The 274498-nt window shown below is 37.3% G+C and overlaps 3 protein-coding genes across 3 annotated transcripts; all 3 read right to left on the bottom strand.

Annotated features, from left to right (window-relative positions):
- Nucleotides 1-19690: 19690 nt before the first annotated feature.
- On the bottom strand, nt 19691-30063 carry TAF9B (TATA-box binding protein associated factor 9b). The gene is made up of 7 exons (XM_081125760.1): nt 29647-30063; nt 28985-29066; nt 28534-28670; nt 28317-28451; nt 27428-27503; nt 24105-24215; nt 19691-23228 (listed from the first exon to the last, which is right to left on the bottom strand). The coding sequence occupies exons 1-7, from the start codon at nt 29695-29697 to the stop codon at nt 23065-23067; spliced, it is 756 nt and encodes a 251-aa protein (XP_080981886.1). The 5' UTR covers nt 29698-30063; the 3' UTR covers nt 19691-23064.
- Nucleotides 30064-49410: 19347 nt separating this feature from the next.
- On the bottom strand, nt 49411-165894 carry LOC308551508 (fibronectin type III domain containing protein 3C1-like). The gene is made up of 27 exons (XM_081126063.1): nt 165817-165894; nt 116705-116821; nt 115920-116042; nt 115514-115589; nt 113204-113280; nt 111289-111541; nt 107697-108710; nt 100784-100836; nt 100306-100448; nt 98121-98180; nt 97628-97766; nt 97028-97081; nt 96627-96748; nt 96368-96542; nt 95186-95272; nt 94818-94956; nt 94113-94181; nt 93555-93673; nt 93322-93427; nt 92886-92992; nt 92613-92726; nt 91171-91320; nt 53191-53465; nt 52636-52848; nt 52031-52197; nt 50675-50796; nt 49411-50180 (listed from the first exon to the last, which is right to left on the bottom strand). Exons 2-27 carry the CDS (start codon nt 116783-116785, stop codon nt 49842-49844), a joined length of 4377 nt encoding a protein of 1458 aa, XP_080982189.1. The 5' UTR covers nt 116786-116821; nt 165817-165894; the 3' UTR covers nt 49411-49841.
- A 21704-nt stretch (nt 165895-187598) lies between these two features.
- Nucleotides 187599-218098, bottom strand: CYSLTR1 (cysteinyl leukotriene receptor 1). The gene is made up of 3 exons (XM_081125640.1): nt 217766-218098; nt 193223-193308; nt 187599-190031 (listed from the first exon to the last, which is right to left on the bottom strand). The coding sequence occupies exon 3, from the start codon at nt 190002-190004 to the stop codon at nt 188985-188987; it is 1020 nt and encodes a 339-aa protein (XP_080981766.1). The 5' UTR covers nt 190005-190031; nt 193223-193308; nt 217766-218098; the 3' UTR covers nt 187599-188984.
- Between the last annotated feature and the right edge of the window lie 56400 nt (nt 218099-274498).

Raw genomic sequence — 274498 nt, 5'->3', positions numbered from 1 at the left:
ACATGGGACAATTCAGCTCACTTATAGCCTCTGTTCTACAGTACTTCCCATTCTTCATTCTCCCAATATAGTTTTGTTATAATCCTTTATTAGATTATATCATAATTGTAAATACTATTCACAGGTGAGTTCTGTTATATGCTATGATTACATTTACTTATGTACCTTATATTATTTTTTTACAGTAAATATCTTTATTCATGAGTTCTTTTTTCTTTGTATTAAATTTATTGAGGTTTCAAGTGTATATTTCTCTGATGCATGATCTGTATATTGCATTGTGTGACCACCAACCCAAGTCAAATCATCTTCCATCACCATATATTTGGCCTACTTTACCCTTTATGACCCTCTGCCCCCTTCCGTCTGGTAACCACCATATGTTGCCTGTGTCTGAGTTTCAGTTCTATATTCTACAAGAGTGAAATCATATGGTTCTTAGCTTTTTCTGACTGACTTATTTTACTTAGCATAGTATCCTTGAGCTCCACCCACATTGTTGCAAATGGCACTACGTCATCTTTTCTTATAGCTGAATAGTATTCCATTGTATATATGTACGACATCTTTATCCAGTCCTCTATTGAAGGACACATCAGCTGTTTCCATGTGTTGGCCATCGTGAATAATGTTGCAGTGAACATAGGGGTGCATATGTCTTTGCGAATAAATGTTTTCAAATTTTTCAGAAGAGGTAACTATATTCTTAAATTTTTGAGGAACCACCATACTATTTTCCCTTGTGGCTGTACCAATTTACATTCCCACCAGCAGTGAGTGAGGGTTCCTTTTTCTCCACAATCTCTCCACTCATCTTGTTGACAATAGCCATTCCAACAGGTATGAAATGGTATCACATTGTAGTTTTGATTTGCATTTTCCTAATAGCTAGTGAAATTGAGCATCTTTTCAGATGTCTGTTATTTGTATGTCTCCTTGGGAGAAATGTCTATTCAGGTCCTCTGCTCATTTACATTTATTTTTTATTAAAAATTTTTAATGTTGACATTATTACAGGTGTCCCCCTTTTCCCTGCCTTTTGCCCACTTCCACACCCTACCTTCCTCTCCCTTGGCCTTCACCAAACTATTGTCCTTGCCCATGGGGTATGGATATTATCTTCTTTAGCTAATCCCTTCACCTTTATTCAGTCACCCTATCCATGCTTCTGGTTCCATTTGGTTTGTCAGTTTATTTTGTTCATTAGATTCCACATCTTAGTAAGAACATATGGTATTTGTCTTTCTCTGACTGGCTTATTTCACTTAGCATAGTACTCTCCAGGTCCATCCATGCTGACGAAAAGGGTAAAAGTTCCTTCTTTTTTATAGCCCTGTAGCTGTGTAGTATTCCAGTGTGTAAATGTACCAAGCTTTTAAAAAAGTTTGTCTTTACTGTTGAAAGTATTACAATTGTCCTGTTTTTCCCCGAATCGACCCCTCTTCCCCAAGCTCCCTCCCTCCCTAGTCTGTCACCACACAATTGTCTGTATCCATGGGTTATGCATATATGCATATAAGGTCTTTAGTTAATCTCTTCCTGCCTTTCCTCTGAGACTCATCAGTCTTGCAAGCTTCCATGTCTCTGGATCTATTTTGTCTGTCAGTTTATTTTATTAGATTCCACATATAAGTGAGATAATATGATATTTGTCTTTCTCTGACTGGCTTATTTTGCTTAGCATAACCTCCAGGTCCCTCCTTGTTGTCTCAAAGGGTAAGAGATCCTTTTTCACAGCTGCATAATATTCCACCGTGTAAATGCACCACATCTTTTTTTACCCACTCATCTACTGATGGGCACTTGGGCTGACTCCAGATCTTAGTTATTGTAAATAATGCTATGAACATAGGGGTGCATATATTTTTTTGATTGGTGTTTCAGGATTCTTACTATATATTCCTAGAAGTGGCATCACTGGATCAAATGGCATTTCCATTTTCAATTTTTTGAGGAAACTCCACACTGTTTTCCATAGTGCCTGTACCAGTCTGCATTCCCACCAGCAGTGTACTAGGTTTCCTTTTTCTCCACATCCTCACCAGAACTTGTTATTTGTTGATTTACTAATTGTAGCCATTCTGGCGGTTGTGAGGTGGTACCTCATTGTTTTAATTTGCGTCTTTGATAATTTGTGGTGTTGAGCATTTTTTCATGTCTCTTTGCCATTTGTATGTCCTGTTTGGAGAAGTGTTTAAGTCCTCTTCCCATTTTTTGATTGGATCGTTTGTCTTCCTTTTGTTGAGTTGTATGAGTTCTGTATATATTTTGGAAATTAACCCTTTATCAGATGTATCATTGGCAAATATGTTGTCCCATACAGTGGGCTCCCTTTTCATTTTGATGCCAGTTTCTTTTGCTGTGCAGAAGGTTTTTAGTTCAATGTAGTCCAATTTGTTTATTTTTTCCTTTGTTTCTCTTGCCCTAGGCAATGTATCAGTGAAAATTCTGCTAGGTGAGCTGAGATTTTGCTGCCTCTGGTTTCTTCTAGGATTTTTATGGTTTCACGACTTACATTTAAGTCTTTTATCCATTTTGAGTTTATTGCAGTGTATGGTGTAAGTTGGTGGTCGAGTTTCATTTTTTTGTATGTACTTGTACAATTTTCCCATTGCCATTTATTGAAGAGACTGTTTTTACTCCATTGTATGCTTGTGCCTCCTTTGTCAAATATTGAGTATAATTGCTTCAACTGATATCTGGGTTCTCTGTTCTATTCCATTGATCTGTATGCCTGTACTTTTGCCAGTACCAGGCTATTTTGACTACAGTGGCTTTCTAGTATAGCTTAATATGTGGTATTGTGGTTCCTCCAACTTTGTTCTTCTTATGATTGCTGTGGCTATTTGGGGTCGTTTTTGGTTCCATATAAATTTTTGGATTATTTGTTCTAGATCTGTGAAATATGTCGGTGGTGTTTTATTTATTTGTTTGTTTACTTAAATGTATATTTATTGATTTCCGCAAGACGGAGAGGGAGAGAGAGAAACATCAATGATGAGAGAGTCACTGATCAGCTGCTCCCAGCATGCCCCCTACTGGGGACTGAGCCCACAACCCAGGCATGAGTCCTGACTGGAAATCGAACGGAGATTTCCCGGATCATAGGTCGATTCTCAACCACTGAGCCACTCCCACCAGGCTCTGCTGTTGGTATTTTAATAGGGATTGCATTGAATGTATAGATTGCTTTGGGTAGTATGGACATTTTAATGATGTTAATTCTACCAGTCCATGTACACTGTATATTCTTCCACTCGTTTATATCTTCTTCTATTTCTTTTTTTAACCTTTTTTAGTTTTCCTAGTGCAGGTCTTTTACCTCCTTGGTTAAGTTTGTTCCTAAGTATCTTAAGTTTTTGGTTTTAATTGTAAATGGGATTTTTTTGTTTTGTTTGTTTCTCTTTCTGAAAGCTCATTATTGGTGTATAAAAATGTTATCAATTGCTGGGTGTTAAATTTGTATCCTGCTACATTGCCGAATTCATTTTCTAGAAGTCTTTTGGTGGAGTCTTTAGGGTTTTCTATGCATAATATCTTGTCATCTGCAAATAATGATAGTTTTACTTCCTCCTTTCCAATTTGGATGACTTTTATTTTTTCTTATCTGATCACTGTGGCTAGGACTTCCAGTACTATGTTGAATAAGAGTGGTGAAAGTGGACATTCCTGTTTTGTTCCTTTTCCTGAAATGGTTTTAGTTTTTGCCCATGGAATATGATGTTGGCTGTAGGTTTGTCATATATGGCCTTTACTATGTTGAGGTATGATCCCTCTATTTCCACTTTCCTGAGTGTTTTTATAAAAAGTGGGTTTTGGACTTTGTCAAATACTTCTGCATTTATTGATATGATCATGTTTTTTTTGTCTTTCAGTTTGTTTATGTGATGTATCTCATTTATTGATCTGTGAATATCATACCAGCCTTGCATCCCAGGAATAAATCTCACTTAGTCATGATCTATGATCTTTTTAATATATTGCTGGATCTGATTTGCTAATATTTTGATGAGGATTTTAGCATCTATGTTCATCAGGGATAGTGCCCTGTAATTCTCTTTCTTTGTAGTGTCTTTATCTGGTTTTGGAATTAGGATAATACTGGCCTTGTGGAAAGAGCTTGGAAGTGTTTCTATTTCTTCAATTTTTTGGAATATTTTGAGGAGGATAGGTGATGGTTCTTAGGATAGTTGGTCAAACTCCCCTGAGAAGCTGTTAAAGTCCCCTACTATGATTTGGGCCAGGGCTTTTTGGTGCTGTGAGCTTTTGATTACTGCTTCAATTTCATCAGTTGTTATCACCCCATTCAGGTTCTCTGGTTCTTCGTGACTTAGCTTTGGAAGATTGTCTTTTTCTAGGAATTTGTCCATTTCATCCACATTGTCCAGCTTGTTGGCATATAGTTGTTCATAGTATTTTCTTACAATCTTTTGTATTTCTGTGGTGTCAGTTGTTGTTACTTTATCTCTTTTGTTTCTGATTTTGTTTAGTTGGGTCCTGTTTCCTGATGTGTCTGTCTAAAGGTTTATCAATCTTGTTTATCTTTTCAAAGAGCCAGCTCTTGGTTTCATTGATTGTTTGTATTGTTTTTTTTTAATCCTATGTCATTTATTTCTGCTCTGATCTTTATTATTTCCTTCTACTTTCTCTGGGCTTTTCTTGTTCTAATTCTTGTAGTTGTAGAGTTAGATAATTCTTTAAGTTGTAGAGTTATTGTCATGCTACTGTGATCAAAGAAGATGCTTGATATGATTTCAGTCTTCTTGAACTTGTAGAGACTTGTTTTGTGTCCTAACATGTGGTCTGTCTTTGAGAATGATCCATGTACACTTGAGAAGAATGTATATTCTGTAGCTTTCGGGTGGAATGTTCTGTAAATGTTGATTAAATCCATCTGATCTAGTGTGGTGTTTAGGATTGCTGTTTCTTTGATGATTTTTTTTGTGTCTAGAAGATCTTTTCAGTGATGTCAGGGTGGTGTTAAAGTCCCCTACTGTGATTATATTGCTGTCCACCTCTACCTTAAAGTCCTCCAGAAGTTTTTTTTTTACATATTTAGGTGCTCCTGTATTGGGTGTATATGTTTACCAGGGTTATATCCTATTGTATTGATCCCTTTAGTATTACGTAATGACCTTCTTTGTCTCGTTATGGTCTTTATTTTGAAGTCTATTTTGTTAGAAAGAAGTATTGCTTCCCCAGCTTTTTTTCCATTTCCATTTGCATGGAATATTTTTTTCTACCCCTTCATTTTCAGCCTGTGTGAATCTTTTGCATCAGGTGGGTCTCTTGTAGACAGCATATACATGGGTTATGTTTTCTTATTCATTCAGCTACTCGTGTGTGTGTGTGTGTGTTTTATCTCATTGTTGAATACCCTGTGTTTTTTTTCTAGCATTTTAACCATTTATATTTAACGTTATTATTAAGAGGTACTTATTTATTGCTATTTTTATTCGTTATGCCTATGTTCCCCTCTTTCTCCCTATTTCTTCTTTCACCAGTCCCTTTAGCATTTCTTGCATTGTTGGTTTGGTCGTAAAATTCCTTTAGCCTTTTTTTGTCTGGAATTTTCTTTATTTCACCTTAAATTTTGAATGATAGCCTTGCTGGATAGAGTAGTCTTGGATTCAGTCCCTTTTCATTACTTTGTATACTTCATGCCACTCTCTTCTAGCCTGAAGTGTTTTTGAGAAATCAGCTGACAGTCTAATGGGAGCTCCCTTGTAGGTAACTTTCTGTCTCTCTCTTGCTGCCTTTAAAATCCTTTCTTTGTCTTTAACGTTTGCCATTTTAATCATGATGTGTCTAGGTGTGGGTCTTTTTGGTTCATATTGATTGTGACTGTGTTTCCTGTACTTGAGTGACTTCTTTTTCACCAGGTTAGGGAAGTTTTCTGTCATTGTTTTTTCAAACAGGTTCTCTATTCATTGCTCAGATTCTTCTTCTGATATTGGTATTATGCAGATGTTGTTATGTTTCATTTTTCCCCAAAGCTCCCCTTTTAATTTGTTTTCTAATTGCTGTTCTGATTGGGTCTTTTTTTGGTTTTTACATTGTCTTCTAATTTGCTGATTCATTCCTCAGCTTCTTCTAATCTGTTAAGTCCTTATAGGGTATTTATTTCAGCTATGTCATTCTTCATTTCTGATTGATTCTTAATCATGGTTTTTATATCTGTTTTCGTGCTCGTATAGTTTCCACTTAGTTCTTTATAGTTCTCATTAAGTTGCTTGTAGTTCTCACTAAGTTGTTTGAGCATCCTTATAACTATTACTTTGAACTCCATATCTGGTAAATTGCTTGCCTCCATTTCATTTAGGTCTTTTTATGGAGATTCCTCCTGTTGTTTCATTTTGGGCCTGCTTTTTTGTTTCCCCATTTCTTTGTTTGTGTTTGTTTCTGTGTGTGGGAGAAGACTCCTGTGCCTTCCAGTCTTTGTGGGATCACCTTACTGTGGGACCCAGTTGTGTAGTCTCCTTGATCTGAGCTGTGTGCTCTAGGAATGACCCTTGTGTGGATTATGTGGGTTCTCCTGTTGAATCTGGGTTGTGCCATTTGTGGTTGGGCTCAGACCTCAGGCTTGTTGACTGAGTTTCTACCCTGACCATGTCATGCCAACTGTGATACAGGTGATGACAGAACAAAACAGGACAAAATCAGACCAAACCAAAAAGATCACAAAGGAAAACAACAGAACAAACAAAAAGCAAAAAAACCCACACTAAGACAAACAAAACCAAAGCACCAAGAAAAATAAAACCAACAGCCTCAACAAAAAGAGTAAGAAACAAACAAAACAGACATCCAAAAAAAGAAAAATACTACGATACCAGAAGAATCAGGAGAGGAAAGCTAGAAACTAAAATAAATAAAAGAGAATATGAAAACAGAAGGGAAAGACCAGAAATAGGGCAAGTATAAAAAAAAAAAGGAAATAATGAGTGAAATAATAATTTTAAAAAGTAATACTAAAAATCAAATATAGGATAGGAAAAGAAAATGGGAAAAGAAGAAAAATTGAATTAAAAATAACAAAAAGTTAAGTGAGAATAAAAAGAATTAGACTAGAATAAATGATAACAGAGAATGTGGGAAACAGTAGAGAAGAGAGACAGAAAATTCAAACGAAACAAACTAAACCAACTGAAACCAAAAAAGCAAAAACCCCACAAAACCTTTCTGTCTGTTATTTGTGGAGCTTGCTACATTTTGCTCCAATGCTTTTATATCTGGCTCCTTGGTGTGTGGGTCCCAGGCCTCCAGGGAAGTTGTCTGGTGCTGGCCTATATGAATCACTGTCTCTCCTTGCCCTGGGCAGGCTGGCTGAATCCCTATACGGCAGATACGCAAGTAGTCTGGTGGGCAGGACCTCTCTAGCCCAGAGGCTGGGTCGGCCTGGCTGCTTGCCTCTTGAATGTACTTGTTCTGGGCTGTTTTTCCTTCACCCACGCAACTGGGCTCTCAGGGTATTTGGTCTTGGTCAGGGTGGTTTGAACAGGTTTGCTTTGGGTTGGTGCCCGTAGCTTGGGGGGGCAGCTGGGTGCTTTCTCTCCTTCCAATGCTTCAGCTCTGCCTGAGTCATTGGCAGCCACTTGACACCTATAGCAAAGAGGTCCCTGCTCGGCTCTAATTTTTGAGCTCAGCTGGTTCTCACTGGGTGGTCCTTCTGGCCAGGCTCCCACCAGGCCAGATGTCCTAGTCCCCCCAACCACCAGGCCCAGACGGTCAGGCACAGATTTCTAGCCCAGAGCTGTTTCATGGGTCAGGGAAGGGGAGCCTTCATTCCAGTTGAGGTGGTCGAAGATCATTCCTCTTTCTGAAGACACTGACTGGCCCATCTTGGTCTCTGCTAAAAGTTCTTTCAGGGAATAATCAACCCTTCATTTTCACTGCTGGGTGGTTGACTCAGATCCCTTCCCTTGTCCAGATTTCTGTTGAAAGGCTCCCCCCTCAGACACTGATCCAGGGTAGTTTCCCAGGCTGGTGGTGTAACCAAGCACTTGCTTTTTGCCTGGGATAAGGCGATTTGAGTCGTGAGTGTCCCCCCTTCCTCTTCCCCAATTATTATGAAATAATAATTTTAAAAAGTAATACTACTAAAAATCAAATATAGGATAGGAAAAGAAAATGGGAAAAGAAGAAAAATTGAATTAAAAATAACAAAAAGTTAAGTGAGAATAAAAAGAATTAGACTTTAATAAATGATGACAGAGAATATGCGAAATAGTAGAGAAGAGAAACATAGAAAATTCAAACGAAACAAACTAAACCAACCGAAACCAAAAACAGGGCAAAAACCTCACAAAACCTTTCTGTCTGTTATTTGTGGAGCTTGCTACATTTTGCTTCAATGCTTTTATATCTGGCTCCTTGGTGTGTGGGTCCCAGGCCTCCAGGGAAGTTGTCTGGTGGGCCAAATTCCCACTGATTCCCACTGTCCCATGCAGTCTGGGCTCACCTTTCCTTATCTGTTTCTCTGGTTGGGGGATCTCTGCATGTGGCTGAGAACCTATGCTCCCAGGACACAGGAGCTGCGCTGCGCTGCTGAGCCACTCCGCATCTTCTGTTCTCTCTCCATGATCCAAGCTTGCAGTATTTCTGATCAGTTTTTTTCAGCTGGTTTTTCAAATCTAGTGTTCTGCCGAATAACCACAAGTCTGGTCCAGTGTTTGGACAAGTGGAGGGCACTTCCTTAGAGTGCAGCCATCTTTTTCTTCCTCCTCTGCCTATTTCTTAATTGGATTGTTTGTTTGGTGTTGAGTTGTATGAGTTATGTATATTTTGGATATTAACCCCTTGTCTGAGCTGTTGTTTGCAAATATGTTCTTCCATTAGTTTGGTTGCCTTTGTTGTCTTCCATTAGTTTTGTTGGTGGTTTCTTTTTCTGTTCAGAGCTTTTTGGTTTGATATAGTCCCATTCATGTATTTTTGCTATTATTTTCCTTGCCTTTGTGGTCAAGTTCATAAAATGTTCTCTAAGACCAAGGCCCATAAGTGTAGTACTGTTTTCTTCTATGTCATTTATTGTTTCAGATCTTATATTTATGTCTTTGATCCATTTTGAATTAATTTGTATATGTGGGGGCAAACTGTTATCTAGTTCATTCCTTTGCACGTGGCAGCACCATTTATTAAAGAGGCTTTCTTTTTTCCATTGTTTTTTGGCTCCTTTGTCGAAAATTATTTGCCCATATACATGTGATTTTATTTCTGGGCTCGCAGTTCTGTTCCATTGGTCTGTGTGTCTGTTTTTCTGCTAATACCATGCTATTTTGATTATTGTAGCTCTGTAGTATAATTTGAAGTCAGGGAGTGTGATACCTCTGCCTTCATTCCTTTCTCTCAGGATTGCTTTGCCTATTTGGGATCTTTTGTGCTTGCATAAAAATCTGATGATTGCTCATTCTATTACTTTAAAAAATTACATTGGCATTTTGATGGGGATTGCATTAAATCTGCATATTGCTTTGAGTAATGTGGACATTTTAACTATGTTGATTGTTCCAATTCATGAATAATGAACACAAAATACCATTCCATTTCACTTTGTTTTTTAATTTTTTAATAATGCTTTGTAGTTTTCAGTATATAGGTCCTTCATATCCTTTGTTAAGTTTATTCCTAAGTATTTTATTCTTTTTGTTGCAATTGCAAGAAGAATTGTTTTCCCCCCCATTTACTTTTCTGAAGGTTCATTGTTAGTATATAGGAAAGCAGTGGATTTTTGCACATTGATTTTGTATTCTGCAACTTTACTGTATTTGTTTATTGTTTCTAATAATTTTTTGGTGGGGGTTTTAGGATTTTCAATATACAGAATCATATCATCTGCAAAAAGGACACTTTTACTTCTTCCCAATTTGGATGCCTTTTATGTCATTCTCTTGCCTAATTGCTCTGGCTAGGACTTCCAGAACTATGTTGAACAGGAGTGGTGAGAGTGGGAATTCTTGTGTTTTTCCTGATTTTAGAGGAAAAGTTTTCAGTTTTTCACCATTGAGATTGATATTGGCTGAGGGTTTGTCATATATGGCCTTTATTTTTATTTTATTTATTTTTGGTGACTCATCCTTTTTTAAATTTATTTTTGTTTAAAATGTTACAGATGTCCCTTTTACTCCCCAATGACTCGTTCCACCCCATCCCATCCCCCTCCTCAGTCCCTTTCCCCACCATTGTCCGTGTCCTTGGGTTGTGCATATATGCATATAAATTCTTTGGTTATTCTCTCCCTCTCCCCCCCCATCCCTCTGACATTCATCAGTCTGATCTATGCTTCCATATCATTGAATCTATTCTGTTCATCTGTTTATTAAGTTCTTTAGATTCCACATATAAGCAAGATCATGAGATGTTTGTCTTTCTCTGCCTGGCTTATTTCACTTAGCATAATATTCTCCAGGTCCATCCATACTGTCCCAAAGGATACGAGATCCTTCTTTACAGCTCCATGGTGTAAATGTCCCACAGCTTCTTTACCCACTCATCTAATGATGGGCACTTGGGCTGTTTCCAGATCTCAGCTCTTGTAAACTGCGCTGCTATGAACATTGGGTGCATATATTCTTTCTGATTAGTGTCTCAGGATTCTTAGGATAAATTCCTAGGAGTGGGATCACTGCGTCAAAAGGCAGCTCCATTTTTAATTTTTTTGAGGAACTTCCATACTGTTTTCCATAGTGGCTGCACCAGTCTGCATTCCCACCAGCAGTGAACTAGGGTTCCCCTTTCTCCACACTGCCAGCAGGAGTTGTTGGTTGATTTGTTGATGGCAGTCATTCTGACAGGTGTGAAGTGATACCTCATTGTAGTTTTAATTTCCATCTCTCTGATGATTAGCGACGTTGAGCATTTTGTCATGTGTCTCTTGGCCATCTGTATGTCCTCTTTGGAGAAGTGTCTATTCAGGTCCTTTGCCCATTTCTTAATTGAATTGTCTTCCTCTTGCTGAGTAGTATGAGTTCTTTGTACACTTTGGAAATTAGCCTCTTATCAGATACATCCTCGGCAAATATGTTTTCCCAGACCGTGGGGTTCCTTTGTATTTTGAGGCTGTTTTCTTCTGCTGTGCAGAAGCTTTTTAGTTTGATGTAGTCCCATATGTTTATTTTTTCTTTTGTTTCTCTTGCCCTAGGAGATGTATCAGTGAAAGTTCCACTCGTGGGATGTCTGTGACTTTACTGCCTATGTTTTCTTCCAGGATTTTCATGGTTTAGTGACTTACATTTAAGTCTTTTATCCCTTTTGAGTTTATTTTTGTGTATGGTGAAAGTTGGTGGTCTAGTTTAATTTTTTTGCATGTATCTGTCCAATTTTCCCAGCACCATTTATTGAAGATACTGTCTTTACTCCATTGTATGTTCTTGCCTCCTTCATCAAGTATTAACTGACCATAATGGCGTGGGTCTATTTCTGGGGTGTCTGTTTTGTCCCATTGATCTATATGCCAATTGTTGTACCAATACCAGGCCGTTTTGATTACAGTGGCGTTGCAATACAGTTTGAAGTGCGGTAATGTGATCCCTCCCACTCTGTTCTTTTTTCTCAAGATGGCTGCAGCTATTCGGGGTCTTTTTTGGTTCCATATAAATTTTTGAAATGTTTGTTCTAGGTCTGTGAAATATGCTGTTGGTATTTTCATAGGAATTGCATTGAATTTATAAATTGCTTTGGGTAGTATGGACATTTTAATGATATTAATTCTTCCAATCCATGAGCATGGTATATTCTTCCACTTGTTTAATTCTTCCTCTATTTCTTTTTTCAGTGTCACATAGTTTTCCGAGTACAGGTATTTCACATCCTTGGTTAAGTTTATTCCTAGGTATCTTATTTTTTTAGTTGCAATGCTAAATGGGATTGTTTTTTATTTTCTCTCTCTGAAAGTTGATTGTTGGTGTATAAGAATGCCATTGATTTCCGGATGTTGATCTTGTATCCAGCTACCTTGCCAAATTTGTTTATCAAATCTAGTAGTAGTTTGATGGACTCTTTAGGGTTTTCTATTTATAATATGTCATCTGCAAATAATGACAGTTTTACTTCCTCCTTTCCAATTTGCATACCTTTTATGTTTTCTTCCTGTCTGATGGCTGTGGCAAGGACTTCCAGTACTATGTTGAATAAGAGTGCTGAAAGTGGACATCGCTGTCTTGTTCCTGTTTCTAATGGAAATGGCTTTAGTTTTTGCCCATTGAGTATGATGCTGGCTATAGGTCTGTCATATATGGCCTTTATTTCTAGGCCTTTATTATATTGAGGTACTTTCCTTCTATACTTATTTTATTGAATTGTTTGCATCATAAATGGATGTTGTATTTTATCAAATGCTTTTTCTGCATCTATTGATAAGATCATGATTTTTATCCTTTGTTTTGTTAATGCATTGATTGATTTATGTATGTTGAACCATCCTTGTGCCCCTAGAATGATCCCCACTTGATCGTGATGTATTATTTTATTTATTTAAACAATTTTAAAAGAACAAAAACTTTTTGATAGTATTACTGATGTTCCCCCCTTTCACACCCCTCATTGGCTTGCTCCACCCAGATCCTGCCCCACCCCAGGCCTTTACAACCTGTGGGTTTGTGAAATATACAGTCTTTGTTATGTTAGATATATTCCTTCTATACCCAGTTACCTGAATTTTTTTATTTTTATTTTTTATTATTTTATTTTTTAAAATCTTTATTGTTGAGACTATTACAGATGTCCCCATTTCCCCCCCATGATGCCCCTCTACCCCCTCCCTCTCCCTCCCAAGGGCTTCACCACACTATTGTCTGTGTCCATGGGTTATGCATATATGCATATAAGTTTTTTGGTTAATCTCTTCCCACAGACCCCCCTACCCCTTCCCTCTGAGATTCATCAGTCTGTTCCATGTTTCCATGCCTCTGGAAACTGAACATTTTATTTTTATGGTTTATTTTCATTAGATTTCTTTTTCTTTTATTTTCATTAGATTTCTTTTTCTTTTATTTTGATTTTTTTATATATATATATATATATATATATTAATATATCTTTATTGATTTCAGAGAGAAGAAAGGAGAGGGAGAGAGAGAGATAGAAACATCAATGATCAGAAAGTCATTGATCGAGCCCACAACGCGGGCATATGCCCTGACTGGGAACCGAACCTCTATTGCCTGGATCCTAGGTCAACGCTCAACCGCTGAGCCACGTCCGGCTGGGAACCGAACCTCTATTGCCTGGATCCTAGGTCAACGCTCAACCGCTGAGCCACGTCCGGCCGGGTTTATTTTGATTTTTAGATTCTATTGTTTATAGATATGTATTTATTGCCATTTTATTCTTCATATTTTTTATCTTTTTAATTTTTTCTTCTTAAGGAAGACCCTTTAACATTTCATATAATACTGGTTTAGTGGTGGTGAACTCCTTTAGCTTTTTTTGGTCTTTAAAGGTCTTTATTTGACCTTCTAAATTATAGCTTTGCTGGGTAGAGTAATCTTGGTTGTAGGTCCTTGCTTTTCATCACTTTGAATATATCTTGCCACTCCCTTCTGGCCTGCAAAGTTTCTGTTGAGAAATCAGCTGACAGTTGTATGGGTGCTTCCTTGTAGGTAACTGCTTTTCTTTTGCTGCTTTTAAGATTCTCTGTTTTTCTTTAACCTTTGGCATTTTAATTATGTGTTTTGGTATAGGCCTCTTTGGGTTCATCTTGTTTGGGAGTCTATGTGCTTCCTGGACATGTATGTCTATTTCTTTTACCAGGTAAGGGAAGTTTTCTGTCATTGTTTTTTCAAACAGGTTTTCAATTTCTTGCTTTCTCTCTTCTCCTTCTGGTTTTCCCATGATTCAAATGTTGGTACCCTTGAAGTTGTCCCAGAGGCTCCTTATACTATCTTCATATTTCTGGGTTCTTTTTTCTTTTTGCTCTTCTGATTGGGTGTTTTTTTCTTTCTCATATTGCAAATCATTGATTTGATTCTCGGCATCCTCTCCTCTACTGCTGATTCCCTGTAAATTATTCTTCCTTTCAGTTAGTGCATCCTTCATTTCTGACTGGTCCTTTTTTATGTCATTGGTGTTTCACTAAGTTCCTTGAAGTTTTCACTAAGTTTCTTGAAGTTCTCACTAAGTTCCTTGAGCATCCTTATAACCATTGCTTTGAACTCTGAATCTGGTAGTTTGCTTGCTTCCATTTCATTTAGTTATTTTTCTGGAGATATCTTCTGTTCTTTCCTTTGTGACATGTTTGTCTCCACATCTTGGCTGCTTCCTGGTGTTTGTTGCTATGTTTTAGGTAGAGCTGCTATGTCTTCTGGAATTACTAGAATGGCCTTGTGTAGTAGGCGTCCTGTATGGCCCAGTGGCTCAGTCTCCCCAGTCACCTCAGCTGGGCACGCTAGGTGCCCCCTTGTGTGGGCTGTGTGCACTGTCCTGTTGTTGAGCCTTGATTGATGGTGTCACTAGGAGGGATTGACCCCCAGGCCAACCAGCTGTGAGGACCAGCTGTGACTACAGCAGAAGAGCTGCCGTGCAAGAGACGCCTCTGTGGTGCACAACTTGCTTCAGTGGGGCTTTGGTGCTCTCTGAGTTCACCCCTTGAGTGTATCACTGGTGGAGGTGGTAGAGAAGTAATCTGCCATGGTCTGAAGCTGATCACCAGGTTCACTGGGCCCTCCTGGGAGGGGCAAAGTCAGCTACTGCCTGTGCTCTGCCTAAGGCCACCCGGCACAAGTTACAGAGCAGTCTGCAGGTAGCTGCTACTTCTGTTGGGCTTGGAGGTACCCAGGAGAGGCCAAGCTGTGAACCAAGGCAGGCTGCTGCTAGTGCTGGGCCTGGGGTTTCATATTGAGAGGTATGGGGTACACTGAGGCCAGCTGCTGCTTGTTTGAGAGAGATTTTAGGAAAATCAGTAGCCTGAGCCAGGACCGCTCTTCATATAGAAAAGCCACTTCAAACAGCTTGGGTGGGGCTGCAAGTTGGGTGGGGCCGGGGTCTTACAGAATCACCAGGTTAGGTAACAGTGTGGGCCAGGTTGATGTAGACTCTTAGATATAGTGCCTTCCTATTGGCTCTGTGGTGAGTAGGTCTCAGCAGAGGAACAATGACAGCACTTTTGTCTGGGAGAAAGATGCTCCCCAGTTCTTTCCCTGATGTCAGACAATTTAGTTCCTCCCCGTATATCCCTGGATCTGTCCAAGCTGCTGCCCCAATGCTGGAGCTCAGAGGGAGTGAGTCCAAGTAAGTTTGTGCAGGGGCTCTTTAAGACGAACTGCCTGGGATTCCAGTAGCCTCTGTGTCACCCACCCACAATCTGCTGGTTTTCGTAGCCCAAAAATATGGAGACTTCTCTTCCCAGCACTGGAACCCTGGGCTGAGTGCCTGGTGTGGGGCTGGGACCCCTGGCTCCTCATGGGGGGCCTCTGCAGCCAAGATATTCTTCCCAGTTCAAGGAAAGCACCACACGTGAGCGTCGGACCAGCCCATTCCATGCCTCCACTCCTCCTACCAGTCTCACTGTGGCTTCTTTAATTCTCTAGTTGTAGGACTTCGTTCAGCGACACTTCAGGTGGTTCTGAATGCTGTTTGTTTTGTAGTTTAGTTGCAATTTTGATGCATTGTGGGAGGAGGCGATTACCAGGTTTACCTACTCCACCATCTTTACCCTCCTCTCCATGATGTATTATTTTTTAAATGTATTGTTATGTTTGATTTGCTAGTATTTTTTTTTCTACGATTTTTGCATTTAATCTTCAGAGATATTTGTCTGTAGTTTTGTTTTTGTGTTGTCCTTCCCCTGGTTTTAGCATCAGGGTTATATTGGCCTCATAAAATGTGTTAGGAAGTACTCCCTCTTCTTCAGTTTTTTGGAAGAGTTTGAGAAGGATAGGTTTTAAATCTATGTTTGGTAGAAGTCACTGGTGAAGCCATATAGCTCTGGACTTTCATTTTTGGGGAGATTTTTTATTGTTTCAATTTCCTCACTGTTTATCAGTCTATTTAGATTTTCCAGTTCTTCAGGATTTAGTCTAGGAAGGTTATATATTTCTAGGAACTTAGCCATTTCTTCTAGGTTATTGAATTTGGTGGCATATAGTCTTTCATAATATTCTAGAATGATCCTTTGTATATCTGTGATGTCTGTGGTGACTTCTCTCTCATTTATGATTTTGTTTATATGAGTTTTTTCTCTTTTTTCCTTCGTGAGTCTAGCCAGGGGTTTGTCAATTTTATTAACCTTTTCAAAGAACCAGCTGTTTGTTGTATTAATTTAAAGTCTTTTAGTTCTCTATTTCATTCAATTCTGCTCTAAATTGTATGATTTCCTTTCTTCTGCTGACTTTGGGATGCTTTTGTTCTTTTTCTAGTTCTTTAAGATGTGATGTTAGGTTGTTTACTTGGGATTTCTCTTGTTTCTTGAGATAGGCCTGTAATGATATAAACTTTCCCCTGATTACTGCTTTTGCTACATCCCAGAAGTTTTGATATGTCATATTGTCATTCTCATATCTTTTTATCTCACTTTTTTCAAAAAAAGCATTTGTATTTATTGAACAAAGTTTTATGTTTTTATTGTTACATAAAAATCAACTAAGTCTCAAGATTTGTTTACATATTCAAAAAAGCACCTTAGGTCCAGTTGCTTAAATTTTCATGTATTTTCTACTTACTTTTTAAAATTAAAATAAATGTTCCTATGAAACAAATCATAACAGAACACCTTATTAGAGATGTCTGTGCTGGAAGAGTTCTCTGTGCTCCCATTCCAGTTTGTCCTGGCTGCCCTCTAGGTTTACCTCCTGTGTTGGATCTCGCCTTTCCTGGATTCCCTTTCCCTCCTTTCTTGGTTTACTCTTCTTATGAAACACAAGACTCCAACTAGCTTCCTGAGAAAGAGTGCCTGGGAGGCAAAATTTTTAAGATTTTACGTGTCTGAAAATATCTTTATTCAAACTTGCCTGTTTGACTATAGAATTTTAGCTTATATCAGTTTCTCAGATTTGAAGGCTTTGTTTCATTGTCATTGCTGAAAATCTAACGGCATTCTGAACTTAGCCAAAAGACCAAGAAGTGATTCTAATGACATTCTTATTTTTTTAATTTTTCCTTTTCTTTTTAGAGGGAACAGCCTAGGGAGGGGCAAGACAGATCACTCAAACTAGTAGTAGGTAGACTCAGAGCAGGACTCAGAGCAGGGTGGGGTTGTCCACTGTGGTGGTAAAGGTGTTTAGCCTATGTCCTTCCCAAGAGGACAGAAAATGGATATAGTCTGCCCAATGTTCTCTATTTATGAAACAATAAAGGATTTTTGGGCGAATGAAAAAGAAAGATCCTTGGGCAGTAACATTTTTATATAAAACAAATAAGTGCTGTATATTTCTGCTTGCAGTGCCTGCTTTTTTCTTATGTACCTATCATAGGCATCTTTCTAGGACAAGAAAATATGTTATTTCTTAACAAGAAATGAAAGGTTTTTTCAAAGGCCAAGAACAGAATCTATGTATATTTTTGCACTTAAAGCACTCTAATATTTTTCTTGATAAAAGTGAAGATTTAAAGAGCCGCAGTTTCATTAGGTGCTAGTTGATGTGTGGCGGTTCCCCACAGCCTCATCTTCCTTTTCCTGTGCATGTAGTTCCTGGCTTATCAATGAAAATACCTGACTAAATTGTTTAAGCTGAATTCCTAGCTTTCTGTGCTGTATATTCTATTTTGTTGGCAAGATAGTCTAATGGCTTCCCTCCTGTTAGCAGAATTCATGATAGAAAATTGGTAAATAATTCATTTTGTTCTTTCTCCTGCTTTAAAAAAGAGAACCCAGCAGGACAGAGATATTCAGCATATTATTTCATTTTTGAAGTTTTTGCAGAAATAAACAAGATGATTAGTCATAACTCGTAGAGTTAAAAAGAAATACTTCAGTTTGCTGATTATGGCGAGCTCAACTAACCTTCTAAAATGTAGTGAGTTTTTGGTGTGATTTCAAGTGGCTTCTTTATGCTTAAATTTGCAAAAAGTTTCCAATGCTGTTTTAGTATTTCAAATAATATTTAAACAGTTTACTATCAACATTGATCTGAATTTATATGCAATAAAAGTTAAATGATGTCTCCAAGTTTCTGGAAATATACATATGTATTAAAAGCCAAAAGTTGACAGTTTTGTGGTAAGTTAATAGTCTTGACCTACTGTTATAAGAAGAGAAGCTGCTTTTAATCTGTGGTTTACTTTTTTAACCTATTTTGGTTATAATCTGTGTCAACAGTCACAATGAGCATTTTTAAAAATATCTAAATAACAATGTAGAAATTCTAACATTTTAAAAATAATATCCCTTATTTACTTTTTTGTCAGTATGGTACTGCAAGTCTTGAAAATATAAGAAATTGAGGACAACTTGCAGGGCAAGAGCAAATGTGAACTTAACATTCAAATAAAAATTTTTGCATACTGTTTGCAGCTATAATATAAGGAAGTATTTCTGTTACAATTGTTGTTTCCTTCTCCACCAGTATAAAAAATATAGTTTTTATTATGGAAAATATTAAAACTGTGCAAAAGTAGAGAAAATGGCATAAAGAACCTCTAGATACCTATTATCCAGTTTCAACAATCGTAACTCGTGGCCGATTGTTTCATTCATACTCCTACCCACTTCTTTCTCCTTGCTTCCAGTCCACTTTGAAGCGAATACCAGATATCATGTCTGTTAGGGTTTGGCTGGTGATGTGGGTTGTGAAAGAATTTACAATTAAGAGATGTAGAGAGGAAGTTTCTTTTTACTTTCCAAGAGAGGAAAGGGCCAAGTATTGCTAGTCAATATAGGGCCCTTATTCTTTTATTGTCTTTGTAATTTTACTTTCCATTTCCTTCCCTTCCCTGTTATTTTAATGGGGTTTCTGGAGTGAGTAGAGGTAAACATGCAATTTCAAAAGGCCATGTTTAATCAGAATTTCTCTGCTGGGCATTTTACATACTAAATATGTATTTCACCATTTCCTTCTCCACCAGTATAAAAAATATAGTTTTTATTATGGAAAATATTAAAACTGTGCAAAAGTAGAGAAAATGGCATAAAGAACCTCTATATACCTAGAAATACTTGACCTCTTGAACAGGATCACAGAGCTAGTAAATAACAGCAGGTAGTCAGGTCCAGTTTGTCTGACTCCAAAGGCTGGTGCTTTTTCATTGTGCCTCCTTGAAATGATGCTTCTAGACTGGGACTTTTTTTGTTTAAAGCTGGAGAAAACAGCAAAAGAAAATTTTGGTGGCTTTTTAAAATGAAACAAACATTTTAGGGCTTGAATTTTTTCTTAAAAATACTTTTGTATTTTAATTCTGTCCCTATAGTTGTAATTTTAAAATGCACCATGTTTCTGCATAGCTCTAATGGTATGCTATACCCTGGTTTGAGCAGCAGAAATTGTAGTTCAATCTTTTTTTTGTAGATGAGGCCCAGACATGTTACCCATAGATCTAGCAAATTAATGTCCCAGCTGGGCCAGAATATTAGCATACTGATGACCCCCCCCCCCCCTTTCTGATTACCTTTCCCCCAATATTTTATTTCAAAGGTATAGAGGAATTGAAAAAATTGTAAACACCCATAAACCCATCCATCCATCCATCCATCCATCCATCCATCCATCCATCCATCCATCCATCCATCATGTGTCTTTTAAGTACTTTCTACTACACTCTGATTCCAGGGTTTTTCCCCATTTATTTGAGTCATTAGTCGAGAATATGAAGGGGGAAACACAAATATTTGAGTGCCTGCTTTATGCTTAGGACATAGTGGAGGGAATATAAGATAGCATTTATGTCCTGAAGGAGTTTACAACCTATTGAGTACAATTTATAAGCATATAAACTAGGGTAGTGCAAGGCTGTGCTTCCTGATTTAGTATAGAATTAGGAATTACTGATAAAACATGGAAAATGTTTAGGCTTAAGTGTAGCAAATTCACTTTCAACCCCTAGACAATATATGCATGCCTGTATACAGAAAAAATTATACTTTGTCATAAACTAATTCAATCTCTTCTTTGGCTCAGTGTTTTCTGCTTCCCTTCTTTTCCTTTTTTATGCTCAAACCTTCCCTGTGGCACATGATAAAAAGGTCAAAAAGAGGTACAGGATGAGAAGGCTTTTCTATTCAGTTCCCTAGCTGCCAGTTTGCCCTCTTAGGAACAACTACTCTAAGACCAGCTTCCTTCAATCTGGAGCTACGTAATACATATAAAAAGCATATCCATGTGTGTATATACATATAAATGTATTAAATACTCAGAAACCTAAGCATATACGTTCTTTTTTACAGGCAAAAGGAAAGAAACCATTATTTGTACAGTTGATCCTGGAAAATATATGGAGTTTGTATGATGCTGTCTTTTAAATGCCGTCTTTTAAAGGTTAAATATCTATGGTGGCATATTATACACACGAATTTGTACCTGCTGTTCTGATTAGTGATTTCTTCCTTACCTCCTGAGTACTTACTTCCCTTCACTCTGGACTCCTTAAATCAGTGTGCATTATATCTTCCATTCTTTCATGCGCTGGCTGTATTTCTATATTTATGCTCAGATAAAAGGCACTTGTTTCCTACTTGTAAAAGAGACAACTTGGGACAATAATGTCCTCACCCCAATTACCATCAGTACATCTTTTTAAAAATTCCACCTAGAAGCTGGAGGACAACAGTTGCCTTAAGACATTCTTGAAGCTAGATTAGCTGGAGATAGTTAGGAAAGATAAAGTGGTCTTCATCTGAAAGAGCAATCCCAGTAAGTGAATGAACACTCAGTGACATGTACAAATTCCCACCAGAGAGAAAGCATGTTATGTTTTTAACATTTAAACCTCTATTCTTTATTTTGCTTCACTGTGAGTCATATGCTGATTCTAAATAAAAGCAATTCCCTGATTTAAAATTAATTCATCCATTAAACAAATCTTAATTGCTTTTTGGACCTCAGGATTACTGGGCCTTGTTCATCTTTCCTGAATCTCTCTTTTTTTTAATCCTTACCCAAGGATATGCCTTTGTCAATTTTAGAGAGAGAGGGAGGGAGAGAGAGAAAGAGAAACACTGATGTAAGAGAGAAACATCAATCAGTTGCCTCCCGCACAAGCCCGACCAGGGATCAAACCCACAACCTGGGTATGTGCCCTGACTGGGAATTGAACCCACAACCCTTTGGTTTACAGGATGATGCTCAAAGGAAAGATAAATGATACAGTCAATTTTTTAATTAATAATCTTGGAACAAATACATTAACAATTCCTTAGTTATATAGCATTATACAATTTTGAAAGAACTTTCACATATACCAATTAAACCCTCACAACATCCCTGTGAGGTAGGCAGGGTTGGTGTTACTTTCCTATTACTAGTGAGAACAAGGCTCAGAGGTGAAGTAAGGTCACACAGTTGGTAAATGACGGAGCTAGGTTTAGAACCTAGGCCTTTTGACATGCTGCCTCCCTGAGAACATTCAAGTAATGATATCCTATGCTACATATAATGAACTTTTCTCTCCTATGGTGTTGATCAGATCTGTTTTTATAAGTTTGATACCACCTTTTCCTAATATCCAAAACCACTCAAAATATGATGAGACATTTCTTCCCTATTACTGGACTATTTCTCTCAGATGAAACTTACTTGTATTTTAAATTTTGAAAATCCTCAAATTGAAAATTCACTTCAGAAAATTCTGCAAAAGTACTCTTAAGATGAATACGTCGAATTTGCTTATACAGAAACTGCACAAACCTGTTTATATTTTTGAAAGCTTTGCACTCTTTCCCAATAGGGTGTTTAGATGTGTATAAATGGAAAAAAGGAAAAGGCGTTCAGTAACATTACTGGGGAATCTATGCAGAGTGTATCCAAGTGCAATTCACATCACACTAATTTGTTTTTGTTGTTGGCCTTCTAGAGGAAGGAAAACCATTAGATAACTTTGAGGTGTGATCCCATATTAAGTATGACATCCTCAGCAACAAACTAGAAAAATGATCTGAATTATGCCAATAGGAGGAAGGTTCAAGCAGTAGTGATCAAAGCATGTGGTAAAAAGGAAGAAACACTTGCTCTTCAGTGGTTTTGCCTAGGTCCAGTGTAAATATTCTTATCAAGGCAAATTTTAAGCTATAGCATCACCTATGTTAAATTGAGAAATGTGAAACATGGTGGAGTTATCAACTTGGAATATAAGACTGAAACTGAATGTAACTGAGTCAAAACTACCTATCAAAAAGCGAGTAAAGCTCAATGGGCATAAAAGGCAAGGGATACAACTCAACTGCTCTGGTATGGAGAGAATCAGCAAATGCACACATTCAGGTTAAAGTGAACTGTAGAACAGAAGGCATATAAAATAGGTTTTAAAAATATGAAAATGCACTAAGCTGTATTATCAGGAATGTGTTTTTTTTTTTAAATTCCAGTTTCAGCCTTTTAAATTTGAGAGCAATGGGGAGAAACTTAAGCCTATGGGGAGATGGTGCAGAAAACAAATGGGATCTAGAAACGGGGTTTGAAGAGGTAGGAGATTAGGGAACACCAAGAAACAACTTAAATACATTCAAAACTGGATGTAGAATCCTAAATCCACTCTCTCCAAAATGTTTACTAAATTGAGAGAATTGTTTGTAAAAGCTGGTGACAATAAAAGTGACTATTTTACCTCACAAAAGAAAGTAGTACTTGAATATAGATTAGAAATTATGCTGTTAAAGATTAGTTCACCGATCAGGCTGCATAAACTGAAATGTAAGTGCTGTTGTCAGTGACACATGGCAGAAAACAGCTTCCAAAAACAGAATTGCCATAGTAGGACTCAACATTAGTGAAACTATTAAACAAGTGCTTAACTTTTTCTACTTGAAGCCTAATGAAAAAAACATTGGCAGCTTTACTTAAGAAATCTAACAGTTTACATGAATATGAAAAATATTGCAGCTACCTTTAAGTTTTCTAAGATAAAACTTGAGATCTAGAATGTTCTAGTTCAGTATATTGGGCTCAAAACCATCTATGTGTCTGAAATGCATTTAGGCTATCTTCCTTACATAGTATCATTGTCATCATCATCTTCATGTTTTCTCTTCAATGGGTTTGATTCACTGGCCGTGGTCTGCGATGAAACCATGTTAGCGGTAATGAGAATATTTTTGGGTCCAATCACTGAAGGATTAATCAGAACATTTTGAACTGCAGTTGTTGCAGGAACTGTAAACAGAGGAGAAAACACCCCCAAACTATGAATTACCCAGGGTCAGAAACATATGGTAAAAAGTATTCAACAGAGTTAAGTGTAATTCGAATAATTTCAGTAGCATGAAGTACAACTACATCATAGAAGAAACTCAAGTAATTACACTGCATTAAAAGTTGAATTAAATTTTAAATACTTAAATTAGTATCTAGTATAAGGTTAAAGGAGTTCTGTTATTATTTTTTTTAACTTTTAACTACCTAAAATTTTACTTAGTACTTAGTCATGGGAAGCAACACACTGGATTCATCATGGTAAACACCAAAGGCATATATATGTTCAAGGTAAGGAATCCTGCTTCCCTTATAGGCCAATATTTTACATAAATAGTTTACTGTGTGTGGTTAAGTTTAAGATGTGAATTTAAACATGTGCATTAATAAACTATACTATAACAGAATTCTACTTATATTATTTCTACTTTATATGTCTCCTTCCATGAAGTAAAGGCACTTTCTTTTGATGTACACTAATTTGTATTATTTTCTTGAGCTTTAACCCCAAGTGCTTTCCCCTGAAGATGGCTTAGATTTGTGGGCCCTAACTTATTTTAGTTTACAGTGTTTTTGTGAAACTGATGATCACAGTGAATACTCTCCCTAACCCCCAAATGTTACATATCTTTTAAATTTCACATAATTTTAGTAGGCTCATAGACCCCTCTAAAGATTTGCAGCATTACTGCCACCTTCTTGTTATGATAGTAAAACAATTTAACTCTTGCTATATGAACACACACTGTTCTATACTCACAAATTATTCAGAAATTTTAAAATTCAGAAAATATATTTTAAAAGAACCACTTACACTACCCCTGCCAATGATATTACCTGGTTTGACAGATGTGGACTGAGAAGGTGGAATCTGCACCGTAAATCTTTGGCTTGCCACTGACACTGGAGGTGCAACTTTATTTGTGACAGACACTGTTTGTGGGGTTGCTGTAGTTGTAATTAACAAACAGACCATGTTAGTTAGATGACTTATTATACAGGTTCATCTTCTGCCCTCCTTAGCTTACGAGAAACTAACTTCAAAGCACAGGGAAGTAATAAAAGGTAAGAAAAACTCATTAGAAATAAGAGTGAAGTAACTTCAAAAGTGTTTACAAGCTCAATCGTTTAGAATTAGATGCTAAAATTTCAGGAAAGTGCAGTGGTAAAGAATGTAGGCTCTGGAGCCTACCTGCTTGTGTTTGAAATCAGGCTTTTATCGCCTACTAGCTGAGTGTCCTTGGGCAAGTTACTTAATCTTTTTGTACCTCTCTTTTCTCATCTGTCAGATGGGGACCACAGTACCCATTTAAAAGGATTCTTGTGAGAGTTAAAATAATCCATGAAAAGCTCTTCAAACAGTGACTGGCACTGCATTTTAGTGAAAGGAAGTCATAAAGTTGAGCATTAAAATAAGCTAGCAGAATAAAAACCTATGTTTTCTATTAATTACCCTATGTGGCACTTTTAATTTTTGTCACTTGCTGAGAATTAGAAGATGTCTACTGTGCCCATGAAGCTAAATCAACATGCATCTAACAGAAGCCTATCAAATATACCCCTTGGGGTCCCCAGGTAGGCACAAAAATATTTTTTCTATATCCAGATATATTTTTTAAGTAGAAAGGGATCTTGGAGATAACCTTGTCCAACACCCCTCATTTTAATTCAACCCTTATAATCCAAGGTAAAATTCAAATACCACCCCATTTTATAAATTTTTTTATTTGTTCAGAAGTCATTGCCTGTCTCTGAAATTCCCTTAATGTTATAGGAGCCTTATTATTAGTGTCTTATATTGTTCCCTAAATTGCAAGCCTCGGCTAACCTTTTTTATCCTTGTGAGCACATGGTTTTTGTGCCTTGCTCCTAACAGGCACTCAACAAATGTTTGCTTAATGAATGAATTTTGCAAGACTCAAAGACCCAGCATGTATACTGATGTCACAACTCTCTTAAAAAATGCATTTTTGGAAACATGTATGTTTCTAGTTTTTCCTTTGGGGATGCAAAGGTTTTCCATATATCCCTTTCCCCTGGAACTTGCAGTCTGCCCAGGGATAGAGTTATTGAAAAAAAACTACAACTGTCATCTCCAGGGACAAAGGAAAAGAAAGCCTTAATGGGGGAAGAAAGCCCAAAAGTACCCAGAAACCTGGGTCCTAGTGCTTTGTCTCACAAACACAGGAAGTGAGAACTTTGTATCTTCATCCCTAGGCAAGTTTTCTCATGTAGTAAGGAGTGGTCCAAAGAATCTGATGAAGCTTAATGAAGCAATCAATATAAGTTTTATTTTGCCAAGAAAATTCACAGTAGGTAGGTGTTTTCTTGGCCATTACTATAAGGAATTGTTAACATTTAACTAAGTATGGAGTTTAGGCTTTAAAATTCAACACAGTAGTTGCTTAGGTCTTAGGCACTATAAAATTCATTGAAAAAATTTTCAAGTTAAAAACTTGCAACTTCTATTTTAAAATATGTTTTTACTGATTTCAGAGAGAGGAAGGGAGAGGTAGAAACATCAATGAGAGAAAAACATCAATTAGCTGCCTCCTGACATCCCCTACTGGGGATTGAGCCCATAACCCAGGCATGTGCCCTGACCAGGACAAAGCTCAAACAGCTGAGCCACACTGGCTGGGCAAAACTTGTACCTTTAATAGTTTTTAGCAGCTTCCTCAACTATAGATTTTAAAAATATGTAAAACGTGTACAATAAATGTCTAACTAGGAATACTACACTACTGATCTTAGCAAAAAGGCTGAGAAGTGATCTTACTAGAAATAAAAATCACAACTGATAACTAAAATTGGTTAACTTGCCAAGAACACATGTAATGGATTACCACAGCCTAGACTTAAAAAAAATGGTATTCACTTAATATGAATCCACAGATAAACAGTATTGACCAAAGAGTTACACAAATTATATATGCAAATTTCTGTCCACAGAGGTCACATGAAGTTAGTTAGAAGTGTACAAGAAATACATGCCCGGCCGGGCGTGGCTCAGCGGTTGAGCGTCAACCCAGGATCCAGGCGATCGGGGTTCGATTCCCGGTCAGGGCACATGCCCGGGTTGCGGGCTCGATCAATGACTCTCTCACCATTGATGTTTCTATCTCTCTCTCTCTCTCCTTTCCTCTCTCTGAAATCAATAAAGATATATAAAAAAAAAGAAAAAAAAAAGAAAAAAAGAGAAATACTATACCAGGCTGGTTTGAAAATGCTGAAATGTAAATTTACATCCTGAGAATATGAAGAGATTATCTATAAATCTCAAAATTCAAATGGTGCTTATACTAGAGCTATATGACATCTATAGGATTCAAGTTATAAGCAATAAGAGCCAAAAAACAATACTGATCAAGGAGAAGGGAATTTTTTTCTGAAAATAGTTTGACTATGAAAGAAATCCAGCAAGAATTTAGGACAAAAAAATCAGGAAATCTAAAACCATTATTTATATATTTCCTTATTACCTAAACAATGACATTAAAAAGATACAAATAATGGTTTCTAAATACCACTCTCCACCAAAAGGAACCAGAGCTCTTTGGAGAAATGACTGATTCTAGGACCGAGGTAGAAATATAAGATGAGCTTGGAACATCCTGTGCCAGAAAGCAAGAAATGTTCAAAGAATGAGGGACAGGCACAGATGAAGGGGTCACTGAATACTACTTTTGAAAACGTTAGTATTAAAAACAATGATTTTTTTCCTTTGATATTCTTAAACATTTTATACATTTTTAAATTTTCGTTTGACTGAATTCTGTTGCCAATTTATTTGGAAATTTCTTTCCTTTCTGATAGTAAGTTGGCTACTGCCATGAGTATGTTTGGCAACTTCATTTGTATAGAAGGCAGAAAGAACACAACTTAAACTCCAGTTTTTGGTATTATAGTTTATACCAACAACAAGGTTGGGTAATGTCCAAATTTATACTCATTTGGGATCAGATATTCCTTGTTCCTTTCTCATTTTGAAACCTGATAAAATATATATCTATAGCTTTACTAGAGGATGAGTAAATATAATGATGGCAACACATAAGGGAATTTCTGACTCACCTTTTGACTTGGATTATAGTTCAAAATCAAGTGCTGAAGCACTTCTTCTTTACCATCCAGAAAAGGCATTTCCCTTTCTCACTTACCTATAGTAGGAGTGGTAGGTCTGCTACTAACAGCACCAACACTTAACCGTGGAATTAGTCTTCCTTGGTTAGGTCCCTAAGGGATTTAACAAATTAGTTTTAATGTTGTTCACATTTGACACCTAAACCTACCAGGAATGATATTAATGTTGTTGATGTGAATTATTAATGGATAATCCATGGCAAGAATGTCTTGTTTTTGTTCTATTAGTGTTCTAAATCTAACATTAAAACTAGGGTTTTCATAAATGGATATGAGTATATATGTATATACATACATATAATTCTATATAGTATTTGGTTTAAGGTAGTCTTATTTGGGGATAACAGCTAACTTCTTTATAATTTTTAATCTTATCTTAACTAGTCAATGTCTAAACCCCCCAAAATAAACTCTCTTATAGTGGAATTTCAGACATCGAAAGCAGCCCAATGTGAAGAGAACTTTTTCAGTGGTGAGGGAGCCTTAGGTCATATTTCAGAAAGCAAGTCCAATTCTTGACAGTGTATTATTGGGCTTCACTAAAAAACTATGGTATAGTGGAAGGATTGGGAATTAGGAGACCTGAGTATCAGTCCTAGCTTTGCTATTAACTCCATAGATAAGTTTAGGCTCACTTTACTGATGTGAAAAAATAAGTGTTGGGTTAGATGAACACTGAAGCTCCTTTTAGCTCTAAAAATCTTAGATCTTACAGTTTGTCTTTTAACATAGAGGCTAACTGCAGACATGCAGGTATTTTCAAAGCAGTAAATTTTTAAAAAATCCTAGTAAATTAAATTATCTTAGTTTTTAATCTACTCCACTATTTGCTGGCACTTGCTTTTTACAATTTCCCCTAAAACATCTTAACTTTTTAAAAAGCTAAATAGACCCAAAATTTTTTACCTTTTTAATTAAGGACTTCAGCCTATAGTTTGGAGATGTTAAGCAGTATCTGTCAGGTGGCAGTCTGGGTCCTGCATATGGCTTAATCAGAGGTAAAGGGGTTTGATTTTTCTGCCTTGCGATATCCAGTAAAAACTTAAAAAAAAAAAAAAATCCTTATTATAATTACAATGAAAAAATTATCAGTAAAATGAACTTTAAATAAAAGTTTGCTCACATCTCTCGGGGGAGGAGAGGTAAAAGATTGATCAGCGCGACACTGAATTGCCAGTCTCACATCATCTGCATCAACATTAGGTTTCTTAGCATGGCTCGAATAAATTTTTGCATCATCCAGAATTGTAGTCACATATCCTTTAAGAACAAAACATTTTCTTAAACATATGAAAATTGTTTAATATTTATGGCCACTCTTCTTAATGGAAGATTCCATTAATTTTTAGAAAGTTTATGCATTTTGTTTTTAATATTGAATCGTTCCATATATATGAGATCAATTTAAATATATCACAGTACTAATACTATTTCCCCTTATCTTGAGCTCCTTTTTACTGCTTTAGGCTGAATTCTATGATGTTAACTGTTAATTTATTTGAAAATGCCTTTACAATAAAACGGTCTTTTCAAATTCACAAATTAGGCAAATTTTTGGTATTTTGTTAACTTACGGAAAGCAAATTCCAACATTTGGTTTATAACCCTTGGTTCGTACTCCGTAATTCCCATGTCCTTCAGGATCTGTGCCATCACCTGTGGATTCAAATAAAAAACGCCAGATGCATGACCTAGGTATTAGAAATCAAGACCGGACCCAAAGTGGCATTTATATTTATGATACAAGGTCCACGTTCTCTGGGCTCCAAACTTGTACTTTTCTTCACAGGTGAGTGTCAGGAACACACCAAATGCTGTTGTACCCTCTTTGCTGAAAACTTTTAGTTTTTTGGGCGGGGGGTGGGGGCAAAGAGAGAAAAAAAAAGGCCTGGGTTGGTTTTCCCAGCGGAGGCAGGGTGGCTACAGCTGGCTGTCATTTTCGGATGCGGCCACAGGGCAGCTGGCTAGCCTCAGAACTCTGGCCGCGCGAGGCAGGGCTCCCAGACCCGGCGAGACGACGAGGCGGCGGGGACCCGAGCTCCGGGAGACAAAGCGGGGCTGCTGGGATGGCAGGAGCGCGCCCCGGAGCCAGACACCCCCATCCCACTCCTTCCGGGCCGCACAGGTTGGGCCGAAGCCAGCACGGAGACCATTCTCAGGCCCTACGCCCGGGCCTGCGTCCCAGGCTCCTGGCCGCGCCGAGCTTTGCGCCCCGCCTCTCATCCTTCGCACTCACCAAGGCGTCTCTCGGAGCGTTCTTGGGAGGCGCCATCTTGCCCGACTCCATGTTCTCCGGCCACTCGTCATCCGGAGAGAGGAGGCCGCTCGCAAGATCCCCGCTCAGGCTCCACCCCTGCGGGGTGCGGAAGGCGGGGTTACCGCGGTGCCCTGCAGGCCGCCTCTTCCCAGCTGCTCCCCCTCCCCGAAGAGGATAATGCGGAGCCGGTAGGCTCGGAAGGTGCCGGTAAAAGTTCCTCGAGGAGCAACTCTTGGAAGAGCCGAGAAGCTCCTCCTCCCAGTGTTCTCTGCACTAGTGCACCAAGAGGGCCACTCTTGTGTTTTCTGGGGCCTCTCCTCACACCTCCCCTGCTGCCACTTTGGCCCCTCCGGTTTCCCTGGAATCCCTGCAGGGGCCCCGCCTCCTACCCCTGTGGTAGGGTTGCCAGGTCAAAAGCAAAACACCAGTTAAATTTGAATATCAGATCAACAACTACATTTTTAGCATAAGTATATCCCAAATATTACTCGGGCTATACTTATACAAAATTATGTGTTCATGATGTGACATTCAAATTCAACACGGCGTTCTGTGTTTTTATTTGCTAAATCTGGCAGCTCTATAGACCGTTCTCCCCACAACAGGCCTTTGGTCAGCTCTGGTCACACTTAAAGCCCTGTCATGGTTGCCCATTTTATACTGATGAGAAGCTAAAGCCTTTGACCGCCTGCAGGATGCCACTGGAGCCCCTCCAGCCTTGCTCCTTGGCCTTGAATACTTTTCTCCGTCCCCGCTGAGGCCCACCCAGGGCCCTCCACACCCCACTCTCCACGGAACAGCCTGACTTAAGAAAAGTCTGCATCAGTTAACTGTCTCTGGCTTAAAGTGTTCCAAAGAGAATTCTTTCTTACTCCTCCACAACTCACCAATGCCCTCGAGTGCGCCATCCCAGGAAAACGCACTCTGACCCAGCAGCCAGCCATGCTATGTTCTTTCCCCCACAATTCACATTCAATCTAGCAGCAAGTGCTGTCAGGGGAATCCCCAAAGTCCAGCAGTGTCTCCGTATCTACATCCACTGTTACCATGACAACAATCCGAGCCAACAGCTTCCCCACCAAGACTACAAAAACATGTCCTCCAAATTGTGCGCCGCCCCGCCCCCCCCATTCTCCACATGAAATAATTCTATTACTTTCCTTAAAACCCTCCAATGGCTTTCCTCACACACAAAAATTCATACTGACTTCTGGGGCTTAGCAGGCCCTTCAGTTTTTGGCAGGAGCTCATTAGACTTGCCTGAATTGGCCATCCACCAGGCATCCATTTTGAACTTTGGGCAAGTTCCCCAAGAACCTTATAGCCTTAGCACATTGTTTCCAGTGGGAGCCTTTATACCTGTGCTCTGCAAGCGCCTTTCCCAGCTCACCTCAGGCAACCTCTATGTAAGACTAATACTAATTTTCTCCCATTTGAATAGGTAATATATGCACAGGGTACACAATTTTAAAAATACCTATTAAAAAACAAGAAAAAGAAAACTTCTGGCTTGGTCCAGCCACTCCTTTCATAAAATGAACATGGTATTTCACAAAAGGCAACAGGGTATACCAGTTTCTTGCCTATGTAAATTACAAATATTATCTTTATATATTGTTCCCCCGCCCAAATGGTACTAAACCATTGAGATGACCAACTTCTAGAGAGCAACCCAATATACAGCTATATTAGATGAAAGACCCATATTATATAATAAATAATTGTACACATGTGTGTTATTCCTTTAATATAACAATATAAAAATAGAATTTCATTTCAAATAGTTTTTCTGTATTATTTACTTTTCTGTTATATACATGCTATTATTTAAACAAATAATAGCACTAGTTAACAGTCCGCGATTAGTAATATTTAATTTCAGGACTAATTAAATAATATGTGTGAGAAAATATAACATTTTTTCATATTTCTGTTCTCTGTCCTAGCAATTTATTTTAAATCTTTTTCAATGTTTTAATTTATCTTTATTGTTGAAAGTATTACAGATGTATCTTTTTTCCCCCCATTGATCCCCTCCACCTGGCAACCCCCCTCCAGGCCTTCACCACACTATTGTCTGCGTCCACGAGTTATGCATATATGCATTATCAGTTCTGAGATTAATCTCTCCCCACCCACCCCAGCCTCCCCTCTGAGATTCGTCAGTCTGTTCCATGCTTCTATGTCTCTGGATCTATTTTGTTCATCGGTTTATTTTGTTCATTAGATTCCACATATGAGTAAGATCATGTGATACTTGTCTTTCTCTGACTGGCTTATTTCGCTTAGCATAATACTCTCCAGGTCTCACGATGCTGTCTCGAAGGGTAAGGGATCCTTCTTTTTTACAGCTGTGTAGTATTCCATGGTGTAAATGTCCAAGAAGATGGTTGATATGATTTCAGTCTTCTTGAACTTGTAGATTGTAGAGACTTGTTTTGTGTCCTAACCTGTGGTCTATCTTTGAGAATGTCCCATGCACACTTGAGGAGAATGCATATTCTGCAGCTTTGGGGTAAAATGGTCTGTAAATGTCTGTTAAATCCATCTGATCTAGTGTGTCATTTAGAGTCACTGTTTCCTTATTGACTTTTTGTCTGGAAGATCTATCCAGTGAAGTCAGTGGGGTGTTAAAGTTCCTTACTATGTCTGTATTGCTGCCGATCTCTTTCTTAAAGCCCCCCAGAAGTTTGTTTTGTTTTGTTTTGTATGACAGCTCCTCTGTATGTAACAGATTGCTTTTCTCTTGCTGCCTTTAAGATTCTCTCTTTGTCTTGAATTTTTGGCATTTTAATGATGATGTGTCTGGGCATGGGCCTCTTTGGGATCTTCTTGCTCGGGACTCTCTGTGCCTCCTGAGCTTGTGTGTCTTTCCCCTTCACCAGGTTAGGGAAGTTTTCTACCATTATTTATTCAAACAGGTTCACCATCCCTTGGTTACTTTCTACATCTTCTGGCACTCCTATGATGCAAATATTGTTATGTTTCATCTTGTCCTACAGCTCCCTTAAACTGTCCTACTGTTTTTAAATTGTTTTTGAGTCTCTGAGTGATTTTTTCTTACCCTGCCTTCTAATTTGCTGACTTGATCCTCAGCTTCCTCAATCTTCTGTTTAGTCCAATGTATTTTTTTATTTCTACTATGTGATTCTTAATTTCCTACATAGTTTCCATTTCTTTTCTCATGCTATTGAGAATCCTTATGGTCAGTATTCTGAACTCTGTATCTGATAGATTGCTTATCTCCATTTCATTTATCTTTTCTTCTTGAGAATTCTCTTGTTCTTTCATTTGGGGCTTTTTTTTGGTCTCCTCATTTTTGCTGCCTGTTTGGGGTTGTTTCTATGTATTAGTTAGATCTGCTAGGACTCCCAGTCTTTTGGATGGTTTTGGTGCAAGCCAATATCAGATGCTGTTTGTGACTGGCCTTGGGTACCCTGTTTGAAGCTTTCCACAATCCATATCCTGAGGCTCCCTCTGCTGGGGCTGGGTGTGTTTGGAAAGGACAAAGAAGTGCACCAAGGTCTGCTTTTCTAAGTCCAGGGTCCAGAAGCAAATCAGGCAAAGACTCAAAGTGTCCAGAGGCTGATTGTTATTCACAGTCTCTTAATGAGCCTCAGGTTATAGAAACTCCACAAGATGGGGCCTGGCGCGAGAGGTTTTCCAACAGGGTGGGGCAATTACTTCCACACAAGGCAAAAATTGCCTGGATAATAAATGTCTGCCTGAGAAAGATGTCCTTTGCCTTATGAGGGAATGGCTCAGCAGAGGAGTCCTGATGGAGGCCCTCTGAGCTTTCTCTCCAGAGCCCGCAACCCTGGATTCTCCTCACAACTGCTCTAGTCCACTCTGCCCTTCTCTACTAGAGCCCAAGGTGAGTGACTGCACATGAATCTTTGTGCATTAGTCCTTTAAGTGGGTGCCTGCAATTCCAGCCATCTCTAACTGGTAAACAGAAACCTCACTGCTTTTCACAGCTAGATGTTATGTGGGCACCTTTCTCAGTTCTGGTGCTCTGGGCTTGGAAGTCCTGCTTGGGGTTTAAGCCCCAGAGTTCTCAGTGGGAACCCCCCTGCCCCGACAAACACACAGCTGAGATAGCCCTCCGGAACTCCAGCTGCTGCCTATGGGCACCAAACCAGCCCTCTCGGGCCTCCACAAGTCCCACTTCCTTCTGGTCTCTATGTGGTCTCTACTTTTCCTCCTTGGTTATGAGGGTGCTCTCTAGCTAGTCTTCAGTTGCAGTTGGTTATTCAGGATGGTTTTTCTATGTTTAGTTGTAATTCCAGTTTGGTCTTGGGAGAGTGTCAGTGTAGATTCCACTAAATCTGCCTCCATCTTGGAATCTCTAATTGATACTCTTCTTATCTCGATCAACAGTTGGTGAAAATCCTGTTATCATGGATTTAAGTTCTGTGATCTGATGTCCTCTGTCCTTGGACAAAAGGGGGAATGAAGGAACCACCACCAACAACAACATAAAAGCATTCTCTGACATCCAGGAACTGGTTTGATACAGTTAGGCCTCAGTGTTGTTAGAAGCTTGCCTGGTGCTCATAGCTAGGCCATGTTTTTCTCCTGTTGGACATAAACAATCTCAAGGAACACCATCAGGCAGTCACTATGGGACCATGATAAAGTGAGACAAAACAAGGCCACTTCATAACTTTGTCTAAGCACAGACAAAAACAAGGTCACTGTGACCCATAAAATACCAAATATCTCCCTTACTCAAATACCATAAGTAACTACTACTTCTTTACCAATTACAGCTTTACCTTTGTTGTAAGTGTTCTTTCCCTGTAGATAAGATTTATTGTGATACCCAATCATTGAGTTGCCCATACTTTCTGACAACACCCAACCTAGAGTAAATATCTTCCTACTTAGACCCTCTAATATCCTCTTACTGTGACTCCCCACAGTTCCCCATGGTACACATAATCCCTTGCTACAAAAAGTAATGAACACAGCTTGTTCAAAGAGCTCTGGTGCTCTTTGGTTTTGAAGGCATCAGCATTTGCTATCTGTGTATCCTCTTTGGTGAAGTGTCTCTTCTTCATCTCTTAACTCATTGTTGAATTGGCTCATTTGGTTTTTTTATCATATATTTTAAGAGTTCTTTATGTATTCTGGACATAAGTACTTTAAAGATTTGCAAATATCTCTTGGTCTATGGCTTGTGTTTTCATTTTTCTTAATGGTGTCTGTTGAAGTTCATTTTCTAAAAAGTTTTGAGGAAGTCTAATTTATCAATTTTTAAAATAGATTGTGCATTTGGTGAAATACTTAAGGAGGATTTGCCTAGTCCATGGTCTTGAAGATTTTCTCCTATATGTTCTTATAAAAGTTTTATAGTTTTAGCTCATATTTAAATCTATATTTGGCATATACGGTGTGAGATAAGGGTCTAACTGCATCTTGTTGCATGTGAATATCCAATTGTTGAAAAATATTTTTACTCTATTGATTTGCCTTGGTATCTTTGTGAAAATCAATTGTCCATAAAGTTAAGGGTCTAGTTTTGGACTCTCTCTATTGTTTTATTTATCTACACATCTATCCTTATGCCAGTACCATAGTGCCTTAATTAATGTAGGTTGTAGTCAGTTTTGAATTCGGGAGTGTGAGTCCTTCAACTTCATTCTTCTTCAAAATTGTTTTTTTCTATTTTTGTTCTTTTGCATTTCCATAAAACTTTAAGATCAACTGGTCATTTTTTACAAAAAAAATTCTTCTGAGATTTTATAGAGAGTGCACAGAAGTTTTGACCCATGCATTATTTACAAGAATGTTCGATCTCTAACTATTTGGGGATTTTCCAACTATGTTTTTGTTATTGAATTCTAGTTTTATTCCATTGTGGTCTGAGAGCATACATTGTATGATTTCAACTCTTTAAAACTTGTTAAAGTGTGTTTTATGGTCCAGAATGTGGTCTATCTTGCTGGATGTGCCACATGAGCTTGAGAAGAATGTATATTCTGTTGTTGTTGGATGAAGTACATAGAATATATAAAGACCTCATACATCGAATGATAAAAAGACATATAAGCCATATCTTGCTCCTTTACAATCTTCAGTTGGAAGTGAGCCTTATTTTTTTTAAAAAATATGTTTTTTAAAAATTTATCTTTATTGTTAAAAGTATTAGAGATATCCCTCTTTTTCCCCCATTGATCCATTCCAAACCGCATCCACCCCACTCCCAGGCCTTCCCCATAACAATGTCTGTGTTCATGCGTTATGCTTCAAGGCATATATATTCTTTGATTAACCTCTCCCCAATCACTCCCCCCCTCACCTTCCCTCTGAGATCCCTTAGTCTGTTCCATGCTTCTATGTCTCTGGGTTTATTTTGTGCATCAGTTATTTTGCTTATTACATTCCATATATGAGTGAGATCATGTGGTACTTGTCTTTCTCTGACTGGCTTATTTGACTAAGCATAAGACTCTCCAGTTCCCTCCATGCTGTCCCAAAGGATAAGTGATCCTCCTTTTATACAACTGCGTAGTATTCCATGCTGTAGGTGTCCCACAGCTTTTTTATCCACTCATCTACTGAAGGGCACTTGGACTGTTTCCAGATCTTAGCTATTGTAAACTGTGCTGCTATGAACATCGGGGTACATATATTCTTTCTGATCAATGTTTCAGGATTCTTAGGATACATTCCTAGGAGTGGAATCACTGGGTCAAAAGGCAGCTCCATTTCTAATTTTTTGAGGAAACTCCATACTGTTTTCCATAGAGGCTGCACCAGTCTGCATTCCCACCAGCAGTGTACTAGGGTTCCCCTTTCTCCACATCTTCAACAGCACATGTTGTTTGTTGGTTTGTTGATGGCAGCCATTCTGACAGGTGTGAAGTGATACCTCATTGTAGTTTTAATTTTCATCTCTCTGATGATTAGCAAAGTTGAGCATTTTCTCAAGTGTCTCTTGGCCATCTGTATGTCCTCTTTGGAGAAGTGTCTATTCAAATCCTTTGCCCATTTCTCAATTGGGTTGTTTGTCTTCCTCTTGCTGAATAATATGAGTTCTTTGTATACTTTGGAAATTAGCCCCTTATCAGATACATCCTTGGCAAATATGTTTTCCCAGACCATGGGGTTCCTTTGTATTTTGAGGCTGTTTTCTTTTGCTGGACAGAAGCTTTTTAGTGTGATGTAGTCCCATATATTTATTTTTCTTTTGTTTCTCTTGCCCTAGGAGATGTATCAGTGAAAAGTCCACCACGTGGGATGTCTGTGACTTTACTGACAATGTTTTCTTCCAGGGTTTTTATGGTTTAGTGACTTACATTTAAGTCTTTTATCCATTTTGAGTTTATTTTTGTGTATGGTGAAAGTTGGTGGTCTAGTTTCATTTTTTTGCATGTATCTACCCAATTTTCCCAGCACCACTTGTTGAAGAGACTGTCTTTACTCCATTGGATACTCTTGCCTCCTTTGTCAAATAGTGACTGACCATAATGGCGTTGGTCTATTTCTGGGGTCTCTGTTCTGTTCCATTGATCTGTATGCCTGTTGTTGTACCAATACCAGGCCATTTTGATTACAGTGGCTTTGTAATACAGTTTGAAGTTCGGTAATGTGATCCCTCCCACTCTGTTCTTTTTTCTCAAGATGGCTGCAGCTATTCGGGGTCTTTTTTGGTTCCATATAAATTTTCCAAATGTTTGTTCTAGGTCTGTGAAATGTGCTGTTGGTATTTTAATAGGTATTGCATTGAATTTATAAATTGCTTTGGGTAGTATGGACATTTTAATGATATTAATTCCTCTAATCCATGAGCATGGTATATTCTTCCACTTGTTTAAATCTTCCTCTATTTATTTTTTCAGTGTCACGTAGTTTTCCAAGTACAGGTCTTTTACATCCTTGGTTAAGTTTATTCCTAGCTATCTTATTTTTTTAGTTGCAATGGTAAATTGTATTGCTTTTTTGTTTCTCTCTCTGAAAGTTCATTGTTGGTGTATAAGAATGCTATTGATTTCCGAATGTTGACTTTGTATACAGCTACCTTGCCTAATTTGTTTATCAGATCTCGTAGTAGTTTGATGGAGTCTTTAGGGTTTTCTATGTACAATATCATGTCATCAGCAAATAATGACAATTTTACTTCCTCCTTTCCAATTTGGATACCTTTTATGTTTTCTTCATGTCTGATTGCTATGGCGAGGACTTCCAATACTCTGTTGAATAAGAGTGGTGAAAGTGAACATCCCTGTCTTGTTGCGGTTTTTAATGGAAATGGTTTTAGTTTTTGCCCTTTGAGTATGATGTTGGCTGTAGGTCTGTCATATATGGCCTTTATTATGCTGAGATAAGATCCCTGTATTCCCACTTTGCTGAGAGTTTTTATCAGAAATCAGTGCTGAATTTTGTCAAATGTTTTTCTGCATCTATTGATATGATCATTACTTTTGTCCTTCATTTTGTTTATGTGATGTATCACATTTATTGATTTGTGGATGTTGAACCAGCCTTGCATCCCCGGCATAAATCCCACTTGGTCATGATGTATGATCTTTTTAATGTATTGCTGGATCCGGTTTGCTAGTATTTTAGTGAGGATTTTAGCGTCTATGTTCATCAGGGATATTGGCCTGTAATTTTCATTCTTTGTAGCATCTTTATCTGGTTTTGGGATTAGGGTGATGCTGGCCTCATAAAAAGAGTTTGGAAGTTTTTCCTCCTGTTGAATTTTCTGGAATAGTTTGAATAGAATAGGTGTTAATTCTTCTTTGAATGTTTGGTAAAACTCGCCTGTAAATCCATCTGGTCCAGGACTTTTGTTTACTGGGAGTTTTTTGATTACTGCTTCAATTTCATTAGTTGTTATCGGCCTATTCAGGTTTTCTGCCTCTTCTTGATTCAGCTTTGTTTTTTATTTTATTTATTTGTTTTAAACATATCTTTATTGATTTCAGAGAGAGGAAAGGAGGGGGAGAGAGAAAGAGATACAAATATCAATGATGAAACAGTCATTGATCGGCTCCAGCCTGCAACCCGAGCATGTGCCCTGACCGGGAATCGAACCCCGATCTTCTGGATCCTAGGTCGATGTTCAACCGTTGAGCCACACCTGGCCGGGCTTGATTCAGCTTTGGAAGGTTGTATGCTTATAGGAATTTGTTCATTTCATCCAGGTTTTCCAGTTTGTTGGCATATAGTTGCTCATAATATTTTCTTACAACCCTTTGTATTTCTGTTGGGTCAGTTGTTATATCGCCTCTTTCATTTCTGATTTTACTTATTTGGGTCCTCTCTCTTTGTTTCTTAGTGAGTCTGGCTAAAGGTGCATCAATCTTATTTACCTTTTCAAAGAACCAGCTCTTGGTTTCATTGATTTTTTGTATTGTCTTTTTAGTCTCTATGTCATTAATTTCTGCTCTGATTTTTATTATTTCCTTCCTTTTTCTTCCTCTGGGCTTTTCTTGCTGTTCTCATTCTAGTTCTTTTAGTTGTGTTAGATGGTTCATTAGATCTTTTTCTTGTTTTTTGAGATTGGCCGGCCTGTAATGCTATGAATTTTCCTCTCAGGACTGCTTTTGCTGTGTCCTATAGGTTTTGAGTTGTTGTGTGTTCATTTTCCTTACTTTTCGTGAAGTTTTTGATTTCTTCCTTGATCTCATTGGTAACCCATTCATTGTTTAATAACATGCTATTTAGCCTCCATGTATTTGAATATTTTTGAGTTTTTTTATAGTGGTTGATTTCTAGTTTCATAGCATTGTGATCCTAGAAGATGCTTGATATGACTTCAATCTTCTTATATTTGTAGAGACTTGCCTTGTGCCCTACCATGTGGTCTATTTTTGAGAATGTTCCATGTACACTTGAGAAGAATGTATATTTTTGCTGCTTTGGTGTGAAATGTTCTGTAAATGTCAATTAAATCCATTAGGTCTAGTGATTCATTTAAGGTCTGCGTTTCCCTGTTGATGTTTTGTCTTGATCTGTCCAATGCTGACAGTGGGGTGTTAAAGTCCCCACTATGATTATGTTGCTGTCAATCTCCCCTTTAAAGTCCCCCAAGATATTTTTTGTATATTTAGGTACTCCTATATTGGTTGCATAAATGTTTATAAGGGTTATTTCCTCCTGTTGGATTGATCCCTTTAGTAATATGTGTGGCCATCTTTGTCTCTTTTTATGGTCTTTATTTTGAAGTCTTTTTTGTCAGAAATAAGAATCGCTACTCCAGCTTTCTTTCCCTTTCCATTTGCATGGAATATTTTACTCCATGCCTTCAATTTTAGCCTCTGTGAGTCTTTTGCTCTCAGGTGGGTCTCTTGTGGACCGCATATATTTGGGTCCTGTTTTCTTATCCATTCAGGTACCCTTTGTCTTTTGATTGGACCAATTATTCCATTTTCATTTAAGGTTACTATTGATTCAATTTATTTAATGCCATTTCCCCCCTTTATGCTGATGTACCTTTCTCTCACTATTCCTTCTTTTTTTTAAAGCAGTCCTTTTAGCATTTCTTGCATTGCTGGTTTTGTGGTACTGAACTCCTTTAGCCTTTTTTTTTTTTGGTCTGGGAAGTTCTTTATTTCACCTTCAATTTTAAATGATAGCCTTGCTGGATAAAGCATTCTTGGTTGTATGTTCTTGCTTTTCATTACTTTGAGAACTTCATGCCACTCCCTTCTGGCAATGAAGGATTTCTGTTGAGAAATCAGTTGTTAGCCTTATGGGGGTTCCCTTGTAGGTCACTGGTTGTCTCTCTCTTGCAGCCCTTAATATTTTCTCTTTGTCCTTGGAATTTGCCATTTTAAATATGATGCCTTGGAGTGGGTCTCTTTGGGTCCCTCTTGTTTGGAACCCTCTGTGCTTTCTGAAGTTGTGTGGCTTTCTCCTTCGCCAGCCTAGGGAAGTTTTCTGTCATTATTTCCTCCACCAAGTTTTCTATCCCTTGTGAAAATAGAACGGGGAGAGTGAAGGGAGAACACACACACAAAATGCTTTAAAAAAGGAAAGAGAGAAAGATAATTAATGCTTAGGGAGAGAGAGATGTATATTGTTAATACTGGTGAAAATTTAGAAAATAATATTAAACTGAAATGTAAAAAATAGAGAAGCTACTGGGAGATAACAGAAGCAGAGAAAAGTTTCTGAAAGAAGGGCCAGCAATTGAACAAAAAGACAGGAAGACAGAAGGGAGGATAACAAAAGAATGAAAGAAAAGTAAGAGATTTGGTGGAAACTATAGAGGAAAGCTGTAAACTTGTTTATAATGATAAAGTCCCAATCGTTAAGCAGGGATATCAAGAAAGTCTTGAGCCCGGCCGGGCGTGGCTCAGCGGTTAAGCATCGACCTAGGGCCCAGGCTATCGGGGTTCGATTCCCGGTCAGGGTACATGTCTGAGTTGCGGGCTTGACCAATGACTCTCTCATCGTTGATGTTTCTGTCTGTCTCTCTCCCTCTCCTTCCCTCTCTCTGAAATCAATAAGGATATATTTAAAAAAAAGAAAAAGAAAGTCTTGATAGTAGAAGCAAGGATAAAACAAAACAAAGTAAATAACCAAAACAAAACAAAAAACAAGCTAAGCAAGACAAAATTCTTTTATAAAAAAGAGAAAAAAATTTAGTTAAAAAATGTTTAAAGAAAAAATTAAAAAAAAATTATTATAAAATTTAAAAAAAGAAGAAAATATAAATTTTCTCCCCTTTCTTTTCTTTCTAAGGAAAAAAGAGAAAAAATAAACAAACACACAAACAGAAAACAAACAAAAAAATCAAAAACCAAAAAAACCGAAACCAAAACCAAACAAAACAAAAAAACAGAAGAAAAAAATGTAATCAATCAGGTGAGTTTCTTCTGGGCAGCTTGTGTTGTCTGCGGCTCACTGTTTTGTATGCTGATTTCAGTTCCCTGGGAGGTACTGGTGTATCACCCAATGTGAGGAGTCATCTAGGTTTGGCTCTGGTGTCCTTAGATAGATGGTTAATCTGATGCTCTTTGTGGACCACCTCCTCTTGTCAACTATTTGGCAACCTTGCAGTTGCCTGGTATTACTCCAGAGTCTTCTGTAGAGTCTTTAGGGTGCAGGGTGGCTAGTGTAGCTCAGGGTATCACTCCCCTTAGATGTTTCACTGTCAGGCACTCACTGTGCAGAAGTTAGACTCTGCTCCACCACCAGCTCCTTAGTCCCTACCTTGTCCTCTGATTCTAGTTCCCCAGGCTCTGTCTTGCTGCAGCTTCAGATTGATCCCAGCCTGCTGCCTTTTCTGTATGGGCCGTTTCAGCACCCTGGGCTCAGTGGGTTCGATTAAAAAAACATTCTGGTGAGCCCTTTGCCTGCCCAGCCCCCAGCAGGGGTTTTCAGCTTTTCCTCCAGTTCTCAACAACAGTCCCTAAGAATCTTATTCTTGTAATGTCCTCCTGTGAGCTGCTCTCCCTTCCCCCTCAGGACTCTGCCCTGCGGGTATGTCTGGGGCTTTGGTGAGCTGCACCTGCCCCTTTCCTATTGGGGGTGGTGCTCCTGGCTGCAGGAGAGGCAGGTGGCCTCTGCCCCTCCCTGCTCATCTCTGGTTGGCTGGTGGCAGCAGGCCCGCCCCTCAGACCGTCTACTGTGCAGACGCCAATCCCAGCCTCCGCTGGTCTTTCTGCACAGTTCATGCTGGGAAGGCGGCAACCAGTTCCACGATCAAACTCACAGAGGCACAAAGCAACATATTGGCAGAAAGTCCGCCCTGCAAGGTCCTGCCACCCGCACACTAAGGCACCCAGTGGGAGGGGACCCAAAGTCAGTGCCACGCAGTTCCCCGCACCGATGGTCTCAGCAAAGCAGAGGCGGCTTCACAAGGCGCCCCTCAGGACTGGTCACAGATCCCAGTGTCTCGGCACCAGGAGCTCGGGGATGGGAGGTCTCCTCTCTGCCCCCACACAGACTCAGTGCCTTCTGGGGCTCAACACAATGCCCCACAGGGAGGCAGAGGGTCCCCGTGTGCGAATGGTCAGCGCAGTCCTCAGGTCCCTTACCACTTGGGTGCCACAGACCTTGGGACAGCGTTCCCTACGGTCGGCACCCCAAGCACTAGACACTGGTCACAGCCACCACTAGAAGCTTTGTTTCGCTAGGAAGTCACCATCCACCATTAGAGGCTTTGTTTCCTAGGAAGAACCTGTCCCCTCCTCGCAGACTTACCGTTTCCCTGCGTCCCTCTGCCCTGTGTTTGGGGCGCTCCTTCCCCCCTCATCGCTCTGGATGTGAAATCCATGCTTTTGGATGTCAGTCCGCACTCCCGAGGGGAGGGAGCTTTGCAGCCTCCAAGCCTCCGGGCTTGGAGCCCAGCATAGGCTTCAGGGGGGATTCCCCCTTCCTATGCCCCCCTCTCTTACTGGACTCCGTGGTGTTTCTTCAGTGCTGCCTGCTCGTACTCTGTCCACTCAGGTATGTTTCTCTGGTTTTTCCAAGCTGGCTACGTAGGATTTTAGGAGTAAATCGAGTCCGTGGCTGGGAGCAGGGGCGCTCTGCTGCTTCTCACAGTGCCCCCATCTTCCCTCCCATAAACTACTTTAACATTTGCTCATCTGGGAAACTATCTCTCTTTTAGTTCTGAATAACCTTATTGGGTAGGGTATTCTTGGTTGTAGGTGTTCCCCTTTCATCACTTTGACTATAGGGTGTCACTCCCTCTGTCCTGCAAATTTTTTGTGACAAATCACCTTACAGTCTAATGGGCTAATCCATTGTATGTAAAAACCTACTTTTTCCCTTGGATTTTCTCCTTCTCTTTAACTTTTGCCATTTTAATTATGGTGTGTCTTTGTGTGGGCCTCTTTGGTTTATCTTATTTAAAACTCTCTGTGCTTCCTGGTTTTAGATACCTATTTCATTCACCATGTTAGGGAAGTTTTCAGTCATTATTTCTTCAAATAGGTTTTTGTGTGTGTGTTCCTTTCTCTCTGTCTTCTCCTCATGGTATCCCTATGATTTGAATGTTGGTATGCTTGATGTTGTCTCATAGGTCATTTAAACTATCCACATTTTTAAAAAAATTCTTTTTCTGCTTTTGTGCTTTTTTTTAATTTCCAGTACCTTGTTTTCCAGATCATTGATTTGTTTTGCATCATGCAATCTGTTGTTAATTTCCTCTTGTGTATTTTTTTTTTTAGTCATTTTATTCTTCTATTCTGATTGGTTCTTTTTTTAATATTTTCTGTCCCTTGTGGAAGTTCTCACTGAGTTCATCTATTCTTCTCCCAAGTTTGTTTAGCATCTTTGTAATCATTGTTTTAACCTTTTTAAAATTTTAAATATATCTTCATTGATTTCAGAGAGAGGAATAGAGAGGGAGGGAGAGAGAGAAACATCAATGATAAAAGAGTTGTCATTGATCAACTGCCTCCTGCACGCCCCCAACTGGGGATCAAGCCTTCAACCCAAGCATGTGCCCTGACCAGGAATTGAACCACAATCTCCTGGATCCTAGGTTGATGGTCCACCACTGAGCCATGCCGTTCCGGGCATAAACGTGTTTTTTTTTTTTTTAATCTACTTTTTGAGGGGGGGAGGAGAGAGAAACATTGACTTGTTGTTCCACTTATTTATGTATTCATTGGTTGATTCTTGTATGTGTCCTGACTAGAGATTGAACCCACAACTTTGGTGTACTGGGAAAATGCTCTAACCAACTGAGCTACCTGGCCGTGGTCTGTTTTGAACTGTTTTAAAAAAATTGATTTTAGAGAGAGGAAGACAGACAGAGAGAGACAGAGAGAGAAACATCAATGTGAAAGAGAAACATTGATTGATTGCCTCCTATACATGCCCTGACCGGGAATCAAACCTGCACCCTTTTGTGTATGGGCTGATCCTCCAATCAAACAAGCCACACCAGCCAGGGCTGTTTTGAACTTTTTATCTAGTTGAATGCTTTTCTTTAGTTTAGTTTTTTTTTCTTTTCTTTTTTTTCTTCTGGAGTATTGGCCTGTTCTTTCATTTGGAGCATAGTGCTCTGTCTTCTCATGTTTACTATCTCTCCGTGTTTGTTTCTATGTGTTAAATAGGTCTGTGATGTCTCTTGATCTTTAAAGAGTGGCCTATGTAGAAGGTGTCTTATGGGACTCAGTGATGCAATCCCCATTGGTCACCAGAGCCTGGTGCTGCAGGAGTGTCTCTGTGTGGTTTGCATGGGTCTTCCTGTTTTAGTTGGGTATGGTTGCTTTGGTCACATCAATGGGTGGGTTGACCATCAGGCTAACAGGCTGTGTGGACTGGCCTTTAGTTTTCTGACATGCTGATTAGTGAGTACTGGACCCAGAAAGTGGGAGTAGTTCTAGTGGGGATCCAGTGCCAGCTGAGGCCACCAATTGGGTGTGTTGGTTTTAGAACTGATTGAGTGGGTCTCTGTTTTGAGCTGAGCCTGGCCTTCAAGTGTGTTAGGTCTGGAGCCTCTTGATGTGGAGCTCCAGTGTGGGCCATGGATGGCTGCTGCTTGTGCCATGCTTGGGGCCATTTGGTGGGTGCTACAATATGAGTCAAAGCCAGCTATCACTTGTTCCAGGGTTGGGGTAACTTGGTAAGAATTACAATGCAAGAATTGGACAGCTGTCATTTGTGGTAGACTTGGGGCCATTTGGTGGGAGCTATGATGGGAACTGAGGCTGATTGCCACTTGTGCTCAGCTTGGAGCTGCTTGAGAAAGGTTGCAACATGAGCCAAGGCTGGCCACTGCTTGTGCCATGCTTGGGATCTCTTGATAAGAGCTACAATGTGAGTTGAGGCCAGCCCCCACTTGTGCAGGGCTTGGGGCTGCTTGGGAAAGGCAATCTGAGGTGGGCCACCAATTCTGCCAGGCTTAGGGCTGCTTGGTAGGAGCTACAATGTGAGCTGAGGCTAGCTGCTGCTTGTGTTGGGCTTAGGGCCATTTTATGGGAGCTAAAATGTGAGCCAAGGCAAGTTGTCACTTGGGCCAGGCTTGGGGCTACTGGATTGGAGTTACAATGCAAACTGAAGCTGGCTGCCTCTTGTGCAGGACTTAAGGCTGCTTAGTAGGAGCTCTTATGTTAGCCAAGACTAGCCACCACTTGGGCCTGCCTTGGGCCTACTTGGGAAAGACTTTGATATGAGCTGAGGGCAGTGGCCACTTGTGCCAAGCTTGAGGGTACTTGGAAAAGACTACAATGTAAGCTGAGGCTTGCTGTCATGCGTGTGAAGAGTCTAGAGCTGGTTCGATGAGGCTCTAGCTGGGGAAAGCCCATTGGGTGGGGTGGGATCTCACGGGGGTGAATGATGTTAGCCAGGTTAATGGAGGATGACAGATTTGGCTCCCACCTGAAGTGGACCAGGCAGGTGGAAGTAGAGCACAACTAAAGAAACATAGTAACAATGGCACCTGCCAGTGCTTCTGTTCCTAGACAGCTTCCACTGATCCTTGCCACTGTGGACTTTGCCCTGAAGTTAGTCAATTTAATTATTCCCTATATGACCCAGGTACTTCTTGAACTGCTCCCTCCATGCTGGAGTTTGGAGCTAGTGAGTTTATGTATGAGCCCTTTAAGAACAGCATCTCAGTCTCCCACTGCCATGTATCCCACATAATCCTGCTGTTTTTCAAAAACATGTTTTAAGGACTCCTATTCCTTGCACAGAACTGGAGCAATCCATGGGGGATGAACTGTTTTTTGGGTCTGTGGGCATCTTCCTGCACTGGCATGGGCTGAGAACTTGGATCTGTGGGAATACCCCTGGATCTTGGGGCCATGGGGACTAGCCTGGTGGTATAGAAATGTATTAAATAACTTTTTTGAGGTATAATTTACACACAATAAAATTCACTATTTTATGTGTACAATTCAATGATTTTAAATAAACTTATCAAGTTATGCAACTATCACCTCAATCCAATTTTAGAACATTTCCATCACCCTAGTAAAATCCCTGATGCCTGTTTACAGGTAATCCAGACAGGGGTTTTTAATTTCAATTAGACACATGTATTAAAGGGGAAGCAGTGAACATCTGTGGGATAAACGTTTGTCAAAATGGGAACTTTCCCCAAAGGAAAGTCAGATACTATGTGTATCTGACTTGATCATTGACATCATCTCATTTCCACCAAGAGTTCCTTTTCATGAGCTTTTCTTTGTTCAAATCTTGGGTGATTATGTGTTTTAAGAAGGAAGGCCATTCACTGATAGGACCTCTTCACCTTTTTATTTTTTCATGTAGCTAGCAGTAAATAGTTCTTACACAATTAAAAAGCAGTTATGGGCTTGGTGCATAGATAAGAAAGTAGCTGAGATATTATGGAGAGTTTTATGTTTTCCAGTGTTCTAGAACAAAAAAGCCATCAGTGGTAGCACTGGAGAAGGAAATAGGCAAGAAAAATCTGGGGTCCAAGAATGAATAGGAACTCCAGTGAATTGGACCCAAGATGGTACCTAGTAGGTGTCTTCAGCTCTTCACAATTGTGCCTGATTGCTATTTGTCTAGTGCTATATAGAAGTGTGGCTTTAATCTCCCCAAATTTAATATGTCTGTATTATAGTTGATGTATCTATCAGGATAGGCTCTTAGATGTGAAAGGAACTCTAAAGATAATCTATTCTGTCAGATATATTTATTAATATTTTACACAATTGACTATAGAAGGGAAAGGATTTGCTTGAGATCACACCACTTGTTATTAGTAGAGACAGAAATAGAACATTAGCCTTCTGATACTCAGCCCACTACATCAAATATAAAATGCTCCCATGTTAGAAAAAAGTCAGAAACAAGATTCATAAAACAATGTCTTTTTATAATTTATCTTTATTGTTGAGAGTATTACAGATGTCCCCTTTCCCTGCCCCCCACTGTTGACCCTCTCCACCCTGCTCCTGCCCCCTCCCCAGGTTTTCACCACACTATTGTCTGTGTCTGTGGGTTATGCATATATGCATATAAATTCTTTGGTTAATCTCTTCCTGCCCCCCACCCCGATATACGTCAGTCTGTTGCATGCTTGAATGTCTCTGGGACTATTTTGTTCATCAGTTTATTTTGTTCATTAAACAATGTCTTAAAAGGCAATTAAAAGCATCTTGAACTGGTTTTTATTATTCTTGTTTCATTGGGAAGAGATAAACATCTATCATCAAAAGGATAATTATTCCAAATAAATAAACTTGCTCAAATCTCATTTCAAAAATAGTAGGTGAATATTTATTGTTATTTGTATTGGTATTTAAAATGTTTCCTATGATAGTTATACTTTAATAAATGTAAATAGTAGGTTCTACATTAGTTTGATGAATGTACGTATATGAAAATATAAGCTGTAAAACTTTACTTTTAGCAGAATAAAATGTATTCAGTTTAATTATCAATCTCAAAAGATATTTTAAATCAAGACAATTTCCCATTTTCCTTTCAAAGTAATTTACTAAAGAGGTGAGATTTTCAACACATCTTTAAAATGTTTTCGGTTAGGTAAAATGTTAATTAACTATTTGCTCTAGGCAAAGGAAAAATAACAGGATATAATTCTTTAGCAGGTTTTAAAATATTTGTGTGGTAGAGAGGTCTTGATATATAACAATATATTACATTAAAATTTCCATTTTAAGTAATCTTTAATTAAAATATGAAGCAGATATAATTTGTAGAGTGTATTCATATTTTATCACAATTTAATTTTGAAGAAAACTATTTTGTTTTCTATATTTTAGACCATAACTCAATCTCTAAATTGAAAACAACCACCATAGCAAATATTCTGAAACATACCACACATCAATGCAATATTCAATGAGACATAATTCCACTGGATATGCCGAAATTATTAACTCACATAAAAATCAATACTTTTGTGTCAAATTAATAATTTTCAGTTTTGAAAAACATAGAGTGAACTCTGAAATAGATGATATTTAAACATTTTCACTAAAGGTAAGAAAATAGTCTTTTAAAAAAATTTATCTTTATTATTGACAGTATTACAGATGTCTCCTTTTTTCCCCCATGGATTCCTTCCACTCTGCATCCACCCCACTCCCAGGCCTTCCCCATAACAATGTCTGTGTCCATGGGTTATGCTTATAGACATATAAGTTCTTTGATTAATCTCTCCATCCCCACTCCCCCACCCCCACCTTCCCTCTGAGATATCTCAGTCTGTTCCATGCTTCTATGTCTCTGGATATATTTTGTTCATCAGTTTATTTTGTCCATTATATTCCACATATGAGTGAGATTATATGATACTTGTCTTTCTCTGACTTATTTCACATAGCATAATACTCTCCAGTTCCATCCATTCTGTCCCAAAGGGTAAGAGATCCTTCTTTTTTTTGTGTGTGTAAATGTACCGCAGCTTTTTTATCTACTTATATACTGATGGGCACTTGGGCTGTTTCCTGATCTTAGCTATTGTAAATTGAGTAGGTAGTCTTTTGAAGTGGGTAATGTCTCCCTTGCAATATTGCTAAAACAGCTCTTAGGGGATAGATTGTGGGAATAAAGAAGAGATGATTCATTTGTAACTAGAAATGGATGTGAAGCCATCACTTTTGGGAAGAAATCATTTTAATATGCTATATAAAAGTGAATCATCACATGTGTAATGTTTAATCATTCTGGTTAGAGGGTAACCAACACTGGGTATCATTTAAAGAGTTTAGAATGATATAAAATGACTCTCACATCCCTACTTCTACTCCCCACTACCAAAGTAACCAGGGCACAAGCCAAACACCCGAATATATTTCTTTGAAAAAAATTACAGTACAGAAGGTTGGTAGATACTTTTTTATTATTTCACATGAATGTAAGTTGACATGTAGAATTGATTTTTCCCACTTTGCTCTAAATAAAATCCCAAAATATTGTTATGCTCTCATACTTCTAAAAAGTTAAAAAAAATATTCATTTGAAAATTAAGGTAGGGAATAGTTTTCCTGAGAGGTTTTAGATATTTTTACATAATAGTGAAAGTGTTTTGTTGCTAAAATTCTCAAATTTAAAATAGACCTGTTTTCTAAAGATATCTTGTCTGTCACAATGAATTTCTTGAATGTAAAGTAGTTCTTTTGCTGTCAGGTAAATGTAAGAATTTCTACCAAATGAGATTTACATCTAAGTAAGAACAGAGATGTATTTATCAATTTCTATATATGATGTAATTTGTTTTAGAACTTCCTAAGAAGATAAAAATGCATAAAAATACATTAGTTGATTAGGAAGTGTTGAACTGCAACAGCACACAGAATGGTAACTAGTGCAAATCTTATCATAAGGAGTAGAATACACATATCATTGCTCATCTCTATCCTGGGCTTTTCATCTTTATCTTCACTAGGGCAGCTTGCCCCCTTTCCTTCACCGCCTTTGCCAGTCCCTAGCTGTTGCTTATGAGTTGAGAAGAGAGCACTGGGGCTATACGGTCCCCAGAGCTGTTGTAACCCAGCAGAATTCTGATATTGGCGTCCGGCGCAGACCTTGAAGCGATAATGTGAATTTGTGAGAAAGTTGGAAAAGGAGAATGAAGTGTCTGGTCCTTTGTAAATCTAATGGAAAAGGAGTAAAAATGAAAATTATATTTTATTACCAAATAGAATATCATAGTGTAGTTTTCCACAACAGGAAAAATATGAATTAATCCATTCATTTCATGAATATGTAAACACAAAAAATTAAAGTTTACTTTTATAGTCTCTAATGTCCTGAGAGGATCCAGTACTGCTTACATAATTTTGTTCAATGTAGAAAATAACAAAGACTTCTAATTGTAAAACTTTAATTGCATTTGGTTTGGAATTAGTTTGGCATATATGGTCAGTGGAACCTAGAAATACCAAATCACTCAATATTAAATGAATAAGTTAATTAAGTCCCAAAATAAGCATTATGTACATAAAACTTTAGGGACCAGATATGACTTTTGGATAAGATTTAGTTACTTTAAACATCCTGTAAGAACACCTTACTCCTTGACAAGAACCCAATCCCCAGCAGGATATAAAACTATAAAATTTTAAAGACTAAATTTGCAAAAATTTACCAGGAGAGTTCCTTTTTCATTGATGAGTTGAAGGCTGTAAACAATGGGATCTCCTTTTATTGGCTCCAAAGACTCCCATTTGACCTCACAAATATTGCTATTCACCTGCTGTAATTTAGGTGCTAGAAAAACAGAATTTCAGTTTAGAGGGTTTCATCTTTTCCTAGATCTTGAATACATTGAAATCTCTCATATAATTTTCCATGGTCATTAAAAGGTAGCTCACGTAGGCTTAACTTAAGAGATATATAGTTATAGTTCTTATTGTAAAACCTTTTTGCTATACCATCAGGCATCTTAAGGATTGTAATAAAAACTTTAAGAACAATGATTTTTGCTTTTCTAGTAAGCTTTTATTACAACTTTTATTACTATTGTTTAATCCCTACTGGTATAATGTCTTGTATTTTATTTATATGGTGTACCATATATTTGGAAGCATTTTAATATTCACTAATAATTTTATTTTAGGATTACAGCAACTGTGTGATAAAGCAGCCCAGGATCTTTATTTTATGTTAATCTCTCCACATTTCAGGAAAATGGAGCTTAAATATGTAGGAAGAGAGGAAGGCATTATTGTGGTCTCAGTCATGTTTAATTCCAATATGTTCCAGTTAGCTTTACACTGAAAATAAGTGATTTCAGAATACTGATTGGACTCATGTAAATGGATTGGAACAACCAAATTTCATAACTTGGAAGAAAAAAATCCTCAAAACTCAAGCTTTCAAGACTGTAAATTGGCCCCATTATGTATTACAAACCAAAGTTTATTTTACTATTCAAATAAGGAGAGAAAATTCAGTTTCAAAAATTACCAAGTATGTATAATTACCAAATATGAAGCTATGAATTTGTACTAAATATGTATCAAAAACTAAGTTCACATGGTCTTATTTTTTCAGCTTTCATCAGTATAATCACACCTGTTAGTTGATGAGTTTTGTGTACATTTGAGAAAATACAAGATATAGCAAGGAATGACTATCATGACAAAGTGAAAGGAGAACTACAATGGAAATAAGGAGTTTATAATTCTAATATTGGCTCTGCCACTGGCTCATAGAGTGTGTTAGTCAAGTTTCTTACTGTTCTGGGGTCTTAGCTTCTTCCTCTTAAAAATGGCTGTGGTGATAGAGGGATTGGCTGGATTAGTTGATCTCAAAGATATTTTAAAAAATATGATTCTGGGAGTCTCATTAATTTTACATTGCCCTTTGAATCCATAATTACTAGTATCTTTTGGTATCATATTGTTGAATATTTAAAATAAACCTTACTGTGGAGTTTTGTATATGTGCTATTGAAACTCAAATTAATGCAATCTTTATTGCCATGGCTTATAACACTTACCTTTAAGTGTGGCTGGTGGAGTTTTGGTTGTAGTGAAAGTATAGATACCAGACAGTGGTCCCTCACCAGCTTCATTACATGCCTGGATTTTAAATTTGTATTGAGTATATTCACTCAATCTTTGCACTTTGTGAGTCTGACTAGATCCATGGTAAATGATAGAAAATCTGGCAGTGGAAATCAAGATGGCAGAAGCAATATTGTTAATCAGCAGTCATACCGGTACAAATAACTCTATATAACTAATTTAAAACATGGTGTTAAAACCTCAGTAAGTCCTAAATATATCAACTTGAAACCAGATAGGTAAAACACAAAAGAAAAAAAAATCAGGTTGTAAATATCATAATGGCAAGGTGCTGGCTTTCATATTTCTTGGTAACTTCTCTTTTCTGGTATTAATGTATGCTGTATAAAGGAAGAAGTGTTTTGAAAGAGACAAAAATAGCTAAATTAACAGTAGGAATTGAAGAATGTAAATCTAACATGGGAATGGCTGCTTTCACATCTATTAGTTCACTGAAACCACTTAGATTTTAAGATTAAGACAGGAAATTTTAAAACATTTTTATTAGAATCCATGTTAAATAGTGAAAATAGTTTACCTGCCAGATTGATCTCCCATTAACAAATTGTAGCTTATAAGGTTGGAAAGTAACCCTTTGCTTGAAGAGTTACCCCACTTCAGTTTGAGGCTCTGGTGTCCATAGACCACACAGTAAAGATGTGGAGGCTCAGGTGGTAGTGGCTTGGTTTTGGTTCTTATTGATTGGCTAAAAGGGCTTAGTCCATAATAATTGATAGCTTGAATTCTGATTCTAGTGGTGAGAAGAAAAAATTAGGCTACACTAATTTATATTTAGAAAAAAAAATTTCTTCCTTTAAGCTAAACCCCTAGTAAGCCTATGTATGATATTGACCATCATATCATACTAATTATTAGAGACAAATTTTTGAGACAAAAATCTTGAATTTGCATAATCACTATTGACAATTCTTGATGAGGAGAAACTGACTCTTAGTAATGCCAGATTTTTCTAAAACAGTAAAACTCTCTTTCAAAGGAAACTATGTAGAATATATAAAACATACAAATGTAGATTTGCTCAAAATTCTCAAAAAGTTTTTTATCTACCCAAAGTAAGATATAAGTGACATACTTGTATGTGGTGTCAGGCTGTAGATTTTTCAGAAGACACTCTGTTACTCTACCAACAGTCAACATTTTTCTGTCTCCATAGTGAATGTTATATCCAGTGATTGGAGAGCCATGGCAATCTGGTTCCTCCCACTGAATAGCAATGCAAGATGATGCCAATTTGGCAGAAACTTTGTTTTTAACTTCATGTAACTTTGGTACTATTGCTGGCACAGTTGCTGGTGTGGTTACTGTGCCAGTTCCTCCAAACATTCCAACTCCAACTATATTTACAGCCTGAAAGATTATACCATGTTAGAGATTCATTATTACTTTCTTTTTTGTGCATAAACCATTTTGCTCCAAAAATAAAATAAATTTTATTTCATTTTATTTTTTAAATTAAATTTATTGGGGTGACATTGCTTAATGAGATTATATAGGCTTCAAGTGTACATTTCTATGATACATGGTCTGTATATTGCATTGTGTACCCACCACCCAAAGTCAAATTATCTTCCTTTACCATATATTTGGTGCCCTTTACTCCTTTCTGTCCCCCTTCCCTCTGTTAACCACCATACTGTTGTCTGTGTCTATGAGTGTTTGTTTGTGTTTCTTGTTTGTTTGTTTGTTGCATTCAGATTTATATTCTACATATGAGTGAAATCATATGGTTCTTAACTTCTTCTGTCTGACTTATTTCACTTAGCATAATATTCTTAAGGTCCATCCATATTGTCACCAATAGAGAACAAAAAGACTACACAAAAACTAATACAACAAAAAGCTGGTTCTTTGAAAAGGTTAATAAAATTAACAAACCCCAGGCTAGACTCACTAAGAAAAAAGAGAAGAGACTCATATACATACACCAAACCAGAAATGAAAGAGGAGAAGTCACCACAGACATCACAGAAATACAAAGGATCATACTAGAATACTATGAAAGACTATATGTCACCAAATTCAATAACTCAGAAAAAATAAATTCCTAGAAATACATATCCTTCCTAGATTGAATTATGAAGAACTGAAAAATTGAAATAGACTGAACAACTGTGAGGAAATTGAAATAACCATCAAAAATCTCCCCAAAAATAAAAGTCCAGGACCAGATGGCTTCACTAGTGAATTCTACCAAATAATCAAAGAAGATTTAAAACCTATTCTTCTCAAACTCTTCCAAGAAATTGAAGAAGAGGCAGTACTTCCTAACACATTTTATGAGGCCAACATAACCCTGATACCAAACCTGGCAAAGATAACATAAAAACAGAAAACTATAGACCAATATCTCTGATGAATACAGATGCAAAAATCCTAAACAAATACTAGCAAATCAAATACAACAATTTATTAAACAATACATCACGATCAAGTGGGGTTCATTCCAGGGGAACAGAGTGGTTCAACATATGTAAATCAATCAATGTAATAATACATCACAGTAACAAAACAAAGGATAAAAATCATATGATCTTAACAATAGATGCAGAAAAAGCATTTGATAAGGTACAAACTCCATTTATGATTAAAACAAAATAAGAGTAGAAGAACAGTATCTTAACATAATAAAGGCCATACATGACAAACCCTTAGCTAATATACTCAATGGTGAAAAACTGTAAGCTATTCCTCTAAAATCAGGAACAAGACTATATAATCAGTGGAACAGAACAGAGCACCCAGAAATCAACCCAAGCCATTACCCTCAATTAATATTTGATAAAAGAGGCAAGAACAACAATGGAGTAAAGACAGTTTCTTCAATAAATGGTGGTGGGAAAAATGTACAGGTACATAAAAAAAATGAAACTTGACCACCAACTCACACCATACACAAGAATAAATTCAAAGTGGATAAAAGACTTAAATGTAAATTGTGAAACCATAAAAATCCTAGAAGTAAACATAGGCGGCAAAACCTCAGACGTCTCTCATAGTAATATGTTTGCTGATACATCTTCTAGGGCAAGGGAAACAAAGAAGAAAATAAACAAAGGGGACTGCAACAAAATAAAAAGCTTCTTCACAGTAAAAGAAACCATCAACAAAATGAAAGGGGAGCCCACTGTATGGGAGAACATACTTGCCAATGATATATCTGATAAGGGGTTAATATCCACAATATATAAGGAACTCATACAATTTAACATAAGGAAGACAAACAATCCAATTAAAAAATGGGCAAAGGACCTAAACAGACACTTTTCCAAAGTGGACATACACAAGGCTAAGAGACATACAAAAAAATACTCAAAGTCACTAATTACCAGAGATGCAAATGAAAACCACAATGGTGTATCACCTATCACCTCATACCTGTCAGAATGGCTACCATCAACAAATCAACAAACAACAAGTGCTGACAAGGATGTGGAGAAAAGGGAACCCTAGTGCACTGCTGGTGGGAATGCAGACTGGTGCAGCCACTGTGGAAAACAGTATGGAGGTTCCTCAAAAAATTAAATATGGAACTACCATTTCACCTAGTGATCCCACATCTAGGAATATATCCTTAGAAACCCAAAACACCAATCAGAAAGAAATGCACCCCTTTGTTCATAGCAGTGCAATTTACAATAGCTAAGATCTGGAAATAGCCCAAGTGCCCATCAGTAGATGAGTGGATAAAAAAAGCTGTGGGACATTTACACCATGGAATACTATGCAGGTGTGAAAAACAAGGATCTCTTACCCTTTTGGGACAGCATGGATGGAACTGGAGAGTATTATGCTGAGCGAAATAAGACAGAGAAAGAAAAACATCACATGATCTCACTCATATGTTGAATCTAATGAACAAAATAAACTTATGAACAGAATATATCCAGAGACACAGAAGCATGGAACAGATGGATGAATATGAGGGAAGGTGGTGGTGGGAGAGTGAGTGGGGAGAGGTTAATCAAAAACTTATAAGCATATATGCATAAGCCATGGACATAGACAATAGTATGGTGAAGGCCTGGGGTGGTGGATGAAGAGTTGAGGGGATCAATGAGGGAAATAAAGAAGAACATCTCCAATACTTTGAACAAAGCAATAAATTAAAAAAAATACTACACTGTCTTGATTACTATAGTTATACAGTAAGCTTTAACATTAGGTAGAATGATTTCTTCCACCTTAAATTTCTCTTTCAAGATTAATTTGTTTATTCTAGGTCTTATTACATTTCATATACATTTTAGAATGAGATTGCATGTATCTTTCTAAATTGATATGATCATATGGACTTTCTTCTCCAGCCTGTTAGTGTAGTAGATTACATTGGTTGATTTTCCAATTTTGTTGTTGTTGACAGTATTACAGATGTCCCCCATTTTCCTCACTCTGCCCCCCTCTACTCAGCCCCTGCTGCACCCAGGTCTTCACTACCCTATTATATGTGTCCATGGCATATGCATATAAGTCCTTTGCTTAATCTGTTCCCACTGCCCTTCCCTCCTTCCCTCTGATATTCGGCAGTCTGTTCCATGCATCTATGCTTCTGGACCTATTTTGTTTGTCAGTTTATTTTGTTCATTAGGTTCCACATATAAGTGAGATCATGTGATATTTGTCTTTCTCTGAATGGCTTATTTGCTTAGCATAATAATCTCTAGGTTTATCCATGCTGTATCAGGGGGTAAGAGATTCTTCTTTTTTACATCCGTATTCCATTGTGCAAATGTACTACAGCTTTTGTATCCAGTTGTCTACTGAGGGGCACTTAGCCTGTTTCCAGATCTTAGCTATTGTAAATAATGCTGCTATGAACATAGGGGTGAATAAATTCTTTCTGATTGGTGTTTTGGGTTTCTTAGGGTATATTCCCAGAAGTGTGGTCACTGGGTCAAATGGCAACTCCATTTTTAATTTTTGAGGAAGCTCCATAATGTTTTCCGTAGTGGCCGCACCAGTCAGCATTCCCACCAGCAGTACACTAGGGTTCTTTTTTGTCCACATCCTTGCCAGTACTTTTTATTGATTTGTTGATGGTAGCATTCTGGCAGGTGTGAGGTGATACTTCATTGTGGCTTTAATTTGCATCTCTCTGATGATTAGTGACATTGAGCATTTTTTCATGTCTTTTGGCCATCTGTATGTCCTCTTTGGAGAAGTGCCTATTCAGGTCCATTGCCCATTTGAGTTTTGGAAGGTTGTGTTTTCAGGAATTTTTTTTTTTTTGGTAAAATATGTTTTTATTGATTTCAGAGAGAGGAAGTGAGAGGGAGAGAGAGAGAGAGAAACATCTGATGGGAGAGAGTCATTGGTTGGCTGCCTCCTGCAATCCCACTGCTTGGGATTGAGCCTGCAACCCAGGCATGTGTCCTGATCAAGATTTGAACTGTGATCTCCTGAGCCACACCAGCCAGGCTACTTTGCCTCTTTTATTTTTGTTTTTATTTATTTGGGTCCTCTCTCTTTGTTTCTGATGAGTCTGTTTACAGGGTCATCAAACTTGTTTATCTTTTCAATGAACCAGCTCTTGGTTTCATTGATCTTTTGTATTGTTTTTTATGTTTAGTCTCTATGTAATTTATTTCTGTTCTGATCTTTATTAATCCCTTCCTTCTACTTTGGGTTTTTCTTGTTGTTCTCTTTCTAGTTCTTTTGTTTTAGGGTTAGATCACTTATTTGAGATTTTTCTTGTTTCTTGAGGTAATGCTATGAACTTCCCTCTTAGGCCTGCTTTCACTGTGTCCCATAGATTTTAGGTTGTTTTGTGTTCATTTTCATTTGATTCCAGTATGTTTTTTATTTCTTCCTTGGTCTCATCATTAACCCATTCATTGTTTAATAACATGCTATTTAGCTTCCATGTGTTTAAATATATATCTTTTTAAAATATATCTTTATTGATTTCAGAGAGAGGAAGGGAGAGGGAGAGAGATAGAAATATCAATGATGAGAGAGTCATTGATTGGCTGCAGCCCGCAGCCCGGGCATGTGCCCTGACCGGGAATCAAACCCTGATCTCCTGGATCCTAGGTCAATGCTCAACCGCTGAGCCATGCCCAACTGGCTGTTTGAATATTTTTTAGTGTTTTTATTGTAGCTGATTTCTAGTTTCATGCCATTATGATCTGAGACTACAGTTGATATGATTTCAATCTTCTTCAACTTGTAAAGACTTATTTTGTGTCCTAACAAGTGGTCTATATTTGAGAAAGTTTCATGTGCACTTGAGAAGAATGTATATTCTGAAGCTCTGGGGTGAAATATTCTGTAAATATCAATTAAATCCATCTGATCTAGTGTGTCATTTAAGGTCACTCACTGTTTCCTTGTTGGTTGTTTGGTCTGGAAGATCTATCTGGTGATGTCAGTGTGGTTTTAAAGTCCCCTACTATGACTGTATTGCTTTTGATCTCTCCCTTAAAGTCCTCCAGGAGTATTTTTATAATATATTTTGGTGCTCCTAATTTAGGTACATATATGTTTACCAGGGTTACATCCTCTTGTTGGATTGATCTCTTTAGTACTATATAGTGACCTTCTTTGTGTCTTGCTAGGACCTTTGCTTTGAAGTCCAGTTTGTCAGATATAAGCATTTCTTGCAGTGCTGGTTTGGTGGTAATAAACTCCTTTAGCCTTTTTTTTTGTTGTTGCTCTGGAAAGCTCTTTATTTCACCTTCAATTTTTTTCTTCCCTAAAATATATCTTTATTGATTTCAGAGAGAGGAAAGGACAGGGAGAGAGAGAGAGATAGAAACCTCAATGATGAGAGAGTCATTGATCGAGCCCGCAACCCAGGCATGTGCCCTGACCAGGAATCGAACCCCTATTGCCTGGATCCCCAGTCGACGCTTAACCGCTGAGCCATGCCTGGCTGGGCTTCACCTTCAATTTTGAATGATAGCCTTGCTGGATAGAGTAGTCTTTGTTTCAGATCCTTGATTTTCATTACTTTGAGTACTTCATTCCCTCCCTTTCTAGCCTGTAGTGTTTCTGTTGAGAAATCCTCTGAGAGCCTTATGGGAGCTCCCTTGTAGATAACTAACTGTCTCTCTCTTGCCTCCCTTAAGATTCTCTCTTTGTCTTTAATGTTTGTGTTTTAATTATGATGTATCTGGGCGTCGACCTCTTTGAGTTCTTCTTGCTTGGGACTCTATGTGCTTCTGAACTTTTGTGACTTTTTCCTTCATCAGGGTAGGTAATTTTTCTGTCATTATTTCTTTTCTTTTCCTTTTTGTTAATCATCACCTGAGGATATTTTTTCTGTTACTTTTTTTTTTTTTTTAAGAGAGAGTAGAAGGGAGGAATGGAGGAGGAGAGAGGGAGGGAGAACAAGAGTGAGAGCGAGTGAGAGAGAGAGAAACATTGATGTAAGAAAGACACATTGATTGGTTGCCTCTTGCACGTGCCCCAGCCTGGGGCTGGGGGATTGAATCTACAACCCATGTACATGCCTTTGACTGGGAATCAAATCCAAGACTCTTTGGTGCTTGGGTGGATGCTCCAACCACTGAGCCACAGCGGCTAGGCCGCTCATTCTTTCTTTAAACAGGTTTTTTATCCATTGCTCACTTCCTTTTACCTCTGGTATCCCTATGATGGGGCTGATTTACCATTTCATGTTGTTCCAAAGTTCCCTTAAACTGTCCTCATACTTTTTTAAGTACTTTTTTTTTTCTGTTGTAATTGAGTGATTTTTTTCTACCCTGTCTTCTAATTCACTAATTAAATCCCCTGTTTCTTCTAACACATTGTTAATTCCTTTGAGGGTATTCTTTATTTCAGCTACAGCATTCTTCATTTCTGACTGGTTGTGTTTCATGGTTTCTATGTCATTTTTCATGCTGTTGAGCATTTTAAATAGCTTCTGATAAATTCCTTGCTTCCAATTCATATAGCTTTTTTTCTGGAGATTCCTCCTGTTCTTTCATTTGGAGCTTGTTTCTTTGCATCCCCATTTTTGCTGTTTCTTTGTGTTTGTTTCAGTGTATTGGATACAACTTATATGCCTCCCAGTCTTGGTGGGGTTGCCTTCTTGTGGAACCTAGTAGTGTAATTTCCTTGGTCTTCTGAGCTGGGTGCTCTAGGAATGTCCCTTGTGTGGGTGAAGTGAGCCCTCCTGTTTTATTATCTTTTTTTTGCGTTGATTATATATATATATTTTTAGAGAGAGTGGAAGGCAGGGAGGAAGGGGGAGAGAGAAAAACACTGATATGAGAGAGATACATCGATTGGTTGCCTCCTGCACATGACCTGACTGGGGCCAGGCATTGGACCTACAACCCAGATATGTGCTCTTGACCAGTAATTGAAACTGTGACCCTACAGATCACGGGCTGACACTCTAACGACTGAGCCACATGGGCCAGGGCTGTATTTGGGTCTTGATGGCTGTTGTCACACTTGTGAGTGGGCTCAGTCCTCAGGCTTGCTTACTGTGAGTCACAATGATGACTATATTGTGCTAACTTTTATATAGGTGCTGACAAAGCAAAACAGGATGAAACAAGACCAAACCAAAAACACAGAAAAAAACAAAACAAAACAGCAACAATAAAAACAACCACACAGGAAGGACTGAAAATTAAAAAAGAATACTAAAAGACATGCGACCAAAGGAATTAGGGGAGAAAAGAAAAAGAAATGAAAAAAAAAGTATGAAAGAAGAGAAGTAAAAGAAATAGAATAAGAAAAAAAAAAGAGAGGGTAGGAAGTGCAAAGACTCAAGAGGGCTGACTGGGTTCCACAGGCAGCAGCTGAGTATCTGGAGGATATATCACTTGTGGGGGGTTCCCACTGAGGACTCTGGGTCCTGAACCGCAGGCTGGGCTTCCCAGCCAAGAGCACCAGAACTGAGAAAGGTGCTTACATAACATTTGGCTGTGAAAAGCAGCTGGGTTTCTGTCTGCCAGGGAGAGACCACTAGAAATGCAGGCACACTCTTAAAGAGCCAATGAACAAAGTTTTGTGTGCAGCCACTCACCTTGGGCTCCAGCAGAGGAAAGGCAGAGTGGACTGGAGCTGTGCAAAGAGAATCTAGGGTTGTGGGCTCTAGAGATAGAGCTCAGAGGGCACCCCTCTGGATTCCTGAGCCAAGCCATTCACCCAAACTGGAGAGAACATCTTTCTCAGGCAGACATTTTGCTGCTTTTGCCTGCGGGGGGAGGGTGAAGCACTTGTACGGCCCTGCTGGAAAACCTCTTGCCCTACCCTAAGGAGTTTCTACAGCCTGAAGCTCATAAAGAGACTGATAACAATCAGCTGTCCCACCCTGTGGAGTTTCTACAGCCTGAACTTCATTAAGAGAATCAGATTAATCAGTCTGCAGGCAGAGGCAGACTTCAGAGGGCTTTGAGTCTTTGCCTGATCTGTTTCAGGACCCAGGCCTTGGAAAAGCAGACTTTGGTGTGCATTTTGGTCCTGTCCAACCACACCCAACCCCAGCAGAGGATACCTCAAACCAGGGTTGTGGATGCTCCAAATAGGGTACTCAGGGCCAGTCACAAACTGTGTATGACATTGGCTTGCATTAGAGACCCTTGAAAAAGACTGAAAGTCCTAGCAGAGCTATGTAATACATAGAAATAAAACCAAACAGGCAGCCAAAATGGGGAGACCAAAAAACAAGCCCCAAATGAAAGAACAAGAGAAATCTCCAGAAAAAGAGCTAAATGAAATGGAGATAAGCAATCTATCAGATATAGAGTTCAGAATACTGACTGTAAGGATGCTCAACAGCATGAAAAAGGATATGGAAACTATGAAGGAAATTAAGAATGACATAGCAGAAATAAAGAATACATTGGAAGGAATAAACAGCAGGTTAGAGGAAGCTGAGGATCATATCAGTGAACTAGAATACAGGGTAGAAAAAAATCACTCAATCAGAGATCCAAAAAGAAAAAACAATTAAAAAACAGGAGGACAGTTTAAAGGAGCTGTGTGAAAAAATGTAAAGTAACAATATTCGCATCATAGGAGTGCCAGAATTGGTTGAAAGTAAGCAAAGTTAGAGAACCTGTTTCAAGAAATAATGGCAGAAAACTTACCTAACCTGATGAAGGAAAAAGTCACACAAATTCAGGAGGCACAGAGAGTCCCAACCAAGAAGAATCCAAAGAGGCCCACACCCAGACACATCATAATTAAAATGCCAAGAATTCAAGACAGAGAATCTTAAAGGCAGCTAGAGAAAAGCAATCTATTACATACAAAGGAGCTCCCATAAGGATTTCAGCTGACTTCTCATCAGAAACTCTACAGGCCAGAAGGGAATGGCATGAAGTATTCAAAGTAATGCAAAACAAAGATCTGAAACCAAGACTACTCTATCCAGCAAGACTATCATTCAAGATAGATGGTGAGATAAAGAGTTTCCCAACAAAAAAAAAGGCTACCAAACCCGCATTGCAGGAAATGTTAAAGGGACTGCTATAATTAGAAGTAGAAAGAGAGAGAACAAACATAGGCATAAAGAATTAAAATGGCTATAGATAAGTATTTATCAATAATAACTTTAAGTGTAAAACAAGTCTCTACAAGTTCAAGAAGATTGAAATCGTATCTAGCATCTCAGATCACAAGAGCATGAAATTAGAAATCAACTACAGTAAAAACACTCAAAAACATTCAAACACATGGGGGCTAAATAGCATGTTATCAAACAATGAATGGGTTACCAATAAGATCAAGAAAGAAATAAAAAGCTTTCTGGAAACAAATGAAATGAACACACAACAACCTAAAATATATGGGACACAGTGAAAGCAGTCCTAAGAGAAATGTTCATAGCAATACATGCTCATCCCAAAAAGCAGGAATAATTCTTAGTAAACTATTGAACCCTGCAACTTAAACAATTAGAAAGCTCCCCTGTGAGCTGTCCAGACTAGGGTTTTTGTTTGCTGTTTTTTTATTACTGCTTGGTGTTCATTAGTTGTTTTTGGCCTTTTTAGGTTTTCTGATTCTTCTTGATTCAGTTTTATATGATGTCACTCATACGTGGAATCTAATAAACAAAATAGACTGAGGAACAAAATAGATCTAGAGACATAGAAGCATGGAACAGACTGATGAATCTCAGTGGGCTGGTGGGGGTGGGTGAGTAGGTGGGGAGAGATTAATCAAAGAACTTATATGCCTGTGTGCATAGCCCATGGACACAGACAGTAGTGCGGTGAAGGCCTGGGGGGCAGGCACAGATGCAGCGTGGAAGGGATCAATGGGGAAAGAAGGGGGGATATCTGTAATACTTTTAACAATAAAGATAAATAAAATAAAAATAAAAAGTTTACAAAAAATAGAATAAAAATGAAAAAAATTAGAAAAAGTATTAATAATGAATAAAATAAAACATAGAATAGGAAAAGAAAAATGGGAAATGAAAAGTGAAGAAGCCAACCTGAGAGGAGAGTTCTCCCAGGGACTGGTGAACGACAATCTACACCCAACCACAACAGGAGAACATAAAGAAACCCAAAAAGGGACACCCACAAAAGGGACACGCCTAGACAAAGAGCTCAGATGTATAAGGAAAACACACCTCCAGGCTGCACTGGATTCACAAGACAAAATTCCATCCCACAAGACAGGGAGACAGCAAATATATCTAATAAATAGATACAAACACTGAGACCTACCAAAATGGGGAGACAAAGAAACTAACCCCAAATTAAAGAAAAGAAAAATCGACAGAGAAAGTCTTTGATGAGATGGAGTTAAGCAAGCTATCAGAAACAGAGTTCAGAGTATTGATGATGAAGACGTTCAAAGAACTTAAAGAGAAAAGGCAATAGAGGATAAGATTGAGGACTTTAGGGAAAGGATGAAAAAAGAAATATATAACATAAGCAAAAATCAGACAGAAATAAAGAATGCTGTATCTGATATCAAGAATACAATGGAAGGAATTAGAAGCAGGCTCCATGAAGCAAAGGATAGAATAAGTGACTTAGAAGACAAGGTAGAAAAAATCACTCAATCAGAGCAGCAAAAAGAAAAAACACTTAAAAAGCATGAGGACAGTCTAAGAGAGCTTTGGGACAACATGAGGTGAAACAACATTTGCATTATAGAAGTAACAGAGGGGGAGGAAAGAGAGCAAGGGATAGAGAACTTGGTGGAGGAAATAATGACAGAAAACTTCCCTATGCTGACGAGGGAGAAAGCCACACAAGTTCAGGAAGCACAGAGGGTTCCAAACAAGAGGGACCCAAAGAGACCCACTCCAAGACACATCATAATTAAAATGGCAAATGTCAAGGACAAAGAGAAAATATTAAGGGCTGCAAGAGAGAGACAACCAGTGACCTACAAGGGAACCCCCATAAGGCTAACAACTGATTTCTCAACAGAAATCCTTCAGGCCAGAAGGGAGTGGCATGAAGTTCTCAAAGTAATGAAAAGCAAGAACATACAACCAAGAATGCTTTATCCAGCAAGGCTATCATTTAAAATTGAAGGTGAAATAAAGAACTTCCCAGACCAAAAAAAAGGCTAAAGGAATTCAGTACCACCAAACCAGCATTGAAAGAAATGCTAAAAGGACTGCTTTGAGAAAAAGAAGGAATAGTGAGAGAAAGGTACATCAGCATAAAGGGGAAAAATGGCATTAAATAAGTTTATATCAATAGTAACCTTAAAGGTAAATGGAATAAATGGTCCAAACAAAAGACATAGGGTAGCTGAACGGATAAGAAAACAGGACCCAAATATATGCAGTCTACAGGTGACCTACCTGAGAGCAAAAGACTCACAGAGGCTAAAAGTGAAGGGATGGAGTAAAATATTCCATGCAAATGGAAAGGAAAAGAAAGCTGGAGTAGCAATTCTTATTTCTGACAAAATAGACTTCAAAATAAAGACCATAACAAGAGACAAAGATAATCACTACATAATACTAAAGGGATCAATCCAACAGGAGGAAATAACCCGTATAAACATTTATGCACCCAATATAGGAGCACCTAAATATATAAAAAATTTCTTGAGGGACTTTAAGGGGGAGATTGATAGCAACACAACATAGTAGGTGACTTTAACGCCCCACTGTCAGCATTGGACAGGTCATGAAGACAAAATCAACGGGGAAACACGGACCTTAAATGACTCACTAGACCTAATGGGTATAACTGACATTTACAGAACATTTCATCCCAAAGTATCAGAATACACATTCTTCTCAAGTGCACATGGAACATTCTCAAAAATAGACCACATGTTAGGGCACAAGGCAAGTCTCTACAAATATAAGAAGATTGAAATCACATCAAGCATCTTCTGGGATCACAAAGCCATGAAACTAGAAATCAACTACTACAAAAAAACTCAAAAATATTCAAACACACAGAGGCTAAATAGCATGCTATTAAACAATGAATGGGTTACCAATGAGATCAAGAAAGAAATCAAACACATCATGGAAAGAAACGAAAATGAACAAAGAACAACCCAAAAGCTATGGGAAACGGCGATAGCAGTCCTGAGAGGAAAATTCATAGCATTACAAGCCTATCTCAAGAAACAAGAAAAAGATCTAATGAACCATCTAACACAACAACTAAAAGAACGAGAATGAGAACAGCAAGAAAAGCCCCAAGGAAGTAGAAAGAAGGAAATAATAAAAATCAGAGCAGAAATTAATGTCATAGAGACTAAAAAAATGATACAAAAAAACCAATGAAAGCAAGAGCTGGTTCTTTGACAAGATAAATAAGATTGATGCACCTTTAGCCAGACTCACTAAGAAACAAAGAGAGAGGACCCAAATAAATAAAATCAGAAATGAAAGAGGTGATATAACAACTGACCCAACAGAAATACAAAGGATTGTAAGAAAATAGTATGAGCAACTATATGCCAACAAATTGGACAACATGGGGGAAATGGAAAAATTCCTAGAAATATACAACCTTCCAAAGCTGGTTCAAGAAGAGGCAGAAAACCTGAATAGGCCAATACCTACTAATGAAATTGAAGCAGTAATCAAAAAACTCCTAGCAAACAAAAGTCCTGGACCAGATGGACGTACAGGCGACTTTTACCAAACATTCAAAGAATTAACACCTATTCTACTTAAACTATTCCAGAAAATTCAAGAGGAGGGAAAACTCCCAAACTCTTTTTATGAGGCCAGCATCATCTTAATCTGAAAACCAGATAAAAACACTGCAAAGGCCCAGCTGGGCTTGGCTCAACGGTTGAGCGTCGACCTAGGATCCAGGCGATCGGGGTTTGATTCCTGGTCAGGGCACATGCCTGGGTTGCGGGCTAGCCGATCAGTGACTCTCATCATTGATGTTTCTATCTCTGTCTCTCCCTCTCCTTTCCTCTCTCTGAAATCAATAAAGATATATTTTTTTAAAATAAAATAAAATAAAAACACTGCAAAGAAAGAAAATGACAGGCCATTATCCCTGATGAACACAGATGCTAAAATCTTCACTAAAATACTAGCAAACCTGATCCAACAATACATTAAAAAGATCATCCACCAAGTAGCATTTATTCCGGGGATGCAACGCTGGTATAACATCCACAAATCAATAAATGTGATACATCACATAAACAAAATGAAGGACAAAAATCATATGATCATATCAATAGATGCAGAAAAAAAAAATTGAACAAAATCTAGCACTCATTTCTGATAAAACTCTCAGCAAAGTGGGAATAGTGGGAACATATCTCAACATAATAAAGGCCATATATGACAGACCTACAGCCAACATCATACTCAATGGGCAAAAACTAAAACCATTTCCATTAAAAACAGGAACAAGACAGGGATTTCCACTTTCACCACTCTTATTTAACATAGTCTTGGAAGTCCTTGCCATAGCCATCAGACAGGAAGAAAACATAAAAGGTATCCAAATTGGAAAGGAGGAAGTAAAACTGTCATTATTTGCAGATGACATGATATTGTACATAGAAAACCCTAAAGACTCCTTCACACTACTACTAGATTTGATAAACAAATTTGGCAAGGTTGCTGGATACAAAATCAACATCCGGAAATCAATGGCATTCTTATACACCAACAATCAACTTTCAGAGAGAGAAACTAAAAAGGCAATACCATTTACCATTGCAACTAAAAAAATAAAATACCTAGGAATAAACTTAACCAAGGATGTAAAAGATCTGTACTTGGAAAACTATGCGACACTGAAATAACAAATAGAGGAAGATTTAAACAAGTGGAAGAATATACCATGCTACTGGATTAGAAGAATTAATATCATTAAAATGTCCATACTACCCAAATCAATTTATAAGTTCAATGCAATTCCTATTAAAATACCAACAGCATATTTCACAGACCTAGAACAAACATTTGGAAAATTTATATGGAACTAAAAAAGACCCCGAATACCTGCAGCCATCTTGAGAAAAAAGAATAGAGTTCAGAGGGATCACATTACCAGATTTCAAACTGTATTACAAAGCCATTGTAATAAAACAGCCTGGTATTGGTACAACAACAGGCATATAGATCAATGGGACAGAACAGAGACTCCAGAAATAGACCCACACCATTATTGTCAGGTAATATTTGACAAAGGAGGCAAGAGCATCCAATGGAGTAAAGACAGTCTCTTCAATAAGTGGTACTGGGAAAATTGGACAGATATATGCAAAAAAAATGAAACTAGACCACCAACTCTCACCATACACAGAAATAAACTCAAAATGGATAAAAGACTTAAATGTAAGTCACGAAACCATAAAAATCCTGGAAGAAAACATAGGCAGTAAAGTCACAGACATCCCACATAGTGGAATTTTCACTGATACATCTCCCAGGGCAAGAGAAACAAAAGAAAAAATAAACATATGGGATGACATCAAACTAAAAAGCTTTTGCACAGCAAAAGAAAACAGCCTCAAAATACAAAGGAACCCCATGGTCTGGGAAAACATATTTGCCAAGGATGTATCTGGTAAGGGGCTAATTTCCAAAGTGTAGAAATAACTCACTACTCAGCAAAAGGAAGACAAACAACCCCATTAAGAAATGGGCAAAGTACCTGAATAGACACTTCTCCAAAGAGGACATACAGATGGCCAAGAGACACTTGAGAAAATACTCAACATCACTAATAATCAGAGAGATGCAAATTTAAACCACAATGAGGCATCACTTCACACTTGTCAGAATGGCTGCCATCAACAAATCAACAAAGGACATGTGCTGGTGAGGATGTGGAGAAAGGGGAACCCTAGCACACTGCTGACGGGAATGCAGACTGGTGCAATCACTATGGAAAACAATATAGAGATTCCTCAAAAAATTAAAAATGAAGCTGCCTTTTTACCCAGTGATTCCACTCCTAGAACGTATCTTAAGAATCCCGAAACATTAATCACAAAGAATATATGTACCCCGATGTTCATAGCAGCACAGTTTACAATAGCTAAGATCTGGAAACAGCCCAAGTGCCCGTCAGTAGATGAGTGGATAAAAAAGCTGTGGGACATTTACACCATGGAATACTACACAGCTGTAAAGAGGAAGAATCTCGTACCTTTTGGGACAGTATGGATGGATCTGGAGAATATTATGCTAAGTGAAATAAGCCAGGCAGCAAAAGACAAATATCACATGATCTCGCTTATACGTGGAACCTAAAGAACTTAATAAACTGATGAACAGAATAGTTTCAATGACATGGAAGCATAGATGAGACTGACCAATGTCAGAGGGATGGAGGAGGGTGGGTGGGTGGAGGGGGAGAGAGTAACCAAAGAATTTATATGCATATATGCACAACCCAAGGATACGGACAATGGTGGTGAGAGGGACTGGGGAGGGGGAAGGGATGGGGTGGAACGGGTCATTGGGGAGAAAAAGGGACATCTGTAATATTTTAAACAAACAACAACAAAAAAGTTATTATAAAAAGAAAAACAAAAAAAAGAAAAGTGAAGAGCTCTGGCCAGTGTTGTTCAGTTGGCTGAGCATCATTGCCTGCACTGAAAGGCTGCTGGTTCCATTCCTGGTTAAGACACATGCCTGGGTCATCGGCTTAATGTCCTATAGGGGGTGTGCAGGAGGCAGTTAATCAGTGTTTTGCTCTCACATCGATGTTTCTCTCTCCCTCTTCCTTCCTCTCTCTAAAAATCAATAAAAATATCTTTTTTTATAAAAAGAGAAATAAAACAAAATAATTAAAAACAAAAATTAAAAAAAGAATAGAGAAAGAGAAAAAAGAATAGAATAAAAGGAAAAAGAGGAACAAGAGAATATGAAAGAAAAAAGAGAAGAGTAAAAAACACACCTTTGGATCTGGTAATTGTGGAGCCTGCTGTATTTTGCTCTGATTTTGTTGAATCTGGCCCATTGGTGTGTTGGTCCCGGGCCTCCTTGGAGGTTCTCTGGTACAAGCCAATGTGCATTATTGTCTCTGCCTAGCCCTAGGCAACCTGACTGAAGCACGACAGGGTGGAGCCCCTTTATTCTTGTGGGCTGAGCCTCCATAGCCCGGAGAGTGGACCTGCCTTTGGTCTCACACCTTGAATGTGTCTGTTCTGAGTTGCTTTCCCTTCCCCCACAGAACTAGGCTCTGTAGGGGTATTCAGGTCCTGGCCAGGATGCTTTAAGCAGACAGCAATTTTCCAATTTTGAACCAGGCTTGCATACCTAGAATAAATCCCACTTGGTCATGGCATATAATTCATTTTATATAATGCTGTATTGGATATGGCAATATTTTATTGACCATTTTTTTGTATTTTAATTAATGAATTATTGGTCTGAAGTTTTCTTCTGTATTATCTTTGATTTTGGTTTTAGGATAATACTGGCCTCATAAAATAAATTGGAAGATCTCTCACCTTCTAGTTTCTAGAAGAGATGATTTAAAATTGGTGTTACTTTTTCTTTACATGCTTTGTGGAATTCTCCAGTGAAACCATCTGAGCCTGGAGATTTTTCAGGATTTTTAAATTTATTAATTCAATTTATTTGATGATTATAGGGCTATTCAGATGATCCATTTCATCTTGGCTGAGTTTTAGTAGTTTGTGGTTTTTGAGGAATTGTTCCATTTTAAAAATATTGCATTTATGAATATACAGTTGTTCATAGTATTCCATTATTATCCTTTTAATGATTCAAGAATCTAAAGTGATATCCTATGTTTTGTTTCTGAAGTTAGTAATTTGTATGCATTCTTTTTTATTTTTGTCAGTGTTTCAAGTGGTTTATCAATTTTATTGATTTTTTTCTAAGACCAGATTTTTTGTTTCTTCTATTTTGTTCATTGTTCTGTTTTCAATCCATTGATTTCTGCTTATACCTTTTTATTTCCTTCCTTCTGTCTGATTTGGGTTCATTTTTCTCTTATATCTACTAATTGGGGTTGGAGCTTAAATTACTGATTTGAATCTTTTTTTCCTTTTGTAATGAAGCATACAGTTATAAATTTTTCTGTCAGCACTACTTTAGGTGAATCTTACCTATTTTTTATTCAGTACTATGTATTTAAATTTTCTTTGATATTTCCTTTTTTGACCCATAGATAACTTAGAAGTATATTGTTTAATTTCTGCTGTTTTTCAGAGATATTTCTGTTGTCTCTTTGTTTGATTTTATTATTTTGCTTTTGTTGAGGTTTGTATTATGGCCTGGGATATAGCCTATTTTGGTGAATGTGCTATGTATGGATGCTTGAAAGGAATATGTAATCTGCTGTTATTAGGTGGTGTGTTAATGCTATTAGATCTTGTTGATAGATTATTGTTCAGTCATTCAATATTCTTGATCATTTTTTGTTTAGTAATTTTATCAATTGCTGAGAAGAGTGTTGAAGTTCCCAACTATAAAGGTTGATTTGCTTATTTCTCCTTTCAGCTTTATCGGTCTATGCTTCATATATTTTAAGGCTCTGTTGCTCAGTGAATACACATTTAAGATACTTAGGTGTCTTGGTGTATTGATCCTTATTTCATTATGTAATGTTCCTCTTTGTCTCTAGTAATTTCTTTGTTTTAAACTCTTTATACCACTCCTGCTTTTTGGCTTTATTAATGTTTGCATGACATATCTTTTTTCCATACTTTTACTTCCAGCTTTCCTATATTATATTTGAAGTAAATTTCTTGTAGACAGATATTGTTCTATCATATTTTTTGATACATTCTTCCACCTTCATCTTTGATTACTATATTTAGACTGTTTTACATAAGGTAATAATTGAAATGCTAAGGATTTTGGCTGCCCCTCCATTTCTCCCCATTTCCTTTGTTTCTCTTTATTCTATTTATTACTTGGCAATGATGACCTCATCCCCCAAGGGATACCTTCCCATAGGCTGAGGGTAATTTATTTCACTGTGTCTCTTACCTCAGCAACTTCCTTTCTGGCAAACAGTGAGGGCAGGGACCTGTGAGGCTAAGGCCTGGGCAACGAAGTTCATCTCCCCTTTCCCTGGGCACTGCTGTGGTCTCCCATAACAACTCTCCTGGCTCATTTCTTACTTTTCTATGGGATACCTGAATACTTTTTGGAAAACTAATTTGATTGGATTTATTTATATTATTTTAAGTATAATTGCTTCAATAGTTTTCTTAGTGGTTTCCAAGGTATTAAAATATACAAATGTAACTTATTATAGTCTATTGGTATTGATATTTTACCACTTTGAGAAAAGTCTAGAAATTTTACTTCAATTTAGGTAGTTTTACTCTCCCCACTTACAAAAAAAAGCTTATCTTAAGTATTTCTTTTCTATATATTGAGGACTACATCAGATGGTGTTATAATTTTGCATCAAACATCAAATACATTTTAAGAACCTATAAGAAAGACAGTCTAGTATATATTTATCCCTATTTTTACCCACTCCAATTTATTTTATTTTTACAGCTTTATTGAGGTATAAATGACAAAAAGTTCTCAGGTACTTAAAGGGTAGATCATGGTGATTTGATGTACATATACATTGTGAGTGGATTCCCACCATTTAGTTAATTAACACAACCATAAGCTCACATAATTATGTTTTGTTTAGGAGAGAACATTTACATTTCTCTATCTCAACAAATTTTAATTATGTAACAGTGTTAACAAATATAGTCACGTCGCATTGTTTTATATTAGATTCTCAGAACTTATTAATCTTATAGTTGAATATTTGTATCCTTTTATCAATCTTTCCCTGTTTCCTCCACCCATCAGCTCCTGGCAACCAATTTTCTACAATCTGTTTCTAGGAGTTTCTAGGAGATGTCACATATAAATATTTGTCTTTCTCTGTCTGTATTGTTTCACTTAACATAATGTTCTCAATGTCCCTCCATGTAGTTGCAAATGGCAGGATTTCCTCCTATTGTGAATAATGTTGCAGTGAACATGGGGTGTAGATGTCTCTTCAATATCTTGCTTTCATTTTCTTTGGATATATATCCAGAAGTGGGATTGCTAGATACAGAGGTTCTATTTTTAATTATTTGAGGAACTTCCATATGTTTTCCATAGTGACTGCACCAATTTTTATATTCCTACCAACAGTGCAAATGGGTTCCCATTTCTCCACATCCTTGCCAGCACAAGTTATCACCTGTCTTTTTGATGATAGCCATTCTAACAGGTATGAGATAACTCATGTGGTTTTGTTTTCAGCTGCTGCAAAAAGCTTTATTGTTTCCATTTGGTCCAAAGCATGGGAAAGGGTTCCAGGGTGGTTAAAAGGCTGCCTAGTGGTTGCAGGGAGAGGCTCAGGCAGAAGCCCAGCACCAGGGGGATGGAAAAGGTCCCTTCAAAGGCCTCTGGGCTCCAAAGGCTCCTAGTTGTGCCTGAGGGGGAGACTTTCAAAGAGATACTCTCCCAGGCCAGTCTGGGAGCCAGCCAGCCTATGGAGGTTAGTAAGGTGGTCATTTTCTTGATGAATATCATCTCCTCATCCAGGAAGTGGTTGTCCAGGAAGCCACTGAGATGGGTGACTGTGTGTGTAGAACTCAGGCATAGAGACCCAAAAGGGCCTGGTTCAAGTTCTCCATGACCATGGCAGCTTCCTTGTCATCCTGAGTTTTACCCCACTCATCTGCATGTCCTGGAAGAGGATATGGCTGCCACATTGGTTTTGCATAGTGAAGAGACACTGGGTGCCCTTGCACTTCCTTTTGGCCAACTTGTGGAAGTAGTCTCCCATGCCCTCCAGAGCCATATCATCTCAGATGAATTAGAAGACCAGAGAGAGGTATGTATAGGGAGCTCACAAATATAGGTTGACCAGGCAGTTGATGGGGCCTCCACTTCAGGGTAATAGTTCTGATGAATTTGGGAGCTCATGTTGCTTGTCAATAAGGAGTTAAGTTCAAAAAAATTGTGTGGGTTGGTCTTGCAGCCTGAGGATGGCTGAGATTGTTCTGAAGATTGGGACTGGAAAAGAATTTGTAGGGTGGTCAGAGGCTGGAAGAAGGTATGTCCCTGGGTCTGTTCTCTCCAAACATTGTTTAAACAGCAGACAGATCCAGGGGACTGCTGAGGGTACTTCCGATAACTCATGTGGTTTTGATTTGAATTTCCTTGATGATTAGTGATGTTGAGCACCTTTTCATGTACCTGTTGGCCATTTATATGTTTTCTTTGGAAAATAAATTTTCTATTCAATCCCTCTGCACATTTAAAACTGGGATTGTTTATGTGTTTTGGGTTTTTTTTTTGTTGTTGTTCTTGAGTTGTATGAGTTACTTTGTATATTTTAAATATTAAACTCTATCAGATATATTATTTGCAAATATTTTCTCCCCTTTCATAGGTTGCCTTTTAATTTTTTGATGCTTTCCTTTGCTGTGCTTAAGCTGTTTGATGTATTCCCACTTATTTTTGCTTTTGTTTCCTTTGCTTTTGATGTCAAATAAAAAAAAAATCATTGCCAAGACTCATGTCAAGGAACTTACAGCCTATATTTTCTCCTAGTAGTCTTATGGTTTCAGGTCTTATGTTCATCATTAATCCCTTTTTGAATAATTTTTGTGTATGGTGTAAAATAGAGGTTCAGTTTCATTCTTTTGTATGTAGCAGTCCAGTTTATCATTAGAAGAGATGATCCACCCTCCCCTGTATATTCTTGGCTCCTTTGTCATAAATCAATTGACTATATGTGCATGGGTTTATTTTTGGGAACCCTATTCTGTTCCACTGATTTATGTCTGTTTTTGTGTTAATACCATACTGTTTTGATTACTATAGCTTTGTAATATGGTTCTAGACCAGGCAGTATGATACCTCCATTTTATTATTCTTTGTCAGGATTGCTTTGGCTATTTGAAGTCTTTTGTGGTTCCATATAAATTTTAGAATTGCTCAACTACTGATGGGGACTTGAGCTGTTTCCAGATCTTAGCTATTATAAGTTGTGCTGCTATGAATATAGGGGCGCATATATTCTTTCTGATTGGTATAGTACATTTACACCATGGAATAGTATGCAGTTATAAAAAAGAAGGCTCTCTTACCTTTGAGACAGCGTGGGAGGGACTTGGAGAGTATTATGCTAAACAAAATAAGCCAGTCAGAGAAAGACAAGTATCGCATGATCTCACTCATATGTGGAATCTAAATAACAAAATAAACTGATGAACAGAACAGATCCAGAGACTTAGAAGCATGGAACAGACTGATGAATCTCAGAGGGAAAGTGGTAGTGAGTAGATGGGTGGGAAGAGATTAACCAAAGAACTTACACGCATATATGCATGACCCATGGACACAGGCAATAGTGTGGTGAAGGCCTGGGGCTGGGGGTCAGGTGTGGGATAGAAGGGGTCAATGGACAAAAAATGAGGACATCTGTAGTACTTTCAACAATAAAGATAAATTTAAAACAAATATATAGGTGGAGCGTGGCCGGGCGTGGCTCAGCGGTTGAGTGTCGACCTAGGATCCAGGCGATCAGGGTTGGATTCCCAGTCAGGGCACATGCCCGGGTTGCAGGCTTGATCCCCAGTTGGGGGCGTGCAGGAGGCAGCCGATCAATGACTCTCTCATCATTGATGTTTCTATCTCTCTCTCTCCCTCTCCTTTCCTCTCTCTGAAATCAATAAAGATATATATATGTATATGTATATGTATATGTATATGTATATGTATATGTATATGTATATGTATGTATATATAGGTGCAGGTGCAGTCCGGCCGGGCACGGCTCACCGGTTGAGCATTGACCTAGGATCCAGGAGGTCATGGTTCAATTCCTGGTCAGGGCACATGCCCAGTTTGTGGGCCTGAACCCCAGTTGGGGACGTGCAGGAGGCAGCCAATCAATGACAACACTCTCATCGTTGATGTTCCTCTCTCTCTGAAATCAATAAAGATATATTTAAAATATACATATATGTAGAAAAAAATGAAAACTAAAATGAAAGAAACAAAAATTTTAGAATTGTTTGTTCTCTTTCTGTGAAAAATGCCTTTGGAGTTTTGATAGACATCTGTAGATTGCTTTGGGTAGTATGGACATTTTGACAATATTAATTCTTCTAATTCATGAGCATGGAATACTTTTCCATTTATTTGCGTCTTCCTCAATTTCTTTTATCAATGTCATAATTTCAGTGTACAGATCTTTCACATTTGTTAAATTTATTTCTAGGTATTTCATCCTTTTCTATGCAATTATAAATGAGGTCACTTTCTTAATTTCTATTTCTGATAGTATATATTAGTGTGTAGAAACATGTTGTATTTTTATATTGATTTTGTAAGCTATAACTTTACTTGATTAAATCATTAGTTTTAACAGTTTTTTGGTGGAGTCTTTAGGGTGTTATATATATAATAGCTTGTCATCTGCAAATAGAGACAGTTTTACTTTTTACTTTCTGACTGGATACCTTTTCTTTTTCTTGTTTAATTGCTCTGGCTAGGACTTGTAGTAAGTACTGTGATGAATAAAAGTGGTAAGAGTGGACATCCTTGCCTTGTTCCTGATCTTAGCAGAACATCTTTCAGCTTTTCACTATTGAGTATGTTAGATCTGGATTTTTTATATATCATATTTATTATGTCCCCTCTCTACCAACTTTGTAGAGAGTTTTGGGTTTTTAAAAAAATCATGAATGGATATCAAATTTTGTCAGATGCTTTTTCCACATCTATTGAGAAGATCATATGATTTTTCTTCTTCATTTTGTTAATGTGCTGTATCACGTTGATTTGCAGATATTGAACCAGCTATGCATTCCTGGAATAAATACTACTTGATCATGGTGTATGATTTTTTGAATTTGGTTTGCTAATATTTTATGGAGGATTTTTGTATCTATGTTCCTCGAGGATATTGACCAGTAATTTTTTCTTGTAGTATCCTTGTCCGGTTTTGCTGGCCTTGTAAAATGAGTTTGGAAGTGTTCCTTACTTTTCTATTTTTTTAGGAGAGTTTGAGAAGGATTATATTAATTCTTCTTTAAATGTTTGGTGGAATTCACCAGTGAAGTAGTCAGGTCCTGCCCTTTTATAAGTTAGGAAGGTTTTTGGTTAGGGATTCAATTTTGTTTACTCATTATTGGTCTGTACCTATTTTCCATTTCTTTATGATTCAGCCTGGGCAGGTTGTGTGTTTTTAGAAATTTATCCATTTCTTCTACGTTGTTCCACTTGTGGTATAATTGTTCATAGTAGTCTCTTATGATATTTTGTATTTTTGTGGTATCACTTATAATATTCCTCTTTCATTTCTAATTTTATTTGATTTCTCATTCTTATTTTTTTGGTAAGTCTATGTATGGGTTTGCCTATTTTGTTTATATTTTATTTATCTTTATCTTTTTAAAAAATATATATATTGTTGAAAGTATTACAGATATCCTTCCTTTTTCCCCCATTGATCCCCTCCAACCCGCTCCCGCCCCCTCAGGCCTTCATCACACTATTTTCTGTGTCCATGGGTTATGCATATATGCATAAAAGTTCTTTGATTAATCTCTCCCCACCCACTCACCCACCCCCGCCTTCCTACTGAGATTCATCAGTCTGTTCCATGCTTCTATGTCTCTGGATCTATTTTGTTCCTCAGTCTATTTTGTTTATTAGATTCCAAATATGAGTGAGATCATGTAAAACTGAATCAGGAAGAATCAGAAAACCTAAATAGGACAATAACAACTAATGAACACCAAGCAGTAATAAAAAACCCCCAAATAACCAGCAAACAAAAGCCCTGGTCTGGATGCCTTCACAGGGGAGCTTTCTAATTCTTTAAGTTGTAGGGTTAGATAGTTTACTAAAAATTGTTCTTGCTTTTTGAGATAGGCCTGCAGTGCTATGAACTTCCCTCTGAGGACTGCTTTCACTGTGTCCCATAGATTTTGGGTTGTTGTGTGTTCATTTTCATTTGTTTCCAAGAAGTTTTTGATTTCTTTCTTGATTTTATTGGTAACCCATTCATTGTTTAATAACATGCTATTTAGCCTCCATGTGTTTGAATGTTTTTGAGTGTTTTTACTGTAGTTGATTTCTAATTTCATGCCCTTGTGATCTGAGATGCTTGATATGATTTGTCTTCTTGAACTTGTAGAGACTGGTTTTGTGTCCTAACATGTGGTCTATTTTTGAGAATGACCCATGTGCACTTGAGAGGAAGGTATATTCTGCAGCTTTGGGGTGAAATGTTCTGCAAATATCAATTAAATCGTCTGATCTAGTGTACCATTTAGTCACTGTTTCTGTGTTGACTTTTTGTCTGGAAGATCTATCCAGTGAAGTCATAGGGTGTTAAAATCCACCACTCTGACTGTGTTGCTGTTGATCTCTCCCTTAAAGTCCTTAAAGTTATTATTGATAGTTCCTTATTTATTGCCATTTTAATTCTTTATGCCTATGTTTCTCTCTCTATTTCTTCTTCATATTACATCAGTCCTTTTAACATTTCTTGTAATGCTTCTATTTCTACTTTTAATTACAGCAGTCCCTTTAACATTTCCTGTAATGCCGGTTGGGTGGTGATAAATTCCTTTAGCGCCCCCCCTGCCCTTTTTTGTCTGGGTAGCTCTTTATTTCACCATCTATTTTGAATGATAGCCTTGCTGGATAGTCTTGGTTTCAGATCTTCGTTTTGCATTACCTTGAATACTTCATGCCATTCCCTTCTGGCCTGTAGAGTTTCTGATGAGAAGTCAGCTGAAATCCTTATGGGAGCTCCTTTATATGTAATAGATTGCTTTTCTCTAGCTGCCTTTAAGATTCTCTGTCTTGAATTCTTGGCATTTTAATTATGATGTGTCTGGGTGTGGGCCTCTTTGGATTCTTCTTGGTTGGGACTCTCTGTGCCTCCTGAATTTGTGTGACTTTTTCCTTCATCAGGTTAGGTAAGTTTTCTGCCATTATTTCTTGAAACAGGTTCTCTAACTTTGCTTACTGTCAACCAATTCTGGCACTCCTATGATGCGAATATTGTTACTTTACATTTTTTCACACAGCTCCTTTAAACTGTCCTCCTGTTTTTTAATTGTTTTTTCTTTTTGGATCTCTGATTGAGTGATTTTTTTTCTACCCTGTATTCTAGTTCACCGATATGATCCTCAGCTTCCTCTAACCTGCTGTTTATTCCTTCCAATGTATTCTTTATTTCTGCTATGTCATTCTTAATTTCCTTCATAGTTTCCATATCCTTTTTCATGCTGTTGAGCATCCTTACAGTCAGTATTCTGAACTCTATATCTGATAGATTGCTTATCTCCATTTCATTTAGCTCTTTTTCTGGAGATTTCTCTTGTTCTTTCATTTGGGGCTTGTTTTTTGGTCTCCCCATTTTGGCTGCCTGTTTGGTTTTATTTCTATGTATTAGGTAGCCCTGCTGGGACTCTCAGTCTTTTTGGAAGGTCTCTGGTGCAGGTCAATTTCAGACACTGTTTGTGATTGGCCTTGAGTATCCTGTTTGGAGCTATCAACAACCCACAGCTTGAGGTCCCCTCTGTTGGGGCTGGGTGCTTTTGGACAGGACCAAAATACACACCAAAGTCTGCTTTTTCCAATTCCTGGGTCCCGAAGCAGATCAGGCAAAGACTCAAAGCCCTCTGAAGTCTGCCTCTGCCTGCAGGCTGATTAATCTGATTCTCTTAATGAGCCTCAGGCTGTAGAAACTCAAAGGGTAGGGCAAGAGGGTTTCCAACAGGGTGGGGCAATTTCTTCCCCCTTAGGGAAAAAGTGCTTGGAAGGTAAATGTCTGCCTCTGCAGTAGGGGAGAATGACCTCACAGGAATTCAGAGCAGTGCCCTATGAGCTCCATCCCCAGAGGCCCCACCCCTAGACTCTCCTCACACAGCTTCAGTCCACTCTGCGCTCCCTCTGCTGGATCCCAAGGTGAGTGGCTGCATGCAAAACTTTGTGGGTTGAAAAAAAAAACACAAAAAACAAAAAACTTTGTGGGTTGGCTCTTTAAGAGATTGCCTTCCTTTCCAGCGGTCTCTCTCTGGCAGACAGAAACCTGGCTGCTTTTCACAGCCAGATGTTATGTGCTCTTGGCTGGGAAGCCCAGCCTGGGGTTTAGGCCCCAGAGTCCTCAGTGGGAACACCCCACAGGTGAGATATTCCTCCAGACCTTCAGCTGCTGCCTATGGGAGCCCAGCCAGCCCTCTGCTGCCTCCGCACTTCCTACTAGTCCTTATGTGGTCTCCACTTTTCCTCCTTGGTTATGAGGGTGCTCTCTAACTTGTCTTCAGTTGCAATTGGTTATTCAGGATGGTTTTTTTCTATATTTTAGTTGTAATTCCTGTTTGGTCCTGGGAGAGTGTCAGTATAGCTTCCACTCAGTCCGCCATCATCTGTAATCTCTATTTTTTATCTTTTAAAAAACCCAGATGTTTCATTGATCTCTTCTACCGTCTTTTTACTTTCTAATTTATTTATTTTCACTCTGATCTTTGTTACCTTCATTCTTTCACTAGCTTATTATTAGTTTATTTTGTTATTTCCGTCCTTCTACTAGGCTGAGTTTGTCCTTTTTCCAATTTCTTGAGTTGTGAAGTTAAGTTGTTTATTTGGGCTTTCTGGTTTTTTAAATTGAAAGTATATATCACTATAAAGTTTCCTTTTTAACTACTTTTGCTGCATCCTATAAGTTTTGGGATGTTGTATTTCTACTTTATTCTTTTTTTTAAAAATATATCTTTATTGATTTCAGAGAGAGAGGAAGGGAGAGGGAGAGAGAGAGATAGAAACATCAATGATGAGAGAGTCATTGATTGAACCCACAACCCGGGCATGTGCCCTGACCGGGAATCGAACCCCGATCGCCTGGATCCTAGGTCGACGCTCAACCGCTGAGCCACACCTGGCTGGGCTCTATTTTAATTTTTCTAAAGATATTTTTGAGTTCTGCTTTGACTTCTTCTTTGGCCTTTTGGTTACTCAGTGGCATGTTATTTAATCTCCACATATTTGCTAATTTTCCAATTTTTTTCTTGTAATTGGTAATAGGTTTTGACTTACTATTGCCATTGTAATAATTGTTTTCTGGCTGCTTTGCAATTCTTTGGTTCCTTTCCTTTCTTGCTCTCTTCGTGATTTGATGATTTTCTATAGTGGTATGCTTAGATTCCTTTATCTTTATCTTTAGTGTATCCGTTATAGGTTTTTGCTTTGTGATTACTTTGAATTTTATACAAAACATCTTATATTCATAATAGTCTATTTAAAGCTAATAGTAACTTAAGCTTGAATGCATACTTAAGGTCTGTATTTTTACTTTGCTCCCTTTTTATGCCCTTAATGTCACAATTTAAATTTTTTAACTTGATATCTATTAAGGAATTTTTGTAATTATAGAGATTTTAAGTAATTTCATCTTTTAACCTTCATACTAGATTTTTAAGTGACTTACCAACCACCATCATGTTAGAGTATTCTTTTTTTTTTTTAATCTTCACCCAAGGATTTTTTTCCCCATTACTTTCTAAAAAAAGTGGAAGGGGGAGAGAGAGAGGTAGAAACATCAATGTGAGAGCGTACATTGATTGGTTGCCTCCCACACACACCCTGACCAGGGCTGGGGATTGAGTCTGCAACCAAGGTATGCGTCTTTAGGCTGGAATCGAACCTGGGACCCTTCAGTCCATGGGCTGACACTCTAACCACTGAGCCAAACTGGCCAGGGCTAGAGTATTCTTTATTTAACTATATCTTTACCTTTACCAGTGAGATTTATACTGTCACATGTTTTCCTGTTACAAATTAGTGTCCTTTCATTCAGCTTAAAGTTCTTTTAACATTTCTTGTAAAGTCAGTCTAGTGGTGATGAACTCCTTCAGTTTTTGCTTATTTGAAAAACTCTTGATATCTCCTTTGATTTTGGACAACTTTGCTGGGTAGAATATTCCTGGTTGGCCGTTCTTTTCTTTCAGCTCTTAGAATATATCATACTACTTTCTTTTTTCCTGCAGTTTCTACTGAAAAATCTGCTGATGGTCTTATGGGGGTTCCCTTGTATGTAACAAGTTGTTTTTCTCTTGCTGCTTTTAAGATTCTCTCCTTGTCTTGACCTTTTTACAATTTAATTGCGCAGCTTCTGTGTGTCTTTTAGGATTATCTTTTTTATTAAATTTATTGGGGTGACATTGGTTAATAAGATTATGTAGGTTTAAAGTGTACATTTCTATGATACATGACTTGTATATTGCATTGTGTGCCTACCACCCAAAGTCAAATCATCTTCTGTCACTATATATTTGATGCCTTTTCCTTTTACTACCCCGCCCCATCTTCCCTCTGGTAACCACCATGCTGTTGTCTGTGTCTGAGTTTTTGTTTGTTGACTTTTCCTTTGTTCATTTGTTACTTTCAGTTTTATGTCCCACATATTAGTGAAATTATACGGTTCTTAACTTTTTCTCTCTGACTTATTTCACTTAGCATAATATACTCAAGGTCCATCTATGTTGTCACAAATGTCAGTATTTCATCTTATTGCTGAGTAGTATTCCATTGTATATAGGTACCACATCTTTATCCAATCATCTATCATAGGAGACTTTGATTGTTTCCATGGCTTGGCCACCTTGAATAATGTTGCAATGAATATAGGAGTGCACATATATTTGCGAATAAATGCTTTCAAATTTTTTGGGTAGATACCCAGAAGCAGGGTTGCTGGGTCATATGGTAACTCTCTTCTTAATATTTGAGAAACCTCCATACTGTTTTCCATAGTGGCCGTACCAGTTTACATTCCTGTCAGCAATGAATGAGGGTTCCTTTTTCTCCACAATCTCTCCAGCACTTGTTATTACTTGTCTTGTTGATTATAGCCATTCTAACAGATGTGAGGTGGTTTCTCAAAGTAGTTTTCATGTGCATTTCTCTGATAGCTTGTGAAGTTGAACATCTTTTCACATATCTGTTGACCATTTGTATGTCTTTTTGGGAGAAGTGTCTGTTCAGGTCTTCTGCCCATTTTTAAATTGGAATGATTGTTTGTTTGGTGTTGAGTTGTATGAGTTCTTTATATAGTTTGGATATTAACCCCTTGTTGGAGCTGTTGTTTGCAAATATCTTCTCCCATTTTATTGGATGCCTTTTTGTTTTGTTGGCAGTTTCTTTTGCTGTGCAGAAACTTTTTAGTTGGATATAGTCCTATTCATTTATTTTTGCCTTTACCTCCCTGGCCTTTGGGGTCAAATTTATAAACTTTTCTCTAAGACTAAGGTCCATAACTTTAGTACCTATGTTTTCTTCTATGTAATTTATTTTTTCAGGTCTTGTATTTAGGTCTTTTTTCCATTTTGAGTTAATTTTTGTATATGGAACAAAGAGCAGTAGTTTCATTCTTTTGCATGTGGCTTTCCAATATTCCCAGCATAATTTATTGGAGAAGGGGCCTTCTTTTCTCTATTGTAGGTTTTTGGCTCCTTTGTTGAAAATTATTTGCCCATATATGTGAGTTTATTCCTGGGCTCTCAATTCTGTTTCACTGGTCTGTGTGCCTGTTTTTCTGCGAATACCATGCTATTTTGATTATTGTCTCTTTGTAGTATAATTTGAAGTCAGGGAGTGTGATACCTTTGGTTTTATTCTTTTTTTTCTCAAGATTACTTTGGGCATTCAGCATCTTTTATGGTTCCATACAGACCTGATGATTTTTTTTCTATTTTTTAAAATTATATTTTTATCGTTGACACTATCACAGATGTCCCCATTTCCTCCTTCTTTGCCCACCTCTGCCCAGTCCTCCTCCCCAGCCATCACCACACTGTTGTCTGTGCTTATGGATTATGCATATATGTTCTTTGGCTAATCCCTTCACCTTCTTTCATCCAGTTCCCCTGCCCCCGCCCTCTGACAATTGTCAATCTGTTCCACATATCCATGCTTCTGTTTCTATTTTCTTCATCAGATTCCACATATAAATGAAATCATATGGTATTTGTGTTTCTTTGACTGGCTTATTTCACTTAGCATAATAATCTCCAGGTCCATCCATGCTGTTGCAATGGGTAAGATTTTCCTTTTTTACAGCACTATAGTATTCCATTTTGTAAGTGTACCCCAGCTTTTTTACCCATTCATCTACTGATGGGCACTTGGGCTGTTTACAGATTTTAGCTATTGTAAATAATGCTGCTACGAACATAGGGGTGCATATATTCTTTTCAATTGGTGTTTTGGGATTCTTAGGATACATTTACAGAAGTGGGATCAACTGGATCAAGAGGCCCTTCCATTTTTAATTTTTTGAGGAAACTCCATACTGTTTTTCACAATGGGTATACTAGTTTACTTTCCCACCAACAGTACCCATGGGCTCCCTTTCTCCACATCCTCACCAGCACTTGTTGTTTATTTATTGATGATAGCCATTTTGACATGAATGAGGTAATATCTCACTGTGGTTTTAATTTGCATCTTTCCATCCATCTTCTCCTCTTTGGAGAAGTGTCTATTCAGGTCCTTTGCCCTTTTTAAAAAAACTATCTTTATTGTTGAAAGTATTATAGATGTCTCCTCCCCCCCCATTGACTCCCTCCATCTGCCCATTTTTTAATTGGGTTATCTTCCTGGTGTTGAGTTGTATAAGTTCTTTATATATTTTGGAAATTAACCCCTTATCAGATATATCATTGGCAAATATGTTCTCCCATACTGTGGATTCCCTTTTCATATTGTTGATGAGTTGTTGTTTTTTTAATCTTCAATCAAGGATATGTTTTTCATTTACTATAGAGAGAGAGGAAGGGAGAGGGAGAGAGAAAGAGAAACACCCATCTGAGAGTGAAACATTGATTGGTTGTTTTTCATATGCTCCCTGACTAGGGATTGAACCTACAGTCTGGGTATATGCCCTGACTGGGAGCTGAACCTGTGACCCTTTGGTGCTTGGGATGACACTAACCCACTGAGCCACACTAGCAAGGTCTTGTTGATGGTTTCTTTTGCTGTGCAGAAGGTACACATGCCTTTGTGGTGAATTAATATTTGACAAAGAGGCAAGAGCATATAGTGGTATAAAGACAGTCTCTTCAATAAATGCTGTTGGGGCCTGGCCAGAGTGGCTCAGCAGTTGAGCATTGACCTATGATCCAGGAGATCACTGTTTGATTCCCAGTCAGGGCACATGCCCGGGTTGTGGGCTTGATTCCCAGTGGTCCCCCAGTGGGGGGCATGCAGGAGGCAGCCGATCAATGACTTTCTCATCATTGATGTTTCTATCTCTCTTTCCCTCTCTTTCTGAAATCAATAAAGATAAAATAAGGAAGTAAATAAATAATAAATAAATAACTGATGTTAGGAAAATTGGACAGGTACAGGCAAAAAACTGAAACTAGACTACCAACTTACACCATGAACAAGAATAACTCAACATGGATAAAAAATTTAAATGTAAGTTGCAAAAATCCTAGAAGAAAACATAAGCAGTAAAATCTCAGACATATCTCATAGCAATATTTTTCTGATATATCCCCTAGGGCAAAGGAAAGAAAGGGAAAAATAAACAAATGGGACTACATCAAACTAAAAAGTTTCTGCACAGCAAAAGAAATCAACAAAATGTTTTATGTTGTTAAAAAATATCATTGGGATTTTGATGGGAATTACATTAAATCTGTATGTTGTTTTGGGTAATATAGCCATTTTAAGTAATCATGTTGATCTTTCCAATCCATGGAATGTCTTTGTATTTCATTGTCTTTTTCAATCTCTTTTAATAATGTTTTGTAGTTTTCAGTATACAGGTTCCTTACATCTTTTGTTAAGTGTATTCCTAGGTATTTTTTGTTGCTGGAATTGCAAAAGTAATTTTTCCCCCATTTCTTTTTCTGAAATTTTATTGTTAATCTATTGGAATACAGTGGATTTTTGTACATTAGAACTTTCTGGGCTTCCTGGATCTTGATGTCTGTTTTTTCCCCCCAGTTAGGGACATTTTTGACCATTATTTCTTTGAATTATCTTTCTGCATTTTTCTCTTTCTTCTCTTGCTCGGATCCATATAATGCAAATATTCATTTGCTTGATGTTATCATATATGTCCTCTGTGTTATCTTAACTTTTTTCCATCATTTCTGCTTTTGCTCTTATGATTGGATGAGGTCCATTGCCCAGTTTCAAGCTTACTGAGCTTTTCCCCTACTTGATCTTATCTACTGTTCAATCTTCTATTGAAGTTTTTCAGTTCCATTACTATATTTTTCACTTATGTGATTTCTGTTTGGTATTTTAGATTTTTCTGTGTTGAAATTCTCACTTATTTCATGCATTGTTCCCCTGACCTTCGCAAACATCTCCATGATAATTATTTTGAACTCTTTATCATGTAAAATATTTATCTTCATATTTCATGCAGGGCTGCTCCTGGAATTTTGTTTTGTTCTTTTGTTTGGACCATATTTCTTTGTTTTCCCTGATTCTCTGTGCCATTTTTTGTGCATTAGGGAAATCAGCCACCTCTCCAGGTCTGAAAGGAGTAGCTTTATATAGGAGATGAACCTTATTGTTCAGGCTGGCCCTAGCTCTGTGTTTTCTCTCAAACCTTAGTGATTGTGCAAGCCATCTTCTTTTTTGTTAGTGGTTTCCAGTAGTTGAGGGTGTGCCAAGACCTGTCAGTATCCCAAAGGCAAGCGTCTCATTCAGCAACTAGATTCAGGCTGATTGGAAGTTGAACTTCAGGCTTCAGTTTTTAAGATATGCAAATCAGCCTCTTTGCTGGGAAAGACCAGGATATGGTTATTTGTGGTTGCTGCCTGGGTACTGAACCCTGGGGCATAGCTAGATAAAATCTGTTTCTTTGCTGCTGTACTCTGGGACCTGTAAATGCAAGCTCCTCTGGCCACAAGAGCCAGAAAATCGAGTGGTATATCCTCTGGGTGGCAGCTGAAAATGCTGGGGTGTCAGACATGTGCACAAGCTGCTTTCATGGAGATACTGGTGACCTGGAGTGGGCCAGAGGAAGATTGCAGTTGGCTCTTAGATGTGTGCTAAATAAGGATCTTGACTCTCAGGATATAGGTTTAAAAATATGCAACTAGGCCTCTTTAAGTGAAAGAATGGGAAGTGGGCATTTCTCTGTGCTGAGCCTTAAGGGGATAGCCACTGGGAAACCTAACAAGCCCATTAAGAACAGTTTCTTTTTTAATTATAGTTTTGTGTGTTTCCTGGATGAATGCCCCATTGGCTTTCAGAGTTAGGTGTTTTGGGGGCTCATCCCTTAAGTAGAAATCTTAAAAGTTGATGTGCTATATGTTTGATCCAAACTCTTCACTCCTCAGGGAGAATCTGGGAGTTGTGAGTTCCCTCCCAATTGTACGTTGCTGTGCTGAGTGTGGAGTTTATGGTGAGCGTGTATCTTAGCTTTTCTTACCTATTTTGATGTAGGTATTTTTCTCATTTGCCCAGTGTTTATGAGTTGCTAAGCTAGTTTCTGGATTTCTTTCAGAGGGACGGTTCCATGTATAGCTGTAGCTTCAATGTGTGTGGGAGAAGGTTGAGTTCAGTAGCTTTTTATGTCAGCAACTTGGAACAGAACCCCAATGTTATTTTTTTCCTGAAGTTCCAAACCTTCTTCTGTTATCATTTCCTTTTAATTTGGAGTACTTTTTGTAGCTATTTTTAAGGGTAAATTTGTTGGCAACAAATTCTTTTTCTTTAATCTGAGAATGTCTTTATTTCCTTTTCATTCCTGAAGGATATTTTTGCTTGACATAGTTTGTAGTTGTCAGTTAATTTCTTTCATTACTTAAAAAATGTTGTACCATTCCTTCCTGGACTCCCTGGTTTCAGATGATATATCTTTGGTAATTTGAATTGATGTTGACCTATGAGTAATGTACCATTGCTCTCTGGGTGCTTTTGAGATTTTTTTTTTCCTTTGTCCTTTGTTTTCAGAAATTTAATTTTGATGTGTTTTGATGGTGTGGATTGAAAGGGGCCACATGCTAACCTGACTAGCTCAGGAAAGGCCTTGCAAACTCAGAGATATAAAGTAACCACAAAGAATGGTCTGAAATTAAAACTTTTTAAATAAAAGCAGTTTATGGTGGGTAGTCATGTCCTAAGGCAGTATTTTTCTGTAACAAAGGTTAATTTTCACCTTAACTAAGCCTGTCCAGTTTGTCTTTTTGCATCTAGGATAACATACCTGATTAACATGCCTTTGCAAAAACAACGTAATTTTCCTTTTTCTGGACCCCTCAAAGCATGGGCACCACCCTCATTGTTGTTGTTATCATGTTAATTGTTAACTGTTAACTATCCTGCACCCACCTAAGTAAAAGAAGTATGTGGCTATCATTTTACTTTTTATCCAATCCCAGGAGGCCCCCCCCCTTTGCTATCTCCCACCTCCCTAATCTATCACCAATGGATTTCGTGTAACCCACTTACATCTCCTCTTTTGATTGTAATGCATAAAACAAGGCGCAAAACTGCCATTCTTCAGAGCATTATCTCAATCTGTTGAGATTCTGCTTCCTGGCATTTCTTGACAGTTTGGCTCAAATAAACTCACAAAATTTATTCACAGGATTGAATGTTTCTTACATTAACAGTAGTGTGAATATATTTGGGTTTTTCTTATTTCTTATTTTCTCAGTTTTAATCTGATAGTTTGTTTTCTCCATATTGGGACATTTTCCTTATTTCTTTGGATACTTTTTCATTCCCACTCTTTTCCATCTCTCTTTCTGGGAGCTTAATGATAGGAATATTAGCTCTTTTTTTTATTGTCCCATATGTCCCTGAGACTGTTCATTTTTTTCTTTTTTTCTAATTCCTTTCTTGGGTTGATACTGGGTAAATTCTATTAATCAGTCCTTAAATTCACTGATTCTATCTTCTGTGATCTCCACTCTATTATTGAGCCCATCCAGTAAGATTTTTATTTTGGTTATTGTATTTTTCAGTTATGTAGTTTCCATTTGGTTCTTTTCTAAAATTTATAGTTCTTTGCTGATATTTTAAAATATTTTTCTTTGGTTTCAAGATAACTCATAATTGCTTGTTGAAGCATTTTTTTGATAGCAGCTTAAATACTTGTCAGATAATTCATACTTCTGATTCATCATGGAGTCTGTTAATTGTTTTTTGTCATTTAAGTTGTGATTTTCCTGGTTGTTATTATGATAAATGATTATTCTGTATTATTTTGAATATTATATTATAAGACTCTGGGTCTTATTTAATCATTTTGTTTAGTATGCAGCATCCCTCTGGAGGTATAGTACAAAGGTTGGGTAGTGTGGAAGTTCAGCTCTTATCTAGGACCCTTTGATGCTTTTCTAGAAAAAGTGGGGCAACTGTTTGTATTGCATTACTGTGAGTGCTGGTGTAAACCCAGCTTCCCACTGAGCCCTGCTGATACTATGAAGGTGGTAAATGGAGGACTAAATAATATTTCTGTGTTCCTACACGGTGGGGATGGAAGCTCAGCTCCCAGCTGGGCCTTGGCACAAGCAGGATGTTAGAGGAGTGGGGAGCTAATTAAGATAGTTTTTTTACCGTCTATATCTTTCTCTGTGATGCTGAGTAGAGATGGAGGCTAAGCTCTCCACTGACCCTTGCTGACAGCAAGTGAGGGGGAAACTGAATACTGACTAGCCCTGCTTCCCATATCTTATTTCAGTCTCAGTGTTGGGAGGTCAAAATGTAGGTTCAGCTTCTCACTGGACCCCACTGACACGGAAGTAGAAGTAGAGTTCTACCTAGCCTGAATAGCATTGTCTTGTTCAACCTGTTGCTACGAGGTGGGAGTGGAGGCTCAGCTTGCCAACACTATCCCTGCAGGGGAATTAGAGTGCTACTGCCTGCTTCTGTCAGAGAGGTATAAGAGATCATAAGCTCAGTGCTTGGCCATACTGTCACCAGTTGTCAGGGGAATGGGAAAAGAGCACTGCCTGCTTCTGCCAGTCAGGGGATAGAAGATTAACTCCCTGCATGGTTCTGCCAAAACTGAAACCCCTGGATAGGGAAATTAAAGATTGTTTCTTGCTTCTGGGGTGAGTTGGTCATCTTCCTACTTGGCCTATTAAAATTTCAGGGGTGGGGAACAGCAGGGGTGTGTGTGGTATTGGAATAAGGTGGGTATTTAAAATATTTTCTGTTGTTAGGTTACCATTTGCCCAGTCATTTTGTTTGGAGGGAAACAGGCTTGGCTTGGAGAATTTTTCGGTATTTTCCTGTTGGGGGTTTTGAGTTGGAGGCTTCTCCCACACCCCCCCTTTTTTTTTTTGGATATGTGGGAGGTGATAAGGAAACCCAAGGGGCTCACTACTGTGTTGTTTCTCAAGTTGTGAGGTCCCTAGGATCTTTTCCTTTTTATTTTATTGATTTTTAGAGAGAGGAAGGGAGAGAGGAGAGAGAGAGGGAGAGAGAAAGGAAGATTGGTTGCCTCCTGTATATGCCCTGATCAGGGATCTAAACTGCCACCTTTCAGTGCATGGGATAACACCTCAACCAAGCCACACCAGCCAGGGCTCTTTTTCTTTTTACATTTTCCTTTCTTTCCACCATTCAGTCTTCCTATACTTGTTTGTTATGTTATGTTCAGGTTTTTTAGTTGTAAGAAGTAGGACCTGGGAGGTATGAGGATACTCTGTCTTGGCAGAAACCCATTCCATTGATTTTAACCTTTAATATCTTTCAAACCCATTAACATCTCCGCATTCCCACTAAAGAAGTCAACCTATCCTTTGGACTATTGCAGTGAACTTGTAACTAATAAATATATATTAGAGCATTTTCAAATACAAAAAATAGAGATATCAAAAAAAAAAAATGACAGGATTTAAAAAACAGAACAAAAACCACCACAACTTCCAGTTATGAAAGGCAATCTGGGAGATGCAATTTAGATGTCCAGTAATATGGGCTCCTAGAATTTGATGGCTTGACTTTATAGGGACAACATATCAGGTTGCTCTAAATTTGGACTATTTTCCCAAACCTTAAAGTTACGAGTCTTATAATTATAGTAGCTCAGAAGAGGAAGAGATCACTTATAGCTAAGATTTTCAGGGAAGCATTCATGGGAAAGTTTGGTTTTATGGGACAAGATAGGCAGAACACAGTATGAATAAATGTACAATGCATACTTGGGGATGGTGGTAAACTTGTTTGTTTGAAATAGTTTATGCAGTTTTTCCTTAATGATAATAATTATCACTTTGGGTGCAGGGTGGAGGTGGGCAAATGTGGGGAGTGAAATGGAGACATCTGTAATAGTATAAACAATAAAAATATATATACAGATTAGCAAGTCTTTGGATTAGAAATTTTGATTCAATAGGTCTGAGTGGAGGTGCAAGAATCAGTGTTTTTAAACAAGCATTTCATGTGGTTGCTAAGTTCAGGGAAATTTTGGAAACACAGAACTATAGAGAAAATAAAATAGAGAAAATTAGTGGTGTCAAGTTGGAATAGAAAATAGGTGCCACATTATGTGGGACTTTAAGTGCCAGGTAAAGGAGCTCAGAATGTTGCTGCTAAATATTGGGAATTTTTAAGATTTAGAAGTGTGTGACTCCCTTCTGGTATCTACACTGGAAATGGTGCCAGTATTATGAATGTGGATACATAGGTTAATAGCTGTTGCCTTACTTACATTGGAAGAACTGTTAGGATTACCTGAACTCTGCAAAAATACGTAGTTGCTGGAATGAGACCTTTAACTTCATAGTTCAGACAAGGGCCAGTGTAAATCAAGTGCATCGATTCTTCAATTTGTCCCCACTCTAGTCTATAATTAGTGATTTCAGCACCATTGCATACAGGAATCTGAAAGATGCAACAAACAGAAATTGAGTTTTTTCTATAAGTGTTCACTCTACTAAATACTGTGGAAGGTTATGACATGTTCCTTTCAGTGTCATAGCTTATAATCTATTAAATGGTATGAGATATAGACAAGTGTAGAAAAAATTAAACATAAGAAAACTATGATTAACATCAAAAGGCTCAAATAAAATTAAGAAAAATGATTGACTAATCCCACATATTTGATGAATTACTATTTTAATTAAAATTATTTTCAAGTGAATTACTTAAAAAAGAACAAACTTAGATATATTAATGTTGGTTAATATTGCAATTGATTAATGGGATCAAACACAAACTCCACTACTCTGGCTTTAGGGTATAGCCAATCAGACTCATCATTTATTATTATTATCAGATAAAAGCTTTTGTGTCAATGCCAGAAACCCTCTGCTAGAGTATGGTAAAAAGGGAAGAAAAAATTCAAAGATAAGTATGTGGCCAATTCTTATTTTTTTAACTTGATAAATTTGAGTGGGAAGGTAGATACATGGATGTAAAAATTATTTTTTTAAAAGCTTCATTACATCATAGTCACATTTCTTATGTGTCATATTGTAGTTACATCCAAACAAACAGATTTCCCAGTGATGCTTTTAAAAAATACTAACTTCTATAAATTGGTTTAATTTTATTATCTCTTGTTTTGATTTTAAAAATTTGATTAGTTACCTATTAATAGCCTATTTGGTTTTCCAAGTTTATTATCCTCCATAAATATAGGATCTGTAAGACAGGATTACCATAGCCTTAGCCTTCCTAATAGCACTAGTATCAGGTCTAGCACTAGTGTGTTCTAGTTCCATGGTAAAAATTTGTGGAACCCTAATCTAAACTTTGACTTCTTAGGGAGTTCTAGACTTTCAAAAAATTTCTAAATCAATTACTGTGCTTTTATATCACTGAAATTAATAAAATTAAATTGATTGAAATAGACTCATAGAGCACATTTTGATGGTTGCCAGAGGGGAGGGGGCTGGAGGATTGGATGAAAAAGTAAAGAGACTGAGAAATACAGATTGGTAGTTAGAAAATAGTCATGGGATGTAATGTACAGCATAGGGAATATAAGTAAATAATATTGTAATAACTATGCATGGTGTCAGATGGGTATGGGAAATATCAGGGAGAACACTTTGTAAAGTATGTGACTGTCTGGCCACTGTGCTGTACACCTGAAGCTAATACAAAATAATATCAAATGTAAAGTGTAATTGAAAAATATAAAAAGATAAAATAAATTGATAACATACTCCCCAACTAACAACAACACAGGTTGAACCTCTGCAGGCAAGCACAGGTGTACCACACTGAGAAGGAGGGCTTGGGCCTGGCATAGTTTCATACTTTGTTGAATGAGATCCGAACTACAAATAAACACAAATAAATAAGCAACACACAAATTATTGTGCAGGCATGGTCACTTCCCACTTTTACAGGAAGTAGAAGCATATATTCATCCAAAGTGAAATGAACTACAAATGGATCAACTGAACAATGTAACTACCCCAGTCCTATCTACTCACTGTGGGTCTCAATTTGGAGCCAGAGAGCTCTTGTGTTTCATCTTGGTTCTCTTTTGCCTTTTTGGCATATGCAACTGCTTCAGAGTTTCCATTAATAGGAGGATTGTCTATAAAAATATACAAAATAAACAAAAAATTTTTTCAAATAATTTTAAGGGTGCTTCCTAAAATAATACAAAATAATTTAAGACTATGTAAAAACAACAAAGTAACATAGAACTCAATTTATATAAATTTATATCAGTTTACTTTTTAATTCCCATACATTAAAAAATTTGTAATTTTAATGTCCAAGAAACAATTTTCTAAACATTATTTGATTTTGTAGTAAAAGAAAACCATTTGCTCTGGTTTAATAACATTAAATATATAAAAATCAGAGATTATAATATAGGAAATTTAGGTATAGTCATGCATATCATACAAGAAACCTCACCACACTGGATGTTGATTTGTTTGGACTTTGCTTTACCATTCAATGGTGGAGGACAGCAAGATGCGGGAGAAAGAGTAGGTGTTTGAATAGTCAATATGTCTGAAGGCTAAGAAAAATGCAAAATACTTTATGACTATAATGAATTCAAGTTCAATTTTGTAAAAACATTTAGTAATGTGATACAGGTCATTCCAATTCTCGATTTAAAAACTTTTCCATCGCCATTTCCTCACCTGGCTTTGACCTATAGAAGAAGTGCAAAAGACTCTCAGTTTATATGTAGTACCAGGTTGCAGGTGATCATACAGAAATTCCCTTGTGATTCCATTGTAGATTATGTTCCAGAAATTCACTGAAGGGATAAAAGCAAACTTATCCAATTTATTTGTAGGTAGCTTATAAATTTTATGGGTCCCCACTGTTATCTTACGTATATACAAAGAAATAAGTATTTTGGAAATTAGCTGTGGTCCAATTACCTATTTATAATAGTTAAATATTTACATTTCCTGTAAATTTACATTTATGTTTTAATCATAAAACATAAGTAAGAAAACATGACTTGTTACCAAAAACTGGAGAAAGCCAGGTAAATTCTGGGGTTTAGTAAATAGTGTTATACCAATGCCAATTTTATGGTATTGGTAATTGCATTGTGGTTATATAAGATATTAATATTAGGAGAAGCAGAGTAAAGGTTATACATGGGAATTCTCTATACTGTTTTTGCAACTTTTAGGAAAATTCTAAAATTATTTCAAAATAAAAACAAAAAAATCATGGTGCCTTACCATTTGAGTTTTCACTAACTTCTAAACTGTAACTTAAAATGTATGTCCCACCATCATCTTTGGGTGGTTCTGAAAAGAGAAATAATGTTAAAATCATTCTTCAATAAACTTAAAAGTCTTTCACTGGAAAGTTATCTAATAACTTAAATTTTTTCATGGAGAGAAAAATACAAACATGGAATTTAATAAGATATTAATTTTCACATATTAATAAAGGTGATAAAAAACATAATCCAAGTTACATGCTTGGAATATTGGACGTGAAGCATTTAATTAATATTTTAAAGTTCTTTGGAAGAGACTGAAAAGCTAAATATATGTACATTAAAGTTGATTTTGCCAGTTTAGAGGCAAAATAATTTGTGTAAATATAATTTATGTCAAGTTGACATTTATTATTGATGTTTCCTTCTAATTGTGGCCTCTATATTAGATATAATTTTACTTGAACTAACCATAATTTTAAGGGCCCATATAAAGTTCAGTAATTTGTTCATGCGTGAATTAATGAGATAGCAATAGAGAATTCAATAGAGAACTAGAAAAAAAAAATAATGTTTACAACCAAACTCATTTATATGGTGAAATATTTCAGTTACAAATGATTAAGAGAATATTTTATAAAACTGAGGGCAATTAGAGAAAGATTTCTTCTTAATAATTAAGACACAGAGGGTAAATTTTAAATGCAAAAGCATTACTTACCCCATCCAATTTTTACTCTATGTGCATGGATCTTTCCCTTTATATATGGTTTTGTAGGGGATCCAGGCTTATCTGGACAGGTAGTATATTTTACTTCTCCACTGGGGTTACTCCTTCCCTCCATATTGCAGGCAATGATCTTTTTGAATAAGAGAGAATAGCTTGGTTGACTACTGGAAATAAAAGTCTGATTTGAAAATATGTAGTTTGCAAATAATATTAAAGCAAGTTATTTGACTAAAAATTTCTGAGAACTAAATGCAAAATAAGGTTTAATTTCAGCAAAACAAGCATTCATTTTTATCTCTAGTAAAGAGTATAATTTTATATTAAAATGTGATTCAAATTTATAAATTATAGCCACATACCCTAAACTTGTATGCAGTACTTCTCTGAAGATTTCTTATAGTGCATGAGAGGTCTTGTCCATTGTATTTAGGTTTAAAACCCAACCCCTGGAAATGAAAGACAATATATTTAGGAACCAGGCAGGTCTGGGTTCACGTTCCAACTTCAGCCTATTTTCCATCTGGGTGGTCCTGATCAAGTCCCTTAATCTTTCTAAACATCAGTTTCTCTACATGAAAAGTGGAGATAATTTATACTTTAAGGGTCTCTCTTTTTTCAGAATGTAATATATGTGAAGGCATTTAGCATTTTACTTATACAGAACATTTCTCGTTACTTGCTTTATTTAAAATGTGTTTAAAATACAGGGTGGAACAATAGTAGGTTTAGTTGTTCATATGGAAAAAATACAGTAATTAATAAATAATTATACAAGAATAAACTGTGTTTTGTGTACTCACAACTGTAAACCTACTTTTACCCCACCCTGTATACATAATATAAAATTTACAGCTGCTTTTCAAGTTGACTAGCCTATTAAGTATAGCCTTGAGCCTGGCAGACGTGGCTCAGCAGTTGAGCATCAACCTATGATCTAGGAGGTCACGGTTGGATTCCCCGTCAGAGCACATGCCCTGTTTGCGGGCTCGATCCACAGTAGGGCTTGTGCAAGAGGCAGCCGATCAATGACTCTCCTCATTGATGTTTCTCTCTCTTTCCCTCTCCCTTCCTCCCTCTGAAATCAATTAAAAACAACAAAAACAAACAAAAACATTTAAAGTATAGACTTGAAAGTTCAGAATGGAATGAAACAGTTTGCCCACTCACATCAAAAAACCAGGGAGATAAGGAAAGGGCTTGCCCTGTTGTAGAAGTATACAGAAAATCTGTGAGATTTTACAAGGTCGTCCGTCAGGGAGAGGCCCACAGTTAAAGAACTAACACAATTATCTGAGTCTCTACTCAGTTGTTATGGCTGCTGCTGCTTCTAGCTAATTTGCAGGGATTTGGGTACCTTCAGATCTTGCTATGCAGGTTTGCCTAACCTTGGCTCCGCATTGGTCCTATCCAAAATGCAGAGACTAAGGAATCATGCAGTTTGAGTAGAAATTAATCAAATTAAAAATTTTTCAGTGTAAAATGCATATAAAATGTACCTAAGACTGAAGTTGAAGACTAAAGTAGATGAAAAGAAAACTTACAGATCCTGCTTCCTCCATTTCTAGTACATAAGTAAGGCTGTCATTTAGGTTTGTGTTAGTTGGGGCACACCATTCTAGTGATAAATTACAGATTCCTGCTTCTTTTAGCTTAGGGGGTAAAGGTGTTGGAGGCATACTTCCTGATGTATGGAAGACTGCTAGATCACTGAAATCACTGAAAAATAAATTAAGATGGAAAAATTAGTTTCAGGTTCTTATTGAAGTTTAGACTTTTAAATATTGCAATAATTCAATGTACCTCAAACCAAAGTTATTTTTGGCAGCTAATCTGAATGAATATTTTGTAGAAGCATTCAGTTTAAGGATCTTGTGCTGTTTCATTGTTCCCATATAGCAAATTTTGAAGTCTTCACCTTTGCCCTTAATAATATACACAAAATATTAGAATATTATAAAATGCTACAAATAACAAAAATTCATAATAGTAATAATCACAAGCAAATTCTTTTAAAATAAAACTGTTAGGGAGTAAAAGGGGGGGGGAATGTTGACAGAAGAAGACTTGACTTGGGGTGGTGAACAAACAATACAATATACAGATGATGTATTATAGTAGTGTACACCTGAAACCTATATAATTTTATTAACCTATGTCACTCCAGTAAATTAAATAGAAAAAATAAAAATAAAACTGTTTACCTCATCCCATTCCAAAAGGAAGCTGTTTATTTTGGAACCATTATCATTGGAACCCTAAAAATATCAGAAAGATAAGATTATGATGGGATGTTTTTCCACAGTATATAAGTACATATGTGTATACATATATATATTATACAAATAATTAAAGTGATAGAAGTTACTGTAAAACTAATGTGCTTAAATTTTATTTTTGAAGCAATACATATTTTAAAATTAAAATGCATTTTTTTACAGTCTGTAAGACATGCCCAAATTCTGTCTTGTTTGTCTTCCAAATTTTATGCAATAAAAATGTTAGTACTTAGTAAACTGAGAGGTAGATTTATTGGTAGCTACAATTATAAATAAATTTAGGTTGTAGAAATTGACACTTCAACTTTTATTAATTATTGAAATTCTGATTGACATTTTCAATTTACTTGATGCTTGATATAGATAGAAAGAAGAGAAAGATGATTATGGAGAAAGAAAAGTGCTAGGGAAATAGGTCAGGTAAGACACGCATAATTTCATATTTAAAATTCAGGATGAAGTAGAAATAATGTTTTTAAATTAAGAAAGCACATGTTGAAGAGCTTTTGGCAGTAAAATCCTTACTTTCCACTGTAAATTCAGGCTGCTCTTGGATCGGTTAATCAGTGTGGGTGCAAGAGGAGGGTCTGGTTCGCAACCTGGCGTTGTGAAGCTAACCACTTCAGACACAGTTTTGTGTGCTGAGCCTCTTATGGTTGTAATTCTAAAAATGTAATGATAATTGTTGTAAGCTTTCAAATATTTATCCTAACATATGTATTAAATTGCATACTTGAGTTTCCAGATACGTTTCTTAGGAGATAATTATAAAATATTTCCTAATAACATAAAGCTGGATTGTTACAGATGTTTCCCAAATCACCCTCTCACCTGTTCTAAATGAAAGAAAGTGAACTAATGCTTTATTTGGAGGAGGTTGTTTTAAAGCTTGAAGGAAAGGCCACTCTTCTAGCACATAGCAAGGCTGACTGCAGGAATCGTAAGGAGTGAACTGATACAGCCTGGGGAATCTGGCTGGCTAAAGTGTGGGGGAGGTTGTGTAGGATGGAGTTCTTACCTTACAAAATAGGCCATGGATGGTTGTAGCTCAAGTAGAGTAAATGTAACTCCATCACCACTGTGAAGATAACCTTTATTTATAATAGATGTTGCATATATTGAAAAGTTAAGTAACATTCCTAATATTATGTAGTCAACAGATAAAGAAGCACAATTCTCCTTGAAGTTTAGATAATTTTAACCTATTTTATATGAATGCAAAAAAGTGATATTATTAATTCAAAATTCTTCATTTTCATGCCAAATTAATAAAGCTTTAAGAAATGAAACTTTATCATTTTACCACTGCAACTTCTTCACACTGTAATAATAAAGATTTGTCTTTGGCTTATTTTAAATAGTGTTGTTATGAAAAGCCTCAAAGACACCATGTATCATGCAATTTGTTTATTCAATCACATGGAACAATCTTTCTGGGGTGGGCACCTACCTGCTATAGTGGATAAAGTAGCTGTGCTCCCACAGCTACATCTTCCTGAGCTAACAGTCATAAGTGTCTAGGTATACTCTACTACCTCAAGGAGCTCCTTCAAGCTCTAAATCCTGAAATAGCCTTTAAAAAGAGCTAAAAGATCACTCTAGCCAGTTTGGCTCAGTGGTTAAAGCGTCAGCCCATGGACTGAAGGATCCCGGGTTCGATTCCAGTCAAGGGCACATATCTCGGTTGCAGGCTCGATCCCTGGCCCTCGGGGAACTTACAGAGGCAACCATGTCTCTCTCACACTGATGTTTCTCTTTCTCCCTCTCCCTCTCCCTCTCCCTCTCTCTCTCCCCCCCCCTCCCTTCCACTCTCTCTGAAAAGCAATGGAAAAAATATCCCTGGGTGAGGATTAAAAAAATAAAATAAAATAAAAAGAGCTAAAAGGTTATTACTTCTAAGCAAAGGCCAAAGATGTAGGGTAATCTGACATATAGGCAAGTATATTTTTATAAAAAACAATGACTTTTGTGAAGTACTTAACATCAGAAAAAGACCACCATGTAAATTGAAACAAAACTTAATTTTATAAATAGTTTTTTATCGCATTTTACAACTTCCTATTCCTCTAGCCAATATAAAAGATTGTGGATTGTAATTCTTAAAATAAAATTTCTAGCTCCTAATTATAAAAGAAATAATGATTTTTGTAATTAATTATATTCAAATTTTCACTTTGAGTCTCTAAATAAAGATGATAAATTCTAGTAAATAAATTTTAAGATATGTTACGATATTTATTTATTTATTTATTTATTTATTTTTTAAATATATCTTTATTGATTTCAGAGAGAGGAAAGGAGAGGGAGAGAGAGAGATAGAAACATCAATGATGAGAGAGTCATTGATTGGCTGCCTAGCCCGCAATCTGGGCATGTGCCCTGACCGGGAATCAAACCCTGATAGCCTGGATCCTAGGTCGATACTCAACCACTGAGCCACACCTGGCTGGGCTGTTATGATTTTTAAAGTGCTGAACAGACAGATCCAGGTCTCTGACTTATTTCTTGCCTGGTTGTTTGTCGGACAAAGGACTTTCTCTTTCTTTCCCACTTGGGGTTTCCTTTTCACTGTGCCTCTCTCAGCTTTCTCTCTTTCAGATCACATGTCCCTATCCAGTTGAGAAGCTGTTGGGAGTGGTTGGGTATGCTCTTGCTGTGTCCTCCATTGTATCTTTCCTAGTCCTGGTTCTATCTTCTGAGCACATTCCTAAGGTTATCCTGCTACTATCATAGCTCCACTTCATAGCTAGCTCATATAATAAAATTCTCAGGAGACATCAAGTCTTAAATTTCCTTTGCAATGTAAATATCTCACTTGTGTACCCAAAGGCCTACCATCATGTGAAACTTTCTGCTTCCCTAAAATGATCTAAGTGAAAAAAAGATAAGGGAAAATTAGAGGGAACCTTTTCTTTCCCTAGTCTAAACTTGTCAAATAGAAAAGCTGTAAACTAAGAGAACAAACCAGTTGATATTTAAGGGCCCCTCAGCTCTAACATACTTATGATTCAATAAATATTGTGGACTGACCTGGCAGCCTACCACCATTTATAGAACTATTTCTGTGGGAAATTGCATTCAAAGCTTGGAAAACATTGCAGAAAAATCTTTAGGACTTAGCCTAGATATAAGTTGAGATCTATGTGTTTAGATAGCATATTTAAATTGAAAAAGAAATGAGAGATGATTAAAAAGAGACTTACATATACACATTTTTATATTTTCCATTTTTACTGCTGTTAGATACTGCCAATTCAAATGTTACAGGAGATTTAGCATGATTACATTTCTCAGAACTATGTGGTTTCCATGAAATAATAGCAGATCTTGTTTGAATATCAGAAACCTAAAATAAATAGCAAAAATTTGAGTAGGATACTTAAAAATTATTATCTGTAATTTATGACATAATATTTCCCTAAGTCTCATGTGATGCTAAGTATATCCTTCTCTTCATATTAGGTGCTTAAATATTATGATTAAACAATGAGCCATTAGTATTATCTTTAGCAATGCCAAATTGGATCTTTATCTACTGAATAAAGGAGATTATGAAATTTTAACCAGATAACAGTTACAAATTATATTTTCTAGAGAATAAAACAACACAGTGAATTTTCATATTTTGGAATGACAAGGTAAATTTAAAAGAATACTTATATATTTGCTTTAGTTACTTACTACAGGTTTCTCAATGCTAAAACAGCATGACTTTCCATGTTCTGTTCTGCATTCTAAAAGTAAAAGAAGCACCCAACAAAATATTACATTGGGAAAAACAAGAGAAAGCAGTTACATATCTATTATACAATTACAAATACATCACCACCAAGAGATCTACGAAACACCTAGTAGCAATTTATATTAAACGTTTTAAAAGAAAAGAGGAGTCCCAGCAGGTTTTGCTCAGTGATTAGAGAGTCAGCCTGTGGGCTGAAGAGTCCTGGGTTTAATTCTGGGCAAGAGCATGTACCTCGGTTGCAGGCTTGATCCCTGGCCCCTGTTGGGGCATATGCGGGAGGCAACCAATCTATGTGTCTCCTTCACATTGATGTTTCTCTCTCTCTCTCTTTTTCCCTTCCACTGTCTCTGGAAAGCAATGGAAAAAATATCCTTGGATGAGGACAAAATAAGAAGAAAGAAAGAGAGAAAAAGAAAAGAAAACAGTAGTTTAAAGTATATACTATTAGGGACTTCTGGCCAAGATGGCTGTGTAGGTAAACGGAGAACTCGCATCCTCCCACAATACAGAACAATCATCATTCAGAACAACCTGAAATCTAGCTGGATGGAAGTCTTAAACTAGGGAATTAAAAAAGAAGCCACATGGAGACTGGTAGGAAAGGTAGAGATGTGGAACAGGCTGGTACCATACCCATGTATGGTGGATAAAAATTGGGAAGGATATCTTGGCTTCGGAGGTCCCCCCTGAGGAGTAAGGGTTCCCAGCCCCACACCGGGTTCCCCAATCCAGGGTTCCACTGCCAGGAAGAGAAGTCCCCACAACTTCTGGCTGTAAAAACCAGTGGGGATTGTGGCTGAGGGAGACAAGAGGGCTGATGGAGTCCCCAGGCAGTTCCTCTTAAAGGGCCCATACACAGACTTACTTGGACTCACTGTCTCTGAGGTCCAGTGCTGGGGTAGCACCTTGAAAGGTGCCAGAGACACATGGAGGGGAACTGAATTTTCTGGCATCAGGGTGAGAGCTGGGGGGTGGGGAGGAGGTCTGTTTTTTGCCAGACAAAAGTGCTGGCAGAGGCCATTGTTTGTTTTCTTAGACCCTCCTCCCACAGACCCTGCAGGTGGGCACCATATCTGAGTCTCCATCAATCTGGCTATCACTGTTCACCTTGCCCTGGTGATTCTCTGAGACCCTGCCCCACCAAACTTGTGGGCTCACCCAAATGATTTCCAGTGGCTTTTCCATACGAATGGCCTGTTTTGGCTCTGCTTCAGACTTTCCTAAAATCTCTCAAGCAAGTAGCATCTGGCCTCAGCATGCCCCATACCTCTCCCTAAGTGGCCCCAAGCCTGGGACTGGTAGCACCTGGCCTTGGTTCACAGTTTGGCCTCTCCTGGCACATCCAAACCCAGCACAAATAGCAACCATCTGCAGATTGCTTTGTAGCTCATGCCAGGTGGCCTCAGGCAGAACACAGATGGTGGCTGACCTTGGCCTGCACTTCCTGGGAGGCCCTAGGGCCTGTACACCCAGTGGAAACCTTCAGACCACATTGATGCACCACCTTACAATCTTCAAAGGTGACACACTCAAGGGGCAGGCTGAGTGGGCAACAGCCCTGCTGAAATAAGTCCTACTCTGTGGGGTGGATCCCTGCACAGCTGATCCTCCATGATGGTTGGTGGTCAGTGGTTGCAGCCAGTTCTTGTAGCCAGTTGACATGGGGGTAAATCCCTCCCTTGACACACCAACAGCAATCAAACCTCAATCACAATAGCAGGGTGTACATAGCCTATATGGGGGGTGAACCTGTAGTGCCCAGCTTGGGTGACCCGGGAGGCTGTGCCACTGGATTTTACAGAACACCTAACACATTAGGCCACTCTACCAAGGCTGGGAGACATAGCAGCTCTACGTAATTATAGAAACAAACACAGGGAGCTTGCCAAAATATGGAGACAAAGAAACATGCCCCAAATGAAAGAAAAGAACTCCAGAAAAAGAACTAAATAAAATGGAGACAAGCAACCTACTAGTTATAAGGATACTCAATGAAATTAGAACTTCAACAGCAAAAAGGACATGGAAACCATAAAAAAGAACCAGTCAAAAATGAAGAATACAGCCTGGCCGGGCGTGGCTCAGCGGTTAAGCATCGACCTAGGATCCAGGCGATCAGGGTTCGATTCCCGGTCAGGGCACATGCCCGGGTTGCGGGCTGCGGCCGATCAATGACTCTCTCATCACTGATGTTTCTGTCTCTCTCTCTCCTTCTCCTTTCCTCTCTCTGAAATCAATAAAAATATATTAAAAAAAAAAATGAAGAATACAGCCTGGCTGGGTGTGGCTCAGCAGTTGAGAGTCGGCCTAGGATCCAGGAGATTGGGGTTGGATTCTTCGTCAGGGCACATGCCTGGGTTGCAGGCTGCAGCTGATCAATAACTCTCTCATCATTGATGTTTCTATCTCTCTCTCTCCCTCTCCCTTCCTTTCTCTGAAATCAATAAAGATATATTTAAAAAAAAAGAATACAGTAACTGAAATAAAAAATAATTTATAGGAATGAACAGTAGAGTAGATGAAGCTGAGAATCAAATCAGAGATTTGGAATATAAGGAAGCAAAAAACACCCAATCAGAAAAGCAAAAAGAAAAAAGATCCTCTCAAAATGAGGATAGTTTAAGGAGCCTCTAGGTCAACATCAAGCATACCAACATTCATTTCATGGGGGTGCTGGAAAGAGAAGAGAGAGAGCAAGAGATTGAAAACCTATTTGAAAAAGTAATGACAGAAGTTACCACAAACATCACAGATATACAAAGGATCATACTAGAATATTATGAAAGGCTATATGCCACCAAATTCAATAACCTAGAGGAAATGGATAAGTTCCTAGAAATATATAACCTTCCTAGACTAAATCATGAAGAATTAGAAAACCTAAATAGACTGATAAACAGTGAAGAAAATGAAACAACCATTAAAAACCTCCTCCCCAAAATAAAAGCCCAGGACCAGATGGCTTCACTAGTAAATTCTATCAAGCATTCAAAGGAGATTTGATACATATCCTTCTCAAACTATTCCAAAAATTGAAGAAGAGGCAATACTTCCTAAAACATTTTATGAGGCCAACATAACCCTGATACCAAAACCTGGCATGGATAATAACAAAAAAGAAAACTACAAACCAATACCTCTGATGAATACAGATGTAAAAATATTAAACTAAATAATAGCAAATTCAATAAAACAATACTTAAAAATAACACATCATGATCAAGTGGGATTCATTCCAGGAGCACAAAGATGGTTCAACATATGCAAATCGATCAATGTAATATACCATGTTAAAGGATAAAAATCATTTGATCTTCCTGCCAGAATGGCTACAAACAACAAACAATGGCTATAAATCAACAAACAAGTGCTGGCAAGGATATGGAGAAAAGGGAACCCTTGTGTACTGTTGGTGAGAATGCAGACTGGTGTAGCCACTGTAGAAAACAGTACGGAGTTTCCTCAAAAAATTAAAAAATGGAACTGCCTTTTGATCCAATGATCCCCCTTCTAGGAATATATCCTAAGAATCCCGAAACTCCAATTTGAAAGAATATATCCATCCTTATGTTCATAGCAGTGTTATTTACAATAGCTCAGATCTGGAAACAGCCCAAGTTCCCATCAGTAGATGAATGGGACATTTACACAATAGAATACTACACAGCCATAAAAAAGAAGGAACTCTTACCTCTTGCAACAGCATGGATAGACCTGGATATTATTATTCTATGTGAAATAAGCCAGTCAAAGAAAGACAAATACCACATGGTTTCATTTATATGTGTAGTCTAATAAACAACCTAAACTGACGAAAAAATAGAAGCAGAGGCATAGATACATGGAACAAACACACTGTTAGAGGGGACAGGGGAAAGGGGGAATGGATGAAAGGAGGTGAAGGGATTAGCCAAAGAACATATGTGCATAACCCACAGACACAGACAACAGTGTGGTAATGGCCAGAGGGAAGGAGGGGCAGGGGCTGGGTGGAGGTGGGCAAAGGTGGGGAAATTGGGGACATCTGTAATAGTGTCAACAATAAAAATAAACTTAAAAAATCATATGATTTTATCAATAGATGCAGAAAAACATTTGATAAGATAAAACATCCATTTATGATTAAAACACTCAATAAAATGGATATAGAAGGAAAGTACCTCAATATAATAAAGGCCTAGAAATAAACAAAGGACATGAAGGACCTATATACTGCAAACTACAAAGCATGATTAAAAGAGATTGAAAAACAAAATGAAATAAAAAAGATATTCCATGTTCATGAATTGGAGGAATCGACATAGTTAAAATGACTTTATTACCCAAAACAATATACAGATTTAATGCAATCTCCATCAAAATCCCATTGTCATTTTTAAAGAAATGCAACAACAAAAAATCATCAGGTTTGTATGGAATCACAAAAGACCCTGAATAGCCAAAGCAATCTTGAGAAAAAAATGAAGCAAAAGGTATCACACTACCTGACTTTAAATTTTACTACAGAGCTACAATAATCAAAACAGCATGGTACTAGCAGAAAAACAGACACCGTGACCAATGGAAGAGAACTGAGAGCCCAGAAATAAAAACCACATGTTTATGGGCAGATCATTTTTGACAAAGGAGCCAAAAACACACAGTGTAGAAAGGAAAGCCTCTTCAATAAATGGTGCTGGGAGAATTGGAAAACCACATGCAAAAGAATGAAACTAGATTACAGTCTGTCCCCATGTACAAAAATTTTTTCAAAATGTATCAAAGACCTAAATACAACATGTGAAACAATAAATTACATAGAAGAAAACATAGGTAGTAAACTTATTGACCTTGGCTGTAGGGAACATTTTATGAATTTGACCCCAAAGGCAAGGGAAGTAAAGGCAAAAATAAATGAATTGGACTATATCTAATTAAAGACTTCTGCACAGCAAAAGAAACCAACAACAAAACAAAATGGCAAGCAAGCAAATGGGAGATATTTGCAAACAACAGCTCCAACAAGGGGTTAATATCCAAAATATATTAAGAACTCATACAACTGAACATCAAACAAACAATCCAATTAAAATATGGGCAGAGGACCTGAACAGACACTTTTCCCGAGAGGACATACAAACAGCTAAGAGATATAGGAAAAGATATCTAACTTCACTAGTTATAAGGAAAATGCAAATCAAAACCACTATGTGAGCCCCACTGTGGCTCAGCTGGTTAGAGTGTCATCCTGTGCACCAAAAGGTTGCTAGTTTGGTTTCTGGTCAGGGCACATTCCTGGGCTGCAGGCTCGATCCCTGGTAGGAGCGTGCAGGAGGCAGCCAATCCATATTTCTCTCTCATATCGATGTTTCCTTTTCTTTCTCCTTCTCCCTTCCTCTCTCTCTAAAAATCAATAAAAATATTAAAAACCACTATGTGATACAACCTCACACCTGTTAGAATGGCTATTATCAACAAGACAGGTAATAACAAGTATTGGAGAGGTTGTGGAGTAATAGGAACCTCCATTCACTGGGATTAGTAAAGGTAAAGGGAGCCAAATATATGGTGACAGAAGATGATTTGACTTTGGGTGGTGGACACAAATACAACATACAGATCATGTATCACAGAAATGTACACTTGAAACCTATATGACCCTATTGACCAGTGTCACTCCAATAAATTTAATAAAAAAATGACAGAAAACTTTCCTAACCTGTTGAAGGAAATAGACTTACAGGTCCGGGCAGTGCAGAGTCCCAAACAAGATGAACTCAAAGAAGCCCACACTAAGACACATCATAATTAAAATGCAAAAGATTAAAGATAAAAAGAGAATCTTAAAAGCAGCAATGGAAAAGCAGTTCGTAACCTACAAAGTAGCTCAATAAGACTGTCAGCTGATTTCTCAACAGAAACTTTGCAGGTCAGAAGCGAGTGGCAAGAAATATTCAAAGTGATGAAAAGTGAGGACCTACAACCAAGATTACTCTATCCAGCAAAGCTACCGTTTAGAATTGAAGGACATATAAAGAGCTTCCCAGACCCCCCCCCCAAAAAAAAATCTAAAGGAGTTCATCACCACCAAACCAGTACTATATGAAATGTTAAAGGGTCTTCTTTAAGAAGAAGAAGAACAAAGAGATTAAAAATATGAACAACAAAAGGGCAACAAATATATATCTATCAATAATTAAACTTAAAAAACAAAATAAAATAAACAAGCAGAACAGAAACAGACTCATAGATACAGAGAACATTTTGATGGTTGCCAGATGGGAGGGGGTGGGGGATGGGTGAAAAATGTAAAAAGATTAAGACATACAAAGTGGTTGTTACAGAATTGTCATGGGGATATAAAGTACAGTATACAGAATATAGTCAATAATATTCTAATAACTATGTATGGTGTGAGATAGGTATGAGATTTATTGGGATGATCACTTAGTGAGTTATATAATGTCTAATCACTGGGTTTTACTCCTGAAACTATCATAATAGTATGTCAACTGTAATTGAAAAATAAAAAGTGATTTAAAGTGTATACTAGTAAACAAACTCAAACAAAAATGAAAAATCCCCAGTTTAAGTAAAATCATGTGAACTTGTTAGGACTGTAGAGTAATTTGAATGTTTCACCGACAACTAGGAACAGTTATGTGGTGTGCACATAAGGTCCCTCACACATTTTCCATGAAGATGAACATTTCTTAATGATTTAAAAAGTCATCCTAATTGTGGCCTCATTAAGAAGTTAGAGGTAGGGGCACAAAGAAGAGAAAATGGAAGTAGAAAATGGCACCTAAATATTTAAAATGTCCTAAGATTCCCAAACATTAATTGGTAACAAAACCAAACTCTTTACCTTACCTCTTTCTGCTGCCTTTGATGATGGGCTCTTGCTTTGTTTTCCACCTGGTTTCTGCTTGATATCTTTGCTTCTCATAGCACTCTGTTTTTTTCCATGACTAATGTCAACACGAGCATTGGCAGTGTTGGATGTGCTGGCTGCATTGGAAGTACTGAGAGCACCATCAATTGCAGATATACTGAGAACATTTTCAAAGATGGGAGTGTTGGGAACACTGTCTGAAATGGAAGAGCTTGGAGTACTGATAATAGGTGATGATCTGGGTGTATTGTCAAAGGTGGAAGTCTTGTGGGCATAATTCATGCTGGAAGGGATGGAGATGCTATCATTAGTAGAAAGATGCAGAGCAGTATCTGTAGTGGAAGTACTAGGAGCATGGTCAGTAGAATTGCTGGGAGTATTGTCAGTGATATAAGTGCTTAGAGGGTTATCAACAGTGTAAGTACTGTGAATATGGTCAGCAGCGTGAATGTTCAGATTATTATTCACAGTATAGGTACTTGGAGTATTGTTTATGGTGTAGGTATTCTGAACACTGTCCATAGTGTAAGTGCTCAAAGTATTGTCAACAGTGTAGCTTCTCAGAGCACTGTTCACAGTGTAGGTGCATGGATCATTTTCCACAGTGTAAGTACTCAAAGTATTGTCCACAGTGTAGATGCTTGAAGTACTGTCAACAATGTAAGTGAGTGGAGCATTGTCCACAGTGTAGGTAGTCAAAGTATTGTCAATAGTGTAGATGCTGGGAGCATTACTCACAGTGTAAATGCTTGAAGTATTGTCAACAGTGTAGGTGCTTGGAGCATAGTCCACAGTGTAAGTGCTTGGAGTAATAGGAATTCTGGAAAAATCATTAGTTTTGCTCACAAGCAAAGAGGTGTTGTTAAGCATATAGCTATTATTCCTATGTTCACCAAATTGGAGTTCTCTCATATTTTTCTTCATATGTTCTCCCATTTTTGCAGCCCTTTCATCAAGTTGGTTATAATTTGTTCTTCCATGGGAATAGGTTTCTAAAAGAGACAATGAAATACTGTTTAATAATTATAGTAATTTATATATATGAAGGTCTTTTAAATCTTTTTCAAACCATCAAAACACTAAAAAGCCATGCTTTACTTAAAAAATTTTTCCTACTTTGCTTTAATACAGATACTAGATATGTGTGTGTATATCTTTATAATGTATTCATATATACAGAAAGAAAAATATGAGCAAATACAGATAGTGTTTTCCTAGGGTGTAACTATACTTCCAGATTTTAAAGTCCTAAAATGATTGTAATGTTGACTCTTCAGTTTTTTTTTATATTCTCACTGTATGGCATTAATAATCAAAACATTCTTTTATGATTTCCAGTCAAGATGGCAGAGTAGGTAAATGCTGTCCTCACCTCTCCCATGACCACATCAAAATCACAACTAAAGAAGCCACGTTGAGACTGGAAGAAGGGGTGGAGATGTGAAATGGGCTGGTCCCACAGCCACGTGTAGCAGTTTAGAATCAGGAGGGATATCTTGGCTGTGGAGGTCCCTACTGAGAAGCAAATGGTCCCAGTCCTACACCAGGATTCCCAGCCCAGAGTACCAGTGCTGGGAGGAGGAGTCCCCACAACAGCTGGCTGTGAAAATCAACAGAGATTCTGTCTGGGTGAGATGGAGGGCTGCTGTAGATCCAGGCATCCTCTTAAAGGGACCAAGGAGAGGCTTATTTGCTCACAAACACTACCCCTAAGGTCCAGAGAAGGGACAGGAGCTCAAAAAGCACCAGGGACATACAGGTAGGAACTGAATTGTCTGACTTCAGGGAGAGAGCTCAGGGCAGCTCTTTCCAGGACTGGTAGGTAACATTGTTCCTTTGTTGAGCCCTTTCCCGCCTCCCCCAGCCTGCAGGTGCAGGCAGGCAAAAAATCAGTCTCCATCAACATGGATAACACCAGTCACACCCCTCCCTGGTGAGTTTCTGAAACGCTACCCCACCCAATTCACATTCTGGCCTAAACCTCTTACAGAGGCTAATTCACACTAGCAGCCAACCTGTGCCCAGACTTCAGACTTTCCTAAAATATCTCAAAGGCCCACAAACCCCAAACAAGCAGCGGCTGGTCTCAGTGTGCCCTGTACCTCTTGCTAAGTAGTTCCAAGCCCAGCACTAGTGGCAGTCAGCTTCAGTTTGCAGCATAATCACTCTCAGGTGCCTCCAAGCTCAGCACAAACAGCTACCAATTGCAAATCACTTCATAGCTCCTACCAGGTGGCCCTGGGCAAGGCACAAGCAGCAGCTGACCTGGCCTTCACCAGATCCCCACCAAAGAGGCCCCAGAACCAACACACCTATTCGTAGGCTTCAAACCATACCACAGTACCACCCAATTGGCACCACAAATGACACACGTGCTCCACTGGGTCAGCTGTACTGTAGTCACTGTAGTCACAGCCAGTCCTCACAGCCAGTCAGCCTAAGGGAAAAAACCACCCACTAATGTGCCAACAGCAATCAAGGCTCAACAACAATAGGAGAGCACACACAACCCACACAAGGGACACCCCTAGAGCACCTGGCTCAGGAGATTAGGGAGACTACGCCACTGGGCCCTGTGGGATACCTACTATGTAAGACCACTCTGCAGACTGGGAGATGTAGTAGATAGATCTAACACATAGAAACAAACACAGGGAGGCAGCCAAAGTGACGAAAAAAGAAACATGTCCCCAGTGAAAGAAGAGGATAGTACTCCAGAAAAAGAACTAAACAAAATGCAGATAAGCAATCTACGGATTCAGAGTTCAAAACACTGGTTATAAGGATGTGCAATAAACTTAGGGGAAGAATAGATTGCAACAACATGTATGGACCTGGAGGGTACCATTCTAAGTGAAAGACAAATACCATATGATTTCATTATTTGTGGACTCTAAAGAGCAAAACAAATAAACAAACAAACAAACCCAGAAACAGACTTATAGAAAACAAACTGATAGTTGCCAGATGGGAGGGATGGAGAGACTGAGTGAAAATGGTGACGGGATTAAGAAGTAAAAATTGGCAGTTGCAAAATAGTTAAAGTGGTATAAGATACCACAATTTAGTCAATAATATTGTAATAACTATATATGGTGTGAGGTGGGTTCAAGACTTATTGGGGGATCACTTCATCAGTTAAATAAATGCAAAACCACTATGCTGTACTCCTGAAACTAACATAATATTGAATGTCAACTGTAATTGAAAAATAAAAAAACATTAGAAAAATAAAAATGAAATTAAATAAACCAAAACATGCTAAAACCAAAAAAACCCCAACACATGCTTTTTAGATTTTCCAATATGATTTTATAGACCCAGTTAGGAAAATAAATATCAAAAATCACTTGCTATATCAAAGTACAAAAAATTTATACAAAATTCTGTTTAAGGGCATTTTACCTAAGACACAATCCAGTGCTTATTTTCATCAATCCTAATATACGTGCATAAAATGCAATCATTCAGGGAAATGTTAATATCTCTGCTTTTATCATTTTAATAATTGCCCAAAGCTGTTAATTTTAACAAACTGAAAATATTTTTTTGGTTAAGAAAAGTATATACCATTCTGCTCGTGGTATATAAATGGTGGTGGTGGTGGTGGTGGTGGCAGCTGCTGTGGCACAGGCTCTTGGATGTAAGGTGGTGGAAATTCTCCTTGAGCTGAGAGATATATCAACTGAGGGGCTTGTGGATACACAGTAATGGCTGGTGTGATGAAGTGTGATATTTGTGGTATAGGAGCAGGTATGGCAATGTTATAGTCAATTGCCTGAGGTACAATGACAATTTTGTGAATCCCATTTTCTTCCACCACCTAAAATGAAATACAGAATCATATAAACATATTAGAATCCATAAAACTAGCATTTTTCCTACTAAGTTTTAGATTTACAGCTTGTTTTCTGAAATTAGAAAACCTAAAGGATTAAAAATCAATAATCAAGTGAAACTATGTCAAGCAGAAGGCAAGATAATTCCTTTTCCCACATGTGCAGCTTTCAAAAAGGTAATTTTTGACAATAGATAATATATTGACATGGTTGAAAGCCATAAAGTATAAAAAAGTATACATGAGTCAGCCTGGGTGTGGCTCAGTGGTTGAGCACCGACCTAGGAACCAGGAGATTGAGGTTCTTTCTATTCCCAGTCAGGGCACGTGCCCGGGTTGTGGGCTCAATCCCCAGTTGGGGGTGTGCAGGAGGCAGCCGATCAATGACTGTCTCATCATTGATGTTTCTATCTCTCTCTCTCCCTTCCTCTCTCTGAAATTAATAAAGAGATATATTTTTAAAAAAAGTAGACATGAAAAGTTTATCTCTTAACCCTTATCTGTTCATTGCTCACCCAAGTGGATAACTAATGTTCTTAGTTTCTTATGAGTCCTTCCAGAATTTCTTTGTGCCTATACAAGCACATAATAATGCAGATTCTTATTTTTCATCCTTTTTATTAATAAAGGTAGAATTATTTGCACTATTCAGTACCTTGCTTTTCACACTTAGCAATACATCTTGAGTTTTCTATATTAGTACATAGAGCTTTCCTATTTTTTACACAGCTGCAGAGTGCTCCATTATATAGTGCTTCACGGCCCCCACCCATTGACAAGCATATAGATTGTTCTAGCCTTTTGTGATTAGAAACAATATTGTAATGAATAAACCTGTACATTAATTATTTCAGATTTGTGAAAATACATCTTTATGGTAAATTCCTCAAAGCGGAATTGCTGGGTGAAAGGGTATATGGATTTGTATTTTTGTTAGCTATTGCCCAAATAGATAATTCCATTTAGAAGCACAGCATATTATGTTTACTTATTAGTGTGTTCTTTTTTTCTTTTTCATTGAATTTATTGGGGTGACATTGGTTAACAAAATTATACAGGTTTCAGATGTGCAATTCCACAACACATCATCAGTACACTGTATTGTGTGTTCACCACTCCAATCTTCACAGTGGTGTAGTAAAAAAGAAATATTCTCTAGTATGAAACTTTTGAGGCCATAGAATATCTTATTAATCTCTGTAGGAGCCATTTTTTCCTGCCCATTTTCATTGCTTGATAAATATTTGAGGAGTTTAAAAAAAATGTTGTTTATAGTCTGGCAAGTGAGAATGAAATACCACTGACCTGAAAGTAATTTTAGGGATTAAAGGCCACACATTTTCAGAAGCCATTACTATAGATAGCAATTATAATAGATATTTAAGATTAGTTAAAGTTCTCAAAAACAAAAACAATGGAGGTTTAATGTTAATGAGATACAAATTCATTAGATGAATAAGGCACTATTTATAAGGCAATCTAAGGGAGGTTTGGTTAAACACCACTGCAATTGCTTTTTAGCAATGAAGATAATAATGAAGTGAATAAATAAATAGTAATCTAGAAGTTATTTTATTATAGTGACATAATGAAAACTGTTAAATGATGATTTAGAGCTAAACACCAAGTAAAACCACACTAGTATACCTGAGATGTGTAACCAGGAGGAAGATATATTGGTGGCAAAATACCACTTGTTGACATCAGAGGTACATCAGCTGGTCCTAAAAGAAAATTGTTATTAATTATTTAATAACTTTAAGCAAAGTCCATTTAATTTTGCACAGTGAAAACCAGCTCCAAGGTTTAACAACAACCAGCCATTTTGAAAGTGTATGTTGTTTACTTGCAAAAGAGAGTAGGTAATTATGCAGATGAATCAGTGAAAATGCATCAAAAATGATGAAAAATAACTAAAGCACATAATGGGAATGGGGTAAAATTTTATATTATAAAAATGTTGGCAAATTTTACCTCTAATAAAAATTAACTATCAGCCTTCCAGTATAATTGTACTTTACTTACCTGTTCTTTCTCACCTAAAATATTTATACATTGAATAGAAGTTTTATTCTGTACCATAAAATATATTTCTTATAGTGATGTTACATAATAAAACTTAAATCAATGTTCAGTTTAAGGCTTTTCACCAATAATACATAGTAAAATGAGATAGTTTTTAGGAAACAGAATATTATGGAGAAGGACCCAATGCCACTCATGTGATACCCTACATTTATACTAGGTATTCTTATACCTTAAACCTACAATTTCATAGGAACTAAAAATACAACACAGAATGGAGACATATGTGTCATCATTCTTTTGTTTATCTGAAATTATTATAATTAATCTTAATTCTAAAAATACATGTGGCTTTCAAGTCCTGGAATGGTAATTTACTTTTATTAATGGGGAAAATAATAAGTGTGAGTGCTTGATAAACTTTATATTGTAGCCATATGGAATCCATTGCTAAATGATAATTTAAAAAAAATATGTTTGTGCCTGACTGGTGTGGCTGAGTGGTTCAGCATTGACCTATGATCCAGGAGATCACAATTCTATTCCCAGTCAGGGCACATGCCTGGTTTGTGGGCTTGATCCCCTGCTGGGGGCATGCAGGAGGCAGCCGATCAATGACTCTCTCATCATTGATGTTTCTCTCTCTCGCTCTCTCTCTCTCTCACTCTCCCTTCCTCTCCCTGAAATCAATAAAGACATTTAAAAAAAAGTTTGTATTGATTTCAGAGAGAGGAAGGGAGAGAGAGAGAGATAGGAACACTGGTGAGAGAGAAACATCAGTCAGCTGCCTCCTGCATGCCCCTACGGGGGATCAAGCCTGAAACCCGGGCATGTGCCCTGACCAGGAATTGAACCAGCAACCTTCTGGTGCATGGGATAATGCTCAACCAACAGAGCCACACCACTGGGCAATAATGTTTTTAAATTAAATTTATTGGGGTAACACTGGTTAATAAGATTATATAGGTTCCGAGTGTACGATTCTATGATACATCATCTGTATATATTGCATTGTGTGCCCACCACCCAACCATATAGTTGACCCCTTTACCCTTTACTACCACAACAGACCCCGAATAGCCAAAGCAATCCTGAGAAAAAAGAATGAAGCCAAAGGTATCACACTCTCTGACTTCAAATTATATTACAAAGCAACAATAATCAAAACAGCATGGTATTGGCAGAAAAACCAACACACAGACCACTGGAACATAATTGAGTCCAGAAATAAATGCATATGTATATGGGCAAATGATAATGTTTTAAGAAATTTTGACATAGATAGCTTAAAATGACTTTAGGACACAAAATAATTGGCATAAAATAGAAATAATTGCCTCACTTTGAAAGAATTAATAGTAAATCTTGTATGAAGTAAATATTTATTAATTTTATATTACCACTGAAGCAATTCTATATGCTATATATTTGCTATAAATACATATATACATGGATATATACATATGAAGAGGCAATTATTTACATATAAATAATTTCCCCCCTCCTGTACATTGTTCTATCTTAAGTGTCTAGTATAGTGCTAGGCACTAAAGAAATACTTGTTGAATGTGTGATTGAATGAGCCATCATTCAAGCCTCAACAGTCATCTCCTATAGGAGAATGGTCTCAAACTATCAGTGGCTGTCAATATCTCCAAAATCTGGACTTTTTCAAATGGAATTCTTGAGTTAATCTTCAATTTTTAAAAGTACCTTACAGGAAGGTCTCTAGTAAGACTAGCAAGGTGAGCTCTGGTTGTTCTTTGATACTATGCTTTTATGAGGAATAATGTAACTTTAAGAACATTCAATGTGGCTCAAACATAAAAGGATATTACTGGGATAAATTACTAATAAAGTCATTTCACTATAATATTTAAACTCACTCTATTTGATATCAAACAGCACATATTTAATTATACTTTTACTGACCTTGAATATTCTGAATGTTCCCATCGTCAGACTTGATGGTGAGGATCTCTCCAGGGTTAACTTGCATGAACACAATCTAGAAATAAACCATTCTTTGATGACACACTTTCTGTTAATTCATCTATAAAACAATCATTTTTCTTTTAAAAAATATTCAGATTCACCAATTATTGGGGACTTTAGATGCTCAAGGAGAAGAATACAATTGGATCAATGGGCATGTAGGAGAAATTCAATACCCCTAAGTAAGAATAGGTCCTCCCCACCAATGTAAAACTTAATATAATAAGGTCATAGAAAATAGGTACATTGAGATAGAAAGATCAACTCCCTTCCCCAAAATAAACCCTGCAAAAGAAGAAAAAAAAGAAAACAAAACCTATCTGAAGGTAAAATTCATACTTACTTGTTGTATCAAGTATTGAGGACAATAATTCCATGTGGTATATCTCTTGGGATGAGTCATTATTTGTGAATAATTAGTTGTATACTGTGTTCCATTAGTGGTGTTCAAATGATAACTTTCCAGCTTGTAAAAAAAAAAAAGTAATTTTCAATGGGGTCATTAAAAAAAATCTCAGTGCCTTTTGACATGATGTTAAACAAAATTATAAGCTAGAAGTACAATATTTGCTTGTTTTTAAACTCCAAAGAAAAGTGACCTTTTCACATACATATGTAGATAAGACTTCTTGAATAGATTATTTTAAATGATCGAATGCTAAATTTAAACTACACCCTCTCTTTCTGGAGACCAGTTCTATAGGTAGAAGTCATGCTCAAAACAATACTTTAAATATTAGACAGTTGAACTCACAGCTATGAATGAATATGAATAAACTGTGGTATGCATTAGAGTTCTATTTTTAAACCATTCATCAGAAGAAATTGTGGGTAGGATAAACTTTAAGACACAATACCAGGACTTTTGAGCCAATTAAGGGAGGCTGAAAAAGCAGCTAAATCAACACAAAAGGTTATACGTGGCCTAAGATAGAGTTTTAAATATATCTAAAACAATTTTAAATGGCCTACAAGGAAGACAAATCAATGTCGGTGAAAAAACTAAAAACATTCAAACTAAGTGGCCAATCATAAAAAGTGACACACTTTTTCTAAATAAAAGCTAATACTGAATTTAAGGAAAAAAAATTGACTAGTTTTCAATGAAAAAAGCAAAACTACTCTTACCTGATACATGGGATTCCCGTTGATAACTGGAGCTGTAGAAGGTATTTCAGTAAGAGTAAGTGCAAGCCCATGTTCAGTCATATCTAAAAATATTGGCTTTCACAACAAGTGATGTTTCTAAGAAGAAAGTGAAATCTTAGATTAAGCAAATGAAGTCAAAGTAGTGATTTTAAATTACAAAACCTGAAATAATGCTCCAGAGAAAAGCCATCTTAAATAATTTTTTTCTCCAGAAATGTTCACTTAACTGAAATTTTTTACAGGCAACATTTTAAAATAAACATTCATTTTCATGAATGAAAGTAAATAAAATTTGTAGTCAAGGGTTTCGACTTGTTCACTCTTCACTCATGAAGACAAAAAAAATAGTTCCATTTCACAGTGTGAAGAATGGTTTAGTTAAGCAAGCCAATGGTCATTTGATTACTAAGGTCAAGTTCAATTAATTTTCAGTTAATGATGTTACCTTGCTTAGAAGGCTGTAAGAATTAACTAGATCCTTTTGAAAATTATAAGAACATAGATAATCACTGTAACTCTTTCAGATACTAAAACTAAATATCTTTTTTTTTTTTTTATCTTTGAAGGATCCAATTTTATTTTATTTTTATTTTTTCTTTTAATGTTTATTACTTTTGTTTAAAATATTACAGATGTCCCTTTTTCTTCCCAATGCCCCATTCCACCCTGTCCCATCTCCCTCCCCAGTTGCTCTCCCCACCATTGTCTGTGTCCTGGGTTGTGCATATATGCATATAAATTCTTTGGTTAATCTCTCCTCCTCCACCCACTCGCCCTCCTCCATCCCTCTGACATTCATAAGTATGATCTATGCTTCCATGTCACTGAACCTATTCTGTTCATCAGTTTATTAAGATCTTTAGATGCCACATATAAGCAAGATCATGTGATGTTTGTCTTTCTCTGCCAGGCTTATTTCACTTAGCATAATATTCTCCAGGTCCATCCATACTGTCCCAAAGGGTATGAGATCCTTCTTTACAGCTGCATAGTATTCCATGGTGTAAATGACCCACAGCATTTTTATCCACTCATCTACTGATGGGCACTTGGGGCTGTTTCCAGATCTTGGCTATTGTAAACTGCGCTGCTATGAACATAGGGATGCATATATTCTTTCTGATTAGTGTCTCAAGATTCTTAGGATAAATTCCTAGGAGTGGGATCACTGGGTCAAAAGGCAGTTCCATTTTTAACTTTTTGAGGAACCTCCATACTGTTTTCCATAGTGGTTGCACCAGTCTGCATTCCTATGAGCAGGGTACCAGGGTTCCCCTTTCTCCACCACCTCTCCAGCACATGTCGTTTGTTGATTTATTGATGGTAGCCATTCTGACAGGTGTGAAGTGATATATCATTATGGTTTTAATTTGCATCTCTCTGGTGATTAGTGATGTTGAGCATTTTCTCATGTGCCTCTTGGCCATCTGTATGTCCTTTTTGGAGAAGTGTCTATTCAGGTCCTTTGCCCATTTCTTAATTGGGTTGTTTGTTTTCCTTTTACTGAGTAGTATAAGTTCTTTGTACACTTTGGAAATTAGCCCCTTATCAGATGCATCCTTGGCAAATGTTTCCCCAGATGGTGGGGTTCCTTTGTATTTTGAGGTTGTTTTCTTTTGCTGTGCAGAAGCTTTTTAGTTTGATGTAGTCTCATATTTTTTTTTCTTTTGTTTCTCTTGCCCTATGAGATGTATCAGTGAAAATTCCACTATGTGGGATGTCTGTGACTTTACTGCCTATGTTTTCTTCCTGGATTTTTATGGTTTCGTGACTTTCATTTAAGTCTTTTATCCATTTTGAGTTTATTTTTGTGTATGGTGAAAGTTGGTGGTTGAGTTTCATTTTTTGTTTGCATGTATCTGTCCAGTTTTCCCAGCACAACTTATTGAAGAGACTGTCTATACTCCATTGGATACTCTTGCCTCCTTTGTCAAATATTAACAGACCATAATGACTTGGGTCTATTTCTGGGATCTCAGTTTTGTTCCATTGATCTATATGCCTGTTGTTGTACCAATACCAGGCTGCTTGAATTACAATGGCTTTGTAGTATAGTTTGATATCTGGTAATGTGATCCCTCCCACTCTGTTTTTTCTTCTCAAGATGGCTGCAGCTATTCGGGATCTTTTTTGGTTCCATATAAATTTTAGAAATGTTTGTTCTAGGTCTGTGAAATATGCTGTTGGTATTTTAATAGGAATTGCATTAAATTTATAAATTGCTTTGGGTAGTATTTACATTTTAACGATATTAATTCTTCTAATCCAGTAGCATGGTATATTCTTCCACTTGTTTAAATCTTCCTCTATTTGTTATTTCAGTGTCACATAGTTTTCCGAGTACAGGTCTTTTACATCCTTGGTTAAGTTTATTCCTAGGTATCTTATTTTTTTAGTTGCAATGATAAATGGTATTGCTTTTTTAGTTTCTCTCTCTGAAAGTTGATTGTTGGTGTATAAGAATGCCATTGATTTCCGGATGTTGATTCTGTTTCCAGCTACCTTGCCAAATTCGTTTATCAAATCAAGTAGTGCTTTGACAGAATCTTTAGGGTTTTCTATGTACAGTATCATGTGATCTGCAAATAACGACAGTTTTACTTCCTCCTTTCCAGTTTGGATACCTTTTATGTTTTCTTCCTGTCTGATGGCTATGGCAAGGACTTCTAGTATTATGTTGAATAAGAGTGGTGAAACTGGACATCCCTCTCTTGTTCCAGTTTTTAATGGAAATGGTTTTAGTTTTTGCCCATTGAGTATGATGTTGGCTGTAGGTCTGTCGTATATGGCCTGTATTATGTTGAGGTATGATCCCTCTATTCCCACTTTGCTGAGAGTTTTTATCAGAAATGGGTGCTGGATTTTGTCAAATGCTTTTTCTGCGTCTATTGATATGATCATATGATTTTTATCCTTCATTTTGTTTATGTGATGTATCACATTTATTGATTTGCGGATGTTGTACCAGGCTTGCATCCCCAGAATAAATCCCACTTGGTCATGATGTATGATCTTTTTAATGTATTGCTGGATCTGGTTTGCTAGTATTTTAGTGAGGATTTTAGCATCTATGTTCATCAGGGATATTGGCCTGTAATTTTCTTTCTTTGTACTATCTTTATCTGGTTTTGGGATTAGGATGATGCTGGCCTCATAAAAAGAGCTTGGGAGTTTTCCCTCCTCTTGAATTTTCTGGAATAGTTTGAATAGAATAGGTGTTAATTCTTCTTTGAATGTTTGGTAAAATTCACCTGTAAATCCATCTGGTCCAGGACTTTGGTTTGCTGGGAGTTTTTTGATTACTGCTTCAATTTCATTAGTTGTTATCGGCCTATTCAGGTTTTCTGCCTCTTCTTTATTCAGCTTTGTTTTTTATTTTATTTGTTTTAAACATATCTTTATTGATTTCAGAGAGAGGAAAGGAGGGGGAGAGAGAGAGATAGAAACATCAATGATGGGAGAGTCATTGATCGGCTGCAGCCGGCAACCCCTGGCATGTGCCCTGACCGGGAATCAAACCCCGATTTCCTGAATCCTAGGTCGATGCTCAACTGCTGAGCCACACCCAGCCAGGCTTGATTCAGCTTTGGAAGGTTGTATGCTTCTAGGAATTTGTCCATTTCCCCCATGTTGTCCAATTTGTTGGCATACAGTTGCTCATAGTATTTTCTTGCAATCCTTTGTATTTCTGTTGGGTCATTTGTTATATCTCCTCTTTCATTTCTGATTTTATTTATTTGGGTCCTCTCTCTTTGTTTCTAAGTGAGTATGGCTAAAGGTGCATCAATCTTATTTACCTTTTCAAAGAACCAGCTCTTGGTTTCATTGATTTTTTTGTATTTTTTTTTAGTCCCTATGTCATTAATTTCTGCTCTGATCTTTATTATTTCCTTCCTTCTACTTCCTTAGGGTTTTTCTTGCTGTTCTTCTTCTAGTTCTTTTAGTTGTTGTGTTAGATGGTTCATTAGATCTTTTTCTTGTTTCTTGAGATAGGCCTGTAATGCTATGAATTTTCCTCTCAGAACTGCTTTCGCTGTGTCCCATAGATTTTGGGTTGTTGTCTGTTCATTTTCATTACTTTCCATGAAGTGTTTGATTTCTTCCTTGATCTCATTGGTAACCCATTCATTGTTTAATAACATGCTATTTAGGCTCCATGTGTTTGAATATTTTTGTTTTTTTATACTGGTTGATTTCTAGTTCCATGGCATTGTGATCTGAAAAGATGCTTGATACAATTCAATGTTCTTGTATTTGTAGAGACTTGCCTTGTGCCCTAACATGTGGTCTACTTTTGAGAATGTTCCATGTGCACTTCAGAAGAATGTGTATTCTGCTTTGGGGTGTAATGTTCTGTAAGTGTCAATTAAATCCATTTGGTCTAGTGAGTCATTTAAGGTCTGTGTTTCCCTATTGATTTTTTGTCTTGATGATTTTTCCAGTGCTGACAGTGGGGTGTTAAAGTCCCCACTATGATTATGTTGCTGTCAATCTCCCCTTTAAAGTCCCCCAAGAAATTTTTTATATATTTAGGTGCTCCTGTATTGGGTGCATAAATGTTTATAAGTGTTATTTCCTCCTGTTGGATTGATCCCTGTAGTATTATGTAGTGATCCTCTTTGTCTCTTGTTATGGCCTTTATTTTGAAGTCTATTTTGTCAGAAATAAGAAATGCTACTCCAGCTTTCTTTTCCTTTCCATTTGCATGGAATATTTTACTCCATCCCTTTACTTTTAGCCTGTGTGCGTCTTTTGCTTTCAGGTGGGTCTCTTGTAGACAGCATATATTTGGGTTCTATTTTCTTATTCATTCAGCTACCCTGTCTTTTGATTGGACCATCCATTCCATTTACATTTAATGCCATTTTCCCCCTTTATGCTGATGTATACCTTTCTCTCACTATTCCTTCTTTTTCTTAAAGCTGTCCTTTTAGCATTTCTTTCAATGCTGGTTTCATGGTACTGAACTCCTTTAGCCTTTTTTTCTCTGGGAAGCTCTTTATTTAACCTTCAATTTTAAATGAAATCCTTTCTGGATAACGAATCTTGGTTGCATGCTCTTGCTTTTCATTACTTGGAAAAATTCATGCCACTCCCTTCTGGCCTGAAGGATTTCTGTTGAGAAATCAGCTTTCAGCCTTATGGGGGTTCCCTTGTAGGTCACTGCTTGTCTCTCTCTTGCAGCCCTTAATATTTTCTCTTTGTCCTTGGAATTTGCCATTTTAATTATGATGTGCCTTGGAGTGGGTCTCTTTGGGCCCCTCTTGTTTGGAACCCTCTGTGCTTACTGAACTTGTGTGGCTTCTCCTTTGCCAGCCTAGGGAAGTTTTCTATCCTTATTTCCTCCACCAAGTTCTCTATCCCTTGCTCTCTTTCCTCCCCTTCTGGCACTCCTATAATGTGAATGTTGTTTTGCTTCATGTTGTCCCAAAGCTCCCTTCTACTGTCCTCATGCTTTTTAAGTGTTTTTTTCTTTTTGCTGCGCTGAGTGATTTTTTGTACCTTGTCTTCTAAGTCACTTATTCTATCCTCTGCTTCATTGAGCCTGCTTTTAATTCCTTCCAGTGCATTCTTGATATCAGATACAGGCTTCTTTATCTCTTTCTGAGTTTTGTTTACAGTATGTATCTCTTTTTTCATGTTTTCACTAAGGTCCTCAATCTTATCATCTAGTGTCTTCTTAAGTTCCTTGAACATCTTCATCATCAATACTCTGAACTCTGTTTCTGATAACTTGCTTAACTCCATCTCATCAAAGTCTTTTTCTGGTGATTTTTCCTTTAATTTGGGGGTTGTTTCTTTGTCTCCCCATTTTGGTAGGTCTTAGTGTTTGTATCAATATATTGATATATTTGCTATCTCCCAGTCTTGTGAGATGGGATTTTGTGTTGTGGGTCCAGTGGAGCCCAGAGGTGTGTTTTCCTTATACCTCTGAGCTCTTTGCTCTAGGCGTGTCCCTTCTGTGGGTGCCTCTTTTGTGTTTTTTTTATGTTCTCCTGTTGTGGTTGGGTCTAGATTGTTGTTGATCATTCCTTGAGAGGACCCTCCTTTCAGGATGGCTATCTGTGTCTCAGCCCCAACCTCATCGTGTAAGCTGTTGTACGGGTGCTGGCAAGGCAGGACAATACACAACTAAACTTCCAGGAAATATGTGGTATCTTACAAAATATCTTGACAGTCACAATGAAAACAACCCACATGAAAATAGAACTGGGAGAGTAAAGGGAGAACACACACACACACACACACACACACACACACACAAAATGCTTAAAAAAGAGCAAGAGAGAAAGAAAAGTAATGCTTAGAGAGAGAGATGTATATTGTTGTTAATAGTGGTGAAAATTTAGAAAATAAGAATGAACTAAAATTTAAAAAATAGAGGAGCTACTGGGAGATAACAGAAGCAGAGAAAAGATTCTGAAAGAAAGGCCAGCAAATAATTAAAGGAGAGAATAGGAATAGGATAATAGTTGAATATGAGAAAATAAAAATACATAAAGAGAATAAGAGAAACTAACAATCAAACAAAAAGACAGGAAGACAGAAGGGAGGATAACAAAAGAAAGAAAGAAAAGTAGAAAAAGAAAAAAGAAAAAGAAAAAAAGGTTATGCCAGTGGATCAAGAGGAGAGAGATAGATATAGCCTACACAGGGAGGGAATCCAGTAAGAGTTTTGGTGGAAACTATAGAGGGAAGCAGTAAACTTTTTTATAATGATATAGTCCCAGTTGTTAAGCAGGGAATATCTAGAAAGTCTTGATAGTAGAAGCAAGGGTAAAACAAAACAAAGCAAATAAACAAAACAGAAACAAAAGAAAAAAACAATCTAAGCAAAACAAAATTCTTTTTTTTTTAAAAAGGGAAAAAATTAGTTCAAAAATGTTTAAGAAAAATTTAAAAATTTTATTATAAAATTTAAAAAGAAGAAAAAATAAATATATTTTTCCCTTTCTCTTCTTAAGGGAAAAAGAGATAAAACAAATCAACAAACAAACAAATCAACAAATACACAAACAAAAAACAAACAAAACCAAAACCAAACCAAACCAAACCAAAAAAAAAAACAAAACACAGTAAAAAAAAAAAAAGACAATCAGGTGAGTTTCTTCTGGGCAGCTTATGTTGTCTGAGGCTCACTGTTTTGTGTGCTGATTTCAGCTCTCCTGAGAGGTACTTGTGTATCACCCAATGTGCGAAGCCACCTAGGTTTCGCTCTGGTGTCCTTAGGTAGATGTTTGATCTGAGGCTCTCCATGGACCACCTCCTCTTGTCAGCTATTTTGCAACTTTGTAGTTGCCTGGTCTTGTTCCAGAGTCGTCTGTAGAGTCTTAGGGTGCAGAATGGCTAGTGTAGCTCAGGGTATCACTCCCCTTACTTAGAGGTTTCGCTGTCAGGCACTCACTGTGTGGGAGTTAGTCTCTGCTCTACAGCCAGCTCCTCAGTCCCTACCCTGTTCTCTGATTTTAATTCCCCATTCACTGGCCTGCTGCAGTTTCAGATTGATTTCAGCCTGTGTCCTTTTCTGTATGGGCTGTTTCAGCAGCCTGGGCTCAGTGGGTTTGATTAAAGAACATTCTGGTGAGCCCTTTGCTTGCCCGACCCCCAGCATGGGCTTTCAGCTTTTCCTCCAGTTCCCAAACAACAGTCCCTGAGAGTCTTATTCTTGTAATGTCCTCCTGTGAGCTGTTCTCCCTTCCCTCTCAGGACTGTGTCCTGCGGGTGTGTCTGGGGCCTCAGTGAGCTAGACCAGCCCCTTTCTTGTTGGGGGCACTGCTCCCAGGCAGCTGGAGAGGCAGGTAGGCTCTGCCCCTCCCTTCTCAGATCTGGTTGATTGGCCTCACCAGGCCTGCCCCTCAGTCTACTGTGCAGACACCAATCCCAGCTTCTGCTGGTCTGTCTGCCCAATGCATGCAGGGAAGGTGGCAGCCAGTTCAGGAATCAGAACTCAAAAATGCACAAAGCAATGCACAGGCAGAGTCAGCCCTGCAAGTTCCCCCTTCCCGTACATCATGGAACCCAGTGAGAGGGGACCCAAAGTCAGCTCCATGCAGCTTTCCTGCCCCGATGATCTCAGTAAAGCTGGAGCGGCTTCACGAGCCACCATGGCACCCCTCAGGGCTGGTCACAAGTCTCAGACTCTTCATACTGGGAGCTGAGGATGGGAGGACTCTCCTCATCTTCCCCATGCTATGCAGATTCAATGCTTTCTGGGGCTCAATACAATACTTTACAGGGAGACAGAGGGTCCCTGTTTGGCTGCTCAGTGCAGACCTCTGGTCCCTTACTACTTGGGTGCCACAGACCTTGGGACAGCCTTTCCTATGGTCAGCACCCTGAGCGTTAGATGCCAGTTGCGTCTGCCATTAGAAGCTTTGTTTTGCTAGGAAGGCACTGTCCCCTCCTTGCAGACTCACCACTCCCCTGGGTCCCTCTGCCCTCTGTGTGGTGTGCTCCTCGCCGCTCTGGGTGTGAGATCCCCGCTTTTGGATGCTGGTCCTCCCCCCAAGGGGAGGGAGCTTTGCAGCCTCCAAGCCTCAGTGCTTGGATCCCAGCACAGGCTTTAGGGGGGACTCCCCCTTTCTATGCCCCCTTTCTCTTACTGGGCTCTATGATGTTTCTTCAGTGCTCCTTACTCACAGTATGTCCACTCAGGTATGTTTCTCTGGTTTTTCCAAGCTGGCTACATAGTATTTTAGGAGTAAATTGAGTCCGTGGCTGGGAGCAGGGGCACTCTGCTGCTTCTCACAGTGCCACCATCTTCCCTCTCCAAAACTAAGTATCTTAAACATAATCCAGAGCTTCAAACCCAAACCCTTAAAATACTTTCCAGGTTCAAAACTTCATGTGCAGATGTACCAAGTGACAAACCATGGTGTAATAGTTTGGATCCTTGATTCTATAAACACTTGGACAAAAATCAGAAGGAAAAATATATTTTTTTGAAAATGGGAAAGAGGATACTTAAGAAGCCTCTGGGAGCTAGGTAAGTCCTTCAAATCAAGTGTACTATTATGGTTCTACATCTCCTTGGTAACCTTGATGCAAAGGAATATTCAGATGTCACAATCCTAATCACTAATTACATCATTTCCTTACCAAGTTTTAGATGTAGTCTGAGGAGACTTTTTATTTGTGAATACAACTTTTCACAAGAGGAAGACTTAATTTTTTTGAAAAGAAAACTGTTGGCAGCTATAAAGAAATATCGAGTGATCTAGCAGGAAAATGCATATGTTAGGGATATAGGAAATAGCTACAAACCAATATTTTTAAACATCTACTTAACAGTGAAAAGTACTTCGGCTAATTTAAATTTCTCCTGTATCACTTCAAAATTTGTTTCATTCATGACAAAAATCATTGAACTCTAGCTCATTCTAATGACTGGATTGATCAAGATTTAAAACAACCTGCAATGACATTTTAAAAATAGAGACTGTAGCAACAATTTGTGTGAATGCATATATATGTCTCCCTTTATCCCTTAACCTGTTCATTTTCTGTTTTTGTTTTTATTAATCTTCAACTGAGGATATTTTTTCCATTGCTTTTTAGAGAGAGTGGAAGGGAGTGGAGAGAGAGACAAAGAGAGAAACATTGATGAGAGAGACACACCAACTGGCTGCCTCCCGCACGAGCCTGGACCAGGGGTAAGGAGTGAACCCACAACTCAGGTACATGCCCTTGACCAGAAATCAAACCCATAATCCTTTGGTGCAAGGGCCTACGCTCTAACCACTGAGCACACCGGCCAGGGCTAACCTGTTCATTTTCATCAGAACTTTTAGTCATTAGTGTATATGGTATGTCTAATTAATGTTTACTGCTTCACCTCTGTCTTTTTCTTTTTTTGTAGTGAATAATTTGGTTTATCAATTAGACTTTGCCAAGTGTTCTGCACATTTCTGTATGAATTAAATAGAATTGGCAAAAATTCACAACAGTTTAAAACACATGGATTTGCCAGATAAAAATATAATTTTTAGCCCTGGCTGGTGTTGCTAAGTGATTAAAGCATTGACTGGCACACCAAAGGGATGCAGGTTTGATTCCCAGTCAAGGGCACATACCTGGGTTGCAGGTTCGATCACTGCCCTGGTCAGGGCACATGTGAGAGGCAACCAATCAACCCATCAATGACTCTCTCTATCCCCCCTTGGGTGATGATTAATAACAAAGAAAATCTAATTTTTAAAAAGTGATAAAATTACTACCCTAAAGAAATGATGACATTACATCTTCAATCTTTAAAGCATCTAAATAAAAATTGATGCAGTCCTTTCATTAAATTTTCTAACTTTATGGTTCATTCTTTATCTTTTCTTTATCTGTGGACCAACTTAAATCTAGAATTAATTTAATCATTCATTCAATTTGGGTGACAGTCATACATCAACACATTTAAGGCAGAGAGCCTGATTTAGATAACTATTCCTTCAGTAAAAATTGAGAAGGCAGTTTAATTGGCATTAGATTTAATTGGTATTAGGGTTCCTAAAATATAAAAATTTAAAAAATTCTTACCTGTTAACAATCAATGTTATGTACAATTAAGTGCCTCATTTAGAGAGATTATTTTTTGTTTTACAGTTTAAATGATCTCTATTAAAAATGACCTCTATTGAAAGATTCAGCGGACTGAGTGGAAGCTACACTGACACTCTCCCGGGACCAAACTGAATTTACAACTAAGATACAGAAAAAACATCCTGAATAATCAAGTGCAACTGAAGAAAAACTGGAGAACACCCTCATAACCAAGGAGGAAAAGTGACTGCTAGGAAGTATGGAGGCATGAGAGGGCTAGCTGGGCTTCCACAGGCAGCAGCTGAAAGTCCAGAGGGATATCTCAGTTGTTGGGGGGGTTCCCACTGAGGACTCTGGGGTCTAAACCCTAGTCTGGGCTTCCCAGCCCAGAGCACCAGAACTGAGACAGGGGCCCACAATCCTTTGGTGTGAGGGCCTTTGCTCTAACCAGTGAGCCACACCGGCCAGGGCTAACCTATTCATTTTCACCAGAACTTCCAGTCATTGGTGTATATGGTATGTCTAATTAATGTTTACTGCTTCACCTTTTTGTCTTTTCTTTTTCCTTTTTTGTAGTGAATAATTTGGTTTATCACTTACACTTTGCCAAGTGTTCTGCATATTTCTGTATGAATTAAACCCCAGGCTGGGCTTCCCAGCCAAGAGCATCAGAACTGAGAATGTTGACCATATAACATCTGGTTGTGAAAAGCAGACAGATTTCTGTCTGCCAGGGAGAGATTGCTGGAAAGGAAGGCAATCTCTTAAAGAGCCGACCCACAAAGTTTTGTGTGCAGCCACTCACCTTGGGCTCCAGCAGAGGGAGGGAAGAGTGGACTGGAGCTGTATGAGGAGAATCTAGGTTTGTGGTCTTTGAGGATAGAGCTCAGAGGGCACCCCTCTGGATTCCTATGCCATCATTCTCCCATACTGCAGAGGCAGACATTTACGTTCCAAGCACCTTTTGACTGAGGGGGAAGCAATTGTTCAACCCTGTTGGGAACCCTCTTGCCCTACTCCTTGGCATTTCTACAGCCTGACGCTCATTAAAAGAATCAGATTAATCAGCCTGCCGGCAGAGGAAGACTTCAGAGGCTTTGAGTCTTTGCCTGATCTGCTTTTGGACCTCAGTCTTGGGAAAACAGACTTTGGTGTGTATCTTGGTCCTTTCCAAATGCACCCAGACCCAAGAGAGAGGACCTCAAGCCGTGGGATGTTGATAGCTCCAAACAGCGTACTCAGGGCCACTCAAAAACAGTGTCTGACACTGGCCTGCACCAGAGACCCTCCTAAAAGACTGAGAGTCCTAGTAGGCCAACTTAATACATAGAAACAAACCCAAACAGGCAGCCAAAATGGGGAGACAAAAAAAGAAGCCCCAAATGAAAGAACAAGAGAAGTCTCCAGAATAAGAGCTAAATGGAATAAAGATAAGCGATCTATCAGATACAGAGTTCACTATACTTATTGTGAGGATGCTCAATAGCATGCAAAAAGATGTGGAAACTATGAAGGAAGTCAAGAATGATATAGCAGAAATAAAGAATACATTGGAAGGAATAAACAGCAGATTAGAGGAAGCTGAGGATCATATCAGCAAATTAGAAGACAGGGTAGAAAAAAATTCACTCAATCAGGGATCCAAACAATTAAAAAACAGGAGGACAGTTTAAGGGAGCTGTGGGACATGAAACATAATATTTACATCATAAGAGTGCCAGAGGAGGTCGAAAGTAAGCAAGGGTTAGAGAACCTATTTGAAGAAATAATGGCAGGAAACTTCCCTAACCTGGTGAAGGAAAAAGTCACAGAAATTCAGGAGGCACAGAGAGTCCCAAGCAAGGAGAACCCAAAGAGGCCCACACCCAGACACATTATAATTAAAATGCCAAGAATTCAAGACAGAGAATCTTAAAGGCAGCTACAGAAAAGCAATCTGTTACATACAAAGGAGTTCCCATAAGGCTGTCAGCTGACCTCTCATCAGAAACTCTACAGGCTGGAAGGGAACGGCATGAAGTATTCAAGGTAATGCAAAACAAGGATCTGAAACCAGGACTACTCAATCCAGCAAGGCTATCATTCAAAACAGATGGTGAAATAAAGAGCTTCCCAGACAAAAAAAGGCTAAAAGAATTTATCACCATCCAACCAGCATATCAAGAAATGTTAAAGGAACTGCTGTAATAATAAGAATAGAGAAACATAGGCATAAAGAATTAAAACGGCAATAAATAAGGACTTATCAATAATAACCTTAAGGACTTTAAGGGAGAGATCAACAGCAACACAATCATAGTTGTGGACTTTAACACCCCACTGACTTCACTGGATAGATCTTCCAGACAGAAAGTCAACACAGAAACAGTGACTAAATGGCACATTAGATTAGACTGATTTAATTGATATTTGCAGAACATTTCACCCCAAAGCTGCAGAATATACCTTCCTCTCAAGTGCACACAGGTCATTCTCAAAGATAGACCACAAGTTAGCACAGAAAAACAGTCTCTACAAGTTCAAGAAGATTCAAATCATATTAAGCATCTCAGATCACAAGGGCATGAAATTAGAAATCAACTACAGTAAAAACACTCAAAAACATTCAAACACATGGAGGCTAAATAGCATGTTATTAAACAATGAATGGGTTACCAATAAAATCAAGAAAGAAATCAAAAACTTCCTGGAAACAAATGAAAATGCACACACAACCACGCAAAACCTATGGGACACAGTGAAAGAAGTCCCAAGAGGGAAGTTCGTAGCATTACAGGCATACCTCAAAAAGCAAGAACAATTTTTAGTCAGCTGTCTAACCCTACAACTTAAAGAATTAGAAAGCTCCCCTGTGAAGGCATCCAGACCAGGGCTTTTGTTTGCTGGGAGTTTTTTAAATTTCTGCCTCAATTTCATCAGTTGTTAGCCTACTCAGGTTTTCTGATTCTTCCTGATTCAGTTTTCCATGATCTCACTGATATGTGGAATCTAATAAACAAAATAGACTGAGGAACAAAATAGATCCAGAGATATAGAAGCATGGAACAGACTGATGAATCTCAGTGGGAAGGCAGGGGTGGGTGAGTGGGTGGGGAGAGATTAATTAAAGAACTTAAATGCATATATACATAACCCATGGACACAGACAATAGTGTGGTGAAGGCCTTGTTGGGGGCAGATGCGGGTTGGAGGGGATCAATGGGGAAAAAAAGGAGGGGGTATTTGTAATACTTTCAACAATAAAGAAAAATTAGAAAAACAAAACAAAAAATAAAACAAAAACCCCCCGAAACCAAAAGACCTCTATTGCTCCTCTGGGTGTGGCTCAGTTGGTTGGGCATCATCCCCTGCACTGAAAGGTCATTGGTTCAATTCTTGGTCAAGGCACATGCCCGGGTTGCTAGCTTGATCCCTAGTATGGGGTGTGCAGGAGGAGGCAGCCGATCCATGTTTCACTTTCACATGTATGTTTTTTTCTCTCTCCCTTTGCCTTTCTCTAAATATAAATTAAAAAAATCTTTAAAAAATGATATCTATTATATAATAAATCAAATTTCCTTTTAGCATTTGGAGAACTTTTTGTTTTTTCCCCTATGTTTTGCCCATAACTTCTATAATTTTAAATTTAAATGCTAAATTCATGTTTAGATTTTAATTTTTATCAATGTTATATCCAATTATTTATATAAAAACCAAAATTTGAGAGTAAGAACAGCATCACAATTGCTTTTTCATGAAGATACATTTACCCCCTTAGTATATATAAAAGGTTGAATAATCAAAATGCAGAAACTATGGAACTTAGTAACTTGTATATAATACCAGTATTATTCCAGGAAAAATAATGGCAACATATAATTTTCTTATTTAGAAACTAATTTAACATCTTATATATACTTTTTAAATTAAATTTGTTGGGGTGACATTGGTTAATAAAATTATACAGATTTCAGGGAGATAATTAAAAATTTTTTTATTATGTATTGGTTTCAGTCACACAGCTTAGTGGTTAGACAATCATGTACTTTATATAGTTTCTCTCGATATTTCCAGTACCCCAACTGGCATCATACATAGTTATAATATTGTTGACTATATTTCCTATGCTTTACTTACTTCCTCATGACTATTTTGTAGCTGCCAATTTGTGCTTCTTAGTTCCTTCACCTCTTTCATGTTGTGATCCAACCCCTTCCCCTCTGGTAACCATCAGTTCTCTTTCTCTATCTCTATCTGTTTCAATTTTGTTCATTCATTTATTTTGTTTTTTAGTGAAATCATATGGTATTTGTCTTTTTCTGTCTGACTTATATCACTTAACATAATTCCAGGTCCACTGATATGTCACAAATAGCAAGATTTCATTCTTTTTTTATAGCTGAGCAATATTCCATTGTATATATGTACCACAGCTTTTTTATCCATTCATCTATTGATGGGCACTTGGGTTGCTTCCATAGCTTGGCTATTGTAAATAACACTGCAATGAACATAGGGGTGCATATAAGCAATTTGACAAAAGCTTGGTTGCTAAGAATTTTTTTCCACTGTAGAGAATTTCCAGGGTTACTTCCGTAAATACCTCTCCCCCCAAAGATCTATTTTTTTAATCTCATTAATTAGGTCAATAAACTACTCTATAAGGTGAAGTACCTTTTTCAATGCTGCTTTAATAATTTTGCTTTTGAGGCTCTTGAAATCTCTCGATAAAATCTTATAGAAGCCTCCATTTTGCTACTCTATTCTCCTAATAAATTTACCATTATTTCCCTGCTACTTTGCACTGTAGTTGGACTATAAATGGAATGCTTTAACACAAAATAGCTCTAATGAAAGAAAATACTATTTGAGGAAAAGTACAAAATGTTGAGTGGCATTACAAGTGAAACACAAATCCTCAAACATTTGTCTTAATAAACTCTGTGTATGAACAAAAATCATTAACTCTGATTGAAACAAGGAATTACAGAACACAGAAAAATAACCTTATCTTCCTTAGAAAAAGAAAAAAATCTTACAAAGCTGGGAAGGAAAACGTTTATATATATATATATATATATATATATATATATATATATATAATGAAATTATATATATATTAAATATATAAAAATTATATTATATAGTATATAATATGCGATATATATTATATATACACATACACACACACACGTGTGTATTTATATATATATAATTTCAGTCTTCTTAGTAGTTTTGATAGTTTTCATTTCAAGCTGAGTCTAAACTTGTAAGTACTCTCACAGTTCCATATAGGCATAGAGAATGCTACAGTTAAAAATTGCTGATGCCCTACTGCATGTTGCCATAAAGAGTTTTTGTGGCTCACTGCATAAAGCCCAAGCTAAACTATATGATTATGCAGAAGTAATGCTAAGGTCAAGCGGATCAAGGGTAAGGGCTACAAGGAAGTACTCTGCTTTGTGACTCTTTATAAGTTTATTTAATTCAATTATTGGTCAGGTATAAATATTAAAAATTTATTTTATAGCTGGAAAATAGACATATTTAAATAATTTCAAGATGAATTACTTTGATAGCCAATTATATATGTGCTACAATAAAAATGTAACTCTTTAGAACGCCATTTAAGTATATTTTCAAATTTTTAAATTGAATTTATTTACTGGGGTGACATTTGTTAATAAAATTATATAGGTTTCAGTGTACAATTCTATGATACATGGTTTGTATATTGCATTGTGTGCCCACCACCCAATGTCAAATCATCTTCCATCACCATATATTTGACCCCTTTTACACTTTGCTACCCCCACCCCCATTCCCTCTGGTAACCATCATACTGTTGTCTGTGCCTATGAGTTTTTACTTGTTTTTATTGTTTGTTCATTTGTTGCTTTCAGTTATATATCCAACATATGAGTGAAATCATATGGTTCTTAACATTTTCTATCTGACTTATTTTGCTTAGCATCATATTCTCAAGATTCATCCATGTTGTCACAAATGGCAGTATTTCATCTTTTCTTATGGCTGCACAGTATTCCATTGCATATATGGACCACATCTTCTTTATGTAACCATCTATCAAAGGACAGTTTGGTTGTTTCCATGTGTTGGCCACCATGAATAATGCTGCAATCAACATGGGGGTGAGCATATACTTTTGTGAATAACTTTTCAAAGTTTTCAGATAGATACACAAAAGAGGAATTGCTGGGTCATATGGAAACTCTATTAATTTTTTGAGGAGCTTCCATCATACAACTCAATACCAAACAAACAATCCAATTAAAAAATGGGCAGCCTGACTGGGCATGGCTCAGCGGTTGAGCATCGACCTAGGATCCAGGAGATTGTGGTTCAATTCCCGGTCAGGTCACATGCCTGGGTTGCAGGCTCAATCCCCAATTGGGGGCGTGCAGGAGGTGGCCGGTCAATGACTCTCTCATCATTGATGTTTATATATCTCTCCCTCTCCATTCCTCTCTCTGAAATCAATAAAGATATATTAAAAAAAAAAATGGTCAGAAGACTTGAACAGACACTTCTCCCAAGTAGACCTTCAAATGGCTAACAAATATATGAAAAGATTCTCAACTTCATTAGCTATTAGGAAAATGCAAACGGTTGAAGTATATTTTATACTATGCCATGTGTAATCATTTTTTAAAAAATATGTGGACCTTAGACACTATTTTCAACTTTTAAAAAAAGTGTGAAAATAACTCACATATTTAACCTTATTAGGAAGCAATGCTTCTTTTGCAGAATTAAATTTTAGGCTCAGAATTTCCATACAACTTCATAATTTGGGTATTTACATTCCGAATGCATAGATTTGGTCCATAAGTGCTTGTGTATTTTATTTTTTCCTCAAATGTATAATTCTTCAGATAAAGTCCCATTCAACAACCTTTCAAAGGTCCAATTCCAAAGTAAAAATAACTGGAAATAAATTATTTAAAAAAGCACCTATAGAATGTACTTTTGCCTAAGAACTGTAGTTTAAATGTAACTTCTAGCTTTATAAAAAGAATATTATTCCACTGAAATTATTATTAATTATGTAAGCTGCTGATAAGGCAAACTCAGTGTTGGTGAAAGAAGGCATATGATCTTATTATCGTTATTTTATTTTTCTCTCAGAGAAAGTAAAATTGCATTGTTCAGTAGCAGTAAGTCTGAGAGTCAAAAGACCTGAGGTCAAATTCCTGCTTTGCCCCTTATTGGGCAAGTCTTGTTTATATTTTTATTTTGCATTGCCTAGCACTTGGCAGAAATTTAAGAAATGTTAATGGAGTGACATCATCAACAGGGCACACGGAGTTTGTTTTACCAGTCTCTCCTCACACAAAATAAGCACCAAGTTTGACAATCACTTACAGACAAGACTGCCACTGTGGAAATCTTAGAGCTATTACCTCACATGTGTTAGAATGGCTATTATAGAAAAGACAAGATATAACAAGTGTTTGTGAAGATACGAAGAAAAGGGAACCTTTGTGCACTGTTGGTAAATTTGTATAGCTACTATGGGAAACAGTATGGAGGTTCTATGACAAATGAAAAATAGAACTATGTATGTTCCAGTTTTGGGTATATATCTGCAGGAAATAAGTATCTCAAAGAGATATTTGCACCCCCTATTTATTGAAGTGTTATTAACAATAGCCAAGACGTGGAAACAACCTAGATGTCCATCAATGAATAAATGTGCAGAGAAAATGTGGTATGTTTATACACAGTGGAATATTATTTATCCATAAAAATGAAGGAAATCTGCTAATTGTTATAAATGGACGGACCTGCAGGCATTACACTAAATAAAATAAGTTAGACAGAGAAATACAAATACTGTATGATCTCACTTATATGTGGAATCTAGAAAAGCCAAATTCATAGAAACAGAGAGTAGATTGGTGGTTGCCAGGCACTGAGGAGGTGAAGAAACTGGTGAAATGTTAGTCAAAGGGTACCGACTTCTAGCTATAAGATGAGTAAGTTCTGGAGATATAACGTATAGCATGATGACTACAGTTAACAATACTGTATTGTATGCATGAAAGTTGCTGAGAGAGTAAATCTTACATGTTCTTACCACACATAAAAAGGTAATTATGTGAGTTGATGAATGCGTTAACTAATCTTATTGTGTTAATCATTTCACAATATATATGTGTATGAAGTTATCATGTTGCACATTTTATTTATTTAATAAATTAATTAATTTATTTTTAAATTTATCTTTATTGTTGAAAGTATTACAGGTGTCCCATTTTCCCCCCTAATTGACACCTTCCACCTCAACCCCACCCCCTCCTCAGACTTTCACCCGTTATTGACTGTGTCCATGGGTTATGCACAGATGCATATAACTTCTTTGGTTAATCTCTTCCCACCCTCCACTCACCTTTCCTCTTTCCTCTGAAATATGATTGTCTATTGCATGCATCAATGTCTCTGGACCTATTTAGTTTGTCAGATTCTTTTGCTCATTAGCTTCTTCTTAAAGAAGACCCTTCAATATTTCCTATAGTGCTAGTCTGGTGGTGATGAACTCCTTTAGCCTTTTCTTATCTGTGAAGTTCTTTATCTGACCTTCAGTTCTAAATGATAGCTTTGCTGAGTAGAGCAATCTTGGTTGTAGTTTCATGTTTTTCATCACTTTGAATATTTCATGCCACTCCCTTCTGGCCTGCAAAGTGTCTGTTCAGAAGTCAGCTGACAGTCGTATGGGTGCTCCCTTGTAGGTAACTAACTGCTTTTCTCTTGGTGCTTTTAAGATCTCTCTTTGTCTTTAACCTTTGGCATTTTAATTATGATGTGTCTTGCTGTGGGCCTCTTTGGGTTCCTCTTGTTTGGGACCCTCTGTGCTTCCTGGACTTGTAAGTCTATTTCTTTCCCCAGGTAGGGAAAGTTTTCTGTCATTATTATTATTTTGTTTTTATTTTTTATATATCTTTATTGATTTCAGAGAGAGGAAAGGAGAGGGAAAGATAGAAACATCAATGATGAGAGAGTCATTGATCGGCTGCAGCCCACAGCCCGGGCATGTGCCCTGACCCAGAATTGAACCCCGATCACCTGGATCCTAGGTTGATGCTCAACCGCTGAGCCACGCCCAGCTGGGCTGTCATTATTTTTTCAAATAGGTTTTCAATTTCTTGCTTTCTTCCCCTTCTGGCACCCCAATAATACGAATGTGGGGCCTCTTAAAGTTGTCCCAGAGGCTCTTTATACTATCTTCATATTTCTGGATTCTTTTTTCTTTTTGCTCTTCTGGTTGGGTGATTCCCCCCCCCCACATGTTCCAAATTGCTGATTTGATTCTCAGCATCCTCTACTGTTGATTCCCTGTACATTATTCTTTATTTCAGTTTGTGTAGCCTTCATTTCAAATTAGTACTTTATTATGTCATTGATTTTCTCAGTTGTTTTTGTAATACTCTTACTAATATGCTCAAGCATCCTTATAAACAAAATTCTGAACTCCATATCTGTTAGCTTGCTTGGATCTATTTCATTTAGTTCCTCTTCTGAGAATTTCTCTGTTCTTTCCTTTGTGACATGTTTCTTTGCCTTCACATTTTGGCTGCTTCCTGGTATTTGTTTCTATGTATTAGGAAGAGCTGCTATGTCTTCTGGAATTTGTAGAGTGGCTTTGTGTAATAGGTGTCCTTTAGGGTCTGGTGGCTCAGCTTCCCCAGTCACCTGAGCTGGGCCTTCTAGGTGCTCCCCTGTGTGGGCTGTGTGCACTGTCCTGTTGTAGTTGAGCCTTGGTTGCTGTTGGTGTCACTGGGAGGAATTGACCCCTAGGCCAATCAGCTGTGAGGACCAGCTGCAACTACAGCCAAAGAGCTGCTGTGCTGGAGACAACCTTATGGAGCAAAATTTACTTCAGTGGAGCCTTGGTGTTCACTAAGTGCGCCACTTGTGGATGTGGTAGGGTTATAATCCAGTGTGGTTGAGTCTGACCACTAGGTGACTGTCTTTGGGGGCCTCCTGGGAGGTGCAAAGTCAGCCTCTGCCTGTGCCTTGCCCAGGGCCACCCAGCATGAGCTACACAGCAAACCATAGTTGGCTGCTACTTGTGCTGGGCTTGGAGGTGTCCAGGAGAGGCCAAGCTATGAACCAATGCAGGCTGCCACTAGTGCCAGGCCTGAGGATACTCTCAAGACATATGGGGCATGCTGCTGCTTGTTTGAGAGATTTTAGGAAAGTCTTAAGCATAAGGCTAGAGAGGCCACATGCACAGAAGAGCCACAGGAAATGGCTTGGATGAGCTTGCAAGTAGGGTGGAGTGGGGCCTCTGGGAATCACCAGGGTGGGGCCAAAGGTGTGAGTCAGATGCTGGAGATTCAAATATGGCTCCTGCCTATCAGCTGTGTGGGGGGAGGGCTCGCCAAAGGAGCAATGGCCTCTGCCAGCTCTTCTCTGTGGGAGAAAGCTGCCCCTCCACCTCTTGCACCAATTTCAGCCAGGTTATTTCCTCCCCAAGTGTCCCAGGTTCCTTTCAAGCTACTACCTGGCACTGGGGCTCAGAGGGACCACATCTGAGTGAGTCCATTCACCAGCTCTTTAAGAGGAGCTCCCTGGGACTCCCGCACCCTCTGTGACCCTCAGCAACAGTCCCTGCTGGTTTTCACAGCCCAAAGTTGTGGGAATTTCCCTTCCCAGCCCAGGGCTGTGGGGTCTGATGTAGGGCTGGGGCCCCTCACTCCTCCGGGAAACCTCCACTGCCGAGATATCCCTCCCAGGTTCAAACCGTGGTACTGGGTGTGGGCCCGTGGCCATGTCTCTGCCCCTCCTACTGGGCTGAATGCTTCTTCATTTCCCTGGTTGTAGGGCTTCTGCTCAGCTAGATTTAAGGAGGTTCTGAGTGGTGGTTGCTTTGCATTTTAGTTGTAATTTTGATGTTGTTGTGGGAGGCAGGGAGTACAGCTGTTACCCATGCCACCATCTTGTTTCCTCATGTTGTACTTTTTAAACCTACACAACGTTATGTGAGTTATATCTCAATACAACTGGAAAAAATAAAATTTGAATAAATGAGGAATCTTTTACCTGAATGTGTCCTACTCTAGAAGGCAATAATTTTCATCATTTATTCTACTACCTTCTCACTCTAAAGCGATGGAAACAGGCTGAAACAATATATTCTAAGAAAAAATAATATACATAATTAAGATGAGAATAATGAAGAATAAATATTATTAGGATGCTTTTCTTTTCTTATTTTTTTAAAAAATTTTTGTTGTTGTTTTAAACATATCTTTATTAATTTCAGAGAGAAGAAAGGAGGGGGAGAGAGAGATAGAAACATCAATGATGAGAGAGTCATTAATCGAGCCCACAACCCGGGCATGTGCCCTGACTGGGAATTGAACCCCGATTTCCTGGATCCTAGGTTGATGCTCAACCGCTGAGCCATGCCCGGCCGGGCTAGGATGCTTTTCTTAAAATGGACGCAAGAGGTGATATTGGAGAGTAAAATAAAGAAATTCACACAATCAAAAGTATTTTACAATTTCAAGTTGCTACATGCAATTATAAAGAATGGAATTTTTTGAACCTTGAGGACATTGTGCTAATAAGAGAGATAAGTCAGACCTAAGACAAATATCATATGATATCACTTACATGTGAAATCTAAAAAAAGCCAAATTTGTAAAAACAGAGTTTACCAGGGAATGGGGGTTAATGGGATAGGACAGATGTTGTTTAAGGGTACAAACTTGCAATGAGTAATAAGTCCTAAAGATCTACTGTACAGTATAGTGAATAGATACAACAATATTGTATAATAATCATCAAACTTCTGTAAATTTAATTATTCAAACCACTAAAAAGAAAGAATAATTATGTAACACAATAGAGGTGCTAACTATCACTACAATGGCAATCATATCATGATATATAATGTATCAAATTAACATGCTCTACAAACTAAATTTATAAAATGCTGTATGTAAAATATATTTCAATAAAATGTAAAGAATTTTTTTTTTTAAATCCAGAGATTTAATATGCTAATATTACTTTATAGGAATGAAAATATAATTTGAATGTCAAATCTCTAATAGGGGTTCTGGGTAATAATTTCTGCATAGAGTACATTTTGAAAGATATTGAGGATAATTTTTTAAAATGCTATATAAAATTTAAATGTTTTTTGGAGTACTTCCATATGTACATATATGCAGAGAGAATAGATTGGATGAAAATATATGATTTTACCGCTGATTAAGTGGGATCACAGGTGACATATTTAAAAATGAGTTTTCTGTATTTTCCAAATTTTCTAATATTACTCTATTCATTCTTAAAATTAGAGCAAAATTTATTTCATAAACAGGGGAAATGAGAAGGTAAACTTAGGACAAACTTTCATCTGTACAACAAATACTGGGACACCAGAATCAAAATCCTCCTCTTCCCCACTTGAAGTCTGAAGAAATGGTTTTATTTTTATTTATTTATTTATTTTAAAAATATATCTTTATTGATTTCAGAGAGAAGAAAGGAGAGGGAGAGAGAGAGATAGAAACATCAATGATGAGAGAGTCATTGATCGAGCCCACAACCTGGGCATGTACCCTGACTGGGAATTGAACCCCGATCGCCTGGATCCTAGGTTGACGCTCGACTGCTGAGCCACGCCCGGCTGGGCCTGAAGAAATGGTTTTAAAGGAAAATAAAAAGAACTACAAAGGTATATTATTCAAGTAGTATTCCTACCTGAGAATATATATAGAATTTCTGATTAAAAGTTTGTATATATAGTATATGAATAGATTTGAGAAGGGACTAGAGAAAATTCCAAGATTAGCTATTAATAATGGATTATTAATGAAAACTGAGGACTTATGAAATACATACCTACTCTTCTGAGGCTGATGTCGTAGGTGGTAATTATAGTGTTTATGAAGTGTCTTTTTTTAATTTTAATTTTTATTGTTGAAAATATTACAGATGTTCCTTTTTTTCCCCATTAACCCCTTCCACTCAACACCCACTTCCTGCCCTAGGCCTTAACCAAACTATTGTTTGTGCCCATGGGTTATGCATATATGCACATCAATCCATTTATTAATCTCTCCCCAGCCACCCAACTGCCCCCACCTTCCCTCTGAGATTCATCAGTCTGTTCTATGCTTCTACATTACTGAATCTATTTTGTTCATCAGTTTATTATGTTCTTTAAATTCCACATATAAGTGAGATCATGTGATATTTATCTTTCTCTGCTTTGGCTTATTTCAGTTAGCATGACTTTTGGTGTCACCAGAAGTCATGGACTACAGAAATGCATGGCTATTGGCTGACCTAGTATGGTATTTCTAACCTCAAAATTTCTCCATAAAGAAATACTTAAGTTACAAGTTTTTGTTTGTTTGTGTTTTTTGTTTTTTTTTTTTAAATAAGCACCCTAAAGAAAAGTCAGAACTACAAACGTCAGTCATAATTTAAAAATTATGTTTAGGGGACTTGGCAAGATCGCACCACTCTAACAAGAAGTAGAATGCCATTGCTTCTAGCCATGGACTAGATTTACAGCAGAAATACTGCATAGCTAACTTGGAAAAACAAGAGAAATATAGCTGATTGGGCATATTTTGACAAAGGAGCACTGAAGAAACATTTTGAAGACTGGTAAGAGTGGGGGAGGCATGGAAAGGGGGAATCACCCCTGAAGCCAGTGCTCGGCTGCAAGGCCCAAGGGATAGAGGCTGCAAAGCTCCCTCAACTTGGGAATGTGGATTGACATCCAAAAGCAGGGGTCTCTAACCTGGAGCAGAGAATAAGGGAAGGAGAGCCCGTGCACATCAGGCAGAGGGAGCCAGGGGAACAGTCTGCCTGCAAGGGGGGGGGCCGTGCTTTCCCAGTGAAACAACATGCCTAATGGTGGCAGCCCTAGCAGGAGAGATTCACCCTGGGTGCTGACCACAAGAAGGTTGTGTCACAGTGTGTGGCTTCATAATAGAAAGAGGTCTTTGGGCTGTACCCAGCAGCATCCTAAAGAGACCCTCTGCTTTCCTGTAAGGCACTGTACAGAGCCCCAGAAAGCATTTGAACTGTTTGGCATAGGAAAGGGGAAGAGAGCCCACCTGCGGCCAAAGAAGAACCAGAGATGCCTGTGGGACAGATCAGGTATTTCTGACCTGCTCTGAAGAAAGCCAGGATAGTGTGCATGAAGCTGTCCCAGCTTTATGGAGATCAGCTGTGGAGGAGACCTGCATGGGGCTGACTTTGTAACCCCTCCTGCTTGGATCAAAGTCACAAGGGCACCAGGTACTTGTAAAACAGGTTTTCTGCCTGTTTTTTACTTTGTGCATTTTTGATTATTGAACAGGTATCCACCTTCCTGGCTTACACTGTGGAGACAGGCCAGCAAAAGCTGGGATTTGTGCCTGCATTGTGGAGAGTTTGAACTGAGCACCCTGTGAGATCAGCCAACAAGAACTGGGAAAGGAGGGGTGGGACACGCCTTCCTCTGCAGGCTAGGAGCAGCACCAACAGGAAAGGGGCTGGTTCAGCTCATTGAAGGCCCAAATACTCCCCTCTCCCCCCGATGGGCACACTTAGATGTGGGAAGGGAGAACAGCTCATAGGAGGATATTACAGGAGTAAAACTCTCAGGAACTATTGCTTGGGAACTGAAGGAAATGTTTAAAACCCCTTCTGGGGGCTGGGCAGGCAACATGCTCAACGGAGTCTCTTTTGATCAAACCCACTGTGCCCAGGCCACTGAAATTATACATGCAGAAAAGGCAACAGATTGAATTCAATCTGAACCTGCAGCAGGCCACTGTATGGGGAACTAGAATTGGAGGATATGGTAAAAACTAAGGACTTGCCCGGCCGGGCGTGGCTCAGTGGTTGAGAGTCGACCTAGGATCCAGGCGATTGGGGTTCGATTCCTGGTCAGGGCACATGCCCGGGTTGTGGGCTCAATCAATGACTCTCTCATCGTTGATGTTTCTGTCTCCCTCTCTCCATCTCCTTTCCTCTCTGAAATCAATAATGATATATATTTTAAAAAACAAACAAAAACAACAAAAGAAACAACTAAGGAGTTGGCTTTGAAGCAGAGATTAACTTCCCTACAGTGAGTGCCTGATGGTGAAATCTCTACATAAAGGGAACAATAGCCTGAGTTACACTAGCCAGCCTATACCCTAAAGATTCTCTTTAGAAGACTCTGGAGTAAGACTAAGCAACCACAAGGGGGAGGCAAAATAGCTGATAGGTGGAGGTTGTCCAGAGAGCCTCAGACCAACCAGCTACATAAGGACACTGAGAGGCAAACCTAGACAGCTCCCGACATTGGCTGACATAAAAGTACTTCCCAGGAGGCCTGAAATCAGCATGCAAAACAGTGACTCTCAGACACTATAAGCTGCCCGGATGCACCTCAGTTGGTTAGCTTTTTTCTTTTTAAAGAAAAAAGAGGTAATTTTTAACTTTTATAAATTTTTAATTAATTTTTTGGATTTGTTTTGTCTTGCTTTACTTGCTCTTTTTTTGGTTCTATTATCAAAATTTTCTTGATATTCTTTGCTTTATTGTGGGGATATTATTATAATAATCATTAAGTTTATTGCTTTTCTCTATTGTTTTTTCCATATCTCTTACTGACCTTCTTCCCTACCGTTGCTTTACCTTTCTCTCACTTCTTGTTCCATTGGCATAATTTTTTTTTCCACTTCATTATCTGTCTTTCTGTCTTTTTTCTTTAACCATTTTCCTTTTCCTAATCTCTCCCCTTATCTTTTTTGCTCACCCTTTCAGTATCTTTTCTCTGCCGCTTTTATCTCCCAATAGCTTCTCTATTTTCCACTTATTATTTATTTTTTACTATAAGCAATAATATCCTTTTCTCTCTTTCCTTTTTGTTAGTATTTGTGTTCTCACTTTGCTTTCCTAATTCTATTTTCTCTTGGGTTGTTTTCATTGTGATTATCAGGATATTTTGTAAGTTCCTGTTTGTTTCCTCTCAGTTTGGTTCTGTTTTATTTTCCCTGTCAGCACCTGCAAAACCTCACATGATGTGATTGTGGCTGAGCCTCACAGTTAGCCAGACTGAGAGGAGAGTCCTCCCAAGAATGGGTTAACAAAAATCTGGACCCAATCACAACAGGAGAGCCCAAAGGACCCACAAGAAGGACACACATAGAGCATACAGCTCAGAAGTATAAGGAAAACACATCTCTGGGTCCCACTGGACATTCGCTACAAAAGCCCGCCCCACAAGACTGGGAGAAAGCAAATATATCTAATACACAGATACAAACACAAAAAGACATTAAAATGTGGAGACAAAGATAATAATAACCCTAAACTAAAGAAAAGGAAAAATTGCCAGAAAAAAGACGTTGAGACGGAAGTAACCAAGTTATCAGAAATAGAGTTTTGAGTAATGGTTATAAAGATGCTCAAGGAAATTAATGAGAACCACAAACACTTAAAGGGAACCTTCAGGAACTTAGTGGTAAATACAAAGAACTTAGTGAAAGCTATATCAGCATAAAAAAGACATAGGTATTATGAATTAAAACAGGCAGAAATAAAGAATAGTATACTAACATCAAGAATATGCTGGAAGGAATTAAAAGCAGGCTCGATGAAGCAGAAGATCAAATCAGTGAATTCAAAGATAAAGTAGAAAAAAACCACCCAGAGCAGCAAAAGAAGGAATACTTAAAAAACATGAGGGCAGTTTAAGGGAACTTTGGGACAACATGAAATGAGACAAGATCCTCATCATAGGGCTCCCAGAGGGGGAGAGGGTAATGAGCAAGGGATAGAGAAACTGTTGGAGTAAATAATAACAGAAAACTTCCTTAAGCTGGTGAAGGAGAAAGCCACACAAGTTCAGGAAGTACAGAGGATACCAAACAAGGGGAATCCAAAGGTACCCACTCCAAGGCACATTATAATTAAAATGGCAAATGTTAAAGACAAAGAAGCAATCTTAAGGGCCTCAAGAGAGAAACGATCAGTGACCTAAAGTGAACCCCCATAAAGCTGATAGAAGATTTCTCAACAGAAAAACTTCAGGCCAGAAGGGAGTGGCATGAAGTTCTCAAAGTAATGAATAGCAAGAATCTGCAACCAAGACTGCTCTATCCAGGAAGGCTATCATTCAAAATAGATGGTGAAATAGGAGAGCTTCCCAGACAAAAGAAAGCTAAAGGAGTTCAATACCACCAAACTAGCACTTCAAGAAATGCTGAAGGCATTGCTTTAAGAAGAAGAAGAAATATTGAGGGAAAGGAACATGGGCATAAAGGGGAAAATGGCATTAAATAAGTATATATCAATAATAAGCTTAAATATAAATGGAATAAATGCTCCAATCAAAAGACATAGGGTAGCCGAATGGATAAGAGAACATTACCCATACATATGCAGTCTACAGAGACCCACCTCAAAGCAAAAGATTTGTACAGGCTCAAAGTGAAGAGTTGGAAAAAATACTCCAAGCAAATGGAAACTAAAAAAACCCAACAGTTGTAGCAATACTTATTTCTGACAAAATAAAGACAAATAAGGTCACTACATATTATTAAAATGATTGATCCAACAGGAGAATATAACCCTTATAAACATATATGCACCCAATATAGGAGCACCTAAATACATAAAAAAGTCTTGGTGGAGTATAAAGTGGAGATCGATAGTAATACAATCATAGTGAGGGACTTTAACAACCTATGTCATCAATGGATGGATCATCCAGACAAAAAATCAACAAGGAAACAGAGACCTTAAATAACACACTAGATCTAATGGATTTAATTTACATTTACAGAACATTTCATCCCAATGCAACAGAATATACATTATTCTCAAGTGCACATGAAACATTCTCAAAAACAGAACATATGTGAGGGCACAAAAGAAATCTCTGTAAGTTCAAGAAGATTGTAATCATATCAAGCATCTTCTCATACTGCAGTGTCATGAAACTAGAAATCAACCAGTGTAAAAAAAAACAACCTCAAAAATATTCCAACACATGGAGGCAAAATAGCATTTTATTAAACAATGAATGGGTTACCAAGATCATGGAATAAATAAAAACTTCCTGGAAACAAAAGAAAATGAACAACAACCTAAAAATCTTTGGGACACAGTGAAAGCAGTCTTGAGAGGAAAGTTCAGAGCATTACAGGCATACCTCAAAAAACAAGAAAAAACTCTAATAAACTATCTAACATTACAACTAAAAGAATTAGAAAGAGAACAGCAGGAAAATCCCAGAGGAAGTAGAAAGAAGGAAATAATAAAGATCAGAGCAGAAATTAATAATATAGAAACTAAAAAACAATACAAAAGATCAACTAAACCAAGAGCTGGTTCTTTGAAAAGATAAACAAGACTGATGAACCTTTAGGCAGAATCACCAAGAAACAGAGAAGACCCAAATAAATAAAAACAGAAATGAAACTAGCAATATACAAACTGAGACCACTGAAACACAAATAATTGTAAGAAAGTAGTATGAACAATATGCCAACAAGCTGGACAATGTGGATGAAACAGACAAATCCATAGAAACATACAATCTTCCAAAACTCAGGAAGAATCAGAAAGCTTGAATAGGCCAATAACAACTGTTGAAATAGAAGCAGTAATCAAAAAACTCCCAGCAAACAAGAGTCCGGTACCAGATGGATTTACAGGCAAGTTTTACCAAACACTCAAAGAAGAATTAACACCTATTTTCCTCAAACTATTCTTGAAAATTCAAGAGGTGTGAAGTCTCTCAAGCTCTTTTTATGAGGACAGCATTATCCTAATCCCAAAGCCAGATAAAGACACTACAAAGAAAGAATATTTTAGATCAATGTCCTTGATGAACATAGATGCTAAAATCCTCAACAAAATATTAGCAAATTAGATCCAGCAATAATTACAAAGATCATATACCATGACCAAGTGGGATTTATTCTGGGGAAGCAAGGCTGGTACAATATTCACAAATCAATAAATGTGATGCCTCACACAAACAAAATGAAGGACAAAAATCATATGATCATATCAATAGATGTAGAGAAAGCATTCGACAAAACCCAGCATCCATTTTTGATAAAAATTTTCAGCAAAGTGGGAATAGAGGGATCATAACTCAACATAATAAAGGCTATATATGACAAACCTACAGCTCACATCATACTCAATAGGCAAATTTAAATCCATTTCCCTTAAAAAGAGGAGCAAGACTGGGTTGTCCACTTTCACCATTTTTATTCAACATAGTACTTCAAGTCCTAGCCACCGTGATCAGACAAGAGGAAAAAATTAAAGGCATCCAAATTGGAAAGAAGGCACCAAACTGCTATTAATAAATGAATTTGGCAATGTAGCAGGATACAAAATTAACACCTGAAAAACGATGCCATTTTTATACATTGATAATGAACTCTCAGAAAGAGAAATTGAAAAAACAATACCATTTACCATTGCAACTAAAAAAATTAGATACCTAGGAATAAACTTAACCAAACGTTAAAGACATGTACTCAGGAAACTACAGGACACTGAAAAAAGAAATAGAGGAAGATATAAACAAGTGGAAGAATATGCCATGCTCATGGATTGGAATAATTAATATCATTAAAATATCCAGACTACCCAAAGCAATCTCTAGATTCAACGTAATTTCTATTAAAATACAAATAGCATATTTCACAGAACTAGAAGAAATATTCCAAAAATTCATATGGAACCAAAAAAGACCCCAAAGAGCCATAGCAATCTTGAGAAAGAAGAACAGAGTTGGAGGGATCACTTTACTGGATATCAAACTATACTGCAAAGCCACTGTAATGAAAACAGCCTGGTATCTGTACATCAGACATATAGATCAATGGAACAGAACAGAGACCCCAGAAATCGACCCACACCATTACTGTCAATTAATATTTGACAAAGGAGGCAAGAGCATACAATGGAGTAAAGACAGTTTCTTCAATAAATGGTGTTGGGAAAATTGGACAGGTACATGCAAAAAAATCAAACTAGATCAACTTACTCTATACTCAAGAATAAATTCAAAATGGATAAAAAACTTAAATGTAAGTCTCAAGACCATAAAAATCCTAGAAGAAAACATAGGCAGTAAAGCCACAGACATCTCAAGTAGTGGAATTTCACTGATACATATCCTAGGGCAAGAGAAACAAAGGAAAAAACAACAACATATGACTACATTAAACAAAAATGATTCTGCAGAGCAAAAGAAAACAGCCTCAAAATACAAAGGAACCCCACTATATAGGAGAACATATTTGCCAAGGATGTATCTGATATAGGGCTAATTTCCAAAATATACAAAGAACTCATATTACTCAGCAAGAGGAAGACAAACAATCCAATTAAAAAATGGGCAAAGGACCTGAATAGGCACTGCTCCAAAGAAGACATACAGATGGGCAAAAGACATATGAAAAAATGCTCAGTGTCACTAATCATCAGAAAGGTGCAAATTAAAATCATGATAAGGTTACTACTTCACACCTGTCAGAATGGGTACCATCAACAAATCAACAAACTACTTGTGCTGGTGATGATGTGGAGAAAGGGGAACCCTGGGAATGCTGCTGGGAATGCAGACTGGAGCAGCCAGAATAGAAAACAGTATGGAGTTCCCTCAAAAATTAAAAATGTAACTGCCATTTGACCCAGTGATCCCACTTCTAGGAATGTATCCTAAGAATGCTGAAACACTAATCAGAAAGAATATATGCACCCCTATGTTCACAGCAGCACAATTTACAATAGCTCAGATCTGGAAACAGCCCAAGTGCCCATCAGTAGATGAGTGGATAAAAAAGCTATGGGACATTTACACCATGGAATACTATGCAGCTGTAAAGAAGAAGGATCTCTTAACCTTCGAGGCAGCATGGATGGACCTAGAGAATATTATGGTAAGCAAAATAAGCCAATCTGAGAAAGAGAAATATCATATGATGCCACTTACATGTGGAATCTAAACAAAAAAATAAACTGATGAACAAAATAGTTCCAGTGGCATAGAAGCAATGAAGACTGAGGAATTTCAGAGGGAAGGTGGCGGTGGGTGGCTGCTTGGGGAAAGATTCACCAAGGAATTTATATGCATATATGCATAATGCATGGACATAGACAATAGTGTGGTGAAGGGCTGGGGTGGGGAGTGATTGCAGGATAGTAGGTGTCAATGGGGAAAAACGGAGATATCTGTAATACTGTCAACAATAAAGATAAATTAAAAACTAACATAAAAAGAGAATGAAAATAAACAAAAAAGAAAAGCAAATAGTTACTGATGGGATATGTTCCTTAATGATACACATATCTGTTCTTTGGTCATTTAAATTAAATTTTAAAAATTAACATTAAAAAAATAGAATGAACCGAGTGCACTATCAGTTGCATAAAATATAGTACACACAAGTATGTACAGTACATAATACTTGATAAACAACTACATTACCAGGTTTTAAAAAAATTAAAAATAAAAAGAATGTTCTTTTCTGGCGAAAGCCCATGGGATTGTGTTGCATGTTTCATTATTCCTAGACACACTCTTGAATTTCTGTTTGAATGTTGTGGCCCTTTACCCTGTCATGAAAACAATGATGCTTTCTGGTGAAACAGTTTTAAAAAATGAAGATATTCCACACTATTACATTGGATAATATATTTATGAATACATTCTTTATGCTGGTCTCATATAATCCTGACTAAAATTATTTTAATCTCCAAATATTTAATTTTTGTGTTGACTAGAATAACATATCTGTAATAGTGGAATAAGATGTTATCATTAAAAAGGATTATTGAGATTCCAAGATGGCTGGAGAGTAGGTTGAAGCTACACACACCCGCTTCCAGCACCAAACTGAATTTACAGCTAAATTATGGAGCAATCAACCTGACTACCCTACTGAAGGCTAGCTGAACTATTATAACCAAGGATTTACAGAAGCCACATAGAGGCTGGTAAGTAAGGTAAAGACAGAAAGGGCTGGCCCCCACACCCACATGCAGTGGCTGAGAAGCTAGAGGAACATTTTGGCTGCAAAACTTCCTCCCACCAGTAGTGAGGGGTCTCAACGCACACAGGGATCTCCAACCCAAAGCAACAGAGACAGGAAGAGGAACCTGCATAGCATCTGGTGTTGAAAATCAGTCAGGATTCAGTCCACCTGGAAGAGAAGTGAGTCTTCTAGAGACCCAGATACCATCTACCCCAGGTCAGGCACTCCTATTGTTACAGCACCAGCCTGGGGAATGCACTGACGAGTCCTCCAACTACAGGTGACACCACTCTGCTTTGCTTGGGTCCTGTAGAGGGGTCTGCTGGCTGCATCTAGTATGGAACTTCGGGGAGCTCTTCTTCTAGAGAAACTCTTGGCAGGGACTCAGGCAGTGATTGAACTGTGTAGCTCAGGAAAGAGGACCATTATTCCCCACTTCAGGTGCATAGTCAGCCTTCCCTGTCTGTTGAATCACTTGGCCTGCCCTTCCACACCCTGTGGCCCTTCACTTCTGAGTTCAGTCACACAGGAGGATCAGAGTGTCACACAGAGCTGGGAATTTTGGAGTACTGTCTTCTGGGGAGGCTTTTGTCCAGGAATCAGATGGGCAGATGCTGGGTTGTGTGGCTACATCACAAGTGGGCCAGCACTATCTCCCCTGTGAGCTCAGCCTGTACTATCCCCAGAAGTGTTTGCTCTCCTCCTACAGGATTTCTGACATTACCCCCAATGGGAGACTGTTTGTATCTGCCTTGCCAAGTTCTGGAGGTCCCAACCGGATGAGCTAAGTCCTATAGGGGGAACAGAGGACTGCTCAGTGATGAGACATTTGGAATGTGTTTCCCTTGGAGGCTATTGTCTGTCTGGGTCTGGGATGAAGTTCTTGGCTCCTTCCTTCAGGCTCGGCTGGCACCCCCCTCCAATGAGAGAGTCTTTTGATCTGTCCTCCAGAGCCCCAGTGGCTCTACCATGCTGAGCTTGTTCCTGCAGAGGAGAGAGCTGGCTGCACCCAGCCTGAACCTGCAGCACATTCCTCCTGTGGGAGCTAGAGCTAGTATCTGGCAGAGACTCAGTAGTTTGGCTCTAAAGTGGGGGTCACTTTCCCCTCATGACCATGCAGCCTCCAAGTAATGGAACCACTAGCACCATCCTCCTGACCCCAGTTGCCCAGCCCTATAGAGCTCATGACCTGTGGAAAGGTCTGTGCATCGTGGCTAGCCTGGGCTCGATGCACAACCACGGAGCCATACCAACAGGGCATCTCCTACTGTATTCTTTATTTCAAATATTTTATTCTTCATTTGTGACTGGTTCTTTTTTATGGTTTCTAGGCCCTTTTTTTTAATGCTTACTCTCTTTATTTTAGTTCTCACTAAGATCAGCCTTTCTTCCAAAGGCTCTGGAGAAAAACCAGGCAACCTCAATGGGAGGTGGAGTAGATGATGGGTAGAGGCAGACCTCAGGGAGCCTTGGGCAATTTATAGATCTGCCTGCAGCTCTAAGCTGGAGGAAGCTGACCCTTGTACACAGATTGGCCCTTCAAATGCACCCCCAGGCCTAGTAGACACAGTGTGGTAGCTCCAGACAGATAGCTGAAGGCTGGTTACATACAATGTCTGACATTAACCTGTACCTGAACCCTGCCCAAGTGGGCCCAGAACCAATACAACCAGTGGTGGGCTTCAGACCACTCCAGAGCTTGACCCAACTAGCCACATAAGTGGCACACCCAAAGGTAGATTCTGGCAGGCACCAGACCCTGTTGGGAACAACTCCACCTCTGGGAGCAGCCCCTGCACAGCATCTCATACAAGATGATCAAGGTTTACCTTTATATTCAGCCAGCCTGAAGGGTTAACTCCACCCATGGTAGGGCCAACAGCATTCAAGACTCACATACAACAGGAGGTGCATATAACCCACAAGACATTCCTGGAGCACCAGAATCAGATGATCTGGAAGGTTGCACCACTGAACCCAACAAGACACCTTCATCATAAAGCCATTGTAACAAGCTTGGGAGTCACAGCGGATCTACCTAATACACAGAGACAAAACAGGAAGACAGAGAAATATGCCCCAAATGAAAGAACGAGAGAAATCCCCAGAAAAAGAATTACATGAAATGGATGCAACCAATATAACAGATGCAGAGTTTAAAACAATGGTTATAAGAATGCTCAAAGACCTTAGGGAAAGAATGGATGATCTTAGTGAGAACTAAAATAAAGAGAGAGTAAGCATTAAAAAAGGGCCTAGAAACCATAAAAAAGAACCAGTCACAAATGAAGAATATTTGAAATAAAGAATACAGTAGAAGATGCCCTGTTGGTGTGGCTCCATGGTTGTGCATCGACCCATGCACCAAGAGGTTGCTGGTTTGATTCCTGGTCAGGGCACATGCCAGGGTTCCGGGCTGGATCCCCAATAGGAGGCATGCAGGAGGCAGCTGATCGATGTTACTCTCTCATTGATGTTTCCCTCTCTCTCTCTCTTCCTCTCTTACTAAAATCAATAAAAAGAATACACTAGAAGAAGACAACAGTATGTGAGATGAAATAAAGGATTAAATCAGTGATTTAGAGGACAAGATAATAGTAAGCACCTGTGCAGAGCATCAAACAGAAAAGAGAATTTTAAAAAATAAGGGATGTCTAAGGGAACCTCGGGAATAACATCAGTCAAAACATCATCTGCATCATAGCATACCAGAAGAAGGAAGTGAGCAAGAAATAGAGAACCTATTTGAAGAAATAGTGGCTAAAAACTTCCCTAACCTGGTGAAGGAAAAAGTCACACAAGTTTGGGGAGCACAAAGTCCAAATCAAGATGAACCCAATGAAGCCCACACCAAGACATATCATAATTAAAATGGCAAAGGTTAAAGACAAAGAGAGAATCTTAAAAGCAGGAAGTGAGAGATAGTTACCTACAAGAGAGCTTCTATAAGGCTGTCAGCTGGTTTCTCAACAGAAATACTTCAGGCCAGAAGGGATTGGCATGAAATATTCAAATTATGAAAAGCAAGGAGGTACAACCAAGACTATTCTGTCCAGCAAAGCTATAATTTAAAATTGAAGGCTAAATAAAGAGCTTACCAGAACCCCCCCCCCCCAAAAAAAAATCTAAAGGTGTTCATTACCATGAGTATTGCAAAATAATGTTAAAGGGCATGCTTTAAGAAGAAGAGGATATCCAAGAGGGCGGCGGACTGAGTGGAAGCTACACTGACACCCTCCCAGGACTAATCCGGATTTACAATGAAAACATAGAAAAACCATCCTGAAAACCATCCTGAAATCCAACTGAAGACTAGCTGGAGAGCACCCTCATAACCAAAAGGAAAAGTGAAGACTGCACAGAGACTGGTAGGAAGTGCGGATGTGAGAGGGTTGGCTGGGCTCCCACAGGCAGCAGCTTAAGATCCTGAGGGATATCTTAGTTGTGGGGGGGTTCCCACTGAGGACTCTGGGGCCTAAACCCCAGGCTGGGCTTCTCAGCCAAGAGCACCAGAACTGAGAAAGGTGCCCACATAACATCTGGCTGTGAAAAGCAGCAGGGTTTCTGTCTGCCAGGGAGAGGCAGCTGGAACTGCAGGCACACTCTTAAAGAGCCAACACATAACGTTTCATGTGCAGCCACTCAACTTGGGCTCTGGTGGAAGAGGAGTGGAGTGGACTGGAGCTGTGTGGGGAGAGTCAGGGGTTGTGGGCTCTCGAGAGTGAGATCAGGGGATGCCCCTCTGGATTCCTGTGCCGAGTCATTCCCCCAGACTGTGGAGGACATCTTTCTTGGGAGGCGAATTTTCAGCTTTTGTCTGAGGGGGGAAGCAATTGCCCCACCCTGCTGGAAAGCCTCTTACCCTCCCCAGAGGAGTTTCTCCAGCCTGAGACTTCTTAAGGGACTGATAACAACCAGCCACCCCACCCTGTGGAGCTTCTACAGCCTGAGGCTCATTAAGAGAATCAGATTAATTAGTCTGCTGGCAGAGGCAGACCTCAGGGTGCTTTGAGTCTCTGTGTGATCTGTTTCAGGACCTGAGCCTTAGAAAAGCAGATTTTGGGTGCATCTTGGTCCTGTGCAACCGCCCCCAGACCCAGCAGTGAAGACCTCAAGCCTAGGGTTGTTGATAGCCCCAAACAGGGTACTCAGGACCAGTCACAAACTGCATCTGACATTGGCCTGTACCAGAGACCCTCCAAAAAGACCAAGAATCCTAGCAGATCTACCTAACACTTAGCCAAAATGGGGAGACCAAAATACAAGCCTCAAATGAAAGAACAAGAAAAGTCTCCTGAAAAAGAGCCAAATGAAACAGAGATAAGCAATCTCTTAGATATAGAGTTCAGAATACTGATTGTAAGGATGCTCAAAAGCATGAAAAAAGATTTGGAAACTATGAAAAATGACCAGTCAGGAATGAATAATGACATAGCAGAAATAAAGAATATATTAGAAGGAATAAACAGCAGATTAGAGAAAGCTGAGGATCGGATCAATGAATTAGAAGATAGGTTAGAAAAAAATCACTCAATTAGAGACCTAAAAACAAAAAACAATTAAAAAACAAGAAGACAGTCTAACGGAGCTGTGGGACAACATGAAATGTAACAATATTCGTATTATAGGAGTGCCAGAGGAGGTTGAAAGTAAGCAGGGGTTAGAGAACCTGTTTGATGAAATAATGGCAGAAAACTTTCCTAACCTTGTGAAGGAAAAAGGCACACAGGTTCTGGAGGCACAGAGAGTCCCAAGCAAGAAGAATCCAAAGAGGCCCACACCCAGACACATCATAATTAAAATGCCAAGAATCCAAAAGAAAGAGAGAATCTTAAAGGAAGCTAGAGAAAAGCAATCTGTTACCTACAAAGGAGCTCCCATAAGGCTGTCATATGACTTATCAGAAACTCTACAGGACAGAAGGGAATAGCATGAAGTATTAGAGGTAATGCAAAACAAGGATCTGAAACCAAGACTTCTCTATCCAGCAAGATTATCAATCAAGCTGGATGGTGAAATAAAGAGCTTCTGAGACAAAAAAAAGTTAAAAGACTTTATCACTACAAAACCAGCATTACAGGAAATGTTAAAGGTACTGCTATAATTAGAAATAGAAATAAAGAAAATGAGAAACATAGCTATAAAGAAACAAAATGTCAGTAGATAAGTATCTTTCAGTAATAACCTTAAATGTAAATGGATTAAATGCCCCAACACAAAGATATAGGGTGACTGAATGGATGAGAAAACAAGACCCAAATATATGCTGTCTACAAGAGACCCACCTCAGAACAAAAGACTCAGACAGGATGAGAGTGAAGGGATGGAAAAAAAAATTTCCATGCAAATGGAAATGAAAAAAAAGCTGGAGTAGCAATACTTATATCAGACAAAATAGACTTCAAAATGAAGACCATGATGTGAGAGAAGAAAGGGCATTACATAATACTAAAGGGATCAGTCCAACAAGAGGATATCATCCTGATAAATATACATGCACCCAATATAGGCGCACCTGAGTTTATAAAAAAACTTCTAGAGGACTTTGAGAGATCGACACAAATTCAGTCATACTCGGGGAATTTAACACCCTTCAGACAAAAAATCAACAAGGAAACAGTGACCCTAAATGACACACTAGATCAAATGGATTTAATTGACATTTACAGAACATTCTACCCCAAACTGAATATACATTCTTCTCAAATGCACACGGGACATTCTCAAAGATAGACCACATGTTAGGACACAAAACAAGTCTCTACAAGTTCAAGAAGACTGAAATCATATCAAGCATCTTCTCGCATCACGATGGCATGAAATTAGAAATCAACCACAATAAAAACACTAAAAGACATTTAAACACATGGAGACTGAAAAGCATGTTTTTAAACAATGAACGGGTTACCGGAGATTAAGAAAGAAATAAAAAACTTCCTGGAAACAAATGAAAATGAACACACAACAACTCCAAATCTATGGGACACAATGAAAGCAGTCCTGAGAGGAAAGTTCATAGCACTATAAGCCTACCTCAAAAAAACAAGAAAAACTTTTATTAGACTCTCTAACCCTAAAAGTTAAAAACATAGAAAGAGAACAACAAGGAAAGCACAGAGTAAGTAAAAGAAAAGAAATAATAAAGATCAGAGAAGAAATAAATGACATAGAGACTAAAAAAAACAATACAAAAGATCAATGAAACCAAGAGCTGGCTCTTTGAAAAGATAAGATTGATGAACCTTTAGCCAGACTCATCAAGAAACAAAGAGAGAGGAGACCCAAATAAACAAAATCAGAGATGAAAGAGGTGAAATAACAACTGACCCAACAGAAATACAAAGGATTGTAAGAGAATACTATGAACAACTATATGCCACCAATCTGGACAACCTGGATGAAATGGATAAATTCCTAGAAAAATACAACCTTTCAAAACTCAATCAGGAAGAGTCAGAAAGTCTACATAGGCTGAAAACTGCTGATGAAGTTGAAGGAGTAATCAAAGGGCTCCCAGCACACAAAAGCCTTGGCTGGGATGTCTTCACAGGAGAGATTTAAAAATATATATATATATCTTTATTGATTTCAGAGAGAGGAAAGGAGAGGGAGAGAGAGAGAGATAGAAACATCAATGATGAGAGAGCCATTGGTCGAGCCCGCAACCCGGGCATGTGCCCTAACCAGGAATTGAACCCCGATCGCCTGGATCCTAGGTCGACGCTCAACCGCTGAGCCACGCCCGGCCAGGCTTCACAGGAGAGATTTACCAAGCATTCAAAGAAGAATTAACACCTATCCTTCTCAAACTATTTCAAAAAATCCAAGAGGAAGGAACACTTCCAAACTCTTTTTACGAGGTCAGCATTAGCTTAATTCCAAAACTAGATAAAGACACTACAAAGAAAGCGAATTACAGGCCAATATCCCTGATGAACATAGATGTTAAAATCCTCAATAAAATATTAGCAAATCGGATCCCGCAATATATTAAAAAGATCATACACCATGACCCAGTGGGATTTATTCCAGGGATGCAAAGCTGTTACAATATTAGCAAATGAATAAACATGATACATCACATAAACAAATTGAAAGATAAAAATCATATGATCATAACAATAGATGCAGAAAACGCATTCGATAAAATCCAACACCCATTTTTGAAAAAACTCTTAGCAAAGTGGGAAGAGAGGGATCATACCTCAATGTAATAAAGGCCATATATGACAAACCTACAGCCAACATCATACTCAATGTGCCAAAAACCTAAAACCATTTCCCCTAAGAACAGGAACAAGACAGGTGTGCCCATTTTCACCACTCTTATTCAACATAGTACTGTAAGTCTTAGCCACAGTTATCAGACAAGAAGAAAACATAAAAGGTATCCAAATTGGAAGGAAGGAAATAAAACTGTCATTTTGTGCAGATGACATGATATCGTACATAGAGAATCCTAAAGACTCCACCAAAAAACTACTAGATTTAATAAATGAATTCAGCCAGGCAGCAGGATACAAAATTCACATCCAGAAATCGACGGCATTTTTATACACCAATAATGAACTCTCAGAAACAGAAACTAAAGAAGCAATACCATTTACCATTGCAACTAAAAAAATAAGATCCCTAGGTATAAACTTAACCAAAGATATAAAAGATCTTTACTTGGAAAACTACAGGACACTCGAAAAAGAAATAGAGATAGATATAAACAAATGGGAAAATATACCATATTCATGGATTGGAAGAATTAACATCATTAAAATGTCCATATTACCCAAAGCAATCTATAAATTCAATGCAATCTCTATTAAAATACCAACAGCATATTTCACAAATATAGAGCAAACACTTTGAAAATTTATATGGAACCAAAAACACCCCGAAGAGCCCCAGCAATCCTGAGAAAGAAGAACAAAGTTGGAGAGTTCACAATACCAGATATCAAGCTATACTACAAAGCCACTGTAACCAAAACAGCCTGGTACTAGCACAAGAACAGACATATCGATCAGTGGAACAGAACAGAGAACCCAGAAATCAACCCATGCCATTATGGTCAATTAATATTTGATAAAGAAGGCAAGAACATACAATGGAGTAAAGACAGTCTTTTCAATAAATGGTTTTGGAAAAATTGGACAGATAAATGCAAAAAAATGAAACTAGACCACCAATTTACACCATACACAAAAGTAAATTCAAAATGGATAAAAGACTCTAATGTAAGACATGAAACCATAAAAATCCTAGAGGAAAACATAGGCAGTCAAATCTTAGACATCTCTCATAGCAATATGTTTGCTGATACATCTCCTAGGGCAAGAGAAACTAAGAAAAAAATAAACAAATGGGACTGCATCAAAATAAAAAGCTTCTGCACAGCAAAAGAAACCATCAACAAAACAAAAAGGGAGCCCACTGTATGGGAGAACATATTTGCCAACAACACATCTGATAAAGGGTTAATATTCAAAATATATAAGGAACTCATACAACTTAACAAAGGGAAGACAAACAATCCAAATAAAAAATGGGCAAAGGACCTGAATAGACAGTTCTCCAAAGAGGACATACAAATGGCCCCTCAGTAGGCAACTGGTTACAAAAGCTGTAGTACATTTGCAGAATGGAATACTATGTGGATGTAAAAAAGAAGAATCTCTTACCCTCTGATACAGCATGGATGGAACTGGAGATTATTATACTAAGCAAAATAAGCCAGTCAGAGAAAGACAAATATCACATGATCTCACTTATATGTGGAATATAATAAACAAAATAAACTGATGAACAAAGTAGATACAGAGACATAGAAGCATGGAACAAACTGAGGGATCTCAGAGGGAAGGCAGGGAGGGGGGTGTGGGTAGGGAGAGATTAATCAAAGAATTTATATGTTTATAAGCATAACCCATGGACACAGACATTGGCATGGGGAAATCCTGGGGGTAGGATGAATATGGGGTGGAGGGGGTCAGTGGGGTTAAAAAGGGAACATCTATAATAGTCTCAACAATAAAGATAAATTAAAAAAAAAACTATTAATGAGAAAAAAAAGAATCAGATTTAATTTGTTATTTAAAATAGCTATAAACTGCTCTTTTATTGAATACCAGATTTTTGACTATGTATTAAAGTCTCTTTATTTCAAAAGGTAAAGAAGAAGAAGAAGAAGAAGAAGAAGAAGAAGAAGAAGGAGGAGGAGGAGAAGAAGAAGAAGGAAAGAAAGAAATAGAATTAATGGTATAATGTATAAAATGGCAATAAATAAGTACCTATCAATAATCTTAAATGTAAATAGATTAAATGCTTCAATCAAAAGATATAAGTTAACTGAATGGATAGGAAAACAAAACTCATATACAGGGTGTCCCCCAAAAATGTATACATACTTTAACAGCTGACAGCTCAATTTTGAGATTGAAATATATTTTAATAAACACAGTCTTTATAATTATTCGAAGTGTGTGTATACCTTTCCTGAAGACACCCTATATATGCTTCCTATAAGAGACTCACCTCAGAACTAAAGATACCCACAGGCTTAAAGATAAGAGATAGAAAAAAATACTCCATGCAAATGGAAACAAACAAAAAAGCTAGGGTAGCAATACTAATATCAGATAAGACAGTCTTCAAAACACAGGCTAAAACAAGAGACAAGGGAGGTCACTAAATAATACTAAAGGGATTGTTCCCACATGAGGATATGACCCTTGTATGTATGTGTGTGTGTGTGTGTGTGTGTATGCACCTAACATAGTAGTACCTAAATATATAAAGAAAATCTTGGTGGACATTAAGGGAGAGATCAACAGCAATGTAATCATAGTAGGGGATCTTAACATCCCACTGACATCAATGGATACATCTTCCAGACAGAAAATCAACAGGGAAACAGCAACATTAAATGACACACTGGATCAGTTGGAATTAATTAATATTTACAGAACATTTCATCCCAAAGCAGCAGAATATACATTCTTCTGAAGTGCATATGGAATATTCTTAATGATAGAACACATGTTAGGGCACAAAATAAGTCTTAATGAATTCAAAAAGACTGAAATCATATCAAGCATCTTCTCTGACCACAATGGTATGAAACTGGATATCAATTACAGAAAAAAATCTGAAAAGCATTCAAACACATGGAGGCTAAATAACATGTTATTAAATAATGAATGGGTTAACGATGAGATCAAGGAAGAAATAAACAACTTCCTAGAAACAAATGTAAATGAACACACAACACGCAAAAATCTATGGGACACAGCAAAATCATTCCTGAGAGGGAAGTTCATAGCATTACCAGCCTACCTCAAGAAGTAATAAAAATTTCAAATAAAAAATATAATCTTACACCTAAAAGAGCTAGAAAAAGAACAACAAACAGAGCCCAGAGGAAGTAGAAAAAAGGAAATAGTAAATATTAGAGTGGAAATAAATTACATCAAAATTAAAAAAAACAAAACAAACCCAATACAAAAGACCAATGAAATCCAGAGCTGGCTCTTTGAAAAGATAAACAAGATTGATGAAACAATAACCAGACACAACAAGAAATAAAAAAGAGTGGACCCAAATAAATAAAATCAGAAATGAAAAAGAAGTCACCCTGGCTGGTGTTGCTCAGTGGTTAGAGAATCGGTCTGTGCAAGGAAGTGTTGCAGGTTCCATCCACAACCCCAGTCAGGGCATGTGGGGGAGGCAACCAATCGATATGTCTCTTTCACATTGATGATTCTCTCTCTCCCTTTGTTTCTCCCTCTCTCTCTCTTCCCCTCCCTCTCTCCCTTCCACTCTCTAAAAATCAAGGGGAAAATATCCTCAGGTGAGGATTAACAAAGGAAAAAAGAAATGAAATAGGAGAAGTAACAACTAACACCACAGAAATACAAAAGATTGTAAGAAAATACTATGAACAACTATATGCCAACAGATTGGACAATCTGGGTGAAATGGATAAATTCCTAGAAACATAAAATCTTCCAAAAGTGAATCAGAAAGAGTCAGAAAACCTGAACAGACTGATTAGGACTAATGAAACTGAAGCAGTAATAAAAAAAACAAACCCAAAACTCCCAGCAAAAAAAAATCCTGGACCAGATGGCTTCACAGGCAAATTTTACCAAATATTTAAAGAAGAACTAACACCTGTTCTCAAACTATTCCCAAAAATTTGAGACGAGGGATGACTTCCAAGCTCTTTTTATGAGGCCAGCATTATCCTAATTCCAAAACCAGATAAAGACATTACAAAGAAAGAAAACCATAGGCCTGTATCCCTGATGAACATAGATGCTAAATCCTCAACAAAATATTAGTAAACCAGATCCAGCAATCTATTGAAAAGATTATACACCATGATCCAACTGGGATTTTTCTGGGGATGCAAGGCTGGTTAAATATTTATAAATGAATACACATGATACACCACATAAACAAAATGAAGGATAAAATCACATTATCATATTAATAGATGCAGAAAAAGCATTTGATAAAATCTAGCACCCATTTTAATAAAAATTCTCAGCAATGTGGGAATAAAGGTCATATATGACAAACCCACAGCTAACATCACACTCAATGGGGAAACACTAAAAATGTTTCCCTTAACATCAGAAACAAGAATGGAATGCCCACTTTCACTACTCGTATTCAACATAGTACTGGAAGTCCTAGCCATAGCAATCAGACAACAAGAAGAAATAAAAGGCATCCAAATTAGGAAGGCGGAAGTAAAACTGTCATTATTTGCAAATGACATGATCTCAGATATAGAGAACCCTAAATACTCCACAATAAAAACTACCAGATCTAATAAATGAATTTGGCATAGTAGCAGGATACAAAATTAATATTCAGAAATAAGTGGCATTTTTATACATCAATAATGAATTACCAGAAAGAGTAATTAAGAAGACAATCCCATTTACTCTTGCAACAACAACAAAACATAAAGTATGTAGGGATAAATTTAACTAAGGAGGTAAAAACCTGTACTTGGAAAGTGATAAGATAGTGAAGAAAGCAATTGAGGAAGATACAAATAAGTAGAAATAAATACCGTGTTCACGGATAGAAAAACTTAACATCTTTAGAAAGTTCCTAATATCCAAAACAATCTGCAGATTCAATTAAAATACCTATTAAGCTTCTATTAAAATATCAATGGCATATCTCACAGATGTAGAACAAATATTCCAAATATTTACATGGACCACAAAAAAGACTGAATAGCCTCAGCAATCTTGAAAAAACAACAACATTGGAGGTATCACACTACCAGATATCAAACTATATTACTACAAAGCCATAGCAATCAAAACAGCATAGAATTGCACAAGGACAGGCATATAGATCAATGGAACAGAATAGAGAGCACAGAAATGAACCCGCAAGTTTATGGTCAATTAATATTCGACAAAGGAGACAAGAACATACGATGGGGTAAAGACAGTCTCTTCAATAAATAGTGCTGAGAAAACTGGACAGATAAATGCAAAGAAAAATGAAACTAGACCAACATCTTACACCATACACAAGAATAAAATCAAAATGGATTAAAGACATAAACGTAAGTCATGAAACCATAAAAATCCTAGAAGAGAACACAGGCAGTAAAATCTCAGACACAGCAGAATTTTCACTGATACATCTCCTAGGGCAAGAGAAACAAAGAAAAAAATAAAGAAATGGGACTACATCAAACTAAAAAGCTTTTGCACAGCAAATGAAATCATCAACACAATGAAAAGGGAACCCACTGTCCGTATCATATCTGCCAATGATACATCTGATACGGGGTTAATTTCCAAATTATATAAAGAACTTACACAACTCAATCCCAAGAATACAAACAACTCAATTAAAAAATGGGCAAAAGACCAGAATAGACACTTCTCCAAGAGGACTTACAGATGACCAATAGAGATATGAAAAACTGCCCAACATCACTAATCATCAGAGAGATGCAAATTATAACCACAATGTGGTATGTCAGAATAGCTACCATCAACAAATCAACAAACAAGTGTTGGGGAGGATGTTGAGAGAGGGAACCCTTGTGCACTTTTGGGAATGCAGGCTAGTGCAGCCATTGTGGAAAACAGTATGGAGGTTCCTCAAAAAAATTAAAAATGGAACTGCCTTATGTCCCAGGGATTCCACTTCTGGGAATATATCCAAAGAAACCCATAACACTAATTTGAAAGAATATATGCATCCCTATGTTCATTGTAGTGTTATTTCCAATGGCCAAGATCTGGAAACAGCCCATTTGTCCATCAATAGATAAGCAGATAAAAAAGCTGTGGGACATTTACCCAGTGGAATACTATGCAACTGTAAAATGAAGGAAATCTTACCTTTTGTGACAGCATGGATGGTCCTAGAGAGTATTATGCTAAGTGAAATCAGTCAGAGAAAGACAAGTACCATATGATCTCACTTACATATGGAACCTAATGAACAAAATAAACTGACAAATCAAATAGAAACAGTGGCATGGATACATGGAACAGACTGACAACTATCAGAGGGGGAAGAGTGGTTGAGGGACTGAATAAAAGAAGGTGAAGGGAGTAAGCAAAAATAACCCATATATATATATAAACACATAGATACAGACAATAGTGTGGTGATAGCCAGAGGGAAAGGGGGTTTGGGGGTTGGCAGAGGTGAGCAAAGGGGGAGCAATCTGGGACAGAAAGAGACTTTGCTTGGTTCCAGGGGTGAATGGCACTGTGCAGATGATGTTTTATTGAGTTGTACATTTAAACCTGTATGGTTTTGTGAACCAATGTTACCCTAATAAATTCAATTAAAAAGTCTACTCCATAAAAAATGTTTATTTTAAATATTTTAAATGTCATTTATTCTTTAATTTTAGAAAGGCTAGTAACTTTATAATCTCATTTTATCATAAATCAAATTATGCTGAACATTAAGAATGTGACAGAAATAGATTATGTTGAGAAATTTTATATTTCAGTCATGTCAAAAATTTAAATTTTAGCATAGGTGAATTATTTTTAAATTTTAAAAGGTTTAAGTAGAAAGAAGAGTTTGTCTACTTTTAGAAAAAATAAGTTTGATAAGTTTATAGTAGCCATGTTTTTCTTTTTAGAGAGTGTATTTAATTCACTAAGCAATGTAATTAAAACAGAATGAGAGTTTGTGAATATCTTTATTTTCACTTAGAGATGAAAATATTGGTGAGTGCTCCAAACCCTAAATCCAAATAATAGCAAAACAAACAAAACCCAACACACACACACACACACACACACACACACACACACACGTTAAGATTTTAGAGACTTTGAAAGCTGGCAAGTTTAAGCGGCAGATCATTAATATCTTTACTTTTCCTCAAATAGTTCCAGAACAAGTTGCCTTATGAACTGCAATTTCCTTTTATAGCACCATTGAAATATGGTAGAAATGAGGTTGAGATTCATATTTGTCAATTTAATTATACTGTAACACAAGGAATTTTAACTAGAGTTTAAAACTTGATTTGGAGGCCTAGAGTGTTAGGTTTGTACTGATGAGCAGAGCAATTTAAATTAAGACCTGGAACTGATTTTTAAATAAGCGCTTCAAGAGTTCAATAAAAGGAGTTAGCAACGCAAAAGGTACTTATTCTTCTGCTAAAATCTGGCACTCAGCAGTGATGAGCTGCATAGAGACACCTCGAGTCTGGAAAGATTTCACCACAGACTTGCTTTGAGATAGACAGAAAAATAGGTGGGAAAATTTACAACAACAAAAAAAGCCATTCTTTGCTAATTCTGCCATTCAGTTTTCTATTTAGTATTTAATGAAAACTTATTATTAGGAACTTTTCAAATAAATCATCTATTTTTGAACTTGAAAGCAGTATTAAGTAAAACTTTAAAATTTGTTGAGAGTTATTTAAAAGTATTCTCAGGATACAAATTAGCTGTATCTTTAATCTGCCTCCCTCCCTGAATATTTTATTCCTCTATCTTTGATTAAAAACAATTTATATTATCACTTGAAGAGAAAAATAGAAACAAAAGTTTCCAAGAATTAAAGTTTAATTTCCATTCTTTGCAAAGAAAAAATTTTTTTTAAGTAACAAAATACTTTAAAAAATTGTTGTGGTAACTTACATCAACAAACCATGAAAGCTCCTTGATATTTCTGTCACCCACTCTTTATGACATCGATACTACTTTAAGAATCTTGTTTCACTTATATTCATTATGCTTTCAACCTTGTAAGAGAGAGGGGCATGTCAAAGGAGGAACAGCATGCAGGAGAGTGGGTCAGGCCAGGCTGGGGTGGTGGGTAGTGGTGTGTGGGGACTGGAGGGAGGAAAGGGTCCATTTCTCCCTGTAAGGTGTTGTAAATTATGAAAAAGTGTGTACAGTCCTTGATTACTTTGAATATTTGTCAACATATTGATAAAATTACTTTCTTCAATGAAGAAACTCCTTGAAAACAGTTTGTCCTATTGTCAAGGGATTGCTTATATAAGAACAAACTTGGGAAAGAAAAAAACTTGCAAGTACAACACTGAGAGAAACTCAGACAACTTGATTCAAAGGATTTCACAGGGTACCCATTCAAGTCTTTAATAATAATAATAATAATAATAATAATAATAATAATAATAATAAATTACAGGTAGAACAAAGAAAGGTTACCAGGTAGTTTTCTGTTTAGCTTTAGAAAAGTCAGTCATTCACAGAAATGGTTATAAAGGGTACCATCAAGGTGTGATGCAAAGGATAAAGAAAAATCCCCAATTATTTCCAAACAAATCAACCTTCCCACCCTAAGCCACAAATACCGATCCCTTAGGTGGTTAAATTTACAAAAAAACAAAGCAAAAAAAAAAAAAAAAAAGCCCAGCACTGGGCAAAGCTCTTGTGTACATTCCGCAAGGAATCTACATTTTCCTCTTCAATAAAACAAGCACCTAACAATCCGCACTTACCAGTCAGTGTCTACAGAAAAGGGGAAAAAAGGCAGATTAAAATCAACACTGGGTAGAAATAGGCAAGATTTTCTTAGAAATGGCCCTCCGACCCTAGGAGTTCCAGATTCTATAACTGCACAGAAACCTTAGATGTTGCAAAGTTCAGGAACATAGAAAGTAGGAAAAAAAATGTCCAAAACCAGGCCATTCTCCAAGTATTTCCTAGTTGGGACAGTACGTTCCCATGAGGAAAAGAGAGCGAGTTACAGTGACCGGTCCAAAATTAAGAAAGATAAAAGACCCGACTGGAAAAGCAGTCACCAAATACAAAGACAGGCGGGCGAAGTGAAGCTAAGCGAAGAGAGGAGCCAGAGGGACCTTCGTGGCCCCAGCGGCGGAGGCGCGGAGTTGGGGGCGGTGGAAGGAAGGTCCTTCCACGCGGCACTCAATGGCTGGCGAGGAAATGCGCCTTTTATACCGTCCCAATGTAAATGAGGCTCCAGATGTAAAAGTAGCCTTTGGTTTTCCCTGCGCCCTGACTCCCAACTCGGAAACTCTTCCCTCCAAAAATATCCGCTCACCTACTTGAGCAGGCCAGCAGCCATGTAATCCTATCCATCAGCATCACAGCAACAGGCTAGCTCAGCTCTCGGCCTGGCGGCACTACCCCCAACCCCCCACTCCCTCCCCGCCACTCCCCCCCCCCCCCCCCCCCGCATCGCGTGCTATTACGAGCATTTCATCCGGTCACCGCGTCGACCCTGTCCTCTCCCAGCACAGAAATCCCCGCGAAGTCCTCTTGGAGGCTGTTCACACCCCTTTGGCATCTCCAAGCACGCAAACAGCCGTTGGGGGCAGAAGAAAGGCACAAAGTTAGGAGCTACAGCAGCAGCTGTTCCTAGCCCAAAGACTGGGAGGGGAGGGGCAAGAAAGAAAAAGTGAGAGGAAAAGAAAGAGTGGCTGCAGTGGACTCAGCGGGGTCACAGGCCCGCCGGCCTGGGCGAACACTGACAGGTCACCAGGTCAGTAGGAAGGGCGTGGCAGTAACTCCTAGGCTGCTTCCCCACCTAGGGTGCTGAAAGAGACCTATTCTTTCCCATTTTCTCTTTCTCCGCGCTTTAAGAACTTGGGTCCCCTGGACTTCATCATCACCTTCATGATGGGCACGAAACAAGTTACCTCAAAAAGAACTGAGGTGGTGGACAGAGAAGCTCCCAGACCTCAACGTTTGGTGTCAGCAATGGGCAGGGTAAGATCTGGACACCGCACGCTTCTGCTTCTGAGCGCTGGGCAGCAAGGACAAAGTGAACCCCCAGGGTGCCAGGTTGGATGAAAGGCGTTTCTTGAAAAGTACCCACCAGGGGAGGTTATATAACAGATGGAACTTTCTCTGCGGGCTCTAAGTAGCCCGTTTGCATTTTTCTCTAGTCCTTTTAGCCAAGAAATTAGGAGTGACCATGGAGCGGCCCCCTTTCTTTTGTCTAGAGTTCCTAGCTTACAGGTCCCTTTAGGTCCTTCACAGATATGTCCAGCACAACTGCCAGCCCTTGCGGCCTCGCCCTTTTAAAGAGACATCAAAGGATTCAGTGTGTGTCTGCCCAGGCAGGGGAGTGGAGAGCTACTGCTCAGGAGTGCTTTGACAGGAGGGCCATTACCTCATTGTGTACCAGGCTATTCACTCATTTGCGCAATCGTGGGACTCGCCAACCTTTTCTTCCGTTCTCTTGAGATTAGTGCTCCCAATTTGCAAACCTATCTCCTTGGCCGTTTCATTGTGTGAATTCTGTTTCTTAAGGGTCTGCAGCAGCTGCGGCCCCGGAGTGAAAGAGGAAATTGCTGAATCATAGGATTGAACACAAGTGTTAGCTAACAAAAGGATTTGTGAGGGGAAAGGGCAGGGGCACTTAAAAAATACTATTACTCACAATGGCCTGTGTGGCCAGGCTCCCTCTTCCCCACCAATCCCCCAAGCTCTCCAATAAGTTGATATGAGTCTCCCCAGCCTGGCTGAGGCAAGAGTAAACAAACTTATTTAAGAGGTACAGGGATGCTAATGTTTGACAGGAGACAAATACCAGGAGCTGTGTTTGGGGAATGGTGATTCTCAGAGGGGAGTTCAGTCAATTCAATTAAATCCAGCTGCCTTTATTGAGAATTTACTGCTGCTGGCATCAGAGAGAGAGCAATATTTCTAGTTGAGATGTGTTCCCAACTGCCTAAACTGAGGCAACCTGATGAAAAAGTTTGGGAGGTTGGAAAGTACCTATGGGGCAGCAAGGCCTGAAGACATCAGCCAAGCAGGAACAGCTCTGGGGAATGGAGCTTGGTGCTGCCTGTACCAGACAGACCAAGGAGTTAACGTAAGAAACATTCAAACCTTTGTATGTCTGTAAGTTTATTTGAGCCAAACTATCAAATGCCAGGAAGCCGAATCTCAACAGATTGAGATAATGCTCCGGAGAATGGTAGTTTTGCACCTCGTTTTATACATTACAATCAAAAGAGGAGATGTAAGTGGGTTACATGAAATCCATGGGCGATAGATTAGGGAGGTGGGAGAAAGCAAAGCGGGGGGTGGGGGGTAGGACCTCTGGGATTGGATAAGAAGTAAAATGATAGACACACTTCTTTTACTTAGGTGGGTGCAGGATAGTTAACAGCCAACAATCAACTCAATAACAATGAGGGGATTAGTGGTCTCCCCAGAGCAGTGCCTATACTTTGAGGTATTCAGAAAAAGGAAAGTTACGTTCATATTCCAAAGATATGTTATCATCGTAGATGCAAAAAGACAATAGGCTTAGTTAAGGTAAAGATTGACATTTGTCAGGGAAGATACTGGCCTAGGACATGACTACCTACCACAAACTGCTTTTTAGTTAAGTAAGTTTTAATTTCAGACCATCCTTTGTGGTTACTTTAGGTCTCTGAGTCTGCAAGGCTGCCACTCAGGCCTTCCCTGAGCTTGTCAGGTTAGCATGTGACCTCTTTTCATGCACACAGGTGAGACCAGTGTAGAGAAAGACTGCCAAGGACAAAGTGAGCTCACAGATAAAGCATTGGGATGGAAATGTGGGAACTGGGAATAAAAAGCTAACAAGACCAATGAATCTCCAAAGTTTAGACCACTGATAGAGCCAGCTGGTCTGATCTGGAGGAGAAACAAGGAGGATCTGGAAGAGACTGGAGCAGGAGGACAATTAAAAATGAAATAAAGAATACTGACAGATGTACTTGTAACTTACTTATGGGATCAAATGATTTAGCCTTTGAACCTCAGGCTGTTCAAACATCTCATTTAAGGGTGAAAGTGAGTCCAATGAGGTGAGGAACTTGCTATTTAGTGGCAAGACTGGTCCCCTGGCTCGCAACTTCAAAGTTTAGGTGAAAAAGGTCTGCACTTCACTTTGCAGCACTACAGTTTGCCTAGTTTAAGAGAGGTTCTAGACTTGAGGTCTGCCACAACTGAAAGAAGGGAAAGGTGGTTGTTTCTCAAAGGGCAGTTACCATGTCTTACATTTTTTACCCCTTTCACATGATCTCCTGGGTGGTAGCATCAAAATGACCCAAGAAATAGTAAGATCAAGCTGGGGAGTATGCTTAGGGGATTTCTGTAAGCTGTTTTGGTCACTGAGGGTATGTTTATATTTAACCTTAAACAAGATTTCTTTGTGGAGAACTTTGATAGCACACACAGAGACAGATAACTTATTTGCCAGGCAAATGACAAGCAACTCAGGAATTTACCACTAAAAGAATTTAGTCTAGCCCTGCTGGGCATGGCTCAGCCGTTGAGCGTCGACCTAGGATCCAGGTAATCAGGGTTCGATTCCCAGTCAGGGCACATGCCCGGGTTGCAGGCTCGATAAATGACTCTCTCATCATCGATGTTTCTATCTCTCTCTCTCCCTCTCCTTTCCTCTCTCTGAAATCAATTAAGATACATTAAAAAAAGAAAAAAAGAATTTAGTCTAGCTCTGAGCACATGAAAATGGAGACAATTCAAAAAAGTAGAATGTGGAGTTGGTATACTGAAAACACACTCATCGAAGTGTCAAAAAATAAAATAAAATTGAATTGAATTCAATTAAAATAAATGGAGTCACTTTGAAATAAAGCCAGAGCTGCAATGCCAAAGGAACTGCCTTGCATGCATTATGCCTCAAATCCTCGGAATGTTAAAACAGGGCAAAATAACATTTGGACCAGACCTAGGACATTTGTCCCATAGAACTGTTTGCAAAGATATCAAGAAAGCAGTTTAGAACTACTGAAGTGATGACTACTTATACTGAAAATTAAAAACATTGTTTAGAATTAACATCACTTTGTTATGTTACCAACACCAATAGAAATGTGTTCCTTCTATTGATGTAATTGTTCTCTTTGTCTTTCTTATAGATATCCATTGCCTTTCTCTCCAAATTGGAACACTATTTGGGCTTCTGCCTGAAACAATGAGTACCAAATAGCCATTCTTATTGATCTATAGTAGGCACTTGTTGTTTCTTACTTTGAAAGGCCTTTTATTTTTAGGTTAACGTATCTGACTTGGTCAAAGAGAATCTAAAGTGGCCCCACCTTCATTGTCCATCATCCCCTGGAACTTTTATGCTCACTGCATCCATGGATAGTTTCTCCTTGACTCTGAAACCTTCTTAGGTTCATGAACCTTCCTTCTTGTTTGGGAGAGGAAAAATGCCTTTATTTGAGATTGGGAGGGTTTTTTCCCTCAAGGGTTGCAATTGCCTCAGGTACCCACATGTGGTTGGATGACAGTGGAGTGATAGGATGCCACTTCCTGATGGGCAAGCATTCATTTGATTATGGTCCATTGTTCCCTTTTCTTGTCTCTGTCTATTATGCTGTCTATCATAAGAAAAATATTTTATAAGGAGATGAATCCAAACCTCTTGGACAATAAAATGCATTCTTTAATTGATAAACAGAAGTTTCTAAAAGACAAAATAACTTATAAACAAAGCCTAAAGAAACTTTGGACATCTGAGCAGGTACTTTAAAATTTCTTGCTATTTGTCCTGCCTGAAACCCGACAAGATATTTCAAAGACTTTAATAACTCTGTTAATGGGGAAATGGCACCAGAATATTACTGGTGATCAGACCTTGGGTTCAGCAACCTCAGTACTAGAGTTCTGGCTAAGAAAGAATTCAGTCTCAAGACTCAAATTATAAGAGAATGTTTATTTAGAAAGTCACAGAGGTAGAAAAAAGTGAGCCAGCTGGGCTGCATGGGCTTAGGAAACAAGTTACAGAGGCAAAAGAAGGGTCCTTGGAACTTAGGAGAAGGAAAGCAGAGGTAACACACCTGGGGGAAAGGGAGAAAGGCACAGGCATGCTCCAGAGACAGAAAGCACACCCTGGGGAAAGAAGGGGGTGGGGAAATTCCTGGGCATGCTCAAGAGAGGGAACACCTCATTGGGTCCTCCATCCTGAGGGTTTTTATTCCTTCTCTAAGAGCAAGGATTTTAGGGGAAGTCACAAGGGAAGACCTCAATAGAATATTCATCAGCTTTCCAGGCATATCCTTTCAGGGTGGTGGTCTCTACTGATTGGTCAGTGCCAGGGCAGGGGGTCATTAGTTAGCACAGTTAGTCCTGATGTCAGCTATAGCATTGCTCTGCCTGGCCTTGCAGTTTTTCCAAGCCTGGATCTGATACACAACTAAGGCCTAGATTTTATCTCTAGTTTGACCAAAACTCTGTCTCTGTGGCCAACAGACCCAATGCTTTGTTCCTAAGATTATTTGATGTGGGCCAGAACCTCGTTGTCCTCAGGGCTTAATGCTTAAGGGAGTGGTCATGCAAGGGCTTGTATGGGAATGGTATGAGGTTATTCTACAGCCCCCTTGCTCCTCCTCTAAGAGGACCTAAAACCCCATGACTAGTGATATGCTAGAGGAGGAAAGGTCACCTTGGGGGCTTTCTGCCCTGGTGGTATTCCATATCTGGCCTATTGTTCCTACTCTGCTCATGTCTATCTACTTACCTACCACAAACTCTAAGTTGAGAAATTTGGGAAAATTGGAAGTCTAATAGGATACTTTAATCCTCAGTAGCTTTCAAGGTCTTTCTACTGATAACCAGAAATGTAAACAGCTTACAACTGCCTAATACTAAACAAACCAAAGGGAAAAAAATGGGAGAAGAAAAGCCTTTTTTTTTTCCTTAAACACAAGTAGCTGAAAAGATTCCCTGCCTAAGCACCCTTAGTCTCCTTAAAAATTGCTTATCAAGGATAAATACAAATCTTAAATTCTTGGCCATCTGAATGAATAAATTTAACTTATTTCAACTGTTACAAATTAATGGTTTTCTTTGCTGTACCTGTCTCATGGCTACACTTTTAAAATGAAACTTTCAGGTCTCTGGTTGTGTGTGTGTGTGTGTGTGTGTGTGTGTATCTAACTCCAGAGGAAATGATTAGAAGTGGCTTATATAAAGAGCTCTGCTTAATTGACTTAAAGGAATAGACTTAAATGAATCTTATATAAATTAAGAAATAGAAACTAACTCAAATGCGTTTCTGTATCATGTGGTCTGGGAAATTATTTAATATTAAAACTGATTAAAGTTTGGTTTAATTAAAACAAACATGTTTATAAATTTATCAACATTTAGTATATTTTTATTTTATCTGGGTTTGCTTAAAATAAGTTCATGTTATCTCTGTTACAGTGTTCATCAACAAGAAAATAGCTTAGGATAATAATTGCCTTTGCCTAATGTCTCATAAAATTTTTATGAATAATCCAAGTATAATTATTTAGAATTCATAAATTAAATAGATATAAATAAAATAAAAGGTTTTTCTGGTGAAACTTTTCAATAATAATTGTTTTATGGTACATGTATTTAAAAATAATTTCCCAAAATATTTTGGTAATTTGAATACTTAGAGTTTTATTAAGTTAAAAGGTGGAAAAAATTGAATGTCTAGATCATTTCCAAATAATATGGAGTACTGAAACATTAATTACTAAGTGAACCTATATGTATAGGTTTTTGGCCTCTTTTTAAAAAGATTTATTGAATTTATTGGAGTGACGGTTAATAAAGTTATATAGATTTTAACTGTACAATTCTATAATACATTATTTGCATATTTTATTATGTGTTCATCACCCCAAGTAAAGTCTACTTCCCTCACCATTTATCTCCCCTTGACTCTCTTCTACATACCCTACCCCCTTTCCCTCTAGTAATCACCATACTATTGTCTGTGTCTATAAGATTTTTTTCTTCTTAATCCCTTCACCTTGTTCACCCAGGCCCACAACAACCTTTGCTCTGAGAGCTGTCAGTCTCTGTTCGTTAGATTCCACATATATGTGAGATCATATGGTATTTGTCTTTCTCTGACTGGCTTATTTCGCTTAGCATAAAACACTCCAGATCCATTCATGCTGTTGCAAAAGGTAAGATTTCCTTCTTTTTTTAATGGCCAAATAGTATTCCAATGTGTAAATGTACCACAGCATTTATACCCACTCATCTACTGATGGGTACTGGGGCTGCTTCCAAATCTTGGCTATTGTAAAAAACACTGCAATGAACATAAGGGTGCATATACTCTTTTGAATTAGTGTTTTGGGTTTCTTCAGATATATTCCCAGAAGTGGAATCACTGGGTCATAAGGCAGCTCCATTTTAATTTTTTAAGGAAAGTCCATACTGTTCTCAACAGTGGCTGCCCCAATCTGCGTTCTCACCAACAATGCACTAGGGTTCCTTTTTTTCCACATACTCAACAGCACTTTTTTGTTGATTTATTGATGTGAGCCATTCTAAGAGGTGTGAGGTGATATCTATTGTGGTTTTAATTTACATTTCTCTGATGATTAGTGACATTGAGCATTTTTTCATGTGTCTATTGGCTATATGTATATCCTCTTTGGAAAAGTGTCTATTCAGGTCCTTTGCCCATTTTTTAATTGGATTTTTTTTTCTTTTTTTTAGTGTTTAGTTATATGAGTACTTTATGAATTTTGAATATTAACTTTATTGGATATAATTTTTGCAAATATCTTCCCCTATTCAGTAGGTTGTCTTTTTGTTTCATTCATGGTTTCCTTTGCTGTATAAAATCTTTTTACTTTGATGTAGTGCCTTTTGTTTATTTTTTCTTTTGTTTCACCTACCTAAGATGATATATCAGGAAAAATATTGCTAAGAGGAATGTTAGAGGCTTTACTGCCTACATTTTCTTCTTGAAGTTGTATGGTTTTGGGTCTTAAGTGTTTAATCCATTTTGAGTTTATTCTTGTATATGGTGTAAGAAGGTGGTCTAGTTTCACTTGTTTGCATGCATTTGTGCAATTTTCCCAACACCATTTATTGGATAGACCATTTTTACCCCATTGTATGTACTTGCCTCCTTTGTTATATATTAATTGATTATATCGCCTTGGGTTTATTTCTGAGCTTTTTATTCTGTTCCATTGATCTATTCGTTTGTTTTTATGCCAGCACCATGCTGTTTTGATTACTATAGCCTTGTATATTTTGATGTCAGGTAGGATGATATCTCCAACTTTGTTCCAATCTTTTGTCAAGATTGCCATGGATACTCAAGTTCTTCTTTGCTGGTTCCATATAAATTTTAAGATTATTTGTTGTAGTCCTCTGAAAAATGGCATTGGTATTTTGATAGGGATTGCATTGAATCTATAGATTTCTTTGGGTATTCTGGACATTTTAATGATGTTAGTTTTTCCTATCTATAAGCATGATATATACTCCCATTTATTTGTACCTTCTTTAATTTCTTTTTTCACTGTATTATAATTTGTTGAGTACAGGTCTTATACCTCCTTGGTTCAGTTTATTCCTAGGTATTTTATTTTTTTGATGCAATTGTAAATGGGATTGTTTTCTTAGGTCCCCTTTCTGATAGTTCATTATTGGTTTATAAAAATGCAACAGATTTCTGAATATTTATTTTGTATTCTGCTACTTTGCTGAATTTATTTATCAGTTGTAGTAGTTTTTTGGTGGAGTCTTTAGGGTTCTTTATATATAGTGTCATGACATCTGCAAATAATGAGAGTTTCACTTCTTCCTTTATAATTTGGATGCCTTTTGTATATATTTTTCTTGTCTGATTGCCTTGGCTAGGACTTACAATATAATGTTGAGTAAAAGTAGTGAAAGTGGATGACCCTGTCTTGTTCCTGATATTAAAGAAAACACTAAGGAATATAGACAATAATATGGTGACAGGTGGGTGCTGGATTTATTGGGGTGATATCTTAGTAATTTATATGATTTCCAATCACTGGGTTATATAACTGAAACAAACATAACATTGTTTCAGCTGTAATTGAAAAAATGTATATTTTAAAAAAGGAAAATGCTTTTATCTTTTCCCCATTGAGAATGATGTTATTGGTGAGTTTGTCATATATGACCTTTGTTATGTTGTGGTATGTTCCTTCTAATCACATTTTCCACAGAGGTTTTATCCAATGGACATCATATTTTGTCTAATGTATTTTCTGAATCTATTGATATAATCATATGATTTTTATTCTTCATTTTGTTTATGTGGTGTATCAAGTTAATTGATTTGTGGATATTAAAAAAGCCTTGTGGCCCTGGCCAGTATGGCTCAGTTGGTTTGGCATCATCCCATGCACCAAAAGGTTGCTAGTTTGATTCCTGGTCAGGGCACATGCCTGGGTTGTAGGCTGGATCCCTGATGGGGGATGTGCAGGAGGCAGCCAATCAGTGTTTCACTCTCACAACCATGTTTCTCTTTTTCCCTCTCCCTTCCTCTCTCTCTGAAAATCAATAAAAAATCTTTAAAAAGAATTTAAAACACCTTGCATCCCACAAATAAATCTCACTTTATCAGGGTGTATGATCTATTTAATGTTTTGCTGAATTTGATTTGCTAATATTATATTGAAGATTTTTTGATTCTCTGTTCATAAGAGATATTTTTGTATACTTTTTTTCTTTTTTAGTGTCTGGGTCTGGTTTTGGTATAAGCATAAACTCATAAAATGGATTTGGGATCCTTCCTTCCTGTTCAATTTTTTGGAATTGTTTGAGAAGGATAGGTATAAATAATTTTTTAAATGTTTGGTAAAATTCAGTCATCTGATTCAGGACTTTTTTTCATTGGTTTTTAAAAATTATTAATTAGGTTTCTTAGATAGTATCCTATGTGTTAAGGATTTTTGTTTCTTCTTGATTCAGTCTTGGAATATTGTATGTTTCTATGAATTTTTTCATTTTTTCTAGATTGACTAATTATTGGTATATAATAGTATTTTCATATGATCCTTTGCATTTCTGTGGTGTAAGTTGCCACATCTCTTGTTCATTTATGACCATATCTATTTGGGTCTTCTGTTTTTTTATGAGTCTGGATAAAGTTTTATAAATCTTATTTATCTTTTAAAAAACTAGGTTTTGGGTTTATTATTATTATTATTAAGATTTTATTTCATTTATTTCTGTTCAGATCTCTATTATTCTTTCCTTCTACTCCCTTTGGACTTTGTTTGTTGTTCTTCTGGGTGTATGGTTAGATTGTTTATGTGACTAGTTTTGTTTGTTTCTTGAGGTAAGCATGTATTGCTATATATTTCCCCCTTAGGATTGCTTTTTTAAAAAATGTAAAAGCAACTTTATTTATTTATTTTAATTTATCTTTATTGTTGAAAGTATTACAGATGTACCCCCCTTTGCCCCCCCATTGATCCCCTCCACCTGGCACCAGCCCCCCCCCAGGCCTTCTCCACACATCTGTGTTTATGGGTTATGCATATATGCATATAAGTTCTTTGATTAATCTCTCCCTCCCACTCTGTCACCCCCACCTTCCCTCTGAGATTTGTCAGTCTGTTTCATGATTCCGTATCCCCTCGAGCCTCTTCACTTCCTACCAGTCTCTATGGGGTCTCCACTTTATGTCCTTTCTATGAGGGTGCTTTCCAGGTAGTCTTCAGTTGATTATTCAGGATGGTTTTTCTATATTTTATTTATAATTCCAGTTTGGTCCTGGGAGAACATCAGTGTAGCTTCCACTTAATCTGCTGCCATCTTGAAATCAGAGCAACATGATTTTTAGCCTCATGCTTTTGTGTGTTTTTTAGTTTTTACTTGTAATTGATTCTTGTTTTATGCCATTTTGGTTGGAGAAGATATTTGATATTATTTAATCTTAAATTTATTGAGACTTGTTTTGTGACCTAACATGGTTTATCTTGGTAAATGTTTCATATATACTTGAAAATATCTGTATTATTCTGCTTTAGAGTGTCATGCTCTGAAAATATAAATTAAATTCATCTGGTCTGTGCATCATTTAAGGCTGTGATTTTTTGGTTGATTTTTTGTCTGGAATATCTATCCATTGATGTCAATGGGGCATTAACATCTCCTACTATCACTGTATTACTGTCAATCTTTCTCGTTATGTCCATCAAGATTTGCTTTATGTATTTATGTACGTCTATGATGGGTGCATAAATGTTTACAAGGATTATATCCTCTTGTTGGATTGATCATTATGTGGAGTTTCTTTGTCTTTTATTATAGCCTTTGTTTTAAAATCTATTTTGTTTGATATAAGTACTGCTACCACACCAGTTTTTCATTTCCATTTGCATGAAATATCTTTTTCTATCCCTTCACTTTTAGTCTGTGTGTATCTTTCATTCTGAGGTGGGTCCTTGTAGACAGCATATATAAGGGTCTTGTATTTTTATCCCTTCAGTTAGTATCTATGTCTTTTGATTGAAGCATTTAATCCATTTATATTTAATTTGATTATTGATAGTTAAATAATTATTACCATTTTATTACTTATGTTCATGTTCCTTTTCCCCTTCTTCTTCTTAAAGAGGACCCTTAAATATTTCTTGTCATGATGGTTTGGTGGTAATAAACTCCTTTAGCTCTTTTTTGTCCCTGAAGTCCTTTATCTGTCCTTTGATTCTAAATAATAACTTTCCTGGGTAGAATAGGTTTGATTATAGTTACTTGCTTTTTATCACTTTGAATATTTCATGCCAATCCTTTCTGGTCTGAAATGTTTCTTTTGAGAAATCAGCTGACTATCTTATGAGAGCTCTTTTGTAGGCAACAAACTGTCTCTCCTTTTAAGATTCTCTGTTTCTCCTTAACCTTTGCCATTTTAATTATGATGTGTCTCGGTGTGATCTATTTTGGGTTTATCTTATTTGTGACTCTGCACTTCCTAGACTTGTATGTCTATTTCCTTCACCAGGTCAGGGAAGTTTTCAGTCATTATTTCTTCAAATAGTTTCTCAGTCCCTTGCTCTCTATCTTTACCTTCTGGTACTTTTATGTTGCAAATGTTCTTATGCTTGATGCTGTCCCAGAGGTCTCTTGAATCCCCATGTTTAAAATCTTTTTTCTTTTTACTGTTTAAAAAAATTTTTTTTTAATTGATTTTTTTTTTAGAGAGGAAGGGAGAAGATGAGAGGGAGAAACAGATGTGAGAGCAAAACATTGATTGGCTGCCTCCTGCACATCTCCTACTGGGGTTCAAATCCACAACCTGGGCATGCGCCCTGACTAGGAATCAAACCAGCAACATACTGGTGCATGAGACAATATCCAATCAACTGAGCCACACTGCCCAGGGCTGTTTTTACTGTTTTGATTGGATGTTTTTTACTACTTAGTCTTCTAAATCACTGATTTGATACTCAGCTTCATCTAATCTGCTCTTGATTTCTTTTAGTGTATTCTTCATTTCAGTTATTGTATTTTTCATTCCTGAATGGTACTTTTTATAGTTTATATGCCCTTTTTTATGCTTATTATCTCTGTTGAACTTTTCACAAAGTTTCTTGAGCATCCTTATAATCAATGTTTTGAATTCTGTATCTGGTTGATTGCTTGCCTCCATTTCATTTAGTTGTCTTTATGGAGATTTCTCTTGTTCATTTTTCTGTTTTTATTGTTTTCTTTTTCTTATTTTTAAAAAAATTATTAGGGTGACATTGGTTAATAAGATCATATAGGTTTTAAGTGAACATTTCTATGATATGTGTTTTGTATATTGCATTACATGCCCACCACCCAAAGTTAAATTATCTTCCATTACCATATATATGATCCCTTTTGCCCTATATTACCCCCCATCCCACTTCCATTTGTTAACTAACATACTCTTGTCTATGTCTATGAGTTTTTGTCTGTTTTTCTGGTTTGTTCATTTGTTGCTTTCAGTTTTATATCCCACATATGAGTGAAATTATATTGTTGTTAATATTTTCTGTCTGACATATTTTTCTGAAAATCAATCAGTGCTGTCCCAAATGGCATATTTCATGTTTTCTTATGACTTTGTATTCGATCGTGTATATGTGCCATGTCTTCCTTATCCAATCATCTATTGAAGGACACTTCCATTTTTTAAAGATCATGGCCAACATGAATAATGCTGCAATGAACATAGGGGTGCATATATCTTTGCAAAAATATTTTCAAAATTTTTGAGTAGATACCCAGAAGAGGGATTGTTGGGTCATATGGTAAATATAGTCTTTATTTTTTGAAAAACCTCCATACTGTTTTCCATTGTGGCTGTGCCAGTTTACAATCCCACCAGCAGTAAATGAGGGTTCCTTTTTCCTCATAACCTCTCCAACACTTGTTATTACTTGTCTTGTTCATAATAGCCATTCTAACAGGTGAGAGGTGGTATCTCAAAGTAGTTTTGATGTACATTTCCTTAATAGCTAGTGAAGCTGAGCATCTTTTCGAGTATCTGTTGGCCATCTGTATGTCTTCCTTTAAAAAAAAAATTACCTTTAGTGTTGAATATGTTACAAATATTCTCTTTCTTCCCCATTGATCCTCTTCCCCTGCACTCTTCCCCAGGCCTTTACCACAGTATTGTCTATGTCCATGGGTTATGCATATATGCATATCAGTTTTTAGGTTAATCTCTCCCCAGCCACCCACCAACCCCTGCCTTCCCTCTGAGATTTGTCAGTCTGTTCCATGCTTCTAAGTCTCTGGGTCTATTTTGTTCATCAGTTTATTTTGTTCATTAGATTCCACATATGAGTAAGATCATGTGATACTTGTGTTTATCTGACTGGCTTATTTTGCTTAGCATAATACTCTCTAGGTCCCACTGTGCTTTCTCAAAGGGTAAGGGATCCTTCTTTTTTACAGCTGCATAGTATTCCATGGTGTAAATGTCTGAGAAGATGCTTGTTATGATTTCAATCTTCTTGAACTTGTAGAGACTGGTTTTGTGTCCTAACATATGGTCTAATTTTGAGAATGTCCCATGTGTACTTGAGGAGAATGTGTATTCTTCAGTTTTGAGGTGAAATGTTCTGTAAACGTCAACTAAATCCATTTGATCTTGTGCGTCATTTAGAATCACTGTTTCCTTGATTTTTTTTTGTCTAGAAGATCTATCCAGGAAAGTCAGAGGGGTGTTAAAATCCCCTAATTTGACTGTATTGCTGTCGATCTCCCCCTTAAAGCCTTCCAGATTTATTTTTCCAGCCTGTGTGAGTCTTTTGTTCTGAGGTGGGTCTCTTGTAGACAGCATATATTTGGGTTTTGTTTTCTTATCCACTCAGCTACCCTATGTCTTTTGATTGGAGCCTTTAATCCATTTATATTTAAGGGTATTATTGATAGGTACTTATCTATTGCCATTTTATTTCTTTATGCCTATGTTTCTCATCCTCTCTATTTCAACTTCTAATTACAGCAGCCCCTTTAATGTTTCTTGCAATGCTGGTTTGCTGGTGATAAACTCCATTAGACTTTTTTGTTTTTTGGTTTGGGAAGCTCTTTATTTCACCATCTATTTTGAATGATAGCCTTGCTGGATAGAGTAGTCTTGATTTCAGATCCTTATTTTGCATTACCTTGAATACTTCATGCCATTCACTTCTGGCCTGTAGAGTTTCTTTTTTTTCTTTTTTAAATATATCTTTATTGATTTCAAAGAGAGGAAAGAAGAGGGAGAGAGAGAGATAGAAACATCAATGATGAGAGAGTCATTGATTGGCTGCCTGCTGCACACCGCCGACTTGGGATCGAGCCTGCAACCTAGGCATGTGCCCTGACCAGGAATCAAACCTCGACTGCCTGGATCCTAGGTCGACACTCAACCCTTGAGTTTCTGATGAGAAGTGAACTGACAGCCTTATGAGAGCTCCTTTTCCCACAGCTCCCTTACACTGTCCTGTGGTGTGTTTTTTTTGTTTGTTTGTTTGTTTTGTTTTCTGTTTGTGTTTTTTAAGTATGCCTTTATTGATTTCAGAGAGAGGAAGGGAGAGGGAGAGAGAGAGAGATAGAAACATCAATGATGAGAATGTCATTTATCAGCTGCTTCCTGCTCATCTCCCTACTGGGGATTGAGCCTGCCACCCAGGCATATGCCCTGACTGGGAATTTAACCTTGATCCCCTGGATCCTAGGTCAGTGCCCAACTGCTGAGCCATACTGGCCAGGTGTCTTCTTGTTTTTTAATTGTTTTTTCTTTTTGGTTCTCTGATTGAGTGATTTTTTTCTCCCCTGTCTTCTAATTCACTGCTCCAATCCTCAGCTTCTCTTAATCTGCTGTTTATTCCTTCCAATGATTTTTATTTATTTCTACTATGTCATTCTTAATTTCCTTCATAGTTTTCATTTCTTTTCTCGCACTGTTGCGCATCCTTATGATCAGTATTCTATATCTGATAGATGGCGTATCCCTATTCCATTTATCTCTTCTTCTGGAGAATTCTTTTGTTCTTTCATTTGGGGCTTGTTTTTTGTTTTCCCATTTTGGCTGCCTGTTTGAATTTGTTTCTATGTATTAGTTAGATCTGCTAGGACTCCCAGTCTTTGGATGGTCTCTGATGCAGGCCCATGTCAGACACTCTTTGTGACTGGCCTTGAGTACCCTGTTTGAAGTTTTCCACACCCCACAGCTTGTGGTTTCCTCTGCTGGGGCTGGGTGTCTTTGCGCACCAAGGTGCACAGCAAGGTCTACTTTTCCAAGCCCTGGGTTCAGAAGCAAATCAGGCGAAGACTCAAAGCTCCCAGAGGCTGTCATTCAGTCTCTTAATGAGCCTCAGGCTGTATAAACTCCACAGGGTGGGTCAAGAGCTTTTTCAGCAGAGTGGGGCAATTGTTTCTTCACACCCCCAACCACCCCACCCTGGGCAAAAGCTGCTTGGACAGTAAATGTCTGCCTGAGAAAGATGCCCTCTGGTCTACAGGGGAATAACTCAACACAGTAATCCAAATGGCTGCCCTCTGAGTGCTATCCCAAGAGCCAGCATCCCTAGATTCTCCTCACACAGCTCTAGTCTATTCTGCCTTCCCTTCACCTGAGCCCAAGGTGAGTAGCTGCACATGAAACTTTGTGTGTTGGTCCTTTAAGAGGGTGCCTGCATTTCCAGCCCTCTCTCCCTGGCACAGAAACCTGGCTGTTTTTCACAGCCAGATGTTATGTGGGCACTTTTCTCAGTTCTGGTGTTCTGGGTTGGGAAGCTCATCTTGGGGTTTATGCCCCAGAGTTCTCAGTGGGAACCCCCTCAACAGCTGAGATATCCCTCCAGACCTTCAGCTGCTGCCTGTGGGAGCCCAGCCAGCCCTCTGGTGCCTCCACACTTCCTACAAGTCTCTATGTGGTCTCCACTTTAGGTCCTTGGTTATGAGGGCGCTCTCCAGCTAGTCTTCAGTTGATTATTCAGGATGGCTTTTCTATATTTTAGTTGTAGCTCCAGTTTGGTCCTGGAAGAGTGTCAGTGTAGCTGCCACTTAATCCACCACCATCTTGGAATCTTCATGTTTATAATTTCTAATGTCTATATAATACCCTGAGGTATTAACATGACACAGTCTTCACATATATTCCTTTGGTCTCGAACAGTCCTTTCAAACTTTATCAGCTATCTAAACTCTCTTTCATTATACACTTAACTTTTTATTTTGTTCAGTCAATATGATTTCTGTATCTCAAAAAAAAAATTTTTATTTTAATTATGATGTGTCTTGGTGTGGGCCTCTTTAAGTTCATCTTGTTTGGGACCCTCCATGCTTCCTACCCTTGTATGTCTATTTCCTTCACCAGGTTAGGGAAGTTTTCTGTCACTGTTTTTTCAAATAGGTTTTAAATTTCTTGCCCTCCCTCTTCTCATTCTGGCATCCCCATGATACAAATCTTGGTGTGCTTGAAGTTGTTCCAGAGGCTCCTTGCACTATTTATTTATTTATTATTTATTTATTTATATTTATGTCTTTATTTATTTGGATTTTTTTTTCTTTTTGCTATTCTGATTGGGTGTTTTGTTTTTTGGTTTTTTGCTTCCTTATATTCCAAATCACTGGATTTGATTATCAGCTTCATCTACACCACTGTTGATTTCCTATGAGTCATTCCTCATTTCAGTTAGTTTATTCTTCATTTCCAACTAGTTCTTTTCTATGGTTTCCACATCCATTTAATGGTTTCTAAGTCCTTATTTATGGTGTTGAATTTCTCTCTAAGTTCACCTACTCTTCCCCAAAGTTCATTGAGCATCCTTATACCTAGTGTTTTGAACTCTGCATCTAGTAGATTGGTTGTCTCCATTTTGTTTAATTATTTCTCTCAAGTTTTGTTCTGTTCTTTTATTTTAGATGTATTTCTTTGTCTCCTCATTTTGACAGCCTCCCTGTTGTTGTTTTTTTTCCTGTGTATTAGGTAGAGCTGCTACATCTACTGGGATTGGTGGAGGATCAGTTGTGCAGGGGCCTGCCGCAATTCAGAGGGGCTCTGGTGTCTGCTGAATCTGCCCCTTGAGGATGGTTGGGTGGTGCTTAGACATGATCTGAAGCTGTTCACCAGGTATACTGACTCTAGGGCCTCCCAGGAGGTTCAGACCAAGGTCAGCTACCACCTGTGTTCTGCCCAGTGACACCTGGCTTGAGCTACAAAGCCATCTACAAATGGCTGCTGCTTGTGCTGGACTTGGAGGTGCCCAGGAGAGTCCAAGCTGTGAACCACGTCCAGCTGCTACTAGTGCTGGGCCTGGAGCCACTTAGTAAGAGGTACAGGGTGTGCTGAGGCCAGATGCTGCATGTTCGAGAGATTTTAGGAATGTCTGAAGCATGAGCCAAAGCAGGCCATTTGTATGGGAAAGCAACTGGAAACAGCTTAAGTTGTCCCACAAGTTGGGTGGGTGAGCTCTCAGGGAATCATCAGGACTGGGCAAACAGTGTGAGCCAGGTTGATGGAGTCTCAGATATGGAACCAACCTGCTGACTCTGTTGGGGGAGGGCTCATCAAAGGAAAAATGGCTTCTGTCAGCACTTTTGTCTGGCAGAAAGCTGCCCCCAAACACTTCTCCTAGTGCTGGATAATTCAGTTCCTCCCTGTATGTCCCTTGTACCTTTCAAGCTTCTGTCCCAGCACTGGAGCTCAGGAGTGTCAGAGTAAGTCCGTGCACTGGCCCTTTTAGAGGAACTGCTTGAGACTCCAGCAGCCCTTTACCTCCCTCAGCCATAATCCCTGCTGGTATTTATAGCCAGAAGTAATGGGAACTTCTCTTCCTATCACTGGAAACCTGGGCTTGAGGGCCTGTTGTGGGGCCGATACCCCTTGATCCTCATGTGGAACCCCTGGAGCTGAGATAATCCTCTGCATTTTTATCTGTCACACATGGGTGTGGTAGGAGTTCAGTCTGCATCTTTGCCCCTCCTACCAGTCTTGGTGTGGCTTCTTCTTTAAATCTCTAGTTGTTGGATTTCTATTCAGCTAGATTTTAGGCAGTTCTCAATGATCATTGCTCTGTACTTCTTTAAAATATGTTTTTATTGAAATGAGAGAGAGAAAGAGGGGGGAAACATCAATGAGAGAATAATATCGATCAGCTACTGCCTGCATGCCTCCTACTTGGGATCAAGCCCAAAACCCAGGCATGTGTCCTGACCAGGAATCAAACTGGTGACCTCTTGGTGCATGGGACTATGCTCAACCAATTGTGCCATACTGACCAGGGCTGTAGTTTAGTTATAATTTTATATGGATGTGGGAGGATGTGAGTACCACATTTACCTACACCATCATCTTGACTTGGTTAAAGACAAAGAGAGAACTGTAAAAGCAGCAAGAGGAAAGTAGTTAGTTAACTACAAGGGAGCTCCCATAAGACTGTCAGCTGATTTCTCAACAGAAACTTTGCAGGCTGGAAGGGATTGGCAAGAAATATTCAAAGTGATAAAAAGCAAAGAACTACAACCAAGATTATTCTACCCAGAAAAGCTATCATTTAGAATCAAAGAACATATAAAGAACTTCCCAGACAAGAAAAAGCTAAAAGAGTTCATTACCACCAAACCAGTATTACATGAAATGTTATAAGGGACTGCTTTAATAAGAAGTAGAAATAGAGAGAGAGAGAGAAACATAGGCTTAAATAATTAAAATGATAATAGATAAGTACCTATCAATAATACCCTTAAATATAAATGAAATAAATGCTCCAATCAAAAGACATAGAGTAGATAAGAAAACAAGACCCAAATATATGCTGTCTACAAGAGACTCACCTCAGAACAAAACACTCACACAAGCTGAAGAAAAACAACAACAATTTCTGCAGGACTTGAAGGGAAAGATCAACAGCAATAGAATCATAAAGGACTTTAACACCCCACTGACTTCACTGAATAGATCTCCCAGACAAAAATTCAACAAGAAACCAGTGACTCTAAAATGACACACTAGATCAGATGGATTTAATAGACATTTACAGAACATTTCATCCCAAAGCTGCAGAATATACATCCTTCTCAAGTGCACATGGGACATTTTCAAAGATAGACCACACATTAGCTCACAAAACAAGTCTCTACAAGTTCAAAAAGATTGAAATCATATCAACCATCTTCTTGGACATTTACACCATGGATTACTATGCAGCTGCAAAAAAGAAGGATCCCTTACCCTTTGAGACAGCGTGGTGGGACCTGGAGACTATTATAGTAAGCAAAATAAGCCAGACAGGGAAAGACAATTATCACATGATCTTACTCATATGTGGAATCTAATGAACAAAATAAACTGATGAACAAAATAGATTCAGAGACATAAAAGCATGAAACAGACTGAGGAATCTCAGAGGGAAGGCTAAGGTGGGTGGGTGGGTGGTGAGAGATTAACCCAAGAACTTATATGCATAACCCATGGACCCAGACAATAGGGTCATGAAGGCCTGGGAGATGGTGCAGGTTGGAGAAGATCAATGGGGGAAGGGGACATTTGTAATACTTTCAACAATAAAGATAAATTAAAACATAAAAAAAGAAATTATACATGTGAAGGTCCTTCTATTGTCAATGTTCTAGGATAGTCTACAATAGTCTTAAGATGTTCATCCAAATATGATCATAGGCTTTAGGTCTTGATTAATGTGTTTATGCAATTTAAAATGTTAAGCATGTGGTTTAAATAACCCTGTTTTTTTTAAATGAACAAATTATCTCACACCCCCCATTTCTCCCACTCCTTATATTTTGAAGGTGGAAAATAGTCCAGAAGGAGATTATAAAAACTTAAGAAATTGAGTTCTGGAGTCATATTTCCTATATTTGAACCCTGGTTCTGACATTTGGCATATTACTTAATTTCTTGTGACTCAGTTTTTAAATTAGTAAAATAGAGATAATAATGGTACCTACTTCACAAGGCAATTGTAAGCATTAAGTGAATTAATACAGGTAAAGCACTTAAAACAGAGTAAAAGCTCTATAAATGTTAGGTAACATGATTTAAAGGCATACTTTTTAACTTCAAGTAATTAATAATTTCACAGAGTGATGATTCCACTTTGAGAGAAAATATTAACACATATGGAAAAATATTAAGTGCCAAGCGGTGTACTAAAGGTTATATATACATATGACATTAAAGAACAAATTCATGGTGAGCTTGTAGGTGATTGAAGTGTGGTATGTTTCTGTGTGGGAGGAAGTGGGACAGTGAGTTGTAGTGAGAACAAAGGCAAAAGCCTGGAAGTAGGAATAAGCAAGCAACAAGATTCTTTTATGTACAATTCAATTTAATTATGGCCATATTTTGTTCTAATTATTTCAAAATTGAGAATTCATGTAGCAAATATGAATCAATATATTTAAATAACAAAACCCATCTCTAAATACTTTTTTTGTCATTTTAGTTTTTTTATTTTTCTTTTTTCCATGAAATCTTAAAATTAAATTTATTGGGATGACATTGGTTAATTAAGATTAAGGGGGTCAAATATATGGTGACAAAAGGTTTGACTTTGGGTGGTGGGAACACAATACAATATACAGATGATGTATCATAGAATTGTGCACTTGAAACCTATATAATCTTATTAACCAATGTCATCCCAATAAATTTAATTTTAAAATTTCATGGAAAAAATACTTTAAAATTATTTCACACTGTATGTTTTTAAGGTAAAACTTTAACATATGTATGTTAACATATGAATGTATGCTAATGATCACATTTGAATTTCAAAAATGCCCTGTAAGAAAGACAGGGCAAGTATTATTCCCATTTTACAAATTAGGAAGCTGATGATCAGAGTTTATGTCCCTTGCTTAAAGTTATACCACTGCTAAATAATAGAGACTAAATTCACATCCAGGTCTTCTGGCTCCCAATGTAGTGCTCTTCTACCATACTATATTTACTGAATAGCAGAAAGCTTATTAAATGAGAAATGAGGACTGACTTCTATGATAAATATTATATTTGATCTTTGTCTCAAGCAAGGAAAAAGTGATATAGAGTGGAAGTATAGGTACTGCCAAATCTCAGGTGTGTTAAACAAAAATAAATGGGCACCATGAATAATACTGCAATGAACATAAGGGTGCATATATCTTTGTGAATATCATGCTAAGTTCACATGAGAATATTATGCTAAGTGAAATAAATCAGACAGAAAAAGTTAAAAAATATATGATTTCACTCATATGTGGGATCTAAAACTGAAAAACAACAAATGAACAAATAAGAAAAACAAACAAAAACTCATAGATACAGACAAAAGAATGGTGGTTACCAGAGGGAATGGGGTGAAAGGTAAAGGAGGTCAAATATATGGTGATGGAAGATGATTTGACATTGGGTGGGGGGCACACAATGCAATATTCAGACCATGTATCATAGAATTATACACTTGAAACCTATATAGTCTTATTAACAAATGTCACCCCTAAAAATGTAATAAAAAAATGGGCATCAGTTAGTAGTATGCCTTTGAGATCCTCTCATTTTTATGCTTTGAGTTTTTTTCCCTATGGGTTTGTGACATTAGACGTGAAATAGAAATAACATACACATTTAGAAAGACCTTCTTTCATAACTTTACTTTTTTTTACCATTATCATTTATTTCCTCTGGGGTAATGTGCCTTTTGAAACACAGAATTAAGGAACAGACCACACTTTGGCAAAAGCTTGTCTATGAATATTATATTTCAGCCAAAATCAAGTTGTTTTTGCTGTTTTAGGAACAAAGCTTCCACTGTAATATAAAAACCACTGCAAACATATCCTTGATATTTCTGTCAATATGCCAATAAAAAAAGTAAAAAATATGAAACCATAATAAAGCTTAAAATTAACTTCCACTCATAAATGTATATCATAGAGCAAAATCTCTTACATATAGTTATATACACATGCATAAATATAAGTATTCCTTAAAACAATTTGTAATATCAACATTTAAATTTTTACTTAAGCCCGGGCAGGCATGGCTCAGCAGTTGAGCATCGACCTAGGATCCAGGCAATCGGGGTTCGATTCCCGGTCAGGGCACATGCCTGGGTTGTGGGCTCGATCAATGACTCATCATTGATGTTTCTATCTGTCTCTCTCCCCCTCCTTTCCTCTCTCTGAAATCAATGAAGATATATTTAAAAAAAAAACACATAAATTTTTACTTAAAAACCCATTTAGTCAAATTTGATCCCAGTAATAAGCATGTAGAAAAGTAGACCCCATTTCATATTCTTTAGATAAATTTTTAATTATTTCTGTTCAAATATAGGAATGACAGTTGTCTGGTTTCTTAAGGAAGGTCAGTGTGTCATGTAGGGAGAGAATTCCCTATAAGAACCTCAAAAATTAACAAAACTCCACCATTCTCTTTTGAGGGCCTGAGTAAGCAGCAGAAGAAAATTGGACTTAAACTGGCCTTTGAACAGGTTCATTTTCTTCAGTTTCTAGACTGTACATTGCTCAGAGCCCTTAGGGCCATTGGGCTGATTACTAGGCTGTTCTAGCATTTGTGCATTCTCTTTTATGGAATAAATGGCCCTACTTTGCCTACCCAGTCAATGCTACAAAGCAAGAAGGTGGCAGTACATTTTATGTAGCTCCTGCTAATTTTATATCCTAAAAGGCTGGCTAGTTCTTATTTATCCTTTGTAAAGCTTTTATTTAAGGCAGAAAACCTTGCTCTCCAACCCATTTTTTGAGTGCCAATACACAAATATTCTTCACCTTTTGGCAAATGATCAAGTACATAATTTAATTAATAGTTGTGAGTTATAATTTTAACACTTAAAATATTTTTTGGATCTCTAATAATGTGAATGCATAAATGAGAGAGATTTATAGGCACACATTCAATTATTTGTAAATTATTAATGAAAATTGTTATTTTTATTGTAAATTATTTGAGAAAATACTTGCTCAGGAAACTCTTTTTCACTGATTTGCATTGGAGATGGGTTTACACTATTCTTTACATATTTCATCTTTTTCTGGCAATGAGGCCTTCTTCTTGGGTACATAAGTCATGCTGGACAAAGAATGCTTTCTAAATGTAGACAGCCTTCTCCTAAAGTTCCCCCCTGAAAAGAAATATAGGAGAGGGTCAAAACAACAATTTGATGCAGCCAGAGACAAGGTTATGACTACTGACTTTTGCATTCTAAGGACAGAATCACAAGGTTTAGTTTCATTGTGTAAAAAGTGAAGGTGGATGGTACGCTGAATATGATATGGCATGAAGCTGATCAAAAAGGCAGCTGTCACAACTATAATCATTCCTATAGCTTTTTTACGACTTGAAAGATTTTTCTTCATTGAATTTTTAAGTAAGGTCAAAATGATCATTGTATAACAGACAATTATAATAATAAAAGGAATGATAAATCCAACAAACAATGACACATAATGCAAGACCAAAACATGATTTTTAGCTTGATTATCCTGTGGAGGCTCAAAGCACTTGGTATTGTTTTTCTCATCTTTGTAAGGTGTGGACATTAAAAATGGAGAACTGGTCAAAATCACAAAAATCCAAATGCCAACACACACAAATCTGGCTTTTTTCTGTGTAACCAAGTTAACGTTCTGGACTGGGAAAACAATTGCAATGCACCGGAAAAAGCTCATGGCTGTCATAAAGAAGATGCTACAATAAAGGTTAACATACAAGGCATAGGTGCTGAGGCGGCATAAAAAGTCACCAAAGAGCCAAATGCCTTTGTGAACATAATAGACCACGCGGAGAGGCAGTGTACACACACACAGTAGATCTGCTACAGCTAAATTAATCATGTATATTTGGAAGGCTGACTTCTCATGATATGTTTTAATGAGGACATAGAGCACAAAGCCATTGCCAAAGAAGCCCACAACGGAGATCATAGAGTACAAGGTGGAATACACTTGATTGCGGAAGTCATCAATCGTGTCATTGCATGCAATATTACTGGCAGAAGATACTGTCATATTTCCAACTCCATCCATGTTTCTCTAGGAATGTCTGCTTGATGCCTACAATATATATATAAAAAAATTTTGTCAATTTTTACCAGACCATACATAACAGGAGGTACAAAGGTTTCACTTTGTAGTGTCACTATGTATGCATTTTGACCATGGCATGCAGCAAAGGTGGTGGGGCAATAAGGAAGGATTCAACTGCACCTAGTCCCCAGGAGAAGCACACTTTTCCCTCTCCTTTCCACCCATGTTTGCCTAATGGACTTCCTCTTAATCTTCAAGACCTAGCCAAAACAGCTCGGCTTTATATTAAGTCTTATTACTCCAGTATTATTCTGTAAATCCTACTTTAAAGTGAATTTGTTTTTAAATTAGAGAAAAAGCTCTAAAAATAGTGGTTTTATAAATATGAATCTATCTATTAAGCTATTTATCATCTATCGCCTATTTATTGAAAGTGCACTGAAATCTCTTGGAGAATAAACTCTGGATGAAAATGTGTCGTTCTCCCAAGAAGAGGGCTTCCTAGGTAACATCTGCTGGCTAATGTTCCTACCTAGGGAAAATAATTGGATTTGCTATTAATGGAACTCACTCCCCTGGGGGATAATCTTATTCTAGAATATGGTTGACTCTATTTAGAACCACAGATAGAGACATTTTAGAAGGATAGAGACATTTTAGAAGCCATCCAATTATTTTAATGAGGCAAATACAAAGAGGTGAAATGCATTTCTAAAATCCAAACCATAAGTTAAGACTCTGAGGAAAGACTTAGCATAACTCATTGGAATATACTTTCTGGGTGAGGGTATTGCAGCTGTTCATCCTTGTTCTCTTCCTAGACTCACACTCAAAGCCTTAACTGTTGAAAAATACATGACCATTTCTTTCATAACAAGAAGTTGTTACATGGTCTAGCCTAGTTCAATTATATCAGGACAGTTAATCAGGGCAATCAACAATCTCTGACCAGATAAAAATGGGGATAAGATAGAGTGGAAGGAGTGGTTTCTTTTGTGTTCCTCCAGATTCTTTTCCTTTAGTTTTTAAGAAGATGGGAGCAACTCATCAATATATAATATGGTAAATAACATTTGATTGAAGTCTAATTTGTTGGACTTTTACATAGCTCTTGCTCCATGATAAGAGAGGAGCTGGGGTTTGTAAGGCGAGAGAACTGCTTGAGCATGAAAGAACTGCCAGCAGTAGAGGGGACTGTTCTTGTCTCTGCATTAAGGACACAGAAACAAACAGCCATGATAGCAGTTGTAGGTGGGATATATCTCCCCAGGCTTACTATTGCTAGCAATTATATTTGCTGTGAAGATGTGTCATCTATCCATCCATTCAAGCTAGTTCCATTTTTTCCTTTCATTAAAAATGTTGGCATTATTTTCACCAAGAACTGTTGGTATATGATAAAAAAATTGAAGACGAATCATTCTGAGGGCGTATATCTTAAGACGATAGAGAAAAATGAGTTGATTATTCCTCATCTCTGCATTGTTTCTCAGCTTGCTTTCCAAGTACTTGCCTCTTTCACCATTTGTCCTCTGAACTCAGGTGTAGTTGTGGAAGAAAGGGAAACTGCCTGAACTTAATGTAGTCATTTTTTGTTAGCCTTGTATTGGGTTTTCCCCGAATAGAGCGGTGTTATGTTGTGAATCAGTAGATGGTGCTGTTGAGATTTTTGATGTAGCCTTTGTTTTAAGAAATACACTTGAAGAGTATTAGATAATTACCATCTGCCCTTCCTACCACCATTGACCCTCACTATGCCCTGCCACAAACTCTTTCCAGAATAATTTTTCATACATTATAGCTTCCAATTATGTCATGTCCTTGCTCTAAAACCTTCAATGGTTCCTCAGTACTTTCAGAATAAAATCCAGATTCCTTGTCCAGATTAAGGCTCTCTACAGTTTGGTTGCAACTAAAGTTTCCTAGCTTCTTTCTCACTTCTCCCCTTTGCAGATCCTAAAATTCAATGAACAACTATTTAGCTATACCAGGGCCTTTTTTTTTTTTTTTTTTTACATGTTTTCTACCTGCCTATCTTTATTCATGAATTTCTTCTTCTTGAAATGCCCTTTCCTCCATCTATGGGCAAAAACTATCCATCCTTCAGCTCAAATTATACCTTCTTGACCAAACCTTTTCTTAGCCTCCATCCAAAGTAATTTCTAATTTTTCCCTCCTAGGGAATTTTTAATCTACCTTGCAGATCAATGATTTGTATGCATGTGTTATCTTCCCTCATAGACTTTCTGGATGATATATAAGAAGGCATCACACACAGGGCTAACACATGTGTACCTTGCCCATAAATGCTCAATAAATGTTAGTTGAGTGAATGAGTAAATGAATGTTGGAACAAATTTATTATTTGAAATGATTATTTTTCATTCAAAATCACTTAGAGTTATCTTTTCATTCTAATATAATTAAAAACTTTTCCAGTCTCAAAGTCTAAATTCGCTCTGTTAAGTAAAGTTGCTTCCTAAAGTATTAAGGAAGGCACTAAATCATATAGCTAACTATAAGATTAAAAAAACCCATATCTTGATACAGAGTAATTATTTGTTTATTTGTCTGTTAAATATTATAAATACATTCAAAATTCCCAGATCTTTGAATAAAATATGCCAAAAAACCTGATAAAGAAATTAATAAAAACAAACAAAGAAACAGATGATCTTTATTTCCATTAATAAACTTCCCAGTCCTTACAGACAAAAATAAGTTTTCCTAGTAATTTCTATATTTAGGCTCAATTGTTTATTTTTAACTAATCAAGTCAACTGACTTAAAGTAGGCCATTAAAAAAGACTTTAAAACTCTCAAATAAATCCTAAAGGCATAGGAATCATTTAGTCCAAGCCACTCATGTTACAGATGAAGGCTTTGCTTGCCCTAAACAGAATTTAATTCATATTTATAGAATTATTGAGATCCCCCAATAATGAGACCCATACTATGTGGATACTGAGATGTCTAATATCCCATCTCTGCCTTCAAAGAGCTCACAGTCTGGTAGGGGAGAGGAGTGAAGGCTCAGAAGTGTAGAGAGGTTACAATACATTATGGTAAGACTTAGCACAAAAAATGGTTATTAATTGAGTAATATAAACAAGTGATAAACATAAATGAAATTAATTTTAATGCAGATGATAAAGTTACTTTGTTAAGATACTTTGCAAGTTGAAGAAACAAGAATCATTTAGAAAATGGAGCCATACCTCTTTGTAGCACTGCAGTACTCTTCACAAATATTCCTGGTTTGTGATCAGTGCCTCTTATGATGTAATATCAAGTGAAGCCTAAACTGAAGTCATAATATTGAAAAGAAAGTTAATGACATTAGAAGCAGTCCAAAAGTGTCATGGAAGCTTAGCAGCCTTAAACACAGATACAGGATGTATGATGGGACATCAACGTTCTACTGACAGATTTAGGACTAGTTATTGGATTCCATGCTTCATTCTTTTCTCTCCATTCATTTTTATATCCCCAGGGGAAAAACTTGGAATACAGACTAGGGCTGATCATTGATGTTTGCTTCTGTGTGCACGTAACTTCTGTATCTAAAGATGAACACAGTATTATAAATACTTCTTTTGCTATGAAACCATGGTATTTTCCCTAAACAGTTTGTTAAAAAGTTCAAAGGGGAAATAATTTAGGAGTTCATATCCAAGGATCTAGTTTTTTAGAAAGAAGAGTTAGAACATAAAATATATCAAGTGTATCTGTCTGGGATGTCTGAAGGACAGTTTTCTCTGAAGGAAGGATGGCTTAGAAGACCTTGGATACTTCTCCCTAAAAACTCATAATAGCAGTTATTGCTTATATCATTAATTTGGCATATATTATATACCTTTGGAGATCAACTGTTTCATAGCTTATATAGTTAACCTTTCATGAGTGTCTGTCTCATCTTTTCAATTAAACTATATAATAAAATCTAACAAAGTATAACAAGTCTTCAAGAAATGAGCAAAGAAGGGCTTTCTTGAAACATTAGCAATCTGAACACTTTTCTTCTAAATTTGTGTTGCCCTAAGGCAACTTTCATCCTTGTTTGCAAGGACCCCAGAGGCTTGGCACTTTTCAATTATCTGTGGTTTAAGTGCCAACAAAATAAACATCTTTTTCTAGTTTATTCTTTGCTAATATAAACAGGCTGGAATTTTCCAAAGGAACTCTACTGAAAAAAAGGAAATCAAGAGGAAAATAAAGGAAATGAAAAAATATAAAACAGATAAGTTCTAAAACTAGGAAACTGAATCTACAGCTACAATATTGCTGTTTGAGTCTTCCCTGTCCTCCGATAATCATTTTTCAGGTCTTCTTCAATTTCTTTTCCCTCTCTGAATTGATATAGATAACCAATTACTAGCAGTCTGGGTGAAGTATGGGTTGCAGGTGGGAAATAGAATTGGCTTTTATATTTTGTTAGACAGTAACTGTTTTTGGTTTAGCTTGTCCTAGGTCTCTGTAATCAATAAAGATATACTAATCAAACATTGAATGAAAATATCCTTTCTAATCCTAAAATTATGTGATTCCACTAATCTTACATATGGAGAAAATTAACTTTGACTTTTTCACAATTTTGTGTTTAGACAAACCTTGTATTTCTCCCTAGTGTGAAAAGAGAAAGAGGATCTATCTATGAAAAGTTTAGTATTACCAGGCTAATATACCAGTTAACCATTTCCATGGTAGCTGTTCAATTACAATTTGGCTCACTCACTACATGCACAAGTGAGCAAATGTTGCATTGTCTGAGTAACAGTAGTATTTCTTCAAGTTTGGTATTCTGAGGTGTCTTCTGTGCTTTCTTTAGTAATTTTGAGCTTTGTACCTAGCAAGCACTTAATACTTTCGCTCCTTTCCTCCTTTCCCTTTTCAGTTTTCTTGAGGACTCTTGTCTCTGACAACAGTTTCAGCAAGATTTGATTTCAATTATTTAATTCAGGAGTTACTCAGATCTTTTATTTGGTTATATATAAAAACCCTTGGTTTTTACCCTTTTTGTTGCTCAAGAGCTAACTAATGCCTATAATCAAGTCCCAACCCTACACTTTAGGCAAGCTCCTCCACAAACTAGCCTTAGCCTCTTAGCCAACCTTCTGTCTCATAGAGAAAAGTGTTAATGGAAGAGGCCAAATAAGGTTTACTACCTGGAGAAAGAAGAAACCCACTAGTAAGTACTAAAGAGGGCTTAGGGCTCTCAGAAAGAGAACTTTGAAACAGTTTGTGGCATCTTTTTGGATGTGCAGTTATCTCTAAGATAGCTATAGAATGAAAGTGACAGCTTAGTTATTAGAATAGTTTAGGAAAGCTTGGTTCAGGAACAAGGTTACCCTGATATGCTAGTTTAGAATTCTGATTGTTTTGACAGGCATATCCCTTGAATGTAGTATAGTGACTCACCAAAGTAGGCCAATATCCTTGCTTTTTAGAGCAATGATTTTATCCTGAGACCATGTCTTACAGTACCAAAGTTTAACTTCTTTTTATTTTATCCTGTCATCATTTAAAGGTGTGCATGGTTTCTATCCAATACATTCCCCTCCCTGGGCCCAATTCCAGCCTTGCCTGACTTGAACCATCTTTTGAGTAATGAAACATCTATTTTGAACTTGTTATTTAACCAATCTAAACAAATCATAAACATTTTTGTTTCCTTAAAAGTAAGATCTTGAGAGGTAGTCAAGTATACTTGATATATCCAACAACTCTAATCAAGGGAGATGCCAGGGTCAAGTTTGATCAGCAGGGCGAGCGATGGGAGTTTGCTTTCTAACATTTGAACTCTAAAATGATCTTAGGAGATAACCTTAACTCTGGTTTCCAGAAGACTGTGAGAAAATTTCCAAAAATGGACAAATAAGAGCAGCTGTATTAGTCTAAATCTGGGGATTTAACATTATTAATTGCACTTTGTTGGAGTAAAACAAATTACAAATATTTTTACTTGGGAAAAAGGACTCATTATGTTGGTTATTAAAAGTGCAAGGAACCAAAGTAGTTCACATTGGAGGAGATAAGTGAAAATTTACACTGAACCTACTTTGTTTCCTAAAATATAGGAAGACAATGGAAAAATTTAAAATTAGAAAACCCCCCACATGGTTTATTTTAATGTCAGTTTGTTGGTTTTACAAAATGTGCCTTTTGAAAGGTAGATATAGTATTGAGGGGGCGGTAGAAAATCTCTTCAGTTAACATAGTGGGAAAGCAAGAGGGCTAGAGGTGTTTAAAATTTCACAGTGAGATTATAAACTTTTTTTAAATTTTATTTTCAACTACAGTTTACACTCAATGTTATTTTGTATTAGTTTCAGGTGTACAGAAAAGTTGTTAGACAATCATATATTTTACAAAGTGTTTCCCTGGTATTTCCAGAACCTACCTGACACCATACACAGTCATTACAATATTATTGACTGTATTCCCTATGCTGTACTTTACATCCCCAGGACTATGTTGTAACTACCCATTTGTACTTCTTAATCTCTTCACCTCTTTCATCCAGTCCCCCAAGCACCCTCCCCTCTGGCAATCACCAGTCTGCTACCTGTATATATGAGCCTGTTTTTATTTTGTTTGTTCATTTTGTTCTTTAGATTCCACATATAAGTAAAATCACATGGTATTTGTTTTTCTCTGACTGACTTGTTACACTTAGCATAATACCCTCCAGGTCCATCCATGCTGTTGCAAATGGTAAAATTTCATTCTTTTTTATGACCGAGTAATATTCCATTGTATGTATATACCTCAGCTTTTTTATCCACTCATCTATTGATGGGCACTTGGGTTGCTTCCATAGCTTGGCTATTGTAGTGAAATAAATATAGGGGTGCACATATTCTTTAGCATTAGTGTTTTGGGTTTCTTCAGGTATAGTCTCAGAAGTGGAATTGCTAGGTCATAAGGTAGTTCCATTTTTAATATTTTTAAGGAAACTTCATACTGTTTTCCACAGTGGCTACACCAATCTACATTCCACCAACAGTGTACGAGAGTTCCCTTTTGTCCACATCCTTGCCATCACTTGGTGTTTGTGGATTTATTGATCAGAGCCATTCTGGCAAGAATAAGGTGATACCACATTGTGGTTTTAATTTGCGTTTCTCTTATGATTAGTGACTTTAACCATTTTTTATATGTCTATTGGCTATCTGCAAGTCCTGTTTGGAGAAATGTCTATTCAGGTCCTCTGGCTGAGATTATAAACTTTTTTTGTTATAAAGTTTAGGATTTGAAAAAAATGCCCAAATAGAAAATCTTTAGTTTAAGTTTTTAAAATAGGAATGATACCCACATAAGTTGCAGAGCACATATTGTATGTTAGGTCAAATTGCTTCTGTGATAGGTTGCAAAGAGAAAAAGAGCTTGTTTCTTATACTGTTTATTGACTGTATATCTAGTGATTTGTAATTGCCTCTGCCCTTTCCTTGCTCATAATTCTTGAAAACTACTTAAATTTTCAATCTGAGAGATCAATGTAGACAGGTATTGCCAAGGAGGCAACACTCACTGAATGATTATAGAGAAGAATTTAAGAATTACCTTTTATGGGAATGGGCAGACTTGGTGAGAGATGAAGCAAAACAACTCTGCTTTCCCCGATGGACCCATCATCCCTGTATTTCACTTTGAGATTAATTTTAGTTCTATTCTATAGCATCTCTTATTTACAGCAAGATTTATGTTTTACAAATGAAGACATTTTAGTTATACTAAACCACTCCTTCAAGAAAGGAGAAAACCTCAGCTTAGTTTTCTATTGAGATAAGGTCAATGTGGTCATGGCAGCAAAAATACAATAGTCTTTAAGTCAGGATAAATCTGAGTTTGATTCTTGGTTTCTCCACTTACTAGCAGTGTGACCTTAAGCGTTACTTATCCTTGCTGATACTCAGTTTTCTTATCTGTAAAATGAAGATAATAAAGGGTAAGAGACAGCAAAAGAATACCAGAGACAAGAAGAAAACAAACAAAAAATTGTAGTATTGTACAAGTCAAAAGAGCAGTTTTAAGAAGGAATGTGGTCCCTGATTTCAAAAATTTCCCAAAGACCAAAGAGTATCAAGTTTAAAAATGGCAATTTGATTTGGTAATTAGGAAGCCAGTGGTGACCTTGGAGAAAATATTTTCAATAAAGTATTGAGTTTAAAACCAAAATACAAGGAAAACTTTAATCAGACTTTTTGGTTTCCATCAAAAAATTAGCATCAATAAGAAGAGAAAAAGGATGAACAGATGTATATTAATTTTCTACTGTTGTGTAACAAATTATCACAAACTTAAAATAGCACCCTCTTATTTTTCCATAGTTTCCATGGGTCAGGAGTTAAGGAACAAGTTAGCTGGGTCCTCTGTTTAGGGTCTCACAGGGCTGCAATCAAGTCAGAACTGTGACCTCATTTGAGGCTAGGTATACTCTTCCAAGATCACTGGTTGTTAGAAGAATTCATTCCTTGTTGTTGTATGATTGGGGTCCCATTTTCTTGCTGACTGTTGGCAGAGAACCACTCTTAGCAACCAGAGGTCACCCTCAGACCCTTGATGCATGGCACCCTTCTCTTACAACATGGCTGTATGCTTTCTTCCAAGACATGAGGAGAAAAAATCTTTCTCTTGTAATATTTCTGACTTCTAGACCTCCTTTTAAAGGGCTCACCCTATTCAATAGTCCCACCCAGGATAATCTACTTTTTAGATAACTGAAAAACAACTGATTAGTACCCTAACACAAGAATGAAACCCTCTTATATTTACAGGCACAACCTACACTCTAGGGGAGGAGATTATACAGGGCTTTACATAAGGGGGTAAGAATCCTGAGAGCCATCTTTGAATTCCACCTAACAAAGAAGAAATGCCTAGAAGGAATTTCTACAGAGGAAATGTGGTCCAAAGCCAAGCTAGAAAAATCTTCAAAAATGTAGTAGCCATGGAAGTGTGGACATATAAATACAAATGTAAGGATAATTGGTTAAGATGCTTCAGGTGCTCGTTATTCACAGATTACATGATATTGTACATAGAAAACCCTAAAGACTCCACCAAGGGTCTACTAGATTTGATAAATAAATTTGGCAAGGTAGCAGGATACAAAATCAACATTTGAAAATTGATGCCATTTTTATCCACCAAAAATGAACTCTCAGAAAGAGAAATTAAAAAAAAAAAATACCATTTACCATTGCAACTAAAAAAAAAGATACACAGGTATAAACTTTACCAAGGATGTAAAAGACCTGTACTCAGAAAACTACAGGACACTGAAAAAATAAATAGAAGAAGACATAAACAAGTGGAAGAATGTACCATGTCCATGGATTGGAAGAATTAATATTATTAAAATGTCCATACTACCCAAAGCAATCTATAGATTCAATGCAATTCCTATTAAAACACCAACAACATATTTTACAGAGCTGGAACAAATATTCCAAAAATTTATGTGGAACCAAAAAAGACCTCGAATAGGTGCAGCAGTCTTGAGAAAGAAGAACAGAGTTGGAGGGATCACTATACTGAATATCAAACTATACTGCAAAGCCATTGTAATAAAAACAATCTGGTACTGGTGCAACAACAGGCATATAGATCAATGGAACAGAACAGAGAACCCAGAAATTGACCATGCCACTATGGTCAATTAATATTTGACAAAGGAGGTAAGAGCATACAATAGAGTAAAGACAATCTCTTCAATAAATGGTTTAGGGAAAATTGGACAGGTACATGCAAAAAGAAAAAAATGCAACTAGATCACCAACTTACTCCATACACAAGAATAAAGTCAAAATGGATAAAAGACTTAAATGTAAGTCTTAAGACCATAAAAATCCTGGAAGAAAGCACTAAAGCCACACACATCTCAAGTAGTGGAATTTTCACTGATACATCTCCTAGGGCAACAGAAACTAAATAAACAAATGTGACTACATTAAACTAAAAAGCTTCATCACAGCAAAAGAAAACATCCACAAAATGAAATGGAACCCCACAGTTGGGGAGAACATATTTGCCAAGGATACATCTGATAAGGGGTTAATTTCCAAAATATACAAAGAACTCATACAACTCAACAAAAGAAAGAAAAACAATCCAATTAAAAAATAGCCAAAGGACTTCTCCAAAGAGGACATTCAGATGGCCAAGAGACATATGAAAAAATGCTCAATGTTGCTAATCATCAGAGAGATGCAAGTTAAAGCCACAATGAGGTATGACTTCACACCTGTCAGAATGGCTACCATCCACAAATCAACAAATGACAAGGGCTGGTGAGGATGTGGAGAAAAGGGAGCCCTAGTACACTGCTGGTGGGAGTGCAGACTGGTACAGCCACTATGGAAAACAGTATGGAGTTTCCTCAAAAAATTAAAACTCGAACTGCCACTTGACCTAGTGATCCCACTTCTAGGAATATATCCTAAGAATCCCAAAACACCAATCAGAAAGAATATACACACCCCTATGTTCATAGCAGCACTATTTACAATAGCCAAGATCTGGAAACAGCCCAAGTGCCCATCAGTAATTGTGTGGATAAAAAAGCTCTGGTACATTTATACCATGGAATACTATGCAGCTGTAAAAAAGAAGGATCTCTTTCCCTTTGGAGCATCATGGGTGGACCTGGAGATATTATGCTAAGCAAAATAAGCCAGTCAGAGAAAGACAAATATCACATGATTTCTCTTATATGTGGAATCTAAGGAACAGAATAGATTGACGAACAACGTAGGACCACAGACCTGGAAGCACAGAACACACTGATAGATCTCAGAGGGAAAGTGGGAAGGAGGACTGGAAGTGATTAACCAAAGAATTTTTAAGCATATATGAACAGCCCATAGACACAGACAATGGACAGGTGGGGGCCTGTGGTGGGGGTGGAGGGCTGTAAGGGGGGAAGTGGGGGACATCTGTAAAATCTCAACAACAATAACAATAAAAAGATGCTTCAGGTGGATGTTCATTTAATCTGAGATACTTTTTTTTTTCATGGCAAGGTAGGAGGGAAACAGTGTATTCTGCATATAAATGCTCCAACAAAAAGGGATTGTCAGAGATATTTGCCTTGAGTCCAGGTGAGATCTCCAGGCTAAATTATAGCAAGAGCTGGGAATGCAGCTGAATATTTCCAGATAAAGGCAGAGTTTTGCAATGCTGAAAGAAGCTCTTAAAAAGGCACACATGCCACTAAAAAAAGACCCTATGGGGAAACAGAAGACTATCCAGTTGCTCTTTAATGTGGAGCAGCAGACTGTACCTTATTTCCTTGAGTGTTACAGAAAATGCAGTTTCATTCTTCTCAGGAATACATACAGTATTGAGACATTGACAAGAACCTCCCCAGGTATCTATTCTTAGTGAATATAGTGAATTGGAAGTAGTCTCTGATAACATATGTAAATGGCACATTAAAAGTTAATTTAATTTAATTGAACAAACCTCTTCTGGTTTTTATTACACAATTAATGGCTTATTATTTTGTCATAAATAGAATAAAATAAAATGTCTGTTGACCCTTGTCTAAATTACCTCAAACTATTAAATATTCAGCTAAACTTAGGTTAAAACTTAAAATTTTAAAGGCTAAGGCTGATAAACGGTATTGTTAAGTTTAATTTCTATATCTAGAAAGATATTGGTAAAGATTCAATACCAGTTTATATTAAATACTAAGAATTATTAAGAAGAAATTAAGTTGATTTTGTAAAGAGAATAGCCCATCAGCCTGATTTAAAACTTTAAATTATATACTTCATAACATACTCAATAATAAAGCAAAAAAAGATGGTATAACTACAGAACTTAGTACTTTATGCCTAATATTTTATTATAGTTATTCATTCAAAATATTTTCTAAGCCTCTATTATTTCTATTTATCTATTGGGCTTAACTCTTCTTACCTGAAGCTCCTTAGGACAGGCAGCTTGTCTCACTCATTTTTGTGTTCTCAGCAAGCTTAGCTAGGAGTTTGAGACATGGTAAGCCCTCAAAGGTGTTACTGACTGGCATTGAATTGGACAAGCTTACACTTGAGAATGATAACTGATCTGTGTTGGTCTGGTACTGATATAACTGTATTTCACAGGGTTGGCCTTGGCCTACCACTCTTCGTAATATCCTTGATAACAGACAAGAGAACAGAATCATTATTTTATGTAGATGTTACCAATCAGGGAAGTGGGGGTTATAATTCTGAATAACTTTGGAAAATTAAATGAATTGGGAGATGTAACTAAATGAACACTCAACAAGTTTGTTAAATACCAGCCAGGAAATGTACCGTTTTGCTGTAAGTAGAGCTACAGCGAGAGGGAGAGATAGAGAGAGACAGAGAGAAAGAGAGGAGAAATGGTGGGAGGGAGTAAGGAAATAAAGAACAAATAAACTAGGTATAAGGATGGAAACAAGCTTCAACTTGTTCATAAATCAGCAGTGAGGAGGTAGTCCTCACTAAACACCACCTTGATCATACCTTCCACCTCAGAATCTCCATATTGCCTGAAGGAAAAAATGTAAATTTCCTTACACTAGATTGTACTAAATTACTTCTTTGAGTCCCTTCCATTACTGTAAATCTGTTGGCATAATATTAAATTTGCTTCTCTGAGGCATATTAAATTATTTGACAAATACTACCAGTGATACCTGAGCACTCTTTACAACACAAAACCGCAGGACAAAAGTTAACTTAGCAGTATCCTGGTGTTCAGGTTTTCATGAGGATTTGAGACAAGACATAATCACTGAGTGACTCATATGAGAAGGGTGAGGATTATGTTCCCACACAACTGTTAGGTGAACAAGTCAGTAAAAGGGAAGTGTCAGGATACTAAAAACAATTCTTAAATAGTGATACTCTGTTGAAGAAGTTTTCAGAAGTGCCTATAAAGTCTCTGTTTGGGATTGAATCACCTAGTTTTATACAATGTCAGAGCCAGAAGAGAACTTAGAAAACATCAAATACAACTGCACTCCCTTAATCACTCACAAAGATACAAACAGAATTAGTGACAGAGCCAGGATGCTTGACTCACAGTCCAGTGCCATTTTCATTACACCACACTATTAAGTTTCAGATTCTACAAGACCTGTCACTAAACAATGACATAAGACAAACTCATATACTGGTACAAATCATAGCAGTTGAACAAACAGTTATGTAGTGGACTACATAATAAGCCAAGGATTGGTGCATTTCTTTGTTCTTTCTTTGGTTATAATATGGCAATACTGCTTATTGAATGTTAGAAATTACAGCTTTCTTTAAAAATGTTTTTTTAATCCTCACCCAAGGATATGTTTTTATTGCTTTGAAAGAGAAAGGAAGGAAGAGGGAGAGAGAGAGAGAGAAACATTGATGTGAGAGAGAAACATGGATCAATTACTTCCTGTACATGCCCAAATTGGGGATGGAACCCATAACCTTGGTATGTGCCCTCATGACCCTTTGGTGCATGGGAAGATGTTCCAATCAACTGAGCCACACTGGCCAGGGCACAGATTTCTTTTTAATTTTCTCATTTCTATTCTGTTGAGTCTGCCCTTATCATTTATGCCAAATTATTCATCTTAAAGCACAGTTGTGATCTTATCACTTCCCTTTCAAAGGTCTCCAGTGACCTATTAAGTTAAACTTAAAGCATCATTCAAGACTACAATAATATTCTTTCTTAACCTTATAGAGTCACTTTCCAAGGTTTATGACTTATTTCAATAGTGTTTAACAGCAATGGTGTAAGAGAGAGAAAATTCAAATGCTTAAATTGATGTAAAGTTAGAGGAGTCCTAGAACAAATGTTATGGAAGAAAAATGGGGTAAAGGAAGTTGAGAATGCTACCTAAAGAATGATTAAAAGTAAAACCATGAAGAAGTTTAGCAGATTGGGAGAAAATGGGTGGACCAGGAGACTGGAAGATTCATTGAGATTTAAGAACTGGTGTAGTAGCAATAAGGGAATAAAAGTACTGAAAGCCTAGGAGCTTATGGTCAGAGCATGTACACTGGAGTTTAAGATTTCAATTGTGTGCTGATAAATAAGGCTCCAAGTATGACCATGGAATGAGCAACCAAGGTGGAATGTGAATGGATGTTTTTCCAGATAAGATGATCAAGAAAATTTGAAGTCAGTTTACTGGGTTGGTTGTTCAGATGGAAGATGAATTTACCAGGATTTGCAGTAGAAAGGAAGATTGCAAGCCAAATACCATAATATTCAGTGAATTAAGGAAAAAGAAGACAGAGCTCAACAGATGATGACATTAATAAGAAGAATTAGAGGGTAGCATAAATGGATGGTTTGTGCATTATGACAGAAGGGTAATGGTTTAAAGTGGCACCAGGGAGTTTTCTGGTCAAGATGGCAGCATATGTAAATGCGGTGCTCAAATCCTCCCACAACCACATCAAAATTACAACTAAACAACAGAACAACCATCATTCAGAACTGCCTGAAATCTAGCTGAAAGGAAGATATACAACTAGGGATTTAAAGAAGCCACATCAAGACTGGTAGGAGAGGTGGACACATGGATCAGGCTGGTCCCGCATCTATGTGTGGTGGATAAAAATCAGGAGGTCCCCCTTGAGGAGCGAGGGGTCCCAGCCTGACTCCAGGCCTCCTAGCTTAGGGTTCCAGAGCCAGGAAGAGAAGTCTCCATACCTTCAGGCTGTGAAAATCAGCAGGGATTGCAGCTGAAGGAGACAGAGGGCTGCTGGAGTCCCAGGTGTTCCTCATAAAGGGCCTGCCCATCTGAACTTACTTAGACTCACTCCCTCTGAGCTCCAGCTGCTGGGGCAGCAGCTTAAAAGAAACCAGGGACATACAGGAAAGAACTGAATTGTCTAGCATCAGGGTCAGAGCTTGGAGGGGGGCAGCTTTCTGCAAGATAAAACTGCTGGCAGAGGCCATTGTTCCTTTTCTGAGACCACTCCCACCACCACAGAGTCAGCAGGCAGGTGCCATATCTGAGTCTCCACCAACCTGGCTCACACTCTGCCGTGCCCTGGTGATTCCCTGAAAACCCACTCCACCTAACTTTAAGACCCACCCAAGGCATTTCCAGTGACTTTTCCATACAAATGCCTTTCTTGCCTAATGCTTTGAACTTTCTTAAAGTCTCTCAAGCAAATAGCACCTGGCCTCTGTGTACCCCAGTCCTCTTGTTAAGTGGCCTCAGGCCTGGCAGTATTGGTAGCTGGTCTTGGTTGGCAGCTTGGACTCTCCTGGGCTCCTCCAGGCCCAGCAAAAGTAGCAGCCATCTCTAGATTGCTCTGTAGCTCATGCCAGGTAGCCGCAGGCCGGGCACAAACTTTGGCTGTACCTGAACCTTCTGGGAGTCCTCAGAGCCCATGCACCTGGTGGACAGCTTCAGACCACACCAGATTACAACCCAACCAATCGTGAGTAACACAGTCAAGGGGTGGACTTGTTGAGCACCAAAGCCCCACTGAAGCAAGTTCTGTTCCATAGGGTTGGCTCCTGCATAGCAGCTTCTCCATTTTAGTCACAGCCAGGCCTAGCAACTGATTGACCTAGGTCAATGCCTCCCAGTGACACAGCAATCAAGGCTCAACTACAACATGACAGTGCACACAGCCCACACAGGGGTCTACCTGGAGCACTCAGCTCATGTGACTGGGGAGGCTGCACTCCTGGGCCCTACAGGATACCTACTACACAAGGCTACTCTACCAAGTCCGGGAGATTTAGCAGCTCTACCTAATATATACAAACAAACATAAGGAAGCAGCCAAAATGCAGAAACAAAGAAAGAGATAAGAAATGAAAGAACAGGAGAAATCTTGAGAGAAAGAACTAAATGAAATGGAGGCAAGCATGTTACCAGGTACAGAGTTCAAAACAATGGTTATAAGGCTGCTCAGGGAACTCAATGTAAACTTCAATAGCATGAAAAAGGACATAGAAACCATAAAAAAGAGCCATTCAGAAATGAAGGATACATTAATTGAAGAATACATGAGAGGGAATTAATAGTAGAGCAGATGAAGCAGAAAATCAAATCAGTGATTTTGAATATAAGAAAGCAGAAAATACCCAATCAAAAGAGAAAAAAAGAAAAATCCAAAAAATGAGGATAGTGTAAGGAGCCTCTGGGACAACTTTAAGTGTAATAGAATTTGCATCATATGAATGCTGGAAGGAGATGAGAGGGAGCAAGAAATTGAAAACCTATCTGAAAAAATAATGACAGAAAACTTCCCTAACTTGGTGAAGGAAATAGACGTACAAGTTCAGGAAGCACAGAGAGTCCCAAACAAAATAAACCCAAAAAGACCCCCATCAAGACACATTGTCATTAAAATGCCAAAGGTTAAAGACAAAGAGAGAGTCTTAAAAGCAGCAAGAGAAAAGAAGTTAGTTACCTACAAGGGAGCTCCCATAAGACTGTCAGCTGATTTCTCAACAGAAACTTTGCAAGCCAGAAGGGATTGACAAGAAATATTCAAAATGACGAAAAGCAAGGACCTACAACCAAGATTACTCTATCCAGCCAAGCTATCTTTTAGAATTGATGGACATATAAAGAGCTCCCCAGACAAGAAAAAGCTAAAGGAATTCATCACCACCAAACCAGTATTATATGAAATTTTGAAGGGTCTTTTTTTTTCTTAAAGAAGAAGATCAAAAGTATGAATAATAAAGTGGCAATAAATACATATCTATCAACAATTGAATCTAAAATACAAAATGAATAGCAGAACAGAAACAGATTCAGAGATATAGAGAATATTTTGATGGTTGCCAGATGGGTGGAGGATTGGGGGGGATAGATGAAAAAGGTGAAGGGATTAAGAAGTGCAAATTGCCCTAGCTGGTTTGGCTCAGTGACTAAAGCATCAGCCCGCAGACCGAAGGGTCTCAGGTTCGATACCTGCCAAGGGCACATACCTCGGCTGCAGGCTCAAAATCCCTGGCCCCAGTTGGGGCATATGCAGGAGGCAACCAATTGATGTGTCTCTCTCACATCAATGTTTCTCTCTGCCCCCCCCCCCCCCCGCCCGAGAAGCAATGAAAAAATATCCTTGGGTGAGGGAAAAAAAAGTACAGTTTGGCTGTTACAGAATAGTCACGGGGATATAAAGTACGGCTTAGGGAATATAGTCAATAATATTCTAATAACTAAGTATGGTGTCAGATGTGTGCGAGATTTATTGGGATGCTCACTTAGTAAGTTATATAATGTTTAATCATTGGGGTGAATGCCTGAAACTAATATTAATATTGTATGTCAACTGTAATTGAAAAATAGAAAATGATTAAAAAACAAACAAAAAACTTATATAAAATGGTACCAGGGAGCCAGGAGACATACAACAGACTCTCTAAGTCTCACAGTACATGGGCTATAGCAAAATAAGCAACTTACTTTCTTGTGTGTTAGCAAACATTTTTTTCAGTTACAGTTGACATTTGGTATTACATTAGTTTCAGATGTACAGCATAGTGGCTAGACATTTATATAACTTATGAAGTGACTCCCCCCCATAAGTCTACTATCCCCTCGACACCATACGTAGTTATTATAGTATTATTGTCTATATTCCCTTTGCAGTACTTTATACCCCTGTAACTACTTTTAAAAAATGTTTTTATTGATTTTTTAGAGAGTGAGGAAAGGAGAGGGAAAGAGAGAAAAAATATATTGATGTGAGAGAAACATTGATTGGTTGCCCCCTATACGCACCCTGACCAGAGACTGAATCTGAAACCTGGACATGTGCACTGACCAGGAATCAAACCAGTGAACTTTCGGTGCATGGGATAATACTCAACCAAATGAGCCACATTGGCCAAGGCTGTGACTACTTTGTAACTGCCAATTTGTACTCTTAATCCCTCACCTTTTCTACTAGTTCCCAACCCCCTCCCACCTGGGAACCATAAGTTTATTGTCAGCAGTCTACTTTTGATGGTGAGGACAAAGTTTCTTTTAGGGCAAGGAGGTGGTGAGAGAATTATTTGAAGGGGTTTAGTATGTAGGAGCATTTACTTATAATGGAAATAGTGTTCCAGAGGGCAAAGTGAGGAAAGGGTTAGTAGAAATGTTAGATGTGGAAGAATTAAGAGGGAGGATGTACAGGTTATTCTCAGGATGTTAGAACCTTAGAAAGCAGTTGACCACAGAAGTTGATGGTTCAACTACAAGATTCAATTTTCTGTTTCTACTTACTTGTGTTTCTACTTGTTTTTACTCTTTCTTAGACTAATTTCTTTATTAGTCTAATCTCTACTACTAAATTATAGACTTTTTGAGGATAAAAACTGGATATAATTAATATGAATAGTTTCTGTAGAGCCGAGCAAGGAGCATTACACTTGGCACTCAATAAATGCGTTACATCAGACTAACTCATTTCAAAATTGCTTTATTGAGGCACATTAGATGTATAGTTCATTTGTTATATTAATTTCTTGTTTTTCCTTCTACTAACCCTTTCCTCACTTTACCCTCTGGAACACTCTTTCCATTAAAAGTAAGTGCTCCTACATCCTAAACCTCTTCAAACCTCTTCATACTTTTAAAACAGTAACGGATTTTTTCAGAACATCTTACTAAAGCAAAAAATCTTAAAAAAAAACTGTATGAGAGATAAATTTAAATTGCTTGTTTCTCATCCAACTAAAATGATATGCAAGCCTGACAGCAGAATTATGATTTACACTGGATCAACTGAGAATGGTTCCAGTAGGTTCAACTTGATTGCAATGTCCTTGAAAACAGTGTTTATATCTTCATGTTTTCTTTTTTCTATTTTACTTCCCTGTATACTTTTCCATGTTTCTTCTAGAGTGGTTAGCATAGTGCTTTGCATATCAGGAACATATGGATGACTAGTGAAATTCTTTGTTTTTTTCTTCTAAGAAAATATTATTGATCCATGTTAGTAAAATGTGTCCTTTGTTATTCCAAGAATAGGTGCCAGTTGAGCCAGAGTGGTCTTTATGATCCTGTTCCAATGAATTTTTACATGTTAAAAAACTGAATTCTGAGGGTGATAGTAGAATGGTTATGACTTTCTCAAGAGCACATAGCTAGTAACAGGGTTGGAACTAGAACCCAGGCATTACAGTCATCAGTCCAGTTGTGCTACCACACTTTTGCCCTAATACCAGCTCTTCCTTTTGATCTCCCTTCATCAATAACAAATTTTTCAGATAGTTAATTGAGGTTGTGAGAGTGCAATCAAAATCTGTGACATGCAAATATTTGGTATTTAGTTTTTTGCTTCTCTCCTTCCCTTCAAGAATTTATCAATTTCCATGGCATAAAAAGATCATTTTCACGTGAATAACTCAAAATCTCCCACCTTGGCCAGTGTGGCTCAGTTCATTGGGTGTCGTCCTGCACATTGAAAGGTGGCCAGGAGATTCGATTCCCGGTCAGGGCACAAGCTTGGGTTGTGGGCTTGATCCCCTGTAGGAGGCGTGCAGGAGGCAGCCAATCGATGTTTCTCTCTCATTGATGTTTCTCTCTCCCTCTCCCTTCCTCTCTCCTTAAAAATCAATAAAAAATCTTTTAAAAAAATTTCTTTCTCAGCCACAAAATACTCACCTGAACTTTAATCTCATTTCAACTGCCTATTAGATGACTTTTCTTGGATCACATGCCTTGTTCTCTGTTTCAAATGCTTATAGACAAATATATGTTTTTCCCTCCAAAATCAACTTCTCCAACTGATTTTTTTTTTTTTTTCCTGGACACAAGTAGTCTTCCAGTCACTCAGGCACAGAACCTGGTAATCATATTTGATGCCACTCCAACCTGATCTCATCCCTCACATGCAAATTCCAAGTTCTGTTCGCCCTTTTATTGCAGTGTCTCCTGATTCTCTTCCACCAACTTAATTCAGGATCCTTATCGCATCATTCTTTGGCTAGTTGAAGATACTTGAACTACGTATTCTCTTTCACCCTTACATGTAAGGTCAAAGAAGTGAACTTGGCAATTTTCTACTTATAATTCAAGATTCAAGTTGAAGTTATCATTTTCTACAGATGCTCCCTGATTCATGGTTCTATTATCTTATTTTTTACAGTGCTGTAATTACTCTTTTTGCTTACGAATCTGTCATACCCATTTAGATGGTGAGCCCATTAATGACAGTGAGTCTGCTTTATTAACTTTTTGCTCTCTTCCTCTCCTAATTGAGCAACTTTGGAAGAGTAACTCTGTGGTATTAGGTGCTTTTGAGTAATAGAGTATTTAACGCCCCAGGGTGGGGTCTACGAAGTCTAGGGAGAAGTATGTTTTTGTGTGGAAACATAGGTGCTATTGTGCAAGGATCTAGATAATCATGTAAAGTGGAAGTGAAATGGGGACACCTGTAGGAGGTTAGAGTCTATTAAAAAACACTGAAAAATCTAAAAGAGTATAGGGGAACATGGCTTGTGAATGGACACTATAAATCACTGGAGAAGAAAGGAATGAGGGTGGGCAGATGAATCTACACATTTAGAAAGAAGTAGAAGGCAAAGAGCTTAAAACAAAGAAAGGCAAAAGTATTCTGGTGGAGCTGAAGGAGAGTTCAAACGTGGCCTAAACCAGAGATTGATAGAATCCAAAGACTGGGTGAAACTAATGATGGGTGTTTTTTAATTCAGCCAACAGGAGAGACTGAACGATTAAATCAGTATTTGGATGTATTTTTATGACTCTAGTAAGTTGAATGACTCCTCACGACTTCCTTTACCTTTCTAGTAAATGTTAGCATGCACCGGATGGCCTGCATGTATTGGAGAACTGCCAACAGCAGTGGGGAGATGAGGGCAGGGCCAAAGCAGAAGAGGAAGTGGTGGAGGTTGCAACTCAGGGCTCAGCTTTCTAAGGCAGATACTTCTTTCACTTTTGCTGAGCAGTAGCAAGATGCAGAAAACTTAGTTTTCATAAGGGTGCAGCTCATGGGGCCCTACTTTTATTTGGTCAATTCCCCAATGCCTTTTTTCCTATTCTCCATATATCCTATAATTGTCAAATGAAAAAAATTAGTTGTGCTCTTCAGCCTATAAGGCTGAGCTCAAGGAGGTGAGGGAAAATGTCTCCCCCCAGCTTTACTGAGGGATAATTGATGAATAAAATTGTCAGATATTTAAAGTTTATAATGTGATGATTCGATATGCATCTACATTGTGAAGGGATTCTCTCCAAGTTAAAGAACTGGGACAATATTTTATTAATTCTTTGATACAGCAGGTTTTTGTTACATGGATACATGAGTGGAGAATCAGCAAATATGAGTATTTTGTAAACAGTAAAGCACTATACAAATGTAAATTTTTATGATTCTCTTTCTTGCTTATACTAGGCTGAGCTTAGGTTCTACTTCCTGACATCAACTTTGATCACCCCATTCTACATTCGTATCTCTATTCTTTGAACTTGTATTGTGTTTATAGTTTGTACCAACAAAATGGCAGTCAGCATCCTAATACCTTGTATTGTATCTTTTAATGTGTAGGAATCTTGTTTTCCTAAGTAGATGATTTTGAACTACTTTAGGACAGATAGAAAAAGTCCAGCCTTTTTTTTCTTAAGCTTTGTGAATTCAAAGCCTAACCTATCACAATGTTTCATACATAGAAAAATGTGCAATATATGTTAACTGAGTGATTGGTTACTGATTGACTGCAGCAAAGCTACACATCCTCCATGGAGCTTTAATCTATAAACAACCAGGCTTGTACTAATGACCCCAGTGGCTCTCCTCCGTGTAATAAAGATCTCAGGTAAAGGAGTAGAAAGACCCTCCTGTCATCACTTTAGCCTTATCACAATAAGTAGCTTTTTCACTTGGCCTTTTCAGGGATATGCTTAGCAGCATCCTCAATGGTATTAGAAACTACAGGGAGTTGATAGTGCATTGCTGACAGTTCTAAGATGTTTGTTCTTTAGTAGCTTATTCATCCTTAAGGGGAGAACATCACATTCATCAAATTGGGTCACTCTGTTGTCAGTTGGATTTCAAACACAGGACAATACCAAGTCCAAAAAGAACTTAGACTATGGCATTCCTAGCTAATTACACAGTGTGCCCCTTGCATAGTACTGTGACACAAATATTTATTCTGTGTCATAAGAATAAAGTGATGCATAAGAAGAGACTTGAAGATAAATGCAAGTCACAAAATGGCGATAGGTATCTTGAGGAATGCATGAGTGTGGGTGGGAATGCACAGTGGAAGAAGAGGTCTATCTTCAGTCCACATGGTATAAATATGTTATAGATAGCTTACATACTTTTGAAATTGTGGTAAAGCACTAACTAGAGGGCCTACCTTCTTCCAGGGATACCTGTATAAGTCTCTAGTTAATTACCAGGAACTTGGAATCCCTATAAATTCTGAGGCTATTGCTCAGAGCTGACTCTAAGGCCTGCCTATAACTTCTTGGTATTCAGATGCCTGGATCTTGGAAGTGAAATAATTATTTTCTAGGAGATTGCTTTTTATTGAAGGCAATCAAATTCAAATTTAGGTTAAAATTCAAATTCAAGCAAACAAGAATTCAAATTCGGTTAAACAGAAGGGTAACAAATTTGGAATGAAAAGAAGCTTTTAATATCTTCTGAGGCCTGAACTTCATAGGAATTACAGAATAAATACATAAGATGTGTCAGAGATGTTTCAGTGTTATTGTTAGCTTCATTCCATGTATCATGTTGAATCCATGACAACAGAAAGACAATGCTGTGTAAAAACAGAAGCTGTTAACATGAAATAGATGAGAAATATTAACAAATCTTATATTATTAGACATCTCAAAATGTGATTCCAAACTGGATTTTTTTCCTTTTTAGGGAAAAGTGGTTGATGGAAAATAAAAGAAAGCCTGACTATGTCACAGGGCTCTAAGTCTAGCCCTCAGCTCCTTTTCCTTTTCCATCAGTCACATATCAGTAGGAGCTCAAAAGTCTGGGATATATTGATTCAACAAACACTCTAAGTAAGATAATTACAGCCTGGCCAGGCGTGGCTCAGTGGTTAGGCATCGACCTGGGATCCAGGAGATCGAGGTTTGATTCCCTGTCAGGGCACATGCCCGGTTTGCGGTCTCGATCCCTGGTCAGGGGCGTGCAGGAGACAGCCGATGGATAACAACTCTCTCATCACTGATGTTTCTATCTCTCTCCCTCTCTCTGAAGTCAATAGAGATATGTTAAAAAAAAGATAATTACATTTTATCCATCAAAAGGAAAACCAACTCTGTGTTTAAGTACTCACCCACACTCATGCACTCCTCAAGGGTCTATATTTATTCTTCTGTTTTGTCTCTTTCCCCCTATTTCTAGTAGGGCCCCTCCTTCACTTCTCCCAAATATTTATAGATTTTTCTTTCTATTTTCTCTCATATGAACTCCCCCCTAAGTGCAGAAGCAAAACCGGTGGGACACAAAGAATTGAGGGATCATGATAGGATGGGATGAAATGAGTAAGCAGTATAAAGAGCTTTGTGGTGCATGACTTATGTTTAAACAGTGATCTTCTCTACCAACCTATAAAGAGTTCTCAATTGAAGGCAAAAATAATTGTCAGTTGATGGTGTTTTAGTACCAGTATTGTAACATGAATTGATGAATTAAGATGCTTAGATTTATAATCTGGTTAAATTACTTCCTCTGTTGCCTTTTTCTATAAGGATAATGATGTGCCACTATCTGCTATTAGTCTATAAGACTTCTTAGCAGTTATATTTCCTCAATGCAAATCAACAAATGGTATTCTGACTCATGAACCACTTTTGTAGGGTTGATTAGCATGAATCTGTCTCTTGGAAGTTTCCTCACCCTGATTGAACTGGAAAATATGTTTCTCATTGGCTTTCAAATCATACCAGGTAGACATCCAAGTAGCCTGAAACCCAAATAACATTGGTTTGAGGCATAAAAATAACTCTAGGTCTTTGTATTTTATGGAGAGACACATGCATTATACCTACCTACATATTCTGGGAACCTGATTTGTATTATAACCAAATCTGTGGTTGGACATGTGGCTTTGGGACACAGCAGTGAAATATTGTGTTACATTCAGAACTTGATGTAAAACTTGTTTTGATCCTTCGCATTTAATCCGAAGAACAATGGACATAATGGAAGTAATAGCTAATGAATAAACATGGATAGTGTTTTCACAGAAATACTCCTTAAATACTACTCTTAAATATTTTATTCCTTTCAAAATTAACATTGAAGCTTGCACAAGTATTGTAGAGTTAGTGGTAACCAGAGGTCTGGATCCTACTGGCAGGCTGTAGGAGCTGGATGAGACTGCTGATACTTAGAGTGAGGCTCCTGGTCTAGAGGTATAGTGCTGAGAGCAGAAACTAACTGGCCCTGCTCCCTCCACATGCTATCAAGTTTGTTGTGTATTTTATTCACCTGGAATGGACTTTAAACAAAACCCCTTTGGATGGTGGTTTATATTTTCAAGTTGCTTTCATATTTATATTTATTATTTTAAATGATCTAAAAATATTCCTATAAGCTCATTGCTACATTTGATAGACTAAGAAACCAAGAAAAACTGATGTTCAGTAACTTGCCAAAGAACACATAGCTGATTACAAGAAAAAACTAGGATGAACTTCCAGTTTTCCAGGCCATTTCCTTTCCACGGAAATCAGAGCAGCAAGGTAGTTTAGAGCAGCCACTGTTAGGATGCAGAGTTTATGACAGAGTTCAAACTGTAAGATTGCTTGAAGCAAAAATTTTCTATGCTTGCTTATATCAGAATAACTTAATATTTATTGAGTGCTCATGGTGTTTATGAAGCACTATACTAGTTAATGTTGGGAATGGGAAATTTATGAATAAATAACTTGATACCTTCCCTTAGGACACTTGGTATCTTTTGAGAAGAAGAATTGTATTTCTGTTGCAGGGTAGTGAGAAGCTAAGAAAATTCCTAAGCAGGTTGAATAGGAAACAGACAAGAAAATTAAACAAAGCTAAACAGTTTGGACAGCTTGCAGCTGGCTTGTAAGTAACAAGTTATTATCTTCCCCAAACCAAGCACACATGAAGGAAATGGTTAAAGCCTCCCCAACTAGAGAATGCAGGAAAGGAGGGGGGAAGGGAAAGGGAAAAAAGGCAGTTTTATTTTACTCCCTAAACAAAGAAGCCAGCAGTCTCAGGCTTGGAAAGATAGAATTGCCAGGTACTTCTCATGAATTCTGGGAAGGCCACAACAAAGTGAAAAAGAGACCCTGAGAATTAATCTTTACCAAAATATCTGGCAAAGGAATTTTAAAACCTATAGACAAAATGGTATAAAATACTAAACCTCTGCCAGGCAGGGACTTCCCAAATTACTTGGGAAGTCCATCTGCACCTTATAAATTTGCTTGCCTTGCTTATTTGATAAATTTGCTTCCTTTGCCGCTTTAATAAATTTGCTTTGCTATAACATAACCATTTGGTATCATTAGTTTTAAGTCTTTACTGAGAGACTGACAAGAACCGAAGAGGGGACAGCCCTCTCCCTCCAACTCAGGGGGGTGTCCAATAACACCTTTTCTGGTGTTTTGGGGTGCCTATAAAATTTCTGTGGCTCTTATTTCTTAGGAACCTCTTCTCCCTCTGGCCTAAAAATGTAGGCACTGCACAAATTTCAGTCCTTGGTCATCTCTTAGATTTGCTTTCTAAGTTGAGCCATTCTTATGGCCTTGGCTATCCACCATACTGCCCCGATTTAACTTCAGCCTGTACCTCTTACCCATCATTCACATTCAGGGCCATTATTTCCAACCGTCCATAAGACATTGCTTCTTGGAATTTTTGCCATCTCTTCAAACTGAGTAGGTCAAAACAGAACTACTCATGTCCTAACCTCCCTATTTCTATCCTCGAATTACCTATTTCTAAGAATAGTAGTAGCATCATAGATCTCACAGGTCCAAAATTTCAGAGATATCTCTGACATTTCTATGCTGCCTATATCTATCTAATCACTCACCAGCTTCCATCTATTATTCCTTTTAAATGTTTCTTGAGTTCCTCTAAAGTCCATTTCCACTACCATCAGCCTAGCCTAGAGCCTCATTAAATTCTACTCCCATCTCCATTTTTCTCTAGATGTAGTCAGGACTGTGAAACTCTGTCAGATTCATCGCCTCAAAATGTTTTTCATCGCTTATTCAGTTTGCTGATAAGATTTCCCATTAAAAAGTGCCTGGAACTCAATGTCTAATAATCTTGTCTTTAATTTCTATCCAAATTCATTTTCTGTTATTCCTCAACTCAATCCCTTTACGTAGCCAGATCAGGTTCCTTGGTGTACCCTGCAGATATACCTGTACGTTCCTCAAAGGCAGGAACTACCACTTAACTTGCTTTGTGCCACATACTGTATTGAGCTTAAGCAATACTTATTTAACTGGATTGCAATGTATTTGAGAGATTTTAATAAGATCATAAGAAATAACAAAATGAATCAAAGTAGTCGTCCACACAGAGCTATATTTTTGGGGAGATTATGATACTTATCCTCTATGGTATTAAATGCACAAGGTTGGATATGTACTTTAAGGATCATTGCTGTTCCCTTAATTCCTTATTATCAACAAATGATGCACCAAAGGCAAATTTATAATTTCCTGTACCATGGAAAAAAATCTTGATTTTATTATAGATAACTAGTTCCTAGACACATCAAAAGTTTGATTAAAGGTAGGAGGGAAAATGTAGTAGAAAATGAAATTAATAGTTCTAGATTAGGAAGATACAGAAATGCTGGACTGAGACTGGACTCAATCTGCAAACTTTCTTTAACCTACCATTCTTTTGGGGTTCACTGGGTCCCAGGCTGATTTATTTTATTTGCAGGAACTGATGGGCATACAATGCAGTCCCAAGTCCAGGTTTAGTTACATTTTGTTTTTGAATAATCACCTGATAAATATATGGTGTCATGGCCTCTCTCTAGATTTCAAAACAATCAGACTGCTGGAAGGCAGAACAACTGAATTCAAAATTCAAGGATTTTTCTTTTTTTAGTACAGATGGAACCCACCAAAGCATTTGTTTACCCTTGAAAACAGCCTCTTTGCTGCTAAGTAGAAGAATGCTCCTGGCCAACGATTTTGATTAAAATGTATGAAGTGTTGGCTCTGTGTAAACTTGGTCTACATCAGATATTTCTAAGATACTAAATAGATCATGCAATTCCCTTATAGTTCTGAGAGATTTATACTTGCAGTCTCTAGTCATAACTTGCCAATTTGTGTGGTATGTTTCCAGAATATTTCTTAACCTCTCTATTTCCTTATTTGCAAAACAGGGATAGTAACACTTACCCTGTCTAAATTGCACAATAGTGAGAGGTTCAAGTGGGATAATGAATGTGAAAATACATTGTGAAAATACCAGATAATGCTTTACTGGTTTACCTTCTGCAGTCACTATATATTTTCTTTCAACATTGAAGGAAATTGCCACTACAGATTAGAGAAACTCCATGAAGCCCTTAAAATAGGATTTTAAAATATGTGTACCCTATGTATTTTGCCACATTGAGCCCCTACCTAGCAGAAGCACTGAGTAGACTGATTAGATTATCAAATTTCTGACCAATAAATAAAGCAGAAAGAATTCATGCTGGCAGCCTAATTTAAAGAAGGTAAGGTAGATCCCCAAATTCCCAGGAATTTGCTAAAATCAGCATAATTTTACTACATGCAGTTCTGGTCCTAGCACTGAAACATCGAATCTCCTTACCTGCTAAGTTCAAGGTTGACACTTTAGGGTCCTTTTGCATTCACTTTCAGAAGCAAACTTCAGGTCTTCAGTACATCCAGTTTACCCGTTTCTTGGACAGCTAAGCAGTCATTGGTGATCTGCAGAGTGAATCTAAATAATCTGGAGGGTCCTGAAAGCGCACTTCATTCACAGGGCTCCTGCTCTTTTGGCAAGCTTCTTTGAAAAGATGGGCTGCTGCTGTTTTTAAGAGCAGAGAGGGTAGGGCACATGCTAGCCAATGTGTACAGATTCTTCTTCCTCTTTCAGATTACTCTTCAAACTGTTTAAAGCACGCCTAAGTCTTGCTTCTCTGGTGCCAAAAGGGGGAGGGGAAAGAAGAGGGAGGGAGGAAGAATAGAAACTGGAGACTTGCAGGTTATTGTGTGTGTAAATGAGCTTTTATCCCTAGCTCCAGCAACAGAATCTTCAGGAAATCACACAACTGCTCTGAGATAGGAAGCAGGAAGGAATATATTCTGTCCAGCTTAGTTCTCTCTGATTTTTATGACTTGGGGGTGGTTAGACTATTTGTAGACGGAGAAAGATAATCCTACCAGTATACAGTAATCTAACTGCCATTATGTGAAACTTGATTTTAGGCAAGATAAATTCATTCTCCCTCTCCCTCTCCCCCCCTCCCCCTCCCTCTCCCTCTCCCCTCCCTCTCTCCCTCTCCCCCTCCCTCTCTCCCCCTCCCTCTCTCCCCCTCCCTCCCTCCCTCCCTCCCTCTCTCCCCCTCCCTCTCTCCCCCTCCCTCCCTCCCTCCCTCCCTCTCTCTCTCTCTCTCTCTCTCTCTCTCTCTCTCTCTCTCTCTCCTCTCCCGTTTTTGACACTTGTGACTCTATCCACATTCTAAAAAGCCTTTTCCTTCCAGGTGCTTTATGTCCTGAAAAATAATTGCCTTAGTTTGAACTTAGTTTTCTGAAATCCCCATGACAATACATTGCCTCCACTGAATTAAAAGTGGGTTGATTTCTGTCACACTGAGAATAGTTTGGAATGGCTGGGTTTGGTGTGAGTGGCCATGTGTTAGGAATTTGGAAGCCAAGTTAATGCTCTTGACCTTTGGCTAGGCTTTGGGGTGTTGGAGCTATGAGATGCTCTGTCTGGCTTCTAGAGAACAGGGACATGACAATCTGCTATATGCTGATATGAATTTGGTGTAGCATCTTGATGTTAAGAACCAAATGAAGAGAACCTGATGTGAATTGATTACATCGATTATATTGAGTTATATTATATAATATGGGGTCTATATGGGGACAGGCATATTTATGCTTATTTTAATACTTTAAAAACATGGCCCAATAACTAGTAACTAATTTGATTGCACTCAGTAAAACATGAGATCAGCAACAGCCCTCTGGCCTGTTACATGCTTCAGGGACAAAGCCATTTACTCAAATTTTGCATCTGTAGATACCAGCATTATGTCACAGCCAACCTGGGGCCAGGACTCTAAGGTTTCTGAAATATTCATCTTTTTTCATAGAATTCTTGGCTGTGGTAGTGGTTAGGGGTAAAGGCCAACAAACCAAATCAAAGGGGTAAATAACATTTGGACCCAAGATCAGACACTTCAATCACACCTGGTGAGTTTTACTAACTAACGTGACATTATAACTAGAATTTCTTCAACTAAATTTGGATCCCCAGAGATCTAGGGGAAAGTTCATAAGGGAGACAGAGGGTGAGCTATCACTTCCTTTCCAGTCTGGAATGTTAAGCTATGGTGGAATGGTTGTTCATACTCAGGGAAGGAAGTAAAGGAAAAGGGGCTAGATCTTTGACCTTCAACATGGCACCACAGCAGCTATGGCAGGCAGGGAATGCCCTGTGGTGCTTCTGTGTCCTTCCTTACTCATTTCCTTCCTTAGCTGCTTTTCTGATTTGGGAGTGATGGGAAGGGCAGTACTCCACCCATCTCCAATTAGGCCTTTGCCTTGTATAGTTGCATCAATTTATACCATGTTTACTATAATTCACAGCAGATTTTTAAAAATCTCCTTTCCTTACCTCTACATTCTTTCTTTTAATTTGTGTACATCTTCATTACATACTTATCCTCACATTTTCTGTCATTTCAGGAAATGTGAAATGCCCAGACTGATACCTCTCTGTTGCTATCTCTCCACTTTTTCTAATTTTCTCAGACTCTTTCAGGTCTTACTTTATTAATGAGGTAGAGAGTACCAAGTAGGGAAGGGTGAGGGAGAGGAAGAATAAAATGTAATTTGATGGGAACTCTGAGTACAATTTGGATAGAAAGTTAAAGGGTTTTCATTCATAAACTTTCACAACATTAACAATAGCCATAGGATTCATAGCTTACATGAACTCATAAAGATGAAAAGGGGCCTTTAAAAATCATTTTGTTTCAACACTTTATAAAAATTAGTTCTTGAGTGTATGACAGGTCCCTAGCTCATTGTGTCCCTAGCTGTTAACTCATTGCCTTGTTTGGTTTGTCAAACAAGTAAATCTAGTCTAACTCTCTCATATTACAAATGAAGAAACAGGCCAGAGAGAAAGAGACTTTCTCAAGATCTATCTGTTTTACCACAAAATCAAGGGGAGTCTTTTTTTCTTCTAGAACTGAAATTGTTCCACAGTCAATACTAATTGAACTTTGGAAAGGCAGATAAAGAGTGTTACTATACTCATTGCCCTGATATATATACACATGTACATTCATTTACAGAGTCTGGGATTGCTTTGATTCACCCTTTAGTTCCAGCTTATAAAAATCCAGAGACAATGAAAAATATCAGTCTAGCTATGGAAATATGGCTGTCACCATTTTCACTCTTCCTGCCCCAGGGCCTACCCAGTGGGTATAAAGCAATCCCAGATTATTATTTCTGGTGAGGCCTATGTGCCCTAACTGATAATTCTGGATGAGTTCAAATGAACCCTATAGAACACAATAGCACATACCATCTAGGAGAGACTAAACAGATAATTTAAGCCAACATCTCTACATTATTCTCTGTTGTCCACTGTAGTAGCTACTAGCTACATGTGGTTATTTAAACTTAAATATAAGATAATTAAATTAAATAAAATTAGAAATTCTGTGGTACATATACACAATAAAATACTACATAGCTGTAAAAAAGAAGGAAATCTTGCTTTTTGTGACAGCATGGATGGACCTGGAGAGTATTATGCTAATTGAAATAAGCCAGTCAGAGAAAGACAAATATCACATGATCTCACTTATATGTGGAATCTAATGAACAAAATAAACTGACAAAATAGAAACAGACTCATAAATACGGAGAACAGACTGAAAGCTGTCAGAAGGGAGAGAGGTTGGGGAGCTGGGTGAAAAGATGAAGAGATTAAACAAAAAAACCTCATAGACACAGGCAGGAATAAATGGTACAGGGGAATAAATGGTGATGAAAGAAGACTTGACTTGGGGTGGTGAACACACAATACAATATACAGATGATGTATTATAATTGTTCACCTGAAACCTGTATAATTTTATTAACCAATGTCAACCATAAATTTCATACAAATTAAAAAAATTCTGTTCATCAATCACACTAGCCACATTTCAAGTGCTCACTAGCCACATATGGATAGTGGCTACTACATTGAACATCTCAGATTTAGAATAGATTTTAAAATTAATAACGTGTTTGAGTTAAGGAGTATCACTAGTACGAGGTCATATAATAAAGTGCCGAAGTTGGGAAAAGAACCCAGGTTTCTGGATTCCCAGTCAAGAGTAAGCAGACTCATTTTTACCCCCTTTGTATTTATTTCCAACTCAGTGTGGATCTATGGGTATAATTGAAGCATGTTGAGTGTATCTGACTTTATGTGAGGGCTTTGAAGTTTTAGGAGGAGGGCATCTAGTTAGCATGAATGAGGGAGCTCCTTTGCATGGATTTGTACAGTTCTTGTCTTTCTCCCCTGACAGGACCAAAGATAGAATATATATAAATTTTCAGTGAAAAGTAAAAAAAAAAAAAAAAAAAAAAAAAGGTTATAAAATGCAAGATGTAGTAATGATGATAAACTCCAGCTTTATCTCTTCCTAATTAGTGTTTTCCCTTCAGTAGAGCTGGACATGGGCGTGGGTCAGGAAACAGGATTGGCGGTCATTTTGGCAACTGAGGTGAGAGTGCCTGCTGGGTGCATGTGGTCAGGGAATCTGCTAAGAACTTACAAACCTATGAACTGGGCCAGTTTGAAATTGTTCCCATCTCAGTGTTTGCTCCAAGAGAGGATCAATAATGGAAGAATTAGGCAAAGACCTTTACTGAGAACCAGATATTTTCTTAATTGAAGGGACTATCTATAACCACTTAAAAGTGTGCCAAGTTTAGGTTTTTCCAAAGAAAATAAAATTTCATGGGAACCACTGTATTATAAATTCCTGGGGAAAATGCTTCTATAATTAGAAACTAGTCTACTAAGAGTTATTTTAGGCTTCCTAAGAAATCCACAGCTCCTTAAAGTTCTTTCGACTCCAAACTTGCTAACATAAGCCTGGAATACATTTAAGTATACTTCACAGTGAGAGTCCTCTATTAGATACCTTTAAATTCAGAACCACTAAGGAGAACTGACCCAAGGACTGACTCTTATAGGAGAGGTCATCCACTGTGGATGGGGAATATTATTGTTCTTATTAGGAAAAATATTGTAGTAATATCAGCTCTGCCTATTTCACCATATTATAAGGTAATATTCAGATAAAATAATTTCTTGTTAAAAAATTTTATTTTCCAATTACAGTTGACATACATTGTTATATTAGTTTCAGGTGTCCACCCCAGTGATTAGACATTACATAACTTACTAAATGATCATCCCGATAAATCTTGTACCAATTCTGACATCATACATAATTATTAGAATATTATTGACTATTTTTCCTATGTTCTACTTTACACCCCCCTGACTACTCTGTTACTACCAATTTGTACTTCTTTTTTTCAAAAAATGTTTTCATTGATTTCAGAGAGAGGAAGGGAGAGGGAGAGAGAGATAAAAACATCAATGATGAGAGTCATTGATCAGCTGCCTCCTGCATGCCCTGCACTGGGGATTGAGCCTGAAACCTGGGCATGTGCCCTGACCGGGAATTGAACTGTGGTCTCCTGATTCATAGGTCAAGGCTCAACCACTGAGCCATGGCTGGCCAGGCTACCATTTTGTACTTCTTAATCCCTTCACCTTTTTCACCCATCCCCCCAACCCCTTCCCATCTGGCAACCATCAAAATATTCTCTGTATCTATGAGTCTGTTTCTGTTCTGCTTTTTCATTTTGTTTTTTAGATTCAATTGTTGATAGATATGCATTTGTTGCCATTTTGTTCATATTTTTGATCTTTTCTCCCCCCTTCTTCTTAAAGACCTTTTAACATTTCATATAATACTGATTTGGTGGTGATGAACTCCTTTAGCTTTTTCTTGTCTTGGAAGCTCTTTATATGTCCTTCAATTCTAAATTATAGCTTTGCTGGGTAGAGTAATCTTGGTTATAAGTCCTTGCTTTTCATCACTTTGAATATTTTTTGCCAATCCCTTCTGGCCTGCAAAATTTCTTTTAAGAAATCAGCCTACAGTCTCATGGAAGCTTCCTTGTAGGTAACTAATTGCTTTTCTTTTGCTGCTTTTAAGATTCTCTCTTTGTCTTTTACTTTGGCATTTTAATGACAATGTGTCTTGATGGGGGCCTCTTTGTGTTTATTTTGTTTGGAACTCTCTGTGCTTCCTGGGCTTGTTTATCAATTTCCTTCACCAAGTTTGGGTAGTTTTCTGTCATTATTTTTTTCAAATAGGTTTTCAATTTCTTACTCTCTCTCTTCTCCTTCTGGTATCCCCATGATGCAAATGTTGGTATGCTTTAGGTTGTCTCAGGCTACACTGTCCTCATTTTTTGGATTTTTTTTTTTTTCTGTTTTGATTGGGTGTTTTCTGCTTCCTTATCTTCCAAATTTCTTATTCAATCCTCTGCTTCATCTCCTTCAATGTTGACTCTCTGTAATGTATTCTTTGTTTCAGTTAATGTATTCTTCATTTCTGACTGGTTCCTTTTTATGTTTTCTAGTTCTGCTTTTATGTTTTCTATCTCCTTGTTGAAATTCTCACTGCCTTCATCTACTCTTCCCCTAAATTCATTGAGCATCCTTATAACTAGTGTTTTGAACTCTGCATCTAGTAGATTGCTTATCTCTATTTTGTTTAATTCTTTTTCTTGAGATTTGTTCTGTTTTTTTCATTTGGGATGTGTTTCTTTGTCTCCTCATTTTGGCAGCCTCCCTGTGTTTGTTTCTATGTAGTAGAACTGCTACATCTCCTGGGTTTGGTAGAGTGGCCTAATCTATTAGGTGTCCTATAGGGTCCAGTGGCACAATCTCTCCAATTATTAAAGCTGGGCACTCAAGGTGCACCACCCTGTCTGGGCTGTGTATACTTTCCCCTTGTAGTTGAGCTTTGATTGCTGTTGGAGTGTCAATGGGAGAGATTTATCCCCAGGCCTATCAGCTGCAAGGACAGGCTGCGATCACCAACTACCATGAAGGATCATCTGTACAGGTACCTGTCCCACAGAACAGGACTTATTCAGAAGGGCTCTGGTGCCTGCTGAGTCCACTCCTTGAGTGTGTTGCTTGTGGAGGTGGTTGGGTGGTATTTGGATGTGGTCTGAAGCTGTCCACAAGGTATGCTGGCTCCCAGGAGGTGCACACATGGCCAGTTGCTTCCTGTGTTATGCTTGGGATCACCTGACATGAGCTACATAGTGATCTGCAGATAGCTGCTATTTGTGCTGGGCTTGGAGGTTCCTAGGTAAGGTGAAGCTGTAAACCAAGGCCAGCTGCTGGTAGTTCTGGGCCTGGGCCACTTAGCGAGAGGTACAATGCTAGCTGGGGCCAAATTTTGCTTGTTTGAGAGATTTTAGGAAAGTCTGAAGCATGAACGCAGAAAGGCCATTCATGTGGAAAAGCCACTGGAAACAGCTTGGTGGGCCAACAAGTTGGGTGGGCCAGATTCCCTGGAAATCACCAGGGTAGGCAACCAGTGTGAGTCAGGTTGATGGAGACTCAGATATGGCCTCTGCCTGCCAGTTCTGTTGGGGAGGGGGTTTCTCAGAAAAGGAACAATGGCCTCTGCCAGCACCTCTGTCTGGGAGAAAGCTGTGCCCCAGCTCTTGCCGTGATACCAGACTCCCTGTGTGTCTCTGGGTTTTAAGCTGCTGCCCAGTTTTGGAGCTCAGAGGGAGTGAGTCCAAGTAAGTCCATGTGGGCAGGTCCTTTATGAGGAACACCTGGGACTCCAGCAGCCCTCTGTCTCCTTCAGCTGCAATCCCTGCTAGTTTTTACAGCCTGAAGGTATGGAGACTTCTCTTCCTGGCTCTGGAACCCTACACTGGGAGACCTGGAGTCAGGCTGGGACCTCTCGCTCCTCAGGGAGGACCTCCTGATTTTTATCCACCACACATAGGTGTGGGACCAGCCTGATCCATGTGTCCATCTCTCCTACCAGTCTTGATGTGGCTTCTTTAAATCCCTAGTTGTATATCTTCCTTTCAGCTAGATTTCAGGCAGTTCTGAATGATGGTTGTTCTGTAGTTTAGTTGTAATTTTGATGTGGCTGTGGGAGGATTTGAGCACCACATTTACATATGCTGCCATCTTGACCAGAAAACTCCCTGGTGCCACTTTAAACCATTACCCTTCTGTCATAATGCACAAACCATCCATTTATGCTACCCTCTAATTCTTCTTATTAATGTCATCATCTGTTGAGCTCTGTCTTCTTTTTCCTTAATTCACTGAATATTATGGTATTTGGCTTGCAATCTTCCTTTCTACTGCAAATCCTGGTAAATTCATCTTCCATCTGAACAACCAACCCAGTAAACTGACTTCAAATTTTCTTGATCATCTTATCTGGAAAAACATCCATTCACATTCCACCTTGGTTGCTCATTCCATGGTCATACTTGGAGCCTTATTTATCAGCACACAATTGAAATCTTAAACTCCAGTGTACATGCTCTGACCATAAGCTCCTAGGCTTTCAGTACTTTTATTCCCTTATTGCTACTACACCAGTTCTTAAATCTCAATGAATCTTCCAGTCTCCTGGTCCACCCATTTTCTCCCAATCTGCTAAACTTCTTCATGGTTTTACTTTTAATCATTCTTTAGGTAGCATTCTCAACTTCCTTTACCCCATTTTTCTTCCATAACATTTGTTCTAGGACTCCTCTAACTTTACATCAATTTAAGCATTTGAATTTTCTCTCTCTTACACCATTGCTGTTAAACACTATTGAAATAAGTCATAAACCTTGGAAAGTGACTCTATAAGGTTAAGAAAGAATATTATTGTAGTCTTGAATGATGCTTTAAGTTTAACTTAATAGGTCACTGGAGACCTTTGAAAAGGAAGTGATAAGATCACAACTGTGCTTTAAGATGAATAATTTGGCATAAATGATAAGGGCAGACTCAACAGAATAGAAATGAGAAAATTAAAAAGAAATCTGTGCCCCTCCCTCTTCCTTCCTTTCTCTTTCAGAACATACAAAAGATGGTGTGTCTCAAAGGACTGAGCTGGATCCCTAGATGGAACAAAAGACTTAGTTTGTTTAATTTCATGATTTTTGATATTGAACTCACTTCTATGGATCAACCTCAAATTCACTTTGCCAGTTTACTGATTTCCTTTGGTTCCATGAAGTTGTACATAACACTTTATTTCTCACCCACAGAGAAAAATTTTGAGCAAAATTGTGATAAGGGGACATATATGTGTTTACTGGTTGATTGAACATTTTTCTTATACAAGAAAAATATACTTAATAGGGTGAGAAGGAAGTGTTTATCTGATGCTCAGGCACTCAAACTGATCATTTTTGTCACATTTCTTAACATACAGCATGAGCTATTTTATTTTAATTTCTCATTGTTGATCAGATGAGGTCTGTGAAAAGCACTTGAAAATGGGAATGTATTATAACATTCTGAGATTATTATTTGTTATTAGCTTAGTGTTTGGTTGTGAAATGCTCTTGTTAGAGAATGTTAAACTTTCTTTTTTTGCATAAAGATATTATTGGTATCCTTCCTCCTCTGAAATGGTTCTAATGCCCACTTTGATTTCTAAGTGAAGCACATTCTTAAATCTGATGATTATGCAAGCTCTAGGCAGCCTTGAATCCAATATTATTAAAACAACAAACAAATAAACAAAGAAAGAAACAAGAAATCTTCAGTAGTGGTCTAAATGGTAGATGTGAGTGTCTGTCTTTTTGTTCCTGAGATAAAAAGAGTTCTCATTTTACTCATTTTGGGTAAACTGTCAGCTCATTTCTTCCTTCCTGTTTTGAGCAGGAAGTGCTGATAGCATTATATGTAAATAATCATTCTGTGTTGCATAACTGTTGCCTCCTTTCAGATTTTAAGAGTGTGTCAGATAGTCTTATTGTACTTAATAGGAACTCATGAGAACCAGTCAGAAGAACATTTTAAACAAAGACACAGGTTTAGAAATCTAGAAGTCTCTCTTCCACACTGTGTATGTCTTCTGGGGTGTATTGTTTGTCTGCCAAACATGTGAAATTAACTCTGAACTTGTTGGTCCAGCAAGGTCAGCCTTGAGGAAAATTAGGGAATAAATGACCTGAGCCCTGCCTCACTTCTCTTTTTTTTATAGATCTCTCTCCTTCCCTTCCCTCCCCTCCCCTCCCTTCTCCCTTAATCTCTTCTGCTGTCTAGGGATCCAGTGCTTCTCTTCTTAGCCAACAGAGTTTCAACTGTTTGAAGGAAAGTGAATCTGAGAAATCACTAACATTTTAATGAAAATAAATTGTTCTTCTTTTCTGAAGTGACTTTATTTTATTTTAGTTATATGAAATTACAAAATATCAGTAAGCAAGCCCTGCCAGCATGGCTTAGTGGTTGAGCATCGACCTATGATCCAGGCAATTGCAGTTCAATTCCTGGTCAGGACACATGCCCAAGTTGTGGGCTCGATCCCCAGTGGAGAGTGTACAAGAGGTGACTGATCAATGACTCTCTCATCATTGATGTTTCTATCTCACTCTCCCTCTCCCTTCCTCTCCCTGATATCAATAAAAATATATTTTAAAAAAATCAGTAAGCAAAAATAAAATCAGTAAAGAAATCATCCATGATCTCACCATGCTGAATTAACCCACTTTTAAAATTTATGTGTATAGCCTTTATGCTTTCTTTCTTTATAAATATATACATAGATATATTCATCAAAATGGGATTACATTATACATGTTGTTTATCAACTTGTTATTTCTATGTAGCATCAATTTGTTATTTAAATTTAGCAATATGTTATTACTTTGTGTCGATCCATTAAATATATTCTTTCTCATTTCTCTCCCAGTTTATTTTCATTTAAAAAATTTTTATGGTGCTAAATCATTTGTAGACAACCTGACTCTGGATCATCTACAGAGCAACTTCCTTGCTGCAATAAAGTTAGACCTCCATACAAGGTTTCATAGAAAAGAAAACCCAAGGTAAAAACAAAAAACAAAAAATAAATTTAAAAAATTTAAAAATGGTGTATGTGTTTATCTGAGGAGCCAATGAGGCAAAGTTATCATTTGTGGAATAATAACTGAATTTCTCTAAATTGGAATCTCACCCCAGAGGAATGATATTGGTGTGTTACAGAGCTTCGGTTGCCTCAGATAGCTGGTAGCTCCACTGCTCTGTCCCTCCATGTGCCTCCCCCCCCCCCCATGCACCAGGATAGAGTCTGGTGTGGAGATCTCTTCACCCACCCCCAAACAAGTGCATTTCAGAAAAGGGGCTAACCTCCTTGCCGGTCATGCAGTACATGTTAGTGGAGAAACTTATGCTAAATTTTTTTGAATTAAATCTTTATGTTGGGATCATTGTAGATTCACATGCAGTTGTAAGAAATAACATAGAGAGATGCTATGTACTTTTATCCATTTTCCCCCAATGATGACATCTTGTAAAACTATAGTACAATATTACAACCAGGATATTGACACTGATACAGTAAGATAGAGAACATTTCCATCACCACAAAGAATCATTGTGCCCTTTTATAGCCACATCTACATTGTTCTTGCCCTCATACCTCAGTCTCAGGCAACCATTAATGTCTTTTCCATTTCTATAATTTTGTCATTTAGACAATGTTACATAAAGTGGAATCATACAGTATGTAACCTTTTGGGCATGGCCTTTTCTCACTCAGCATAATTTCCTGGAATTTTATCAAAGTTGTGTATCAATAGTTCAATCCTTTTTATTTCTGAGTAATATTTCATGGTTTTGGATGTGCAACAATTTGTTTAAATTATTTCCCTGTTGAAGGACATTTGGATTGTTTCCAGTTTTGGGTTCTTAGAAATAAAGCTGCTATGAACACTTGTGTACAAGTTTCTATATGGACATGTGTTCATTTCTATGGGATAAATGGTTGAGTCCAATTCTTCAGTTGTATGGCAGTTGTATGTTGGTTTAGTAAGCAAATGCCAAAGTACTTTCTAGAGTGGCTGCACCATTTTATGTTCCCAAAAGTAGTGTATGAGTGATTGTTTATCTGCATCCTCACCAGCATTTATTGTTGTCACCTTTTATGTTAGCCATTCTAACAAGTGTGTGTAGTGACGTTTCATTATTTAAAGTTGCTTTTCTTAACAGATAATGAATTGAATATCTTATCATGTGCTTATTTGCCATATATATATCCTCTTCAGTGGAATGTTTGTTCATGCCTTTTCCCCATTTTCTAATTGGATTTTTATTATTGCTTTTGGAGAACCCTTTACATATTCTTGACACTATCCCTTTGTCAGATGTGTCTTCTGCAGATCTTTTCTCTGAATCTCTAGCTTGTTTTTTCATCCTTTTAGCAGGGTCTTTGTAGAGCAAAAAATTTTTAAGTTTAATTATGTACACTTTATCCATTTTTCCTTTTATAGATCATGCTTTTGATGTCAACTTTGAGGATTTTATGCTTAGCCTTAGATTCTAAAGACTGTTTCCTATGTCCCCCCCCATGTTTGTTTTACATTTAAATCTGTGATCCATTTTGAGTTAATTTTTGTGTAAAATGTGATACTTTGATAAAAATTATTTTTTTAGCTTATTGATGTTCAGTTGTTCCAGCTCCATTTATTGAAGAGGCTGTCCTCCTCCACTGAGTTGCTTTTGTACCTTTGTCAAAGATTATTTGGGCAAATTTGTGTGGGTCTACTTGTGGGTTCTCTATGCAGTTCTCTATTCTATTTAGTCTGATTAGACAAAATATGATGTTACTTGTAGGCTTTTTGCACATATCTATGTGTCTATGCCTCTGCCAATACCACATTGTCATTATTACTATAGCTACGTAGTAATATGTAGAATAAATTTTCTCACTATTTATTTTCAATATTATCTTAGCTATTCCACACCCCATATCTTTCTATATAAATATTGGAATAAGATTTTTATATCTACAAAAATCCTTGCTGAGATTTTGATAGCAGTTGCATTAAATCTGTAGATAAATCTGGGGAGAATGGACATCTTTACTATGTTGAGTCTTTCAATCTATGAACAAGATAATGTCTCTCCATTTATTTAGATCTCTTTCGATTTATTTATCAGCATTTAAAATTTTTTAGCACATCCTGCACATGTGATTTTATGTTATTTTAAAATTTTATTTTATTTTATTTTTTATTTATTGTTGAAAGTATTACAGCTGTCCCCCCCCCATTGAACTCCTCCACCAGGCATCCACTCCCACCCCCCACCCCCAGGTCTTCTCCACACTATTGTCTGTGTCCATAGGTCATATATATATGCCTCTAAGTTCTTTGATTAATCTCTCCCCCGCATCCCCACCCCCATCTTCCCTCTGAAATTTGTCTGACTGCTCTGTGGTTCTATATCTCTGTATCTATCTTGCTCATCAGTTTATTTTGTTCATGAGATTCCACATATGAGTGAGATCATCTGGTACTGGTCTTTCTCTGAGTGGCTTATTTTGCTTAGCATAATATTCTCCAGGTCCATCCATGCTGCTCCAAAGGGCAAGAGATCCTTCTTTTTTACAGCTGTATAGCATTCCATGGTGTAAATGTCCCACAGCTTTTATATCCACTCATCTACTGATGGGCACTTGGGCTGTTTCCAGATCTTAGCTATTGTAAATTGCATTGCTATGAACATAGGGGTGCATAAGTTCTTTCTAATTGGTGTTTTGGGTTTCTCTAGAAGTGGGATCACTGGGTCAAATGGCAGTTCCATATTTAATTTTTTGAGGAAACTCAATACTGATTTCCATAGTGACTGCAACTGTGCATTCCCACCAGCAGTGTACTAGGGTTTCCTTTTCTCCGCATCCTCACCAGCACTTGTCATTTGATGGTCTGTTGATGGTAGCCATTCTGACAAGAGTGAGGTGATATTTTATTGTGGTTTAAATTTGCATCTCTCTGATGATTAGTGACTTTGAGCATTTTTTCATGCCTCTTGACCATTTGTATGTCCACTTTGGAGAAGTGTCTATGATAGTTGAAATTCAATATTATCTTATATTAGTTTCAGGTGTATTGCACAGTGGTTAGACCATTATATAGTTTATGAAGTGATTCCCCCAATAATTCTAGTACCCACCTGGCACCATACATAATTGTTACAATATTATTGACTATATTCCTTATGCTGTACTTTATATTCCCAGGACTTTTTGTAACTATCAATTTGCACTTCTTAATCCTTTCTTCTTTTTCACCCAGTCCCCTAAGCCCCATCTCCTCTGGCAACCAAGAGTGCACTCTGTGTCTATGACTCTGTTTCAATTTTGTTTGTTCATTCATTTTTTTCTTAGAGTCTGCATGTAAGTAAAACCATATGCTATTTTTCTTTCTCTGACTTATTTTACTCAGCATAATACCATCCAGGTCCATCCATGCTGCTGCAAATGGTAACATTTTGTTCCTTTTTATGGCTGAGTAATATTGCATTGTATATATGTACCACTACTTCTTTATCCACTGGTCTGTTGATGGGTATTAAGGTTGGTTACATATCTTGGCTGTTGTAAATAATACTAAAATGAACATAGGGGTGCTTATATGTTTTTGAATTAATGTTTTAGATTTTTTTCAAATATCTGCCCAGAAGTGGAATTGCTGGGTCATAAGGAAGTTCCATATAGGTTTAGGTTTATTTCTGGGCTCTCTATTTTGTTCCATTGATCTACGTCTCTGTTTTTATGCTGGTACAATTCCATTTTGATTGCTATTATCTTGTAGTATAGTTTGATATCAGGAAGTGTGATACATACAACTTTGTTCTTGTTTCTTAAGATTGCTGTGACTATTCAGGGTCTTTTGTGGTTCCATATAAATTTTAGGATTATTTGTTGCTGTTCTGTGAAAAACGCTGTTGGTATTTTGATAGGGATTGCATTGAATCTATAGATTGCTTTATTTGGGTAGTATGAATATTTTAATGATGTTAATTCTTTCTATCCTTTATCACAGTATATGCTTCCATTTATTTGTATATTCTTCAAATTCTTTAGTGTCTTTTTTATTATTAAAATTATAGGGGTGACATTGGTTAATAAAATTATGTAGGTTTCAGGTGTATAATTCTATGACACATCATATGTATATTGCATTGTGTGTTTAACACCCAAGGTCAAATCTTCTTCTATCACCATATATTTGACCCTCTTTACCCTTTACTATTTCTCCAATCTCCCTTCCCTAACCACCATGCTGTTGTCTGAGTCTGCGTTTTTGTTTGTCTGTTTTACTTGTTTGTTCATTTGTTGCTTTCAGTTTTATATCACACATATGAGTGAAATCGTATGGTTCTTGACATTATCTGTCTGACTTATTTCTGTTAACATGATATCCTCAAGATCTATCCATTTTGTCATAAATGGCAGTATTTCATCTCCACTGTCTTATAATTTTCCTTGGTTAAATTTATTCCTAGGTATTTTATTTTTTGATGCAATTGTAAATGAGATTGTTTTCTTAGTTTCTCTTTCTGATAGTTCATTATTGGTATATAAAATGCACCAATTTCTGAATATTAATTTTGTATACTGCTACTTTACTTAAAACAATTTGAGTCAGGGCTTCTGTTACACAAAGTCCAGGACAAGCTAACTGATGCAATTTCCTTACAGACAGGAGGCAATCAGATGTTTTAATTTGATACAAAATGTATTTTTAAAAAATTTAGTGTATATGCTTTTTATTTATTTATCTTAAAATTTATCTTTATTGTTGAAAGTATTACAGATGTTCTCTTTTTCCTCCCCATTGACCCATTCTACCCTGCACCTGTGCCCCCCCCCCCCAGGCCTTCACCACACTATTGTCTGTGTCCATGGGTCATGCATACATGCATAGAAATTCTTTGGTTAATATGTTTCCACCTACCCACCCTCCTGCCTTCCCTCTGAGAATCATCAGTCTGTCCAAAATGTATTCTTTAGGAGCTTATCACCAAAAATCTTCATCATGATCCCAAAATTAAAAATATGTTACCTAGGGTTGGGTTAATAGTTTCTGAGGAACCATGACTTTCACCTAGTGTTAAAGTCATCTACTTTGAAATTATGAGTACAAATGGATCATTAGCAATTTTAATTATGCAGTAGAGGGCAAATAAGGAGAATTCTAAGTAAAGGAACATGATTCTAACAGATGAATCATGAGTAGAGAAGAGATATTAGGAAAAAGAATAAGAAATATGCCTAATCTCATTAAAATTTTCCTAAGTTAGTAATATTCTCCAATGCCTGTATCCAACTTAAAGATTGACTAATCACATGTAATATTACATTAGTTTGATAAAGCACCTTTCTTCTAATGGATTTATAATTTCTTTCAGGGATAATTAGATACTACCTCACTCATCTTTATTCTCTCCTTGTGATTATTCTTATTTTACAGATTGACAAACTGAGCTTTGTGTTGTTGATGGCAGTACATGACCTAAAACTACCCTTTGGCAGGGAAGAAAAATGAGCAAGCAATGCTAAGTGCACTACAGAATAAAAACAATGGTTCTATCTGTGTGGAGTGGAAGTAGGACCAACAAGGTAGAAATAACAGGATCCAGTTCTAATTCACAATACAAAAGTTTTCCTAACAAATAAATTTCCAGTAAGAGTTGTCATAAGGGGTTTGAAAGCTACATCTGTCAGGCTGTCAATAGAAAGAATTCTTCCATTGTTGAAATACCTAAAATTCTGTTAATGTTAAGATTATGTGATTCCATTGTGAAATATTCTAAGTGAAAGAAGCCACAAACTAGTGCAAACTAGCACATAGGTGTGCAATACCAAGAATAAAATTATTAAACTAGCTAGACATTCAAGAAAATAAATTCCAAAAAAACTCTATCTCTTTAATAATTATTACTGTACACTCAAGAGAGTAATCTGGTCACCAGTTCTTCCAGATATTATTTATCAACTAAGCTAGAAGTCGCAGGAAAGAGCTGCAGACAATCCTCCTATTTTCCTGAAAAAAAAAAGAGAAGATAGGAAGTTTTATCACACCACTTATAAGTGCTGCTGATTGATGACATAAATGTAGAGGAATATGAGGAATGTATTTATTTTTGAGATTTGAAAGTCAATTTTGATTTATTTACCAATGAAGTCCAATACAGTTATCTCTCTCTCTCTCTCTCTCTCTCTCTCTCTCTCTCTCTCTCTCTCTCTCTCTCTCTCTCTCTTTCTCTCTCTCTCTCTCTCTCTCCCCTCTGCCAGTCTTCTCAATGTTTACTGTCTACCCATTACTGTTTTTGATGATTGCCTCATAGTTTGACTTGACCGTAGCTGCTTTCAAACTTGGGTGGCCTTAATCCCAGTATAGTATCTTCTCATTAGGCTAATGGTTCCTCACCTATTTCAGGCTGTGGACTTGTTATTGGTGGTGGTGGTGGTGGAGCATTTCTGGCATATATTCAATCACTCACCAATCTGTGAATGTTCTTAATCCCTCCTCTCCCATTTGGTTGCTCTTTCTGCATCTACATTTTATTTTTACACATCTACACTTTTAACCAAAATTTGTGAAAATGCAGTGAGTTTTTTAATTGATTTAAGAGAGAGGAAGGGAGAGTGTGTGTGTGTGTGTGTGTGTGTGAGAGAGAGAGAGAGAGAGAGAGATGCAAGAGAGAAACATCAATTGGCTGCCCTCCATATGAACCCTGACCAAGATCAAACATGTAACCCAGGTATGTGCCCTGACTGGGAATTGAATCAGCAACCTTTTGGTGCACAAGACAGTGCTCAACCAACTGAGCCACTCTGGCCAGGCAGTGGTGAGTGAAATTTTAACATTATGGCATGCCAAAGAAATCTTTGCACTATTGATTATAGAACTTATCAAATTCTTCCCCATTATATTGCAAACTTTAGGGTAAGAGCTGTGGCTTCATCTTATATCCTTACTACCTCATTCAGTGTTTGACAGAGTAAGTTTCTCAATGTGTCAGTTAAATAAACAAAGCCACCAATATTTTCAATATCATGGTGCATATACAATACTCTAGTCAATACAGTGTTTTTAAATTCTTTTGTTTTCCAGTTGCAGTTGAAATACAATATTAGTTTCTGCTGTACAATATAGTGATCAAAGATTTATATACCTTATGAAGTGATTTTTGTCAATAAATCTCATACCCATATGATACCATACATAGTTATTATAATAGACAATATAGTTTTATATATGATTATAGGTCATTTGCCCAAAATAATATGCCTGAAAAAAAGCCTTTTTCAAAGAAGAATAAAGCATGGCTAAGTTGTTTTACAAACTTACTTAGATGCAAAAGGAATTTTTTGGTCACATTGTAAGAGAGAGTTTGTATAAAAATTTGGTCACACTGAGTTGCTTTACTGTGTAAAATACAAGGATTAGTAATTACATAACCATTTATGGTTATAAAATACATGTACTTAGGTTAGTGTGTAACATTTAAACTATGTAACTTCAATATTTGAAATCAAGAATGTTTATGGGGCAGTCTGGAGATAAATTAAGAGTCTAAGCAGACTTAAATGAAGGCTGGAGACAAAAAGAGACCCAAGGAATAAAATAGATACAATAAATCATATAAAATTATTATATGCCTTTTAATATTTATGATTTTAAATATAATAGCATTGTTTCATTATTATATAAAACATGTGTTCATATAAAAAATTAAACATTCCACTGAGTAAAAAAAAGAACATAAAAATCAGTTGTAGAACTAGCGCATAAAAGTAATTGTGCTGTGCAGAAACTTTTAGTTTGATGTCCCATTTTTAAATTTTTTCCTTTGTTTCTCTTCCCCTAAGAGATGTATCAGTGAAAATTCTGCTATGTGATATGTCTATTACTTTATTGCCTATGTTTTCTTCTAGGATTTTTATGCTTTTGCAACTTACATTTAAGTCTTTAATTAATTAATTTTAATCCTCACCCAAGGGTATTTTTTTCCATTTATTTTCAGAGAGAGTGGAATGGAGAGAGAGAGAGAGACAGAAACATCTATGTGAGAGAGTCATATTGATTGGTTGCCTCCCACATGTGCTGCAACCAGGGCCAGGGATAAGCCTGCAACCGAGGTACATGCACTTGGCTGAAACTGAACCTGGGATTCTTCAGTCTGCAGGCCCATGCCCTAACCATTGTGCAAAACTGGCTAGGGCTCTAATCCATTTATTGAAAAGACTGTCTGTACTCCATTGTATGCTCTTGCCTCCTTTGTCAAATATTAATACACTGCTGGTGGGAATGCAGACTGGTACAGCCACTCTGGAAAGCAGAATGGAGTTTCCTCAAAAAATTAAAAATGGAACTGCTATTTGACCCAGTGATCCCAATTCTGGGAATGTATCTTAAGAATCCTGAAACACCAGTCAGAAAGAATATATGCATCCCAATATTCATAGCAGCATTATTTACAATAACTAAGATCTGGAAACAACCCAGGTGCCCATCAGTAGATGAGTGGATAAAGCTCTGGCACATATACACAATGGAATACTATGTAGCTGTAAAAATGAAGAATCTCTTATCCTTTGTGACAGAATGCATGGAATCAGAGACTATTATGCTAAGTGAAATAAGTCATTCAGAGAAAGACAAGTATCACATGATGCAACTTATATGTGGAATCTAATGAGTAAAATAAACTGATGAACAAAATAGGTGCAGAGACATGGATGCATGGAACAGAATGACAGATCTCATAAGGAAGGTGGGGGGGCAGGAAGAGATTAACCAAAGAACTTATATGCATATATGTATAGCCCATGGATACAGACAATAGGGCACTGAAGGCCTGGCAGGAAGGTGGCTGGGTGGAAGGGGGCAAAGAGGGGGGAATGGGAGACATCTGTAATACTGTAAACAACAAAAATAAATTTAAAAAGAGTAATTGTGGTGAGCTATTTGGTATATGTTTTTCTAGTCTTCTTTTACGGAATGATAAGAATAATGATAAAAATAATGGTATAAAATTTAATTAAATAACTTAATTAAGCATTATATAAGGAGAAAGCAATTTTATTTTTTCTCACAATTATTTAAACTCTCTTTGTGAAATAGTCCTTGCTCCTGGATGAAATCTCAGATGGATACCATGTACTCTCCTGTAATTATTAGATGTTCAATCCAGTCTAATAATAATTCAACTCTATCCTCTCATAGAATTTAAAATTTCTTTTCTCCAGCACTCACCTATTTCATGTGGTTTTGGGGAAGACATAGCCTCTTTATTTTTCCATATTTTTGCTCTGTTCTGTTTTCTACACTCTCTAGGCTGTATCTAGCTTCTTCAGGGTTGGTTTGAGGTGGTGTGTGTGTGTTTGTGAGTGTGTGTGTGTTTGTGTGTATGTGTATTAGAGGAAAATAGGTCAAGGGGGGGAATTCATACTTGACTGGTACAGTTGTAGATATTATGTTGTTATGCATTTAGTGTGGTCAATTTAAAATGCTGTGCATTTTGGAGAAGTTACTTGTAATTAACAATTCATTTGATGCAAACAATTCCTCCTCTTGCTGGCCTCTTATACAGTTGCTCTTCTCAGAGGGAAATTCATAGCAATACAGGCCCACTTGAAGAAGCAAGAAAAATTTCAAATAAACTATCTAAACTTAAACTTAGCAAATTAGATAAAAAGCCCAAACTGCATAGAAGAAAGAAAATAATGAAGATAAAAATAGAAATAAATAAAATAAAGATGAAAAAATAGAAGTAATCAATGAAACAACTGTTTTTTTGATGATCTAAACAAAATTGATCAATCTTTAACCAGACTCATCAAGAAAAACAGAGGGCCCAAATAAATAAAATTAGAAATGAAAGAGAAAAAGTGACAACCAACACCACAGAAATAAAAAGGTTATAAGAAAATACTCTAAACTGGATACAGAGAACAGACTGATGGTTGCCAGAGGGGGAATGGGTTGGGAGACTGGGTGAAAGATGTGAAGGAATTAAGACATACAAATTGTTAGTTACAAAATAGTCACAGGAATGTAAAGTGCAGCATGGGGAATATAATAAATAATATTGTAATAACTATGAATGGTGCCAGGTGAGTACTGGAAATATGGAGGAGCATGCTTAGTAAAGTATATGATTGACTAGTCACTATGCTGTACACCTGAAACTAATACAAAATACTGTTGAATGTAAACTGTAATTGAAAAATAAAATTTCAATTAAAAAAAATACTATGAACAATTATATGCCAATATATTTGACAACCAAGGAGAAATGGATAAATTTATAGAAACATACAATTTTCCAAGACAGAATCAGGAAGAAAAAGAACATCTGAACTAATCAATAACTACAAATGAAATCAAATCAGTAATCAAATAACTTACAACAAATGAAAGTCCTGGACTATATGGCTTCACAGGTGAATTTTACCATTCGAAGAAGAATTAACACCTATCCTTTTCAAACTACTAAAAAAAATTGAAGAGGAAGAAAAGCTTCCAAACTCATTTTATGAGGCCAGCATTAACCTGATACCAAACCCAAACAAAGACACTGGAAAAAAGAAAATTATAGGACAATAATCTTGGTGAACATAGATGCAAAAAATGCAACAAAATATTAGCAAATTGAATTCAGCAATACATTAAAAAGTTCTTACACCATGATAAAGTGGGATTTATTCTTGGGATGCAAGTGTTTTTCAATATTCACAAATCAATCAATGTGATACACCACATAAACAAAATGAAGGACAAAAATCATACAATCATATTAATAGATGAAGAAAAAACATTTGACAAAGTACAATGTTCATTTATGAGAAAAACTCTTAGCAAAATAAGGATAGAGAAAACATTCCTCAACATAATGAAGGCCATATATGACAAACCCACAGCTAACAATATATTCTATGCCAAAAGCTGAAAGCTTTTTGTTTAAGATCAGGAAAAAGACAAGGATGCCCACTTTCACTTCTTTTATTTAAGGTAGAATTGGAAGTTTTAGTAACAGCCATCAGACAAGAAAATATATAAAATCGCTACTGAAAACCTTACTCTGTGCCCCTAGTGTGCCTTGTATGTTCCAGGGCCCAGTGCTGGCAGTCAAGATGGTAGAGTAGGTAAATGCTGTACTTGTCTTCTTCCATGACCACATCAAAATTACAAATGACTATAGAATAACCACCTTTAAGAGCCACCTAAAGTCTAGCTGAACAGATGTTCTATAATCAAGGACATATAAAGAAGCCACGTGGAGACTGGTAGGAGGGGCAGCGATGCAGAATGGGTTGGTCCTACACCCATATGTGGTGGTTAAAAATTGGAAGGGATATCATGGTTGCAGAGTTTCCTCCTGAAAAATGAGGAGTTTTACACCCACATAGAAGAATATTATTGTAATAACTATGTAAGCTGCCAGGTGGGTACTTGAAATATCAGAAGACCACTTTGTAAAGTATATGGTTCTCTAACCACTATGCTGCACACCTGAAATGAATACAAAATAATACTGAATGTAAATTGGTTGCATTTTTATACACCAATAATGAATGATTGAAAAGAAAAATTAAGAAAATAATCCCCTTTACAATTGCATTAAAAAATAAAATACATAGGAATAAGTTTAACCAAGGATATAAAAGACCTCTACTGAGAAAAGTATAAAACATTGAATAAAGGAGACACAAATAAGTGGAAGGATATAACATACTCATTAATTAAGATCATTAAAATGTACATATTACCCAAAGCAATCTACAGGTTCATAGAAATTTTTATCAAAATACCAATTATAGGATACTGGGAAGATGCCAGTGCTCTGAAAAGAAGTAGCGAACCCTTGCTCCCAACGACAGACTTGATTTACCACTAAAATGCTGTGTAACCAGCTTGAAAAAATAAGAAAAATATACCTGAGTGGACATATTTTGAGTAAGGGTCACTGAAGAAACATCATAAAGTCTCCACCTGTAGAGCAGCTCATACAACGTGGTTGGGGCTGAGCCACACACTTAGCTAACCTGAGAGGAGAGCCCTCCCAAGAATGGGTCAACAACAATCTAGACCTAATCACAACGGGAGAGCCCAGAGAACCCACAAATGGGACATGCCTAAAGCAAATAGCTCAGAAGTGTAAGAGAGACACACCTCTGGGCTCCACTGGACATACACTTCAAAAACCCACCCCACAAGACTGGGAGACAGCACATATATCTAATATACAGATACAAACACTAAGAGCCACTAACATGGAGAAACAAAAAAACAACCCCAAACTAAAGAAAAGATCGCCAGAAAAAGATCTTGATGAAATGGAGTTAAGCAAGTTACCAGAAATAGAGTTCAGAGTAATGGTTATAAAGATGCTCAAGGAAATTAATGTGAACAACAAGAAACTTAATGGAAAGGTCCAGGAACTTAGTGAAAACATGAAAAAAGAGCTAGATATGATAAATAAGAACCAGGCAGAAATGAAGAGTACTATATCTGATATCAATAATATGCTGGAAGGAATTAAAAACAGGCTCAATGAAACAGAGGATAGAATAAGTGACTTAGAAGATAAGGTAAAAAAAAAAACCTAAAACAACCAGAGGAGCAAAAAGAAAAAAAAAAAAAACTTAAAAAGCATGAGGACGGTCTAAGGAAGGTTTGGGACAACATGAGCAAAACAACATTCACATCATAGGGGTAGGAGAGGGGGAAGAAAAAGAGCAAGGGATAGAGAACTTGGTGGAGGAAATAATGACAGAAAACTTCACTATACTGATGAGGGGAAAAGCCACACAAGTTCAGGAAGCTCAGAGGGTTCCAAACAAGAGGAACCCAGAGCCACATCATAATTAAATGGCAAATGTTAGGGACAAAGAGAGAATATTAAGGGATGCAAGAGAGAGACAAGAAGTGACTTACAAGGGAACCCTCATAAGGCTGACAGCAGAAACACTTCAGGCCAGAAGGGAGTGGCATGAAGTTCTCAAAGTAATGAAAAGCAAGAACCTGCAACCAGGACTTCTTTAACAAGCAAGGCTATCATTTAAAATTGAGTATGAAATAAAAAGCTTCCCAGACAAAAAAAAGGCTAAAGGAATTCAGTACCACCAAACAGCATTGCAAGAAATGCTAAAGGGGCTGCTTTAAGAAGAAGAAGAAATATAGAGAGAAAGGTGCATCAACATAAAGAGGGAAAATGGCATTAAATAAGTATATATCAATAGTAACCTTAAATGTAAACAGAATGCTCCAATCAAAAAACATAAGGTAGCTGAATGGATAAGAAAGCAGGACCCATATATATGCTGTCCACAATAGACCTACCTGAGAGCAAATATGCACACAGGCTGAAAGTGAAGGAATGGAAATTTTTTTCAATGCAAAGAAAACAGAAAAAAGCTAGAGCAGCAATACTTATTTCTGACAAAAAATATTTCAAAATAAACACAACAAGAGACAAAGAAGATCACTACATAATACCAAAGGGATCAATTTAATGGGAGAAAATAACCCTTATAAATATATATGCACCCAATATAGCAGCACCTAAATATATAAAATGTTTCTTGGTGGACTTTAAGGGGGAGATTGACAGCAACACAATCATAGTGGGAGACAAAACATCAACAGGGAAACAGAGACCTTAAATGACAAACAAGATCTAATAGATTTAGTTGACATTTACAGAACATTTCATCCCAAAGCAGCAGAATACACATTCTTCTCAAGTACACATAGAACATTCTCAAAAATAGACCACATGTTAGGACACAAAGCAAATCTCTCCAAATTCAAGAAGATTGAAATCATATCAAACATCTTCTCAGATCAAAATGGCATGAAAGTAGAAATCAACCACTATAAAAAAAACTCAAAAATATTCAAACACATGGAGGCTAAATAGCATACTATTAAACAATGAATGGGTTACTAATGAGATCAAGTTAGAAATGAAACAGTTCCGGGAAAAAAATGAAAATGAACAGACAAGAACCAACAATCTATTGGACACAACGAAAGCAGTCCTGAGTGGAAAGTTCACAACAGTACAGGTATACTTCAAGAAACAAGATAAGCAAAAGCCCTACTGAACCATCGAACACAACAACTTAAAAAGCTAAGATGAGAACAGCAAGAAAAGCCCCGAGGAAGTAGAAAGAAGGAAATAATAAAGATCAGAGCAGAAATAAATGACATAGAGAATAAAAAAAATACAAAAATCAATGAAATCAAGAGCTTGCTGTTTGAAAAGATAAATAAGATTGATGAACCTTTAGCCAGACTCACCAAGAAACAGAGAGGACCCAAATAAATAAAATCAGAAATGAAAGAAGTGATATTACAACTGAACCAACAGAAAAACAAAGGATCATAAGAAAATACTATCAGCAACTATATGTAAAAAACTTGAAACCTGGAAGAAATGGACAAATTCCTAGAAACAGACAATCTACCAAAGCTGATGCAGGAAGAATCAGAAAACCTGAATAGGCCAATAACAATAGTGAAATTGAAGTAGTAATAAAAAAAACCCCAGCAAACAAAAGTCCGGAACTAGATGGATTTACAGGTGAGTTTTACCAAACATTTAAAGAAGAATTAACACCTATTCTCCTCAAAGTATTTGAAAAAATTCAAGAGGAGGGTAGGCTCTCAAGCCCTTTTTATGAGGCCAGCATCATCCTAATCCCAAAACCAAATAAAGACACTACAAAGAAAGAAAATTACAAGCCAATATCACTGATGAACATAGATGCTAAAATCCTCAACAAAATACTAGCAAACTGGATCGAGCAATATATTAAAATGATCATACACCATGACCAAGTGGGATTTATTCTGGGGATGCAAGGCTGGTATAATATTTGCAAATCAATAAATGTAATACATCACATAAAATGAAGGACAAAAATCATATGAACATATCAATAGATGCAGAAATAGCGTTTGACAAAATCCTGCACCTATTTCTGATAAAAACTCTCAGCAAAGTGGGCATAGAAGAAACATACCTCGCCCGGCCGGGCGTGGCTCAGCGGTTGAGCGTCGACCTAGGATCCAAGCGATCGGGGTTCTATTCCCTGTCAGGGCACATGCCTGCGTTGCGGGCTCGATCAATGACTCTCTCATCATTGGTGTTTCTATCTCTCTATCTCCCTCTCCTGTCCTCTCTCTGAAATCAATAAAGATACATTTATATATAAAAAAAAAGAACATACCTCAACATAGTAAAGGCCACATACAACAAACCTACAGCCAACATTATATTCAAAGGTCAAAAACTAAAACCATTTCCCTTAAAAACAGGAACAAGACATGATTGTCCACTTTCACCACTCTTATTCAACATAGTACTGGAAGTCGTTGCCACAGTCATCAGACAGGAAAAAAACTGTATCCAAATTGGAAAGGAGGAATTAAAACTGTCATTATTAGATTTGACAAATGAATTCAGCAAGGTAGCTGGATACAAAATTAACATCCAGAAATCAGCAGCATTTTTATACACCAATAATGAACTCTCAGAGAAAGAAACTAAAAAAACAGTAACATTTACCACTGCAACTTAAAAAATATACCTAGGAATAAAGTTAATCAAGGATGTAAAAAACCTGTACTCAGAAAATTGCAGGATACTGAAAAAAGAAATAACGGGAAATGAAAACAAGTGGAAGAATATACCATTTTGATGCATTGGAAGAATTAATGTTAAAATGTCCATACTACCCAAAGCAATCTATAGATTCAATGCAATTCCCATTAAAACACCAAGAGCATATTTCACAGATCTAGAACAAACATTTTGAAAATTTAGATGGAACCAAAAAAGACTCCGAATAGCTGCAGCCATCTTGAGAAAGAAGAACATAGTGGGAGGGACCACTTTACTGGTTATCAAACTGTACTACAAAGCCTTTGTAATCAAAACAGGCTGGTTATGGTACAACATCAGACATATAGATCAATGGAACAGAACAGAGACCCCAGAAATAGACCCATGCCATTATGTTCAGTTAATATTTGACAAAGGAGACAAGAGCATACAATGGAGTGAAGGCAGTGTCTTTAATAAATAGTGCTGGGGAAACTTCACAGGCACATGCAAAAAAGTGAAACTAGATCATCAAGTTACTCCAGACACAAGAATAAATTAAAAATGAATAAAAGACTTAACTGTAAGTCACAAAACCATAAAAATCCTGGAGGAAAACATAGACAGTAAAGTCAGACATCCCATGTAGTTGAATTTTCACTGATACAGCTCCTAGGGCAAGAAAAACAAAAGAAAAAAGAAACAAATAGTACTACATCAAACTAAGAAGCTTCTGCACAGCAAAAGAAATAATCCTCAAAATGCAAAGGAACCACATGGTATGGAAGAATATATTTGACAAGGATGCATCTTATATGCAGTTAATTTCCAAAGAGTCCAAAGAACTTATACAACTCAACAAGAGGAAGACATACAATCCAATTAAAAAATGGGCAGAGGACCTAAACAGACACTTCACCAAAGAGGATATACAGATGTCCAAGAGGCCTATGAAAAAATGCTCAACGTCACTAGTCAGATAGATGAAAATTAAAACCATAATGGTATATCACTTCATGCCTGTCAGAATGGCTACCATCACCTAGTCAACAAATGACATGTGCTGGCAAGGGTGTAGAGAAAGGGGAACCCTGGTACACTGCTGGTGGGAATGCAGACTGGTGCAGCCACTATGGAAATCTGTATGAAGGTTCCTCAAAGAATTAAAAATGGAACTGCCATTTGACCCAGTGATCCCACTTCTAGCAATATATCCTAAGAATTCTGAAACACTAATTAGAAAGAATATATGCACCCCTCTGTTCATAGCAGTGCAATTTACAATAGCTAAGATCTGGAAAAAGCCCAAGTGCCCATCAGTAGATGAGTGGATAAAAAATCTGTGGGACATTTACACCATGGAATACTATGCAGCTTTAAAGCATAAGGATCTCGTACCTTTTGGTACAGTATTGATGGACCTTCAGAATATTATGCTAAGCAAAATAAGCCAGACAGAGAAAGACAAAGATCACATGACCTCACTTATATGTAGAATCTAAAGAACTTAAACTGATGAACAAAATAGATTCAGTGACATGGAGGCATTAATCAGACTGACCAATCTCAGAGAGAAGGTGGAGGGTGGGTGGATGGGTGGATGTGGAGAGATTAACCAAAGAATTACAGACAATAGTGTGGTTTGGGACTGGGGAGGGGGCATGCAGGTGGATGGGGTCAATGGGGGAGAAAAGGAAACATCTTTAATATTTTGTACAATAGAAAAAGACCAATTACAGTTTTTTACATAATTAGAATAAATAATCCTAAAATTTATATGGAATCACAAAAGACCTTGAATAGCCAAAATAATCTTGAGAAAATAGAGCCAAGATGGCAGTATCATGATACCTGATTTCAAACTATACTGCAAGCCTACATTAATAAAAATAGCTCAGTAGTGTCATAAAAACAAAGACAGATCAATGGAACAAAACAGAGAGCCAATAAATAAACCCATTCCTATATGATCAATTAATCATTAACTGAGGTGATAGGAATATCTAATGGGGAAAAGACTGTCTCTCTAATAAATTGTGTTGGGAAAACTGGACAGATACATGAAATTATCTACATTGTTACACCATACACAAAAATAAAATAAAAATAGGTAAGAGACTTAAATGCATGAGCTGAAGCCATAAAACTCCTGTGAGAAATCATAAGCAATAAAGTCTTTGATACTGATCTTAGCAGTATTTATTTTTTATGTTTCTTTGGGCAATGACAGCAAAAGCAAAAATAAGTGAATAAAACTACATCAACGTATAAAGCTCTTGCATCACAAGGAAGATCATCAACAAAACCAAAAGACAACCTACTAAATGGGAAAAATATCTGCTAATGATACATCCAAAATATGTAAGAAACTCATACAACTTAACACCAAATATAAATCCAAACAATTTAATTAAAAAATAGGCAGAGGGCATCAGTAGACATTTCTACAATGAGGACATACAGATGGCCATCAGACACATGAAAAGATGCTCAGCATCAATAGTCATCAGGAAAATGCAAATCAAAACCACAATGAGATATCACCTTACACCTTTCAGAATGGTTATTGTCAGTAAATCAACAAACAAGTGTTGGCAATGATACGGAGAAAAAGGAACCTTCTTTGTACTCTGTTCGTGGGATTGTAAATTGGTGCAGGCAATATGGAAAATAGTATGGAGGTTTCTGAAAAAATTAAAAACAAAACTACTGCCTGGATAGTGTGACTCAGAGGTTGAGCATCAACTTATGATCCAGGAGATCACAGTTCAATTCCCAGTCATGGCACATGCCTGGGTTGGGGGCTTGATCCCCAGTGGGGGCTGTGCAGGAAGCAGCTGATCAATGACTCTCTCATCAATGATGTTTCTATCTCTCTCTCTCCCTCCCTCTTCTTCTCTCTGAAATCTATAAAGATATATTAAAACAAAACAAAACAAAACAAAACTACCATATAACTCAGCAATTCCACTTCTGGGAATTTATCTCAAAGAATTCAAAACATCTATTTGAAAAGCTATATATAGACCATTATTTCAGCACAGCATTATTTATAATAGTCAAGATATGAAAGCAACTTAAATGTCCATCAATAGTTAAATGAATAAAAGTGTGACACATATGTACAGTGGAATATTACTCAGCCATAAAAAGAATAAAATTTTGCCATTTGTTGCAATATGGATGGACCTAGAGAGTGTATCGTATGCAAAATAATTCAGATAAAGACAAGTACCATATAATTTTACTTACATGTGGAATCTAATAAAAACAAATAAACTAACAAAACAGAAACAATCTGATAGATACAGAAAACAAATTTTGAGTCAACAGATTGGAGGGGGTTTGGAAGAAGGGTAAAAAAGTTAAAGGAATTTTGAAGTACATGTGAATTTAATTTCCAATTATACACCAACAAACTGGAAAACATAGAAGAAATGGAAAAAATTTAGGACTGAATGAGTAAGAAATAAACCTGAACAGACCAATTATAAGCAAGGAGATTAAAAAAGTAATCAAGCCTGGCCGGGCATGGCTCAGCGGTTGAGCATCGACCTGGGATCCAGGCGATCGGGGTTCGATTCCTGGTCAGGGCACATGCCCAAGTTGTGGGCTTGATCAATGACTCTCTCATCATTGATGTTTCTATCTCTCTCTCTCCCTCTCCTTTCCTCTTCTTGAAATCAATAAATATATATTTAAAAAAATAATAAAATAAAATAATAAAAAAGTAATCAAAATATCCCAATGAAGAAAAAAATCTCAGGACCAGATTGCTTCATGGGTGAAATTTACCAAACATTTAAAGAAAAAGCAATAACAATCCTTATCAACATCTTCTAAAAATTCAGAGGGAACACTCCCAAACTCATTTTATGAAGCCAGCATTACCTTGATACCAAAGCTAGGAAATGACACTTCAAGAAAAGAAAACTACAGGCCAGTGTGGCTGATGAATGTAGAGGCAAAAATTTTTTGTCATTGTTAATCCTCACTTGAGAATATATTTTTCATTGATTTTTTTAGAGACAGTAGAAGGGAAGTACAGAAGGAGGGTAAGGGAGAGAGAGAGAAAAAGAGAAAGACAAACATTGATGTGAGAGATACACATTGATTGATTGCCTCCTGCTCATGCCACAATGAGTTCAGTTATTAAACCTGTAACCCAGGTATGTTCACTTGGCTAGGAATTGTACCCAAGACCTTTGGTGCATGGGCCAATGCTCTAACCACTGAGCAACATTGGCCAGAGCTAGATGCAAAAATTCTCAATAAAATACTAGCAAACCAATTTTAGCAACACAATAAAAGGATTAATTACTGTGATCAAGTGAGATTTATCCCTTGAATGCAAGGATGGTCCAACATATGCAAATAAATGTGCTACATCACATTAATAGAATGATAGAGAAATCATATGATCATCTCATTAGATGTAGAAAAAGTATTTGACAATATTCAACATCCATTTATGATAAAACTTTTTTATAAGTTAGGCATAGAAGGAACATACTTCAATATAATAAAAGCCATTTAAAACAAGCCACAGCTAACATTATACTCAATGGTGAAAGTTTGATTTTCCTGTAAGATCAGGAAGAAGACAGGGGGCTCACTTTCAACATTTCTATTCAATGCAGTACTGGAAGTCCTGGCCAGAACAATGAAACAAGAATAAGAAACAAAGTCATCAGAGTTGGAAAGGAAGAAGTAAAATTATCTCTATTGGCAGATAACATGATTTTCTATACAGTAGTCCTCCCTTATCTATGGTTTCCTTTTCCACAATTTTAATTACCAGCAGTCATCTATGGTATGAAAGTATTAAGTGGAAAATTACATAAATAAACAATTTATAAATTTTAAACTGTGTGCTGTTCTGAATAGCATGATAAAATTTCCCACTATCCTACTTTGTATGAACCAGGACTTGAATTATCCCCTTGTCCAACATATCCATACTGTATAAGTTATCTGCCCATTAATCATTTAGTAGGTGTTTTGATTATTAGATTGGTTCTTGCAGTATTGCAGTGTTTGTATTAAATTAACACTTATTTTACTTTATAAGGGCCCCAGAGCAGAAGGGTGCAATGCTGGCAATTTTTATGTGCCCAGGACAAGCTATAAAGTGTGTCCCTTGAGTGAAAAAGATATGTATGTATGGGGAAAAACATAGGGTATATAGGGTTCATTACAATCTGCTGTTTCAAGACTTACTGGTGGTCTTGGAATATATCTCTCCCAGATAAAAGTGTGGGGCAAACTATTGTAAAGAACTTCCTAAAGACTCCAACAAAAACTTAGATCTAATCAATGAGTTCAGGAAAGTTTCAGAATACAAAATTAACAAACATCAGTAGCATTTCTAAACACTAACAGCAAATTATTTGTAAAAGAAACAAAGAAAATTATCTTTTTTACAATAATATAAAATAAAATAAAATTCTTAGGGATATATTTAACCAAGGAGATGAAATATCTCTAGACTGAAAACTAAAAAACAGTGATGACAGAAATCAAACAGAATGCAAATAAATTGAAAGGTACGCCCTGTTCATGAACGGAAAGAATTAATATTGTTAAAATGTCCATAGTACCTAAAGCCATCTATAGACTTAATAAAATCCACATCAAGATTCCAATGGCATTGTTTACAGAAGTAGGTAAAACAATCCTAAAATATATATGGAGAGATTCCAAGATGGTGACAGATTGAGTGGAAGCTATACAGAAACTCTCCCAGGACCAAACTGGAATTATAACTAAAATATAGTAAAACCATCCTCAATGATCAACTCAAGACTAGCTGGAGAGCACCGTCATAATCAAGGACATAAAGTGGAGACTATAGAGACTGAGGACACCTTTTTCCGGCAGACATTTACTGTGTAAGCATCTTTTGCTTGGGTGTCGAGGAGGAATTGCCCCACCCTTTTGGAAAAACTCTTGCCCCACCCTGTTGAGTTTCTACAGCCTGAGGCTCATTAAGAGACTGAGTAACAATCAGCCACTGGATGCTTTGAGTCTTTGTATGATTTGTTTATGGACCAAGGCTTGCTTGGAAAAGCTCAACTTAGAACCCATCTTGGTCTTTTCCAAACACACCCAGCCTCAGCAGAGGGAACCACAAGATGTGGAGTGTGGAAAGCTTCAAACAGAGCACTCAAGGCCAGTCACAAACAGTGACTGACTTTGGCCTGCACCAGAGATTATCCAAAAGACAGACCTAGCAGATCTACCTAATACATAGAAAGAAATCCAGAGAGCAAAAATGGGGAGACAAAAAAAACAAGTCTCAAATGAAATAATAAGAGAATTCTCCAGAAGAAGAGATAAGTGAAATGGAGATAAGCAATCTATCAGATATAGAGTTCAGAATACTGATCATAAGGATGCTCAACAGCATGAGAAAAGATAAGGGAACTCTGAAGGAAATTAAGAATGACATAGCAGGAATAAAAAAAAACAAACAACACTGAAAGAAATAAACAGCAGATTACAGGAAGCTGAGGATCAGATTAGCAAGTTAGAAGAGAGTAGAAAAAAAATCACTCAATCAGAGATCCAAAAAGAAAGAAACAATTAAAAAACAGGAAGACAGCTTAAGGAAGCTGTGGGACAACATGAAATGTAACAATATTCACATCATAGGAGTGCTAGAATATGTAGAAAGTAAGCAAGGTTTAGCGAACCTATTGATGAAATAATGGCTGAAAACTTCCCTAACCTGGTAAAGGGAAAAGTAGCAGAAGTTCTTGAAACACAGAGAGTCCCAAGCAAGAAGAGCCCAAAGAGGCCCACACTCAGACACATCATAATTAAAATGCCAAAAATTCAAGACAAAGAGAGAATCTTAAAGGCAGGAAGAGAAAAGCAATCTGTTACCTACAAGGAGCTCCTATAAGGCTGTCTGCTGATTTCTCATCAGAAACTCTACAGGCCAGAAGGGAATGGAATGAAGTATTCAAGGTAATGAAGAGCAAGGATCTGAAACAAAGATTACTCTATCCAGCAAGGCCATCATTAAAAATAGGTAATGAATAAAGAGCTTCCCAGACCAATAAAAAGAATAAAGGATTTTATCACCACCAAACTAGCATTGCAAGAAATGTTAAAGGGACTGCTGTAATATGAAGTTGAAATAGAAAGAGAAACAGGCAAAAAGAAATAAAATGGCAATAGATTAGTACCTATTAATAATGCCCTTAAATTGCTCCAATCAAAAGACTCAGGGTAGCTGAATGGATAAGAAAACAAGACCCAAATATGTGCTGTCTACAAGAGACCCACCTCAGAACAAAACACTCACACAGGCTGAAGAAAAAAAACAAACAACTTTTGGCCCAGCCAGGCTTGGCTCAGCGGTTGAGCGTCGACCTAGGATCCAGGCAATCCAGGCGATCAGGGTTTGATTCCCGGTCAGGGCACATGCCCGGGTTGCGGGCTAGCCGATCATTGACTCTCATCATTGATGTTTCTGTCTCTGTCTCTCCATCTCCTTTCCTCTCAAATCAATAAAGATATATTTTAAAAAAACAAACAACTTTTGGAGAATTTTAAGGGAGAAATTAACAGCAATTCAGTCATAGTAGGTGACTTAAACAACCCACTGACTTTACTGCATAGATCTTCCAGATAAAAAATCAACAAGTAAATAGTGACTATAAATGACACCCTAGAGCAGATGGATTTAATTGACATTTACAGAACATTTCACCCAAAGCTGCAGAATATACATTCTCCTCACATGCACATGGGACATTCTCAAAGATAGACCACATGTTAGGACATGTAACCAGCCTCTACAAGTTCAAGAAGACTGAAATCATATCAAGCATCTTCTAGGACATTTACACCATAGAATACTATGCAGCTGTAAAAAAGAAGGATCCCTTACCCTTTGAGACAGTGTGTTGGGACTTGGAGACTATTATGCTAAGTGAAATAAGCCAGTCAGAAAAAGTCAAGTATCACATGGTGTTCCTCATATGTGGAATCTAATGAACAAAATAAACTGATGAACAAAATAGATCCTTAGACATAGAAGCATGGAACTGATTGACGAATCTCAGAGGGAAGGCAGGGGTGGGTGGGGAGAGATTAACCTAAAAACTTAGATGCATATATGCATAACACATGGACACAGACAATAGTGTGATGAAGGCCTGGAGGGGGCGATGCAGGTTGGAAGGATCAATAGGGGGAAAAGGGGACCATTTGTAATGCTTTCAACAATAAAGATAAATTAAAACAAAGAAAAAATGTATATGGAATCACAGAGGCCCTGAATAGTCAAAACAATCCTGAGAATCCTGATAAAGAAGAATAAAGTAGGAGGCACCATACTTTCTAATTTCAAACTATATTTTCATGGTAAAGTAATAAAAACAGTACGTTTCCAGCATACAGACACATAGATCAATGGAACAGAATTGAGAGCCCAGAAATAAACATTCACTGTCAACTAATATTTAACAAGCAAGCCAAGAGAAATCAGTGGAGAAAAGACAGTTTCTTCGATAAATGGTCCTAAGAAAATTGGATATTCACAGGTAAAATAATGGAAATAGATCCTAATCTTATACCATTTACAAAAATTAATTTAAAATGGCTTTAAAGACTTTAAAATAAGATAAAAAACCATAAAACTTGAGAAGATAACATAGAAAAAAAGCTCCTTGACCTGACCTTGGCAATGATATTTTTTGATATGATACCTAAAGCATAAACAACAAAATAAAAAATAAAAAATGTGACTACATCCAACTGAAAAGCTTCTGCATTGCAAAAGAAACAATCAACAAAATGAGAAGACAATCTCTGGAATGGGAAAATATTTGCCAATGATATATCTGGTAAAGTGTTAATATCCTAAATATACATAGAACTAATGCAACTTAGCAAACACCCCCCAAAAATCTTATTTAAAATTGGGCAAAAAACTTAAATATATGTTTTTTCCAATGAAGATATACAATTGGCCAATACATACATGAAAAGGTGCTCAATATCATTAATCATTAGAAAAATGCAAATCAAAACCATTATGAGATATTTCCTCATTCCTGTTAGAGTTTCTAGCATCAAAAAGAGAAGAGAGAGCAAATGCTAGTAAGGATACGAGAAAAAGAGGACCCTGTGTACTGTTGGTACAATTGTAAATTGGTACAGTTACTATTGAAAACAGTACGATGATTACTCAAGTGATTAAAAATAGAACAACCATATGATGCCACAATCTGACTTCTGGGAATATATATATGAAAACACTATATTGAAGAGATATCTGCACCCCATGTTCATAGTAGTATTATTTATAATAGCTAAGATTTGGAAACAACCTGTGTACATTGACAGATGAATGGATAAAGAAGGTTATATAATATATAGATAAACAAGTTTATCTATCTATATATTATTGTTTAGCCATAAGAAGAAGAAAATCCTGCTATTTATGGCAAAATGGATGCTGCTGTGGTCCAGCTGCAGCAGGAGTCAGGGGTCCCGAAGGTGGGCAAGGCGCTGGCGCTGGGAGACAGTAGACTACACGACTCGGAGGTGGTGTGACACTGTTCCACTTTATTGAGAATCAACATAATCTTTTATGCTTTCTTTTTTGGCTATGATTACATTTCTGTGATTAGTAAAGCAGGAAAATAATAGTACAACTTTCAATTTCATCAGAACGGAATAATTTTGACTTTTATTTTTTAGAATAGAGGAGAAAGGAAAAATCAGTGATCTATAAAGTGATAGATGTGGCTTTGTCTGCAGCAGCAATATATTAGCTTGTGAGACAGATATTTTATATAATATTTGCCTGTGGTTACTACTTCTTGTGGTTATATTTTAACTATGGACCTATTCATAAGCTATTATATTCTTCTTGCCATTTTCTTAAAAGAAAAGAGTGCCTTTTCCCATAGCTATTGATTAACTGCTTAAGAATGCTTTTCTTTTGTTCCTTTGGGAGCAAGCACCAGCGTGGCCGCTGCCTTGCCAAGCGTTTCATGAAGGGCAAGTTCTCATACTGAACATGCCTTCCATTTACATTAACTATTCTGATACTGTTCTCATTGTAAGCACTTGTATAAGGCAGAGGAGAGTCTGGTAGTCTTTTCATACTTTTAGCCCCTTTAGGGGGATGCCACAATCTGCCATTTATTCTATATGCTACCCAGGGTGGTCCTTGTACAGTAGGCAAGGGCAATGGACTTTTTCTTGTCCTCGACTAATTTTGCAATCATAGGCGGAGGCACTTGAGTATAGGCTGGCTGCATGAGCTCAGCTTTCTCTAGTTCTTCCATAAATTCCTTATTGGGGGCACCAGGGGGAATTTTCCTAGCTACTTCTAATAACATGTGGTAGTTACTGGACTTGGGGAAATCGTGATTTCTTCAGAAGTGAGAACATCGTTTACCATTCCCAGGTTAGTTATTGATTTTACGACCCCAAATCCCCCTCCAAGGAAGAGAAGAGCTATTCCCATTAAGCCCATTATTCCTACCCACATGCCACATCCTCTCCCCAGAAGACTCCTTCCTTGAAGCTTCCTCTCCACAACCGGATCTTATCAGACGACATGGTTGGAAGAAGACGCGGCAGGATGCACCATGAGGGAATTATGTGAAGTGAAATATGTCAGAGAAAGACAAATACTTTATGATCTCACTTATTATGTGAAATTTGAAATAAAACAAAACAAACTCATAGAAAAGGAGAACAGATTTGTAGTTGTCAGAGGTGGGTTGTGAAGGGGTGAGGGAATTGGATGAAGGTGGTTAAAAGATACAAATGTACAATTATAAGATATATAACTACTTGGGATGTAATGTACAGCATGATGACTAAACTTAACACTGCTGTATGGTATACAGTAAGCCCTAACTTAAGGTCAATAGGTTCTGTGACTTTAAGTGAAACTATGTATAACAAAACCAATTTTACTATAGGCTAACAGATATAAACAAAACTCAATTTTCTAAGGCATCACACCAATGTTATAATAAAACAATGCTATTTTAGGACATGCTGTGTTTAAAAATTGTTAAGGGAGTAAATCTTAAGAGTTCTCATTACAAAGAAGAAACTTTTAAATCTTTTTCTTGTATCTCTATAAGATAATGGATTGTTAGCTAAAGTTATTGTGGTAATCATCTAAGTCAAGTCATCATGCTGTACATCTTAAACGTACATAGTGCTGAATTTCAACTGTATCAGGATAAAACTGGAAAAATGATAGACAATAATTTTTAATTAAAAAAATTAAATTTATTGGGCTGAAATTGGTTAATAAAATTATGTAGGTTTTATGTGTACAGTCCTATAATATATCATCTGTATATTGCATTATGTGTTTACCACCAAAAGTCAAATCTACTGTCACCATATATTTGACCTCCTTTACCCTTTATTACCTTCCCCCATCCCCTTTTCCTCTGGTAACCACATACTATTGTCTGTGTCTAAGAGTTTTGGTTGGTTTGTTTTTGTTCATTTGTTGCTTTTGGTTTTATATCCCACATATGGGTGAAATCATATTGTTCTTGAATTTTTCTATCTGACTCATTTTGCTTAGCATGATACTCTCAAGATCAATCCATGTTGTCACAAATCCAGTATTTCTTCTTATGTTTGAGTAGTATTTCATAGTATATATGTACATCTTCTTGATATAATCATATATTGAAGGAAACTTTGGTTGTTTCCATGTCTGAGCACCGTGATTAATGCTGAAATGAACTTAGGGGTGCATATATGTTTGGGAATAAATGTTTTCAATTTTTTTTTCAGGGATATACCCAGAAGATTGGTTACTGGATCAAATGGTAACCCTATTCTTATTTTTTTTCAGGAGCCTCCATACTGTTTTCCATAGTGGCTGTACCAGTTTACATTCTTTCCCACTAGCAGTGAATGAGGGTTTCTTTTCCTCCACAACCTCTACAATAATTGTTATAACCTGTCTTGTTGATAATGACCATTCTAACAGGCGTGAGGTGGTATCTCATTGTAGTTTTGAATTGCATTTCCCAAATAGCTAGGGAAGTTGAGAGCTTATTTTCATATATCTGTTGGCTTATTTGTATGTCTTATTTTGAATTGCATTTCCTGAATAGCTAGGGAAGTTGGGCATCTTTTCAGATATTTGTTGGCCATTTGTATGTCTTGTTGAAAGAAGTGTCTGTTTAGGTCCTCTTCCCAGTTTTTAATTGGATTATTTGTTTTTGTTGTTGAGTTCTTTATATATTTATTTTATTTAAATTAAATTTTGGTGTGGCATTGCTCAATGAAATTATATGGCTTTTTTATTTATTAAAAATTTTACTGTTTATGTTATTGCAGGTATCCTCCTTTTCCCCCACCCCTTTGCCCACCCCCACCTCCCCTTCCCTTGGCCCTCACCAAACTATTGTCCAGGTCCGTGGGGTATGCATTTATGTTCTTTAGCTAATCCCTTCACCTTCCTTATCCAATCAAACCCACCCACCCCCTCCTCTCGGGCAACAGCCAGTCTTTTCCATGTGTCCATGCTTCTGGTTCCATTTTGTTCGTCAGATTATTTTGTTCATTAGATTCTACATATTAGTGAAATCATATGGTATTTGTCTCTCTCTGACTGGCTTATTTCACTTAGCATAATACTCTACAGGTCCATCCATGCTGTCACAAAGGGCAAGAGTTCCTTTTTTTTTTTTTTTTTTTTTTTTATAGCCATGCAGTATTCCATGGTGTAAATGTACCACAACTTTTTTATCCAATCATGTGCTGATGGGCACTTGGGCTGTTTCCAGATCTTAGCTATTGTAAATAATGCTGCTATAAACATAGTGATGCATATATTCTTTCTGATTGGTGTTTTGGGATTCTTAGAATATATTCCCAGAAGTGGGATCCCTGGGTCAAATGGCAGTTCTATTTTTAATCTTTTGAGGAAACTCCATACTGTTTTCCACAGTGGCTGCACCAGTCTGCATTCCCACCAATGGTGCACAGTGGTTCTTTTTCTCCACATCCTCACCAACACTGTTGTTTGTTGATTTATTGATGGTAGGCATGCTGACAGGTGTGAGGCAATACCTCATTGTGGTTTTAATTTGCATCTCTCTGATCATTAGTGACCTTGAGCATTTTTTCATGTCTATTGGCCATCTGTATATCCTCTTTGGAGAAGTGTCAATTCAGGCCCTTTGCCCATCTTTAAATGAAATCATTTGTCTTCCTGGTGTTGAGTTGTATAAGTTCTTTATATATTTTGGAGATTAACCCCTTATCGGATGTATCATTGATGAATATGTTCTCCCATATGGTGAGTTCTCTTTTAATTTTGTTGTTTTATTTTGCTGTGCAAATGCTCTTTAGTTCCATTAGTTCCATTTCTGTATTTTTTCTTTGTTTTCCTTGCCCTAAGAGATATAGCAGCAAAAATATTGCTGTGAGAGATGTCTGAGGTTTTAATTCCTGTTTTCTTCTAGGATTTTTGTGGTTTCAAGACTTACATTTAAGTCTTTTGTAAATACTTTATCTTTATTGTTGAAAGTATTACAGATGTCCCCCTTCACCCTCATTGACTCCCTCCTCTCCACTCCCGCCTCCTCCCCAGGCCTTCACAGCAGTATTGTCTGTGTCCTTAGGTTATGCATATAAGCATATGAGTTATTTGGTTAATCTCTTCCCACTCCCCAACCCCTTCCATCTGAGATCTGTCAGCCTGTGACATTTAAGTCTTTTATCAATTTCAAGTTCAGTCTTGTGTGGTGTAAGTTGGTGTTCAACTTTTATTTTTTTTCCATATGCCTGTATAACTTTCCCAGCACCATTTATTGAAGAGACTATTTTTACTCTATTGTGTGCTCTTGCCTCCTTTGTCAAATATGAATTGACTATAAAGGCCTGAGTTGATTTCTGGGATCTCTGTTCTGTTCCATTGATCTATATGCCTGCTCTTGTGGCAGTACCAGCCTATTTTGATTACAATGGCTTTGTAGCATAGTTTGGTATCTGGTATTTTGATACCTCTCACTGTATTCTTCTTTCTCATGATTGTTGTGGTATTTGGGGTCATTTTAGGTTCTAAATAAATTTTTGGAATATTTGTTTTAGATCTGTGAAATATGCCATTGGTATTTTTAATAGGAAGTGCTTTGAATCTGTAGAGTGCTTTTTGTTCTATGGACATTTTAATGATGTTAATTCTTCCAATCCCTGAACATGGTATATGCTTCCACTTATTTGTATCTTTCTTAATTTCTTGTATCGATGGCATATAGTTTTCCAAGTACAGGTCTTTTATCTTCCTGGTTAAATTTCTTCCTAGATACCTTATTTTTTGTTGCAGTAGTAAAGGGGTTTGTTTTCCTGGTTTCTCTTTGTGATACTTCATTTTTAGTGTATAAAAATGCCATTGATTTGTGGATGTTGATTTTTTATTTTGCAAGTTTACCAAACTCATTTATTAGATCTAGTAGATTTTTTGGTGGAGTCTTTAGGGTTTTCTATGTTCAATATAGTGTCACCTGCAAATAATGACTGTTTTACTTTCTCCTTTCCAATTTGGATGCCTTTTATTTCTTCTTGTTGTCTGATCCTTATGTATTGGATTTCCAGTACTATGTTGAATAAGAGTGTTGATAGAGGACATCCCTGTCTTGTTCCTGATCTTAAGGGAAATGCTTTCAGTTTTTGGCCAGTAAGTATGATGATGGCTATAGGTTTGTTATATATGGCTTTTATTATGTTGAGGTGTGATCCTTCTTTCCCACTTTGCTGTGAGTTTTTATCATAAATGGGTACTGGATTTTATCAAATGCTTTTTCTGCAGCTATTGACATGATCATGTGATTGTTATCTTTCATTTTGTTTATGTGATGTATCACATTTACTGATTTTCAAATATTGTACCAACCTTACATCCCTGGAATAAATCCCTGTTGTTCATGCTGTATGATCTTTTGAATGTATTGCTGGATTTGATTTGCTAATATTTTATTGAGGATTTTAGTATGTGTGTTCATCAGGTACTATGATTATAGGTTACAGGCCTATAATTTTCTTTCTTTGTAGTGTCTTATCTGATTTTGGAATTAGGGTAATGCTGGCCTTGTAAAAAGAGCTTGAAAATCTTCCCTTTTCTTGGATTTTTTATAATAGTTTGAGGAGTTTAGGTGTTAGGTTTTCTGTGAATGTTTGGTAAATTTTGTCATGAAGCCATCTGGTCCAGGACATTGGGTGTGGGGAGCTTTGATTACTGCTTCAGTTTCATTAGTTGTTATCAGTCTATTCACATTTTCTGATTTTCCTGATTCAGTTCAGGAAGATTGCATATTTGTAGAAATTTTCCCATTTTGTCAAGGTTGCCCATATAGTTGTTCATATAATTGTTCTTAGTATTTTCTTACAATCTTTTGTATTTCTATGGTGTCAGTTGTTACTTCTTTACTTTCATTTTGGATTATAGTTATTTGGATAACCTCTTTTATTTTTCTTGATGAGTCTGATCAATATGTCATCAATCTTGTTTATCTTTTCAAGGAACCTACTCTTGGTTTTATTGATCTTTTGTATTGTTTTTTGGTTTTTTTTTTAAAGTCTCTGTTATTTATTTCCACTCTGATCTTTATTATTTCTTTCTCTCTACTTACTGTGGGCTCTTATTGTTCTTTTTCCAGCTCTTTTAGGTGTAGTGTTAAATTGTTTATTTGATATTTTTCTTTCTTTTTGAGGTAGGTCTGTAATGATATGAACTTCCCTCTGAAAACTGCTTTCACTGTTCCCATAGATTTTGGGTGCTTTTGGTGTTTATTTAAATTTGTTTACAAGTAGTTTTTCTTTTCTCCTTGGGCTCATTGTCAACCCATTCATCGCTCAATAAACTCCTATTTAGCCTCCTGTTGTTTCAATGTTTTCAGGGTTTTTAAATTGAAATTTATTTCCAGTTTCATGGCTTTGTGGTCTGAGAGGATGCCTGATATTATTTCAACCTCCTTGAATTTGATAAGAATTATTGCATGTCCTAACATGTGGTTTATCATTGAGAATGATCTATGTGCACTTGAGAAGATGTATATTTTGCTGCTTTTGGATAAAATGTTTTGGAAATATCAATTAAATCCATCTTGTCTAGTGTGTCATTTAAGGTCCTTGTTTCTTTGTTGAATTTTTGTCTAGAAGATCTCCAGTGGTATCAGTGTGGTGTTAGATGCCCCTATTATGACTCTATTGCTCTTGACCTCCTCCTTAAAGTCTACCAAGAGTTTTTTAATATATATTTTGGTGCTCTTATATTGGCTGCATATATGCTTACCAGGGTTAGGTCCTCTTGTTGAATTGATCCATTTAGTATTATGTAGTGACCTTCTTTGTCTTTTTTTATGGCCTTTGTTTTGAAGTCTATGTTGTCATATATAAGTATTACTTCCCTAGTTTATTTGTCATTTCCATTTGTATGGAATATATAATTTTTCCATTTCTTCACTTTACTGTGTGAATTTTTTGTTCTGAGATTGGTCTCATGTAGACAGCATATATAAGGGTCATGTTTTTTATGCATATTAAAATCTTATATCTTTTGATTGGATCATTTAAACCATTTACATTTTAAGGTTATTATTGTTAGGTGCTCTTTTATTGCCATTTTTTTTCTTTGTACCTATGTTCTCCTTCTCTATTTGTTCTTTTTCTTAAAGCAGACACTTGAACAATTATCACAATTCTGGTTTGGTAGTAATGAACTCCTTTAGACTTTATTTGCCTGGGAAACTCACTATTTTGCCTTCAGTTTGAAACAATAGCTTTTCTGTCTTGGTCGCAAGTCCTTGCTTTGCGTTACTTTGAATATTTCATGTCAGTCCTTTTTGGCATGAATTTTTTCTGTTGAGAAACCAGCTTTCAGCCTTACGGAAACTCCCTTGTTGGTAACTAACTTTCTTTCTTGCTGCCTGTAAGATTTTTCCTTTGTCTTTAACCTTTGCCATTTTAATTATGTGTTTCGGTGTGGATTCATCTTGTTTGGGACTCTGTGCCTCCTGAAATTGTGTGAATTCTTCCTCCACTAGGTTAGGGAAATTTTCTGTCATTATTTTTTCAAAAAGGTTCTATCCTTTGATGGATTTTTCTTCTTCTGCTAACTCTATGATGCGGATGTTGTTACTGTTCATGTTGTCCCAAAATCCCCTTAATGTGTCCTTATTTTTAAAAAATTATTTTTTCCATATGCTGCTCTGAATAGGTGTGTTTGCTACTTTATTTTCCAAATTGCTGATTTTGCCCTCTACTTCATCCAACCCACTTTTAATTCCTTCTAGTGTATTCTTGATGTCAGATATGGTATTCTTCATTTCTGACTGGTTTTTATCAATGGCTCTTATGTCATTTTTCATGCTGTTGTAGTTCCACTAAATTTCTTGTAATTCTTACTATGTTCTTTGAGTATCCTTATAATCATTACTTTGAACTCTATATCTGATAAATTGCTTGCCTCCATTTTATTTAACTCTTTTTCTGGAGATTCCTCTTGTTTCTCAATTTAGGGCTTGTTTCTTTGTCTCTCCATTTTAGCTGTCTGTTTGTTTTTTTATGTATTAGATAGAACTGATATAACTCACATTCTTCATTGGGGTGGCTTTATGCAGTAGGTGTCCTGTGGGACCCAGTGGTGCAGTCCCCTTAATCTCCTGATCTACATGCTCTAGGAATTTCCTTTGTGTGTGTTATATAGGCTCTCCTGTTGTAGTTGGGTCTTGATTGCTGTTGGCATTTTTGTGGGTGTGATTTACCCTCATGCTTCCTACTGTGAGACTCTACCCTGACCACAACCTGTGAGTTGTTTCACCAGTGCTGACAAAACAAAATAGCACAAAACAAACAAACAAACAAACAAAAACCCAAGAACAACCACAAAAAGAACAACAACAAAAAGAGTAAGAAAATGAAAATTAAAGAAAGTATAATATAAGAAAAAAGAAAATGGGAAGAAAAGGAGAAAAAAAAGAATGTGAAAGAAAAGAATGAAAAAAAAAAGAATAGGAAAAGAAAAATTAAAAAAAGAATAAGGGAAGAAAATAGAATAAAAAAAGGAAAGAGAAAAGTAAACATAAAAGAAAATAGAGAAAAAAATTGAAATAGAGAAATAAAGAAAAAGGAAAAAATAAACAGGAAAAAAGTGGAGTTCACTTCAGCAGGGTTTAGTGCCTTCTGCAATCTCTAATTGGATATGCTGTTTCTGAAACTTTTTGGATCCTGGTCTGATGTTGTCTGAAGCTGGCTAGTTGCTGTGTTGGCTTTTGACCTTTGGGAAGTTCTCTGGTATAAGCCAATGTCAGACACTCTGACACGTTCTATGACTGTTCCTCTGCCACCTGTCTGAAGGTATAAGCAATCCTAAGTTTTTGGCTGCCTTTGCTGGACTTGGCTGTGCATGGGAAGGACCAAGCTGCTATCCAAGGCTGGATTTTACCAGCACAAGAGCATGTCAGCAAACATCACAAGGCACCCTGGGTTTTGCCTCTGCCTGCCTTCTGGTTGTTAGTCTTAGTCACTGAAGAGGCTCAGTCTTTGAAAGAGCCTCTGGTCAATTGGGAGGAAGGAACTAATGGATCTTCTGTGATAAGGAGGTGCTGTTCAGACTAGGGAAGAGTGTGGGTGTGTTCCCCTGCCTCAGAACCACACATGTGAGTCTGTTCCAATTTTTCCCCCTGACCTCTTCAGGTCAGAAACCCCAGTAGTCAAGTGTGTGTGGCTAGCAGAACCCAGAGGTTGGGACTGCTGGAAGCCAGGAGGGTGTTTCTATTGGATCTCCCTTGAGGGGGAAGTGCCAGTCAGGTTTGTGAGAATGGGGTGTGGGGAGTGGCCCCACCCTAAAGCCAACCTCTGACATCCCCTGAGACTACCCAGACTTCTAAACCCCAAACTACCCAACTGACTCCTCAGTGGGGCTTAAGATGCAAGATCGGGTAAACAGGATTCCAGAGAATAGGGTTATTACTTTTCCTGAGGCTGATGCCGTTCAGCTGGGACTGTTTCTCCCAAGAAAAATGGCTGCTGCAGTTTCAGAGGATGACTAAGTCAAGGGATCCTATGGCTGTTCCTCCACATCATTCCCAAAACCCACCCATGCCAGACTCTCTACAAAGGACTCCAGCCTGCACCACCCTCCCTCTACTGGAGCCCAGGGAGTGTGGCTGCAAACAAAAAATTTGCATGTTGGCCCTTTAAAAGTGTGGCTTTGTCTCCAGTGGGCTCTGCCCCTCCTTGGCAGACAGAAACCCTGTCAGCTTTCAGAGCTGGATGCTATATGGGTGCCTGTTTCTGGCTGTGGTGCTCTGCATTATGGAGCCTGGTCTGGGTTTTAGACTTCACTCCTCTCAGGGGAAATTTCCCACAGTTGAGATATCCCTCCATAACCTCAGGCCCATGGGAGCAGGGCCAGCCCCTTTTACATCTCTGTGCTTCTTGCCAGTCTCAAGGTGACTTTTTCTGCCAGTCCTTGGTTAAAAATTTCCTCTTTAGATAGTCTTTAGTTGGTAATTCAGGGTGATCCCCCCCCATTTAATTGTAGTTTCCAGTTTTCTTCTAAGAGGAGTTGCAAGCAGGATCCTCCTACTCCACTGCCATCTTGAGGCCCCCAAAACCATTTATTGAATAGACCATATTTACCCTGTTGTATGTTCTTGTCTCCAGTGTCAAATAGTAATTCACCATAAAGGCATGGGTTTATTTCTGGGCTCTCTATTCTGTTCCATTGATCCATATATTTGTTTTTATGCCAGCATCATGCTGTTTTGATTACTATGGCCTTGTAGTAAAGTTTGATGCCAGGTAAAATGATTCCTTCAACTTTGTTATTCTTAAAATTGCTGTGGTTTTTGGGGTCTTTTGTGGTTCAATATAAATTTTCAAAAGATTTGTTCTAGTTCTGTGAAATATGCCATTGTTATCTTGATAGGAATTGCATTGAATCTATAGATTGGTTTTAGTAGTATGAACATTTTAATGATATTAATTATTCCAATTCATGAACATGGTATATGCTTCCACTTATTTGTATCTTCTTCAATTTATTTCTTTAGTGTCTCATAATTTTCTGAGTACAGGTCTTTTACATTCTTGGTTAAATTTATTCCAAGGTATTTAAGTTTTTGAAGAGGTTTTAAATGGGGTTGTTTTCTTAGTTTCCATTTCTGATAGTTTATTATTGATTTATAAAAATGCAACTGATTTCTGGGTATTTATTTTGTATCCTACTACTTTACTGAATTCTTTTATCATTCCTAATAGTTTTTGGTGGAATCTTTAGGGTTCTCTATATACAGTATCATGTCATCTGCACATAATGACAGTTTTACTTATCCCTTTATAATTTACATGCTTTTTATATCTTCTTGTCTGATTGTTGTGGCTAAGACTTCCAGTACTATGCTGAATAACAGTGGTGAAAGCAAACATCCCTGTTTTGTTCCCGATCTTAAGGAAAATGCTTTTAGTTTTTGCCCATTGAATATGATGTTGGCTGTAGGTTTATCATATATGGTTTTTATTACATTGAAGTATATTTCCAGTATTCCCATTTTGCTGAGAGTTTCTATAATGAAGCGGTGTTGGATATATCAAGTGTTTTTTTTCTCTCTATCTATTGATATAATCATATGATATTTGTCCATCACTTTGTTTATGTGGTATATCACATTTTCTGTTTTGTGGATATTGTACCAACCTTACATCCCTGGAATAAATCCCACTTGATTATGCTGTATGGCCCTTTTAATGTATTGCTGAATACAGTTTGATACTATTTTGTTGAAGATTTTAGCCTCTATGTTCATTAGGCATATTGGCCTATAATTTTCTTTCCTTATAGTATATTTATCTGGTTTTGGAAATAGGATAATGCTGGCCTTGTAACATGAGCTTGGGAGTCTTCCTTCCTGTTAAATATTTTGGAATAATTTCAGCAGCATAAGTGTTAGTTCTTTGAAAGTTTGCTAAAATTCACCTGTGAAACCATCCAGTCCAGGACTTCTGTTTGTTGGGATATTTTATATTAATCCTTCAATTTCACTAGTTGTAATCTGTCTATTCAGATACTCTGATGCTTCCTGATTTAGTTTTGGAAGATTGCATGATTCTAGGAATTTACCCATTTCTTCTAGATCATCCAATTTGTTGGCATATAGTTGTTTATAATATTTTCTCAGAACACTTTGTATTTCTTTGGTGCCAATTGTTACTTCTCCTGTTTCACTACTGATTTTATTTGTTTGACTTTTCTATCTTTCTTTTTCTTTATGTCTGGTTAAAAGTTTGTCTATTTTGTTTATCTTTTCAAAAAAGTAGTCCTTGGTTTCATTGATCTTTTGTATTGTCTTTTTAGACTCTTATTTTTGCTCTGATCTTTATTATTTCCTACCTTGTATTCATTTTGGAATTTGTGTTTTATTCCAGTTCCTTTAAGTGTAAAGTTAGATTTTTATTTGTTTATTTATTTTTTAGATTTTTTTTGCTTTATGAGGTAGGCTTGTGATGCTATGAGTTTCCCTCTCACAACTGTTTTCACTGTGTCCCATAAACTTTGGGTTGTTGTGTTCTCATTTTCATTTGTTTCGAGGTGTATTCTGATTTCTTCCTTGATCTCATTGTTTACCCATTCATGGTTTAGTAACATGTTATCTAGCCACAATGTCCTTGTGTGTTTTTTAGTTTTTTTCTTGTGATGGATTTCTAGTCTCATACCATTATGGTCAGAGATGATGCTTAAAATAATTTCAATCTTCTTATATTTATTGAGACTTGTTTTGTGTCCGATAGGTGCTCTATCTTAGAAAACATTCCATGTGCATTTGATCTAGTGTGTCATTTTAGGCCACCATTTCCTGATTGATTTTCTGTCTGGAAGATTGATGCTGATGTCAATGGGGTGTTAAAATCCCCTACAATGACTATATTACTGTCAATCTCTGTTTTTATGTCCATCAAAATTTGCTTTACATATTTAGGTGCTCCTATGTTGAGTGAATAAATGTTTACAAGAGCAACAAATGCTCTTGTTGTATTGCTCCCTTTATCATTATCTAGTGTTCTTCATTGTCTTTTACTGTAGCTTTTGTTTTCAAGTTTATTTTTTCAAGCTTTATTTACCCAAGCTTTTTCCTTCATTTCTATGAAAAATCTTTTTCCATCATTTTAATTTTATTGTGCGTGTATCTTTTGTTCTGAGGTGGGTCTGTTGTAGAAAGCCTATTTATGAGCCTTGCTTTCTTATCCATTCAGTGACCTTATGTCTTTTGATTGCAGCATTTAAGCCTTTCACATTTAAAGTGATTATTTATAGATACATACTTATTGTGATCTTACTCTTTTAACTATGCTCTTCTTCTTCTTCTTCTTCTTCTTCTTCTTCTTCTTCTTCTTCTTCTTCTTCTTCTTCTTCTTCTTCTTCTTCTTCTGGCAGGCCATTGAACATTTCTTGTTATACTGGTTTGTTGGTAAAAAACTCTTTTAGCTTTTTCTTGTCTGGGAAGCTATATTTTTCTCCTCCAATTTTAAAGGATGACCTTGTGGAGTAAAGTAGTCTTGGAGGTAGGTCCTAGCTTTTTATTACTTTGAATACTTCATGCTAATCCCTTCTGACCTGAAATGTTTCCATTGACAAAACAGGTGACAGTCTTATGGGAGCTCCCTTGTAGTTAACTGACCCTATCATGTTATGTTTAAGATTCTCTCTCTGTCTTTAATCCTTGCCATTTTCATTATGATGTGTATTGGTGTGGGCCTGCTCATGACTTTTTGCACTATCTGGCATTGTGTGTCTTTTTATTTCACTAGGTTATGAAAGTTTTCATTCATTATTTCTTCAAATATGATCTTGATCTTCTGCTCTCTCTCTTCTCCTTCTGTTACTCCTTTGATGTGGTTGTTGTTATGCTTCATGTTGCCCCAAAGGTCCCTTAAAATATCTTAATTAAAAAAATTCTTTTATTATTAATATTATTATTGCACATTATTCCTTTAATATACTGATCTGGAAAAAAGATTTAGTAGTTGTGCTCAAAATATGTACAGGGCCCAGGTGGTTTATGCTGCTTTGATTGGTTTTCTTTTTTAACTTTTATTTTTTTTCTTATATTTTATTTTTTTAAATTTAATTTTATTGATGAAAGTATTACAGATGTCACCTTTTTTTTCTCCTATTGATCCCCTTCTCCCTGCACCCACCACACCCTCAGTACTTCCCAATACTACTGTCTTTGTCAACAGGTTATGCATTTATGCATATAAGTTCTTTGATTAAAATCAACCCATAGCTTCCCTCTGTGATTCCTCAGTCTACTCCATGCTTCTGTGTCTCTGGATCTATTTTGTTCAACAGTTTCTTTTGTTCATTAGATTCCACATATGAGTGAGATCATGTGATACTTGTCTTTTTCGGACTGGCTTATTTTGCTTAGCATAATACTCTCCAGTTCCATTTAGGCTCTCCCAAAGGATAAGAGACCCTTTTTTCTTACAGTTGCTTAATATTCTATGATGTAAATGTACCACAGCTTTTTCATTCACTCATCTAGTGATGGGCACTTGGGCTGTTTCCAGATTTTAGCTATTATAAATTGCACTGCTATGAACATAGGGGTGCATAAGTTCTTTCTGATTGGTGTTTCAGGTTTCTTAGGTAATTATCCTAGAAGTGGAATCACTGGGTCACATGGCAGTTCCATTTTTAATTTTTTCAGAAAAGTCCATACTGATTTCCATGGTGGCTACTTCCATCTGCATTCCCACTAGCAGTGGACTAGGGTTCCTTTTTCTCCACATCCTCACCAGCACTTGTGATTTGTTGATTTGTTAATGGTAGCCATTCTGTAGGTATGAAGTGATACCTCATTATGGTTTTAATTTGAACTTCTCTGATGATTAGTGACTTTGAGCATTTTTTCTTCTGTCTCTTGGTCATGTGTGTGTCCTCTTTGGAGAAGTATCTATTTAGGTCCTTTAACGATTATTTAATTCGATTGTTTGTCTTTTGTTCAGTTGTATGCACTCCTTATATATTTATATTAACACTTTATCAGATGTGTCATTAGCAAATATCGTGTTCCATACGATGGACTCTCTTTTTGTTCTCTTGATGGTTTCTTTTGCTGTGTAGAAGCCTTTTATTTTGATGTAGTCCCATTTGTTTATTTTCTCCTTTCTCTTGCCTTTGGTGATGTAGCGGCAAATATATGTCAATGAGATATATCTCATTTTTTCTTTTAAATAATAACTTTATTGAGGTATAACATATAACATACAATTCATCTATTCAAAATGTACAATTCAACAGCTTTTAGTATATTCACAGATTTAAATTTTGGAATTGTTTTTTGTTTGTTTACTTTTGTTTAAAATATTACAGATGTCCCTTTTTCTCCCCAATGACCCATTCCACCCCATCCCATCCCCCTTCCCAATCCCTCTCACCACCATTTCCATGTCATTGGGTTGTGAATATATGCATATAAATTCTTTGGTTACTCTCTCCTTCTCCACCCACCCGCCCTCCTCCATCCTCTGACATTCGTCAGTCTCATCTATGCTTCCATGTCATTGAATCTATTCTGTTCATCAGTTTATTAAATTCCTTAGATTCCACATATAAGCAAGATCACTTGATGTTTGTGTTTTTCTGCCAGGCTTATTCACTTGGGATAATTTTCTCCAGGTCCATCCACACTGTCCCAAAGGGTAAGAGATTCTTCCTCTTTATAGCTGCGTAGTATTCCATGGTATAAATGTCCCACAGCGTTTTTATCCACTCATCTACTAATGGGCACTTGGGGCTGTTTCCAGATCTTGTAAACAGTGCTGCTGTGAACATTGGGGTGCATATATTCTTTCTGATTAATGTCTCAGGATTCTTAGGACACATTCCTAAGAATGGAATCACTGGGTCAAAAGGCAGCTCCATTTTTAATTTTTTGAGGAACCTCCACACTGTTTTCCATAGTGGTTGCACCAGTCTGCATTCCCACCAGTAGTGTACTAGGGTTCCACTTTCTCCATCTCCTCGCCAGCACATGTCGTTCATTGATTTGTTGATGGTAGCCATTGTGACAGGTGTGAAGTGATACCTCATTGTAGTTTTAATTTGCATCTCTCTGATGATTAGTGATATTGAGCATTTTCTCATGTGTCTCTTGTCCATCTGTATGTCCTCTTTGGAGAAGTGTCAATTCAAGTCCTTTGCCAATTTCTAAACTGGGTTTTTTGTCTTCCTCTTGCTAAGCAATATGAGTTCTTTGTACACTTGAGAAATTAGCCCCTTATGAGACACAATCTTGACAAAAATGTATTCCCAGACCGTGGGGTTTCTTTGTATTTTGAGGCTGTTTTCTTTTGCTGTGCAGAAGCTTTTTAGTTTGATGTAGTCCCGTATATTTCTTTTTTCTTTTGTTCCCCCTGCCCTAGGAGATGCATCAGGGAAAATTCCACTATGTGGGATGTCTGTGACTTTACTGCCTATGTTTCCTTCCAGGATTTTTATGGTTTTGTGACTTACACTTAAGTCTTTTATCCATTTTGAGTTTATTTTTGTGTATGGTGAAAGTTGGTGGTCTAGTTTCATTCTTTTGCAAGTATCTGTCCAATTTTCCCAGCACCACTTATTAAAGAGTCTGTCTTTATTCCATTGGATACTCTTGCCTCCTTTGTCAACTATTAACTGACCATAATGGCATGGGTCTATTTCTGGGGTCTCTGTTCTGTTCCATTGATCTATAAGCCTGTTGTTGTACCAATACCAGGCCGTTTTGATTACAGTGGCTTTGTAATATAGTTTAAAGTCTGGTAATGTGATCCCTCCCACTCCGTTCTTTTTTCTCAAGATGGCTGCAGCTATTCGGGGTCTTTTTTGGTTCCATATAAATTTTCAAAAAGGTTTGTTCCAGGTCTGTGAAATATGCTGTTGGTATTTTCATAGGAATTGCATTAAATTTATAAATTGCTTTGGGTAGTATAGACATTTTAATGATATTAATTCTTCCAATCCAGGAGCATGATATCTTCTTCCACTTGTTGAAATCTTCCTCTATTTCTTTTTTCAGTTTCATGTAGTTTTCTGAGTACAGGTGTTTTATATTCCTGGTTAAGTTTATTCCTAAGTATCTTATTTTTTTAGTTGCAATGGTAAATGATATTGCTTTTTTAGTTTCTCTCTCTGAAAGTTCATTGTTGGTGTATAAGAATGCCATTGATTTCTGGATGTTGATTTTGTATCCAGCTACCTTGCCAAATTTGTTTATCAAATCTAGTAGTAGTTTGATGGAGTCTTTAGGGTTTTCTATGTACAGTATCATGTGATCTGAAAATAATGACAGTTTTACTTCCTCTTTTCCAATTTGGATACCTTTTATGTTTTCCTCCTCTCTGATGGCTATGGCGAGGACTTCCAGTACTGTGTTGAATAAGAGTGGTTAAAGTGACCATCCGTGTCTTGTTCCTGTTTTTAATGGAAATGGTTTTAGTTTGTGGCCATTGAGTATGATGTTGGCTGTAGGTCTGTCATATATGGCCTGTATTATGTTGAGGTATGATTCCTCTATTCCCACTTTGCTGAGAGTTTTTATCAGAAATGGGTGCTGGATTTTGTCAAATGCTTTTTCTGCGTCTATTGATATGATCATATGATTTTTGTCCTTCATTTTGTTTATGTGATGTATCACATTTATTGATTTGCGGATGTTGTATCAGCCTTGCATCCCTGGAATAAATCCCACTTGGTCATGATGTATGATCTTTTTAATGTACTGTTGGATCCGGTTTGCTAGTATTTTAGTGAAGATTTTAGCATCTATGTTCGTCAGGGATATTGGCCTGTAATTTTCTTTTTTTGTAGTATCTTTATCTGGTTTTGGGATTAGGGTGATGCTGGCCTCATAAAAAGAGTTTGGGAGTTTTCCCTCCTCTTTAATTTTCTGGAACAGTTTGAATAGAATAGGTGTTAATTCCTCTTTGAATGTTTGGTAGAACTCACCTGTAAATCCATCTGGTCCAAGACTTTTGTTTGCTAGGAGTTTTTTGATTACTGCTTCAATTTCATTAGTTGTTATCAGCCTATTCAGGTTTTCTTCCTCTTCTTGATTCAGCTTTGGAAGGTTGTATGCTTCTAGGAATTTGTCCATTTCCCCTATGTTGTCCAATTTGTTGGCATATTGTTGCTCATAATATTTTCTTACAATCCTTTGTATTTCTGCTGGATCAGTTGTTATATTGCCTCTTTCATTTCTGATTTTATTTATTTGGGTCCTCTCTCTTTGTTTCTTAGTGAGTCTGGCTAAAGGTGCATCAATCTTATTTACCTTTTCAAAGAACCAGCTCTTGGTTTCATTGATTTTTTGTATTGTTTTTTTAGTCTCTATGTCATTAATCTCTGGTCTGATTTTTATTATTTCCTTTGTTCCACTTCCTTGGGCCTTTTCTTGCTGTTCTCGTTCTAGTTCTTTTAGTTGTTGTGTTAGATGGTTCATTAGATCTTTTTCTTGTTTCTTGAGCAAGGCCTGCAATACTATGAATTTTCCTCTCAGGGCTGCTTTCACCATGTCCCATAGATTTTGGGTTGTTGTCTGTTCATTTTCATTACTTTCCATGAAGTGTTTGATTTGTTCCTTGATCTCCTTGGTAACCCATTCATTGTTTAATAACATGCTATTTAGCCTCCATGTATTTGAATATTTTTGAGTTTTTTTTTTTATACTGTTTGATTTCTAGTTTCATGGCATTGTGATCTGAGAAGATGCTTGATATGACTTCAATCTTCTTATATTTGTAGAGACTTGCTTTGTGCCCTAACATGTGGTCTATTTTTGAGAATGTTCCATGTGCACTTCATAAGAACATGTATTCTGTTGCTTTGTGGTGAAATGTTTTATAAATGTCAATTAAATCCATTAGGTCTAGTGATTCATTTAAGGTCTGCATTTCCCTATTGACTTTTTGTCTTGATGATCTGTCCAATGCTGACAGTGGGGTGTTGAAGTCCCCCACTATGATTGTGTTGCTGTCAATCTCCCCTTTGAAGTCCCCCAAGAAATTTTTTATATATTTAGGTGCTCCTATATTGGGTGCATAAGTGTTTACATGGGTTATTTCCTCCTGTTGAACTTATCCCTTTAGTATTATGTAGTGATTATCTTTGTCTCGTGTTATGGTCCTTATTTTGAAGTCTGTTTTGTCAGAAATAAGAATTGCTACTCCAGCTTTCTTTTTCTTTTCATTTGCATGGAATATTTTACTCCATCCCTTCACTTTTAGCCTGTGTGGGTCTTTTGCTCTCAGGTGGGTCTCTTGTAGACAGCATATATTTGGGTCCTGTTTTCTTACCCATTCAGCAACCCTATGTCTTTTGATTGGACCATTTATTCCGTTTACATTTAGGGTTACTATTGATATCAACTTATTTAATGCCATTTTCCCCCTTTATGCTGATGTACTTTTCTCTCACTATTCCTTCGTTTTCTTAAAACAGTCCTTTTATCATTTCTTGCAGTGGTGGTTTGGTGGTACTGAACTCCTTTAGCCTTTTTTTGTCTGGGAAGCTCTTTATTTCACCTTCAATTTTAAATGATAGCCTTGCTGGATAAAGCACTCTTGGTTGCATGTTCTTGCTTTTCATTACTTTGAGAACTTCATGCCACTCCCTTCTGGCCTGGAGAGTTTCTGTTGAGAAATCAGCTGTCAGCCTTATGGGGGTTCCCTTTTAGGTCACTGGTTGTCTCTCTCTTGCAGCCCTTAATATTTTCTCTCTGTCCTTGGCATTTGCCATTTTAATTATGATGTGCCTTTGGGTGGGTCTCTTTGGGTCCCTCTTGTTTGGAACTCTCTGTGCTTCCTGAACTTGTGTGGCTTCTCCTTCGCCAGCTTAGGGAAGTTTTCTATCCTTGTTTCTTCCACCAAGTTCTCTATCCCTTGCTCTCTTTCCTCCCCTCCTGGCACTCCTATAATGCGAATGTTGTTTCACCTCATGTTGTCCCAAAGCTCCTTTAGACTCTCCTTATGCTTTTTAAGTGTTTTTTTTTGTTTTGTTGCTCTGAGTGATTGTTTGTACCTTGTCTTCTAAGTCACTTATTCTATCCTCTGCTCTATTGAGCCTGCTTTTAATTCCTTCCAGTGCATTCTTGATATGAGATACAGCATTCTTTATCTCTGTCTGAGTTGTATTTATGGTATGTATCTCTTTTTTCATGTTTCACTAAGGCCCTAGATCTTATCATCTAGTGTCTTCTTAAGTTACTTGAACATCTTCATCATCCGTACTCTGAACTCCGTTTCTGATAACTTGCTTAACTCCATCTCATCAAAGTCTTTTTCTGGTGATTTTTCATTTTCATTAACTTGGGGCTTGTTTTTTTGTCTCCCCACTTTGGTAGGCCTTAGTGTTTGTATTAATATATTAGATATATTTGCTGTCTCCCAGTCTTGTGCGATGGGTTTTTGTCTTGTGGGTACAGTGGAGCCCAGAGGTGTGTTTTCCTTAAAGTTCTGAGCTCTTTGCTCTAGGCGAGTCCCTCTTGTGGGTGTCCCTTTTGTGGTTTCTTTATGTTCTCCTGTTGTGGTTGGGTCTAGATTGTCGTTGACCAGTCCTTGGGAGAACTCTCTTCTCAGGTTAGCTAACTGTGTGTCTCAGCCCCAACCACATCATGGAAACTGTTGTATGGGTGCTGGCAAGGTAGGACAATACACAACTAAACTTCAAGGAAACAAGAGGTATCTTACAAAATATCCTGACAGTCACAATGAAAACAACCCATATTAAAATACAACTGAGAGAGTGAATGGAGAACACATACACACAAAAACAATTATTTAAAAAAAGCGAGAAAGGAAGGTAACACTTAGAGAGAGATGTATATTGTTAATACTGGTCAAAATTTAGAAAATAATAATAAACTGAAATGTAAAAAGTAGAGAAGCTACTGGGAGATAACAGAAGCAAAGAAGATTCTGAAAGAAGGGCCAGCAAAAAATTAAGGGAGAGAATAGGAATAGGATAATATTTGAAAATGAGAAAACAAAAATACAATAAAGAGAATAAGAGAAACTAAAAATCCAACAAAAGGCAGGAAGAAAGAAAGGAGAATAACAAAAGAACAAAAGAAAAGTAGAAAAAGAAAAAAGAAAAAGAAAAGAAAAGTTTTGCCAATAGATTGAGAGGAGAGAGAGAGATATAGCCTAGGCAGGGAGGGAGTCCAGTAAGAGATTTGGTGGAAACTATAGAGGAAAGCAGTAAACTTCATTATAATGATAAAGTTCCAGTCATTAAGCAGGGAATATCAAGACAGTCCTGATAGTAGAAGCAAGGATAAAACAAAACAAAGCAAATAACCAAAACAAAACTAAAAATAAGCTAAGCAAGTCAAAATTCTTTTATAAAAAGGAAAAAAAAATTAGTTAAAAAGTGTTAAAAAAAAAAAATTAAAGAAAAAGAAAAAACAAATTTTCTTTCCTTCATCTTCTTCCTAAGGAAAAAAGAGAAAAAACAAACAAACACACAAAGAAATAAAAAACCAAAAACAAAAAAACACACACCAAAAACAAACAAAAACCAAACAAAAAAAACAGAAGAAAAAA

This window comes from Miniopterus schreibersii, assembly GCF_964146895.1.
Source record: "Miniopterus schreibersii genome assembly, chromosome: X".
In the NCBI taxonomy this organism is placed as follows: domain Eukaryota; kingdom Metazoa; phylum Chordata; class Mammalia; order Chiroptera; family Miniopteridae; genus Miniopterus; species Miniopterus schreibersii.
The sequence above is the reverse complement of the archived record's forward strand: the minus strand, read 5'-3'. Positions and strand labels throughout refer to the sequence as shown.

Bases quoted from the DNA above. Each gene is read 5' to 3' on its own strand.
- LOC308551508 (XM_081126063.1), bottom strand. From the start codon at position 116,785: ATGACTGAACATGGGCTTGCACTTACTCTTACTGAAATACCTTCTACA. The intron at 115,590-115,919 runs GTAAGTATGAAT...GTTTATTTCTAG, and splicing joins CTCAATACTTGATACAACAA to ATTGTGTTCATGCAAGTTAA. The intron at 94,957-95,185 runs GTATGTGGCTAT...TTATTCAAAAAG, and splicing joins GTACTGCATACAAGTTTAGG to ATCATTGCCTGCAATATGGA.
- TAF9B (XM_081125760.1), bottom strand. From the start codon at position 29,697: ATGGAGTCGGGCAAGATGGCGCCTCCCAAGAACGCTCCGAGAGACGCC. The intron at 29,067-29,646 runs GTGAGTGCGAAG...TTGAATCCACAG, and splicing joins ACGCTCCGAGAGACGCCTTG to GTGATGGCACAGATCCTGAA. The intron at 28,452-28,533 runs GTGAGCAAACTT...TTTTTTTTTAAG, and splicing joins CCTCTCCTCCCCCGAGAGAT to TTTTTACTGGATATCGCAAG.
- CYSLTR1 (XM_081125640.1), bottom strand. From the start codon at position 190,004: ATGGATGGAGTTGGAAATATGACAGTATCTTCTGCCAGTAATATTGCA.